The 267359-nt window shown below is 42.1% G+C and overlaps 2 protein-coding genes across 2 annotated transcripts; one reads left to right on the top strand and one right to left on the bottom strand.

Annotated features, from left to right (window-relative positions):
* Positions 1–39208: 39208 nt before the first annotated feature.
* MUSK (muscle associated receptor tyrosine kinase) lies at positions 39209–91944 on the bottom strand (the record flags this gene model as incomplete). Its single annotated transcript, XM_080638327.1, has 17 exons — positions 39209–39885; positions 41846–41994; positions 47424–47615; positions 47937–48126; positions 49977–50136; positions 50481–50569; positions 52851–52874; positions 53293–53468; positions 58081–58347; positions 61365–61371; positions 62822–62981; positions 66132–66256; positions 82906–83047; positions 83559–83686; positions 85150–85301; positions 87445–87571; positions 91866–91944. The coding sequence occupies 17 exons, from the start codon at positions 91942–91944 to the stop codon at positions 39209–39211; spliced, it is 2844 nt and encodes a 947-aa protein (XP_080494453.1).
* Positions 91945–138284: 46340 nt separating this feature from the next.
* Positions 138285–266119, top strand: SVEP1 (sushi, von Willebrand factor type A, EGF and pentraxin domain containing 1; the record flags this gene model as incomplete). Its single annotated transcript, XM_080637373.1, has 50 exons — positions 138285–138800; positions 157359–157614; positions 158820–158996; positions 187386–187544; positions 187825–188004; positions 193225–193404; positions 198185–198382; positions 200805–200923; positions 202294–202423; positions 202970–203077; positions 203308–203439; positions 204359–204553; positions 205320–205441; positions 207447–207555; positions 210021–210206; positions 210505–210738; positions 211248–211409; positions 212028–212189; positions 212850–213011; positions 213609–213703; positions 214827–214923; positions 215767–215880; positions 216759–216872; positions 217773–217974; positions 219026–219183; positions 220345–220546; positions 221173–221348; positions 222663–222787; positions 227155–227278; positions 227805–227975; positions 229474–229647; positions 232588–232707; positions 233556–233732; positions 234510–234594; positions 234897–235088; positions 236031–236198; positions 238076–238748; positions 240152–242931; positions 244132–244357; positions 245465–245620; positions 246890–246953; positions 247670–247843; positions 249440–249613; positions 251514–251687; positions 253139–253315; positions 254191–254361; positions 261082–261177; positions 261712–261807; positions 264110–264203; positions 266089–266119. 50 exons carry the CDS (start codon positions 138285–138287, stop codon positions 266117–266119), a joined length of 11067 nt encoding a protein of 3688 aa, XP_080493499.1.
* Positions 266120–267359: the final 1240 nt, after the last annotated feature.

The raw sequence follows: 267359 nt of genomic DNA, 5'->3' as shown, positions 1-267359 counted from the left end.
CCTTTCTCTAGGAAACTCTGTGTTCTCCTAACAGTATAAAATATATCAATAGTAAATTCCTGGGGCCATTTTCATCATTGTAATTTGCCTCTATAATAACAAAAAAACAAAAAAAAAAAAAACAAAACAAACAAACAAAAAAAAAAAAAAACCCCAAAAAAAGTCCAAAAAAGAAGAAAAACACACAAAAAACCAGAAAAAATCACAAAAAAGAAAAAAAATGCCAAAGCACAAAAAATACCACAAAAAACACAAGAAAAAAAAAAAAGAAAAACAAACAAAAAAACCCACAACAAAAAATACAGAACCACAAAAAATTATCAGAGGTATATCCGTCTATGTACTGTACTGGAATGTAACACAAGGGACAATATTCTCCCATTTGGGCAGGGAAAGAATGGAGGGGAGAGTATAAGCCCAGGAAAAAGCAGAATTTTTAGCATCTCTTGCTTGGAAGATATGCTCGGATATCATGCTTCCAAGCATAAAATTGCTTGGAAAAGGCATTTCCTTGCTGAGGCGGGGAGGAAAGCAGCAAGTGAGCAAAACCGATCTGCATTGAATAACATGAGAGTTTTGCCACTGTTCTCAGTGAAACTGAAATTCACCTGTACTGTCAAGCCAAATTTGTGTGGACACTGTGGAAAATTGAGTGGACAGAGAGGATAAATGCAACATTATCTGTCAGTTGACCAAGATATTGAATGTTGCACTTGCTTTCTACAAAACAGCTCTTTTTTCTGACTGCATTTTAGAGCAAGTGAATGTAAACGTTGATTTGTTTTTTTATCCACATAACTGTACTGTGAAAGAGAAGAACAGATTGGATGAACTTTTTCATTTAAAAGCATCTCTTTGCTAAGCCACTCATAAATTATTATTAGTGCCTCTGTGATGTTTCATCTAGTGCAGGTAAGCAGAAGAGAGGGTGAGAGTGCCTCCAAAGAGAGAGCACATCCAACTGAAAAACAATTTCCTTTTCTCAAGAACGCTTGGAGTTGCTTTCTTCCCTGGATCCAGGAAGAAAGACTTTTTCTTGTCCCCATCTTCTCCATAAAAGAAGCATATCGTAGACACTTTGTTTTTCGGGATGCCCTTTCCAAGTGTCCATTTTACTGCTGTTTGCATGCTCTTTATTGAATCTTTTCTGGATGGGTGGGAGGATGATGTTGAAAACCAGCAGCAAATCATTCACCCTCGTTCACCGTCTTGCAAATATGGTGGTTTTGGAGAAGTCATGGGGGAAAAATCTTAAAGCAGGTGTGTGACAGGTAACTGGGTCCAGAGGGCAGGCCTTTCTTTTCTGATTGTAACTGTGACAGGAGTCAGTTGCTGCCCAGGTTCATGGATCAGACCTTCTCCAGGGAGGCACTCAACAGTTCAAAAAGCTGGACATTTTGAACTATCTAACAGCAGTTAAATATCAGTCATCGGGTAGATTGATCCAGGAGCACTTCTGGCAGGAGATGGCTTTTTCTTCTAAAAGGTGAAGTGCAATTCCTTAGGTCAAAGGCAACAGGAAGCAAATGTTGCTTATACGATTCCACTAGAGGAACTCACTGAGGATGTGGCTGCTCTTTAGAATAGTGCTGTGTTTTGTTGTTGTGATCTCCCTATATCCTTGAAAAATCTGATCTGTGGATTGTGTTACTTTGCAAGCTAATGAAATTAAAGCTGCTGTGAGCAAAGAGAATAAAAACCAGAGCTTGGAATGGAAGGATTCATTGGCTGTCTTCTTTAGAGTGGTTCCTATGCCACTTGGTTTCATCTCAGATTTTCTCTAACTTTTGCCTCTCTTCATTGTGCAGTTGTAGAACTCACTTTTGCTATGTAAAACATGGTGCAAAGTACTTAGGGGAAAAAAATTGCTCCACTTATTTTTACTTATCTCAAATCCTTCAGAAGGTTTTAGAAGGGTTCTTAAAATACCAGCAATCCTTCCCCAGTCATTAAAATTCTTCCGTTGCTGGCTGCCTCTGGTCCAAGTAAATGCTCTTGAAGTTCAGAAGTGATGGTGTTTGTTTCAGCAATTGTAGTGGTAGGAAGTTGTGTATTAAAAGGAGTATGCTTAATGAAATCATTTGCAGGTCAAAGAAAATGTGGTTTGCCTACTTTGTTTTCCCAGTGGCTGCACAAGTCTGAAAACTAATTGAAAATGTTGCCTTTGAGTGAAGGATTATTAAGTGGAATTTTAACTCCCTGTTGCTGTCACACTTAGAGAGGCTGAGCAACCAATCGGCCCACAGAGCTGTTAATCACAGCATTTACGTGAAAAGTTGTAAACATGTTCTGTGCTTGACACACATTGTATTCTTGTCAACCTCTTTTTTGCTCCATCTCTGAGATCTGTTGGTAGCTCCAGGCTGGCTGGTAACTGGGATGCTCAAAGCTGGGGAGATAGCTGGCAAAGGAGAAAGGACAGACCAATTAAGAGCTTTTTCATTGGTTCCCTGCTGAGGCACGACCTCATCCCATTGTACCTGTAATTCCTTTGGGTCCTTTCTGACTGAAATGGGAGGGAGCTGGCAGAGGTCAGCCTTAGCAGACTGGCTCTTTTCCACCTGCTGCAGAAGTAACATAACCCGAATACAGGCTTTTCCTTTCTGATCCTCTTAAGGGTTTTCCCGTTGAGGAATTTGCAATTGCAAGTCCTTTCTGATCAGTTCCTGCAATAGCTATCAGTCTATGCTGTACACCATGTCTGTATGGAGGGGCTTTGTAACAGGCAATCTCATTTGTCCAACTAAGTTGCCCAGGTTTTACCTTTTGGTTGGAAAGGTCACTTCCGATAGACAGATACCTTAAAGAGTATTAATTCTAGCACCAGTCCAGACATAACTTCTCAAGAAAAAGTGCTCTTTTTTTCTTTCCTCTTGTTTTCTTCTTTTAGAGGATTTTCAACAAATGTATGTACCTAGCTTTGGTTTTCTAAGTCTTACCAAGGAGAAAAGAGGTTGATAAACAACAAAAACAAAAAAGGATATTAAACTATGCTGTTGTCTTCTGTGGTATATGGAAATGCAACCTGCTGATAAGCTGCCAGCGTTTTATTAACAAAAGCCTCCATGAAATGTTCCCATTTGCCTGTGATAAAATTCTGATAACCAGAAGTGTATGTGGGAGACTCGGGAATCTGTTCGTTTGTTTCCCTGTTTAAACAAAACCATGTTTATACATCACAAGTATGGAGAGAACCAGTGAGGTTTGGCAAAAAAATTTGCTATTATGTGCACTTACTGTAAATGTTTAGAGGTTGTTTCTAGTACAATAAAGTATTTAGCATGTGTAATACAGAGTGTGCAAAAATACTCTTCATCCTGAGAGCTGGTATTTTGGATGTGGAGGGGAATTATTCAAAAAGTGTTTCTAGGGAGTGTGGGGGGAGCATGGGCTGATCTGTTCCAGGCGACAGCATGGAGCTGAAACACAGGGGCAATGAAGGGGGATGTTATTTCCAGTAAATCACTTGATCAGTTCTGTTCCCTATTCCTACCTGTCCATCTTCCTTTAAAGTCCACACTTGCACCATTTAACCTCAGACCTCCTTTTGTGTGTAGAAAAGTTTTCTTGCACGCAGAACCTGCTGATTCTTTTCCCTCTCCCTCTTACTTCCTTTCTCTCTCCCCTTCTCTCTTTTTCCTTCTCTTTTCCTCTTTTTGCTGTGCATGGGCATGTTTGTCCTAGATGATGTCCCCAGTTTCAATTTAACCACAGAAGGTCATGCATTTACTAAACCAAAGCTGGTTGGCTTATACACAGAAATGGATGTGTACACACACAGATTTGCAAAACCATAGGAAGGAGGAAGGGCCAAAATGAAAAAAGAAAAATAATATTATTTCAATGCTGTTTGAGCATTGCTAGCGTAAGACTCTACGCTAATTCCTATTTCACATTTTGAAGAAAACAGGTATTAGGTAAAGGGTCAATTAACTACCTGCCTTTCATTAGGGAAGTTAATGACTTATATGCTGAGAGAGACTGGTGTCTGCTTCAGCAAAATAACAGAAAATAAAGTTGGCATTCCTAAGATAAAATTGCACTACTGATCACTCAGCATATTATTAAATGCAAAAATATAAAAAGGGAAGAGTTTGATTTTTAACTCTCCCCAAACTCTGGTGATTCATGATTAATACCCTGGTGCCTTCCGTGACATGGCATGTGTAATGTAAAGCAGCCCCATAGAGATGGATGGCTGGACGTAACAAGCAAAAAGCCAAAATACACAATTGCTAAATAAATCACCCTTCGTGAAAACATGCTGCAATGCCCCTGGGATTTTTTGTTCTAAGCCCTGGATCACCATTTGCTGGCAAAGTCAGACTGTTTATATGGTGATCTGTTAACATTAAATACACAACACATGCACAAGTGCAAGACATAGCCTCAGCAAGCAGTAAGCAGCATTCAGAGCAGGAGCTCTGAGAGCCAGGATGTTTGGGATGATGATGGCCAGAGCCCACAGTGCACTCCCTGGCATCATATAGGCCATCCTCCCCACCCTGCTTTGTCCCTGTTGAGATCTACCCCTTCTGGACAGGTGTGACAGGGGAGAATAAGACTGCTGCAGATGAGCTGGTCCCAGCAGGAGCAGGTGTGAATCAGCCTCTTCCACTTCTGTCTAATGCCTTACTCTTCTTAATTGATTAGCATTCACATGCTTATGGATCTGCTGCTCACTCCACTAGTCATTGCATGCTCAACTTCTTGTTGGATTTTCTTGTCACCCCTCCAAAGACCCCTTTCTGTTCCTCATTTGTATTGCTTTTCTCTGTGCCTCTTCCAGGTAGCCAAAGCTATCTCTGAATCAAGCAGCAAGGTAAACACCAGGTGTTTTCTACCACAGACAACGGTTTATTTGTTATTTCCTGGGGTATAAGGTAGGAATGGGGTTAAATCCAGTTGGTGGCCAATCACGAGTGACGATCCCCAAGGCTCAGTACTGGAGCCAGTTTGGTTTAAGGTCTTTATCAATGAGATAGAGGAGGGGATAAAATGTACCCTCAGTAAGTTTGCAGATGACACCAAGTTGGCTGGGAGTGCTGATCTGCTGAAGGATAGGAAGGCTCTGCAGACGGATCTTGACAGGCCGGATAGATGGGCAGTGGCCGGTTGTATGAGGTTCAATAAGGCAAAGTGACGGGTCTTGCACTTGGCCCACAACAACTCCGTGCAAGGCTCCAGGCTTGGGGAAGAGTGGCTGGAAAGCAGCTCATGGAAAAGCACCTGGAGGTGCTGACTGATGGAACTGAACATGAGCCAGCTTGTGCACAGGCAGCCAAGAAGGCCAGCGGCATCCTGGCCTGTACCAGCAATAGTGTGGCCAGCAAGGCCAGGGCAGTGATCATCCCCCTGTACTGGGCGCTGTTGAGGCTGCACCTCAAATCCTGTGTTCAGCTCTGGGCCCCTCACTACAAGAGAGACACTGAGGTGCTGGAGCGGGTCCAGAGAAGGGCAACAAAGCTGATGAAAAGCCTGGAGCACAAGTCTGATAGGAACAGCTGAGGGAACTGAGGCTGATTGATCTGGAGTAGAGAAGGCTCAGGAGGGACCTTATCATGCTCTGCAACTACCTGAAAGGAGGGTGGAGTGAGGTGGGGCTCGTTCTCCACTTTCACATAACAAGTGATGGGACAAGAAGAAACAGCCTCAAGCTGTGCCAGGGGACATTTAGATTGGATATTAGAGAAGAGGGACATGTTTTAGTGGTGGACTTTGCAGAGCTAGGTTGACAGTTGGATTCTATCGTCTTAAAGGTCTTTTCCAACCTCAGCAATTTTTTTTTTTTAAATTGTCTGATGGAAGACTTTGTTGTTTTAGGTGTATTTCATTTACGAAGAGCTCAAAAGGCCAACTGGAACAAGGAGAAGCCTTTCCTTTTCCCACCCACACTCAACACAAAATTAAATTGGTTTTATATAAATGGTGTTTTACCACTAAAAGATTGAAGGATGCTTCAAGGACTGACATTTTTTCATTTCATTTCTCTGTTTGTCCAAGGCTCATAATATCTGGGTATTTTAATGCTTGTCCTGCCACAGATTTTGAAGTTTGTGCATTCTTCTTGTCCTCAAGTGTCACTTTGCAATCCTGCTTTTTCAAGATATGTAAACACTCCTTAGTTCTAGAGAGTTACTCAAAAATGTGCCTGGTTTGAGCTAGTCCAGCTGCTATTGCCTTCCAAACCCTTCTCCCGTTTGCTCACATTAAGGTCTGATTTTGAGCCACAACTAGATGCTAGCAAGTGACTATTATTTTATTTAGAAATTCTTGTGTCAAGAGAGATGACAATATCGTATATATGTCCTTACAACTAAAGCAATAGCTGTGGGCAAGCTGGCTGCTCTTATGGCGTTTCTTAAAAAGGCACATCAGGAAAACAGACTTTCCTGGGCTGGACTGGGCTAAGGGTTTGAAAAAATGACTGATCTTTCTTCTATTTTTGAAACATCGCTCCTACATCTTTGCGTGAGCATGCTTAGGGATGAGCTGTTGTTTAGTCTTCACATCATCTGTCCTTTCTCCTACTGTTCAGAGACATGTCAACTCCTGTTCATAGCCTTGCTCACCTCCGCAGTGTCAGTGGAAACAGTAGCGGGATGAGTAGTGTTCAACCTGAAATAGGCACAGAGGCAGAAGGAGGGGAGCGGTCTGTCAGAGGGCTCAGGAATGATCCAGCTCTGGCCAGCGGGGGCTTGCACTGATCCACTGGTGTCAGCAATGCCATGTGGGCTCCTGGACCCCAGGCTTAGGCAGTGCCAACTACTTAATTTGAAAGTGGCCAAGGGACAAGGAAGAGGAGGAGGAAAAACAGGAGGAGGAGGAAGGCTCTCAGCCCATGCCTGAGGAAGGGAAGGTGAAATCATACTTCTCTGAATATCTGCTGAAGTCTGGTTCTTGGTATTACGTTTAAGCATGGCTCTTTTCCCCTGCCCATATCACTTATTTTACCTCAGATCTCCAAGTGGAGGCATCCCTCTGGGTTTATCGAGTACTCAGCACGGTGGGGCACAGAAGGAAACTGAGACTTTCCAAATCATTGGCCAAAGGGTTGTGCACTCACAGGCAGGGACAGTGACAGCACCACGCCAGCAAAGAGCGACCTGGCATGCCATGCCCTCCTCCCCCTTTGGCCAGGAAAGAGAGAGATGTCTTCCACATCTTGGGGGGAGGAGAGGTTGTTCTGAGACCCCATGTGCAGGAGCTTGGGGTTGGGCAGATGGGCTCTTGGCTATTTGGCACATGCCTGCAAGGGAGGGTGGCCTTACGCTGGGGAGGGGTCAGCGGGGCTTGGGCATCGGACATCAAGCTCACACAGACCCACAACAAAGGGGAAGCGGCAGGTGCCGGTGCTTCAGAAGCGCCAGCCCTCCTTGTGGGTGATCGTGCTTCAAAAACATAGCTCGGGGGTGAAAAAAAAAAAAGAAGAGAGAAAGAAAAAACCTGCAAATTCTCTATAAAGTGGAAATCCTGCTTTAAGTCTGCATGGTTAAAAGCATGAGATATCCACGCCTGATCTACCAGAGGAAGCATGAAGGAAAGTAAAGCGGGAACTGGGGCCCCTGACTGTCAGAACCTCCTTTCTCATCAGCTGGACACATACTTAGTGTCTGTGCTGTGATGTCTATTTTGGTCCAGGAACACCAGGCATGTTTAATGACTTATTTAAGTGCACAAATAAAACACAATTGCAACACAGGCAATCATTTTGCTAAGACAAACTCCGTGACAACTTGCTGGATTAGAAGAATTTCACTTTAAATGGTGTGGATTTTTATTATTATTTTATATTTCTCTGCAGAAAACTGACAGACACTGGGCAGTGTTACTTTATTTTTTTTCTAAGCAGAACACACCCTGAACCTGAGTGAATGCTCTAAAATCCTAGAAAAGCATAAAGAGCAGCTGTAAAAAGAGAAATGTCAAATTTTCTTATCATCATCCCTAGATGACAGCTTCCCTTTTTAAACAAGCCATGTAAATCTAGCTTCTATGGAAGAATTGCAGTCCTTGAAAACTGCCTTCGCCGGCTTCTGGGTCTGATCTGTACCCAGGGAGCTCAGCAAGCGGATGTGGTCAGAGGGGTTTTGTTCACACTCCCCAGTTCCTGCCCTGCTATGGCTGCATCAGCAGAGGGAGGCAGGGACCAAAGGGGCTGGGGAGAAGGGAAGTCAGCACAGGCAGGCTATGAAATGGAGCTAGGCTGGACTATCCTCTTTCCTGCCCTTAGCATTTTGTGAAGAGGTGAAATCTCTGTTGGGTTACAGCAGAACACCACTAGTTGGGATGGAAGGAGTGATAGGCTTATAATGAGCCCTTAATGTGGATTATCGTGATTGCAGACCTGTCCCAGAAAAGGAGAATATAAATTTTGTCTGGAACGAGACTTTGAGGGTTGCTGTCAGGAGATGTCAGTCACAGTGCTCCACAGTGAACTCAGCACTGGCTTTTACCCATACTGCATGGCTGTAACTCAGCCAAGAAGGACATGTCAAAGAACATATATGGCTTTGTTGATATGAGTGGGTCCTCCCAGGAGTGTGGAAAAAATGACAGCCTAATGGCCACTCTGCCTCTCCAGTGGCTCCCGGCCAGTCTGCGTTTCTGGCTTGCATTGCCTGGCCGAGAGGATGAGCTATGGCAGCAGAATCCATCCCACTGCAGATACTACCAGCAGGATGCATGCATCCCATGTGTTGCAGCAGGATTTGGTATTTTCTTTCTCTCTGGCATTTGACGAGTATTTTGGAAGTTTCCTGCAGCACAGCTGTAGCCAAGCTTGATGTTTCACTAGTGAACAGACACCAGACAGTGATGTAAGAAAAAACATCTAAGTCAACTATGCAAAAATCCAGTTCATGCTTTTTCTACCCATTTTCCAGTGCACAGTGGTATGAAAGAAAGCCTTTGTAGCACGGATTTACTTATTTTTTAATGTTAGTGCTCTGTCCCTTTGCTTGCGAAGGCTAACATTTCCCCAAAGCATTCGCGTGGCTGAAGAAGCATTAAGTTTTGGTAAATATTTTAGCTGAAAGTCAAAAGGACTTTTCTTGCCAAGTGTCCTAAGTCACTCACAAATGTGAGTGCACTCGTTTTGCTGAGTACAATACAAGAGACAACCCCGCTTGCTCCACTACCATCTGACTATCGTCTGTTCTAGTCTAGCATTGCTTGTGCCAGTCCAGGTTGGTCTGGTTCAGGAACTAAATAACCTGCACTAGTAAAAGACGTCTTTTTCCAGTGCCTTATATTACTGTGTGAAGGTGCAACCATTAAAGGGAAAACATCACATCTAGTCAATCATGCACCAATGAATTTTTTCTGGTGTAGGCCAAGGACTCCTAAGTAGCTCAGACACCTTTGAAAATATTACTCTTCATCCAAATAAAGTGAAAGAGCAGCCAACATTCAGAGTAAGTGGCTTTGCTAGCAATGTTGCTTAAAGCAACCTCCCACATGCTTCCACCTTCAGTGAGTAACTCCATAACTGAAAAGTCTGGAGATGGGCCAAACAAAACAGTGTGTTTTTCATTAAGAGTGGAAAAATATTACACAGTGTATAAATTTACTACGAAGCCATGTTGTTTGCTATGAACTAACAGTGACATACGTGTGATTTTATTAAAGAAAACCATGATTTCATTAGTTGACACTGTGTGCAAGTCAAGCATACAATGAAAAACAAAGCAGATCCAGTCATTCATCAAAGAATCGTTCATCAATAAAGCTACATGAGCCTTTACAATTACACCGCCAGGCTGGGTGGGCTTCTGCCTCCTCCTTCTTCCCTAACCATCCCCAGCCCATTTGCTGCAGCTGGTAGCAGAGCACTGTGCTGAGAAGGGCTGTGGCTGTGGTCCCAGTGGGTGCCCTACTCATAGGACTCGGTGCCCACGCACAAGACCACTGCATGATATGATGCAGCGGTCTGCTCCCTGTACCACTCCGTATCTTCCCTTCTGGTCCTGCCTCTAACCCAAAGACCCAGGACACAGACAACAAATGCAAGGAATAATTAAAAAGAAAGAAGAAATACAGCCACCTGGGTACAGCCAAGAGTCCAGAGTTAGAAATGATGCTTGGCTCTGCCACAAGCTGTATATGACTAAATAATTTCCCCTCAGTATCTAAGTTTTTCATTTCAGTAGGGATAATAGGTTTATTCCCTCTGCTTCCTTTCCACTGTGAATTCCACAGTTTGGGGAATACGTCTTTGCAGTGTGTTTCTGCAGAACACAGAGCAATAAATGGGACAGCGTTTCCACCAGGACATTAGGCCATTTCTGGTACAGGACTCAGGAGTCCCCCAGTTGAACCACTCAGTCATCCAGCTGACTCACTGTCAACTCAGGCGTGAGCTGGTTAGTAATGTACTTACCTCATTCTTGGAGAAGAGTTTGGACAGGAAAGCAGAAAGAGAGAATTACATCACAATGCAGTTGGACACCAGAAATTAGTAACGAAGGAAGAAGGCAAAATATATGTTCAGTGATGATAAACCATGAGGAGTAAAGTAGAATAAGGTAAATGTCACCGATTAAATGTAAAGTTGAAAAATTCCTTGCAGCTAAGCTTTGATGGACCACAGCCAGAAAACTAACGGGACTGCTAGGCTTGATTTTCTTCAGGACTGGAGATGAAGAAGCCATCAAACACCCTGCTGAAACATAGGATGCTGAAGTATTGTCCAGCAGGAAATGGCTGTATTTCCTGAAAGCCTGGAAGGCTTGAATTAGTCAGCAGGTTTATCATTTAAGCAAACCCAGACCCTTACAGCTCCTGAGGGGGGGTATAGAAAATCAGTGCGACCATGTGGACCTGTGGAGTGCTGTTAAAGGGGAGCCTGTGATGCTTGAGACGTGGGGGGAATGGACTCTGCCTAAAAAACAAGGAGCAGAGCCATTTAGCTCCAAAATACGACTGCAGTACAGAGCAGCATTTGTTAGAGCAGACTGACTTGACAAGAGATCCATTATGGAGGATCTTGGCTGGAACCTACAGCACCAAACTCACTAGCGGGTGAGATGGCTGTTGGACGGCAGCATGAATCCACAACACCCTACGAAAAAACATGACCCAGCTTTTCCTGGCCATTTTGTCTTGTTTTCTCTCCTGGTTCTATGGTCCCTTCGTGCATGGTAATTCCTCAGGAGTAACTAAGAGATTTCATTCATAAGTACCAAGACAAAATATCCAATCCAGGAGGAGGAGGGCTCCAGTGACTATGTTGAACTGACCCTCTGTGGGCTAGCTGCCAGCTGGCTGGATGGCCCAAATCATCCAGCAGCCAGCCCCTCTGTTTCCTGTTGTGTTGAGTTTAGTTGGGCTTAGTTCTTTCCTCCTTATTGTGATGGCTGGAAATGTGCTCCTGGCTTCCCTCACTAGAGCCAAGGCCATGGCTATAGCCATGTTTTGCTGAAAAAATCAACCTGACACTCTCTTGCTGACTTCTGTTGCAACAACTGAGTTCAGCCAAGCTAAAGGAAGGTACTAGAGAAGCTCAAAATCAGCCTTACAGCAGAGTGCTTATGTATCTGTGGAGAGAGAGAAAGAAAGCATGGGTTTTCACCTGCAAGTGCAAGAATAACTGAATGGAAATAAGCATTCCAAAAGTGACAAAATTGGTGCCATTGGAGGGACTTCTAACACAACTGAAGTTACAGAGTGTTGATATTCTCAGAGCACGTGCAAGCCTTCTCATTTGTAGTTGTTTTGAAAAATCATGGAGTTCAGGGGTCTGCTGCCTTCTCCCACCCCACTAAAGGTGATGGAAATGAAGTCCTAATGACTTCAGAGAGGTTTGACTGGGAACATTCCTGCCACGAAGGGGAGCATCACTCTCAGCAATGGTCCCAGGGACTAAAGCCAGCACAGAGCTTCCTACACTGCCCAGAAGCTTATCTCAGGGTGGGATGTTCAGGATGCTCAGGATGCCTATACCTTTCCTTGGACATCTCCTTGGAGGCAGAAAAGAACGCACCATGCCAGAGGTTTAACTGGAATGCACATTGCCAAACATTTGTGTCCATTTTATGAGAGCATTTGTCCATTAGAGCACACAAGTGCCCTTCAGATAGGCCAGTGACCATTCTTGGGAAGGAAATAGCATTCTTCTTTCAAGAAGCGGCTGTCAGGTTTGCTGCAGTGTTTAATACACTAGTGGGAACTACTTCTGCAATAAGATCATTAACTTGGTTGCACAGATTCGCAAGCGGCATACACTGGAAAAATCCATTGTTGCAGGTTTATAGCTTTAAATTCTTACTGAAATAGATCAATTAAACTCTTTTCAGAACCACACAATTTGAGATACAGAATGTGGTGTTACTTCATCTATACAGTCATGATCTTGTCTTATTTCTCTGTACATGCCAGATGATCCTATTGCAATCAGAAAAGCAACTCCAGATACATGTCTACAAAAACACAATCAAAACCTAGTCATTGCTTCTACACTTTTTCCAGTGGGAGCTGAACTTGCATTGAGAATATGTAATCTCTTAAAATGCCTGTCCCCAGGACATCATCCTCCCTGAAGAAGCAAGCAAGTGTGAATGCTTGGAGCCCCAGCAGCAAGACAGCAATGTTGTCAAGAGACAGAGGGATTGTTCATATAATCGAAGGTAGGTTTCAGAGTAAGCGGAGTAACCTGTTTTCCTGCACCTCCTTTTAAACATTGTGAACATTTAGAAACTCAAGCTCCTGGAAACTAACTGTTGAAATGCATTTACCTTTCAATTCTTTAGAGATGTTTCACTATCCATTGTTCTCAGAATAAAACTCTGTTCTTCTGAGAATAAAACTAATTACCATTTAGTTTGATATTCGCTGGTTTTACCTGCTACTTAGCTGGGTATCCAGCTACAACAAATTTTACACTGGTAGACAAAGTGATTTCTTTAGGATATTTCTCTTTCAGCGAGTAAGTTGACATCCAAAAGAAAAGTGAAAAGGAAGACAATCAGAAATAGGGAAGTAGTGTTTGGCCTGTAATTCCCTCCTTCACCTTCTCAAAAAAAGCCTCCAATTTGGCTCTGTGTTGGATTGCTCTCAGGAGGTGTTTGCGAAGTTCGTACATCTGCTGAGGGATGACTCACTCCCTTGTGCAAAAATCCTCACTGTACTGTGATGTTCATAATAAACAGGTCACGGGGTGGTGTGGAGGGTGGAAAGCTTAGGGAATGTATAGAAGACCAGTTGGAGGATGCTTTTGGCATACGTTCTGTTGGCTGAAAGGAATGTTCTTAAACAGCTGGGAAATGCTCACAGCTCCAGGCATGAAGACAGGGCTGCCTCTAGAAAATACCTAGCATTTTTTACCTCCAAGGATTATTTCTGGGAGTTGCAAGGCAGGGCCCAGTATATCACCAGCCCTTCCAAATCCCAGAAAGTGCCTCTCCCATCTCCAGCTGCAGCAGGAGAGCTGAGGAGCCAGAGCCTCTCTGTGACCGGTCAGCGTTAGCAAACTCTGAAACAGCAAACAAGAAGTCACAACTGTGACACAGTGCACAGAAATAATGTAGTTGAATGAGGGTGGGCTGCTGGAGGTCTTTGCAGAAATGATCCATCATGCACTAGCACAGAATCGTTACAAGCGGTGACTGCATTTCCTATTATTTTGTGAATGAGCGCTAGTAGCTTATGTGGGAAGATTAGAAATGAGCTGAATGATGATTCTAAGAACAGGATGGTGTGACAACAGTCACAGCATGGAGAGGAGTTGACAGCAGGAAGGGAGAAATTGTTGGAAAAAGGAAGAGTAGGATCTGTAAAGAGGAAATGGAATCAGAAAGCAGAGCCCACATGGACAGAGGGTTTTCTGTCTGATTCAGAGAGTGGTGTCACCACAAAGTGGTTTGAGAACTATTGCCTTGGGTATTCCAACCCAGTGCACACACTGTTTGCACCCAAATAAATGTCTTTCTCATACAGTTGTTTAAAACAACTTCCTCATGGTTCAAGAGGAGTATTTTTCCATGACACTTGGCACTTCCCTGTCTCTGAAATTGATGCTGAATGGAGAACTGGAAGGCTCATACACTGGTACGGGTGATCCAGAGGCAGGATTTCTAGGAGCCACTGTTCATAGGACTCCGATGCCCCTGGAGGTGGAAGCACTGGAGATGTGGTACAGCTGGTTGGATGCTGTGTCCCCAGAGGCTGATTCCTCTGCCCAAGGAGGGGGCCCTTGGACCACACCAGCCAGATACACCTTGCTTTGGCTCTGTCATGCCAAGGTCTGTGGAAGGGCTATGCCTGGAGGCTGTGGCCATACCAATCTGTGCCATGCAGGAGGAACTAGAGGGCTTATATTCTTGTATAAGGCCAAAGATCCAACCCTTTCTGCAAGCCATTAACACAAAGACTGCCATGCAAAACACGGAAACAGCATGTCAGTCGTGCTTCCCTAGAAGCAATGCCAATTTCCACTGCAGCAGAGGAAAACAACAAATGCAGCACAAAGACTGGTGTTGTTTTTTTTTTTTTTCCTTCTGTTTTTTTAAGCATCATTCATTGGTTACTATGGGGTGGACATAGCTTTTAACTCCTGTGCTGACACAACCCAAACACCAGTGGCCAGGAAATGCTTGTAACCCCAGCTGAAACCTGACCTAATGGTGGACCGAACAGGGAGAAAGGCTGGCACACACCTGTCCCAAGGCATCTGAGAGGAAAAAAGAAACATTAATGCCATGAATACTGCAAGGAGAAAATGTCACGGTCTTCCGTGGAGCAGTCTTTGCACCCCACAGGGACACAAAGCACTTTCCAGACCTTGTGTCTGGATGCCAGCACCCCAGAATGGTAATGACTGAGGACCTGGGAGGAACAGTCTAAAAAGTGTGTGCTGCTGGAGGAGGATCTCTTCATGCACAGCTGTTGTCTCTCTGTGGTGAAATGGGAATCTGGAAATCCATTAACATTGCTTATCTTAATTCTATGTCCAGAACAGGCAGATTAATCATCTAGTCTATCCTAAATTATCTTAAAGTGAATCAAAACATGTGCTTCTGAAGAAGCTGTGCAAAGCACAATAGGCATGCAGGCTGGACTGTAAAAAGCTATCCCAGGATATGGGGCTGCTTGCCTTAACAAACCTCCTCCCACATCTGGAAAATCCATATTTCAGCAATATGATGGCCAAGGGATTATTGGAAATTCTTGTGGGATGGATTCTTGCAAGAAGGGATGTTATTAAGTGACCTTTTCTCCCATAAAAATCTAGAGGTGATCTGGAAAAATCTAACTGCCTGGAAGAAGGATCAAGGCAGCTAAAAGGTAGTTTGACCATTGCAGAAGCGAAGTGTCCTCTTCAAAAACAGATGAGAATTCCTTTTTCTACCACCTGGAGATGCCGATTGGTTCAGCTGTGTTGCCACATAACAGGGCCCTTCTGTCACCTGCCTCACCTTCTCCTCACCTCTCTTTAACATCCGTGTCTCCCAAGCACTTCCTGGCTCAGTAATGCTCTGCTAGTCAGTTCTGCTCCATGTTAGGCTACCTGCTTTGACCAATGCTCCTTTGGGTTTCTTTCCGTTAGTAAATTTCTTCCATTTCTGGATTGCACTATCTGCAAGAGCAGGACCTGAGAATGAAACAATACCCAATGTTCCTTTCTTTCAGAACTACCATCTAAGATGTACCTCTCTCCATTCTGAGCTCACCTTTTAGGCCTGTGAAAGAAGGTCTAAACTGTAGCTCTGAATGTCCCAAGCGTAATTCCTTGGAAACATGCAGTCTCAGCATCATTTCTTTTTGTCCAAAAAGCTGCACTTCAAAACTTGCTTATATTGCTTTCTTGCTCCCTCCTCTCTCTCTCTGCCCTCTTGTTTCCCCCATCTGTTGTATGTTGTCACAGATGTGGGGCAAAAATACCTTCTTTCCTGCACGCTTCTGCAGCACCCAGCACCACAAAGTCCTAATTTTACAGAAAGGCCCTGGGCACCTCTGGGAATTTTGCCCACCTACAGAAAGAAATATCTGGGAGGCTCTTGTGTGCCTTTTCTTGCATGTTAGAGTGTTAAAGCAAGGGAAGTCTGCTGCCAGAGAAATGGCACACTAAAATCATGACCTGAATACTTAGTGGTGTGGAGTGTCACATACGAAGTTCTGCCTCGCTCCATTGCTAAGCCCTTTAAAATGCTTTTGGACAAATATACAGTTACTCCTCCAAGGATTCTGGTTCAATTATAAAACTGTCTACTGGATCAGTGAAGATATGAATCCAGCAAGATGCTTTCTGATGCTCTCTGGATTCCACAACTTGAAATATCTTCCTGCAATAAAACAAAGCCAGGACTGTGGGGAGCAGTTAACATGAGTTTGAGAGGATCCATGATAGATGTGTATTTCCTGGCCATTTTTCCCCCTTTTTCAGTCAGTTCAGCTTTTTCATGCGCATCAGAATTTCTCTGTATGCCATTAACAAGGAAGCAGCAGCAGCAGAAGAAATATCTGTAAATGGCAATATAAATATATTTATATTGCCATTTATCAGACTTGTTTCACCTGGTCATCTGTGGCAGCTGGTTGTTCTGGGTTTGGTGGGACTGAATGAGCAAGTGTTGTGGTTTAAACCCAGCCACGCAGCTTGTTCACTCACTCCACCCCTTTCTCCCGGAGGGATAGGAAGGAGAATCAAAAGAATGTAACTCCCACGGGTTGAGATAAGAACAGACTAGTAACTAAGGTGTAACACAAACCACTGCTGCTACCACCAATAATAATAATGATAAGGGAAATAACAAGGGAAGAGAACACAATACCACCTGCGGACCGATACCGATACCTAGCCCGACCCAGCAGTGAACCAGCCCTTCCGGGTAACTCTCTGTTACATCCTGGGCATGACGTTCTGTGGTATGGAATACCTCTTTGGCTAGTTTGCATCAGGTGTCCTGTCCCTGCTTCCTTCCGGCTCCCCCTCCTCCCTGGCAGAGCATGAGACTCACAAAGTCCTTGGTCAGACTGAACATTTGAGCAGTAACCAAAAACATCGGTGTTATCAACGCTGTTCCCAGGCTGAAAGTCAAAACCACAGCACTGCACCAGCTACTAAGAAGGAGAAAAAATGACTGCTACTGCTGAACCCAGGACAGCAAGTAAGAGTAACCTGGGTGAGGAGCCCTGGATCAGCGTTGTTGCAGGTGTAGAGTCACCCGTCCAGTCCCAGACAGAAGAAGGTTGGCTGTGTGCACACAAGGACTTTTCAAACAATATGGAAAGTTTGGGGGTTACTTTATACAGTTCATTCAAGCCTATTTCCAACCCACTTCCAATCAGCAGTCAATTTCATGAATCAAAACTCTCTGAGCTGGCAACTGTTTTCCACAAAACTATTCTGGGAGGAATTTTGGCTAGTCACACAGGCCCTTTAGTCAGAAATAAATTTTCAAAGTGAAGGTCTGGTATGGGAATTTTATCACATTTTATCATAGTGGTACAACCATATGCAAAGATGAAAAATTGCTCCTAAAGTTACTCTAAAGAAGGAAAAAACCCTGAATGACACCATACCAAGTCACTTCTTACAGCCATATGAAATCAAAACTTTAAGAAATCATTAGCAGGTTTAGTAATAACCCCCGTTACTTTTAGTGAAAAACTGCTACCGTGCTAGAACCACAATTCCTATCAATCAGCACATTTCCATTAAAGTCACACCTCAGTTCCTAAAACCTGAGGTACTATTCTGGAGATTACCGAAAAGGCAGGTCATCTTATCCTATGTCATCCTAGTGGCATAGGTCCATTCTGCAGGACACTTGAAATATCTATCCAGACAGGAAGGGCACTGTGCATTGCAGGGCTGCTTCCATCATAACTTACATGAACGTTCTGCAGGAAAAGGTTTATTATAGGTTAATGCAAGATTTTAAGTGTTTCATGTGGGTCCTGGTGGATTTCAAGTAACTCTGAAATAATTGATGGCTAGAGGCAACTCACTGCCCTTTGGGCTCCTTAAAAAGTTGATTGCCAGTCACTAAGGCAATCTATTAAGCACTAATTAATAGCCTTTAGTAAATTAACTGTACATAAGCTTCAATGAAAACTACGACCTACATTTAATTCCTAAACCTTCTTCATCTGCAAAACTTCCTGTTTTGCAGCAAGCAGTTGCTGCCTCTACTTACTTGGAGCTCATGGCATGATTCACTGACTTCAAAGGAGCTGTTCTCCAGGGAAAGTACAACTTAATACTGATCAAGGAAGGCAAAATCTATCTCACAACCCCCGTTATTCTAAAAGAGGATTTTCATTCATTCATTTATTTATTTGGTTTTCCATTAAGAAGGAGAAAATTGGCATCATATTTGTAGGGAGATAGCAAGTAGATGTTTTCAGCCAGTTGCAATGCAGAAGACAGAGCCAGGATGGGTGAGGCACCAAGCCTGTCAGGCACAGAGGCGGGAGCAGATACACTCTCCCCGAGATGACAAAACCACCTGCCCTGCCCCTGGAAAAAGCATCTGTACTCTGACTAACTTATTAAACCCTGTCATTACTCTTCTGCACTAAAGTAAAAGCAGCCTGTACATCTTTGCAGAAGGAAAGAGCATAAAAGAAAGTAACAGGGTAGTTTTAACAGCTTGGCTCATGAAGCTAGGAAAAACCCAACACTCAATCAGGAAACCAGATTTTCTGCACATCAGTTCAGATTATTAGAAAACAGTCCATGGAAAGCTCATGAGGAGGTGTTTGGGGGTAAACTGGTTTCCTTTTTTTATACAAATAGCTGGGCACATTGCAATTTTTGAAGGACTAACAATCTTCAGTTAGCACTGCAGAACAGCAAGGATGCAGCTGGCCACAAAGAACCTTCAGAGACTCGCTGTGGCAAGGGAGGAGTTAGTAGCAAAAGCTTGGACTTGGGCTGCAGTGTGGGTGTAGAGGTATTCTAGGGGCTTTTTGTGGCAGATGGAAGGGACTGTTCTTCTCAGGCTCATCTTGTGTTCAATGGTAGGCTGAAGAGAGGAGCTCCTGCATTGCTATGCTCCTTTTGCTCAACTGAAATTCCTCTTGGTTGGGTTTTTTTCCCCTTTTGTTTCGTTTACGGTCCCTTGCGTGAAACTCTTTCATTTGCTTACAGTCCCTTGCATGAAAGCCCAGGAGCACTGGATGGGGGCACCACTGAGGAGTGGTCCTGCAGTTGCACAGTGTGGTTTTACTCGAGTTCGGCATGCGGCATGATACACTTTTTTCCAGCTGTGCTCTGCCTTTCATCCCCTCTCTGCTCACGGACCTCTCCACTGCGTGTCACTCGTGATCCACAGCTGGGCAGTCTGTGCATCCAGACCTTGAAAAGTGAGCCTCTGGCAGGCTGGCTTCACTCTGTCCCTGCCAGTTCTCCCCAGCCCAAAGTGGGAAAGTATCACCCTTCAGTCTTCACAGGCTTCTAATGTACCAGCACTTGGAAACCATGGGGATACATGAGATCATTGTCTTCCATGCTGGGTTTTGATGGCCTTTTTTGTTTCCAGTTGGCTTTTTCTCAGTAAAGCTTTCCAGGGCTTGGAGAGCTTGGAAATTGTAGTGCCTTCTCTCCTCTAGCCTCCTTCCCTATGTATGCCACTCCATCCAAATGCACCCAAATCAGAAGGCAAATGATGTTGTGACTTATGTCTTATGAAAGCTGCGATTTGGCCAGCAAGCTATTTCCTAAATCTTCTGTGTGGAGCTCCAGCGGGCACCATGGTTAAATGCCGTGCACTAGCATGTTTTCTCTTGCTGTCAGAAATTGAACTACACCTGCAAAAGCAACAGGATGAGGACCTGTTGAGTTTTTGCAACCTGATGAGGAGAAGTGCTTTGTACTGACAAGACCAAGGAGTATAAAGCACCTAGCTTCCCAGGACAAATGATCCAACTCTTGCATGGATCTGCCTGTAATAAGACAATAGAGATCTTGAGCCATTTGCCGTATTTCAGAGCCTAGTGGAACAGCACAGCCCTGCCATTCGGCTTTTCAGCATCTTTCTGCTCCATTAATTCTCTGTATCTTGCATCTCCTTTATCTCTGGATTTCACTTTCCCTCTCGTTTCATTTTTTGCATTGTTTATAAGGAAGCACAGTGCAAAATGAAGCGAGCAGAATGATAGTGGTGGCTCATTCCCATGGAGGCTTGGTGCAACGCAGCCAGGCAGGAATAAAGCTGCTGGCTTTTGTAAGGGGAGATATGTGTATTTTGATTGTTTTTTTCTTGGAAAACATGTGGTAAGTTCCTGTGTGGAGTTTGCCAATTGTGAAGTTTCCCAAGCTGCTTAATACATTCATCTTATTATTTTGTAACAGAGTCCTCAAAAACCGTCCCTGCCTGGCTTTGCTGCCTCCACTATCATTTTAAGTCAGACCTTCTGGATAATGGATGTCTGTGTTTTTTTGCCACTGAAAGACAGAGCAGGGATCCATTTGTTACTTGGATCATTGTGTTATTTTAGCCTTAGGCAAAAGACAGAGAAGGGAAAAAGGAAGATATTTGTTTGTATATGTGCACAGACTTTCAACCATTTTCTATTTTCACCAGGAACGTACCCTGCTATTTTTCACCTATCTCAGCTCTCCTGCCATGAATTTGCCTGTTCGCACTTGGCAAAGATTAGACACTTACTTTTTAAGTGGCAGCAGGACTGGGCTCGATGCCCTCAAAGTCAGGTCTGGGCCAGTTCTTTTCGCTGAAATAAGGTTCCTCCTGGCACTGCACCAATATTTTTAGCTTCTCCAGATCTGCACTACATTCAGGATCAAAAATAGTTTCTTCTTTTCTTTTCTCCTTCTTAATTTTCTAGCTTTGTTTATGGCTAAGACTAGAAATTGATGGAATGAAATAATATGAGAGTAGCTTTCTGTGATACTGCTATCTTGCATGAAGACAGAAATCACACGCATCAGGTTATTTAAGCACAGCCATTTATGTACATTTCCGGAAAGAGCAAAGTTTCAACTCCTCAAGATTTTCTGAGGTAGCCCTAACAATTCTTTTGTGCCTTCTGTTTTTCACATTTTGTTTCATTTTAACATAATTGTTCAATATAAAGACAGCAATTTGTTGGGTTTAAGTGTGAGAAGTTATTACATCTTTTAAAATCATATAGCATTTTAAAGTTTGATGTAAATTTAATAGTATTTCTGATTCACTTAATCCTCTGACAAGAAAATATATGTGAGCTCCTGTTCTTTTCCTGTTCCGTCCAAAAGCAATTATGTCAACTTCTGGGGGAGAACTTTGGCAACCTCTTTCTCCAGCTTTTTGTGATTTCATATTGATGGGTGTTCTGACATGACTCTTCATGTGTGATGAATCATTCCATAACAGTATATGTGTACCATGAGATATTCAAGAACCAGGTGAAGGAATACACAGAGACACTAAAAACCTGTGATGTGAAACTTAGAATCAAAACCCTGCAACTGAATCTGTGGTTAAATTTTGGAGGTTTGATGTGGAGCACAGCCTCTAAACAACAAAAGCCATGCTTGCTACACTCCATATTTTTGGAAGACCCAGGATTATATGCACTGCTTTGGTATCAAAACTTAGCAGTAATTCTAGATTCTAACGTTCTACCACTCCTGACATTGCATTTAAAGTCATGAATAGTTAAGAAAAAAAGCTTTAGGGCACTTTTGCCTGCTGGTTGCCCCTCCTCCAGGTATTCTAGCATTTTTCCAGCATTTTGCTATCAGCTAGTGGAAGGTTCACAGCTCATGTCTGGGCTTGGACAAATGCTAGTATCTATCCCAGGAATATTTGGGATGCAGACTTTAAGACTTAAACATTTGAATTAACTAAGAACATTCTGTTTGAAACTAGATGGGGAGCTTACTTTGGGTTACTTTTTCAGCTGCTCTGTGCTCTTCCCAAAGGAATCCCTGGCCACTCAGATACCCTGTAGTCTGCGGAAAGCTGGGTGGTCAGGTTTTGCAAGAGGCCCTGAAAACCCCAATCTGTGCTTTTAAACTGAGTTCATTGCTCTATCCTGCACCAATGGTGTGGTAGTCTGCAGTGTTAGACAGAAGACTCTCCCTCACCCAGCTCATACCGTCACTCATAGACTTGTTTACGGACAGACTACCTTTGCCCTTGCATTGCTGGGGTTTGTTATGGAGCAGTAAAGAGGGATCTCCTAAAGTACTGGCTTCAGGCAATCTCACTCTGCATCGTGCAGATGATAGGGCATTTATTACTGTTTTCTTAAGGTAATTGCAGCAAAGCTTTTAGAACAGCAGTTAGCAGCATCGATGAAGCTTTCCTCTCCTCTCTTTGAAGGCATGCCTGTAGCTTGCAGAAGTGTGTGGTCCTGAGCACCGTGAGAGGTGAAGAGGTGTCCATTACTTTTGAAGAATTTTTTTTGACCTCTGGTCTCTGACAAAATGTTTTCTTCAGGACGTGGACACCAAAGCAGTAACACCACAGAAGTGGGTAAACTGACGGAAACTGTTGTTTATCATGGAGGTTGCTGATTTATTGTTACTCATTGAAATTTACTTTGGCTCAGCCCAGGCTCAATCCTCCAATGTCCTAAACATCTCCTGCCAGGGATCGGGGCTTGTTTTGTTTTCAGCTGACCACAGTGTTTTACAGAACTCCTGGAAAATTTCCCCCAACAATATTGTTTAATTGTTTATTCGCAAACCTCCCCTGCCCCACAGCTGGGGAGCAGGGGAACGGAGGGCGTGCAGGACTGCAAGCACAAGCAGCTCAGCAGTCAAAGCTTTGTAACAGCTTCCATCTTCTGTGGCGGGAAACACAATACATGTTCCCCTCTGGGAGATGCACTTCCTCTGCACAAAAGACATTGTCCCCATTGTTTGAGGCAGGTCATGTCTCAGAGGCTGTGACCCTCCTCTTACATTGTGGCCACCACTTGGGCACATCTGGGACCTGCTGACCAAGTACTGCAAGGCCTTGTGCTTCTCGAAGTGGTGCCCGCAGGAGCTCCAGTGTATTGTGTGTGGGTTGGGCAGAGAGAAGCACTTCTTTTTTGCACTGAATAATGCAGGAAAATGTCTTTGGTTTTAGGTGAGCATTTCTTTCCCACGTGAATCAGGAGCTGAGCTGGATATTTCTATGGCATCTTCAATGAAAAAAAGGAGTTGGGAAGAACTTGACACATGTGAATGAAAGTGTGCGGGGGACATACATCTTCCCGAGTTTTTGCCTGCTGACAAAGCAGGACTCTGTCTAAATTACATACACACAGCTGGTGACCTGCAAATGTAATGTGTTTCAGAAACACAGGACAGACCTTAGGAGATCATATTTCTTAAACAAATCCTACAGTGCTTCTGTATTATGTAGATATGACTTAATTAGGGAAAACACTGGCTGAAGACCAGCTATTTCCTGGTTTTATTCCGTTCTGGGAAATCAGTGCAAGTTACTGATGCAGATAGGAGTAAGGCTTCAGTGACATCAGGCTGTCCTCTAAGGACTCTTACCTCTACCCTGTCTTTCTTAAAGCCCTTTAATAAAACTAGACTGGTATAAATACAATCTTTAATATAATATATGGTAGTTCCTGACAATCGCTCTGTACTGTAAAAGCTGTAAGTTCACTCTGCAGCAGGTATTCCTCCTCTAGAGACCGGGCAGGAAAGCATTTGTAAATAATGCATAATACTGCTATATTATTGGGAAATAATATTGCCGACAGGTTCATGATCCTACTGCTTCGCTGAAGGGAAAGCAGAGGAGATCTGGCCAAAGGCTGCACAAAAGCTTTCTGGGAGTGCTTTGGAACCAAGTGGGCAGAGAGCCACATTTCAGCTCCCATTTTCTACTCAAGAGAAGAACTCGATCCCTCACACACTGAACGATTCCCATGGTTGCTGCAGCGAATTCTTCACTCTGCAAAAGCTGGTGGGGAAAGTCCTGCTGGATTTCCCGGAGCCGGGTGTCACAGCAGTCCGTGAGAAGGTCAGCTTCAGCCACGGAGTTCAGGCTCTGTACTGCTCCAGCAAAGCATCTAAGCACATGGCTGAAATAGAAAATGCGTCTCTGTGCTTTGCTGAGCAGGGAAGGGCAGTAGAATTGAGGCCAGTGATAAAGAAAAGGTGATATTTCAAAGTATAATGTAGTGGTCAGGTTGAATTATACAGCTTTTTCTTCCTTTCAGAAAAGCCTTTTATTTACACGTGACTGAGACAAACACAAAACTGTATTTGGAAAAGCCTCTAGGAGTCGCAGAGCCCTTTAATAAATCCAGCTTTGCCCTGATTATTTTGTTGTAGGTCCTGGCACAGGAGTGAAATTAGGCTGAATTTCTTTAAGAAAGTGAATCTTTTGCTTACAGATATTTCTTATTTCTGCAAAATATCTGTTACGTTCACCACGGTTCTTCAGATCTTTTCCTGTTTAGTTTTATCCTTCATGCATATAGATTTATCTTTCTCTGCCTTTGCAAGAACACTGCAAATGCAGAAGACACTGGAAAGAACCCTGCTGTTCTACACCTGCCTGAGTCCCCGTAAGAAATGGTGGTATTTTTTTCGCTGTCCCTCAGCAAAGAAAGAGTAACACCCTCATGAGTCCTTGCATACTGTGGCATTGAGTCTTGTAAAAGATTTTCAGCTCTTTAATCATAACTTGATTATTTTTTATTATTTTTTCCCACTTTTCAATTTGTCTCCAAAATCAGTTATCAAATTTGTAGCTCATTAGTCCCCCATCGTTCATGTTTTATGGCAAAAGGCAAACCAAGAGCTGTGAGAAGAACGTGCTAGAGTCTGTTTCCTCATCCAGCATCGTCCTTTTCCCACCTGAAGACTCCTGAGCTGCCACTGAACAATCTCTGTCATTTATCACCACATGAGAGGATGCAGAGTGTGCACACAGCTTTTGAAATAGAGATTTCAATGGAGAAACGAGTGGCTGACATGTCGTCAGGACTCACATCCAGGATGGAGAAATTGATGGCATGGCAGATAGGGAACTACATGCCATCACTCCAGCTGTTTGGACTCTGCTTTGCAGATGCTCACCTCTGCAGCATCTGGTAGCACAGCAGCGCTGATGGCTCCAGGCTACTTGTGAGTTGCCTCAGGGCTAGGCAGTATGGGCAGGATCAGGTGCGCTATTGGCATCTTTGGCAAAAATCTCATGCCCTGGCTGACTGTTCTTGCTGCATCGGGCACCCTGGAGACACCAAGCATCCCTCTCATCCCATCTTGCTGGACATCAGAGCGTTTCAGGTGATCACTGATCAACCCAGCATCTGGGTTGCTCTTCATGGGCTGCTTGAGGAAGCACAGTGAAGCTTCACAAATTCCGCAGAGTGGATGTGGCAGTATAAATCAAGCAAGACTCAGGATTTTCAGCCTCTGCTGGCAGGGTCCCTTGTTCCCAGCACACCTGAAAAGGTCTCCCGCACCTTGAGTGTCTGTGCCTTGCAAGAGATACAAAGAAACTCAACAAAGCTGCTTCAATTCTCACTTTTTAATGTAGCTAATTCTGAAAACCCAAACAACCAGCAAAAAGAGTGGGACTAGAGAGTCTTTCTACACAGACCCAAAAATGTGCAGAAGTACGGACCAAAACACTACCTGAACATGAGCCATGGCTTAAGACACGTAGTTATTCAACAGTGAGTGCCTAGTGGATAATAAACACCAAGAGGCTGCTGCATTCATGCCATTGTTGCATGACTTCCATGCCCAGACTTGTCTGGGATCGTAGCTCCATTAAGATGAGTATTGGAAAAACACAGAGTAAGAAGCAGCCTCTCTCCAAGAAATCTTGCCTTCAAGACCTGATCTCACAATTTAATCCATGTGGATAGAGCCTTGTGTGCTCCAGGGTTATACATGGAGCATTGCCTAAGAAAGGTATTCCAAAATAAGCCAGTCAGAACAAGGCCTAAGCCAACATCACGTGCTGGGTAAAAAGGCACAATAAGGAAGAAGAGGAGGAGAGAAACAACTGAAAATGGAGCAATGAACTTTAGCTCCGGGCTTTATCCACAGGCCTCAGGCTTTTCCACATCTAACAAAGCTGTGGACTTCTGACCAAACCAGGAGCTCCAAGTGTCTCTCAATCCCTGCCACTGAGTTTCCTGCAGACCACTCTAGCCCATACTCCCAGACCTTTTCATTCTGTGGGTGTCTCATATGGATTGGATCAGGAAAAGTTAGGTGATCTGTGCCAACTTTCTCATTTCTTCATATGCTGTAGTTTCTCACCTAACCACTGTGGTTCATCTTTTCCTTTCCATCCCTTGGATTATTGAAGTACTATTGTCCAAAACACTGTGCCACGCTTAGAGATATTTTACCACCACATCATTTAAAAAAAAAAAATAACTTCCTAATTTTTAATACTAAACTTACACTAAAAGAAATCCATGATCTTTTGAAACAACAAAAAAAATCCTTTATATTTTGAGACAGGCATTACTTTTTCCAAGGGCATGTCCTTCCAGTGTGCAAGTTGGTTCCTTCAGACAAGCACAACATCAAGCAGTGAATTTCTGGTTTTGCAAAGGTCTCCATAGATTTTAGAGGCTTGATTGAGTGCTTGCAGATGTGACCCAGCCACAGACAGTAGGTCTAAGCAAGATCAGGAGCAAGCCCTTACCCAGAGACAAGAGCATCTTGCTGTTAAGTCCTTGGAGCACCCTATCAAGAGGAGGGCAAGAGAAGACGCCCAGCATGGCCATGTCTCCTTGCTAGGAAGCAGGCAATGAGTCAGGACACCAGGGTGACCTTCGGGTGTCTCCCACGGGCACCGGCCAGAGTGGGGCCAGGGCTGTATGACCTGGGGCTGTGGGTAATGATTAAGCTGATTCATTTCCTACAACACATGAGGGTGTGGGGAGAAGCTATTTGGGCCCTCTAAAAGAGAGGCATGCTTAAGTATGGGTTGAAAAATGCATTCTCAAGGGTCACATTTTGAGCAGTGCTGGATTTTGCAGGCCTCCTTCAATGTATGTTGTTGCTTTATTCATGAAACAAAGGGAGAGAAACTGCTTTCTTTATGCGCTTACATGATTTTGCTGGGCAGTTACCAGACTAGATTATAGTCAGGCATACTGAAGCCCCCTCACTCATGTTCTGATCAGAACTGTCTTGCCAGCAGCCATGCATCCCAGTAACTGACAGTCTTGTAAATATTTATGAGCTAATTCCCTGCCCCAAAAAGCAACGGCTGTTATTTGTACGAGCCCACAGATGCTGCGTGTGGCCCGAGTCTGCTCTAGTTGGCAGACATTGCTTCAAGCTTGCAAGCACACACACAGGCACACAGACTGTGTGGCTGCAAAAGAAAACTGTGGTCCAGAAACAAAGCATGAAATGAAAGCTGCAAACCTTTACGGTTCCCCTCCTGGAAACAGTATCATCTAGCAGAGAGTCAGTTTTGCCTCACTCACAGGGCGTGCAAGGAGAACTGAACTGGAACCGGTAAATGACATTCTGTCAGCTCCTACCCCATGATATTTGCTTTTCTGGCTCTTCTGATTTCATCCTCCTCCCAGAAAAATGCTCTGCACTGTCTTTTCCCTTGCGGCAGGATAGTCTGCAGCTGCAACTTGACTGTGCATCATACTCTGTCAAAGCGGCATCCCTTAAAGAATAGACACACACCTTTGCAAGGCACCTGACTTCCACAAACCTGTTATCACTTTCCCATCCCTTTACTCCTTACACGTGCGTGGTTCTGTCATGTGACACCCTGCTCACTCTCCTGCACAAGCCAGCTGTGTTTGTTTTGTTTGTGTGTGTTCGTTTTGGGTTTTGCTTTTTTCTAGAGAAACTTATTTCTTCCTGGCATTTCTCAATTGCATATGGGGTGCCACAGGTGATTTCCGTTTGAATCATTTTCCCCTCCGTGAGTTTCTAATTTTCTGCATTTCCATCCGATAAACAATGCAACTTGTAGCTTTATACGCAGCCAAGAGTGACTGAGCAAGTTTTAGCCTCCACAAACCTCAATGCTAATGAGTGCAATGCTTAGCCTTATCTTGTCCGTAATTTGCAATAATTGGAGAGAGGAGAGCAAAGCAGCCTGAGGAGGCATTGAGTGAGAAGAGTTATTGCCTTGTTTTCTCAGGATTTTAGGGAGGAGAGGGGACAAGGTCTCCATTAGCCAGGACTGTGAAAATTTTGGGCAGTCAGTGTGAAAGCTGATGAGTTGATCCCCCTGACCCTCTTCTCTTCCCTTCAAAGAAATAACACTGAATTGGAGATCACACAAATGTGCCCCATCAGGGGCTCTCTTAGTGATGTTGCAACCTGTGTGGTCCAAATCGCTTCCAAGTCTGCAGCAGTATTAATTTTGTTCCCTATTCATCCAACAGCTTTGTGACCCAGGGACACCTGCAGAAATTTGTCACTGCTTTGTCAGAGAAAGCCAGGGAACAGCCAGTTCCAACAGGCATTAAAGTGATATACATAGAAATGAAAGAAAGCAACAGGGGTCTTCACCCTCTGCCTCCAAGACAGCTTCCCAAATACTCTTCTAGCACACATTCACTCTAACTGATTTAATATAGTACTTCCGTGGAAGAAGCTGGTTCATTCCTGGAAGAAGGAGCCCATAAAGGGCCTGTTTCTCTGTGAAATACCTTCTCCCAGAAAACTTCAGGCACATTTATTGTCTCACATCCCAAGGGATGCCAACCCCAGGGAAAAACAGCCACTGTGGCACTCCTCATTGCTTTCTGAATGGTTGGTTTTGTGTTTAACTTAACTACAGTTCACTGTGGATTGTAGGCATCTCCAAAGTGAGGTCAGTGGGAATTGTTCAAGTGACTCAAACGAAAGCTGGATCAGACCCCATTATGCTAAGTATAATAGATAGTTTTAATGACATGTACCCTATTTTTGTTTGTATTTTACCCAAGATAGAGGGAATTAAAATAAAAAGCAGGAGCAGGGTGAAGAACATGGCTGAGCACATCTCAGAGAGCTGACCTGTTTGTTTGGTAATGAGGTTTTGGTTCCTAGTCAGATGTTTATGGGCAAGTCTCTGTGTCAAACACTGAACTTCTGTGCTCAGGAAGGGATAAACTGCACACACCCCTATGGCAAGCTCTGTTAAGTGTTTTCACCTATTGGCTCCACAGGAGTAGCTCTCAGCAGCTCACACAAAATACACAAGAGGGATTAATTACTAGCTTGAACCCAACTCATTCACAATAGCAGTAGAGAGTTTCTCTTTGCTCACCAGCGGACAGACTATCCCATTTTGTATGAGCCTCAAATAATGAGTTGGCTGTGGTGGGTCTCAAAAAATTTCCATTGTGCTACTGGGGGCATATGTTTGATGCCTCTGTTTGGAGAGAATTAGGAAAAAGGGTTTTAGACAAATCCATGTTTCAGTAAACGTTGCTGGCCCTAAGGCCACCCAATAGCTTGTTCAGGTTAGACTTGTGCTAGGTGAAACTAAGGGTAAAGTGTCTGAATAGCCTAACACCCTTTCTCTGCTGGGTCTCCCATGGGGCTGGTGCTATACTTCTAGCTGTCCTAGGATCAGCCTTCGATTAAGTCCTGGGGCTGACAGTTTGCTGGATTAGATCCATGGGCTACAGCGTCCCCTTCCCACCACTGTAAGTTTAGGTAATGAGTACCTGACCTAGCAGGGTGGTTTGTGTCTCCTTCTGCTGTGGTGGTGAACACTGTGTCACAAAGCACTAGGGAGGCAGGGGAAATCCAATGCCCTCCTGTCATTTTGTCTCAGGCAAAAGGGAAAGAGGAAGTTTTCCTTGTCCATCTGCCATGAAAAGTGTACATCCCCCAGGAAGATATTTCAAGGGCAACATTGGGCTGTTTGGATTCCCAACTTGCCAGAAATTTCTATAACTGTAATTTGCTAAACTGCTGGGATATGAGCATAAATTTGTCATCAGGATATCTCTACTTACATGCTGGAGGCTGCCAGGGGAGGTCAAGTGCAGGTTATCCATATAACTCTAACATGAACATGCAGCAACTCAAAAGCTGTGTTGCAAGATCGAAACTGTCTGGATTCACATCAGCGTAGATGTTATAAATCTTTGCCTTGCATAATCACCGACATTACAAAAACCTCATTGTCAGCCGTGACAGTGGCATTTTCAAGCATGGTGTGAGCAAGCCAACTTCTCCTGCTGGCACCAAAATCGAGAGAATTTGGACTTCAATGGACAGCTAGCAGCACTGACTATGCAGGGGAAGGGTGAAGGATGAGTCTCACACTGCTGCCCCACTTCCTTCCCCAGGAAATGGAGCAGATCAGGAAATCATCCCTACTGTTTCCCACCATGCCTGTTGCTTGGTAACAGCATCAACACAACTTGCTGCTGCTTGTCCAAGACAAACTGTGCTCTTCAGGAGGACAGAAAAGCCATCCCAAAAGTAGTCACACCCGTGCTGGGGTGCCCTATGGATATCGTCCTGCAGCATCACAGTGTCTGCAAGGTGGATTTGCAGCAGACTGGTTTCACCATGAAAATGGTATGCCCACAAGCCACTCTTCTTCCTACCACTCAGCCAAGCATTGAGTCCAAAGCGAAAGAGAAGAGGCTTCTTGAAATGCAGCAACATCTGTCCTGGTGCTGGGGCTCGTGTCCTTGCCAGGGCAGCAAGCACTGGGATTGCCAGTTTCCTTGGCTGTGGGTGGAGCTGCCTGCTGATCCAGGGAGCCATCTGCAGATGAATCATGGATTTCTTTGGAAAAAGGCCTGCCCAGGGGAGACGAGGCAGCCAACTGCTTAGGTCGATGGTTTCAGGATTTGGAACTGAAAGAATAGGATTTGGCCACAACCATTTGAAGCTGGGGGACTTATAGCTGGTAGTGACTGAATGGAAAGAGCACTTGCTAAGAAATGCTGGTGACGACGATGTGTTGGGGTTTTATAAGTAATGGCATTGCCAAATCTGTAGGAAGAAAACTACTTGACCCTCAGATGCTGGTGTACCAAATCAGTTCAACGAGGGGTTAGCCTTAGGGACACAACTGGGCTCCAGAAACCAGTGGGCTGTGGAATCGGCTTTTCCCTGAGGCTATCTCATAGGTGAGGGATCCAAATGCAAGTTTTCTTGATTTTAATTTGGAAAAAGGCTGTTTGCGACCCCAGCTGGCAGAGTGGGACCACAATGCAGGAGTCTGCCATTGCAGTGCAGGCACTACACTTTAGCCCTGACCCCTAGCAGTTGCCTCTGCAGGATGAGCTTGGCTCCTTGCTCTGTATCCCATAGTCAATATTTCGTTATGCCTCCCTGTTATTTCCCTTCGGTTCCTGCTACTGCTGCATCTTTGTCAGCTGGAAAACACAGCGAAGGCTTCAAAAGTCATTGACACAAGTCAGTGGGTGGCAACACTTCAAGTTACACCAGGAAGAGTGTTTCAGACCTCTTTGGCCCTGCAGAGGTGTTTGCCCGTAGAATGATGCGCAGATGTGGGTTCAGCAGTTGTTATAGCATTATCCAAGAGACACTAAAACACTGCACATGAAAACAGAATGTTAACACTTTTTTGTCCAGTTACATGCCTTATGTCAAGCTTGGACGAACCAAATATCCTTTAGGTAGGAGATGTCTGTGATCTGAGCCCAGATTTTATAACCCAGGCCCTTTTGCAGATGAATCTTACAGCAGAAGCAGTAAATCAGGCATTAGATGGTCAGTCATTTCGTATCCTGACTCCAGCTGTAGCCAGAAGATATTTTAAGAAAAGCAACAGATGAGGTCACACTTATATCCATAAAGTAAGGTTTTGCCCAGTGGTCCTCTAAAAGCTTCTGGAAAACAGCACTGTAAGGGCACTGAAACCATCAAATTTAACGAAAATTGGGGGGCCTCCCTGTCCCTGCGTGAATTTGTGCAATCCCTTTATTTTTCTTTTATTTTTTTATACTTTCGGCATCTGTAGCCTCCTGTGAATATAATTGTGTCCTGTGAAAGATTTTTTTGCTTCCTTGTTGTTAAGTTCACTGGAGGCCCCTTCATTCCTGTGTTGGCAGAAGCAGTGAATAATTGTCAGTCCCGCTAAACTCTGAGTATAGTTAGAACGATTGCCAGAGAAGCCAGAGGATCTGAGTCCCAAAAGGATGAACTGTGCATATTTCTTATTGTAGACAGAGATACTTTTATCTCAGATGTAAGATTTTAATCTAACGTTTTAGCTCAAGTTATTTTTAAAATCTTCTTGCTAACAGATAATCCTTTGTCTGGAGTGGTATAAAAGGGCAAATGTGTAGTAGCAGCTACTTGGCTGTATGGTAGCTGGCCAAGAAAAATATTTGTGCAAGTCTTGCTGAGTCAGGGTATGTTTCCAAATAGGCAGTGTGTCCTTTTCATTGACAGGATTTATCTCATGCAAGCCAAATCCAATACTCTGCTGCCCTGCACACTCGGGGAAATAGTGCTCCTTGTCTGCAAAAGAGACAGCAACCCTGTTCAGCACAGTGTTATCTTAGAGTCGTGTCTGCGCGTGCAGTATTACACAGCAAAACAGATTGGCCAAAACCGTCATTGCTTTGCCTAGGCAGGTGCCACCTGGTGCCCAGAGAGTGTTTCGCAATTTGTCACATCCCAGATTGATGAGAGGACAGATCATTAGCACGCTTTGCTCTTGACTTGAAGATCTCACATACAAGACATACCGATACCAAGTCGTCTTGTCCATTCCCCTGCCAGTTGCCAGCTGTTGGACCACGATGTACTACCAATGCCAAGCTATGAATCTGGCCAGTTTTTCTTGAAATGGAGCCGAGCAGCGGCCCAACAGCTTGCAGATCCCCTTAGCAAACCTCATCAGGGCGGGTAATGACACTCAAACCCAAGCGTCTTCACATTGCTGGAGGTTTTGATCTGAACATTTTGTACAGTCCTCACCCAGAGCTTTTTCTAAGCACGGCGCAGCCTCCTAGCCCCTGGAGTCTTCGGCTGTATCACACTCCCAGGACCTGCCTGGGGCAAGGGTACTGCTGACCTGAGTAGGGGCCACACATCCAACAGCTCCTTGTCACCACAGGAGCCATGAAAACATGCACCTTGTTTGTTGGCATTGCCCTGCTCTGCAGACATGCACCTGCCTAGGGCCTGCTGTCAGATGAAAGGATAGGAGAGGAAGCAGGGCTGTCCCAGTGCTTTCCTTCAGAGGAGCGCAAGGTGTGGGAAGTTCAGGGTCCTGGAGCACCAAGACAGCTCACTATGCTCCAGAACAGGAGGAATGATAGCAAAGGCACTGGGAGTAAATCCCTGTCAAATCCAAGTAAATTCAGCATGGCAGCAAGCAGGCCTGGTGTCTCATCCCTTGGGAAAATGGCATGCTTCTCCAGTGAGGACCACCCCATTCCCTGCTGCCCTTTCCATGCAGAGATCCTGAGTCATCCTGCCTGCTCCCAGCTACCCACAGGAAGTTCCCCATCTTCACCATAACCAAAGCCCTCCTGTTCTCCAGTGTCACTGCTGTGAAGTTAGCACCACTTTAAATAAGAAGTTAAATTTAGCACAGCATGAGCTCAACATCCAGAGAGTGAATAACCCCCATTCATTCATACATCTGACACTCCTCGTTTCTGCACCGATCCCCTCTTCCATTAAGTTGTTTGTTTACATGAAAGTTTGCTAGTCTATATAAACTCCCAAGATATAACATCTTTTTTACATAAGATCCATGGGGGAGGGCAGATAAACATTCAAGTGCCTCAACATGTGAAGTAATGCCTAGCAGAAATGTATAGTGTGGTTATCTCAGAGTCAGAGTAAACACATCAGCCTGTAAATGGCACATGATATAAAGCATCCCGGCAGACAGAAAAAAACATTTCTTTAATAAATGTAATCAATTAATTAATTGATTGTATGATAGTCCAAATCTGTCATAAAACATCCTGTCTATCAGTTGCTGATGAAACTCATATTTACTTACGCCTAAATTTGTGGGACATTAGAAGATGCTGTATTAGCACAGAAATATGCTAGTGGTATAAAGTACGACTTTCACTGCAGGCTACTGCCCCACTGAAGAAAATTGTAGGTACTGGTTTTAAGAGCAGCTTTGATGTCCTCAGATGTTACACTTTATGTAGTTATAGCTGGCCGCTGTACCCTAGCACGGAGAGCTGCCTCTCAGAAATGCTCTTGGCTACATACATCAAGACTATATAAAAAAATGAGTTTCTAGTGATTTTCAGGTGAATGAGTGTGAACTTTCTTTATGGTTAAGAAATTTAAAATCATCCATGACATTATTACAACAGGTTCCATGTCTTCAGTGGAATTGGTAAATTGTCAGGATTTGTCTTTTTTTTTCTCCACTTTTTCCTTTCTTGCTTAAAACAAAAAGATCCTAGTCCTGCACTCGAGTACAACTGGCTGCTTTCAGGGTTTTTACGAAATGTGAAAAAGCAGTTTGACATTCACTTCAGAGCTCCACACCAGCAGCAGAGAGGGGCAGCAGCTCCCATGTCACTGCCACGTCAGAGGCTTTGCAAAGGCATCTTTAAGACCTCAGGTTTTGGCTGAGGAGAACAGATGTGACTACATCCAGCTGAAGATGAGAAGTTTTAAACAGAATGGAAGTGGGTGAAGAGAAGTTTTTGAAAGACACAACAAGAAATTTGAAGAGAGCTGACTGAAACCTCTTTCTCCCCACACCCAAAGTGAGCTTCCTCACCCTTTCCATTTCCATGCACACACAAAAAACCCCACAGGCATTATGCACTCACAAGAACACAAAAGACAAGGAAAATGAAATAACCCATTACATATTCTGCTGTTCCCAGCCACATGTTACTCTCATTGCTTCACTCAGGGTGTCCAGTGTTACTGCTGAGCTACCCAAAGTACTCAGGGTAACTCCCAGTGCTGCAGACATCAGCTTGTGCTGGCCAGTTCAGGTAATCTCAGAACGAGTCTGGAGGTAGGGGACCCTGGTGTTGATCGTGCTGCTGAAAACAGCAGGCTCTGTCCTACAATCAACCTTTCAGGTCAAGCTAAAAACTGTCTTTCTAAAGATTTAAAAACCACTTGGTTTTGCAATGGGAATGAGAGTCCCATGTCCCCTTGCACCTTCAAAAAACTTGTCATGTAACAGCCAACCTTTTTAATATGATTTAAAGGACAAGAAGGAACTCTTTTTCTAGTTCATGATTGACTTTCTCAGTGAGGACAACATCTACAAAACACTTATTCTTTTCTAAGATTCCCAGCAAGACTATTTGCAGAAAGTATTTTACATTGTATTTAGACACAAGGATAAAACAAACAAACAAACAAACAAACAAAGAATGTACTTCATGGTTTGCCTCCCTATTTCAGTCAGGAAGTTTGGTTTTACTCCCCAGTTCAGATTGTCAAATATTTGCAATGAATTTTTAAATAGTTAAAATTCCTGTAGACTTTCTGAATGAGTTCATGCTTAAGAAACACATGCAGAAAGAAGAGTTACGACTTTCTAGATAAACCAATCAGTGGCAAACTTTTCTTGGCTGTTTTCTGCAGACAGCTAACTCAATTCCCTTTTGACTCTATACCACACTTTAATTTCCAGCATATCCAGGTGTGAGATCAGGATCCAGGCACAAATGCCAGCAGAAATCAAGAGGGAGGCAAATGTCGTTCCCATCTATGTGACATATCTTTCACATCCAGTGGGAAAATGGTTAAGGGACTCCTACCCAAGCTGCTGCAAAAACATCCTACCTTCACTGCTCCTTGAATCTTTAGTGTCAGGACAGGTCCCGTGCTGCTGAGAGGACAGTGCTCCCCCACTCTGACCTGGACACCATCCTGCAAAACAGCCTCCTCCGGAGCAATCTGACCAGCTGCTTCTTCTGAAGTGCCTCATTCTGTCTGTAGTCTCTTAATGGGTTCCTATAGCACCCAATTAAAGCCATCAAAACAACATGCCTTTGAGCACACTCAATAGGCTAACTTTAAACAGCAATTGCCTACAGTATAGCCATTCAGATATTAAAACTGTAATAAGGCTGGTTTAATAAAATGAAATGCAGCCATTTTCAGAAACAAATCCAGTGCTAAACAAGGAAGAGAACAGGGAGATCAGAATTAATATTATCATTTTCTGATATCTCTTTATTTATAAAATATTGCACACAAGGGCTTACACAGGTTGGGATAATAGGAAATGTACATCTCTGCTTGGGATGCCTTTCAAAGCCATCATTTGTGAAATGTATAACACATACTCATAGAATAATTATTAGTATATACCCCTGGAGAAATGAGACCAGACAGTTAAGTTTAATCACAATGTGTTTGAGAGGAAATTTCTCTAAACCGAATTTGATCATGGTGGACAGTGTTTGATCAATTATGGGATTTATGCTTTTAACATGCATTTTAAATTAAACTGCTTAAATAGAGTCACAGAAGGAACATGAAGGATTTCTGTGCTGCTTGACTGATCAGATTTCACAATATGTCATACAAGATAAAGCTGTATATGTACTGCAAATGCTCTAGGCAGAGCACCAGAGAGAATGGGTACCTCAAATGTGCTGAATATCCACTTCTTCTCAGGGTTCTCATCCAGTGCCACCGACTGCAAGGCTCCCTCTGCCTTCATCAGTGGAAACCACTACCACCAAAGCACTAGAAATTTCTACATGAATTATAAATTCAAATTAGAGACTAATAAATATTTTGTTTCCAAACAACTTTTTGAGAAATATTTTTTCTTTCTCTTCTACTCTCTCACAATCCCTTCATTTGCTCCCGTTCAAAATAATTTGAGTTACGTGATAGCTACACAGAAAGTCTGAAAGTCTCTGTAGTAGCACACTGTGTAACATACATTAAAGAAAGTAGAAGTCTCAAACAAAAAGAAGAGAAAAGACAGCTGTGAAAGAAGGCAAATCCCAAAAACATTGCAACCTTCAGCTTTTAACAAGCTGAAAATTGTACAACAGGAAGAAACTCTGAGGGTAACATCCAACTACATGCTAAGGCAGCAGAACGGCTATCTACCATTTAATCCTCAAAGGACATGACCATTTAGGTGCTAAGCCCTGCTGCTGGATCACAACGCAGAAGTGATTATCATCCTTGGAGAGCAAGCTGCAGAGAGCTTCTCTGTCAGTCAATCTTGAAATGATCTCTTTCCTCTTACAACTCATATTCCATCCTGGCCTGCAGTCACTCACCACTGCATATTTCAGTACATGCTTATAATGCAAAGGCTGAAATGCTGCACAAGGAAAACTGAATTTTTCACTCTATTATAACTGCAGATCCATGTTGATGTGAATATGGGGTCTCCAAGGGAAAGGCTTGGGCTAGGACAGTGAAATGAAAAGGTCTACCCTTCTGAGTTTGTGGGAGTCCTTCTTTCACAAAGGAAGTGAGAGAAACTTCATTTCATGTGACATTACAGGCATCTAACTTCACCCCACATGAAAACAAGAAGAAAATCATGATCATGGTTTCAAAGTAGTCTAGCTGGGAGAAATGGAGAGTGAGCCACTGAAGCCAGTGCCAAGATCCTAGAAGGCAAACTGCTCTTTGGACTGTAAATGGGTGTGTTTGTTCACATGGTGAGCATTTTACAACTTGTTCTTGAGTCTTTGCTTGGTGTGAGATACTTTCCAGGTTAGGAGGAGATGCTGGGTACCTGGACCCACACCAATACCAACATACAAGGTCTGAATCTGCCCTCTCTAAAGAGAGTTATAAAACCCCTGCTGCTGCGAGCACTGCATGACTTTTGAACAGGCACCCTCTGCTACAGAGATGGAGCCACTGCTAGGCTGTACAGTGGGACTCAGCTCAGCAGAGGCTGCAGGCACCTTTGCTCAGCTGGGAATGCAGCTCACCTCCCATCACTCGAGACCTGCCTTCTTATCCCTGTAGGGCAGGATAAACAGCCAGGTGGCTGACAACACCCAACAGAATTTAATGCTGAGGACTGCGAGGTGGCCAGCAAACTTTGCAGTGGGGCTTACAGGGGTTAGAGGCTGCTGTCAGGAAAGGAAAACCAGAAACCTGAGGGAAAGATTGGAAAGGAAACGGAGAGAAGTAAGTAACATGACCTGCCACATTTCTGCAAGAAAGGCTGCTTTTCTCCCTGCTTTTGGCTCGTTGGGGACCATACTGCAGGCAGAGACAAATATATACACCTCAGAGAACTACTAGGTGCAGGACTAGGCCCTTGGGATGAATTTCTCCCTTGGCACCAAATGGTTTTGTTGCAGAGGAAGGCAGAAAAGATGAGCTGCGATGCTTGAGGCAAGATTTTGTGTGAGATCTTAACATTAAATGAACCTCGCTGTGGATTTCCCACTTTTGAAAATGCAAGGCTCCATGCTTGACAGGATTTTGCCTATTCGTGTAACATGAGATGCAGATGGCTGACAGTGGTCCTGCAGGCTACTGTTTTGACTCTTTCAATGTTATGTTCATGAGTGTCAAAAGGAGGTGGAAGTTAAAAGGAAAAAGAAAGTGGCCTATGGTTTCAGAAACATCCTTTTTCTACAAAAGGAAGTGAATATGGAAAAATAAAAAAGATGTTCCACTTAAACTTGAGAAGAAACTTCTTCTCAGTGAGGGTGACAGAACACTGGAACAGGCTGCCCAGGGAGGTTGTGGAGTCTCCTTCTTTGGAGACATTCAAAACCCGCCTGGACACATTCCTGTGTAACCTTATCTAGGTGTTCCTGCTCTGGCAGGGGGATTGGACTAGATGATCTCTTGAGGTCCCTTCCAATCTCTAACATACTGTGATACTGTGATACTGTGAAAATAGTATCCCCGAAATAAAATAAATTAAACGGTATCCCCAAAAAGATTGCATTCTGCAATCTTTCTTTTTTTTTCTCTTTTTTTTTTTTTTTTTTGCTTAAATAATATGAAAACATATGAGAAAGGAAAAAATCATGTAAAAGCCGAGAGCTTAAACACAGAAGGACTTGAAGGGACCTGTTAGGCAGGGAAGTGCCACCAGCAAAACATTAATTTGCTTTCCCTGAGGAACTCTGCGCTCCTGGGAATGCCTAATATAGGTACTGAGTTAGCATGGCCAGCACCCTCGCCAACTCAAAGAGTCCAAGCTTGATGGCCAGGGGTCAGTCTTATCATTTGGGGGGGACAGTCCGACCCAGGGAAGTATGGCCCAATGCAGGAGAATGCAGTCCACGCTTCCTGCTTGGCAGAGGAATGAGCTGCTTTTCCTCTCCCTGAAGTGCAGTTTTGTGTCGAGCTACCATTCTCAAGCCCATGGGCTGGTCTGAGTCAGTCTGGATGGGTGGACACAGGGCACATCCCTCAGATAGACAGGGTTTCCACAGCCTTCTCGTACATGCGTTCCAAGATGCGGTGGATGCTGGCGAAGCCTGGCCGGTCAGAAGGTAGCTTGCTCCAGCAGAGGCGCATCAGGTTGTAGAGCTCCAGGGGACAATTATCTGGGCAAGACAGGACATTTCCATCCCTCACGTAGTAGATGACCTCCTCGTGAGCCATCCCGTAGTAGGGCTGCATGCCATAGGAGAAGATCTCCCACAGCACCACCCCATAGGCCCACACATCAGACTCTGTGGTGTAACGGTTGTAGAAAATAGACTCCGGGGGCATCCAGCGGATGGGAATGGCGTCATTCTCATTTGCCTTGTAATAGTCGGCTGAATACATGTTCCTTGAGAGACCAAAATCAGCTATTTTTACAACCATGTTTTCCCCTACCAGGCAGTTCCTGGTAGCCAAATCACGGTGGACAAACTTGCGCTCAGAGAGGTATGCCATGCCAGCAGCCACCTGCTTGGCAATGCAGAGCTGGCTGGTGCAGCACAATGCAAGGGGGTTGGGGAGGCAGATCCGCTCATCCAGGCTCCCATGCACCAGGCTGCAGAGGTTGCGGGGTGAGCGGTCACGCAAGTACTCATTTAGATCCCCATAGGCCATGTACTCAAACAGCAGGCACATCGGTTTCCCAACAGCACACACACCTGGAAGAAGAAAGGTGCACCACACAGGTCATTTGGGTTCTGTTGTGCAAAACAAAAAAATACAGGAATACTTACAGAAAGGAGAGACTTTCAAGAGTGCATGAAGGGACAGAGAGAAAGGAGAAGCATGCAAGTATCATCAAGAATGCATGTATCCCTTTGAGTCTCTGAAGCTCCTTCACCAGGTATCTAATGCTGAGCTCCATGGGAGATACTAACAAGACATGCAGTTGCCTGATTTTTCTGGAATCCCAGGAAAGAAATATTCTTTTGGAGCTATGTTCAGTTAAGAGCCCAGTCCTGCTTAACAGAAATATTGCCTCTTCCCAGGTGCAACTGGAAGGACACACTTTCAAGAAATAACCTTTATAGTTCTGATCAAGGTATTTTTTCAATTCTTTTGTTTGTTGTAATTACTGTACTCGTATGCGTCTAGGGGCTACACATATGCAGGAAGACTTCAGGAATAATCAGAAGGGGCATGTTCAAGGGTTCATTGGGACACCTGAAATGCAAAGACACTCTCACTACAACTTCTTCTGATCATAAGCTCATGCAAAAAGTACTTGTTCTAGAAATTCCTTTTCTCATGACAAATACTCAAAAACAAAAGAAAGACATATTAAAAACAGGTATCAGAAAGGGGAGATTTGCCGCATCTGATACACACAGAGTTTAGTTCTCCTGAAGGGCACATGCTTAGACCTACACCAGCTTTACTAGGAGCCAGCATCAATACAGGACCCCACTGACACTGGTTTTATAGAGCATACAATGACATGGCAAAATTTTTTGCATGCCTATTATGAAGTTGCCAACAAGCAATACCCAGCATTTAAAATGTATGTGTTTTGCTTTCTTAGGGCCATCATTTAGCGACTGCTGAATCTGTGAAATCTGAAATTCTCATTGATGACCTAACACTTGAATCTTTAAGGAAACAGATAGCAGTTCCCAGTGTGATAAAATAAGGATCTGACAAGCATGAGTGTATGGGAGAGCTTTACCGTCTAAGCTGTCTTCAACAACATGGCTTTTCTCCACATCCCCATGATCTGAAACTAGTTTGCTCCTGTACTTTCGTCCTTTCCTGACCTAAAGTGTATTGACAATAAATACAATATTTATTTGAGTTTGGGGCATTTCCTGCTTTTCATTTCTGTAGCTAAAGCACATGTATCAACCCAGCTTTCCCAAACCTGGGATTTATCTATTTCCAAATTTTGTGCGACTTCTTATTGAAATAAATTAGGATCTCAGCTTCCTGTTTGAAGCGATCAGGTCTGCATACAATAATTTAGAGCAGGATTGCCAGATGAAGGTGGCTAGCAATATCTACTTCTCTCAAAACCGAAAATTTACTGAAATAAAATTTGGTAAGCAGTTTTCTTCAGAGAACAATGCACTATTAGCGAAGCTGCAGCATTGAGACTTTCTAAAAAACCCAATACACCAAGGTTTCCTTTCAGCTGGAGAGGGGAGGGAAGGAAGAGACCATTTTTGCAGTTGGCTTTTCTTGTTTATTTGTTTCATTTTGGTTTTTTTCAATGCTGGTGACTGTTCAGACATCACAATAGTAAGTGGGACCCATAAAACTAACTAGAGTTGTGCCTGGCTTTTTTTAAGTACCTGTAAAATAAATGACAGCTCCAGGGAGCTTGTGCTTTCCCTGAAGATATGTGCCAGTGTTACAAAACTGGAAGCAGAGCTAGGCAACAACATGATCAACAATATACTCGGTGCAGGACAAGGAGGTTTTATTACAATGCACCATCCTGTTAAGGCAACAGCATCAGGCCTGCATTTTGAGACTTGTTCTGGTGGAAAAGTTAGCAGAGCCTGCAGTGGCACATAGAAAAGCTCACCAGCACTGAATGCGTGTTCACCCCTGCACCCCCAACAACCCCATAGCAGATTTGCAGAAGGTGGCACGCTGTACATGAGTGCCTTATCCAGATACCTAAAAGCTTGACAATATTTGGATTGTCAAACTCTGCCATTAGGGCTGCCTCCCTCTGAAAGTCAGCCTGCATGTCTGCAGATGCTTCCTCCTTCAGCATTTTCACTGCCACCATTGTGAAAGGCTCATATGGCAGCAGCCCTGGTGCCCTGCAAGGAGAAGACAGAAAGGAAAGCATCAGTAATGGATGCATACACATTAAATGTAGGCTCTGCTTCTGGTGGGAAAGGATAGGATGGTAGAAGAAAAGAAGAAAAAAAAAGGTGGAAGGCCCCAGCACTAACTGAAGACAAGTGAAAGACCATCTTCACCTCTGGGGTATGCCTGCATTGCATAGTACAGAGACATTTAGTTTAGTTCAGGGGAGACTAAATCCAGTACAGCTCCTTTTTATCACTGCTGTTTCTGCTTACAGGCTCTTAATCATGTCTAGTAAAGAGTTAAGTAACTAACAGGCTGGTGAGCAATAGCCTCTTCCTGAGTTGGAAACTTCATGAAAGGCAGGATGGACTCATTAGTCCGAATAATTCGCTGATAATAATAATGGTGTAATGACTCACCATACCAGAGTTGAAAATAAACCTGGTTCACATGAAAATGTTGAAAAAGCCTCTTCACTGTGTCTTGTCCCATACCTGGCACCACAATGACATTGGTACATCTGGCTATTATTAGAGTGGAAGTAATAATTACAGTAAGTATGTTTCCCTGGGTTTGTAAGGAAAACAGCCTTTTGCCACTGTTCTGTTTTTGTGTGTGTCTGTAATTAAACATGTTATAAACCATTAGCTAATTTCAGTCGAATTTAATGTGGTAGAGCTGAGGTATAGGAAATAGTTATGTTTCTTGAAGTCTTGTGGGAACAGGTGACAGGCCAGAAGGGACAAAGCATACATGTGCCCTGTCTGAAGAACAAGGTAATGCCTGAATTACACATTTTTGAATATTCAGCTAGAGCTTAGAGAGAGAAATCTGTAGGAAACACAGCTCCCTGACTTAGAGCAATTACAGACTCATTTTGGTTTCTTATCCAAAGGTCAATGCACCCTCAAAAGTTTAATTACATGGGCTTGCCAAAAATTTAGAGGTAGCTGTTGCCAAATAAGAGCAATTTCCCACTCTTCAAACATGCATCAAACTTCAGATGACGTGCATTTTGTTGCCCATGCAAATTCTTCCCAAGATACCTGCAGTTAGAACGCATTCCTTACATGCATCTAACCAGATTCCATGGAGAGTTGTGCCCATTTACATGTTATGTTACTACACCAGCCTGACTGCCTTCCCATTGCTCAAATGCCAGGTTATTTTACTGCTCAGTAGCCCTAAGACGAGGTTCCAATTTCCAAAGCAAACTTCCAGTTTCCTTGTCATCTACTTGAGACATATGGCAGTTGCAACAGTTGCACTTGGATGCTGTAAATGTCAAATGTCAGAAGATGGCGGGGTGCCCATCCAGAAAGGAATTTCACAGGTGGCCAGATCACAGTTGAGACACTAGAGTGCTAAGGTCTGGTGTGCTGGAGCAGAGGAGCAAACTCCACACTTGTCTGCTACTGCCTCCGTTATAGCAAAATGTCTTGGGTTTTTTCCCTAAGTGCTGGCAGCAAGTTTCCAGTCCAGGAGGAGGGAAGAAGTACGAGCACCTACCAGCTGCTGTCTAATATCAGTACTGGAGAAAGTCAGCAGCAACAGTCTAAAGAAACCAGTAGAGTATTTAAAAGTAAAAATAGAAGGGCCTTTATCTCTTCCTAACAGCCTCACTGTAGATTACCACTCATCACTGGCTAGCAGATCTAGTGCAGCGCCAAAGCAAAGGCAGGCACAGCTCCACCTTCCATGCTTTTGAGAGAGAAACTCACTCCAGGCTAAAGGCTGAAGTACACCAATCCATCTACCCATTTATTGAAATCCTGTAATGTAAACTAACTTAAATGTAACTTAAGTGAGACTAAGCTACGCAAAGCCTTTTAACGGGCCTTTAGGCAACAGCAAGTAATTTTACCCTTGGTAATGTGTGCTGATTCAGCCCAGTTCTTAGCAGACCTGGGAAATTCACACTGATCTGGAACAAAGACAAACTCTGCAGTTTTTGCAGAGAGCTGTTGCAGCTGACCTCTTTGGTGCCAAAAATACAGTGTTTGAAAAATGGACAGGGGCACATCTGCAAGGGAACAAGAGGAAGCCACTGCTTCTGAAATTAGCCAGAAGAATTCTGGCAGCAAGGTGGAACACGGAGTCCTTTCTACAAAATAGGTAGATTTCTCACAAAACTGGGCAGCATTAACAGAAATTACCTTGGGTTTCCTCTCTCATAATTATCTAAATGCTTAGAAGAAATATCCACTGTGCACAGGAAAGACAGCAGCTGTCCTCACCTTCTTCGCCATCAGTGATTTGTACAACACTGGCAACATTCGGCTTTTAGGTACCTGCCATTCAAAGAACCAAGCGGAGGTGCACCTAGGGATTTCACTTCGAGCCTACTTTCAGAGAGTGCCTGTCTTTAAGTTTCAATCAGGTTTTCTTTTAAGAGCAGTAAAAAAAATAGGAGCAGCTTGAACCTGTATTTGTGATTGTGTCCTGTCCCCCATCTTCACCAGTATCGCAGCTGGGTAGCTTCTGTTAGATAAGTAAATGATGCAAATAACATTTACTGGGGCTGATGCAGACCTGTCTTTACCCTGTTCTTTGAAGAAATTCATATGTGGTCAGGAGAGTGCCCTTAATTAGCAGGGTCTCCTTTTGTTGACAGTATTTTGGATTAACATCCACACTGGTTGTTAGCTATATTTGAGAAAGCAGGTCAAAGAAACACTGTTTGCACTTGAAAAGAACACAAAGAGACTCCTATCAGGGAACCTCTGACCTTAAGGACAGCCTTGCCTCTTGCAGAGATGATGAGCTGTGCCTTTGCAGTGGAGGTCTACTGGCCTGCTAGCGAAGACCCCATGTCAAGGCTTTTAGGCAATCTTAGCCTGGACCGTGCAACTCCATCTCTGGGAGAAAACTTGCACACTGGTCTGAGTTGAACTGTACAGGGCTGGTGCTCTGGTAGCGTGTGGCGCCAGCATGGTCCTCCCTGGGGCAGATGATCCTGAGTTTGCCGTCATGAGTCAGTCAGAGCAGACCTGAGCTGGATCCTAAATCTTATTTGAAGGATATCTGGTTACTTCCTCATCCTTTCAGTGTGATGCTGCCTTCAGTGAAGACAGCAGCCTTTCAGGAGAAGCTAGTAAACGATAGCCAGACACTTCCTGTCCTAACATGTTGCTTGACCCAGGAGTGAGTAAACACTGAATCAGGACTCACAGCAAGCCAACTGGCAAAGACATCGTTGGCACCATGCAGAGACCTGTATTTACAGGAGAGGGAGAAACATGAGAACAGGAGAAGTAAAAGGGTTGCTAAAATTAGTTCAAGATGTCCATTTAACACATGTAGACAAGTACATTTTATCCATCTGAGATGGGAAGGCAATCAATTTGAGTTGTGATAACTTCACTAACCTGCAGGGACGCACAGCTGGTGCTACTGGACCAGCAGTCTGCACTGATGTGCCAGTGCTGCTCAGAAATGCAAGTGGCCTAACTGTTCTCTGGAAATATAAGGCCTTGGAGGGACTTTTTTTAGAGATATGAATAAGGAAGCCCCTCAGAAGCAATCTTTCTGTGGCTCCTTTCCTGAGCCACAGAGAGCAAGGGTTTCTTAGGGCATGGTAGTATGGTACAATCCACTTTGCAAATGCTGCCTAGAAAGACGTGCTGCTTATTTTTTATTCCCTTCTCTTTTTTCTCCCTGTTCCACTGTCAATAGCAGAAAGTTTTAATTAAGAGATTGCAGCACCGGAGTGGATGAAATCCACATTAAAGGTGCTTACACCCCTTTAGCACTTGCTTAACCCAGCTTTAGTGACATTTGAACAAGTTTTGAGAGGTCCAGCTCAATGTGAGTGAGAATCATTTCCAGCTCAGAAAGGTCTGTGCAACTCTTAAATTATCCTGAAGTTCCCAGCCCAGAGCTGAAGCAGCACTTAGCAGGAAGACCGCTTGTGCACTCACAGTGTGGTGAGGACCCCAGCCATGCCAGTGGAAAAGCGACACTCTACACAGCATCCTGAGTGCTATGCTGAGGCTGGGATGAGGGCTGCCCTGTACCCCTCTGCCAGCTCACAGGCAGTGACCCAAGCTCAGCAGTGAAGTGGTTTCTACAGCTTTGCTCTCTTTTCAAGATGAGATATGTTCACCTTTGCCATCCAGGCTAGCAATCAATTACAGGCTAAGCATTTGTGATTTTCCCGCTGCACGCCCTTCAAACTTTTTCAGTGTGTTATTCTTCAGTGTTACAAAAAAGCATGCCTTCATTTATTCCATTAGAAAAAATGCATCCCTTCATAAGAAAAAAAATCCATCACAGCCATTGAAACTCTTTCCCTGCTCTTTAACCCATTTAACAAGAGCATAGCTCATTTCCTAGCAGATACATCAACAGCATAATCGTAAACATTAAAAGTATCTGTAATTATGACTGCTTTTTTCAAGGACAGTCCTTTGACTTTGAAGTCAATGGGAGCAGTTCCACCAGGCAGGGTCTTGGCCTGTGGTAGGACTCTGACACTCCCCTGTTCTTTTGAGGTCATCATACACAACTTCAGATATGCTACAAAATTAGCCACATCCCAGATTTGTTAACAGTACAGGACAAAGAAAACTGTCCTAAATAAACATAAAACTGGACAGTCTGTCCACTTTCAGGAATTTGGGGATGGAATTTTCCAAGGACCCTAGCACTGACCAAAAACTGTTATGCAGAAATTATGGACACCGCATGGGTTAACAAGATACCCTCCATCTACCTCAGTCCAGGCAGGACTAGGTTCATTGCTGTGTTTTTCAATTAAATATTTTTCACATTTGAAGAAGTGCATCATCTCACCTCCCATGAGATTTAACAGAACTGGGATCTCATCTAATACCTTAAATTTAAAACAGGCAACAATGGCTGCAAATTCCAAGAATAATGAGTAACTAAAAGGAGACACTCACACACACATGAAAAATTGGCCTAAATGGGTTGGGTTTTTAGGAGATATTTGGTTTGGTTTGGTTTTGCCACTAAATCAAATGGAAACTGGGTCAGGACCTAACTGTAGCATGACACATTGCCCTCTGGGGTAATTACTGACCAGTGTTGGCGTTCTAGCAGAGGACACAACACACTGACTGGGAAATGCAAGGATTTCACAATAAATCACATGTCAGAAGCAATACTTTTGGCAAAAAGAGTGATGATAAATTTAGCTAAGTTTTTACACCAGACTTTGGTATGTGAGTAAAGCATTATATCTACTAAAGAGAACAGAAGAGTCATTTGTGACAAAAGTTTAACAAATAATCAACAGAAAACAATGGACAACAGAAACAGTAATTTAAGCCTGAGTATATGATTTGGTACACATGCATTTGATCTTTGTTTGAGACTGGATGAATGAATCATTTCCAGTGCCCAGATAAAGCGGTTGCCCGACTGCAAATTTTTCCCTGGTACCTCCAGATGAAGACTCACACACAAGCCTTACCTTGCTTGGAAGACTCTCCCAAATGCTCCTTCCCCAATATCTCTCACATATTCAATATTATTCCTGGGGTATTCCAGGCTGAGCAATTTTGGATTGAGGAGAAGGGGCATTCTTTGGTACATCGGATTGGGGTGCAGCCGGTCCAGGAGGAGTTCGGAGGGCAGAGTCGTGAGCGTTGGTGTCTCTGACTCTCTGAAATGATGGAGCAGTTTCCAGTCAGTATGCGCATAGCCCTCAACTGGGAGATACCTATTTGTCCTCCAGGCTGGTTTCTTCCAGGATGGAAAAGGGAGGTGCAGCTGGGCTGTTGAAAGTCTTGCAGCAAAATGTCATGCCATGCCCCCAAAATAGCCCCTAGGCCACGGGGACTCACCAAAGCTTGCAATGGGCTGCCGTAGGCAAAGGGAGGACTGCTCCCTACCTAATAGGCATTAATGGGACTATGCTCTCAGAAATAGGCAAGCCCTCTTTCGAAGCAGTATTTGTTGCCTTGAATTAAGTCCTGAAGTTTACCTTTTTTTGTTTTTCCACTGCTTTCGCTGACGGCAGCAAACCAAGGTCACAATGCTGAGGATCACGACCAAGGCAAAGCTGGAGATGATTGAGATGATAACAGTCATGGAGTATGTAGGGGAAAATGGAAGAGGAGGTGGCAGATTTGGAATCTCTCCATTTGGTTTTCTTGTTCCTAGTGCTAATGACGCTGAAATGCAAACAAAACCAAAAGGTTATGCTTATGCTAGTTTATAGGGCTTTTTTTAAGAGGTATTCATGGAGTCAGCCTAATGAGAGAGCTGGGACTGCCGACTGACATCTGGCTGAACATGAGCCAGCTTGTGCCCAGACAGTCAAGAAGGCCAACCGCATCCTGGCCTGTATCAGCAATAGTTTGGCCAGCAGGACCAAAGCAGTCACCATTCCCCTGCCCTCAGCACTGGTGAGGCCGCATCTCATATCCTGTGTTCAGCTCTGGGCCCCAGGACAGACATTGAGTGGCTGAAGCAGGCCCAGACAAGGGTAATGAAGCTGGTGAAGGGCCTGGAGCACAAGTCTGATGAGGAGCAGCTGAAGAAACTGGGTTGTTTAGCCTGGAGAAGGGAAGGCTCAGGTGGGACCTTATCACTCTCTACAGCTACCTGAAGGGAGGATGGAGAGAGGAAATGGTCCATCTCTTCTCCCAAGTAACAAGTGATAGGACAAGAGGAAATAGCCTTGAGCTGTGACAGGAGAGGTTTAAATTGGATATTAGGAAAAATTTCTTCACTGAAAGGTGCTCAGGCATTGGAACAGGCTGCCCAGGGCGGTGGTGGAATCACTGTCCTAGGAAGTATTAAAAAAAAGCACAGATGAGGCCCTCAGTGACATGGTTTAGAGGTGAACTTGGCAGTCCTGGGGTAGTGGTTGGACTTGATGATCTTAGAGGTGTTTTCCAACCTAGTTGATTCCATGATTCTATGATGTCCTGAAAATTACTGACATTACAGATACAACCAGATGATTGTGTGAATGGACCATACTTAGGGAGGCCTGGTTTGCAGGAAGAAAAACCTCGTTTTGTTTACCAAATATGAAAACTCAGGACCTGTTAAAGGCCAAGACACAGCTCCCATTGAGCTGGTAAGGAATGTTTGCAAGATATACAGATAGGAGCTCACATCTGATGGTCTCAACAGTATTCAAATATAGTAATGTCTGAAGTGGGAAAGATCAATGGTCTGCAATGTGGACCACAATGTATCATGTGTCCTGAAAAGAATCTTCAGGGAGGAGTGTAATACCAAGTAAGTACACAGTGATACTCTCCTGAAATATCCCCTTGCCTCCAGCAATTTGTGTCTTGGTGACCTTATGGGGCAAATATGGTAAATGAGTGTAAAATACATTTGGCTGTTCAATTAAAAAAATAATAATATTAATGTAGACACCTGCTGGGTACTTTCTGAAACACTGCAGAAAATCTAATCTGCATATGCAATGACTGAGAACAGAAAGAAATTTAAATCATTGTTTTTAAGGCCAGCTAAACTGATTCTGACTTGTGTTTCCTTAAGTCCACAGCAGCCCTGCTCTCTGCAAGCATTATTGTCTTATTTCCAAACACTGCTGTCCAGAAACTGTGCATCTTGGATGAAATACATTTCAGAAATTCCAACATCACAGAGCACAGATATCTTTTCCAGATTTGTTTTTAGCTAGGTTTGGTTTTTTGTTATTGAAAAAAATTGCCAGAAGGAAAACAACTTTGGAAAATAGCCCCAAACCCTACCTTGTCCTCAAAACACAGTGTGGAAAATCCATTTTTCATAATACCACAGGAAATTTGATTTTATACTTTGGCTTTAACATAGTATGGGGTAAGGAGCTCAATTTGCTAATCTTCATAGTCATTTAAGGTGCATGTTACATCTTCTGGTTAAAGGTACTGAGTGAATCTATGAGAAGAACCAGGACTGACTGAATCCTGAACACGGGACAGACTGGTATGGTCATGATGCAAACGCTTTGCATGGCCCCAGACAACAGTGACAGAAATCATAAATTGTAGTTGCCTACCATCTCCACAGGGAGACACATTGCAGTATTCCCAGGTCACAGATGGGTCTTTCGTGTAGCACCAGGGACGTTCATTCTCACCTCCTGGATTGCGGCAGTAATTCTCGGCATCAGACAGCTCAGGGAAAACCTGAGGAGTCCTTCTGTGCAAATGGGGAGCCTTGAAGGAGGAAACAAATCGGATTATTATTTCAGTATATTTTTTTTTCCTGCTGGTATTAGCAAAACAAAACCAAACAAAACAAAGGAGCGAAGAAAGGCTGAGGTAAAACAGCCTTTCAGTGGCCTGCCAGAATGGCAGAGAACACATTCTGCTACCGAAGGGGGAACTTGCAGACTGAAATATGAAGAGGGTGTGAAACACCAGTGAACTCAAGAATGAAAGCAGCCTGTCCCCTGCTCAGCCCTTCCACTGGGACTAGGCTGCCCAGCTCTGGGAAACTCTTGGGAGAAGCGGACCCCGAGCATGGGGCTCTGTTCGGTAGGTCTCACACTGGTGCTCACCTGGTCACTCCATTTCTGGCAGGGAATGCCAGAGACCGTGATGTTGGCCCAGCCCTGGTAAAACTGTCCATTGCCGGTGTAGCAAGTCCCTGGGGAAAAAAACAAATATGGGGTCAAGCATCTCAGACCATATCGGCAGCAGGGACTCACAGACATAAACTTCATGTCATTACACAAGAGCACGTGGCAATCAGCAACATATCTGAAGTGCATATAAGGACCAGACAACTGCAGGCAGGGAACTGCTTAGCCTCCTGTTGGCACTCAAATGGATTTTGAGATCAATACATAAGATCAAATCTGGTAAAACTCCAAAGAGGGAACTGGAGCTCTTTCAGATTGAGAAACAGGCCATGCAACTGCAATGGTTGTGCTGCATTTACCCAGTTCACAGCCCTTCCACACTGGCAGTGCAGAGCACAGCCACAGTGAAGCCACTCATGCTATGCCAAGACAGAAAGCAAATTGCAGCAATGATTGCATGATTTCCAGCCTGTACTCTTACAGGGTCCCTAGCAGGAAGACATCCGTATTCCTGGGACAATAACGGAGGGCTGAGATTCATAAATTCCCATATTCGTATACCTCCTCCCTGTCTCTTCCTTGTCTTCTTAGATTGAATGTTTGGAAAAAGCCTATGATTTCCAGCATGTGTTCCCATAGCCCAGGGCATCCAAACACCTCAGTAAAGGAGTGACCATTAATTTCATGAGCACACTTAACATATCACAAATGCAAACTAAAATGGTCAAACTTGGACTCCTTTTACTGATATGTAAGTTACCACATTATGCCTCACATCTGCAACAAGCTAACAACCCCCACATGGCCAGCACCTATACCCTCTTCTGGGGGGTAAAATCTTGTTAATTTGCCCTAGTACATGGCTGTTTATCTGAGCCCATAATTTTAAATGCCTCACATTCAAAAGCAAAGAAAGCAGTGCCTGAAACCTGCCTCTTGACTCAACTACTGACCAATATGAGAAAAACTTTTGCACAGATCTGAAATAAACTTCAGTGTAACACCTTCAAGAAGCAATGTGGAGAGGTTTAGGGACAGCAGCAACATTCAAGAAGAACCCCCGAGTCCTCGGAAAATGCAGGTGCTGCTGTACATAGTCTTGCTACAATGAGGACAGAGGGAATAATAAAGGTGGTCCGACTGGGTTTAATGAATAACTTCGATGGACAAGCCCAGAAAATGGTTCCATTTATGCTCCCAAATCTTTGTGCACATAACAGTGGATCCAAAGTAAAAAAAGAGGGGGAAATATCACAAGCATGTTACTGTTACATCTCCTGATTCATGACCCAATAGTGTACAAATGTGCAATGCCACTCTGGGAAAATACTGTGAAAGCTGACAAAAAGGTGATACATTTACAAAGGAGAGAGAGACCATGTCCTGAACTTGCAAACCAATGGGCTGAAACCAGCCCATGACTGCACCACTCATTTGCTGGCATTTGTCCCATGTGCTCCTTTCCCCAGGGAGGGGATGGCTGCAGCTGTGGGCTGTAAGCATTAGGCATGGTGCTTGAATGCCCATTGGGCACTAAAGAACTTGTCTCCAGGTGTACAGCACTTGGTGCCTGGGGGTTGGGTGGTCAGGTAGAGCCAAGGCCTTCCCAGGAAAATAAATTCCATGAAACTCTCAATTTCACTTTTTCACTTTCTCCCTCTCTCTCCATGCAGAAGGTGCCTGCCACTGCCAAACCTGCAGACCTCGCCTGATAAGAAGCATGGCAGGAGAGAAGCTCTTCTTTCTCCAACTGGACAAGTTCAGTGGCTGAGCTTTAAAACTGCAGTTGCATGTCAGTTGGAAAAGCTGGATGCGCATGCTTCAGCCAGGACCAGCAGCAGGGCAGGAGGCTGGCCAAACTCATAGCAGCACTGTGGGGGGTGGCTGGATGTCACCACTGGTCATTGAGGGTAACATGAGAAACAGCCAGAATTCAGAGCTGATTGGAGGAAAGTGCAAGGCCAGCTTGATGTAGGTAACCATGTCAGTATCAGTAACAGCATATAAGGCTGGGATGTATCAAAAATACTGAATATGAGTAAAGCAAACCTAGAATCAATGGGTAGAAAGAAGGGGAAAGAGCTGGAAGGGAGGGTACCACCTAAAATCACCATGCCTCTCTAATAGCCTTCAACAGTTACCATTCTACTTTCTTGCCAGGCTCTGAAGAGCTGGGAATGTGTTTCCCCATACCTTGGATGTAGAAACTCAGGCATTCCCTGATAATAACCTGAATCCATTCAGCTAGGACCAGAACAAAACACAATAATGCCGTGCAAGCTGCATCCTCAACAAAGAACATCATGCCCATCTCTAGAAACATAGAGCCTGGAGCAGTCTACTTACTGGTTATATTCTCCTTCTTAAAATCTGTAAAAAGACAAGGCATGACATAAGGAGGGGTTGTCCAGGATATGACATAAGTGGGTGCTATCTCAAGAGCATGCTATGGGAAAAAGTTCCCTCCCAGCAGTGCATAAGCAGCTTGCTTCTTTGCAGTGGCACCTGAATGGCAATTTTGTCTTCTAAGACTGATTTTGGCAATGAGATCATTATGACCTTCTCAATAAAGAGCTAGGCTTTATTTACCTGAGAGATTTTTCCCTCACACTGGTTGGGTGAGACAGGCAAGCAGCCAATGAAGCTGTCACAAGTCCATCCACAGGCACTGACAGGAGTGTACCCACTACCAGTCTTTCCTTTCGTTGTAAGTTATGGATCAGATCCTTCCCCACTCCCTCACCAAGAACACAGTTCTCCAAACAATGGGCAGTATGTGCCACCTTACCAAAGAAAGGGATGCGGGTGCAGGCGCTGTGGTCCTGGTGCAAGCTGGGCAGCCTGTTGCATTCAGGAAGAGTTAGCAACATCAGCCCTGGCTTGTAAATCCCCTTCTGAGAGTTTTCCTCCATTGAGAGCCATTCCTTAAAGCAGTAGAGATCCTTTACAGCAAGGCAATTCTCTCTACATTATTTTGCAAAAAACAGTGAAATATAGCAGTCAATGGCTTGATAACAATGGCTGCACTTAGCAGTTGTGTGTGCAGGGGTTATGTAGGCTGACAGAAGTCCATTAACAGGGTTATGACTTTAAGCCAGTCTGTCTGGCTCATAAACCATAAAGGAAACTCTGTATAAAATGCAGCAGCTTCCTTTACTAAACCTACAAAACTACATTTTTAATGAAGCAGGGTTATGCTCACAACACATATTGCAGTCTGTGAAGAGGTCATTCCCATCTTTTCCTACAGATACATTGACATCTTTTACTAATAAACATCACGTCCAGAATTTATCTTAGCATTTTATAGTACATTCTGAAATCTCTCCTGTCTTCTGTAAATTGTACACTAAAGTGTCATCTAATAAAGACAAGAGGTAAGATGCAGTTCCTCATCTCCTTAAAATATTTGCCTGTGTTTTTAATCTCACAGAATCACCCATTTAATTTTCTTTTTTTCTCCACAGAAAACTTTTAGTTCCTTTTTTATCTGTCAGCTGTCTGCAGCAAAACCTTTACAGTGCCAGGTAAAAAAAGAGACCTAACTGTATCCTACCTAATGTATTATCTCCATGACAATGTGAAATATTCACTGACAAGAAGTGGGGTTTTTTGATTGTTTAACAGTTCCTTAGATCAGAAACTGCTAGTAAAGAAGGCTAAGTCAGAAAAATGTGCTCTATAAAAAAAAAAAAAAAAAGGGGGAGGGAAACAAAACAAACCGCAACAACTGTATCAAAAACTGATAAGTTTGAGGATTTGTTGCATTACTCAATTTATCGGTGATTTACTTATCTATGTACTTATTCTTGAGAACCTCAGTTGCAAAACCAGCTATGAGATTATGTGCAGAGATTGCTTTCGCTGAGCTCAGCTGCAGGCCTTTGCTGACCCACATCCTTTCCAACCACCACACACCAATGCAGAGAGATATCTCTGGGGTTCATGGTAAAGATTTTAACCAAATCCATCACCTGACGGGCTGATGTAGTCTCTTTACTTTTACAACAGTTTTGGCAAGAATAGATGGCCATGAGTTTTGATGATGACTAACAACACTGCAAACCCCCTAAAGCACCTAAATGATGGAGGGCATTGGGAATTCTACCATGGCAGCAGCTTTTCTGCAACAGTAATGGATGCCCTTCAAGTCTGCAGGCTGAAGCCATCGAACCCCAGCACTGTGCTTTGTTCTAGCCAATGCTGGTTTAATTCTTCCTCATGTCCATGAAAGCCAGAATGCAGACAGATAGTGTAATTCACCTTTTTTATGTTAAACACATAGAAAGGGAATTCATTTCTGAAGTGAATGAATAAATGTTTAGCTAGAGAAATGAGGAAATCTTGCATATGAAACACTGGCCAACATGGGAGATCTGGATTGCAGTAGCTTCCTTCACTCCTGAAGCCTTAGCATCCTTAAACAGGTTGCTCATCTGGTACGTAACTGCAAAACGCAAAAGACCATTACTCTGCAATCCTGTCCCTTCTAGTGCTACAGGCAGGTTACCTTCACCCACAAACCCATCTGAGGAGCATTGTGTGGCAGCTGGAGGGAGGGATGGTCAGTCTCTTTGAGCTGTGTTCATATCATTGTTATAACACTTAATCCTGAGCAGCAAGAGCTTGAGGAGATCATGTGCAAAGATTACTTCAGATTATTATTAGAAATTTTATGTCATGTAAGTGACAGACAAAGAAAGAACAGTGGCAGCAGAAGATGACAAATGGGCCAGTAGCATTTTAGGGCCCATAAAGGACTGTTTATGAAGAGGCGGGGACACACAGACCTGACCAAAGTGAAACATTTCGCAACACGAGACTGTTCTCTGCAGCCTAGTCACTTCATATGAACAAAGATTGAAACAGAAATTGAGAGTTTTTCTCTTACAGCTTCTTTTCACAGAAGCTGCAAATGCTTAAAGCAGATATAAGCAAAAACTATGAGATGAGACATCATTTTCCTTTAAAACTAAGAAAACACTAATTTTAATCAGACTGCATTCTAATTTACATAAAGTGAAAATTTTTCCATGCTTTTTTCTTCTGCTTGACTTCATCTTGTTCGACTCCCTGATTATTTTTGTAAAAGCTTTACTCAGTCTATCAGTTGGTATTCTTGTTAGCAAGCTTCCAAACTAATATAAACATTAAAAATTATATACGGAGATATATGCGGAGATAAAAAATGGTGCAGAAAATAAAAAACAAGACAAAAAAAAAAACCCACACAGAAATATGTTAAGGGGAATATGTACTTCAAAAACTGGGAAAACCTTCCAGCTTCTCAGATAGTTAAATTCTTACTCACGCAGTATTTCAGCTGAAAACTGATGTAGTCTGGCCAGTTTCAGCAGAGAAGTATAAAGTTGTCAGTAAAAAGCAGATAAGACAACTGGAAAGTAACCAGGATCATCTGAAATGTTTTTCAAGAGCCACCAGAGGTCTCAGCTGTTCACAAGAACCTATTAGATATCTGAGTTATAAAAACAGAAGACCTGTTGTCCAGCTGATGTGCTCTGGGAACAGGAAACAGGAAGGATGCTATTCCAGGGCTCTTGTCATGAAGAAAGATGCATTTAATTCTGCATTAAAATCACAGGGGGAAATCATTAAAGTGGAAAACCATAACAATGACTTGTGAATTTGAAGAAAGATGACTCCAGGCAAGTCCATTAAGATTTAGACATTTGCAAATGCTGCGTCTGTTAGCATGAGATTTGAGTGCAGATTTATGCTGATTTATATCACTCTGACTTCAGAAATGCCCCAGAAGTTCAGGCCTTCAGTCAAATCACTATAAGCTCTGGTCCTGCAAGGCCACTTAGGAGCAGAGGTAAATGAAGCCAGACCCAGATCTCTCTGAATTGCCTTTTGGAGAACTGTGCAAAATCTTTAGCTGACAAATGTGCTGTGCATGTGTGGCTCAAACATAAATACTGTCACGCATTTTGAAAAAAGCCAGAGATCACATACTACAAGGCACAATGACAAAGACCAGAACAACAAGGTGGCAGAGAAGAGTCTGCCAGCAAAAAGCAGTACTTGGCCACATGATTATCTTGCACATACTCTTCTTTCGCAAGGTGTTTGCCACTACTGTGCTGGCAGAGGAATACTGAACTGCACAGAAACCAAATAGAGAATACAATGTATTGTCAAGCTTTGCATTGGGATTTTCCTTTGTGCCTTTGCTTTAGAGATGTTAAAACAGGTGCAACCAGAAAGAAAGACAGCATGCTGCTGGTTGTCTTAAAAAGCCCCTGCATAACTGGAAAAGTAATTGCCAGTAGACTACATCTTTCTGAAGTCCAGCTGGTGGCATGCTTGCCATGTCTGCAGAGAAAAATTGTGATTTAGTTGAGACACTGGAGTTGAGGGCCTCCCACTGAACATAGATCTGGATAATCTGTTTTAAGATGCAGTTCAAGGGGGACCAGAGCGAAGTACTGCACTTATGCAGAGGTGTCAGTTGCCCAAATGTGAAATGGGTAATGACCAGGCAACAGTCCTCCAGGGGCTGAAAATGGATCAGTTGTGTTAGGAAACAGAAAGCTTCACCCTGAGACATCTATATGAACTGTCCTCTGCAAGGTACACCAAGCAATCATCATTCTGTTGTAGTTCAAATTAACAGAACCTGGGCTATATATATTTAGTGCTTAAGGAAAGATGAGAAGCAGAAGCTTCAGAGGCCAGAAAAGCAGAAGTTATGAGCAAAGCTTGGAAAAACCTGCTTTATTCTAGCCTGACAAGTTGGAGAAGATTAAAGTTTCACTACAAAGTAGGAGGGAGGAAAGTCATCCCACCATCTGGCCATGGTGGGAGGACAAGGAGCAATAAAGGACGGGTTGCTCAAGAGGCTGTATTGTGAGGGAGTAGTGTCTCAGTGTCTGTCTCACTGGGACCTGTTGCACAGACACCTGTTAGCAGTATATTAGCTATAGTGGGAGATGCTCTGGACTCCTTGTAGTCCCTGACAGCTCTGTTTCAAAGCACATTTTCTGCATATGGGAGGATACAAGAGCCAGATGGGAGGTTTCCTTTAGCAGGTACAATTACACTGGCAGTGTCTCTGGTATCGTCTTTTTATGTTTCATCTTCATTGTTGTGGGAAGTGCTGAATAATTAGTTTATTGCCTTGGACAGACTTGTTGCACACACTGTGACTATATCTAGTCAAAATTCTAAACAAGCAATTACTTTTGATAATAATAATGAGCACATACTAACCTAGTAAGATTTCAATAGCAATGTGTTAATAATTTTAATCAATTATGTCATTCAAATTGATATTTCTTTTCAACACTGTCTCCTAAAAGCCTGATATAACACAGACATCTGGGCCTGAAAGTCAGTCAGTACCCTAGCAATGAGCACAGAGACAGCTGGATCAGGTCATCTCTGTGTGTACAGAGGAGAGAGCAAAGGGAAAACCTATGCAAACCTAGGAGGCCCAATTTCACTCAGTGCTACTCCAAGTCTGGACAGACTCTCACCACTCCCCTGCTGCATACACATCCCCAAGAAATAAAGTGAAAATGAACTTTTTTTTTTTTTTTTTTTTTCCATTTACCTGCACATTGGTTTTGGAGCTGGCCCAGCTCCTGAGGGATCGCACTCCTGGAAGATGTAGTTACACAGCAGAGACTCAGCAGCTGGTTGGCAGAATGAACTCACCATTTTCAGTTCAGTCCAGGCAGTGTGCACAAGCAGCTCTTGAGTCTCCTCTGGGTCAGCATAGGAGGAGTTGAAGAAAACAAGAGCATCCTTTGCCAAGATACCACTACACACCTCACCTCTGTACACGCTGCAGTAGCCTGCATCACCCTTGTATAGCTTGCTGTAAGGGACAAGACCATACACACAAAGTAAGCTCACAGCCTTAAACACCTGCAAAATAGGATGCCTAGGCTCTGTTTCTGAATAAAGTGGCATCCATAAGGCTGGCAGAGGGCAGAGGAGAGGGTAGATATTTATAATCACTAAAACCAGCTAATACCATTGAAAAATGAGACTTCTGCAAGGAACAGGGCCCTATGTGAGTGCAGTGCCTTCCTGGTAAGCTCCAAGGCTGAGGTTCTGGTCAACGGTTACTAACAGTTAAAGTGGGCAAAAAGACTGAGCTCTTACTCACAGCCGTGACTTAGCATGGCTTTTTACCCTGCCCTTGGCCCTAATGGGGAAACGTTTTGTTTTCCTGCTTCACTGCAGTAGAGGTCAGCTGCGCTACTTGCTGTATGCCTCTGATAACTCAGGATTTCCTGCTCTTCTGAGTTGCAACAGTTTAATTTTGGATGGACTCAATGAACAGGAGCCAGGTGAGTCCCACCCGACACATGCCAGGGAATTCTTCTCAAGATGAGACCAGCCAAGCTCCTGCCTGCCTGTTCTCAGCTCCTCCACCCCTCCTGATCCTGCCTCTTTTCCACTCACATTTAGGTGGGAGACACAAGGCACAGGCCTCTGCACTTTTCCTTCTGGCGCTTCCCTGTAAGGTACATCCTCTCCTTTTTTCACATCTCTTGCCACAAAGCATGGGGCCAAAACTATGGCAGAGCAATAGAAAGCACAGCAGGATTGGCTCCTTCATGAGCTATTTATTTATCTTTATCACATTTTTTACATCTAGAAGGAGGCAGCTCTCATCCCTCCTTTCTTCCCCACAGCCATCAGAAGGGTGAAGCAGCATGAGGGCATGCACAGGTCAGCTGTTCTCCTAGCAGCTCCCACAACTGCCCCATGGCAGCAAAGCCTATGGGTGCAGATGTGCTGTCCACTCGGGCAGCCTGTGGGGTGCAATGCCCTTGATATGGAGTGGAACCTGGAAAACAGCCTCCTCTGTGAGTGTGGCAGAAGCCATATCTGGGGGTGGGGGGGGCCGGGGGGGTGGGCTGTGTGCAGCTGTTGCCACTGCTCATTTGGTCAGTGCAACTGGGGTCAGGGAGTTCAATTCACAACATGCCAACCATTTGGAGCAGCCAGCAGAGCCATTTGTATCTGTGCCTTTTATTTCTTTCCCTTGGCCAAATAATTATACATTGTCAGCCCTGGTGGCTCTTGCTGTTTTCCTTGGATGGATACAGGATTACAAAGAATGCCCAGATTTCTGCTTTTTAGATGCTTCTCTCTGCAGATGATGGTCTCTGGCCCTGGTTTAGTTGCTCTACTTTGGGCTTCATGTCATTTATTTTTTTTAACTAAGATTTTTTCCTAAATGTCACATTGGCTAAAAAATACAGGAAGGCACTGATTCCTTGAGCTGACACCAAAACAGCAGTGATGCTGTGTCACCTGCATCACCCTACACTCGATAGACACACCTTCATGTGACATAGGCACCCCCAGCATCCTGCACCACATCTCCCTAGCATTGAGCAGGCTTCCCCACAGTACCGCGCTGCCCTCAGCACCCTGTGTGGTGGCATCACATCATTCACGTTTTCCTGATGATGCTGTTGTGTTTAATCTGACAGGTGAGTCCTTCCTGTGCTCCAAGAAGCAAAAGAGGGCACAGGCATGTCTTGGGCACCTGTGCTGCTGACTTTAGTGAGATGCAGAAGCAGCCTGATAAGAGTGCTAATATTGTTATTTCCTCACTTTTTTAAAACCTGTAGGGAGATACGGACCAGGCTGCAATGGAGAAGCAACAGCAATGTGTTTCTCACAATGCCTTACCACAGAGTGGGAATTTCATGCAGCAAAGTTTGAGAACAACTGCAGCACAGAAGGGCTGAGCATTGATCACTGTTCCCATGTCTGTCACAACTACAAGGGTGCAAGTGTAAGGTATAAGTCTGCCATTATCATCAGGTGGTCACTAAATCATTTACAAACTTCCTGAATCAATCTTGCAAGCCCCTGTGAGGAAAGCAAACATCTTAGCAGGGAGCCTGTGTCAGCAGAGCAGCAAAGCCATTTGCTCAGACTTTCTCAGGCTCTGCTCTTTTCTCTGAGGGCCAGTAGTTTCCAGCCCTCCTTCAGGCTAAACCTCTCATTTTCCCTTGAGACTGACCTGTCAGTGCAGCATGTAGAAATATGCTAGGACTCTAAAAAGAAAAACGCCAGCCAAATTGTTCACTACTCCAAAAAAATACTAAGCAAAAGTACATGTCTGATCACATGCAAGTGGCTTTACTCTTCCGTAACTCTGCTTGAAACAACTATCTAAACTCCTCTTGCCCTAATCTGGTGATCACCAAATCAAAATACATTTTTGTCTGTGTACAGACAGTAGTTTAACGTGCAGTTCGGTTTTTGCTTGTATGTTTATAAGGCCTGTGAAGTTGTGGGTGTGTAACAGTGAAAGGAATTTACTCCAGAATAATCTGCCTACTACTGTACTTTAAACACCTTTACTGATGTGTGAACCACCTCTTGCTTGATACAAAAACATCCCTATCTACCTGGGCCCAGTCCCCAGTTATGCCTCTATGAAGAAGACTGGTCTTCCCTTCAGGTGAACCACAGCTGTAGGCTTGGCATCCAGAAGACCAAATTAATCAAATCCCCTGGGTTATAAAATCATGGAATGGTTTGGGTTGGAAAGGACCCATCCATTAGGATCATCTAGTTCTAATCCCCTTGCCATGGGCTGGGACACCTCACACTAAACCACGTTGCCCAAGGCTCTGTCCAACCTGGCCTTAAACACTGTCAGGGACGGAGCATTTACCACTTCCTTGGGCAGCCTGTTCCAGTGCCTCACCACCCTCCCAGTAAAGGACTTCATTCTTATATCTAACCTGAACTTCCCCTGTTTAAGTTTAAACCCATTACCCCTTGTCCTATCACTGCAGTCATTATTTTCCTCCCTGGCCCAAAGAAAATCCCCAGAAATCCAGAGAAAGTCATTCTTACCTCCACTCTGACAAGATGCACCGGATCCAGGAATTGTGATGAGCCAGGAGAAAAAAGAAATTGAAAAGATACAAGTGTCATTTCATTGTCCCCTCTGGGATGTGAGGATTAAGATTTCCATACAAGATTTTCAGACAGCTAAACTGTCTGAAAAGGATGCAGCTAAAATCTGTCCTTATTTCATACTTTCTTGTGGGGAAGAATACTTGGGCAACACTGGATGCTGTGCGGGAAGAGGCAATGAGGTGAAGGAAAAGGATTGCTAACTACAATTCTTGCCGAGGTGGGCTGTTGCACCTTAAACTCATACTTTAACCCTTATACTTTGGGTCCCACTTAACTAGCAGGTAGCACCCTTCACTTAAGCCTCCCATGCACCCAGTACTGCAGGCAGCAGGTGGATCAGAAGGGCGACACCAGGGCTGCAGGAGATGGGCTACACTGGCATGGAGAGGTGGTGCTAAGCATCTGCCTATGACTGGTACACCTCTGCCCTGGGACCCCCGGGAGCTGAGAAAAGGCTCCTGCTCAGGTCTGGGAGTGCTGCTCCCCGCTTGCCGAGCACACGCAGTCTGAAGGAGATAAGCTCAGCTTCTCCAACCAGCCTAAAACACATCTTCCCGACTGCGTTTGCAGCTCTGCTTCATGGGGAAAAGACTTGGCTTGGCTAGAAGCAGAAGCAGGGATGTGAAATACAGTACCAGGCACTGAGTCTCTTAAGGGGCAGAGCTTGCTGAAAGGTTTCAATGCCCAGTGTAAAAAAAGTCATGGTTATTTTATCAACAGAGCAGGAGATGAGGCATAGGGAGAGGGGCAGGTGCATGCCTGCTTAACAGCAGGACCAGGGCTACCACCCCATGTTTGGAGACCTGGGTGATTCCTCTTTCCTCTAACTAAACACCCACGTCTGTTCCAAGAGAGAAAGCACAAACTGCCACACTTGGTGTGACAAATGCTGTCAGCTAGCACAGACCATTGGTATTCCTCCTCTTTGGATCATCCTGTCCCCAGCTGGGAGTAGAGGTTACCCCGGACACAGCGAGCTACTGCTCTGGCAGCAACCTTCCTGCTTTCTGAATGCAAAGCCCTGGAGAAGTCAAACTTCTCACGAAAACTATTTTCACCTTGCTGTTAGGTGATACCAAGTCTGGGTCGTGGCCATGACTTCCTCAACATGGATGAACTTACCAAGTGTGCTTCTGGGACACAAAGTACAAGATGGCATCAAACATTCAGGAAATGACAGCTGTGCCAGTCTCCAAAGTGTAAGAATGTATGAGGAAATAGCCTGGGTGGGTACTTGTATTAAGTACTTGTACTTAAATTTAGCCCCCTGCACACTATCTACTCTCTGAGGCTGTTCCTCCTCCTCCCTAGTACTTCACACCCCTTGCTCTCCACAGCAGGGAAGCAACTGCAAGGGTAAAACAATAGTGACCCCTTCTTTACCAGCATACCTGAAACACTGATGGTTGCTGCGGCTTTGGCAGCTCCAAAAATTTTGCTGTGTTTGTTCGTGGCGAGGCAAGTGAACAGGCCGGGTCGGGTGACATACACCTGCAATCTGGAGTCAACAACTCTGTCCTTGACATTCTCTGCTATAGAGCCGGCAGAAACCTAGGAGACCAAAAAGCCCAGTGCTGTGATATTTCCAACAAAGGCAAACAAACAAACCAAGGGAAAATCTGAGACCCAGCCCCAGGCATTTAAATTGGTAGAGAAACACGTAGCAAGTGGATAGAAGTGGCAGAGAGCTAAAGCTGCTGGCGTTATTTTGGTGCTTTCATAGCAGCTGACTTCACATACAAAAGCAAATGTTAAGGACCTCTCCTATTTCACACATCAGCAATAATTTTAAATTAATTTTCTGTTCCAGAAGGCTGTAGTCTTAGTTTTGGTCATGTAATTGAGCTGGATAATTACTCCAGGGCCTTTTCAAGAAGACTGTTTGCTTCTTCATGCCTTAGCAAGGAAGGGCACAAGGTAACTTTGTGGACCATGGCTATACAGAGGGAGAAAAGAAAATAGTTTGAAAGTTGTTGATTCTGGATTAACATAGCCACTGCCACACTTCCAAAGAAAGCACTCTCGGTCCGGCACTTTGGCAGGTATGCGATAGATTTTCTTATCTCACACCTGCAAGTACAGAAGGGGATGCAGATGTGGTGATTTTGGCTAGCTCTTTTTCCAGGTCAGAAATTCCTAGGTAAATTATCTTGGAATCTGCTGATTTTGGCCACTTGGTCTTAATTTTATCCTCAAGCCTGTTCTGCTCATACGGTATTCATTAAAGTAGGAGCACATGGTACACTAAGAGTTTACCTTGCAAAAGTAGTAGGAAGGAGCAATATTGCCTGTTCTACCCTTCATCCTGATGGAAGGCATTAAGTGTAATTCCAGCTAGGTGTGGTTACCAGTGAATCCCACCGGTGCAACCTGGCCTTAAGACCAGTGAGAGTTGTCTCCTTGGATCATCCCAACAAAGCATTCTACTTACACAACTATCGGAGAGCTCAGAGAGATAAATTTGACAACTCTGAAGGTTAATAGAAATATTATTTCAATGTGATATGTGTTTGTTTCCAAAGGTATTAACAGTGATAACTGAAAAAGCATGAAGGGTATCATGTCTTTAATAAACAGGTTTCTCTCTGAGAAGAAAATGTTGAAAATAATGTATTTTTTTTGCTTCACTCAAGATCAGCTTGGAGTTATGGTGAGGAAATGTGATTCTGAAGAAAGCACTATATAACCAGGCCAGCACGGTTTGCAAGTATTGCATCAGGGATGGGTGGATCACTGTGCAAATGCAGGGACTAGGGATGTTTTTTGGCCTTACGTCCTTTCCAACCTAACCATTCTATGATTCTATGATTCTGTTTAGGTGGGCAAGGCTCCTGCAAAGGAGCCTCTGCAGGCTCCTGCAGAGGAGTTTGCATCCTTCTCTTCAAAGACAGTTCAATAACTTCAGCAGATTACCTTTCTTTAAACAGATTAAAGGACAATTACAGGTCAGTGTTCAGCAACCATAGTGTTGCAGATACATTGCATCTTCTAATGACTCGCTGCTGCTTGCTTGTGAGCCAGTCCTCAAATACACGTGCTCCAGTCCACCTGCTTTCTGACCTGACCTACCCAGAGACAAGCACCATTAAGATCTCCTTGCCATATTTAAAATGAGGCAGTCTGGAGCACCACCCTCCTTGTGACTGGGCTTTGCTTTGCAGATAGGAATGGAGCAGATCAGATCTGACCAGCCAGACAGTGGCCCTGAGCAGGGACTGAGCATCATCCCACACACCACTCTGTAGGACTAACGCAGTGGTGGGAGATTGGTAAAGCAGGGGTCTGTGCTCCAGAAATACTCTGCCCTTGCCAGTAGCACCAAACTCCCCAAAAGGTTTTTTCTCAATGGGAAAGAAGTCCTGAATGAGCATCTGCAGTTGTCTCAAAATAATTATCACCAGAAAGTACCAAAGACCTATGGGGTTCTGTGGGGGCGGATATGATCTTTTTGCTGTTCTCCCTAGAATCCTTGAAGGAATATAGAAAATCAGGCCTAATCAGACTGGACTACACTGTAAGGCTTACAGGTGATATGAAGGCAAGAAAGCTGGCAGAGTAGCCCAGGCTACTTAATAATGTATTTTAAATATATGGAAAGAGGGGACACAGAGCTCTTTCCTGGGAAGGAATTTGAACAAGAGGATTTATTGGTGCTGCTGGACAAGCAAGTTGACAGGAATGAGCATGGCCAGCTAGTGGCCAAAAGGACTTGGGGCTGATGGAGGGTCAGTGCAAAAGAGCAGAGGCAAATTGCTAGCCCGCATGCAATGCCTGCTCCACCTGCCTCCACAACATTATGTTCTGGGAATTACCCTTAGAAAAACTGTTAAAAGACCACAAAGAGTATATAACATATTGACCATAACCATATGAAGACTAGAGGAAACCTGTGACAGGCTCAGGCTGCAGAGCCGCTGCAACTGTGGTGCATCGCTTACTCCCAGGGAGGCAATATCAGGTGTCAAGTGGCTCTTCAGCTGAAGAGAAGGCATTGCAATAGCCTACTCATGGACATGAAAGCCAGACGAGTTCAAAGCAGGCACCTATTTAGAATGGTCAGGAACATTAGACCACAGAGCAATTTCCTGTAAGAAGCAGTGGATTTGCATCTCTTGGTGCCTGCCACTGAAGAGAGTGTACCTTTCTTGAGGATGGGCTTCTAGCCAGGAATAAATTGTGACATGCTTCAGCGTGTCACCTAGGTCAGTCTAGAAAATTTCAGATCTATTCATCTGCAAATATGCTGTGCATATATGCTGCCCCACAGGCATTTTGCCTCAAGGCAGTTCACACCACCTAACTACCTCAGTTTGTGTATTTTGTCAAATAAACAATTTTGCCATGTTATTGTTACCACATTAGAGAGGAAAGGTAGCTGCAGAAATACTTAAACACACAATGAAGTCCTAGAAACCTTGTCTCAGGGGAAGGCTGTAGGCATCTAAACCATTCTTCATCTCAGGCTTCCCAGACCGTAACACTAACCCGCGCAACACTCTGGAGAAGGGTGAGGCTTTGCAGAGGAGAAAACTGTAGCAGGGAGGCGAGGTGGGCTCAGCTTGATTGCACAGAAAGGCGCTAAGTAAGGCAGGAATAGAAACGATAGACCCTGGCTCCCAGCCTTGCGTTTTAATCCCTGGGCTGTGCTTCCTGCTGCTAGCAGTCCTCCAGGGCAAAAAGCATGAAAAAAAAGGCACTTACAGCTTTCCCATTTTCCAGCCAGGTGACAGTGGGAACTGGAAGGCCGGTTGCTGAACACCGCAACGTCACCACCGACCCAAAGGTGATATTTTGGGATTCAGGAGCCTTCAGGATTCTGGCAAAAACTGCAGGAGAAGACAAATGCGCTAGTTGAACAACGCTGTAGAGCTGAAGCCGTGCTGGCATGGGGATGCTTCCTCCCCAGCAGGCCTTGAAATAAGCCCCATGAATAAAAGCAGAGCATAGCACAGACTTTCCGGTGAGCAACAGGTTTTGGAGACAAATGAGGAGGAGAAAGAAAGTGATTGGCATGGGTTTGTGCTGCACCTTACAGACCAAAATTTTACCTCTGGAGGTTTCTGTATCATCTGAGTCCGATGCCTCAGAGGATGCGATGTGCAAAAAACTCAAGGGAAAAGTTCTTGGCAGTATGCAGATGGGACAGTTTAGAGCAAATACACAGCAAGCTACCATGCTGCCCTGCCGAGGGTCACCTCATGCAAAACTTGTTCAAAGTCATCAAGGGGGGCCATTGGCATGTCACGTACCATGAAGTTTAAGGGTCAGATAAGCTCCGCAGTGTGACCACAGTGATTAGAAGTTACCATGGAGAGCTGCAAACCCCAACATCTTCCATGCCACAACAACCTACCCTAAGTGGAGAGAGTCCAGCACTGGGTTATGGGGGAATGGCTGGCAATGACTTTAGGAAGATGCAATTGCAGGAGGAAAATAGGTTTTTGAAGTGGCTTTCCATTTCTACAGCACTTGCTTCCTTTGTGGGCAGTTTGAAGATAATCACCCCCAGCCCCGATTTTTCCTTTTTTTTTTTTTTTTTTTTGGGGGGGGGGCAGGGGGGAGTGTGGGATGTGTGGGAAGAAGAACTGAAGTATTTTTGCTGAAAACTTATTTCAATCCAGAAACACAGCTCAGATGGCCTTCACAAGCTGTATTTCAGCTGCTGTACTTGGACTACACAGAGGAAAGCAGACAAAGAGAGATATTTTTCAAGAGGAACATTTGAGTTTTGACCCAGACTTTTTAATGGAGATACCTGAATGTCTGTGCAGAAGCAGGCCAAATAGCTCTGTGCAATTTCTTACTCCAATTTCACTTGCTTAGTGAGTTAACACTTGCTCTCTTCTTTCTGGGCTGCACAGCAGTAGCTAGAAATCTCCATCAGAAATGTTAGTATGCAGCGGAGTTTCTCTTGGAGTTCTCAGACAAGCCTGATTATCCTTTTAACCACATTTGCTATCTGTATGGTTCCCCTTACCAACGTGTCTGATCATGTCAAGGTCATCTGTGTCTACTCAGCGCACCTCTTGGCACTGGCCACTGGTTGCTCTCAGGTGGAGATCTCCAATGCAGAGTGATTAGAAGACCAGTAAGTGTCCCTTCAGAAAATGAGCATCTGTCCCCACCATTTGGGATGATGAAAAGGCTTTATCTGCAAAATTTCGGTTGGAATAAAAAAATTATCTGCTTTCCACATAACCACAGTATCACAGTATGCTAGAGATTGGAAGGGACCTCAAAAGATCATCTAGTCCAATCCCTCTGCCAGAGCAGGAACACCTAGATAAGGTTACACAGAAATGTGTCCAGGCGGGTTTTGAATGTGTCCAGAGAAGGAGACTCCACAACCCCCCTGGGCAGCCTGTTCCTGTGTTCCATCCTCCCACCCAGTCCTGGCCTGGGAAGGGGCTGAGATTCATGTTAACAAAGAGCCTAAAACTAGCTTTTGTTCATGGATAGGCAACACTAACAGTACATTTCAGTGTAGAAACTGTTTTGGCTTAGGAGCACAGCCATTCAAGAGGGTCCTGGGAAGGGTTTTTTAGGAAGATTAAAGTCAGTGAAGTGAAAAGTGTGGGAAGATAGGTATTATATTCCACTCCTTAATTGCTCTATGGTCTCCGAGCAGTCCCTCACTGTCAGTGCTTGGTGCCACTTGCTTAAAATCAAAGCATAGCTGCTTTGGGGGCTGCTGAAACCCCTGTCGTTCAGCAAGGCAGCCAGGTACAAAGCTCTACCACTAACAAGTAAAGCTGCAGCTACTGGCCAGGAAGTTTCCTCATGAATAATAGGTAAAATGAAAGCTTTGCCTGAAGTTTCACTTCAGGCCGTTAACACCAGATGGTTATGAATTCAGCCCTGAGTGCTCTGGGCCAAGCTCATAATTACTTTTATATTTCAGTCAGAGAAATACTAAACTTCTGTGCCTGTCTCCTGGCAGCCTTGATGTGCATATGGCTCCCACTGAAGCCAGCATGTTAGCTCCCAGAGGCAGAATATGTCTCTTTGTTTTTTTCTCATGCTGCTGCTGGTTTCTCAGTGTACTGCTGGGACTCTGCCTGCCTGACAACCCTGTTGCTCACATCTTGCCCAACTTCATTAACACTGAGCGAAGTCCTCTAACAGCACCCTGTTAGAAGGTGCCAGACACAGGCACGTATGCCCTCATCTCTACCGACTGCTCTCCCAAAATCTGTAAGGATCTTTCAACCAGGAATAAAAAAGGCACATTTTGAAAATTATGGCAGTTGCACAAGCAGGGACCAAAGCTACAGGGATCATGGCGGTTAATCCAGCTCATGCACGAGAAAGCTGCATCGCAGTTCCCGGAGTCCTCCTGCCAGCACTAATCATGGCACTAGCTTTAGTAGCTCACCACACTGCTGGTAGGAGTGCTTATTTGCCAGCCTAGGGAAAGCAAATGGTCAGGCCATTCACACTTAAAACACCAAATATAGGGACTGTGTGCAGTTCTGGTGTCCTCAACATAATAAGGACATAGAACTGTTGGAGCAAGTCCAGAGGAGGGCCACGAGGATGATCAGGGAACTGAAGCACCTCCTGTATGAAGACAGACTGAGAAAGTTGGGGCTGTTCAGCCTGGAGAAGAGAAGGCTGCGTGGAGACCTCGTGGCAGCCTTCCAGTATCTGAAGGGGCCTACAAGAATGCTGGGGAGGGACTTTTCATCAGGGATTGTAGTGATAGGACAAGGGGTAACAGGTTAAAACTTAAACAGGGGAAGTTCAGATTAGATAAAAGGATATTATTCTCTAAGGATATTATTATAATAGCCTATTTATATTTATTATATTAATGTAATTAATAATAAGTATAATTGATATATTAATAATTAATATTATTATGTTATTTATATTACAATATCCTATTTATTATTCTTGTAAGGATATTATTTTTTACTGTGAGGGTAGTGAGGCACTAGAACAGGCTGTCCAAAGCAGTGGTAAATGTTCCATCCCTGGCAGCATTCAAGACCAGGTTGGACAGAGCCTTGGTCAACATGGTCTGGTGTGAGGTATCCCTGTCCATGGCAGGCGGGTTGGAACTGGATGATCTTAAGGTCCTTTCCAACCCTAACTATTCTGTGATTCTATGATTCTGTAAAAAATTCAACGACAGCTGCTAAGCATTCCCATATTCCTTGTGGAAAGTATTGCAGGTATATTATCCAGCACAGGGAGTGACGGCCAGAAAAAAAAAAAAAAGTGGACCCTTCAAGAAATAAGCCAATTTCCAAAGTGTGGAAGAATGGAAGTTCCTGTTATCTCCAATGCCACTGTGTGTACTTCTAGGACTTTCAAAGTTGAAGTTGCAGATGTAATACTTTAACATTTCAAGTACTTACACTTGCATGTTTTTTTTTAAGTAAATTTAGCTATTTAACTGTAGTACTTAGCTCTAGATACTGTGAATTGTACAACCTGTGGTCTTTTTACTTTATTTTATTTTTAAGTGAGAAATTCCCTCTGACAAAGGCTGGACTCCACAGTTCCAGGCATGCTTTGGACCGCCACTGAGCAGCACACCCAGGGACATATTCTCCAAAAGGGAAATTGCTTGGGAAACATCGTTTAAAAAAAAGTTAAAAAAACCCATCAGATCTTTCTCAGTCCCATCATCTGTGGGTGGATGATAGACACATTGCTGCTGCTGACAGACTCGGCTGCTGTGGGAAAGCCAGGATGAGCTGTATGAGAGCAGCCAGTGTCACCTTGTACCAGTACAAAGCTGGGTAAGACCACCAGGATGAGCTTCAGGTCCATTTTGGTGACTACATCAGCAAGGATATCTGTCCTATGGGTAAATGGAGGAACCCAGCTCCCAAAATGGTGACTTTCTTTTCCCACACTATATTACACAAAGAAAAGAGGCAAAATTAAGGAAGAAAGATCAATCCTGATGTTGCCAACCTAAGCAACTGGCTGGGAGAGTCAGGTGAAAGACAGGAAGAGGAAGAACAGGATATTGCAATAAGTGTTTGCAAAGTTCATGTTATTTGGTGGGCTCAGGACATTGCTTTGTTTTCATTTCTCCTCAGAATGAAAATTCCCCCAAAACAGGTGATTTATAACACCTTTTTCCAGATCCTCATGAAAGCGGATTTTGCCGGGACCTTTGTTTGTTTAGCTACATCACCACAAGGTTAACAACATTCATATCAAGACACCCAGGCTCTCAGCACGGGGTTTATCCAAGGACATGCCAAAAAGCAGTTAGGGAAGACAAGCTAAGGCAGCTTCATTTATTTATTTATTTAAGTGGAAAACAAAACAGAGGAGCTGGAAACGAAACCCACCAGCTAAGAGCCAAGCCAGCACGTTCAGTTTCATTCCTAAGCCCCTTAATAAATCCTTTCTTTTACAGCCCTGCTAAATGATGTGCTGTGCACTGCGGGGCTTGCTAGGAGGTATCTGCACCACAGGCAGCTGCTCACGTTTCTGAGAATTAGGTAACATCATCCGGTCCAAACAGTCCAGCTTTATTTCAGTCACAAAATTTTTATACTATAAAAAGATGAAAGCAAGGCCCCTGACCAGCCCCCAGTTTGAACAGCTAACTTTTTCCAGGTAACTTTGTTTTCCTGTTGCCTTTGACTGAGCTGTGTTTCATTTCCACCTTTTGGGGCCTGATCCTGCAGTCCTGGCATATGCCTGCCCTCTAACTGGGTAAGGCCTGTTTTTCTCCTAAAGCAGGCTGGATTGGGCCAGTCACATCCAGGCAGCAGCCTGGGTGGCATGGGGCCATGCTGCTGCTTCCAGGAAAGGGCAAAGCGATGCCCTTTGGAAGCCCTCATGCACACAGCCCCACTGCAGGAAGATGCCCCATCTAGCCAGGGTTTCATAAACCTTAATGCTGGCTTTGATGTACCAGGCCCAGTCAAGCATTAGGCTGTGGGGTGGGGATGGTTTCCAAAGCCTCTTCTGGCTTCGGTGAACCTTGACTTTCAGAGAATATGTGCAACGCTTTCCAAAGTACATGAATTAACCCAGCCTGTCAATATCCATGTGTAGTCATATTTAAGTTTGTTGCTAGTACTGGCAAACACTAAAGCATACCTAATAGTCTAAACTGATGTAAGGCTAACAAGAACTAAACTTATGTTAGCAACTGTCTGGCAACTGTGGGTGCATGCTCCCTTACCACCACAGTCTGTGCCTGGCCTAAAATGTGAGCCAGACCTCGTACGTCCATACTGCCAGATCTGATATGTCAGCATGCTCCACTTTCCCATACTGTTTTGTTTTATCATGAAAAATGACTTTTTGGGTGAGTATGGCCAGGCCTCATGCCAATTTTTTTTCCAGCTATGCTATAAAACACAGTGAGTAAAGGCAACTGCTATGTGGAAAAAGTGTTTTCCTTTGGTACAACTGGTGTTGTGCTGAGGACCAATGTGTCTACACTACTGGGGAGATTGGTAAGGCACACATTGCCTCGGAAACTTTCGTGGTATAAATACTCCAGCAAAGACTTTGCACTGCGTACTATTCATGGGTAAGCATTTAGTAGCTAAATTGCAAGCATTTTTTTTTTTTTTTGCATTCACCAGTGTTCACATAGCTCTTCTGTAGCTGAAGCATGACAGATTGAAATGACTCCTTCTCTAACAAGGAGCTCTCCGGGCTTGGGCCTTGCTTACTAATCCATAAAAAATCATTTGTGTTTGCCACCTATATGCTCTGAAGAACCATAAGCTTGTGCCAATTGTTCGCAGTCTTTTGCCAGTGAGAAGTCTGGTTGTCTAAATCCCCATTCAGACTCATTCATCCCACATCCATTCACTCTTCCTGACAAGTCTAAACCATGCAGTCAAGGAGAGCTAACAAGCACAGGGGCCACAATTTCATTCCCGCCGGTGAGAGATGAGGGGAGGTCTGACAAATACGTTTTATATACACACAGAAATCCCCAGCATTTGTGTTTTCTGACATTTCAAATTAACCCGTGTAAAATCCCAACAATTCTTGAAATACCAAGGCTGAGAACAGGCAGCACATGGATCAGCAGTTGTGGAGACAGCCACACCGAGCTGTGTGCAGCATGCCAAGAACCAGGGCTGAAGGAGCAAGGCACAGTGTCTGCAGCTGACATGAGAGGACCAAATCCCAGCACAGGAAACAAACAAATCCTTCTGTAAGCATGGTCAGCAACTCCTCTTGCAGTGGCAGTGAGAGGCTCTGCACATGGCTCACCACATGACTCCATATGGGAACAGTTCACATTGTACCTTAGCCACTGCTCAAAGCCTGCTGTCACCCTCCCACTCCCTTCCAAATTTGCTGGGTTAACAATTAAATCCCAAGATAACAGCAAGGTCAGTTTTGCTTTGATCTCTGAATATTTCGTACCAAAACCTCAGCCTTTCTTTTTTTGGAAGCCTACCCAGTAATCTCAAAGAGGAGCAAAATGCCACAGGCAAAGCCGACATGAGACACTTCCACTTATCTCTATCAAATTGCTTACCTCTTTTTTTTTAATCCCTGTCTAAACATGATCATTGCCAGAGAATCATGTGTATGCATACTATCAAAAGAAAAAAATTGTACAAATGAAATAGGAAATGCACACAGCCACTGTACTATTTCTTTGGGAACAGCCCCATTAGGTATGGGCCTCAGAAGAGCAAGCTGCAGAAGCACTGTAAGCAACCAGTACTTACTTGATCATTCTCCAACCACTCACCTGGTTATTGTGGTAAGGTGGGAGGAGAACCCCTCAATGCAATCGAAATATGATTGTTTTGTACAAAATCTCAAGATCTCAAAGCTCGTCTGGCTCCTGATGCGTATTTTGGGAGCTTTTGGTCTTGTAGTAGTTCTAACAGCCTGGCAGTACATGGACACACAGTCTGGAGCCTGAGACTGTGAGACAGACAGCAAGGCCAGTTCAAGTTCTGTGTGGAAAGGAGATGGAGGAAACCGCAACATCTCTACCCTGAAGCATATCCCTTCAGATTCTAAGCTATGTTATCTAATATCAAAGGAAGTTTTTCTTAGCAAGGCAATAGATTTTCAAGGTAACCTTATTTTAGGGTGAGCTCCAAGATTTACAAATGGTAGGACAATTTGCATCAGCAGAAGGACTCATATGATGTTAAGTGCACCAGCCAGCACAGTAAGCTCTTGGCTGTGAAAGACTTTGCAGAGCATGTAGATGTCCCTGGAATCCTAAAATCAGACCCTGCAAATACACAAAACTATACTAACCAGGAGTAAAATGTAAATAGATAGCTTATATCCTGTGTAACTATATAAAACCCATTCCGTACAAGTGTTCATTTCTATAGACTGAGCAAACACCAGATTCAAGGACAAGCGAGGATAATGTGTTCATATTACTTCCCAAGGAAATGAATGAGGAAATACTTCTCGTGTCAGTACTGGTCTTATATATGTGTTCGGTTTCTCTGAAGGAAAGATCCCTCTAAACCTCTCCATGCTCTGGCTTTTCTACAGTACAGAGACACGCTATGTGCATTTAACTCTGCCATTACTCATTACTGCATGTGAAACTGGAAAAGAAATTCCCACTCCCCTGAGTCAAAAAACAACTTTTTTGCTTGTTCCAGTCGTGACAAAACCCACCATGATCACTGCAAGGCTACCACTCTGCCTGCACGTACTGAAATCTCCACAGCTGCACACAAGTCTCCATCTCTTCTACTCTCAGGAATGGAGCAGGCAGTTATGGAAATCACCCGGATACCCAAAACTGAGATAAATCCTGCAGCATCCTGAGGTGGTCTTCACCAATGGGTAACAGCAATGCCATAAATTTAATTACATGCCTTGTGAAAAGTGCTTGTTTTCATCTATTTTAAAGTGCTGTTAGCAGTAGTTGCTAGGATGTTTCTTATTTTGAGGTGATAGCAAGTAGCCTGTTCCCTGCTCACCTTATCCATCATATGTGCTTCGTTTTCAATGCTGGAAATTCTCTTAGTCCCTCCTTACCCAGACATTTTTCTTCATTCCCTGTTCTCAACTCCTATTTCGAGATGCCCATTTTGTGAGACTCTGCCTGGAGCTGCATTCAATTTCAGGGACATGAGGGAACTATTCCTACACAGAGCAGTACTACAGCGGACACTTTCTGCTCCACAGTATAGGCACACATACTAGAAATATTGTGTGACACTAGAACTAACATTACTGCTAGAGGCAAAATCTAGAGTTGTAGAGTTTGGAAGAGTCAAAAGAGGGGCTTTCACCTCCACCAAGGCTACCTGAATGAGAAAGATGTAAAAGACCTTGGAAACAGAAGGCATCAGCCTCAGGAAAAAATTGTATTGGTCCACATTAAAATTACCAAAACTGGACTTTTTAACAGATTCTATAAAATTTCCAGGTTGCCTTCAGAACGCTCCTTTCTGTATCTTCAGCCCCAGCTCTGTCTTGGTTTCTCAGTGTGAAAAGGCAGCCACTTCAAGATAGTTGTCTCAGTTTGCTCTGCCCCCCTTTACCTGATTGCTGTGGGTATTGTCTATCCTCTGCTTTCCTTGTTGTTGTGCAGAAAGCACATCCTTCCTAGCTAACCAAGACAGTTTACAAGCCAGAAGGGTTTCTTCTGCAGTAACTATTTTTTTCTTAAAACCACAATTCATGCAACAATGTGAGAAATTCATGTATTTTTTAAGTGCCCTTCCAAACTTTTTGTTGAGGAAAAGAGGTTTGCACAAAGGGAAATAAAAGGCTCAAATGCCTATTAAAGAGTTGCTCGTATATGCCTTGTCAGAAACCTCATGGTCTCAGGAAACTTGTTTTGCAGCTTCGCAGTGCAGGAGGCCACCCCGCGGCAATTACTCTAAGGCAGCATGCATCTCATGTCTCTGTCATAACAAAGCAGGGCTCTGGAATAAAGTGAATGGCTCACGTTTGTTTGTTGATTTGCTGAAGGTCTGAGGCTAGTTTTTTTTTTCCTGTGTCTTGCCCTGTTACCCTGTAATTAGGGCTATGGTCATATCTGCAGCACCTGAGAACCTTGGGATGACTATGGTGAATGCAGAAAGTAGGAGATTTAATAAGATATTCTGGGCTTTCAGTAATGCCCATGCCACCCTGCTGAGGCAAGTTAATTACTTTGGTGTAATTACAGCCAAGCTCAGTACTATTTACTATCCCTGTAGTGCTCTTTTCCCCAAAACTCTTTGATTTTTTATAGCAAACTGCAGTATTCGCCACTTACTGCCATAGAACATTGCGTGCTTGTGCGTACATCAGCATCAGTGAAGACAGAGAAGGAAATTCTTTCCCAGGGTTTCTGCTTCTCCTTATGGCAGAGCTACTCTTCCTCAGTGTAGGTATCAGAATTCACCTTAGGAATTTTCACCTAGCATTTAAATGCAAAACTGCAAACTTCCTTGTCAGTCTGCTATTTGGCAATCCATCTCACCCAAAACATCCTACCTCAGAAGATGGCACAGATAAAACTCCAGATTTCACATCAATAGCTGAACTATGAGCAACATGGGAAGAGTCAGGGTAACAGTGCTGACTGGCTGCTTTGGTGTTTTCTCAATATCTCCCTTTCTTATTTCATCTATGCCAAGTATAGATGTGTTGACACAAAACTGTAGAAAACTGTCTGGATGGCACATCTGGAGTCAGTTTTCATTTGAAATAGGGCCTATCTCCAGAATGTGGTACATCCAAACGGATAGATTAGTTGGACTAAATACATACTTTCAATATTTTTTCTTCAATTATGGTGTGACATTCATGTCTTTTGATTTATCTGAGAAGCAAATTTGTCCAGAGGTCCACAAAACAGCTGAAGGAAGCTAGCGCTTTACACTCAGTGGGCATAGTCTGTTAACTAAATAGCCAAGGCACTGCTTTCTATCATTATCTGGTTTGCTGTCCCATCACCGCCACCAAGAATTAGACAAAATAAAAAAAGAAAAAAAAAAAATTCTAGACCAAATCTGTCTATGTCCTGGCAGAACCTTCCCTTTGAAGAAATGATTCTCCAAGGAAAACCTTCCTATTTTTAAGGCTAAGGCAGTTCTCACAAGTGGCTTATAGGGGAACATTTTTGTGGCCTGTGGAAGAGTATTATTATAGTAGCTAGTAATAAGCAATAAACTGTGGGGAGGAAAATACTTCTATCTACCAGGGTTGGAATGCAAAACCAAACAACATCTAAGTTAAGGGAGCATGAGGAGTACTGCTTCTACCCTTATTTTGATTTATTTGCTTTGTGTGTTGTCACTTAGTAGTGCAGGAGGAACTAGAGCAACAGCACTAGACAGAGGGATGAATGAAATTGCCTGGGTAAAAAAAGAATCAGTAGCCCTCAACCAATCCCACTCAGACAGCTGAAAACTGCAGAGAAGACGTGACTCAAAAATGTCATTAAATCCATGGAGAATCCAGTTAGTTTCTTGATGAGCACACTGGATCTTCCAGCACTTCACCCAAGTTATTTTTTTTGTTTTTTGCTGACAGATGATTGTTAATTTATAGACATGTTTTTTGTACAGTGATGATTTCAAAGCTAAGCATTATTGCAAGTGTACTCCAAAACTGAATTCCACAACTCTCTGGTGCCACAGGCTGGAGATGGAGTTCAACTTCATGTAAATCACAAGATGGAGGTGCATCTAACTCAGCATGCAACCAACAGGACCATCTGTGTACTCTTCCTTTCACATTACAGTTAATGTATTTATATCCTTTTTCTTTCTTGTTCAACATTAAAAATGCATCACTGGGCAAACTGGGAAGATCAGAGGTTTTACTATCTGAGTGCAACACCTAGAAAGGCACAACAGGAAGCTTGCTTTGCATCCTCAGGTAAAGAAAAGCCATTATTTCAGGATTTCTGTGCATGAAGTCCCAGTATGCAAGGCTAAAAAGCACAGTAGACAATTCAGACTGTCTTCCTGTAGCAAAAGACTTCCATGCACATGCTTTTGTCGTAATGGAAGGACACCTCTCATAAGAAAATTCCACCTTCAGTTGTGTTAGTGCTAATCCACCATAACCCTTTGTACATTTCAATGGTAGTAACTTCATTTGTTTCCGGAAAATGTTTTTTTCCTTGGTTAAAGGTAAAATAAGGCTGATAGAGAAACATGATTTAAACATGATCTATAAACAGCTGTTACTTTTAAGTCATAATCAATTCATGGCCTACTTTTCAATTTCTTTTGTGACTCTTTTGTTTTGAAGATTAAAAACATAAAGCACATGAGCCTATTCTACCAATTCATAAAGTGGCACTTTCCTTTCCCTGAGAGAGAAAGATACCTTTCTTCAAAACACAGCACAAAACTCTGCCAGAACACAGAGCCCTGTGCGGCAATCAAGCCTGGAAATTATTGCAAAATGTTTTGGTTTACTGCCGTTTTGCATTAGATGCTTCTTATTTGATGCAGTAATTGTATCGACTTTGAATATTGGTTATAAGCATCACATCTGAAAAAGACAGGAAGAGATTAAAGCAATGGTGTCCAGCGGAATTTATTTTGCATATTAAATAAAAATCAAAACCTACTAGGCAGCCTCTGTCTGTGTCTGAGTGGTAGGCATACTTATAATAGGAATATTCCCATGCTTCTTACCAGGCAAGAGATCATGGCTTTAAATTTATTCTTTTAATGTCATACAATTTATACATCATGGGTATGGACAATATAATTGTTACACATGTCAAGCCACGGGGACCACAAAGGGAGTACAGCCCTAAGCAGCAGACCCAGAAGCTGAACCTGATGAGCTCTTGCATAGCTTTTGCTGAATTGCTCCTATTAATGGGCTGGATCAATGTTACTTGCAAACAGCAATGAAAACTGAAATTCCTCCTGTTCTGCAGCGTATGTTACATAAACAGCTGTCCAATGTATGAAGGAAAAAACAGTTGAATGTCTCACTAATGCTGCCTTCCATGCAAAACCTACGGATTTAAAATGCTAAGACAAAGGCCAAGAATTGCATTCTTGGCACATGCTAGAAGTCTATACCATGCCTTCAATTTTCACTGACTTCAATGGGAATTTCTGCACTGAGGACAGCACTCAACAACTGAAGGCAATAGCTGCTCTCCTATTTATTTTCCAATGAGTGCTCTCCAGATAAAACTAGATGGAATATCTCAGCCATCTCAGCCAAAAATAAACCTCAGCCTTCAGACATCTGTGTGAACTACAGATCAGGTAAGCAAGCAAATGCTTCCGTTCCACCACAGTTCTGAATCTTGGATTCATTCAGGAACCTTTCAGCCAGATTTACTTTGGGCATCACTCCAGCAATCAACAGGAAATTTGTATGAATCCATTGGCAAGGTACTGCTTTACTGAGTATTTAAATGTTTTTCTATCATTAGCAGAACTGTTCATTATCAAGACTGATAATGTAGCAATTAAACAGCTAATTAGGAAAATGCTTAAGATGATGGAAAATGAATACAAAACTGGAGGTCCGAAATGTTGCTTCCAGGAAATTAAAAAACACAGTTATTGTCAAAACGTCAAGATTATAACATTGTTCCTTTATCTCAATGCACGTATTAACCCCTGTAGCCATCTCTAGACATATATGAGCAACAGGAAGTCATCCTCACACCCTAATTTTAACACGATCAACAAACTGATCAGTGTTCGTTTGCTTTGCTTTGCATGGTGGTGAGGAGAAGGCTTGTTTCCGTGTAATGCACTTCTGCCTCACAGAAGTACTTCTACTAGACCTTTCTTCATAAGTTGTGTGACTGTAAGTAATTAGATAAAGGAGCCAAAACCAAAGAGGTAAAGCTGACCCAATGCATCAATGCAGCTTCCGCACAGTCTCTGCACTGGTGGAGGACCATTTCATAGTGACCCTAGCACATGTCAGAAAGAATCTACCATGCTTCTCCGAGATGTCCCTTCAGAGTTAAACCAGAGTCATGTGTGTGTCATTTAATTGCTACAGAACAAACCAAGATCATAAAAATAGTGTGTACTCTTCCTTTAGTAAGACGGTTGCCTACCTTGCATTCTTGCTCACTTAGGTCTCTTGGCCCAGCACTTGCCTCTTGTATCCCTTCCCCATCCCTCACCTCTTGCACTTGCTTCCTAATGTCAAATCAAGATGATGCCCCATGTTCTGCTTCTTCTCCTCCTAACACCTTCCGGGCACCCCAGGCAGCCTTCTGGTGAGAGCAGTGCTGTCCATGGGCTCAGCACGCTTCCCAGTGAAGACCCCAGATCTTCTCACACATCCAGCAGTCAGATCCATTACAATCATGTTTCCACACCTCATGGATTATACCTTGTAAGGAGAAAATCCTAGCCCAGCTCAATAACTGATTAGAATTTATCACCTGAACTCTGGTGCCTGAAACATATCCCAGGAGAGGAAGCAGTCTGGACTGGCTGGGGACTAGTCTATGCAGGTGGCAGCACCCAGAGGATCCTTATCTCCTTCTCCCCTATTTCACCAGTGAAAATCAGGAATAACTGAAAAACCAGTTCCACTAAGAGATGCCTTTGTTGCCTTCTTTTTCCTGACAAGAACTGTGACTGAATTTTCATCTAAAATCATTCCTCAACTTATTTTAACTTTGCCTTTAAAATAATAAACTTTTTAAAATACTAAAGCTGTGCTTTAAAAGTAATAAACAGAGGCCAGTACTATAAATGTTGAGGAAAGTCAACAAGGAATGGAATAAAAATATTTAGAAAATCAAAATAGCAGGATTTTTCAAACTGTTGCACCCTGGACTGCTGAAACCAGAGAAGAAATAGGACCATAGGCATCTCAGTGGCATAAATGCTTGCGCCAAGATTATCACCAGTTTGAATGAGTGGATCCTGCATAGATAATTTTACATATCTGAGATTTGCTGTAGTTTCTGGGCCCAGCTTCATCAAGTCGTATAAGCCTGTGCCTGACTGTATGTGCATTGAGGAGCCTGACTGCATGCAAGAGGCAGAGAGTCAGTCTTTCAAGAAGTTAGAAACTTCTGCACTTTGAACTATGCTTGAAACTAATTGCAGAACTAGCACTGAACCCGTTAAAATGGCAGCTCACAATAGAAAACTAGAAATGTCTTTCAGAAACCAGGACCTGTGTGATCTAGATTTAGCTAGGCATAAATGTTTGCACTGCTCTTTGAATAGACATTTACTTTGGAACTAAATATTTGTAGTTAACCAGCCATGCTTATTTATTTTATTTTAATATTAAGACCCACAATGCAGAGGAGTAACTCAAGTGAATGGTACCAACAGGACTTAAGGAAAAATATTATACTGTTATTACAGAGAAGCAAAAAGAAGCATATTCTCATAAGTTTTTTTAATATAATGATTGCTCAAAGAAGACTGATTGGACTGTGATTTTCCTGCATCAAGTAATTTTAGATTATTAGTTATTCGGAGTTATTTTGAAGTGCTGATACTAAGGGGGCATGAGAGGTAGGAGGGGAGGGATACTAAAAATAATAACAAAAGAGGTGTGTGAGAGGGATACATACCTGCATGCATGCATACATAGGTATGTAAGCTATATATGCATATGTACGTATACTAAGTATCCATAAGAATTAATCTAAAATACTGGGCAGGGAAGCGATCTGTATACACAACAGGCTGCAGTCAAGATTTTATTACCTTTGGATTTTGGAACCGAAAAAGTAAACCAAGCATGCATTGGTTTAGTTTGGGTGTCAGTCTAAAACAAGCTATATTATATGGGTGCTCCATCAGAGAAGCTAAGGCAAGCCTGGAGAACAGCATTGTTTATTCATCCAACTTATGAATGGAACACGAGGGAATAGGCTGTGTGAGAGCATTGAGATCCTATTGATTAATTAAGAACTAATATTCCTGATTTTAAAATGAACACACAAGCTGTCCTTTGCAAGTAGGATATTTGTGGATTATTTTGCCATTCCTTGAATTAACAGGGAGCTGTGCAATTCTGGAAACAGAGACAAAACAAGGCATCAGCCTTAGCAGCATGGATTTTGGTACAGTTCCAGCTCACTTTTAGGTTCTCTAACTGGCTCTTGTAGATCTGGAGGAATAAAAGCCCAGTTCCTGAGGCCCTTCAGCATGGAAGGGGGACTTGTATGCACAGCACCAAGTATTTGCCATTCACATTTAATTCTTTACAAGCCTTTGGCCATTGTCTCAGTGATGGGTCCAAACCAAAACCCAGGACCCAAGCTGTTCCCAGCCAGATCCAAGTGTCTTCAGTTTGCCCCATTTTAGCCTGGGAGAAGTACAGCTAGATTAGGAATAGCTGCTTTCCTGTTTAAATGCTATTTAAGGAATCTCTAACATACTTGAAGTCTGCAAGAGTAAATATACAAAAAAAAAAAAAAAAAAAAAAAAAAGAAGAAGAAGAAGAAAAAGAAAGAAAAAAGAAAAGGAAAGGAAAAAGGAAAAGAAAAAGAAATTAAAAGAAATGAAAAGGAATGCATTTTTTAGGGAAAAAAACAGACCTATGGTAATTTATAGTTGGATCTAATATCTGGATACTGCTACCAGAAAAAAAAGTCAATGGTCCTCTTAGAAATGGAATTGCATCTGGAGTAACCTGTGATAGTTCTAGGCTAAATGTAATCTACATCCATCTTTTGAAGCTTACTAGGCAAATGGAGACCCTTCTCCACTTTCTACAGTACAGTCATTTTGAATAAGAAATAAGTTCATCCAGTGAGTCAGTCATCCCTTGTCCCACTTCGCAAAACCTTGCATAACCCAACTTCTCTTACAGTATTCAGGAGTATTGAATGCCTCTTTGCCTACATTTGAGTTCCCCTGCGGTCCACTGGTCTCAGCACTGAAACTGATGATCATTTACACCACAAAACAAACACCTTCTGCAAATAAGAGACAGACACCGAGCACATAAAGGCCAGAAACTGAAAAATGAGCCCAGTGTTCAGTTTAGCAGGCGGAAAATGTTCAAGTCTTCAAAGAGAAAAGGTCTATTTACCAGAATAATCAACCAGTTCAGATGGAAAATCAGAGGAAAGGGAGGACATACACATAATACTGCAAAATACTTCACTGTTAGTAGCTGCAGCTTTCTCTGATCAGGCTCTCTCAGCAAGTTTCTGGGGCCATCAGCTTTCTACTTATCCATCTCCACAAACCATAGAGAGTAACCACAAGTCTGGTGGGGCTTTTCACACAAGACACAGGGTGACAACTTAGAAACCACCAGTCAGAAATAAAAACATATTTGAGAGTCCGTCCTTAGACAAATATCCCACCAGAGCCACAGCAGTCATGGACAAGGACCCTCCACAGATAATTTCTTTCACTATCAGACAGCACTGGAATATTTGTGGACAAATTTTCCTTATTTCTCACTATGTTTTCTTTTCTTGTCTTTTCTTCTGCCTTTTGGGCCACCCCTTAGGATATTTTTGTTGACATCAACGTGAAACTTCAGGTTAATTCAAGTTAACAGGATACGCACGAGGAGCTGGCACATGGAGCTGGAGCCCGATGCAAGGGTTACTCACCTTCCACTACCACCGTTGCAGGTTTTGAATAAGCTGTACCAAGGCTGTTCTTGGCTACACATCGATACTGTCCTGCATCTTCTCTTTGAACGTTGTGGATCCTTAAATTCCCCGAATCGAGGACAGCAATGCGAGCATTCTCCTGTTGGAGGAAGGAGCGATCGAGGTAGGGCTCTACGTGCAGACTGCACACAAGCAGCACCAAATATCCACTGACAGACTGGGCTTACACGCATGAAAATCATTTGTGTTGTTCTACACCTGAAGTATCTGGGGCAAGCTCTTCCTGCTCAGCTGTGTAATGACACACCCATCCCTCATTTTGCAGATCAGTGAATTACAGCTTCGAAAGAGCCTGAATCTTAGCCAAGTGGCTCAGTAGCTCTCACTTAAGAGAATACTCACAAACTCAGCAGAATTTGGCCCTGCTTAGTAGTAATAAATACATATCATATAAAATATAGATACACAAAGGATGTTTGGTTTATAGGTAGAATTATTGCAGATGCAGACATTTATGAGATGAACTCTGGATTTCCCAAATGCTTGCTTCTTAGCAACTAGAATTTACAAATGCTGTAATTGATGCTAATATTTTAACACAGCACCATTAGTGAATAGTTAGCATTACTTAAATTTCATTCTCCACTCACCTTTACAGCTGTTTCTCCTTTGATCCATGAAACAGAAGGTTTTGGATTCCCCATTGTAGTACAAGGAAGAACAGCCTTTAATCCTTCTATTATTTCTACATTTACAGGTGGTCGAGTTATTTTGGGTCCTAAAAATTTGAAAGTTAAAAAAAAAAATAAAAACAAATAAATTCGAACTGAAGCTAAGAGATACAAGAATAGGACAAGTTCAGAAATTACAACAAAATATCTGCTGCTTTTCAATTTGCATTGCTAAAACTAGTCTTAGTAGACTAAGATGCAGTCTTAGTAGGTCATGAGCTGCCTGGGAAAGAAAAAACTTCCTTAAGCACAGTGTTCAAGGTTCCAGTTAATGTGCGCAAAAGCAGCTAACTTGCGTGGGTTTTTTGTTTTCACAAATGGAGATTGACAGGCATTTGAATTAGGGCCTGAGCTAAAATCCAAATCCAGATAAAAGTATTTCCAATACTGAAGAGCATTTGCATTCCAGGTTTTGACATTCTTCACTGCATAAACAGTGTCATGTGTGAAAGTTCAGATCTGGAGTGAATCAGTTTTGAAACAGTTTTAAGCGAGGCTTGTCTCTAGCTTCACAAGAAGAGCATGTAAATGCAACTTGTGTCCTTCACTGAAGGGTTTATAAAGAAAAGCTCATCCTTGAAGAAAAAAGCAATCAATCTCCTTTAATCAATCTCCTGTAATTTTTATGGTAAAAAATAAAATCCTTTTTGCCAAAAAAAACCATGGCTTAGCTTCCTTTGAGCTGGGACTAAAGAAAATCTTCATCTTAGTGTTTTGGGAGATGGGAAGTTTTCCCTCCCTTGTACAATACCAAACCAGCAGAAAAATTACCTTCAGAAAGCACCAATGCCTGGCCCCCACCTGCAGGCGACTGGGGTTCTGGACAGCCCCAGAATTACCAGGCCTGAAGGGTCATTCTCATTAGCATAAACAAATCTTTACCTACAAACAGACACTTTAGCCAGTAATATCTCAGCTGCCTTTTTAAGTGTTTGTATAAATAACTGTGGCCATGTGAGTTCAGCTTCACCAAGTTCAGCATGTATATAGTCCTTTGCGAGAACTAGTTCTCTTCCACCCCCATGGGATGATGATGTTTACACCACAGTGCTTCAGACCTGTCAAGACTGCTATTAAGAACATCCAAAAAAAAAAGCACTTACTTGCTTTTGCCATCCTCAGGCATAAATCTGATTAGTGAAATCATATGTTTAAAATTCACAAGGGGTTTATACAGTACTGCCACAGAGGTTTAATCTATCAAATTGTTCTGCTTTTACAAAGTTGTGTGCAAAGGGTGTTCTTCAAAGCACCTTTTTATATCCTGTGCTATGCAAAGAGTTTCTCTGATCCTAGCACAAGTGCATGTTATTCAAACTGAATAAACACAACTGCTTTTAGTTAAGATATGATCAAATGTGCCATGTCTCCACCTCAAAGGACTCTACCAGCCCCAGAGCAACATGGATCTGCCCTAAGCATGGTCCCACAGGAGCCATACCTGGGAGCTTGCTCAGGCTCTCAATTACATACTCACATGATGACAGAAAGAAATTGCATTCCCACTTACGCATTTTCACTTGGAGAGCTCCACAGCTCTGCGCAGCTGCTCCAACCCCATTATCCGCTGTGCAGCAGTACACCCCATCATCACTGTCCTCCACGCTCAAAATGGTCAGAAGCTGCCCGTTCCTCTGTATGCTGTACCGGGTGTCGAACAGCCTGCAGGGCACAGCACAAATTGTCAGGGGTAGGGGGACAGCCAGGGATGGAGAGGGGAAATTGCACTTGTGTCTGCAGACCACTGATGGTACTACAAACGCCAATTTGTTTTACTCTTTAATTTCAACCTGAAAAAAGAAAAGAAAGCATTGAAAATATGAAGCTAGGCCTTAGTATTTGGTTTGGTCCCCACTAGACCATGCAATTCCTGTCTGCCATGAGTATGGTGGCGATTCCTTTTCCAGCCAGGTATTGGTAAAGTTAGTAGTTGGGTTTCTGCCTGATCAAGGACAGTCATGAGTACAAGTAATGTAATCCAGTTTGGTCCTGTTTTAGGTATCATGACTCAGTGAAAGAGAAAGACTGCCTATATAGGAACTGGAACTGACTTTAAAAACCTGAGATTTTTAAAAAAATCTTCTTCAGAATAAAAATAATAATAATAATAATTATAATTTTTTTTTTATTAAACAGATGATGTTATGGAAACATTTCTACTGTTGTGGAAAGGAAAAAAAAGAAAGGCAAAAGAAGAAAATTTTGTGAATAAAATAACTGATATTTATTTCTTGCAAAAACTATGAAGCTTGACACATACACACAGATGAACATAAACACATGGGTTTTTCCAGCGAAAAAAAATAAATTCCACTGATCAAACCCTTTTTCACTGTGCAAGTATTTTCCTACATGTTCTCGGAAAGCAATAGATATTTTCAGCTTATCTGTTTCCCTTTAGTCTGAGCTTTTATATCAACAGAACTTTTAATGCCAACACAGATTTGACAAAGTGAAAGATGCTGCTAATATTCCTCCAGAAGTCCCAGTAAGGGAGCAAAGCACCTGCGTTCTCTGGCCTCACCAGCAGAGCCTTTTTGGTCAGTATTTTCCTTTTTAGTAAATACGTGGAAAAGGCACGGTCCCAGAGAGAGCAGAATGGCTTTTAGGATGATAAGTTGGGCTTCTGGATGTGGGGATGGGTGTTAGAAATTATTTGCTTTTCATATGATCTTAGAATAGAGAGAGTGAAATTTCAAAGACCATGCATGGGGAAAGAAAGGCGTGTAATCTCCATGGTCCTGCATGAATGACTTCTCTCCTAGCTTTGATTTTCAGGCATGGTGTCACTGATTGGGAAGGAATTAGGAGAAAGGTGACCTGTTTGTGAGCAACATCCATGGAAATTCAGACCTCCAACCTGCAACAAGGCCAGGGTCAGAGGGTTTGGGCCAGGTTTTTGTTGAGTTTCTGTTGCAGGCAATGAAAAACAGATTTCTGAAGGCAGAATCCTCCTGCTGATGCTAACTTGCTTGGAGTCTCCTGAGGCAATGGTTCAAGGGCTGTTTGGATGCTTGACTGCAATATCAGGAACCATGCTGCTGGTGACCATCTGCCTTATATAGGCATCTTTTGCGGAGAATGGGCCTTAACTGTGTTACACGAATATTGTTCCGTAATTTTCCCTTACAAATGGAGTCACTGAGAGCAATCTAGAATGAGAAACTGATGTGAAAACATGTAGAAGACATGACGTAATTTCAGAGTTGGAAGATCAAGTACAGTTTACTTTGAAGAGCCTGTATACAGCAATAAGGCTAAGACATTGGTAGCACTTTCATAACACATTTCCAAGGCTTCTCTCTTTGACAGTACCTTGATGACTGGTGGTTAATATCTGACAGTGTCTTGTATCAATAAGAAGCCTTTTACTTATGATCCAGAACTAGAAGCAAACCAGAATGCATACAACCCTCCTTCCAATGCAAACTTTCCAAGCGCATTGCAGACACTCAGGCAACGAGTCTGGCAATGCTCCTTTTAAATACTATACAGCATCCTCCTGCTTCATAAATGCATAAACTGAGGAACAGAGCAGATTTCATAGTCTGAAGCTGGAGAGCAAACTTTCATTTCTTGACACAGAAATCAACTGTCTCCAATCTCAAGTGTGTGAAGCTGCAAGAGCACGCCCTAGGTGCTGCTGTCACTGCCTAAGGAGCACAGATTCCTGTATAATTACAGCTGCTCACCCTTTTCCCCACCACAGACTCATTCTGAAGTTTCTGGATATCTCGTTTATCATGAAGAAAAGCACTGACTGTTTTGGCAGGAGATTCTAGAGGGGTTTAGGACTGTTCCCTACCTGATGGGAATGCCGTTGCGTGTCCACGTAATTTCTGGCTCAGGGTATGACTCCACTACACAGACAAACTTAGCGACATCCTCTACCAGGGCATCCACTGTTTCCAGAGGAGTGCTGATCAATGGAGCTGTGTGAACAAAGAGAAAATGAGAAAACTTCCCAGTGCCTGCCAGAGAGAGGCACGAAGCCTGCCAGACCCCTTTGGTGAAGGCATGCATGTCCTTGCAGGGTCATTCAATGGCTTTTTCCACACCACAGTGGTGCTTCACACGTTCTCTCCACATTTGCTGTAGCACAAGTCCCTCCACATTTGAAGCGGCAACCTTCTGCTGTGTGCTACATGTTTTGCATTTACCCTGTGCTCTCTCTATAGAGTGCAAAACAGAGCATGGGGCATCTCCAACAAGCCCAGTGTGTCCTTGGTTTCTAGCCCTCCTCTCACCTAAGGTGCACAGCACTGGATGGCATACTGCGAGGACAGAAGTGAGGCTGTCCCCCTGCTAGAGGGGTGGCACTGCATGGGCTGAAAGTGCAAAGAACAGCACAGAAATAAAAGCCAAGCTGACCTGCCCCTGCAGTTGGCACACTGCATCATTATTGGCTCGTAATATATGAGATTTGGGTTTTGTCGTTAATACAGTATTTGTTCCAATCAACTCAAATTTCTCTTAAAAAAAAAAAAAACAAAAACAAAACAAGAAACAAACAAATCAAACCTGTTATATAGCACTATATTTTTCAAAGCCAGGCTTGTAAAGGCCCTACACGCCTTCCTGATTTGTGGCACAAGTAGCAAGCATTCTCTTTTTCTCACCTTTTCTAACCAAGTAGCACCAGGTTTAGAAGTCTAGTAGCTGTGTCTGATGCTTATTATCACAGACCTGCTGTCATATATTATTTGAATGCATCTTTAGAAACATTTTCCATTGCCCTAGTAAAAGACTTGAAGCATGGCTGGAAGGGATCAAAGGCTATGCCTAGTGAATCACTCTCCCTGCCTATGGTATGCATTGCAGCCATTGCCTCCAAAGACACTTGAATGACTTTTAATCTGTGGTTGCAAGGGACACGCATCCAGTATTTGCTAGACTGGATTTCACTGACAGCTGTGCTGAGATGAACTAGTTTCATACCATGTTCGTGACACACCACCTTGAGCATGTACAGCGGATGCAAGAATCTTCCTGTTCCTCTCTGACTGTAGCAGTATCTGGCACGCTGTGTGCCTTTTCACAGCAAAATCCTGCCTGAAATGTATCTGCTGGCCCTCCACAGTGCAGTAAGATTTAAAACCAGGCAAAAAATAAACTACATCAATCTTACTCCTCCCTTCAAAAAAAAAAAAAAAAGCAAGATGTTCCGCTTTAAGTGACTGAGAAGAATAGAAAGCCTTTACCTTAATGCTTTTTCAATTTACATGGGAGTAAAAATTAGAATGCCATTGAGGGAATGCAGCTAGAGGAAGAAAGGATCATCTTCCACTTATCAGGTTTATGTAAAAGTCCTAACGTTTTTGAAATTTCACTAGAATGAATACGCTTCAATAATATTTCCAGATGATATGACTTCAGATTGCATAACTAGTAATGACTATACATATATAAAAAGATCCTAAAACTACAGCTAAGGTTGCACTAAATATTATATTAACTTAACATTAGTTAAAATACGTCTGTGTCAGATTCATCATATAAGATCACTGCCTCAGACTGTATCACCCTTCAATTTATTGGGTCATTTTAGGTAACACCAGATAGAAGTCATCATCCATATTCCACCTCAAGTGAAACCCATGCTAATGGAAGCAAGTGGAAGATTTTCATAAAGCCTAAATTTCCATGCTGCTGAAGGTTGTCTTGGGAGAATAACCTCCACCGATGGCTATCTTGTCTGCTTCAAAGAGGACATTGGTGTTTCGTGACAGAGTTTATTGGGTTTTGATGGCGTTCAGCCTGGAGTTTTACAATCTAATTTTATATAGTAATTTTTATTGCAGTGTTCCACATGCCTTGATCTCTGGAAGGATGCTTTTTTAACCCTGAGAAATGCAAATTTTTGCAGTCACCAAAATTCCAAGCAACCAGTTTTATAACTATGTTGTCACGATAAGCATTGCACAAAGAATAAAGTTAGATTTGTACCAACAGCTAGTATGCAGAATGACATTATTTTTTGGGTAGACAAGGGCTGTTAGTTTTATATATAAAATAGATTCTTTAACAACAGTAAAGTACTTTTATGATACCTATCTCTTTAATTCAGCAAATGACAGAATCGTCCTTAGCAATAGTGCCTACACTGTGTCTGACCTGGCATCTCCTTAAAACCAACGCACAGTTCTTACAGCAGAATCAAACCCCATACTAATGGAAAATACTGTCCAAACCAACAGTACTTTACTTACGTAAAAAATAGAGAGAGAACTTTTTTTTAAAGCTGCCTTCCCAAATTCCACATCACAGAATTACGCAGAATGGTGAGGGTTGGAAAGGACCCCTGAAGGTCGCCTAGTCCCACCCCTCTGCCAAGGCAGGGACACCTAGAGCAGATTACACAGGAACATATGCTCTGTTTTACCTTCCTGATATTACACAGGAGTGCTAGGCCAGCAGGGAGGTGAAGGCAGGCTCCCACTGCCAGCGTGAAGGGCAGATAGCATAAGGCCAGAGGACACATGGTGTGTCTGCAGGGCACAGTGAGCAGGGGAGCGCGACGCCATTTTGTCGTGAGGTGATGAGAGAGCCCCAAAATGGCTGTGGTGGCACTTGCTTCTAAGAGCCATAGAAGAAAGCTCAGGTGTTGGTGTCAGTCTGTGTTTACTCGGGAAAGCAGTGAAAACTTATGGTGCCTTCATTGCCAGATTTTAACGTGGGAAAATAAAAGCCAAACAATGCACAGACATAACTATCAGCATACAGAAATGGCACCAGGCTGTTCCACACACATCCACTGGCGGTCTCTGAAATATTTTAGGTAGTCCTGTGGCTTTAAATAACATTAAAAATCAATTAGCTTATGTATCTGTAAAGCCACACAGGTGCCATTTTTCTGGATGTCAGCTGTAGTTTCCCAAGATAGCAAAATGACCCAAGCTGGTCACCAGGCCCATGAGAAATTCCCCTTCTACTCCCAGCCCACCAGAAGCTTCCAAATTGGTTGGCTTTGGGTTTGGATTCGCACTTTTGAAACAAGACAAGCTAAGCAAACAAAGCAAACAGGAAAACAGAGGCAGCCTTCCCTGCAGTGCTGCAGGAGTCAGGAGATGTTGCAGTTCCTCTAGTCGAAAACTGCTAATCGTGTTTTCAGCTAATGCCTCAAAACCTTTACAGAGCACTGCCAGGTTGCAGTCATGTTTCAGCCTCTCTCAGGTAACAAGCCAATTTGGCTACCCGTGATGTTTTAGGAAGGGATGCGTATCTCTTCATTGCACTGCTCCGTCAGAAAAAATCAATCCCCTTCCTCTTTGTTTTTCTTGTCTCCCCCATCCCATTTTACGACTGATTTCAAAAAGACCAAGGTTCACCAACTTACTTTAGTGCTTCAGGGGAAAAAAAAAAAATTATTTCAGAAGTTTTTATAAAGAAGAGACCTTTTTTTTTTTTTTTAACATTTTGAGGCCAGCCTGACTAACCTGACTAGCAATTGCAAGAGCACAGGCCTGCAGGAGCAGCCGTGTTGGCCCAACAGGTCCTTGAAGGTTTTTCTTTCTTTTGCTGAAGCTACAGTTTCCGATATGCTTCAAATGGCTCCTGACAACGGCCATGCAGCAAAGCCATATGTCCACAGGGGTACCAGACAGTATGTCCATAAGAACACTGTTGCGCTTAGTACCTCAACGACTTTTCTAAACAAAATTTTCTCAGTTCTTGAGTTGGCTAAAAGTATGTGTGCATGTGTCTGTGTATGTACACACAAGAGAGGAAGAAGGTATCATAACTTTTATGTTATATGCAATACAAACCTGCATATTTGTATTTATAAATATATACACTCTGTAAAAACATTATAGCTATTTACTTCTCCTTTGAGCTTTATATATTTATAAGCATACACAAGCATTCAGAATGCCACAAGTCTTAGGCTCTGCAGCAATGAGTGCTACCAGCCATTAAAACCTGTAAGCTTCATCTGACATGAGAAATGTCCATCCCACCCAGGCTGAACCCAAAGGCCTTTCCTTCCCATTCTAACAGGACTATGTGCCCTTCCTAGAAAAGAACCTCTGATCCCAGACACAAGATCATTTTCACTGCTATCCTTCTAAAAGCAGTGAAATGACCAGCAAAAGCAGCACATTTTTGTCCTTTTCAGGAGTGCTCCCATGCCACCCACACAACCGTTACCAGAGATGCCTTCCCCTTTTCAAAACCTCCTTCAGCAAGTGGCAGAAGCAGAGCAGGGCAAAACCCCTCCAAGCAAACCTTTCAGGAGTGTTTCAGCCAAGCTGAGGGCTGCCAGCATGAGGACGTGCGCCAGGGGCACCTTCAGCAGGTCATTCATGTTTGATTCAGAAGGCACCTGGCTCCTTCAGGCAAGGCGTTCAGCATTCCCGGATGGCTGCATTTCAGACTGCGGTGCACAAGCAGAGCTTCTCTGCTAATGACAGAGCAGGGTCTGTGGGATCTAAGTATAATCAGGAATTCTCCACCCGGCAGTGGTGATGGACATGGCCAGCTGGTGCGTATCCACTTCGGTCAGTGTGAAAGCGTGGGGCTCGTGAAACAAGAGAAAGCAAATCCCTTCTGAATTCCTTCTAAGCAAACAGAGAGGAGTACAATAGGCAAATGCATTTCCAGGGAAGTACCATACACTAGCGCTGCAAAGTCACCGGGCCTTTATTTCAGCACTGTGTAAGTGCAGTTGTGGAAAAAATGCTTGCCACTGGATTTTTCTTCATCTTAGTCCCCCTCTTTCTCATTTTTTATCTTCTATCTCACACGTACTCCCTCTGTCTTATTATAACCTTTCATGGTTGGCTGTGATATGCCACCTGTTGCCCTGCTGATAGCATTTCTTTTCTTAACAGATGTATTTGCTGAAACACAAGATGTTGGCATTGGGGGCTGAAAATGCCCTTCTTTGCCAAAGAGGTTGGTGGTGTTCGAGGGCCACCGCAGCACACTGAAAAAGCAGAGCCTTGTCCTGGAAAAAGACCCAAAAAAATGAAAATCCACAATGGGACCAACATTTATACCCTGGGAGAAAAGGAGCATTTCATTTCAACATCAGTAGCAGCCTAGGGGATTTGGGCACGGGTAGAGGCATTGCTGTAGGGGGAAATACGACTGTTGGGTACCGGCATTATTAATTCCTCAAAAATAGCTTATTAGCCAGCAGGTCTCTGTCTAAAGTGAAAGACTGAAAATCTGAGCTCATTTTCTAGGAAGCTTTAGAGAGATGTCAGACTTTAGGCAATCTCCTGACTAACTTCATCTTATCCCAGCAGAGCACTGTGGTCTACAAGACATCATCTTTTTCAAAAATGTCAAGTCATTTGTACTCCCTGTTTTTCCAGTGTAAATATTTGTATGAAGAATATTTGTAATCAGTCTTACCACTGTGGAAAGGCTGATGTGGGGGAAATATCTGCATGAGTACAAGAGGAAAAGATGACTGATCAGGCTGGGGAGAATCTAGTTGCTGATGATGTCCTGGGAACATGACTCCAGATACTTTACATCATGTTATCAGTAGAGCAGATGTGAACTTTGTACCAAAAGACATAGTATGAGGAAAGGGAATATGCAGTCATAACATATCACAGTAAAAGATACTTTGAGATCTCCGGAATTTCTTTTATTTGCTGAACCTCCCAGTTTCAACCACTTCACAGTTAGTTCTGCAATGAATATATATAGTTCAGCAATGCTTCCTCTAAGGAGCAAATGGATTAAAGCTGGCCAGAGCTATGCATGTGTGAATCCCAGCGGTTTGGCATGCTATGATAATGCCAATGTTACTTTGAGGACATGCAACAACTGATTAGGAGCAAAGATCCTTAGACAAGTGCTCCTCTGAAGATGAATAAAGGCAGAAGCACTTGCTGAATATGTGTTAAAGATCTTCCAGGAATTCTGGATCTAGCAACAACAACAAAGCAAAAAAGACAACAGTAAAAGAGTAATCCTAGGAGGAAACAGAGAAATCCTGACTTATGGTGGAACTTACAAATAGATCTTTTGGTTTGATCAGACCAATCGCATCCAATTAATCTGCTCCATAGAAATGCAACTTGGTCATTTAGGATAAAGTTGTCTCAATAGAAAGACTTTACCAAAGACTTCTACATCACTGGATTTCTGTCTGGGCTGTGTTAGGAGGACTTTGAAACTGATCCAGACAAGTACAAAAATTAATCTTTCTCTTTTACTTGCCAATTACAGCATTTGGAAATGATACTGACAGTGATGGCTGTTGAATGTTAATAATGCCTTTGCATTTTTAGGGTTACCAAAGTATCCCTAGCCTCTCACTTCTATTTTTTTTAAGGACCACAGTGAGCTCCACTGCTCTAAGCTAAAAGGATGTAAATTTACATTTTAAGTGGAAGTAGACAGCATACACAGGCACAAGGTGGATTTATTTTGTTCTCCAGCTACACATGCCATACAGCTAAAAAACAATATATACAGGAAGCTGGTGATCCTCTGTGTCCATCATGGAGACATGCTTCTGCAGAGAGTGAAATCAGCGAAATGAAATACCGGTGACACCAAATTTTCTTTGATTCCAAGCATTTTTCTGGCTCACATTATGAAAGCAATATTTTCTTTATTTTATTTTATATGCTCCTTTAATTTTCACTCCTGGTATTTATGAGTTTTCTGTTTGTTGATTTATAGCTAATTATTATTTACAGCTTTTGTTATTTGCTGTCATGACCCAAGTATTCTGCTGAGATAAGGTCCCAGCAGCCTACACAACTAGAAGGACAAGAAGGAGTCCACAGCTTTCAGGCACTGCAGGCAGTTCGTGAAGTTCAGCACACAAAGTCAGTTCAGGCAGTTCAGTGCACAAAGTGTGCTGTACCGTTCCTTCATCTGGCTAAAATTTTTCCCTTTGCAAATTGTTTGCAGAGCGACTGTTAATAAATACAGTATTTTTTAATAAAAGCATAACTACAAAGCAAGTCCAAATTTTTAACAGTTTGCTGAATAGTTCAGGTAACTATCTTCCAGTTGATTAATTGCCTGTACGTCTACTCTCTCCCTCCTCCTTCCAACTGCTCCGCTGGAGGCTGACAGTTTTACAGGCTAATGCAACATGATTTGGTCACTGGATACTTCAAAAATTGCCTTTTTCCCCATATCAGCATCTGGGATGTCTTCTCCCTAGATGGTACCAGATGTTCATCCAAGTAGACAGGCTAAAGCAGGTATTTCCAGCAGAAAGTGTCCAGCCACAAAACAAGCTCCTTCTATGGAGGAACTCAATGAAGTTTCTTTGGCAGTGGCCCAGTCACTGCGGTGGCTCACATAGGAATATCCAAGTCAGCACTAACTCAGCCTGACCAGTGTGCATTTTAATACAATGTCATCAGTGTCGGTTCTGGCAACCTACCTGAGTAAATACATCAGCCACTAGTCTTCAGCTCTGGTACTGCCAGTCCTGCAGTCACACTTCTGAATGCAACATAGACATAGTCTTTGAGGCCTAAGATCATATCTGAGGCCTTATACAACAGGCCAGGCTATTTTTACTTGCTTTTCAGCAGCAACAAGACTCTGTAAAAATGAGTAGGTCACTACTATTGAGCTCAATTTGTATATGTAACAACCAAGCCAGAAGAAGAGCAAGCCGTAACCTGCCAAGGTAACAGACCGATACAGACACAAAACACATGTGATCTTCAAACTTCAAGCTCCCATGTCATGCCTTCAAGTCTCTTCCAGTCAGCAAGGAGCACAGAAGGACATATATTGTGTGGTCTTTCCCTGAGATGCACACATACACATCTCTGCATGTACTACCCTGTGCCAGGTGCTTCATTGCTGCTTGCCTCATCAAAGCTTTTGTGCTCTCGGATACAGGCGTCTTCACAAAACATTTGACAGTGAAACCCATCTGATGACCTGGCCCTGCACAGAAGTGAATCAAGGCCACATTGCCACAGGGTTATGGGAGCACCAGTCCTCCCAAGTCCACCCTGCCCACATTGTCAGCTGTATCTAAATGTAGCACACACACAGTTCTGGGTGTACGGCATGGAAAGGGCATCTCTGACAATGCATGTCAGCATTTGGGGAGGAGGTAAATAGTGGTTTAGGTCTGTTGTTTCACATTACAACTTGCTTCTTTACAGTGATCCTGAGTGGAAGCAGCTTCCAGCCACCAGCTCCAACGGATTTAACCTAACCTGCAATGCATGTATGACCAGTAAGTTATTGTTCCTTGCTCCAGTAATAGCAAATGATGTATTCAGTGAACAAGTGAGGGAATAAGCTACGCTGCTGTTGCTATTTACCCTGCACTTGTGGTTTGTTTTTTTGTTGTTGTTGGTTTGTTTTTTTTTTTTCTTTTTTTTGGGGGGATGAGTTTTTTAATTGTCAAAGTTAATTAAGGCTATTCTCTAAACACAGACCCATCCCAAAGACCCACTTACTGTCTTCAAGTTGCAGGGTTTCAGGTGCATTTGGCTTGGCCTCTGCCCTCAGCTGTCTGGACCAAACTCTGATCTCCTACTGATATTTCAACACTGACTGAGCTCTGATGCCTGAATCTAAAATAGTCCCCTTATCTTCATTTGTGGGTATCGGCAAATCTAAGATTTGCATTAATTTATTGATATCTTATTGCTATAAACTTTCCCGAAATTTTTGATCTCGGAGGATCTAACAGTACTGACTAGGGCCAATCTAATCTGTTGTCCTGTGTTTTGTGGTCAAGCAAAATAATGTAGTGTTATGAGATGTAATTACTGCAGTGAAACAATGTAAATACTGTAATGAAAGAGGAAGATCTCTTGTCATGCAGCAAGCTAACTGTGCACTCCTGTATATATATATATATTATACACTGCTGTGTATAGCACAGAGGGTGAGCTGAATGCAAGTTTTTCATAATATCTTGTCCTGGTTTAGCAGTAGCAGGCACTTTTTCTCCTTCTTAGTAGCTGGTGCAGAGCTGTGGTTTTGACTTTCGGCCTGGGAACAGAGCTGATAACACTGATGTTTGGTCTGAACAAGGACTTTGTGAGTCTCATGCTCTGCCGGGGAGGAGGGGAAGCCGGGAGGAGGCAGAGACAGGACACCTGACCCAAACTAGCCAAAGAGGCATTCCATACCACAGCACGTCATGCCCAGGATGTAGAACTGAGAGTTACCCAGAAGGGCTAGTTCGCTGCAGGGTGGAGGCGAGGTATCGGTCGACGGGTCGTGAGGTGTTGTATTCGCTTCCCTTGTTATTTCCTTTGCATTATTGTTATTGGGGGTAGCAGTAGTGGTTTGTGTTATACATTAGTTACTAAACTGTTCTTCTCTCAACCTGTGAGAGTTACATTCTTTTGATTCTCCTTCCTGTCCCTCCGGGAGTAGGGGGAGGGAAAGAAGGGGGGGGACTGAGAGAGAGACTGCGTGGCTAACTTGACGACAGGGTTTAAACCATGACATATCTGAAAATAATTTCTCTGCTGAGAGACCTGGCCCCTGTTTCACCTCACTTCCTACAGCAGCCAGCCCCACAGCATAACACAGGGAAAGCTCCCACCCTCAATAACCTTTTCCTCCCTGTAGATGCATTGCTGTCCCTGAGCTGAGTGGGGGGAGTCAGAGATGCCCATGTTTCACCAAACAGGGATGCCACAGGCAAGCACATCCCTTGTTCCCCCCCCCTTCGTCCTTTGGCTGCCACCAGCAGAGTGCAGTCTGGAGGGCCAGGGTGGCTGTCAATGGACAAAACCTGCTCTCTATTACACGCTACCGTGATCCAGCAAAAAACAAGACCTGCGTTTATAATAAAGTGGTTATAGCTGAGCCCTGAGTCAAACTCCAGGGAAGCAGGAGTAGGAGGGACTCAGCCATGGGGACCACGTGAAAGGGAACGTCTCACTGCAGAATTCCTTCTAGAAGAAATGAGGAGGTGCTTCAGGACAAGAATACATTAGGGATATAACATATCCCATTTACTTCAATCCCAGAATACTGCATCTTATAAAATCTCACTCTCACCAAGAATTACATTCAACCTCAGCTTGATCTGATGGTAATATTAGCAATTACTGCATAAATGCAGACACTATGAAATAGAATCTAGCTACGATGTGTCAGAACTCCTGTAAGAAATGTTTTAATTATCATCAGCAAATCTCTAAAGCAATCAAAACTAAAACCAAGGAAAAGCACTATGAAATAATTCTATGTACTGTCATGCCTTGTGTCATATTGGAAAATGTCTGATTTGTAAGTTTCAGCTGACCCTATTTGTTGTCATTGATTGCCGTTTCAGAGTATGGAAGAGCAAAAATCAAGAAGCAGGAGTTTAGAGGTGTGTTACAAAGCAAACAACCTATTCAGTTTCAAACCTACAGCCTCTAGCAAAACCAGCTTTAATTGAAAAACTGGCCTTTTACAGTGTAGAAATTATCTGTCCTAAGTGATATGTGTTCATAGGCCTGTAAATACCTTTCTCACCCATCACTATGACAGCTCTGAAATGTTGCAGCATCTCTCTGGAGTCAAATGGGATCTGGGAGGTGTTACATATGAGCGTGATATGAGGAAACAGTCAAGTTTCAAAAAGTACCTGCACCCATGCAATAGCATGTTTTCCAATGGAACAAGATACCTGAAATGGAGCTGCTGTGCTCTGCCAGCTGATGGCAGGTTGCCACAGCCAGTTGCAGGAGGTGTGCAACACACAAGTCCCAGGGGCATCCTATACCCTTTAATTTCACTGAATAGTGCACAGCATGCTGCAACATGTGAAACAGCTCCATGAGCTTCTTCTGGATGAGATAGCTTTTTTCCTACTGCTATGATAGCAAGAAGAACTTTGCAGCATGTGTAGCCCAGGAGTAACTAGTGACATTTTTAGACACTGTACCATATGCTGAAAAACATCGGGAGGGGGGGCTTCAGTTATATGCATTAAAAACAAGGAACTAAACTCCACTCTAAGTTAACCCCAGGCAACCCCACTGACGTCAATGGAGTGTAACTGAGAGCAGGAGGTTGCCTGTGATCTTTATTTCTTAGAGTTCACCTGCTGCTCATTTGAAGTCATAATCCTTGGTGACAACCCAGTCATTTCTATGAGAGAGAGGCTTGCACTGCAGAGATCAGGTCCTGGTGTGAACTTCACTCAAAGCAGCATTCTTGGCTATAGTGTTTTGAGTCATCCCAATAGCTACCTACTACAGCAGTCTCATTGGCTTCTACTGCTGCTTATTATTTGGAAGCACCACAATAAGTATGGCAATATGTATGGGTATGTCTCTTCAGTCAAATGGTGGGTCTTCAGCCAAAAAAGGCATCCAAAACATTTGGCATATTTAACTGGAAACACTGGCATGGTGATGTGCACCTGGATGACGGACATAAGGCAGGAAGTGAGAGCAAAACCAAAGACCCAAGCCTCAGGAACATGTCATTAGCAGTGCACAGCTCCCCATGGGTGATGGGCCCCTGTACAGCTGTGTGGGACCGCAACCATGCACTGCTTTCTGCGGGAACAATCTCTGAGGTGTCACCTCCGACTGCCATAGCAAGATGTGCTGCAGGGCTGGTTTTCGCCCTCCCAACACTGCATTTAATGGAGTGCACAGGCACTGGAGCAGGCACGTGCACTGGAACAGGCACGGGCTTTTCTATGGCTCGGTGCAGACTGGGTCTGCTGAACTGCAGTGCTGCCCACATACCTTCAGACAGGCCATACAGCTCCTTGGGGTGCCATCAGCTGTGCTCTGTGGCCCTCCCTGCCCTACACCAAGCAGACAGATCATCACATCCCCAATCCATGACTCTTCCCCAGCCATTTGAAGACACAGAAGATTATCCATGAGGGCTGCACAAAGACTCCCTCCTGTCTCACCAGGGCGTGGAAATCCCACTTTTGCTGACACCCGGTTCCTACTGGTGTTGATAAGACAGCTGAAGACACAGGACAGAAAAGCAGGATGGACCTGAATTTCACAGACTGTCTGCAGACTTCTACCTGATGTAAATAAATTGTTATTGTTCCCTCGGCAATAGTGGAGCTATGCCAGTTTGTCTTGTAGAACTGGGCCTGTACTTCATATTTGATTAGCATCAGTTAAGACTTCAGTCAGTTTTTCGTCTTATATGCACCTCAGAGGTTCCCTGTGCAGCTGCTATGCTCTCTAAACCACTCTGCTCTCCTGTATTTTCTCCAACTGAAGAAGTATTCTGCCCATGGAGACATTTTAAATTAATCCTCTGTGTAGCCCCTAAATTACAACTTCAGTGGAGGTATCTTCCTACTTTAACCAAGTTATACCAGAACCCAGATTCTGCACTTTGAGCATGAAGTTTCTGTTAAAAGTCTGAATTTTTAGGAGAGAATAATCCCATGTGTGAGGCAAAATGCAGTTTCTCTAGAGAGAAAGGCCTGAAAGTGAGAAGGCTCTGTCTATAACAGCAACCACCACCCACCAGCCTGCATCCGTGCTGCTCAATTACCCAAGGTGGACGGCCTTCCGACTGCCTACTGGCAAGAGCCCGACTTAAACCAAAATCACCCCTAAGAGTTGTTTTAACATGGCTGTGCCAAAGAGCTTGCACACTGCAAGAGCAGGGAGCTTGAGCTTCCAGCACTAGAAGTGTTTCCCAGTGCTGTGCCATCTGCAGGTATATACAGGGCTGCAACGCCCAACCAAAGTCAGGCCCCCTCTTTTAGTGAAGCAAGGAGAGCCTAACATTTTAATTCAGGCAAAAAAAATATGCCTTTGGGGTCTCTGGGTGTTTGGATTTTCCCTGGCATAGGTGAACCCCAGAGCTGGTGTCCGCACTCATGCGAGTGTGCTTTTCACACCAGCAGAAGCAGTCTGGACAGCCTTTTGCAAACGACATTCACTTTTCTTTCTACACCCAGCTAAGCTGGGCAGTTATTAGGCAACCGTCTACAGCTCTGTAAAGAGCCTAGCCCTAGCTCTGGGGCTGTTGTCATTGATGCCAGCTGGCAACGCTTGTCCTATGCTATGTGCTTGTCCCAATAAACTCCTCCCAGTCACTGCCACCTATCCCCTTTAGCCGAGAGCTGTAGCACAATAGTTCATAGTGTCCCACTTCGAAGAAAGCATTGTCTTCTTCCCACCCAGTTCTCTTCTTTGCTCCTATAAGCAGGGAAAAGCATCGCACAGTCCATCAGTGATTGCAAGTGGTAATACCACCCACCAGCATTGTCAGGGGTTAGACAACAGTGGATGCTTTTTCTTCCAGTGGCCACCTAAAGGTGAGGAGGATAAGGTTCTGGAGCAATAGACAACTTCATCTTCCCATATATTGGGCCAGCAAAAGGAGGAATCAGTTGAACTGTTGAACTGGGAGCAGCGCTGAAAGTCAAAAACACAGCACTGCACCAGCTACTAAGAAGGAGAAAAATGACTGCTACTGCTGAACCCAGGACAACCTGTAAAGTCACAAGCATGTGAGATAGCTGTATATAAGAGTCAAGGTGCACACATGGGTAGTTCAAAGCAGCCATGTCTGTACTTTCAGGCACTGGAAAAAGAAGATCCTGCTATCCACAACAGAATTTGCATGCTGAAGAAAGTTTCATCATGGAGATGGTGCCAAAAGTGATATATCTAGCAGCTATTTTTTGTGGACAAGCATAATTTTGAAACTGTAAATGTGCAGTAGGACATTTGTTAAGGCACCTCCAACAACAGATGCTGCATGAGAGAGGCTCCTGGGTGCTTGCTTTTGGAATGTCAGAAATGCACTACAGAGCTACAGCATTCAAAACATTCAGAGAAACAAAATCCCTGAATTAGGCAATGCTGCCAGGTTGAGGAAATAAGAAATCAAGCTGAAAAGCTGAATAGTAGTTGTATTTTTGAAAACATGCTAGTATCCCTCAGGCATTCAAAAACCCTGAGTCAGGTCTTAAAAAATCATAGTTCACTTAAACATAACAGTAGGGGGTGAGTAACCTTGCGTTGCCTGCACTATTAAGGGTCACATTTCTAAGTTCTTCTGGAAAAAATAGAAAATGAACTTTATTTCATAAGAAAGGCAGAGATTCTTACATAATCATATAGCCCTAGGGGCTGAGCATTAAGCACAACATCAGATAATGTGATACAATTCCAACAGTTAGAAATGCTGGAGCAAAACTAACTCGTGCAGCCCTGGCAATAGGATTGGGACCTGGTTCAAGAACCCACATACACAGGAGTAGTGTGCTCTGTTGAAATGATTCACAGCCACAGTTTTTCCAGGCTGCAGCTCTTGGATACTGGCTGTTAGAAATGACATGACAGTCCTGTTCCAGTCAGTGGAAAAAATCTTTCTGAATAGGAGAAAAGAAAAGCCCCTGAGACAGACTTCTGCAGTGGCAAATTAACTAGAATAACAAAGTGTAGAGTTTCAAAGGACCTTCTGAGGTTTTAGGGGCTTTACTTGGGAAGAATGAGCCCCACTGTATTTCAACAGATGCATCAGGTTCCTCTAAAATTTGTCCCCAGTGTATCATATTGTGGTGACATTCATGTGTAGCACAAAATTTGTCTAGAATACAATATATTTGTATTATTATGTATATAATAAAGACGTTATTTATTTCCTAACAACTTGTGTTTTAAGAGGACCTAAAGTTTGATTCAAAAGCAGGAAAAAGTCTCATCTTCTGACACTTTCACAAGCCTTTGCAGATGCCTGGCCTCTCCTAGCACAGATCAGAGCTCTTCCCATCAACAAGTCCCTCATGCTAGGAGATGGCCTGGGAGCAGTGAGCACACTGAGGATGGACCTAGGATATGATCCCAGTCTTTAAGGATGTCACCATGCACTTTGCAAGGGGAGAAACAACTCCCATATTTGACTGGGGACAATTCCATGTCTAGAAACCATTCCAGAAGCACAAATTTACCCTGAACATCAAATGCTAAAAGTGTTTGTTTTTTTTCTGGAACACAGGTGACTATAATCCTCTGACAGAGCTTTAACTCACCCCCTCTGATCCACCCACCCTTGGTTTGTTACCATACATCACACAGTGACCAAACATACAGCATGTTTTTCATAAAGTGTGTTTCAACATTTCCAGCAAGCGCACTTCAAGACAATTATTTTGCCAAGTGATTCTGCATCTCACCATGGCTCTGTTACAAGACACAGAACCATATGCATTTGCTAAGAAAAGGGACTTGGATTTTCCTCCTCAGACTTTGCCCTTAAAAGCAAAGGTGCTGCCAGTGTAGTGCTCTGCGCTGAAGCCATCCCCAGCTGCTGCTCCCTGCCTGTCAGAAGCACAGAATTACACAATTCTTTCTGTACAGCTGATACTTGAGCAACTGTGGGAATGTCTAGACTCTCCTCTCTCTTACGTGAGCTCAGAGGCATCACAGACACAGGCTTTGTCCAGTCCAAGCTCCTACAAAGCTTGATAAAAGATCTGTAGCCTTTCCAGTGCACCAGCCAAGAACTTAGATCCACCAATGCTGTCCTCAGACATAGCAGGATTTAGGCTGTCAGGTACAGTACTCCACATTCAGCTGGGTAAGAGAAGTTGGTGCAAGGGCTAATGAAGATCTGCTGTGTTGTGGCAATGACCCTGCTGTTCTCTCTGAGGTTGCAGTACCTGTCTATGACAATACCCAGCCTTCACTGATGCCCAGGTGTGATGGGAAACACACCTTTTCCTCCATCCTGAGCTAATTGACCTCAACATCAGTGCTGGGGGAGAGTAACAGGGACATGTAACCGGAAATGAAGTTGGGTATTACAGTAGCTACTGCTACTATAGGTGGCATTGCACAAGTTACAAGCGGAAAAGTCAGCACAGACAGTCTATAGAAAGCAGGTCAGAAACAGACACAGCCACAGCAGGCAAGAAAGGGGAAGTAATGGATCTTAAAAAATGTGGAGTTGGCCAGTGGTGTGGGAAGGAGCAGAGGCTGGCCTTAAGAGATGAAGGCACTTGGTGGGCTGGAAGCAGGCCTCACAGACCAATGAGGATTGTGCTTGGCAGTGTCTGCCTTACTGAGAATCGACGTAGTTACCGTGACCGCACCAGCACATGGAATCTGCCTGCTCTGTTCGCAAATGGCATCCCCACAATGTAAGCAGGCTAACCTAGACTTTCCCACCAAATGCCTGCACATTTCCAACGCTGCCTACACCAGGAGAGGTCAGAAATCCACACTGAACAATACCACAATAAGAGCAGCTTAATTTCTTTGTAACAGAAGTTCTGAGGGAGGTGGAGAGACTTCCCTTGTTTGCTGCACATGAGCTAAAAAACATAACCTGCGGATCTCAAACTGAGAAACAAAGGACTAGTCAAGAGTGCTTGTAGTCAGTAGAAAGTCTTTTAGAGCGCAAGCTACAATACACCTTGCCCCCTTCTCACCATCCTTGTGCTGGCAATCTGAGTCTGCTGCTAGTCTGCTGGCTTAGTAATGCTTTTTAAACCCTTGCTCCAGTTTGGAGGCAATGGTCTATAAATATCCATATCACCCACTGGGCACCAGCAGCTCTGGGTATGAAGCTGTGAGTGTGAAACCGGTCAAAGAGACAGTGATTAAATCGTACCAGAATAATAGCTTCTCCACTTATTAGCTACTGTACATTGTGAGCAGCCATTTTAGTACTACAGAGAGCATGGAATAAGAAATCTAGCCAGAAAATCACTGACTGTTGTGGCCCAAGGCATGAGAGCATTTCCCTAGCAATATCTAGCACCATGAGAGAGCAGAACCAGGGGGCACAGAGAGTACTCATCACACAAGACTCATGAAATGCTGGGTGGGAGGATAGAGCAGCAGTGAACAGGCCCAGTAGATTTTAACCCTGTTGGAGATAACTGGTGACCTGAGAGCCAGCATAAGTGGCTTGTGACGCTAGTAGGATTTTTCAGGGGGCATGTTTCCTGCCAGCAGTGTGGCCGTAAGGGTAGGAAGCCCTGCAGTGCTACCCAGCATGGGAGATCTACACACATACAAAACAGTCATAGTGAGCACCCTGACATCTGGACAAAGGAATAGTCCTAAAATGGCTGCAAAGCTTCAAAAAACATTTTCTAGTGATGCACCTTAATTTTGACGTCTTTATTCATGGGGCTTTGGGCAACCTGGTCTAGTGGAAGGTGTCCCTGCCTATGGCAGGGGGGTTGGAACTAGAGGAGCTTTAAGGTGCCTCCCTACCTAAACCATTCTATGATTCTAAAAATGCTAAGAAACACCCCTAATAAAAAAGATACGTTTTTGTTCAGAAGTGGATTACAAAGATTTGTTCCACTTCTTTTGCAGAGACATGCATTAATTTCTAAAGCTTTGCATTATAACTGGAAGTCATCTAAAGAAGCTTTTCCTACATAAGTTTTTGTGTGCAGTGAATGTCGGTCCTATATAAAGAATTGGCAATGAATGAAAATGCAAGGAAAGTCTCTGAATTTTTTAGCTGCATTCTTATCCAATCTTCAGACAATCATTTTCTAATACTGTGTGACATGTCTGATTTTATCAAAAAAAGCTATTACTTTATTCAAGTCAGTTAATGGGGATCATTGAACATTGCCAAGTTAAACTCTCCCAAACACTAGGGAAAATAAGTGAGGCTTTAAAAGGAAAAATGCAGTCTGGGACTAATCCCCAGAAGATTTTTGTCATACAAAGCCTCTATTAGATTCAAGATACTGATAATTCAGAGTCATAGGCCTTGGATTATCCTCCTGTGATTTAATTACTGTCTGATTCATGGTAGTTCAAATCTAACTGACTCTGGACTACTAAAACATCTGCAGATGGGTTCAGTTTTGAGGAAAGGCAACTCAAATGGGATTCTGTGATGCAGTGTCCACTTGCTGATAAGAATAATATTCTTACTTTGGTTACAAAATGCAGCATCCCTTGTGGCTTGGTTTGAAAACAGTCCCTGGCAATGGCAAGTGCAAAGACTGAAGTGACTTGCTCTGTGCAGAACAATGAGTCAGCGCTTCAGGCATGTGTCTGAAACTGCTCACCTTACTTACCTCCAGTGAGCTTGCTCTTTCAGCAAGAAACTTCCACTATTCAAAGTATCTGAATTTCCAAGCACAGAGGTTCATAAGAGCAGTATAATGGGGATGTTCAGGTTTTTGAACTAAAGACCATTTAGGAAACATTGAGGATGAGCCTAGTAGGTTACCACCAAGTCAAAAGCAGGTAAGAAGTTCAACTGTGCAATAAGGTCATTTTGGAAGGAAAATTCTCTCTCCTTATCCAAAAAGAGTCATTCCTGTGTGAGTTTCCTCCTGTGCCCTTGTGTTAGCTATAGGCACAGGCACAGAACAATCTGCTTCCTTTGTACACATCCTCCACTAAAAGGACAGGAATAGGCTTTGGATATTATTTGATATTTGTTATTTGGATGTTATTTGATAACTATCAGAAAGCAAGATATCCATTTTCAAAAGAGTCAAGTTTGAGCTGGTTGAAGATGTTTCATAGGAAACACTCAGACTTGGTAGCATTCTTACCCTGTGTTGAGGATCACAGTTCTTAAGACCCTCCCTAGTCCTGGAAACGAGCATCCTGCAACTGGATAATATTGGGAGTCCGCAATACAAGAATTAAATCAAAACTATTAAGATAGTTGGTCTGGAGACCTTTTGCCTCAGAATCGGTCATTATTATGAAATTTCATTAAGAAGGTTATTTTCCTGTGACAATGTCTTCGCTAGGGCACATTCTGTGCAATTTCCTGCTGGATCATCCTGAATAATCTGGTATGAAACCACAAGCAAATCCATCTACAGACTGCAGCAGAGAATGCTGTTTCTTATGGATGAAGACTGTACAGGCACTGACAGCAAACAAAACTGTAAGAAATTGGAGCAACTCAACAAGTCTAACGGGATAAGTAAAATTTTGACTGCTGGGGCACCAGTTCCTCCAAGACTGCCATTGTAACAACACACAGGAAAAACTGTCACGTTGACTTGGACTGGACGGGACTTTGACTGGGTCTACTCCTGCAGTCTCCATCTGCAGCGTGCCTGGCAAAACAAGACCATGGCCTTCCTGACACTGAATATCATGCTGCTGAAACCCTTGCACAAGCCCTTACTGGGATTTTTCATGAGATACTTTCATGTCTCCACCTAGGATTTCCGTCACATGGCATGATTCTGTCGTGGGCACAGATGGGAGAAAAGTCCATTCTTTCAGAAGTGGGTAATCTGGTTTGTTTCTATATTACTGTTTATTTTATGACAGTGTAGCAAAGCCTGTAAATGTTAAGCCAGAGTCAGTATTAGCAATGGAAATAATTACTACCACTGTAACTGACGTTTTGTTAATGTTACTGTAGCGCTGTCTCATGAGTCATGACAGGATGGAAATTAATTTGTCACTGCTGTAGGTCTCTTTCTTTCCTGTAAAGCCAGTTTCTCCTCTTACATTCATCTGCTCGAGTGTCTGTAATAGAACTAATAAACCAAAAACATGCTTGAACATCCTTGTACGTGCTGTCTTCTCTGTGGCCAAGGCATTTTAAATGTCATTTTGCTTAGGTAATGGAACAGTCGTATGAAAACTGAGGCCCTGGAGAAGGCACCTCTGAAACTCATGGAAAGGCTCTGGACTCATTCAGCCTTTGAAAAGGCGGTATTTTTACATTCTTTGCAAAAAAAAAATTTGCTTTTGAGGACTTTGTGGTATATAAGTTGTGCCTCCACAAAATTGGAACTTATTTTCCGTCAATTCACAACAAAGCCAGGTGTCCTCTGCCCAAAACCACCTACCAGCATGGTGGTGGATGGAGCCTGTGTGGTCCCTTTACGGACCAGCAGCAGTTCTTCATTCATTCACATTCTTTCCAGGATGTCACCTTTTTGCAGTTCAAAGGCTTCTGGATAATAAACAAAAGTAGAGTGAGCCTATAAAAAGAATAAGCAGGAAGCAAGAAGATACACATTCTACTTGGTGACCGCAGGATGTCTTTACAATGGTTGAGTCTGGAACATAAGATATATGAGGGAAGGCAGAGGGTCCTGGCATGGTTCAGCCTGGAGAAGAGGAAGGGAAGAGCAGACCTTATGTCCAGCCATTCTGTGGTGCATAAGAGGCAAGAAGACACAGTTTGAAAAAAGGGTCATTCTGGTTTACCTATTTTTGCCATGGGGGTGGTCAGTCACTGAAAGAGGATGCTTGAAGATGTTACAGCATCTCCAGCCTTGGAGCTGAGCTTGCACCCAGCAACCTGCTCTGACAGGGCCTGCTCCATGCAGGCAGTTGCACAGCCAGAGGTTCCTTCCCATCTCAATTCTTCCATGAGTTAATAAAGCCTTTGAAATGTTTGTTTGTTTCATTGTCTGAAGAATGTCTCCTAACCCCTGTTTAGCTTCTCTGCCTTAGATTTAGCAAACATAGTGTTTCAAATGAAGTCCTTGACCAGCTTTCTGTATTAGGGATTTTTTATTTAAAAAAAAAAAAAAAATCCACTAGGAGAAAATAGGTAGCTTCCTAGACAAAAATATTTGAAGAGGAAATTCCTCTTCACTTTTTCTTTGCCTGTTGAAACAAGGATTTGTTGTATTTCTGCATCCACTTTGCCATTATCTGTGGATATGTTTAGCCCTTTCTACAATACACCCAGATTTCTGCAGCCTGTTCAGTCTTTAGCCGGTGTCATAACCCACATTTCCCAGTGTGGATTATTTCTGAGCCAGCTGCAAACTTATCTGACTTCATCTGGAACCCTCCAGATCTGCTTCCAAACTCTCTTTCTGAACAGTGAGTATGTATGAGTGCTAATTCTAAACTAATTCTACTGAGGAGATTTTTCTTATTTTCAGAGCTCAAAGAAACCTTTCTTTGTTGTCAGGTGGTTTTATTTTTCATATAAAATTTAGCCTTTACTGAAACTAAAATTTGTTATAAGTTAGAGGAGAGTATTCGGGGGGGGGGGGGGGTTGTGATGTTTTAAGGTCTGAAAGTGACGCAGACAGAAAAGCTGGAAGAAATTAGACCTACTATGAAAAACAACTCTTTTTGAAAACAGACTCCAGCAGTGAGGTCTGAGGAAGCCTGAGGCTCTATACTCATGTGCAGAAATCCAGCTTTACCCTGGGAATGTACGTCTGCTTTCTGTGACCAGCAATGAATCATAGCCAACACCTTTCCTGCCTTGTACTTCAGGGGTGAGACCTTAGTCCACCACACACCTCCATCTGCTCCCTTCACCCAGGCTGGTGCATTGCTCCACAGCCCGAGAATCTTTGGGAAGACAATAGTTTACTTTCAGCATCACGCTATACTCTCCCAGCAGCTTGTACGTAGGGCATATGCATCCACCCATGAAAGGACCTGTGGACATAGGAAATGTCAAACTTCTTCTCATTGCTTCAGACATTTAGTTTAACACTGAAATGTTTCATTATCCCAGGATGTGCTTTGACAATCCACAGAGGAAATAACAGTGGGCCTTCCATCTGCAAACTCAATTTTTCAGGTGACATTTCAGCTCTTGAAACCAGACCCTACTGTGAAAGTTCTTCCAAAGGGCTTTGTGTGAGCCTGATGCATATTCCATAAGTTCTTAAGCAGCACAATACCCTCTCATGGCAAGGGTAAACTACACGGTTTTCTTCATTTCACCATAGGTGTCTGGTTTTTTTAGCACTGCAGCAATACAGATGCGTATTTTAGACTTAAGCAGAAATAGAACATTGAGGGTCAGTGTAGTATATTGGTCAACAACAAGGTTCTCTCTTGTATCAGGCAGAACAGTGTTATCAGAGAAAGACCTGAGGAGGGGAACACAGAGTAAAACATGCCAAACACTGCTGCTCATCCTGGGGTTTAAGAGAGGTTGGGATGACTTCTTCATATCCCAGTAGCAGGCTCATTTAATTCAGTTCTACCAGAAGATGTTTGGACCTGCGGGTGTGTTCCCAAAACCACACAGATTTTCTCTAACCACTGCCTGAGAAAAGCGTGACCACAATATCAATGCTATCCACAGCTTTCACAGCACTCACAAATTTAAGACCTGAAGGGCATTTTCTCAGATGGACTGAACAAGATGCCAATCAGTAGGTAGCAGACTTGAAACAACATCATAGCCTGGCTGTTTCCTATCTCCTCCTCCATCTCTCAGACCTTCGGTCTCTTGACCTATAATTTTCACAGCATACGCCTGCATATCTTTTCCTAAATGAAAGGATCTCATCATCTGGCAAATCAATACATAGCAGAAGTGGAGGAAAGATACAAGTTTATTTCAGTAGATGTTGCATTTTAGCATCTTGACTCATCACAAATCAAAAGCTATGTAGCAGTGCTGATGGAAGCCAACAATGTGAACATATTAATATTTGCAAACTGAATAAAATGACAAAGCCTGGATTCTTCCTGTAGATCACAGAGTATTCCTGTTGACTTGGCAGGGACTGCAACAAAGAGCTTTAAACCAAATAAGCTTTGGGCTCCTAATAATAATCTATTTCCTAATAGATTATTCAGGAATACATAATCTTTCTTCCTTCAAGTATAAAGAGGTTTAGCCACTCTTGCAGACCTAAGCAGTAAAGCTGAGTGCCTGCAGCCCAACATAGTTCCTAAAGCTCTTTTGGATTGTATATTAGAAAAAAATTCTTCACCAAAAGTGTTCTCAGGATTGGAACAGGCTGCCCAGGGCAGTAGTGGAATCATCGTCCCTGGAAGCATTCAAATCCACGTATATGAAGCCTTCAGCGACATGGTTTAGAGGTAGAATTGGCAGTGCGGGGGTAACGGTTGGACTTGATGATCTTAAAGGTCTTTTCCAGCCTAGCTGATTCTATGGTTCTATGAAAGTTTGACTAGGCAAATAACTAAGTCCTATCTGTCACCTTCAATCTTATCAACTTATAAAAAGAATAACAGGAATGGGAGGACTGCCTAAGACATAAATAAGGTCTGTGACTGTCCCTATTACTTGCTCAAGCTGCCTGTAAGTGAGCAGCTTGTTATTTGTGACGATCACTTCTTGATTTCTTTGACATACTTGCTTTGTGTGTTGTTAGCAGCACTGATTTATGAGATGGAGGATGTCTGTTCATGAGCAATTCCATGGAGATCATTAAATCAAAGGCACAAACCACTTGTGAAATGGGAACATTATCTAACCAATAAAATATTATACAGGTGTGAGCCAACAGCCTAGAGGTCATGAGCATTTTCAGTAAAGACCAGTTCTAATTTCCAGCTCTTCTTCTGGCTTCTCTTTACTTTCAGCCTTTTCATGAAGTATGAACTATGGAGGGGGAGCAAACTGTTATATTTTAGAAATAGGATGGCCACTGCCTCAGCTTGTCCATGAACAAAATACAGGTACAATCGTCCTAAGTAGCTTTCCCATGCAAATATTGAAAGCTTTTAATTTTCCAGGAAGAATCCTTCTCCTAAGACATGTTATACATGAAAGATGCCAACCAAATACTAACTTCTCAAGGGAAACTAAGCCTCTGCTACTCAGCGTCTTCTGCACTGCTCATGACCGCCTCCAGCCGTTTGTTTTTTGGGAGCATACTGACATCTCGTGGTTGCATGTGAAACTGTGACCAGCTCATGTGCAAAAATCACCACCTGCAACGGATGCTGTAAATTTTTTTACAGGAATTGCATTGTTTTGATTGATTTTAGAAAGATCTACGACTGACAGGGAAAGAAGTTAGATGTGGAACTTGAAAAGCAGAAGTTGGGAGATTTTTTAAGCCAGCTGTTTCCAAAGTGTCTGAACAAGTTCTCAAGCTGGAACACTTCAGTCCAGGGGTTCACTGCTCCTGGCAGAGGCACCAATGGCGAGACTCAAATCTGTTTCCACCATCACTGCATTGTCTTCAGATGGAGATGGGTGAAGTGACTTGTCTGGAGGATGCTGACTCAGTGTGACCCGTCTTTTTCCTTCTCCCCAAACCACTGCAGGGACACTTATACATGTAGTGACCCACACCACTGGTGGGATCGTGCTTGACTACAAGATCAGTTCTGTTCACACCAGACAGCATTTCCGAAAAGTTGGCTAAATCAAGAGAAAGGACAGCTGAGAGACATGTGAAGTTCAGGCTACACATTATCTCTTTTCATAGAATCATAGAATGATGAGGGTTGGGAAGGATCTTAAGATCATTCAGTTCCAAGCCCCATGACAAGGGCAGGGATGCCTCACACCAGACCATGTCACCCAAGACTTTGTCCAATGTGGCTTTGAACACTGTCAGGGATGGAACATTTACCACTGCTTTGGGCAACCTTTTCCAGTGTCTCACCACCCTCACAGTAAAGAACTTCTTTCTTATGAAGACCTGAACTTCCCCTGTTTAAGTTTTAACCCATTACGCCTTGTCCTATCACTACAGTCCCTAATGAAGAGTCCCTCCCCACCATCCTTGTAGACCCCCTTCAGATACTGGAAGGCTGCTATGAGGTCTCCACGCAGCCTTCTCTTCTCCAGGCCGAACAGAACCAACTTTCTAAAATAAAAATCTCATATTGTTTTCTCCATAAGAATCTCAACTTCTCCTGACACGGAGCTTTAACAAAGTTTGTGTTTGGTATCTAGATATAATTTTATTGTGGTTTTGGTTCCAGGATGTTCCAAGCAAAAGCAAAACTCCTGAGTGTGAACATCTTAGATATTTTATTCAAGAATGCTGGCAGCAGACAGTTTGACTTTTTGTCCTTCCTTTTCTTTCTGCATATGTCACAGGAGAGCTTTACTGATCTTTAACTGCTTTTCTGATAGGAAAAATGTCCAGACTTTTCAGCTACTTTGTTATGTTGATTTATTTGATTTGTTATTACATTCATCTTCTTAGTAAATCATTGCTTAGGGCTAAACCTCATAACTATGCCTGATTTGGTTGAATATTCTGCTATTCTAGTCAATGAAATTTTGTTATGCAACAATTACACTGGAAGTGAGAAGAAAGTGAGAAATGTCATCAAGGAAAAAAACAAAAATCGCAATAAAACCAAACAGTTCTCTGCATATAAGGGCAAGACACATGCATTATTTCCCACCCATTTTGTATAAGATATAAAAAGCTTCGAGGGGGAACTGAATCTGAGCTCACCAAAGCATATTCACAACCTATTTGGGGAAGGGAACTGTGGAAAATCTTCTTGCTCCTAATTTCAGTTAATTAATCTGTTTCAAGCAAATTTAACCCTTGGAGCTGGTCTCTGATCATCTCCTGTGTGTCTGAGGGGTAAGTGTTGTCCCTCTTAGGGTCTCAGTGGTGCTGGAGGCTTGTGCAGAATGAAGGAAGACCAAGATAGCCATATCTGCTCCTTCCACAAAGGCAGGAATAAAAGATCTGGGGCTCTGCAGATGGCTGGGGAAGGTGGTGAAGTGATTCTGATGCTGTACTGATGCTGAACAGGCAGTTCAGTTCAGGACCCTTCACCAAAACCTGAAACGAAGGCCTGGCTAAAAGGCTCTGTAAGAAGCAAGCCTGAGAGTAGACACACTCTGTGTTAGTGCTTACCCTCCTCTAGACCTAGCGCTGAAAGGCGCATTCCCACCAAGCAGTGACCCTAGGGAGGAGTCCCAGAGGACGCCATGCTTCCCTTTCCTCGCCTCCTGGCAGTAGATGGTCTCCCATGCCAATCAGTAGAGGCAACACAGCACTCAGAGCTCTCGTGAAAGGGAATAGGCATGGATGTGAAAAGGAAGGCCAGCAGATACAGTGCTTGGCTGTGGAGATTGTTCACAGATGCTGTTGATTTCTCATGGAGCTATGCCAGCTCAGCTATGTAAGCTGTCTCTTGCGGGCTTCATGTAAAAGGACTTTTTTCCCATATGTGTGGTACTCACAGAGAGTGGGAGAAACAAGAAACAGGGATTCTCTTAACACAAGTGAAGATTATGTGAGCAATTTCTAGCTCTGTAAAGCAGTGAAAAGTTGATCAGGTGTTCACAGAACAGTCATACAACATCATACAACAGCTGCTGTGTCCATGCATGGACAAGCATGTGGCTGGACAGCAGCACATAAGTGACAAAGGCCAAGCCCAGGGAGCCCACAGCCGCTTCCCCCATGGGCCATGCGCACCAGCAGACTGCTGCACAGGCAGCTGCCTTACACTTTCCCTGGCTGGCCTCCATCACTAGTTCCAGGGAAGCAGAATCCAAAACAAGCAAGGCCAGGAAGTGCCCATCTAGGGATGGGCTGATGTTTCTAATCCCTCCCTCTGCTTGAGACAGAAAGGGAGGTAACCTGGAGGCACCCGGGCCAATCATTATGCTGGGGAGCAGGCCCCGCATTCATTCCTGTTCATCAAAACATGCAGGAATGTCTTGCCTAAAGCCAAGCTAGCCCTTGTAGGTAGCTAGGGGTGAGGATAAGTCTGGGGCTCAAGCTGATGCCTGTTATACTGCAATTTAAATTCTCTCAGGCAGGCCCTTGTTACTGTAGGAGACATGGAGCAGGAGGCAAACTGAAGGAGCAGAGTGGTTGTACAGTGTGGTGCAACAGAGGAAGAACTGTTACCTGCTCACTTCAGTGCCTCCTGGTAAAAGCAAAACAAAACACACACACAAAAGGTGTGAAAGACTACTCCAGTGTTCACATGAGCTCACAGATGATACTGCATTGAACGGTTAGTTACATCTTTCATTGGCTACAGGACTTTGCCTGCCTCCCCAGAAAAGTGTAGTCCAAATGGGCATTGTTAAAATTAAATATTCATGGCTGGGAAGCTCAAAGTATTTATCCCAGAGGGACAGGCTGGAGGTCATTCCTGCAATGCTTAGGGTGTGCTGCTCTCCACTCCAGCCTTTCAGAAGTTGTGAAGGGTGTTTCACTCCAAAGAAGGCCCATTCTGCAGTCCTCAGCAAGGCATGTGCCTGTTATGTAGTGATGGGTTTCCCTAAGAGCATAAGAACTTGCAGGCTTGGAGAGATGTTAGCAGCCTTCAGAGGACAGGGAGACTTCCCTCAAAAACAAGTCAGACTTCACTGTTTACAGTCTGCATTTATAACGTGTCATAAAATCCAATCCAAGCCAGCCCCTCCTCCTGGCTTTCCTTCCCAGCTTGACTGCACCTTAGTGGTGCCTACACAGGAGAGGCCCTGGCAGGAAGCACAGCCACCCACAGCAAAGGTTGCCGTGTGTGGGCTGCTTTGATCTGGATGGCAGCACATAGGCTGTGTCAGAGGGAACAACATGCCCATGTCAAACTGTCAGCTCTGGCCAGAGTTAAGTCTTGTGGGGAGTGGAGTGCGGATCCCGGTAGAAAAGCTGCCCTGGAGGTCTGGCCTCTGCTGGGTCACTGAAGTGTTCTTCCCAGCTCTGTAATGCAGTTTCCCATCCTTTCCTAGGCGATTCCAAAGGCCTGAGGAAGGAAGGGATCCAAGTAAAATTACTATAAAATATCAATTCAACTCATATAGTCAAGGGGAAAACATGAGCAGCAAACAGAACTCAAAATTGGGACTAGGAAAGGAGCTGCTTCAATGGATTTTGGATCAGCCCTTCAAAGCCATTCATAACTCATTGCCTCATTGCTTTCAACATCATTCTTGTTCCTTACCTAAGAGGTTTTAACACCAGATTTTCTGATGGATATCCCTGACTGTGCGTCTACCATGGCCACAACTGTGTCTCTGTTGCAGTGCAAGTCATCACAGATGTTGCGACAAGGCAGACAGAAGAGGGGATGAGAAAACAGGGGCAAAATATTATTTTCCTGTCTTTTTCACTGATAAGACCATTTATTCCTCCATCACCCTGAAATGGAGGGGAAAAGATCCCCAAAACAGCAGTATTGGGATGAAACAGAAAATCTTACTGATATTTAAATGAAATTGAGAATTTATGACAGAGTCAGATTCCCTTTGGATAAATATACTTTTAGAAGTGCTGAAACGGCACAGTTTGACATTGCAAACAACACGCACTTTGGAGGAAGTTGCTTTAAACCATCTATTCTCTTGCAGGCTCAGACTAAACTTTCTGGAAAACACTTTGTTGAGAAAGTGCTACTTATTACTGTCTACTCTGCAATGCAGAGCTTTTTCTGCCTCCCAAAAGATGAAGACATGAGATTATGTCTGCAGCCAGAAGAGACTGGCTACTTCGTTTCTTGACTTCCTTTTCCTCATTTATACTACTTACTTCAAAGCACTATTGGGTGGAATAAAAATGCTTGAAAATGTCAGTAACTGCTGGGTGCTCAGATTCTGCTCGGAGCCCTTTGGCACTAGTGCAGCTTCAAGTGTTATTTGTTCTACAGTTTGTGAGTGTTTGTAGCTTGCATAATTTTCAGCCTTTCTTGTATCCGTCTCCCCACCTTGAGTCCTGGATATGCAAAGCATAACGCAGCGTGCCGCACTACCCTAAAAATGTGGTTTTTTCCCCCCAGGTATATTGCAAAGTCGTGCTCTGACTTATTCCCTAGTTCGCATCAATCTTCACCGCTAACTGCAAGCACTTTTTAAGAGAGCCATTGCGTTTGTGGCTGGCCAAGAAACCGGGGCAGCTTGGGAGCTGCCTGCAGTTCCACCAAAGCACCACCAGAGGGTAGCAGAACGAGCAGCAGAACCCAGCGTTCCTGGGGTTTGATGAAGCTTTTTGCCGTGCCGGGTTTGTACAGATCCCCCATGCCCTGACTTTGTTCTTTTGATTCACACGAGACGTTATTTTCCTGAAACAGTTACGATGTTCCGACCTTCTAGCTTCAAGAGCAAAATCTCTGAAATAGGACCCTCCTTTCTACACATTTCAGAGCCTCCTCCATGGAAAGCAGTTGCCAAAATGCTGGTTTTCAGGATGCAGTTTGTCATAGCTTTGTGCAGTCACTGCTTAGGTGTGAGCAGGGCCCAAGATGCACGCTTCCACACAACAGTGCACCCTTGTTTCTTCTTGGCATTGATGGTCTTTGGATGCTTCCCAGCTAGGACCAAAGTGGCTCTGTACAAGGGGGTATGAAAGTGAGCAAAAGATAAAGTCATGTATGTCCCCCCTTCAGCGCACGTAGAACACTTTTCACTCATTGGCACGGAGATAGAGAGCTGCAGTGTTCATAAGTGCACAGGCATGGTGCACAGGCATGGTTTTCTTCACTGCTGCCTTTGCAGACTTAATTTGGAAACAATGCCGCAGAAGGAGAGGACCAGCCTTGGTGAAGACACTCAGCTCATCTAGCAGCTACCACACCAGGCTGCATCTGGCTTGGCTGGACCAAGTTCTTAGTCCTGCTGCTCTTCCTAGGTAACCTCTCCTCCCTGGAGGAAAGGGGATAATATTTTCTGCTCCGTGCAACAACTGGTGGGGGCATGAATTGATGCTTGTTAGCTGGATTATACAACCACGACAAGAATAGTTTTGGTCAGTTTCCGCTAGATGATGCTGTAGTCTCTCCAAGGAACAGAGCTTGTTGGTGGGGGGGGAGGGGGGCAGGGAGGGGGGGGGGTGTGCGAAAATACATTCTTAACTTTAACTACGACTTGAGCTGAAGCACTGATTCTGCTCATCAGCTCACACCCAACCCCCGCTCTTTGATCTTATCCTCAGGGTACTCTAAGCGAGGTATTTTGCATGTATGACAGGAGAGGTTTCAGCCCAGATAACCACCCAGCTACTTAACGCTGAGGATAATCAAGCTTGGGTGGCAGCAGACTTCCACTGCTAGCCTGCAGTTCCAGCTCTCTTCTATTTTCCTCCTTACTTCTGCTTGGGACATTATCTAGGGTATCCTAACATCAGAGCTTGGTGGTCTATTTCCAGCATATGTCTGCAGCAGCTAAGCAGGGCAGATGGCCCAAATTCCTGCCTCATTTAGCTGGAAGCTGAAATGACTCTTCTGGTAAATCCATGATGTGGTAGCAAGGGGGATCGTAATTTTAGGAACACAAACTCAAACTGTCATCTTCCATGTTGTACTAGAAGAAAAATGAGAAGGAGGGAAGTTGTGCACACGTCCTCTGCAGAGTGACTTTCCTAATGACACTCTCATTAAGAATGACTTCTGCCAAATGCTGTTTACTTTTCTCTGTCAGATCTGTCTGAATTAATCACAAGCAACTCGACTTAAAATTGAGACTTGTTCTCCTCTGCTTGCTAAGTGACACACACACCAACTGTGAGAAACCGTCTGCCAATGCCTCCATCAGGCAGCCTGCTTCACTACAACATCTGAAAAATGAGAGATACCTTGCCAAGTCTCCATCTTAGCCCATGGTCTCTCCTACAGCCCTCACATGGGTGCAGCTATATGGCCATGGCATGGAGAAGACTTTGCTCTACAGAATTCTCATCTGGCGAGCTGGTCTTGCACTGCCAGCAGGTTCAAAAGAGAAATAAGGCAAGAATCTTCCTCCAGCCCAGACTGGTCACACGCAGCTTAGGACTGAGCGAAATCAAACCTGGGTGGCAATGACATGAATTTGGGAGGGTGCATGAAGCCAGACTGGTGGACTAGAAAAGTGTTACAGGGTGGTACACCAGATTAAATTAATTGCATTCTTTTCCAGCATCACAAAAACTGTTACAGGCTTTAATGCAGTGTATTCACAGGGTAAATGGACTCTTGTAAAAGCAGTCCTCAATTTCTAATCCTGTTCTCACTTCCTTTTTGTACAACGATTTGTTCAATACATATTGGTGGTATTTTTTCTGCCTTTACAGATTAGTTAAGGAATTCTTACCACACTTAGATCACAAAATATAACTGCCCTCTGCAACATAGTCTTTGGCATTTGCTTCCTCTTCTTTCCTCAGGACATCTGAGACTAAGGCAAATGAGTTTACACAACAGTTAGGATGTCTGATTTGTCCTTGGCCTTCCAGGTACTTCACAGGGAGTATATTTTGCCAAGTCACACGGCAAGTACTGTAACTTTCGGGGTCTGTTAACAGCTGCGAAAACCTTGGCTGACCATCTTTGATGACATACAAACTCTTTTGACCTGGACTGAAATGACCTGTTGATGCTCCAATTGATGCAGCTGCAAAAAGTGAGGAACTCAAGTGAAAGTGACCCAATTTCTTTGAGCTACCCATTGTTGACAAGTGGGAAGGAGAAATAGCATTTTAAAACCGTGAGCACAACAGGAGGAGATGAGCATGTTCAAGTGATCCCAGATGCTTCCACATGAACAGCCAAAGCAGTGCTCAGGAAGTCCTTGGTCGCGTGGTTTATGTACCCCCTAGTCAACCACCATCACTTTTTTTGGGGCCCCTATGTGCTTTCTACATGACAGAGATCAATGGCTGCATGCATGATGGGAAGACAAGAGCTTTGTGTCAGCCTCTCTCCACTTACCCCCATAGGGGATGGAGGGGATATTACTGCCTCTGTGCTGTTCCTTCCCTACCTGCCTGACTCCTTTCTTGAAGGGAAAGGAACAAGGTAACTTCATAAACCAACATGCTAAGCCAGAAAAGTTGCTTTTCCATCAGGTTTGTCCTTACAGTCACAAAGACCATGCACACCTGCAAAAAGGCTTCAGAGAATTCGGTCAAAAAGGAATTCCTACGAGACACACTGCAGTACAGCAGCCCTTAGCTCTCAACATGGGGATTAACTACATCACAGTCTTAGAAATCTAGAGGATTTTGCACAGCCATCCTCTGCCTTAAGTGCTGCTAATGCATGTCTAAAAAATCCTTCTCAGTTTGACAGAAAGCTAATTCTTTGCAAAGACACTTTCTGATTTAACTGTCACTAGTACGGTGAAAATCTGTTTGTTCTCTGGCGTCTCAAAATCTCTATGCCACGTATCATGGCTTTGATCCAGCGAAGCCTTCAGTATGAATGTGCACCCTAAACATGTGCATTATCTTATCAGATGCATGCACTAGCATAACTAAGAGCCATCATAGCAGAAATGTTCTCTGGATATAAGAATTCGTTTCTTCAAAATGGATGTTGAATATTCTCTTTGCATGTGCTTTTCATTATTCCTCATCTTTAACAGAAAGCTTTCTTAAGGAATTTTTTGCAACCAAGGAAGTGGGAGCAAAGGGAAACGGATTAAGAAATGCCCATTCAAATATGAACAACAGTTTCGAGTCACCATGAACTTGTATGCAGTCTGTACAAACCTTTCATAAGTTCGCATAGTGAGGCTTGTTCTGCATTATTTTTGGAAGCTGGGTGGGGTTCCTCCACTGTCTGATGTTTCCAAATCTCTTCTGGTCTCTGTACAGGGCTCTCAGGCCATCCCATCTCTTGGGTGGTATCTCTAGGTCTGTCTGCTATTCCAAGGCTCTGACCTAACAACTGTTATGTTTAAACAACGCCTCTGGGAGTGAGCTTTCCCTCTCTGCCTGTCTTTAAGATGGGTGGGAAACACTTTCAGCTCTCAGATATGCACTGTGCTCTGTTCTTGCTGACTCTGTCCAGGTTAGCAGGATGCACAAACACACCCAAGAACACAATTCCCACAGTGACAAGCTAGATATGGCTTACAACAGAACATGTCCTATTGCATTATTAAGTGGCTTGTTCTTTGATAAACTTTAAAGCTGCTCTATTACACATTTCTTGTACTTTGAGGTACCTGAAGGAAACAAGATTTTCCACCTCGGCGCTGTTGAGCAGCCATGATAAAAGTATTGGCCTGCTTACAATGGGGAAACATTCCAGTTACGTAAACAGCAGAGAAATATTTTTTTCCCTCTGCATTCCTAGGGTAAGCTGGCTTTAGCTTAGTCCATAACTTAACTTCTGTGTGTGCTGTTCCCTTTGCTGCGTACACACACATAAATTCGTTTCTTTAGAACCACAGGCTGTTGGCCACTGGAACAAGGGGGTTTAATGCAGTCTTGTAAAAGCCAGCAAAAGATTTTGAAAAGACATTGAATCACCACCTCTAAAATGCATTTCCAAAAGATGTAAAAGCTGCCATGCTGGATGAGGCCAAGTGATGCTTTCAGCAGTGCTCCTTCCCAGCAATGGTCACTAATGACAACCCTTCAACAGGACAAGTTAAAATCTCTTGTTTTTCTTCTTCTTCTTGTAAAAAGTCTCAGCTTCCAGTGTCTAACAGTGTAACAACTTTCTGGCATGGCAGCTACTGAGCTTAGATTTGAATTATTGAATTCAATACTTGAGTTTAGATTCAAGTACTGAATTAAAAGCTATACACAATTCTCTTGCTTGAATCTACTGAGTCTGTTTTAATCTGTTCATGTTATTGTCATATCACTAGTATTCCATCCTAGGTGAGTTTCAGAGTCTAATTTGTGTAGTGTGTATAGTGAAGAAGAGGTCAAAAGAAGGGGAAAGAACTTATTTTTGTTGGTTTAAATTGGCCGCTTTACATTTCAAGTCTGTTGCCTTTAGCTATTGAATTATTAACAACAACAGCTTTCAACCCCCTGCACTTTGTATAGTTGTATTCACAATCATCATGTTCCCAGGAGCAAGAGTTATTTCACACATTTGATGATTTTTCTATTCTTTTGTTTAGTTTGACTTTAAGATGAGGCAAGAAAACAGGCATATAATAATACTGATGTGGCTACATGACAGGGTATATAGGGCTGCAATGTTCTTTATTCTGTTCTCTGTATGTATAAGACGAAGCTCAAAGCATTCCTTCCCCCTCCCCCCACCTCACCCCACCCGCCCCAACGTATACAGGGACTCAAAATTAATGAAGTGCAAGAACACCATCACAACATAATGCATACTGGGCTCTGTTTTACTGGTTTTCCTTCATTTGGATTGGACTTCCATCTAGACCACAACCGAAGGCAGGTGGAAATTATCACTGAAGTAGAAGTACAAACCTGGAGGCAGTTCTGGATTTTCTTCTTCTGCAGCTCAGGCTCATTTCTTCACTCTGGAATTCTGTCAGTAATGTACACTGCTGTCACAATTCTACATCCATTCTACTAAACTGACAGCACCCTGTTAATTAAGATGTCATAAACTTGCTGGCTCATTATCTTTGAAAGTCAGCTTTAATGAATGGCTGCTGGGCTTTTAACCTGGCATACAACTGCTTCAGGTTGTCTTGATTCTTCCAGACGTATTCCAGGCAAAAGAGAGAGCAGAACAGACAATTTAATTCACCTATTTGCTAGCTAGCATCAGCACAGGCCTCAAAGTAAGGCTGCTCTGGAATGCCAGAGATAGCAAAAGCCCCACATAACTAAACAAACAGCTCAGAATAATAAACTGATGCATGCAATTTCCTGCATTGTTTCTTTGGAGTCAGTAGGCTCATGGGGCTCCTAAGTGAGAAGGGAAAAGACAACCATCTCAGCCAAAAAAAAAGAGGTACTGCCATAAAACAAACACTCTGCAAGAGCAGTGTCATCTCCAGTGAGTGTTATTTCACCTTTTCAATCTACGATCAAAATTGAGACTACCAGGAAAAAGCAGCAGGCCAGGAAGTCTGATAAACATCGGTTCAGATCATGCTCAGAAGTAGCAGTTCCACTTCAGCCCCAGCATTAGGATTTCTTCTGTGAATAAGTTGTGGACAACACTTTATGAAAACCTACTTTTCAGGTGCACACCAGAGTGTCATTTGGCATAAATATATGAAAGTGGGGGCCATGTTCTCAAGTGTTGACTAATGTCACCTTTCTATTGAAGGCAGGGAGAGTTGCAGCAGTGGGTGCGTTACTTTGAGTGATGAAGCGTATCTGAGCAGCATGTAATATTGCATATGCACCTGTTTGCACTAATTATTGCAAAATTCATGGATTTGCTTCCTCCTTATATCTCTTCTAGTCCTGCTGGATTTTCTTTTCAAAACAGTTACATGACAAAAAACACTGATCCCTTTTCCAATTTGAAGCTACAGTCTGATGCTTTTTTAAAGTAGTGGTAAATGCTTTCTTACAGCATATTTGGTATTTGGGTATAAGACAGTAAACCTGATGTTCAGCTTAAGCTGCCTTTAAAGGACTCTGGACATTTACGTAACGTTGAATCTTCGCTATGAGTAAGTTTACAAACAAAGTCAGAAGAACAACATGAAGCCAATAGACCTGCAAGCCCCTTGATCCTGTTTCTATCAACAGATACATACACTTGTTCAGTGTCTGGCAAGCTACTAAGAATAATTGCTGATCCATTCATCCAGCAATATTTGTATGGTGTAGCCGTTCATATGAGAGTCACAGCCTCCATTCAGACTCATCCAGGTGTGTGCATGTATCGAGAAAGACTACTTATGTCAGCACTCTTTATTCATGTTCCTGCTGCGTTGCACAGTGCAAGCAGTCGTGTCCAAAAGGTCAAAAAGACTTCCTAGCTGTGTTATTCCCCAGCTTCAGAGTAATCACTTTTGCAACCTGAATGCATGTCTCAAACTTCTCAAGTGGTCTTAAATATAGGATTAAGGTAGTAGACAGAGATTGCATGTTTCCCTTGGCTCTTTGGAAAAACTGGTGAGCTAGAAACAATACAAGTTTTAAAATATTTGGAAGGCAAAAGTAGCAGAGCTTGCCAGAGAATGATTGCTTCACAACAGCGCTCAAGGTTTCAAAACTTGTTTTCAATGTGTGCTAGAGGAAAAACAAAGCTCTTCCAATGCTTTCAGGAAGCAGAATTGTGACAAAATGGGTCTCTTGAGATACAGAAGCCCAGGGCACACATTTGCCACCTCTAACAGAGAATCTATCATGTTCAGTTCAAGAATCCTCTCAACTTGCATGTAAGACTTTATTAAAAATTATGTTTTGTTAAATAAGGACAGTATTTTTCTTATTTTGAAAGCCTATGGGTAAACCTACAGGGTCCATCAGCTCTAGACCAAGTGTCACCTTGTGGATCTGACAAAAGCTGAATGCTTCATCACAAAAGCCCTGACCCAAAGGCCAAGCCAACAGTAGAAACACTCTTAATTTTTCCATGCTATGAATTTTATTGTTATGCTACTTTCTTAGTCCTACATTTATTGCCTGAATAAAATTCTTCCTGTATCTCTAGCCAAAAAAAACCAACCAAACAAACAAATCCTGTGGTGAGGAGAGCATGTAGAAAACTCATGTCAGAAGAGAAGAGCCATAAGCTTTCCAGAAAGACACGTGCTCTTCATGCTGCTTTTATTTGTTCTTGAAGTGTAGGAGAGCAGTGAATAACACATGCATTTTGTATGTCATGTATGCTCACCCATGCTATGCTAGAATCTTTACTGGTGAACTAAGCATCCTGCCATTTAACCTTCTGCCGCAACTATGCAGAGTATTTAACAACCCGGGCCAAGGAAGTTAAAGTTTCTAGGCATACTTGGGCAGCGATCTTAGCATTTTAATGTGCAAGTGGTCAAATCCTTCTATATTCAAAGCCCAGAAAAATAAATGAGCTTTCCCATTTTGCTTGATGTGACTGTTCAAGATTGTTTTATGAAACAATAACCAATGTGACTTTCAAGGTCATGTGCACATTAGTGACGGAATTCAGATATAAAATGTCAATGCACTCTTAATTAGGTCAAGATGTCTGAGCAAAATTCCTTCTGCCCAAAGTATACTTTTTTCCAGGCATAGGATAATTAAAATAAATTATGCCCATGAGAAAAGCCATGCTCTATCATCAAAACCCCATTTATCTAGATAAGCTTCAAATCCCTCCCTTGTTCTGTTCAGATAAAGTTCCTCTGTCTTTATTTGCAATTGATCTGGCTTTGCTTAAGCTTAGTGTAACGGGTTGGGGTTTTTTTTGCCTCTGTAACCACCACAATTTAGTTTACATCACGAAAAAAAAAAAAAGGAGTTCTTAGCCCCTTCTGTTTTCCAGCTGCCCTCATGCTCTTTATCTTAACCTTTGTTAGTGACCTTACAGGCCTCTGTATTTGGCCAGCTTTAAGAAGCAACAACCTGAAGAGCCATCAACAGGCTCTTCCCCACTCTTAGGTTATAAGGTGAGGCAATGGTTAGATGGCAGGGAAATGCCACACTTCCCTCACAGATATAGGAATGGACAGTTCACTTCCCTCCAGCTGTACACTGGGGAGATGGCTTGAGACAGGCAGCCACACCATAGCCACAGGAACATGATGAAATGATCCAGTATTTTTTTTTTTTTAATAGATACTTCAGGTCATGTTCTTCCTTTCCAGTATTTACATTAGAAAGTACCTCCAGGCCCACAGCTTTCTATGGGATAGCTCATGAGTAGTAACCATATCCACATATAATGGTATATTCAACACTGAAAAGGATTGGCTCTAGCCTTTAGAATTGGAAAAGCACTCTCCCTTCTTCCCTATCATCTGGAGTAAGAAAGCTAGCCTCTACACCAAGGGCAAGTGCTTTCCTTGCCACTCACAGCTTTACAAGTATTAATCATCCTTCTATTCAGGATCTTTCTGAGCAGTTGCCTGTGGAGTTTTTCCCCCTAAGTTTTAACACTCCAGAAAGATGTTCCCTTAATGCAAACTTTAAAATGTGCTCTCAGGAAAAAGAAGCAGCAGTAAATAATGAAGGTGAAGGGATGAAACAAAGAAGAAAAGATACTTTCTTCTTTCTATTTAGGGGGAAAGGAGAGAGAACCAATGCTCAGCTAGGTCCTAGCTATTTTAAAAGGCTCTTGCTGGTCTGCAATGTATGCAGCTGGTAATAAATTAATAAAATTTAGTTCATTAAGTTAACAAGTTTTAAACCTCACACTACTGTTTTGTGGAAAGGAAAATTTTTGTATTTCTTTTCCCTTTCAATAAGAAAAAATTGCATATTCCATTATTAACGCTCCTTCAGTTCTGAAAACTTTTCTTTGGGAGTTGAAACTTTCTACTCTTTTTCTAAATCCAACTATCTAATGACTTCAGTGAATTTGAGCTATCACTGAACCTGGCTTTGATTTTGAGCTTTTTATCATACATGCCTTTCCTGATCAGGGTTACATACCTGAACTGCAGCATTAAATGCATGTATCCATATCCGTTTCTTCATTAGTTTCTGTAAGCATGCTGGCAACTCTTGCAGCTGCAAACTCAAGATTGTGTAGAACAGAACAAAGGAAAGAAGAGAAATTGATACTTTTTGTGTTCATAAATCTGTTACTCTAAGAATCATGTGCAGTACCATATCTAATTATTCTTTTAAGGACACCAGAGCAGTAAAACTCACTTTCACGTAGCATTAGCCTTCCTCTTCCCTCTTGTCTCTACAGCCTTTTTTTTTTCAGTGTTTGATAAATTCAGGGAACTTTATTAAAAAAAAAATGTGAATGTACTTTATGCTTCATTTTTAACATAAAGATTTTTCCAAGCTGTCATAAGTAATGTAGATCTGCAATATATGGTATTCCTTTTTCTTATATTTATTTAAATACAGTGACGGTACACTGATAATCAGCAAATGGAACACAGAACCTGCAAAAGTTCCAGGTTATGTAAACTGGAAAATTCTTAGAAAGAACAAAATACTTTGACTTTTTATAGTTCTTGAAGGGCTTATCACTTAATGAGAAGAAATCACAGGGAAAGATAGATTATTTTTTCTTTTTAAATGATTGTGGTAAGAGGTCTGGAAATATGTTTGCGACCAACTGCTATTTGTTCCTCTAATTTTAAATAAGTAGGCTTTGTTCTGAATAACCATGAATAACCATGTCTTCTTGGAAGTTAGAATTCTTATCAACAGTGACAAGAAAGGGGAACAGAAAGAAAGTAAACTTCTGCTAGCATGGCTCTAGCATATACAAGCTGAGGAAAAAAGCTATTTTATGGTCAGCTATTAGCACCATTTTATGGTTGGGTCCTAGTGAAGCTAGTGTGCTTTAAGGTGATTAGCTTACAGAAACGGCTAGCTGCTATGGGTACCAACTCTGTCAACTATCTTTAAAGAGTTTACCCATACTGTGTTAATTTGAAAGGGCATGGATGGTCACTACTGTGAGTCTGTCCATTCTTGAAGACAATGACATTGAAGAGTTTGTGTGCCCCCATTACTTTCATTAAATAATAAAATATTTCTAAAAATCTCACTCTTTCCTTTTGAAACGTTGTGATGTGATAGAACCTGTAAATACCTTAACCAGCTGCATCAAACAAGAGTGACCCATGGGCTAACACTTGCACGTGCACAAACAAAACATGGTAGGAAGGAAAAGGGAAGCAATTCTTGTACTTCTGGAGAAAAAAAAATGTGTTCCTTGTGGAATAATTTTGCAAGTACGTGCAATTAAACATAAATAAATAAGCAAACAGGGTTTATAAACAAGAAACTTTGAGCACAAAAGACAGTTTAAGTGGGGGTGAAATAATCCATTGCTTTCATTCACAGAGAGGTTTCAAACTAATTCCCTTCTCTTACGACACTTTTGCTGATGTCAAGGAAGACAATTTAGGGATTGTACCTAACAAGGAATTCTGTCATTTCGTTGGCTACTTCTATGAATAATGGTGTCTTAAAGATAGGAACAGAAATTGTGACTATTTGCCTGGTCTATATACGAGAATAGTCTGGGCCTGCTCTGAGTAGAAGCTTTTAAAGGTGCCATCTGATATTATTTGAAGACCTGAAGTTGCTCTTTGAGAGATCACAATACAATCTAGTTATTGAATACTGATATCAGGATATTGCACTTAAATATTTAAAAGAAGGAGAAAAATCATAAGCATATGTTTAATGTGTACATACAAATGATGAGGAGGAAAAATGCAAACCTTAAGTTTGGAATAAGAACTGAAAACCACCAATGGACAGGAAAGAAAATACAGAAGAGAGCCAAAGTACCTCTTTACACACAGTGCATGATCCTGGACCTTCAATTCCTACCTAACAGCTACTAACAAGCCCTGGTGTGAGGTGTCCCTGCCCATGGCAGGGGGGTTGGAACTAGATGATCTTAAGGTCGTTTCCAACCCTAACTGTTCTATGATTCTAAGGTGTTTCTCTTTCAACATGTGAGTAGGTATTTATAAAAACTATTTATATCCTGTTGGATATAAACAACTTGTCTACATTGTCCAAAGTGATTCCATCCCACATTTCTGGTAAAAGTGTATGATTAAATCCTCACTCCTACGATTTTAACAGGCTTGATCTAAGACAACTTTAAGTTGATTGCTTTCTTAGAAGTCCATGAGCCATAAGACTTTAATCAGGATCCACCAGGCTATTATTAGTCATCTACAAAATGGAGCTGCAACATCTGTGATGATGAAGAAGACAGAAGTGCAAACAGCAGTAGATTCTAGTTAAAGCTGAGCTTGGTTGTGCAATGGCATTTCACGCATGATCCTGATAACAGCTCTGTAACCTGGAATGTCTGAGATACTGCTGAAGCAGAATGAAGGTTTGCTCTGCTGGCTACCCTCAACCAAAGCTCTTCCCTCCCTAAGCATCTCTTTCTTTCCCCACAGCACTTGGTAGAGAGAAGGCCCTTGTCTTCACCAATGACAAAGACTGCATCACAGCAAGAGAATGGAGATCCTTAGACCAAATCTATCCTGGTTAGATAGATCCAAATCTATCCAAATCTATCCAAAGCCTAGTACCTAATGCAAGTCAGTGGTTGAAGTCACATAAGCTTCAGTGAACACAGGACTGAAGGCCAAAATGAAATCATAATTTCTTTGAAACAGACATAGTCTCAATTAATTGTTAAAACAGGAACAAGACAACAAGGCACACATAACTAAAACAGCTTTATAAAATGGAAGAGTACTAGCACTGAGTTGAGTAAACATAACTCTCCAACATGACTTACTTCTTCCACATGGTTATTAATCTCAGTGAGAAAAAAAAAAAAATGTTCCTGTTTATGACAAAAATAGGCTTTGTACAAGATACAGTAAAATATACCCACCAAATTTATTCTATATCTATTCTATTAATCCCTTTTCCAAGATTTGTCTATGAGTAGTGGCAGTGCTGAAGCATACAGCAATTTTTTCAAAGTAGCATGTGAGCTTTTAGTACAAGCTGTCCATTGACAAAAACTGTACAAGTCATCTTCTGCCATACACTCTTTAAAGAGATAGTAATTCACTTCATTGTTTGCTTATTATTATTCTTGCTTCATTCCCTATAACAAGAAAGGATAAAGTCTAGATCTCAAATTAGGAAAAGTTAGAATCATGAAATAAAAAAAGACCTGAATGTCCTTTAATGGAAATTATAAGAAGAGTTAGGCAGGTTTACTTATCATAAAATTCATTAATATACTAATCTGAAAGTTGTGCATACAGGCAACATGCAAGCAAGTCACCTTTAGAAGATGTTTTCCCCTTATCTTTTTATTAAAGTGTAAAAGTAATAAAATCTTAAAAATAAATTTCTGAATTACACAAGAATTCATGAAAAAAGACCTGGAAATAAAATGCAAATGTCCAGGTATTTGTAACAGAATATAAAAACAGGGGAAACAAATTTAAAAGTGGTCGGCTTCTTCTATGTCAGTTAAGGGCCATGCTTCACTTCTTGCAAAAATTCACCTAATAGCAAACATCAAAAGAAATATAAGCAACAGCATATGTTGACTGAACTAGGTTCATTTAATTCCCTCTTCCTTTATGGCATGCAGTACTGATCTGCTGACACATACACAAACAAATCTTTTTGACAAGTAGACAAAACACAAGACCATGGAAAAGGTAAATAGCAAGATATAAGGACAGACATTATTACTGTACAGAGTCCAGAAAGCAGGAGAGGGAAGGACAAAGATCATACAGTTCATCATGGTGCTGATGCATCTCTATGTAGCAGGTGGACAGTCTTAGGGCCATTACTTACATGAGCTTGTGTATGTGAAGCCAGAATAAAAATTCTTTCTTCTGTGCATCAGAATACAGGTATAACTCTTAGATGATTTGCTTCAGACTAAAATCTGGGATTCTGAAATGGTGTCAATTGCTGTGCCTCCATGGGTTTCACTGATTTCTAGAGTTTGTCTAAATTTTGTCATATTTCTTAGCCCTTACTCTGACAAAATTTCCATCAGTAATAAACAGGAATTATGCTTGTATATGCTTGGAAGAATTAAGCCCAGAATATTCAGTCTCAGTTTGAGTTCACTGATGTTTATTTCTGTTTTCTGAAATTTTGGTATTATCTAGCTTTTGTTAACCAGACAGGAAAGGGTACTCTTTGGACTGCTACCAATAAGAGGATATAACCTGAACGCCATTTCAACCAGAAACAGCATCACATGAACCAAACTGGTCAAACCGCTAAAAGAAGTACCAAGTTTTCTCCACTTTTTTGGGTTAACTGCTACAAACACATATACCTTTAGTGTGATTTTAAGTGGGTGAGGGAGCCAAAACAAAACACAGCACATCCTCCCTTCTCTTTCCCTTAACTTCTGATAGGATGACGAAGTGGAGAAGGCAGGGTTGTGTGCATTACTTCAAACAAGTGTTTGTAAGCTCCTGAGGTGTTGAGTGTACCTGGGGTAGAAAAGACACAGCAGATGTCTGGAAAAGATGAGGATGGAGGTTGATGCTCTTCCAGCTGTCCCAGTCTTGTGATGGCTGGGATGTCCCAGTGATGTCCCCATTAATGTGTAAAAGAGGAGGTAGGACCTTCCTACTGCTTCAGCTCTCCTTTCAGTTTTTTCCTGATCCCATTTTAACATACTGAGATCAGTGTAAATTACTCCTGCTGGCCCTGAAGTTACTGAAGAACTCATACTTTTTTCTGTAGGAGAAAAGAGAGCATGTTCTCTCTCCAACCTGGTATATTTTCTTTTTCTTGGCACTGTGGTTTTAAGAGCTCTTTGTCCTAGATGTGTACCATAGTGATTCTGAAAGTATTTCTTTTTCTCATGTCTTCAGTCCTGGTCTGGAATAATTTCAAAATAATATTTTGAGTAACATGCATATTGAACTCTCATACAAAGGAGAGTGAGGTTCTATAAATGTAATGTAAGCCACACCAAATTAGACTAAAGATCTGTCTATGTCTGAATCTTCTTTTAACTCACACGTTTTAGGGAACAGTTTAAAGCTAGGCAAATGTAGTTAATACTGTCATAAAATCTAAGATATGCACCTCCAAGTTTTTAGAGGTGGACGAGATGATACCTTTGCACTGTGTTAAAGCATTGAATGGATTTTTATTCCGCAGTGGTTTTGCACATACACTGCATTATTATGTGAATTGGTGTTCAGTTGCTTAGGTACACACTGTACCTCCTTTCAAAAGAGGTTCCTGGCATTTCCATTTAATGCCATGTAAACTTTACATTGGCAACAATAGTGAAGATGCTCTCTGTTCATTGCCTCCACTTTTCCTCATGACTTACTATCTGTCATATTATTTTGCCTATCAATCACATCTGTTTTCAGTTATCTCTTCTCCAGGCTGAAGATACTGTCTTGTCTGAGAGTGGTATTTTCATCACAGTACCCTAACTATATATCTAAAATATTTTATATTCATAGGCAATACTAAAAGTTGTGTGAATTTAATGAAGAAGCTATATCCCTGGAGCCTGGACTCCTTTCTTATCCACAGAGAGAAGTCATACTTTTCCTGCTTGTGAGTTTCAAATGCAGTCGGGAAGAACTGCTCCACCTGCCCCATAACGTCTCTCCTTGACTCCTTACTCTGTTACCTCTGGAAAAAACACAACTAAAGTCCTCATTCAGAAAAGCACTTAACCAAACATACTTTTCAAGACCATTTTTTAGGTTCTTTGAGGCTTTCTTGATATAGCGAAGAGAGTTTAGAAATGTACTGTCATTCTTCCAGAGCACTGTTGTACTTTGCTGGTTTACTGCACAACACTCTGTATTCACAACTAGCAGTCAAAGACTGCAATTGAAACTAGCAGTCAAAGACTGCTAGTGCTTTTGTGTTTCAGGGCTACAATACACAGCAAGTTTTGAAAAAGCAACCTCTAACAGCCCGTTTACCAAACCTGTTTTTTAATTGTGTCAGCCTATTCATGAGCAAAAAAATGTCATAAACACTGCATCCTACAGATTCCACCTCTGTCTTCTGTCCTGCCACATGAGAGCTTTCAGTCTCCAGTTTACCTACATTTAAATCTGCCTTTTATGATCAAAAAAGCCTACCATGGTTTTCTCATGTTCAGTGTCCACTTAGGTCTTCTCAAAAATCAAACAGGGCATACTTTGGGGTGTAGAATATGGCAAAATATACTTCAATTTAGCATGAATGTACTAGGCCAGTGACAGACGGACTTTCTGCTCATGGACAGTGTAAGTTTCATGAACTCTCATGAGCTTAACTTAAAAGTACAACCAACATCTGCTGTTCAGACGGAGACTAGCAGATGTTTTGATTTTGCCTACCTTTTTTTTTATTAATCTTGGAAGCTAGCCGTATGATATTCTTAGTGTGCACTAGGCTTGTCCACAACTGAAGATGAAATTCCTATGACTACATTGTCTGAATAATGTGGAGCAATACGAATCTTGTTTTTCTTTTTTATAGCTTGAACTAATAACCCATAGCTTGGATCACTCAAATGCTTGTTTGCTCTGCTGAAGACTAAAACACTCAGACCTCTGCCTGAAAGAAGAAACTTTCTGGCAGACTGACTCTTCTCCTCCTACATAATAATTTTTTTCCAAAGTCATGTGGACAGACATTTTGCTCTCATTTAAGAGCTGTGTACTCTCTTCAGTCTGTGTCAGAACTCCCAGAGGTGTCAACAGGATTTGCATATATAAATCAAAACAGGCTGCCCTCAATTTGAGTGTGTTTAAACGATTTATGTAGGAAGTCTGAACTTCATGTTTCTAGCACTGAACAATTTATCTTAAAATAATTGAAGTCAGTCAATTGTTGCTATTTGAAAGGATTGTGAAGTATCTTAGTTTTTAACGATAAAAAGGTGATAATTTAAGAGATTAATATCTTTTTTTTTTTTCCTACAGAAAATTCTTTATTTCCTCCATGCATGTTGCTTCATGTTCTACTTAAGCCAAAGGCTGAGGCCTAAAACGGCAAAAAAACCCCAAAAACAACCAACCACTCAGTTTTTATGACTAAGATGTTGATTGCCTAGCTTTGGTACCTCAGTACTGAATGTAAAATACATCCTGATCTCTCTTTCATGCTTCTTTCACTACTGCCACTAAATAAAAATATTCAGCAGTCAGAAACTGCTGAGACTGTGTTACAGCAACACATCCTACTGTAGAGAGCTCTCAAGGACAGATTCTGCTCTGCAGCAAGTTCTGCCTGGTCTTTGTCATGGTTTAGGGGCAGTGAATGAAAAGCATGGCTAGAGCTGTAGGCATATAAGGCACTGCCAGGACTTGGAGGTGAAGGTTCTCAGGGGTGAGGAGAGAACTCACTTCCTGGACTCAGGAGCTGGACCTTTTCTCTCTGCAGTTTCTCCCAAAAGGTACAGGAGGAAAGAAGAAGAAGTAACTTCCTGAAGCCCCTTTTTTCTCTTCCCCCTCTCTCTCTCCCAGAATAGATCTGCTCCCTCCATTTAAACCATGAAGACTTTGTTATCTACCAGGAACTGGCATTTCCCAGCAGTACCTCATCAGTGGCTCTCTGCTGGCAACTTTCAGAGGTCATTTTCTGAGAGCAGAAATATTTCTCCTCCCACTCTACAAATACTATTCCTGCAAGCTTTGCTCCTCATACAGTCTTAACACCCCTGGTTGAAATACGGCCTGATATCTGCAAAGGGAAGTGGAGAGCAGATAGCAATCCTCTACCATACCAACGGCTGAAATGGAAGAAAGAAGTCTGGGTCTGTTTGCTTTATATTGTGTGAGGTTTCCCCAGATAAAGGCTGTGTGCATGAGCACAAAGATAGCCTTAGAACAAGCTTAAGTAACATCAGGTCCCGATTTCTGTTGTTAAGCTGTCATTTTATCTCTCATTTAGATAAAATGTAGAATGCTGCAAGATTCCTGAAGAAGACTTTAACATTTCAGTTGCAGCTGTATTTCCACTGTGGCATGAAGTTGTTAACAGAACATCTTTACTGCAAAAACAAAAGTGACCTGCATTCCTCCAAAAATTGTAGGGTATGTGATACTGCGGCGTTGTCTCTGCAGGCAGAAATACTGTGTGGGTTGTGTACAAGGATGTATTCTGTCCAGCTGTATTTGGGGGAACATGAAGGGAGGGAATATAACGCTTTTCTTCTCCATATTTGGAAAGATGCTTGGCCATGTTTCATTGACTAATTCAACCAAAAAACTATTTGGCTAAAGGACAGCAATCCTCAGACTGCTTGTTTGCAGAAGGGATTTTAACCAGGGGTAAAAATTTCCCTTTTGTTTAGTAAGCAGGGTAGTGTTAAATGACCATATGATCTTGCGGGGAGACAGTAAAGAATTGCTGGAATTCACAAAGTCTGTGGATTTTAATAAGACAATTAAAGAGATAAAGCAATGTGATTGTAAAAGCAGTTGGGTGCTGCTCTTAAGCTTTCCTTTTCAGGACCAGTCAGCCCTCTTCTGTCACAAGGCAAATGCAGTTTATTCACAAGATCTAGTGCTTTTTGTTACCTGCTGTTTTGTAATGGAATAGAGTCACAGTCCAGCACCACCTTCTTGTGCACATTGTCATCAGAAGCCACATGAAACCTGCATTTTCTGCTCAAGTAGTGAAGCCCAAGGGAGGTATTTTGACCTTCAGGGATGCTTAAAGTGGGAAAAACTCCTTCTGCTCTCCACTTTCCCATCTGCTACAGATCAGTATGAACCAAAGCACAAATAATACGCATGAATACAACAGGGAAAAGACCATGAAAAGCAGAGGGCTTAAGCACATCAACATGGAAAGGATTTGTAAAGAGCTGGCAGGCAGGCTTGTAGAAGGCAATTTCATTACAATGGAGATTTCCCCTGGAAATGGTGCTTTTGGAAAGGCTTAGTGAACATATAGTGAACAGAATGCTTGCTGCTTACACACGCACACACGACCTCCACCACCAGCAACATGACTTTTGCAAGCACAACCCCATGGATAAAATATCTTCCTGAGGACTTCACAGGCTAAATTCACACTTTTTAAGTTTTAGTTTATTCCAGAAATTATTCAATATTTTTCCCAAATCACGTTGAGACATGTTGGAATACTTTGGATGCTCTCACTCTTTCCCTGATACCATTAGATTGTGTTAATTACAGATGCTGATGCTAAGTTTCATAGTTTCTTCTAATGCTTTACTTAGTGTCCCTTCTCTGCACAAGTAGGTTGAATGCCAGCAATTTTGAAGAGAGTAACCTGTGTTATGCACAAGGGAGAATACATGAGGAGAGTTACTCACTACTCATAGGTCACCAATTCTTTTTGAAGGCTTTTGTATGCTAATTATGCATGGATTGAAAGGAAATTTTCCCTTTCCACTTCAATGTTCCCTGATTTTGCTGCCCATCAATACCATGCTTGGATCTCTGTCTTGCACGCAGGGTCACAGCTTAGCTGTTCACCTATGTAGTCCTTTTCTACTGTGAACTCCCTGTATGACAAATATATTTACATCTTGAATTGTTGACTTCACTTTGCTGCCCTTATACAAATACAGTTGAACGCATAAGAGCTTCTGCGCAGCATGACTGCAGGGCCTGTGGGACACAGGAAAACACACATTTTCAAAAATTGCACATGTATCAATGAAAAAATTATAATTGCCCCGTTATTTTTTTACATTCTCAATTCTAAATTGCCAAGACTGAAATTAATTGCTGTGTTCTCACAAACATACCTGATTGTGGTTCCCCACACTGGCCCCTTTTTTTGGAGGTAAGGAATGCCATCCAGAGGGACCTTGACACACTTGTGAGGTGGGCTGATGCCAACCTTATGAAGTTTAACCATGCCAAGTGCAAGGTCCGACACCTGGGTTGGAGCAATCCCAGGCACAGCTACAGGTTGGGCAGAGAAGAGACTCAGAGCAGCCCTGCGGAGAAGGACTTGGGGATGTTGGTTAATGAGAAACTTAACATGAGGCAGCTTCAGTGCGAGCTCACAGCCCAGAAAGCCAACCGTATCCTGGGCTGCATCAAAAGGAGCGTGATCAGCAGGTCGAAGGAGGTGATCCTGCCCCTCTACTCGGCTCTCATAAGACCTCACTTGGAGTATTGTGTGCAGTTCTGGTGTCCTCAACATAAAAAGGACATGGAACTGTTGGAACAAGTCCAGAGGAGAGCCACAAGGATGATCAGGGGGGTGGAGCACCTCCCGTATGGAGACAGGCTGAGAAAGTTGGGGCTGTTCAGTCTGGAGAAGAGAAGGCTGCGCGGAGTCCTCATAGCAGCCTTCCAGTATCTGAAAGATGGCTATACGGATGCTGAGGAGGGACCCTTCATTAGGGACTGTAGTGACAGGACAAGGAGTAACGGGTTAAAACTTAAACAGGGGAAGTTCAGATTGGATATAACGAAGAAGTTCTTTACTGAGAGGGTGGTGAGGCACTGGAATGGGTTGCTCAGGGAGGCTGTGAATGCTCCATCCCTGGAGGTGTTCAAGGCCAGGTTGGATGAGGCCTTGGGTGACATGGTTTAGTGTGGGGTGTCACTGCCCATGGCAGGGGGGTTGGAACTTTATGATCTTAAGGTCCTTTCCAACCCTAACTATTCTATGATTCTAATGCAGGAGGTGCCTATGAAAACTGGCTATTGACATGAATTGTTCTTCCTTTGATAAAAATGCTTTCAGTTCACCCTCCTTTCCTTTGCTTCCGAGTCCTAAAATGTGTGGCATTTATAAATCTAAATCTGGTCTAAGGAAAATATGGGGCAACCAAGGAACTGACAGTAGCTTTCAAATAAAATAAACCAACAGAAAAATACTTTCAATTACCTCAACACTAAGGAGTAACACAGCACAATGTACCTGCAATGATCCACCTCACTTAGGAGTGCCTTGCAGAAACCAGACATTTCTCCCACTTCCACCTCTTCTTCTTGTATATAGTTTGCCACTCTTTCATTCTGGTCTGTGCAAAACCTGACATGATCTCTAGCCTAATAGAAGGCAGTCGAAGAGCACTCTGAGGTATGCTACTGGTGTGACTAAGATCACAGTCAACGCAATTGCAGCATCATTTGTTTAATCCTCCAAAGACCAACAGCACAAATCAACTTGCTGAAGATTTTGGTGGCTGTAGCAACTTTCAGTTACCCTTTTCAAGACAGAAAGTCTGCAGATTAGCCCAGGAGGGATGCTGTAGCCTTATTTCACTGTCGTATGAACATAAAACTGTTTAACTGATTCCCCTCATTAGCTGCACATCCTTCAGTACCAAAACTACTCTTCACATATGCCTCTGTGTCTGATTGCTATCTTCTCTTCAAGCACTAAGTGGCAAATGTATACCTAAGAAACAGACTTTTATGAAGCACTAAAACTACTACATATAAGTAAAAACACATTAGAACCGTATATTAAATGCACCATTTCCCTAATTAAATATCTTCTTTCACTTAGTCTCTTGTCATTTGCACTGGAATTTGCATACTGCTGGAAAGTCAAAGGGGTGGTATTGGATCAATTTTCCATCAGATGACACCACAGTGAACGAAGAGTAAATAATTCAATTAAATATAAATGTGGGGTTTGACTTGCAAATGCACCAATGTACCTGTGTATTCCATGGCACTGTGAAATGTCAACAAAAGTAAACTAAAGCAGAGATGAGAACTAGAAAATGAAGAAAGGAAGTAAAAGTGCCAATGAAAGGCAAAACTTGCAATAAACAGGTTTACATTCCCAAATGAGTTTTTCTGAGTTACTCCTGGAAATGGAGTTGATTAGCTTGAGAACTGTATAACACTAAACCAGTGGTAAAATTAACCCAAGCTATTGCTTCATAACAGTCTGGAGAATAAAATCTTTACAGAGGTTGGTTGAAGAGAGAGTGGGTTCTGAATTTGGACAGGACGTCTCTTCAGGAGTATTTCTCCCAGCGTGATCCACAGACAGCAAGAAACCATGGGAACCCTTCCAAACAATGGCTTGCCATCTCACACTTGGCTATCAGGAATACTTCATAACAAGCACAGAAGATTATTGTCACTGTCGGTACATCCATGCATAGATGATTACATGTACATACCCATATAGATGTACGCATGCAGGTGCTGTCCCTGCCTTTCACACACAGCTCCTTGTGCACACTCACCCCATGCACCCAGAGACCTCGCCATCGCTTAGTGAGACCGCACATCAGTGAGGTACTGCTACATCTTCAAAGCTGATAAACTGAGTCCCCTTGAACAAGAGAGGAAGAGCGTGACAGAGCCAGGCGCGGGACCAGCGCACACCACCCAGCCGAAAGCGCATCCTCCCCGCAAAACAAAGCTCTGAATTCACCACGACTAACGCTGCAGCACGTGTCAGCGCAAGCCCTCGCTCCGTCCATGCGAGCCGCAGCTCCAGCTCCGCGGAGGGGGAGCGGAAAAGGCTCTCCTCGCTTTTGAAGGGGTTTTCCTGCTTTTCCCCCTTATCCGGAGCCCGGCACCGCTCCGGCTCAGAGCGTTTCCAGTGACCGCCACACCACTCCCCCCCTCCGCCCCCGGGGGACGGGCTGTGCCCCGCCAGCCGTGCGGGACCCGCTGGGGCGGGACGGAGAGGCGGGGAAGGAGCGGAGGGGGACTTGTTACCGAAAGGCGAGGGGCCGAGGGGGGGCAGCCGGGAGAGGGGCGTGCGAGGGGCAGCGCCTCAGCCTTGGGGGAGGCCCGCGGGGGGATTAAAGGACGTGGGTACCTGCGGAGGCTGGCGGAAGATAGGCCGCCCCTCCGAGGAGAGCGGAGAGGAGGTGGGGCGTCACAGGGCGACTAGCTGCTCTGCTCCCGCTGCTGCCGGCGTGTCCCCGCGCCCGCCGCCCAGCGATGTGGCCCCTTGTGGCTCTGTGCTGCTTGGGGTGGCTGTCGCTGTCGTTGCCGTCCGCGCCGCAGGGCCGCCCGGGCGGCCCTGCAGGCGCCCTCTCCCGCGCCCCTAGCCTCGCCTCTCCCGCCCTGGCGGCGCCGCAGCTGCCCGACACGACGGAGAGCAAAGTGGAGAAGCTGGGCCGCGCCTTCAAGCGCCAGGTGCGGCGGCTGCGGGCGCGCAGCGGGCGGCTGGAGCTGGTGTTCCTGGTGGACGAGTCGTCGAGCGTGGGGCCGGCCAACTTCCTCAGCGAGCTGCGCTTCGTCAAGAAGCTGCTCTCCGACTTCCCCGTGGTGCCCGCGGCCACGCGCGTCGCCATCGTCACCTTCTCCTCGCGCAGCAATGTGGTGCCCCGCGTGGACTACATCTCGCGGCGGCGGCCGCAGCAGCACAAGTGTGCCCTGCTGGGGCGCGAGATCCCCGCCATCGCCTACCGCGGCGGCGGCACCTACACCAAGGGAGCCTTCCAGCAGGCGGCGGTGAGCCCCGCGCCGCGGGCGGGAGGGCGAGCGAGGGGAAGCGTCAGGCTACGGGTGCTGATGGAGCGGTGAGGTGTGTGCTGGGTGAGGTGAGGTGCTGGTGGAGCAGTGAGGTGTGTGCTGGGTGAGGTGTGAGGTGAGGTGCTGGTGGAGCAGTGAGGTGTGTGCTGGGTGAGGTGTGAGGTGAGGTGCTGGTGGAGCAGTGAGGTGTGTGCTGGGTGAGGTGTGAGGTGAGGTGCTGGTGGAGCAGTGAGGTGTGTGCTGGGTGAGGGGTGAGGTGAGGAGCTGGTGGAGCAGTGAGGTGTGTGCTGGGTGAGGTGTGAGGTGAGGAGCTGGTGGAGCAGTGAGGTGTGTGCTGGGTGAGGTGAGGTGCTGGTGGAGCAGTGAGGTGTGTGCTGGGTGAGGGGTGAGGTGAGGAGCTGGTGGAGCGGTGAGGTGTGAGGCGAGGGGTGAGGTGAGGGGCTGCTGGTGTAGTGCAGTGCAGTGAGGTGCAGGGTGCGCGGTGCCCAGCTCTGAGCGGTGAGGGGAGGCACAGCACGGTATGTGGTGCAGTGGTGCGTGGGGTAGGGAGGCATGGTGGCTTGGTGCGCAGTGTGACGTGCAGGTGTGGGATGAGAGCGTGGCTCTGCATGCCGTGCGAGGGTGGTCAGTGTCAAGGGGTGTATGGTGGGATGTGGTGTGGTGTGGGACGTCGAATAGTCTGGTCAGAGCAGCTAGTCACTGTCTTGCCGTGCCATCTTCGCCTGCGGCTCTCATGTTTTCTGCTGCCCTTGCAAACAAATGTGTGAAATTCGCTTTTGAAAGGAGCATGGAGCCAATGTCCCGATTTCAGAAGTGATATGTATGAGTCAGGTCTGGCATCTGAAATGTCTGCCTTGTTTCTTGGCAGCGGGACTTGGGTGCCTGATAGCTGTCAGCAATCAGACACATCTAAATACTGATGCCAGGTGACTATTTTAATTGCTGATGACTGACAAAGGTGCCCTTAAGCTTTGTGCACTATACCAATTAATAGTAGCATGTCCAGGAATGTTTCCAGAAACTGAAACACAATTATCTGTAGTGTTAAGTTGTTATATCGTCCCATGGCACAAATTTGGTCTCGACAGCTCCTGGGCATGTGTTGGCACTTGAGCATGCTGGGAAGGTTTCGCAATAGATGGCTTGTGAACAGCCAGTCTACTCTGGAAGGTTTTTTATGAGGCTGAACCAGGCTGCCCCTTGCCATTTGGCCTTCAGGAGCATTCCCAAAGCAGATTTCTGTTATGTTTAATTTCTGGTAGTGTCCTGTAGCTGAGCATTGGGTGTACGTCTCTTGAAACATCTTATGTGCTCTCACTTGGAGTTGATGAGTGAGACTGCAAGAGGTGTGTCAGTGCTGGGCATATGAAATTGGCAAAGGTTGTTCGCTTCTTCACATTTGGCAAGGAAAAGCAAGGCCATTGTCTCATGTGCTCAGAGCTACCCATGGAAAACCTGCTTTAGCAAAAGACATCCCTGTATTAGATGTTCCACTGTGAAGTCGGGTTTTAATATCGATCCATCCCAGGGGTGCTGTGTGAAAAAGTTAATGATAGGAGTTAAAAATAACCATTACAGACAAAACACAAGAAATACTGTCTGTTTTCTTGATAAGGAGTCTTGACTAATCATATCTTTGAAATGGAATAAAGAAAAATTCCCTTCAGAAACCTACAATTTAAGTTTTATGAGCCCAGTTAAACCTTATGGCTACAACAGCATCACTGCCATTTTACACTGTGGTCTCTTTAAGAATGTGGGAAGAAGAATATTTGCATGGTGGCGGGGAGAATTGAGATGGAATGACAAAGTTAAATTTCAGGCTGTTTGCTGGTGCTTGGTTAAAGACACTGCACTGTGGCTTTGTTCAGTATATCTTCATGTTAGACAAGTTACAGCTCCAGGGAATACTTTTCTTTCTAGACACTAGAAAATGACTGGTTTAAGTTTAAAATACTACTATTGGAATAACAAAATTGTTGTTGTTCCCTCTGGACTTTTACACTGCCGTTGTTTGTTTTCAGCTGTCTTTTGGTACAACTGTATTTATTTCTTCTTGTACTTTCCTGAAATGTCTCTTTTTTCCTTATTACACTTTAATGTGGGGTTTTTTTTCTGCTTCTTAACCAGGATTCTACTTCTTTTCCAAAACCAAAAGTATCTGCAAAGCGTGACAAACTCTACAAAATAGTATCAGTTATGTGTTGTAGTAACAGAAAATGAAGGAAAGTGCATTGTTAGAATAATCCCAACACTTCAGTTGTCATGCAGCACTCTTCATTGTTAGGTCTCAAAGTGATTAATTCAACTCTGTGACAGTTCTATGGAAATTACAGCAGCAGAGAGATAAGTGAATTCTGCAGGGTCATCAGGCCAGTCAGTGGCTGACCTGGGAACATCAGTGAACAGGAGCAAGATTTACTTAGCAGTTACTGTCTCAGAACCTGTGGCAGCAAAGCCGTTCATTTAGCACCATGCTAGAAGCAGAGCTACTCAATTTGACAAGATGGTGCACATCCATGTAATGGCCATCTTTCAAAAAGCAAGGGAGTTCTCCATGGCACTGCAGTCGTGCATCCTCTCCAGAGGTGCTTCTCAGAGAGGTTTATTGCAGAGTTTCTGTGTTTTGCCACAACGTTCCATGCTTACCTTTGCCCCGTGGCCCACACTGTGGCATTCCTATCCAGCAGGTTAAAGACAAATTCTGTGATGTGCACAGAAATATGAAGGATGTACTACGAGAGACGATGGCAACTCATAACACGTTGATGAAGGCTGAACTGATATCAGTGTTCAGGTTTGTGACCCTGTTTGGGATTTCTTGACACACTTGAGCTAGCAAGAGCTTATGTCTTTCTTTTAAGGCACATGAATGCAGTCTAAGAAAGGGGAAAAGAACTAAGCTCACTCATTCAAAACTCTTTGGCTTCATGTTTTTCTCACATAGTGAGTTGGTGGGACAGCACAGACTACATGCAGTTCACGTTAGGCAGATTGCTTACTGCATTACGGAAAGGTGCAGAGCTGTTGTGACAGTGAGAAAGAACTGAAGCAGAACTGAAGAAAGTACAAACAGGTCTGAGCAAGTGTTTCTGCTCTTGGTTGATTAATGAAAGCATCTAAAGCCCAAACTGCTCAGTAGTGTGAAGTGCTGAATTTCTCTGCTGTAGGCATCTGGATCGGAGCTCTTGATCCTGAGAGATAATCACCACGAACAGCACCAACTGGGCCTCATGGGAGGGATGTGCATTTATTGCCAGATCCATCGTGAAATAGAGAAGAGGGATTGTCATACAGTGGTGGAAGTTTAATGATGTGTTCTTGTCTTAGCACCCAAGAGTCACAGTTACATATGTGCCAGCGTTGATGTGCCATCATTATTGATGGACAGTTTAAGCATCCTATAGCTGCACTAATTGTTGTGGCTAGAAAAGATGAAAACAGAAATTATTTGAACTACTTATTGTGACAGCCTCTTGACAGAATAATCATAGCCTTGCTTCTAAGACAGGCTTATTTCTGTCTTCCATTGGAAGTAAAATGGGAAGTGTTTCTTTTAGGAACTAACTTGGAAGTTGTAGGTGTGCACTGCTGTTGATCTGAAGTCAGAGGTGGTGTACAGCCATCCTTAAAGAGACAAATCCATTGTTCTGAATAGCTTGGCAAAGCAGTAGCTGAGTAGACTTGCTCTGTGTTTTGGTAATTATTGTTGCATTTAAAAGCTGGGCGTTTTGCTTTTGTAATTTATCTTCACTGAAGTCAGTGATGTATGTAAGTGTGAGGTCTGTCACGGCACCTACACAATCAGGTGATGCCTTTCATGAACAATCTGGGTTTTGTATCTAATCTGATCTTTAGGTAGCATGAGGAATGGCCAGTCAGCATGTCAAATTCAGTGTTCTGTTGTCATCCAGTTAACAAACATGAAAAAAAAAAAAAGGCCCTCAAAAGAATGTAAGCACATATCAGTTTAGGATAAACGGTTCTAATGCTTATTTAATGCTTGTTTAAGTAAATAATGGTGGCTATGTTTCTTCCTTATGTAAAAAACCAGAAAGTACAAGATGCAGCATTGTTACTCCTAGGATAATTGGCTTTTGATTTCAATGCATTTTCAGATTCAGAATCTCATTTTGAAATTAAAACAAAAAATAGTTGAAGCAACAGAAATTGAAAATCCTTTTCTTAACATATGAGTTGTTAAAATTCTTTTTTTTGAGGAAAGTACTATCTTGTTATTGACAAGATGAGCATTTAAAGTCATGTATGTTGTCTATTTATCCAGAATGTGTGTATGGATTTTTATTCCTATGACCTCTGCAAAATCAGCAGCTAGTAATGAGAGAGCAGCAGATTCTGGCCTGTCTCTGGCATTGTGCTCTAAATATCTGGTGATGGCTTAGGTCAGTTAGAGTTAACTGACTAGTTGACAGCAGTGGGCCTCTCTAAGTTCTGATATGGCCTTGGAGTTTGTATTAGAGATTACAGTGAAAAAAGCTGAAGTCAACCTGGTTTACCTCTGTGGTCACCTTTGAAATTACAGACCTGGTAGTTGGTGATTACAGAGCAAATTGAGAGTGGAGTTCCTGTCAGCCATCGTTAGTGTCAGCTCTAAATCACCGCTTTCAATCAGTGTAGTGTTTGTGAAAAGTACTTGTCCTGCATATTGCAGTCCTGCATAGGATTTGCTCACAAGACTAATACAGTAGGGTCAGAGGTAAGGTACACATCTGCACATTGTTCATTGTCTTTAGGCCTAGCCTGAAATGGGGCTACTTTAAGAAGTTACTAAGTAGTTCATTTTTTATATGGCTTTTTGGCCAGAACAGGCAGAAAATGTTCTGTGTAGCATCATACTTGGGGTAAGCAGGGATAATGTTTTCTTTGGTTAAAAACTTATTCTTTGGAAATTGATCTGTTTGTGCTCCAAAACTTCTGTCCTGCATTTTGGTCTAAGCAGAAGTGTATGATTTGGAGGTCTGGTATTTAGCAGATTACTCATTTATTATCTTCCGTTTAACTTAAGCATAATTTGGTTTTTAAATGCTAGAATGCATGTCTTGCAAGAAGCACTGAAGGATACTGCTACCTACCCTTCTGCCTTATCAGTTCAATAGGACAAACTGAGTTCATGAGTGTGAGGTACAAAAGAGCAACAGGCTGGCTTCAGGCACAGGCTGAAGAGCTTCATTCTGAAAGCGTGTATCCCAGTAGAGACCACTGGTAGGGTTGTCCCCATGTGCAGTGCCTCTATAAGGCAGTTCTGATTTAGGTGTGCTGAAACCCTTTACTCCAGTGTTTCCCCCTCTGTTGAGTATGTAGGAAGCTGCAGATATATAGATACACTGCCTGACATTGGACCCTGAGTTAAAAACCTGCTTCCTCTCCCTTATTCTCCATGTTCTTCCTTCTCCAGTATCCCTAAAAGCAATGAACATGATAGCTCCAATCAAAGAAAGGCAGAATGTGCTCGTGAGTGTTCTGTTCTTCATTGCTTTTTAAAGAATTGTTTTTCATGGCTTGAAAAAGTCACTTGTCAGTACTCTTTAACACTTTGGACTGTGTGCCCTCCCAAACCACGGTTTTTATACCTTGAATATACTCCAACAATATGTTCATACTAGCAGTAGGGATAAGTAGCAGCAGTGCAAAATGTTGTATAAAAAGAATTGTTATCAGATGGAATGGTGTACAATATTTTAATGCAGAGTTTATGGCTTATTAAAACCTGGCTCAAATGCATTCAACTTACCATACTTACACTATTGCACAACTCCTGGCCAAGGAGTTTGCTCATGCAACTTGGTGGCTCTAAGAATGGCAAATCAGCCCACAAAAGAACTTAAAGTTACAGTTCTCTTTTTTGTTCTTCAATTTTTGAGATGCATATTTATTACTTGTTGCACTACTGTGATTTTGATCAACAGAATTCAAAGATGTATGTGGTTTTAGACAGCAGAAGGAAGAACTTTCCAGCACAACACATCATAGTTAGCAGTATTTCCTGACATGAACTTCAGCATTAATATTCTATATGTGTTATATTTTGCGTGTTCTCTGACACATTTTTATGCTTCGTCATCCAGTTCCACTTTTTTACTGGAATTTGAAAGTTAGATTTTACAGGCAAGACAGAATGTTTGTGATGCTCAGAATTTTCTTACTGTCCTAGGTGCAGAAATTAAAAGTACCATTGTCTTTACCAGCAGTTGGCTCTTCAGGTGACCAGGACCGTGTTCAAGTCTTTGAGCTACTTAATTCTCTATGATGTTACCACAGTCCAAAACAAAAATTCCTGTTATTATTATGATGTTCCCTCTGGTTCAGGGTCTTTCTGGTAACCTCAGGCAGGAAGATGAAGAACTTCCTTGAATCAAAGGTTTAACATTCAGAGCTGTGGAGCTCTGATGAGCCCATGCTCATAGTGAAGAATTGAATTGAATTGAATCATTCAATAGTGAAGCAGTGAGTCCAATTGTCTGTCCTGTTTCTCTCCCAAACGCTCCCCCCCACCCAGCTGGTCCAGAACAGCTCTTATCAGTGATAGCTCTGTGCCCATGTTGCTCAATTCTAGCAGTCCTGGAGCAAAAGAAGATATTCAGAAGACAATTGAGCAGTGAGAGCTGGAAGTAGATGGACCAGGTCATGAATTGTGTTTGTCCTTCTGGAATTAATTACTCTGTTCAGCTTTTTTCCCTGCTTTTTTAAAGTAATGAATGCTTAAAACAAACACAAAAGAAACAAATATTTGGCAGATGCAGTAATAAATAGTGGTGTGAGTGCTCTGTCTGAAAATGCATGAAGATTAATTGCGTATTCAGTAAAATATTTTTGAGTCCTTTTTTTATGATTAGCAGAAGACCAGAGCAGTACTAGAGAACTCAAGTAACATCTTGGTTGTATTAATGGTGGGAATTGATCACACACAAAAAAACCTAGAATTTTTAATTTTTGAAATCAAACTGAGATCTATTAGCAAGAAATATTTTGAACACAACACAGAGCATAGCAGCATATGAGGCTTCCAGCAACTTTTCAAAGTGCTGATAAACTTGTTAAAAGGTTATACAGCACTAAGAACTGAGGAAATGGCTATGCACATAGCACACCTTGTCTTTTAATGTCCTATTTAGAAGACTTCAGAGTAACAGAAGATTATGAATATATGTATAAATATATAAATTGAAAGATATGCATGTTAGGTGTTTCCTGGAAATAAGGTGCATTATGTTTGGTCTAGTTTAGAGCTCAAAGCTTCATGCCACCTAATTTCAAGCCATCAGATCCAACATTCCTGGCACTTGCGTGAAACAAATGTGTAGGTCAAAATTCTGTGTAGTAGCTCCTGTCATTGCAAAGGCAATGGTTTTGGGTTGTGTTAGGTTTTTTTCTTGATGGTGAGGGGAAGAAACAGTCTTTGTGTAATGTGAAGATGATTTTTTTAGACTTGGAGTGCACAGCTTTGCTCTCTGAGGTAAGAATGGTTTACTCATTTTTCAAACATACAAAATGCATGAAATGGCACTTTTCAACTGTGCAACAGTACTTAAAGAATTGGAAATGTAGCACAGGCAGTACAAGCAGTATCTATGGTGATTGATTTGCAGAAAGAGGCAAAAAGTTTAGGTTAATAATAAATACTAAGAAGTGGAAGTCAAATATGTGCCTCCCACATCACAAATATATAGAACCAGTGAAAGGCACCTCTGGAGACCATCTGGTCCAACCGCCTGCTCAAAGTGGACCTGCAAGAGCGGATTGCTGAGGACTGTGTGCAGTTGGGATATGAGTATCTCCAGGTATGGAGGTACCACAGCATCTCCAGGAAACCTAGGTTCAGTGGTTGATACGGAGATAGCACAGCGTCTCCAGGATACCTAGTTTCAGTGGTTGATCACCCTTGTTTCTTCTGTTTAATTGGCATTTACAGTGTTTCAGTTTGTACCTCTTCCCTCATGCTACTAATTAGAAGAATCTGGATCTGTCTTCTTTACTTCCCTCCCCATTAAGTATTTATGTCATGGATAAGAGGACCTCAAGCCTCCTTTTGTCAGGTTGAACAATACAAGATCTGCCAGCCTTTCCTCAGATGAAATGTCCCTATTTTTCCTGGCCATGAGCATGCCTGGCATTTATACTTCTGTGCTTTGATTTGTAGAGTGAGGATGTTTGACTCAGCTGTGAGACTTACTCAGGTCATACCTAGTGAGCATCCTCTCAGATGCTCACAACATCTACTTAGAGATGCTTAGAAGGTAAGTGTTGTGGCTGAGAAAAACCACAAAAACGTACTAGCATTCTTGCACTTTGTTATTGACAAGAGATGGGGAAGTTCATTATCAATTAGGCAAAAAACATACAGAAAATTAGAAAAGGATAAAAGACAAGTGGAAGATAATTACACGCTGAGAGGGTGACACTGTGAAGGAGTAGATGAAGGTTGAAGATAGAGGGGATGAGAATGATAGGAAAGATTAAAAGATACATGCATAGATCAAGGAAATTATTTTGATTACCCACCAATTGTTGAATAAATTAATCATGAGAATGTAATTGGTAGAGCTAGTACATTATTTAACTGAAGTGAAAATCATTGTAATACCAGTCTAACATGAAATAGGTGTATTTTAAATAACTTTTTTTTTTTAACTTCTTGTTGTCTTCCACAGCCTATCACATGTAGTACTATTTAAATATCCAGATTGATTCTATAGATACATGTTTTTCCTGAATTACAAGTGCAGTTCTTGCTAGGGGAGTAGTCAAGGAAAGCTTTTATATTAGTTAATTTCACCTATGTAGGTAACAGCAGATTCTCTAAAGCTGTGTAACAGTGTAGAAGAGAGTGGTGAAAGGTAACAATTGGAAACCAAAACCTCTAACTGTAGAATATTTCTTAGTTGCTCTCCTGAAAGGGGTCACAAAACCTGAAGAGAGGATAAGATTTACTTGAGCAGGGCACTGAAAATAGCAATGTTCAGTGACCAAAAGAAAAGGTTGTGAAATCAGAGCTTTGCTGTTTTAGAGGGAGTGCAAAGGAGGTATAGTCAGGCCTTTTATGTAACAATATTTGTATCATGATTAAGGGGAACAGTATTTGTCATCCCCTAACTTTGTGTTAGTCTTGTGAGATGACCAGCTTCCTTAGGATTGTTCAGGATTCAGTGGTAAGATGCCTCATCTCCACCAAAAACTATGGCTGATCCCAGTACTGATTTATTTTTTCTTTACACAATATTTATTTACACAAGATTTCCTGTCAGATTTGGAATTTTTTACCTGCAGGAAAGAAGAAAGCAAAGGAACTTTGCAAAAGGATTTACATAGTAATTTCTGTTTGTGAGTGACTTGCAGATCCACTTCTGAAGCTGTCCACGAGAAATTAAGACATTAATTTCTCATTAGTTTCTCATTTCTTTTATCCTTTTTTGACTTTCTGTGTGGTTTTTGCATAATTGAGAATGGATTTCAAAATCTCTTGTCAATGATAAATTTCATTAATTTTTCATTAATTTCTCATTTCTCATTAGTTGGTTGGTTTTTTTTTTTTTAGATGTTAGGGCTTTTTAAAAACTGTTCAAAAATCATGTAGATGAGGCCTTTGGTAATATGATTTAGACAATTATGGTCTTGGCAGTCCTGGGTTAATGGTTGGACTTGATCTTAAAGGTCTTTTCCAACCTAGTTGATTCTGTGATTCTAATGAGATATAATTCATTCATTTTAGTATAAGTTTAATAGTAATTACATTATATTATATATAGTTATATTCTGTAATATAACTATATAACCCCCTTTTTCAAGAAGGTGAAAATGGAAGACCCAGGGAACTACAGACCAGTCAGTCTCACTTCTGTGCCTGACAAAATCTTGGAGCACATTCTCCTGAAAGGCATGCTAAGGCATATGAAAACAACAAGGTGGTTGGTGACAGCCAGCATGGCCTCAGTAAGGGGAAATCCTGCCTGACCAATTTGGTGGCCTTCTATGAAGGGGCTACAGAACTCATGGACAAGAGTAGAGCAGTTGACGTCATCTACCTGGACTTGTGCAAAGCATTTGACACTGTCCCGCATGACATCCTTGTCTCTAAATTGGAGAGACATCAATTTGATGGATGGACCTCTCGGTGGATAAAGAACTGGCTGGATGGCCGCACGCAAAGAGTTGTGTTCAATGGCTCGATGTCCGGCTGGAGACCAGTAACAAGTGGTGTCCCTCGGGGATCTGTGTTGGGATCTTGTTCAACATCTTTGTTGGCGACATGGACAGTGGGATTGAGTGCACCCTCAGCAAGTTTGCCAATGACACCAACCTGTGTGATTCGATTGATACTCTGGAGGGAAGGAATGCCATCCAGAGGGACCTTGACATCATGTGAGGTGGGCCAGTGCCAACCTCATGAACTTCAACCAAGCCAAGTGCAAGGTCCTACACCTGGGTCGGAGCAATCCCAGGCACAGGTACCGGTTGGGCAGAGAAGAGATTCAGAGCAGCCCTGCAGAGAAGGACTTTGGGGTGCTGGTTGATGAGAAAGTTAACATGAGCCAGCAGTGTGCACTCGCAGGCCAGAAAGCCAGCTGTATCCTGGGCTGCGTCAAAAGGAGTGTGACCAGCAAGTCAAGGGAGGTGATCCTGACCCTCTACTCATTCTGTGGCATGTAGGTTTTATGTAATTCCTAGGGTGAAAACAAATTTAGTCTTAAGTGGTCTACTATTATAGCAGAGCTGAATGGCTCTTTAATGGAGGGCTTTCTGTTTCACTTTGGAGGTGCAGTGATCTATAACAAATAACATTCCCTTTGTAGCCTTTAGGTAGTGTATTCCCTACAAGGTATACAAGGAGCAGTGTAATTTTTGTGATGAATGCTTGAATAACGTTATTTCGAATGCTAGGTTCCAACTTTAAACTTTCAAGGCAGGTTTCTTCTGGCAAGAATCCTGGCTCTGTCTCATATTATCTAAGGCTTAGTTTGTAAAGTGAGATAGATTAACGCATCACAGTTTATTTCCCTTTAGACAAATGTATTAATTGCCAGTTCCAGATAGCAGAAATCTTCCTTAAAAGCAAAACACTGGGTAAGGACAGAGGTCAGGCGCAAGACCAAATGTTTACAGATTAGATACAGAACATGTAATTGAGGCAGTAACAGAGAACTTTGACGACATCATTGCTATGGTTGTCAAATGGTTGAAGAATTCTTGGGGCTTGGATGGTACTCATCCCCTAATTTTCTATTACAAATGCTGTATTAAAACCACAAGAAGTTAGATGTTTAGCTGGTTTTGTGACTGTACTGATAGGATTTTGTTTTGCCTTACCATAGTGAATTTCTAGAAGAGGATTTTGTAGGACAACTTTTTTGTTGCACAAGACTTCATTTTTTAATTCTAAGGATTGTTATTGGCACAGAGAAAATGGCAAGCCTGCCAGGTATTTGTACACACTAAACAGAGACTGAATACAATACAGATGGCAATAAGGTTTTGCTAATGTGAAAAGAATGTTTTATTTAAGATCTGGAAGGATTACTGAAACTGACCTATCAGTCCTGTGAGAGAAGTGTAGACAAGAAAATGAGTACTAAAACAGTCAAAGACAAGGTGTTTCTAGTGGCCCCATGCATTTCTTTGCAATCATCAATAGCATGAATTTTTTTGTTTTGTTTGTACTTATCGTTTATTATTACTTTACCGTAGGGATCAAATGAGCTGTTTTCTCAATTAAACAAGTCATTTAGCACCTTATTTTGAGTTATGGCTGGTGTTCAGTTTCATTTGGTGGTAAAATTGGAAGCAGATGTGGATATTCATACTGAAGAAACAGATCCTCAGGATCCCTCTAACTTCTGAGTACTGTTGAGTAGGCTTTTAAGCTTTGTTTATTAAAGAACCTGACAATTTATGAAAGGGCTGCAGAACCTTGTCATGAAAAAGCCTCATCTTTATGCAGATGCAGTCCATGAAGTTGATGGGTACTGGTTAAATACATGAAACCATCTCTGTGCTTATAAGCATAGGGGTTAAGTGAAGAGACATTTTAAAATATGTGAAATTTCTGTTGGGAAACCAATGGCATTCAAAACGACTTTCTGGAGAGGAAAGGAGAGTTGTGTCTTGGAATACAGGAATGTGAATTGGGGTTAAAGGAAACAAAAATGATGTGAAAGGCCACACAAATACTGGAGAGAAGAGGCAGAGCAGTGCAGGCTGTTTCTTGGGTTGTTGGCAGCTCTGGATGGTCTCCTGTTCCTTATGTCGCTGTGCTTTCACAGAAGGAAACAAAACACTGAGTGGACCGCCAGGCATATACAGGTGATTTAAAAGTAGACTTGTGTCTTACTTTTTCCCCTCTCAAATATTGAATGAATTCTTTCTTTCCTTATTCTTTTCCTTTGCTGTTATACAGCAGAGATTCTGTGTCTAGAGTTAACAGCTGCAAGATATGAGGGCCAAGCTGTTCAGTGGCTTTGTTTTGATTCCTAGGGGCAATATATAGCAATCCTGTCTGTTCATCTGTCTTTTCTCTACTTGGTCCACTGGTGCTCAAATATTTGAGTCCTCAGGTAGCCTGAGGGCATCTTCATGCACTCTCACCTGTTACTCAGTTTGTGCATGTGTGTGACAGAAGTGCTGCCCCAGAGAGTCTGTCTTTTGAGATGTAGAGGGCAGAAAAGTTGTTGGCTGCTTGCTTTATCTCAAGGTCATGTAGCTAAGGGTATTTGCCACTCAAAAATGGTCTTTTTATGATGCTTCCCACTTATTCTGATGACCTGCATTTTTCAAGAGGGCTTGGTAAGCTACTGTTCCTGAGGGTCTATTTCCAGGGAACCTTTCTCAGTTGCACAGAAAGACATGGAGAGTTTCTGTACTCATACAGCAGTTTCAGAGGGCATTGGTGGCAGTCTAGTTTTGTAAAGCAGAGATCACAGAATCACAGAATCCCAAGGGTTGGAAGGGACCTCAAAAGATCATCTGGTCCAATCCCCCTGCAAGAGCAGGGTAACCTAGAGTACATCACACAGGAACTTGTCCAGCCGGGCCTTGAATATCTCCAACGTAGGAGACTCCACAACCCCCCTGGGCAGCCTGTTCCAGTGCTCTGTCATTCTCACAGTAAAGAAGTTTTTCCTGATGTTCACATGGAACCTCTTATGCTCCAGTTTACACCCATTACCCCTTGTCCTATCACTGGACATCACTGAAAAAACCTAGCTCCATTATCCTGACTCTCACCCTTTACATATTTGTAAACATTGATGAGGTCACCCCTCAGTCTCCTCTTCTCCAAGCTAAAGAGACCCAGCTCTCTCAGCCTCTCCTCATAAGGGAGATGTTCCACTCCCTTAATCATCTTTGTGGCTCTGCGCTGGACTCTTTCAAGCGATTCCCTGTCCTTCTTGAACTGAGGGGCCCAGAACTGGACACAATATTCCAGATGCGGCCTCACCAAGGCAGAGTAGAGGGGGAGGAGAACCTCTCTTGACCTACTAACCACACCATTTGTAATGCACCCTAGGATGCCATTGGCCTTCTCGGCCACAAGGGCACATTGCTGGCTCATGTTCATCCTCCCATCCACCAGGACCCCCAGCTCCCTTTCCCCTTCACTACTTTCCAGCAGGTCAGCCCCCAACCTGTACTGGTACATGGGGTTGTTCTTCCCCAGATGCAAGACTCTACACCTGCCCTTGTTGAATTTCATCAAGTTTCTCCCTGCCCAACTCTCCAGCCTGTCAAGGTCTCACTGAATGGCAACACAGCCTTCTGGTGTGTCAGCCACTCCTCCCAGTTTAGTGTCATCAGCAAACTTGCTGAGGGTACATTCAGTTCCCTCATCCAGGTCATTGATGAAAATATTAAACAGCACTGGTCCCAGCACCAACTGCTGAGGGACTCCACTAGTCACAGACCTCCAGCTAGATTCTGCCCCGTTGACCACAACTCTCTGCTGCCTTCTTTTCAACCAGTTCTTGATCCACCTCACTACCTGATTATCAAGCCCACACTTTCTTAGATCCCTGCTAAATTACTAATTAGAATTAAATAGTCCTTTCTAAGATTGGTGTTGTCATGGCTAGACTACTGGGGCTCAAGTTTGTTCACTGGCCATGCAGACACGTCCCTGAATTTAGGGGGAATATAGAAGTTTGATTGCTGACTAATATGAGTATCACTTGCTGAAAAACCTAGCGAAATGTGTAATGCTGTTGTCCTGGGTTCAACAGTAGCAGTCATTTTTTCTCCTTCTTAGTAGCTGGTGCAGTGCTGTGGTTTTGACTTTCAGCCTGGGAACAGCGCTGATAACACCGATGTTTTTAGTTACTGCTCAAATGTTCAGTCTGACCAAGGACTTTCTGAGTCTCATGCTTTGCCAGGGAGGAGGGGGAGCTGGGAGGAAGCAGAGACAGGACACCTGGCCCAAACTAGCCAAAGAGGTATTCCATACCACAGCACATCACGCCCGGGATGTAACAGGGAGTTACCCAGAAGGGCCGGCTCACTGCTTGGTTGGGCTGGTTTTCGACAGGTGGTATTGTATTCTCTTCCTTTGTTATTTCCCTTATCATTACTATTATTGGTAGTAGTAGTAGTGGTTTGTGTTATACCTTAGTTACTGGCTGTTCTTATCTCAACCCATGGGAGTTACATTCTTTCCATTCTCCTCCCCGTCCCTCTGGGAGCGGGGGGGCAGAGGGAAGAAAGGGTCAGGGGAGAGTGGACTGCGTGGCTAACTTGACAACAGGGTTTAAACCACGATAGCTGTCCACTACCTTCATCAGCAGTTCGTGCAGCTTTGTGCGGTGCACAGAGGGAAAGAGTGCTGAAAGGATATTTCTGAAATTGCAAAGCCACGGCATGCCAAAATTAAGCTTTGTTCTGCCTTCTGTATGTGTTACAACGTCATTATGAGTTGAAGTCATCTTCTGCTAGAGCAAGCTGAACATAGGTGGGATCTTAAGAGAGTTGCACTGGCAATCTCCATTACGTCTCTCAATCCTGTGCAAGTTGTGGTTTCTTCCTCAGTTACACAAGTTCCACAACTTGTGTATATTAGGGGCCTATTTTTCCACCTTTGTTATAAATATGATTTGCAGTTTGAAAGTTCCTTCTGCAAAGCTCAGAGATGCTACAGTTGCCAAAACCAAGTAAGTAGGGATGGAACATATGTTTTTCCTCATCTTGCTTTTTGAAATAAAAGGAATTTTCACTGAAACAGCTTAAGACAAACATCCTGAATGGAGCATTTCAGCCTGAATACTTAAGAAGTTACACAGAAGCATAAGTTGCTTACATTCTGTTTTAAAAGAGCACAGTTAATGCTAAATACATTAGTTATATCTGTTAATTATAAATAGCACTACACTCTCTGCCTGCAATGGTACTTGTCTTAGAGCATCCCTTTCAGGATGCATTTACAACTGAACCATTTGTCTTTTTTTCCTGCTATTTATCTTCATGTTATCTTTTGCCGTGTCTTTATCTTCCTGATTCTTTTCACTTGAGTTTTCCACTCATTGTGGTTTTTCACTTTATTTTGGATTTCCACTTAAGCAACATGAGGAAAAATAGGTTTGCTTTGTAAAGGATATTTGTGTCTGCAAGAGAATTTGGTTTCACTCCCTTTGAGTTTTGCATACAAGTAGTAATAAAATCAAGCCCAACAGCAAAACATTGCTTGGCAGTCTTTCAGACCATGGTGCCAATTGTCTGTTCTTGGATTTATGGTGTGTATGCTTATTTTTGTTTAGTATCTACCTGAAATCAGTGAATTGCCAAATCAAAATCAAATTGTCCTGAAATATGGTCTGGCTCGCAGAGAAAGGCTGTAAAATCTCTGCTGAATCTTTGCGCTCTTGTAAGCTTTTGATTGAGCTGAAGTCAGAACAATCTTACTCAATAAGTCTTACTTTAAGATTTTGTAATAAAACTACTCAACTCAGTTTGTCTCTGTTTTTGAAATTAATGTTTGTAAAGGGTGGCTTAAATACGTTTACTACTCATCAGACAATAGCATGATTTTTGGATTATTGTTTGAACATCTGTCAAATGTGGTCTGTTGTATTGATTTGTAGCATGGTAGAATCTGTTACTGAAATAAACACAGTAGTAATTTTCATGCTACCAAGATGAAAGTCGGCATGCAAATTACTTTTGGGTAAATTCACACAGGAAAGAGAAAGTACCCCTTCACAATTCCCTGCTTTATGGCAAGGACAAGATTGGTAGTGGTCCCGTACTTACTCACGCTCTTACGGACTGTGGCTAATTGTGAGAATGGTCACTCCATAGGGTGGTTTCTCGTTCACAGCATCTTAACAGCACATTTTTGCCAGTGCTTTGCTTGTCGTCCAAAACCAGACATGTTCAGAGAGTAATTAGCACAGGAGCACTGTCAAATTGGAAGGATGAAGTGGATGGGAATCTGTGGGCATGTCCTCACTTGGGCAGTACTGAATCACAGATGTTTTGTGTGAAGTATTGAAACGAATGATCCTTATGAAATCTGTAGATGGCAGCAGGGTGAAGGGAACCACAGGCAGTTTTTTGAGGCCATGACAAGCAAGCTAAAAGGATCTTGGCAAACTGTTGGAAGGGAGAAGAGCACAATTCTGTGGGGATAGATGGAGAATACTATGCTTAGCAATTAATCAGAAGTGGGCTTTATAATTTAGTGGATCAAAATGTAAGATGACATTAAAATATGTTAGATCATATTGTGATATTTGTTATCTCAGACATGAAAGAAAAACAAAGATGTATCACCAACAGAAAAGCAGTTGTCATAGTGGGAGATACAAATAGAAGGATTTTGATCTCTTAGGAGCAAGCAGTTTAATAATACAATAAACACAATAAAGACAACAGAGTGTTCTTTTAGTCACTTCTCCTCTTTCTTCAAGTGATTACCTGGTTAAACTTCATGACTACTGTCTCTGACTTGACATTCAATTCTTGAATGCATGATGCCATAGGAGATGCTAATGATTGTTGTTAAGCTTTGGGGTTTGTTTTCTATGCATAAAATTACCTTTTTGAGGACTGCTTATTTTTCCAGGTTCCAGCTGCAGTTTCCAGTTTCCAGATGCAGTTAGCTATGCTGGTAGTAAAGATTCAGTAGCTGACTGTAGGAGGCAGGCTGAAGGTGCCTTTAGGAAAGCAAGTCATCCTGTGCATGGACACTCTTTTGAAACTTGTTTAATGGGAGATATACCCAAATATTTTTCTTTTTATTTAGAGTTTACTAGCCTGGCAATGAGTAGGAACTTGTTTATAACTAATCGCATAACTAACCATCAGTTTCTAAAGCCTGTTCATAGAGAGAGGCTTAGGAAACCTCATCAGGCATTTTTGCATGGCACCTCAGGTACCTGAGATGCTTTTTCGAGGACTGCTGTTCCTGACAGAATCTCTTCCATGTCAGTACCTTTTCCTTCATATCCATGCACACATATGTACATGTTCGATAGCATGTTCTCTGTCTCTTCATACACTATTAGATTTTTTGTCGGGTTACTGGGTAAATAACTCTTTTCCATCTGCCTTACGTGGGAAGAGAACACAGCCACTGTTCTCTTTTTTGCAGAAAGTCAATAGATTTTAACTTTTAGAAAGGAAATGGTAGAGGGAATATGGGAAGGAACCTGTGGAACTACAAAATTTGCAGGCCTGTGGCCAGACGGTCACAGTGGAAATTTTAACCACTCATAAATTCCTCATGTAAAAAGTTTTTATTGTGTGTGAGAGCTGTTTCCAGCATTTGTATTTATGGTTTTGACTAATTCTTCACCCAGAATTTTCTAATAGATCTGTCAGTCTCTAAAATTTTCCAATACATCTGTAACTTCTTTTTCCTAGCAAAATAATCCCTAATAAAATAATTTTTGTTCTTAGTTACCATGTACAGGCTATAGAAGATTTGTCCATAGATTACACACTGAAAGCCATGATAATGAGAGGGGGTGCGCCACCATTTGCAGCTTATTTTCATGGTGGGATTTCGTGAGATGTTCACCTACCTGAATGGTCAAACAAGTCTGGAACCAAATGGCATACATATGCTTGAATGTAAAAGCAACATGGACCAAACAGGCAGCTGATAAGGATCCACATCACTCCCATGGCATTAAGACAGTTGGCAGCATCTGAACTTTGAGTCTTGCACTAGATTTTCAATGTCTGTATTAGCTATTCAAACTGCAGTCTGAAGGAAGTTGCTAAAGCATTGGTCAGGGTCATTGCTATCTGATGCATGAGTCACTTTATCAGTCAGTGTGAAAAGTGTCTCGTTTCAGATCATGTCATGATTTCTGTGATTGTACAGACTGAGCCACACTTCAGATGGTCACAGTGGCCAGCCATATCTGTTTATAGGCTCTACTTGCAAATGTTGATCTTTGTTATACTAAGTAGTCTTGCAAGGACTGGATGTAGCCATATAATTCAAATAAAAAGAGCCAGTTCATGCAGGAAGTAGTGTGCAGGTCAGCCGGCACTAACCCTTTCTGAGGTGTGCAATTTCATTTTCTGTTCCAGCAAATACTGCGGCATGCCCGTGGAAATGCCACAAAGGTGATATTTCTCATTACTGATGGATATTCCAATGGGGGAGACCCAAGACCAATTGCAGCATCGTTGCGTGAATTTGGGGTGGAGATCTTCACCTTTGGGATATGGCAGGGGAATATCCGAGAGCTGAATGACATGGCATCCCATCCAAAAGAAGATCACTGTTACCTTCTTCACAGTTTTACTGAGTTTGAAGCTCTGGCACGCAGGGCTCTTCATGAAGGTATTAATGTACTAACCTCAGGAGTCTACAAAGAGCAGAGAGGTCTGAATAGAAAGATCTCCAGGGCTGTCTTGTAATTACATTTCATGTAGTGTTGATTTTTTTTTCTTCCCCCTCTTACTTTCTAGCAGAGGTAAAGGTTTATTCCTTAGGTAAAAGGATAAACTGTATGTTTGACTAACTCACGATCAACAAAATGTGAGCCAAATTCTCCTCATTGGTATATACATACTTCCATTCAAATCATTTTGTCCACAAAGAGCAGACTACAATCTTGGCCCAGTGTAACTTTCACTTGAATAGATTAACCTTGTAGTCAGATACATGGTCGTCAAAAAGAGGCACCTAATACGCACGTTAGGAGTAGCCTTACTAGCTCCTGGTGTTTTACAGAGCAACAGAAGCTAGCCTATTCAGAACTAATTTAGATCTCTCTGTATAAGGGTAAGTACAGTTTATGACCTTATACATTCAGTAAAACTGGAAAGAGCGAGGGGTGGAAAAGGAGTTTTGACTATGCTTTTATCCTTTTTTAGACTACTGTATTCTAAAAAAAAAGTTCTTCCTGAAAACTAGAGTAATTTTAAATTAGCAAGTGAAACACATGACTAGACCTTCGTTTGAAAGCCAGTGCTGCTTGATTGAGACTTAGAACATGCATCAGACTAGCCATTAGCATTTATTTGCCACAATAATTTTAAAAGTATGCTACTTTTACATAAGTAGGTTGCTTTACTGCCATTCTGTTTGTTCCAGGTAAAGTTTAATGTGAATGTGCCAAGGAAAAGTGTTTTGGTTTTTAATAACGGCCTACTGGTTATACATGCCATGACCAAATGCTTTTCTGGTACCAAAGGTGGCATTGACTAAAGCTGGGAGAAGCTGTCTCAGCAGCTTCTTTTGGAAGTAAGACTGCATTCTGGCAGTGTTAGACTAAAACGAGGCTGGGTGAGAAAGTTTGAGGATCTTTGCACCATGGCTTTCAGTGAGCATTTTACCAGAATAGAAACACCAATTTTTTTTTCTTTACATTTTGAATATAGTAAGACTCTGCTTCATGTTGCCATTGCTAGTGCTTAGAGGTGGCACCTAAGATGATTAAGAAACGTTTCACTAATGACATAATGTGAGGCTGTGGGAGGACTTTTGATTGGATTCTTTGTTAATAAATTGATTATAAATAATTGATAAATAAATTGTTTCAGACCTGCCTTCTGGCAGCTATATCCAAGAAGATATCTCGCACTGTTCATATCTCTGTGAGGCAAATGAAAACTGCTGCGACATTATGGCAAGCTGTAAATGCGGCACTCACACTGGCCAGTTTGAATGCATCTGTGAAAAAGGATACTATGGGAAAGGACTACAACATGAATGTACAGGTGAGTCTCATGTCTTAGTGCTTGGGTTTCTCTCTGTGACCTGAATTCATGGCTAATCTAGGTGGGAGTGAAAAGCTGTTTTGGATTATGGCTATGAACCTGGATAAGAATACATTTGAGGCTGTTGGAAAACTCTTATCTGACTGAACATATAGGATAGCTCTAGCAGTCAAACTTGTACCTTGTCTCCAGCAGTAGCCAAAAGAGATGCACAGGAAAGAGGCAAATGTTCTGACACAGTAAAACTGTGTGAGCCTAAAACACAGCTCACCAACAGTTTTGTCACTAGAGTTTACTGACTCTGAGGTAACGTGGTTTTGCACTCAAATGCTCTTAGTAAATTTTTCCTTTGTGAATTTTGCTGACCATTTTTTGAACTTTCATAAACTTTTCTGTTTGGACAGGGGCTAAATGTGTGGACCTTTGCAGCATAAATCCTTAGAGAAACTTACAGTAAACTAAATGTTCTTTAATTCTCTCATGTTGACTTTCAGTTACTACAGAGGAAAAAGACTTGTGGGTCACTAAACAGAAACTTGTTATCACATCTTGCTGAGCTTGTTGTTGTTACTGCTTTTTGGATGTGTCCTGTTATGAGCATGCATTCAAAGTCTACAGTTGAAATAGCAACAATATACAACTCTTTATTTTCAGAGAAGGTATGCAGGTTTTATCCAACCCTGTTGATTTCTCTAGGACAGAAGTTTCAAAATTGTTAGAGTGTATCTGAACTCTTAAATTTGTTACGTGAGCTGGACAAAAGGAGTGCTTAAAATCAAGTATTTCTCAATGAGAAAGAAAATACAGTATTTATGTTCATCCTTTTGTATTTGTGCATTTTCACTTATATTCTACAGATAACAGATCTCTTGAGTCTTTTCCTCATGAAACCTGAACTAACTGCAGTGGATATATAGACCATGGTTGTATACTGTTTGTGAGGGCCATACTGCTTTTTTAAATGTCATTTTCATTACATGTAGAGAGTCTCTTGATGTAAATTGTAAGACTTGGTAGTTCTGTTCAGAGAACAGACACGGGCAGGTTTGTGACTAGAAGTTGAAGAACTTCTTCAGGAGAAGGTTTAATGGAGACGGTGATGTCTGTGTGCCTGTACAGGGAGGATTATAAGGATACACTGAGGGATCCAGACATGATAAGCACATGATGAGGTAAAAGTCATGTCTGTCACCACGGCAGGAACAGAGATACCCCAGTGTTTGTGTTGGGAAGTTGACCGGTGGTGTTATACTTCCTAACAATTATCACCTTTAATTCTCCTAGTGTCTCTGGAGCATCTTTTCTTTGTCTTGTATTAAGGTAAGTAGGTAAGCAGGAATTCATTGGGATTTCAGTGCAGCATGAGTAGAGGAATGTAGTTAAAGTCAATGTCAGCACCAGCACACTAGATCAAAATTCTGTTTTATGTAAGTGGGTGCAGCTTCCTTATGTGCTAAATTAACTCTGAATGAAGATCTGCTTCTATTTTGCTTATTTTCAGTTGTAATTCTAATTTGTTTTGGACAAAATAATATTTTCATAGTAATTTTTTCTTTTGTAATTGAAGTAAATTTCCTGCCCTTCAAGTGCCTTAGTAACCTATTCCACCTCCAATGCACTAGTAAGCTATTGAACAAATTAAACACAGCATTTCTGCCTGTATCTGTAGCTTGTATCAATTAATATTGTTTTAAGCTATTCCTAAAGATAGCAATCGTTTCAGAGTTACCGTTTCTACATGAAAGGATCTTCTGATGGGGTGAGCATGGCTTTTGAGTGTCACTAAGAAGGATAAAATACCATTCTTTAAATTGTAAGAAGGATAAAGTACCATTCTTTAAATTGTACTTTGCAAATGCAGAGGAAAGTTTAATTTTGACATCATCAGCAGGTGCTTCTAATAAAAGGGGCTGGTATTAAATACACTGCAAATAAGCTGATGATTGCAGCCATCTGGTGCATATGTGAAGATAACTGAAGATGAATACATATATTTCAGGAAGAAGTTGATGTAAGTAACTCAAGCTTGTTCTTTGAAATATGTCTGCTGCTCATCTATTGTATTCTTCAAGACAGACAGAAACAAAAGGCAACATGTTCTTTAAAGAAAAACCAGCATGTTTTGGAATCTTTTATTCTGAAAAAGATTCCAACCTTTTTTTTAACATTTCCCAGCTGAGCACAGCTGTGGATTTGTAAAGCATAAGGAATCTTAAAAATGCATCTTAACTTTTCTTCAATGTATAATGTGCCGAAGGACTTTTGGCAAGTTTACAGTGACAGGACTTACATTTTAATTGGACTACTTTTAGCTTTTGATTGGTTAAACTCGCAGATATTCTACTAGCCTATGTTTACTTAATACAGTAAGGTTTTTTTAAAGAGTTCTCAATATGATGAGAGACGATTCTTCTGCAGCACATCTGTTCTTTTTACTAGTTTGATTATTTTCTGATGTTATTTTTGGTATGCTCATGTTCCTACACAGTATACCACTTTACTGTTTATGGTTTTAAATGTGAGGTATTAGAATAACTATGTAAAAATTGTAACAGTTCTTTACTTTCATAATTACCTGAAACACCCTAGAAAGCTTCTGTAGAACAAAATAGGAGCCACAAGCTTTGTGCCAAAAAGCAGAAATTGGCTTCAGTGTCCACCTTCTGTTCTTTGTAATGTTGATGATGTGCCACAGAAAGAAGAACAGACTGACTGTTCTTGTACTTTAAAAAGCAAACCAAACAAAAGCTTCTTGGCCCACACTAGGAGCCTCATGCAGCCAGAGACATCTGCGACAATTGTGAGAAAGGAAGGGAGGAAGAGAAAGACAGAGGTAGAACAAGTATTAAGAGTATTAAGACTATATAAACACCTCCTTTTCAATAACACTTCACTTTTTCTTCTCCTTCCTTTCCTTGATTGCAAATGTTGAGTTTCAAACTAGAGACAACCAGACAAAAATACAGAGTTCAGCAAAAATAAACATAGAGTGGTTTGGGTTGGAAGGGACCTTAAGAATCATCCGGTTCCAGCCCCCCTGCCATAGGCTCTTGGATTGGATGACGATTCATGATGATGCAACTGAAGGATGATACCCACCATGTTCATCTCATCAGGTACCTCCTAAGCAGCACCACCATTACTAGGGTCAGGAAACTTGTCTTACAGCCACTAGTTTCTTTTATCTAACATGCGGACCTCATTTTTTGCAGCACAAGGTATCCTTGATGTGCAGCTAGCAGGGCAGAACTAGTAAATGAAATACTTCTAGTATGTGCTAACTCTTTCTTCTTTTGTTTATTTTTGGTCCTCTACTTGGGTATAATTATTGAAGTGTAGAATGTCACCACATGCATGAGTGTTCAATTGGTTACCTATGCTTTGATTTAGGAGTATACAGCATATCAGTTATCATATGCACAGCCACCAGAGCAACAGTTTTGCTTACAGAACAGCACATGGATTAGATCTATAATGAACTTTTAAATGAAAACTGAAATCATGTGACAACTTTTACTTTTTTTACAAATTTTAATTCAGAACATATTTACTGAAAGGTCTGCAAACTTTGAGGAAATGTTGGGTCCAGCAACGCAGGGAAGATTCACATTTTGTGGTTTCTTGCATTTTGGACCCAGTTTTCAGCTGAGCATTTTTTTCCATGAGATTTTCAATATTGTTTGAGATGCAATATGAGAATGCAAAACAAAACCTGATATTCATGAGTTTAATAGCTTTCTAGTTAGACAGGAAGAACCTTAATTCCAGCTGTGATTCCTATGGCCTAGTCTAAGAAAGCTAAACATCTCTTCTGCCATCCTGTGTCTTTCCTTCTTTCCTTTTTATATGAGCTTCTATCATGCTGGAAGCTGAGTCACCCTTTCTTAATATTCCTTTTCGAAGGTATTTCTTTAGCTACCCTTTACGAGTTACTGGCTTAATGAAGCTTCGCCAACCATTCTATACTTGTCATACTGTACGCAGAAATTTTAACTAAGTTCACAAGATCCCTCTAAGCCTCAAGGCATCCAGAGTTTACAACACGTAACATAGGCTGTACTCGTCAGTAGGTGCTTGTAATGGTTCTGGCAGTGCCATTTCATGTTTTCATCTATTAAATCTACCTCTTAAAACTGGTCAGGAGTTTGTTTTGGTTCCACTTCTGTCTTTTGTTTTTAAGTTCTAAATCAGAAAAATACTCTTTAATTCTACCATACCTATCACTGAAAGAAGTCTTCTCCTGAGGCCTACAGAAAACTGGCAATTGAAGAATCTCCTTGACGAAAATGCAAAATGGTTACTAGTGTCTTACCTTGTGCCACATAAACCTGCAGGTCTCGGTTACCAGAAAGAAGCAAGCAAATAGAACTTCTAAATAAGGATGAGTTGGACGAACTTGGATTACAATTGAGCAAGGAAATTAAGGTGTACATGCTTAATTAACGCTTATGAAACCTGAGCAATTTGGAGAGACTTGCAGTTGGACTTAACTATTGTTAAGAGAAAGAGCTTGACTGGAGAGTTCTGTCAGTGATTTTCCCCTTTTGCCTAGCAGCTTTCTAATCATAGGCCCCTTTCTGTAACCCTTTTGGGGGATGAGATTCGTTTGTATATTTTACTTTTTTTATTTGTAATATATTTATTTAAAAAATGCTTCTCCCAAGTGAAGGCTTCTTCTGTTACAGCCTCTCTTTAGTGGCTTTTTGTCTGTGATAATATGCAAAGGTTCTGTTATGAGTATACTGTGTTAAAATGACTCACTGTCACGTAAGGAGAAGAGGAAATAAGAAATCAGGGATGTAAAGCAAGAGGAAGAATGCAAAATACCCATGACTAAGCAACAGTGAATTGCTGCCTAATTAATACTGGCAAAAACATTCCTTGCTGTCATTCTGTGTATTTTTTCTGTTTCTTATAAATCTTATTTGATTCGTTATGGGTGACAATTTGAGCATAACATCATGATGGTTAAGTGCAGAAGAAATGTAAATGAGTGTTTTTCTAGTGAGGATATCATAACATGATGAGTAAGTACAGGAGAAATGTAAATTGATCTGGTTTTCCACTGGGGGTACTGGAAAACAAGTGGATAAGGAAGGTTTGTATGGAAAGCAAGTGCTAGAGACAAGGCTATGGAAGTTTAGTAGGTTAATTATATTTTAAAAAATCTTTTTTTATGACTTAAAAAAATAATGCAAAAGCGTTCATAATTGCTGTTTGCATAAAGAATGAAGAAAAAGGCATTTACAGATATTTTGTGTGGAAAATAAATACATCTGGAAGCATGCAGAGTTTTCTTTACATTGAAATCTGCTATGTCAGAAACTTGTCCCCTGAAGCACAGTATTTCCTGCTTTGCTTTTGGAAATTCAGGTAGGGATTCTCCTGCTTGTTGCTATAGGAAGCAAAGCAAAGGCTGGGTGAATAAAGGATTGGGATGCTGCAGGATTTTTCAAAATGGAACAAACAATAGAGATAAATTTCTTTGGTATGGCAATCTAAAAGCATAAATTTTCAGCATAATTCAATAAAATCTTCGTGTCGGGAGGGTTTCTTTTTTTGTAGGAATGAGTCTGACAGAAGTGAATGTTAGTTTGCATGTTACTACAGTGGTTTTGCTTGCATTTTACATAGCTTCTGACACCAAAGTAGTTTGTTTCCCACCTGTACAACCAGCTTTATGAAGATGGGGCGTTTCTGGCAGTGGAATTTGTTTTGCTGAGTTTACTCCTTGAACCCTTCTGACCTTCTACCCAAAAAGTGATACCGAAAAGGTTCCTAATGCACAGTCCATATGAAGTGATAACAGATTTTGTCAATTACTGAAGTGTTTCATATGGTACTGTAAAACCTCTATGATCTGCTTTCCCCATGTGAAGCCTTTGAAGGGAAACAGTAGCAAAACATTTTTTCTTTTAAGTGTACATTTTATAAATATAAGTAGGAAGAAAGCCCTGTGGAAATTGGGATTTTATTTTCTTTATTTTGGGATCTATGTATTCACAACTCAGACTGGTGCAGATCATGCAGACTTGCTTGGGGGTTTTCCTTTGTTTTGGTAGGGGATTGTTGTTTTGTTTGAGATTATGTAAGCCTCATCATTTCCGAAGTGAAATTTTAAAGATTCAGCCTGTCCAAAAAACTCTTGAAAACCAGTAAAGTCAAGACAGTAACCTTTCCAGGCCACCACAGTAATGTGAAAGTTTTACCATGAACTAGTGTCTTTACTTGTGGAGTTGTAAAGAAGGAGCCTTTTTTGGTTGATTTGGTACAAGTTTTTTCACCTAAAAAAGTGAGGTGTGCAGCTTCTGGTATTTTTTTAGTCATAGCTATAGTTTTTATAAGCACATTGAAGTGAATAAGAGTATTTCCGGTGGTATTAATGAGTTTGGATCAAGTCCTTGGAAGTAAGTGACGGATTTTTCTCTCTTCTCCAGGAGTTATGTGTCAACTTACATGCACCTTCTGTTGAAAAATAAAAAGTTAAGTAACACAATAGCTGATATGGATAATGATGTTTCCTTGGTATAGATTTTTTCTATCTCTGTACCATGTAGCTTGTTTCCTTTGCATTTAAAGCTGAAATGTAGCAGAGGAAGAAAACCCTAAAACTAACCAACAGAAAAGTTTGCTGTGTATACCAGAAACCCTAAAACTAACCAACAGAGAAGTTTGCTGTTTATATCAGCACCATTTCTAGGAAGCTGTTGCAAAATGAAGGTGAAAACCCATATCCAATTTTACATGTGCAGCCCAGGAAAACAGAGGTGTAATTCTGTGTCTACAGGCAGTATTGAAAAACATCTCATCCTTTCCAGCTAGATGTCATCTGAGTCTTTAGAAAAAAGTTTCTATGCCAAAACAGACTCTTTCCTTTCCATTAAGTATAGAGCTATTTCTGAAATAAATACAATGAAAAGTTGGAAAGTGATGCACAAGTTACCCTTTTTTCCTTGTCTTGGAAGTGACTTGTCCTGGTCACCTCAGAATGTCATGAAAAATAAAGCCTCTAGCCAACACTCGTATGTGCAATTCAAGGAGAAAAATCAGCCATCTGGAGGGCTTGAGAGAAGCAGAAACCGTGCTCTGAATAAAAATAAACATGACATAGGAATAGAATCCAGCTCTCCATGCTGGTCAGACTAAGGCTGTCTCTGTAGCACCCAAGCTGCCCTTTAGCCACATTGCATACAGCCACCACAATGAAGAAGGCTCCAAGTGTAAGCACAGCACCAGTTAGGTTTAGTGTTTAGTTAAATGACTGTAAAACCTTTACTGTTAAACCTGAGCTTTGTGTTGAGTCTCTAGACAGCATAAAAAGCAGACTATCTTAAGTTCATTGAGATTTTTATGCTTTGAAAACTTCCTCTTTCAGCTATGCAGTCCCAGGTGAAGTGATAGTTTACAAACTTTGTGCTGAACATGTCTTCCTTAGCTGCCTGAAACACTCATCAGCCAGTTGTCACGGTCTTTTAAACAGTTAAGGCTCATACCATTTTAGCATAGGCTTTTGATAAGCCTTTGTCTGGTCTTGCAGATTTGAGAATAATTTTCAGGATTGGGACTTTCATCATACCAGGCACTTACTGGAATAATTGTCTGTCCATTGAATCCCTTAATGAAACGATTTTTACTCTAACATTCTTTGGTTACCCCTGTGGATTACATGGTGTCATCTTGCCTTTGCTACCTTTTCAGAAACACATGGCCAGGATGTTTTCATGGACACATGTGCACACTTATTATTCCTGAACTTGCGCCAGTTTCACAAATTAAAACCAGACATCTTCCCATTCTGTGAGCCTGTGAGCAGCTTTTGTCTTAGAGAAGTAAAAATTACAATTCTTGAAAGAGTGCATCAGGGATAAAATAAGATGGCAGTATTCAGCAAAGAATTTTAATTACTAAAATTATAAGAGAGGTTAAAAGACTTGGATCTTAATTAACTGTTTTATCTTTAGTGGCTCTTTAAGGCTCCAAAGCATCACTTTGAAGTACAAAAGTAATTTCCAGGATGTAAGTCATGCTACACGTAACTCAGGTTTAGCCTTAGAGCCTGTGCCTATGAGGTTGTGCATAGGTGTCAGGATTCCTAGCATCCTTAAATTGCTCCCACAAATTGTCAAAGTTGATTCATTTAACTAGGCTGGAGCGTAGTGCTCTTAATGTGACAAAATCTGGCAGTCACTGTGACTGCATTTGGATTTTGATGGATTGTAATGGTGTGTTTGTAACTTAGTCAAACAAATTTGACTCTTGGCACTCAGAATCAGTTTCCAGTTGAACAGAGTGTAGGAATATTTTCATTTTATTATTAAAAATCCTTATGCTGTGATATTCACTCTACCCAGGCCAGTGAATTTTGCAGATTGCGTTCTCTGTAAGAATGAGTACTGTTCTTTTTGACATTTTAAACAAATTATCTACTTCTCTTCCAATCTGAAGCAAGTATTTTGTATAAAATGCAGTTTGTATCACTTTGCATGTGTTCAAAGATGTTCATCTCTTTGTTGCCTTGGGTTTACTGAAAGGGAGATACAGAAGCAAAGGTGCACAAAGCTCATCATGTTGTAACTTACGGTTAGGTAAGTCATATGTTGCAGATTTTGACCTGAACAAAGTCTTTCAAGGGATATTTATCTGAGAAGCAATATAGATGTGCCTTCCACTACCTTCTGTCCATTTGGCTACCACCATCATAAAAGAGTAAAGATAGTAGCAAGAAAGGATGAGATGGCTTTTCTGTTGCCTCTCCTTTTCAGTCCTGTGCAGCTGACTTCTCTGTGCATTCTGTGGAAAATCATCTGGCAGGTTCTTGATATCATTTCGCAATCTCTTCCAGGAAAGAAGCCCTTTCCCTCAGTCCTCTGCAGCTATGCTCCTCAATTCCTCCTGTTGTGCACATTCTCTGTTTCTCCAGCCACTGGGGTCCAGAAGTACTTCAGACTTTAGTATCACTCCAGAAAAGGCAGTGAGCAGCAAGAAGAATATACTCGAAAAAACACCATGATGAGAAGGGGGCAAAAGCCCACTCATCTTGGAGCAGAATTAGGGCAAATAGTTTGCAGACATCTTATGATGATCTTAATCTATCTGCCAGATACTCAACAGCCAGAATGGATGGAAGTAGTTTGGTTTGCTGTCTTGTCAGCAGCCTTGTTTTCTTCTGTCACTCTAAAACCTGCTACAGATGGCTCAACCTTCTCACCCAGAAACAGTGCTGACGGCATGGTGGAGTGTGGCTGCGTCCCTTGAGAATGAAAAAGCAGCACCACAGATCAGTTCCATCAAACAGGAAATTGGTTTCTCCTGTTGTTGCTGTTTTGATGAAAACAGAAATCGGGACTCAGCACAGAAATGGGAACTTCTTCAGGCCAAAACCCTAGGGTTTCATTTGTTACCATGCAAAATAAAGCCAGACCAGCAACTCACATTTCCAATGCAGATGTTTTAGTAGGGTTGACATCTGAAGGTAGTTTGAGGAGTTGAATTTTTCTCCTTAGTCTGAAATTTATTAAATATGAAGTGTTTTCCATCACAAGAAAGGGAAGAATCAATGGACCTGGCGTAGCAGGGTGGGGGGGGGGTGTGGAGTTGGGAAAGATTAATTTTATAGAAGAGTGTGTAATGTAGTTAATCAAATAGTCTAATTGTAGTTACGTCATTTAGTTATAGTTTGGACATGACAGGTTTGAAACAAAACCCAATACAATTAAGCACTAAGTGGCAATTTTTCATTAGTGTAAAGCATAGAAGAATGGCAAAATAGCTATCTGTGTAGGTGTGTACAGCTGTACTGATTTTATGCAGAGCTGCACCTTGTTGGAAGAACCCAGTATCTGGCTCCTTCTTTTGACCAGGAGGCAAATCTGCTGGGTGGTTTGGGGGTTTTTTATGTTTTGGGTTTTTTGTGAGAGCAAAACAAACATTCTGGTGACAGCTTAAAAAAAAAAAAAAGTAGATTTTTGGCACAAAAAGTTTAAAAGGTGTACCCTTGTGAATGCAATAGTAAATAGCCATAAAAAGTTTCCATCTCCTTGTAGCATGTAGTTTGTTTCTCAAACAAGGATGTCAGAAGATAAAGTACAAGAGCTTTCCTACATTGTGGCTGCTAATGCTGCTTGGCTTTGATTTCACAGATTATTGCTATTAATTCCAGTGCGTTTGTTGGTTAGGGCTTCACAAAATAGCCCAGAGTGAAACATTTCTATTACTATTGTCAGGCTGCCCTTTAGCTCAGCTTTTATGCTTTTATGACAGAAAAGTGCTTGCTATGTTCCGAGTTCCCGCAGAAAAACTCTTATCTAGAAATATGCATAGGTGGTGTTAAAAACTATATAGACATAGACACAGGAAACATGAGGATTCTTGTGAGACACAGAAACACCTACATCTACACAGGCTGAGAATACTCTAAGTCGCATTAATTTAAAGACATATTTATATTCTGAGTTTAATGTCTGTTCCCTGGAGTTTTGAATGAAAATATTGGGCTGTTACTGTGTTTTCTCTTCCTGTCCCTCATTTCGTGCTTTGCCCATCTGCTGTCCTCAGAGCATCCTGTGAAGCCTCCATAGGCCTGGGAACAGCAGTCTGTTGAATCCTGCTACTTTAACTTTAGCGTCATAGGAGACAAGCCCAATGTGTCTTACAGCAGCAACAGTGTGTGTACTCACTTTAAGGGTGCAGGCCAGTGTTGAAGTACTCAAGCTAACTAGTTTAAATCTTCATCTTTTTTACATCAGTGCCACAGAGGTGCCATAGGTCTCAAGACAGAAGGTGTGGAAGACAAGTTTGCCTGCAAGAATATGAAGTGCTGCAGAAGTGACTGTTTCAAGTAACTTGACAAACCTTGTGGTTATGCACCAGAAGACCTGCTAAGCTGGTGTTTCTTTTGGACTTCCCTTATTAAGTATGTCACAGAGGCATTAGTTTATGCCTCTGAAATATATTAGTTTGTTACCTAAATATGCTCTGATGCTCTAGCCCTATTTCTGTTGTCAACTTGGCAAAGAATATCACCTGAAATGCAAATACTCAATTTTCCGCTTTTCAGAGTCTAAGCCATTGCCCCAACATAGTAAGGATCAAATGTGTAGTCAGTTGGAAATCCCTTCAATTTTTATGTCATTGTGAATTGTAGAGAAATAATACACATATATAAAATTTTCTCTCTTTTATTTCTGAATGGAAATTCAAAACACAATACCTTACAAAACACAACACCATTTTTTAAAACATGGCATTCGGTGAACACTCATATTTTTCCCGGTTAGCCGAAAACACTTCACGGAACTGTCCCAATGACAGTGCAAGAGTGATTGTTAGATTGTGGCACAGGAGTACACAGAGGCAAAGGTGCTTGCTTTTCTCTAGTGACTTGATTTCAGCATGTATGGCTTTATTCATGTATGGCTTTTTTAGACAGACAAGTAGCTCACTTTGTGCCCACAGTCCAAACCCATGAGAACAGAAGTAATGTGATCATAAAAAACAGGACAGGGAAGGACCAGGCTCAGACACACAGGCACTGTCTGCCAGTATCTCTTTAATGTACCAGTAGCTGAGGGTTCATGCCTATGTTTTCCACTACTTAGCAGCAATGCTGCTTGTCAGTACTCATCCATAATAAGAGCTCTCCTAGCCTAGGTGTCAGCAGTTTTTCAGTAGCTGTCTGGGCCCTTTTCACTGTGTCACAGACAGAAAGGCAACTTGCACTTTAAAAACATCTGGGAAGCCCCTTACTGTCTTCTTGTTTCCCCACTTCTTTTTAATTACCTATCCCCCAAGATGCAGGTGATGGATTACAGCTGTTACTTGTCTGGATTCTACCTCAAGGCAAAAGCACAGACAAGTATTAAAGGTAACAAGTACAAGGTCTATGAATGAGATGCTTCACAAAGTTGTCTGTAGTGTCTTAAATTTCACTCACAGTGATGTCAGAGATTGATTGATTCTCACTACTTTTAAGGTCAGTTTTGGTAGGCTTCCTACATTGAAATAGGAAGTGTAGTGCCTCATACATTCTGATGTCAGAGAGGTAGTTTATCATCTGTCACTTGCATCTGTCACTGGTTCACAGTTTGCAAAAGTGGAAGAAATCAGCCAAGAATTTGTCTCCAACTCAGGAAAAACTGGGATATTCTTACACAGCATCAATTATCTTGTGAACATAACCTAATTGTAATCGCTGTTTCAGAATAGATTTTCTAGCTAAATTTCGGTGGTTTAATAAACATAAGTTTTAGGTCCCTTAAGCGGTAATGTCATCATTATTGCTACTTACTTTTTTTAAAAAATATATATTTATTTTGCTTAAGGTTGCAATTAAGAATGTTCCCTCCTTATTCTCCATCTCTATGGGTATAAGTGGCCATGTTTATGGCAGAAGAGATCAGAAAAAGGGCATGCATTTAGACAAGAAGGCAGGACCGGAAATGTGGCAAACTTTTTCCCTCCCAAAATATGCAAAGGATTTTGCTGCCATTTAGGAGAAGAACAAGTGAATCTGTTTCGTCAAGGTCAAAAAAATTCCCTTGAAGCTGAGAAGAGGATAAAAAAGTGGGACACAGAGCACAGTTCGCTTTGATGGGCAGAGAGGCTGAGTATCTGACAGTTAGAGAAAGAATCTTACTCTGGTGTTACCTTGCTTTCTTTCTGGCAGCAGCAGCAGGGGGAAATCCTGCCTGACCAATTTGGTGGCCTTCTATGATGGGGCTATGAAACTGATGGACAGGGGCAGAGCAGTTGATGTCATCTACCTGGACTTGTGCAAAGTGTTCGACACTGTCCCGCATGACATCCTTGTCTCTAAATTGGAGAGACATCAATTTGATGAGTGAACCACTCAGTGGATAAAGAACTGGCTGGATGGCTGCACGCAAAGAGTTGTGATCAATGGCTCGATGTCTGGCTAGAGACCGGTAACGAGTGGTGTCCCTCAGGGATCGGTGTTGGGACCGGTCTTGTTCAACATCTTTGTCGGTGACATGGACAGTGGGATTGAGTGCGCCCTCAGCAAGTTTGCCGATGACACCAAGCTGTGTGGTTCAATTGATACCCTGGAGGGAAGGAATGCCATCCAGAGGGACCTTGACACACTTGTGAGGTGGGCTGATGCCAACCTTACGAAGTTTAACCGTGACAAGTGCAAGGTCCTACACCTGGGTCGGAGCAATCCCAGGCACAGCTACAGGTTGGGCAGAGAAGAGATTCAGAGCAGCCCTGCAGAGAAGGACTTGGGGGTGTTGGTTAATGAGAAACTTAACATGAGGCAGCTTCAGTGCGAGCTCACAGCCCAGAAAGCCAACCGTATCCTGGGCTGCATCAAAAGGAGCGTGACCATCAGGTTCAAGGAGGTGATCCTGCCCCTCTACTCTGCTCTCGTGAGACCTCACTTGGAGTATTGTATGCAGTTCTGGTGTCCTCAACATAAAAAGGACATGGAACTGTTGGAACAAGTCCAAAGGAGGGCCACGAGGATGATCGGGGGGTGGAGCACCTCCCGTATGGAGACAGGCTGAGAAAGTTGGGGCTGTTCAGTCTGGAGAAGAGAAGGCTGCGTGGAGACCTCATAGCAGCCTTCCAGTATCTGAAGGGTGCCTACAAGGATGCTGGGAAGGGACTCTTTATTAGGGGCTGTAGTGATAGGACAAGGGGTAACAGGTTCAGACTTAAACAGAGGAAGTTTAGATTGGATATAACGAAGAAATTCTTTACTGTGAGGGTGGTGAGGCACTGGAATGGGTTGCCCAGGGAGGTTGTGAATGCTCCATCCTTGGCGGTGTTCAAGGCCAGGTTGGATGAGGCCTTGGGTGACATGGTTTAGTGTGAGGTGTCCCTGCCCATAGCAGGGTGGTTGGAACTAAATGATCTTAAGGTCCTTTCCAACCTTAACTATTCTGTGATTCTATGATTCTCTTTTACTATACGTGCCCTTCAGTAAAGCCTTTGGGTGTTACCAGTTGCTACTGTAACATATGTTTGCTCAATATTTAATCAATATATTAAATCAATATCAATTGCTTTATGATAACAAGAAGGGGCCTTTCAAACACGAATCACTAGCAAGTGATTCCCACTTAGTGGGTGAACTGCTGCATTGCTGAAGGTCTGGTCTTCACAGAGTGGCTAAGGGGTGGAGAACACATTAGTGCTGTTGTATGGAGGATGCAAAAGTGTTCTTCAGAAATGTGTCAGTGCAGTTTCCTCACAGAAGAAAGCTTTGCTAGACTGAGGACTATGACTGTATGCTTGGTTGTGGTACTATAACAGATTTGGTTTTTATCTTTAATCTTTTTTACCATCGGTTATGCAGTAGTAAAGCTTACTTTGTTGACAGGCACAGGACTTAGGGCTTAAAACACATTCCTTCAGTTCAAATCTAAGATCACCCTTTTGCTTGCAGCTGACATTGCTTTAGCAACAGTCAGATCTGTCCATAGGACTTCCTTTATATTTTGCAAAGAAATGAGGGGAAAAAGACAAGGGAAAATGGTGGAAATGAAGTGAGAAGCAGTCACTTCTCCAAATGTTTCTTGGGGAAGCAGCAGTTGATAATGAGGAAAGTAATCTAGTTGTCTCAGTGCTCTTGCTTTCCATAACGAGACTCTAGTTTGCTCTACATATTTAGATAATTGTAAAAGAATTCAGGAGATCATGTCAGCTTCCATAAGAGTTTTGCATGAGAGGAATAGAAAATAGGATTTATAGCATTTTTCACAGTATATCATGGGTATCAGTTATGATTCCAAGAATGAAGTAGAAACTGTAACATCTAGATTACAACAGTTTACTGAACTCTACACAGGAATAGCTGGGTTAGTTTCACAATATGTAAAAAAACAATTGGCAAAACCACCACTTTTTATTGCCTGATTACTGGCCTGAGCCACTGCATGTGCTTCAGCTCTCTTAAGTTAACTAAAAACTGTCTGACTCCTACTCTGGGCCGCTAAGTAAATAAACATGGAAATAGTGACATATGTTCTCCATCTGCACAGTCATGTGCTATATCTTCAGTGCTCAGAAATGTTGCTTAATAGGAGTATAATCACTGTTGTTGAAAAGTATATTTAATGATAAAAATAAGGGATGTGGAAAAGAGGCCAAGTTTGGCACCTAATGCGGTAGTGACAGTTTATTGAGGGTCTGGCAGAAATGGCTTCACTTTCCTGTTTATAATAGCTTTGACTTGCTGCATTCCCCATCTGTGATTCAGCAACTGGAACTACTCTGATCTGCGGAAAAAGGAGACTGAAATAGGTATCTTTCTTTTGGGTTTTTTTTTTCTTTCATGATCGTATGCTCCAACAGCTGCTGGGAGTGGGTGTTGGAGGCAACAGCAGAAAGGGAGCATTTCACATTGGAAGAGTTAAATAATTCAGCACCATTTAAGGTTCTGTTAATATTTTGCAAGAGAGCAAATTCACAATTTTTGTCTGAATGAGGAGGAGATCTGAGGATGTGCAGTTTCTGACTCCTCCTGGGTTCCTCATGCAACTTTCTGCTCTTAGGAAAGCCAGTTTGCTAATTCACTTGGAGCAGAGAGTCGTTTTTAGTTATGCTCTTAAGTCCCAAGAATCACTGAACATAAAACTGTGTTCAAGTTGCTGAGTAGGTGAACACAATGTAAATGGATCTTGAACCACCAGACCTGCTTTTCACTGCAGAAACCTATCAGTATTGTGAAGCTTGGGGTACATGCTTTGTTAACTTCCAAACCCCAATCTTTTATTTTACGTTAAAGTGCCTTTGAGGAAGGTGATCTGTTGAGTTTAGATTGTAACATGAGATTCTTGCACTTTGCTTCTGGAAGAAGGTGTAGGCTTTGCTGAGCAAACAGTCTTATTTGTGATGATTTCAGCATATCCCAAGTGTTACAGGCAGTGGAGTAGATTCTTACTTCTGTCCAGCTTCCTCTGGGTGTAGCACATCAGGATTTGTTATGAAAAACATTTTTTTATCTCAGACCCAGCTCAGACTTCGCTCCTTCCAAGTAGTTCCCTTTTCCAGCTGTGGATAAAGGAGGACTGTTTCTTGCTTCCTGGTGTGTGCCTCTAACTCATGAAGAAGCAAATTGAGCAGCTTATTGTGCAGCCCAGATGGAGCTCCTTTACTCTAATGATGTGTCTAACTGCCATGACTTGGGATTTGATCTAGGGATAATTTTGACCCTTTGGGGGTCTAATACCTGCTTGTTAGTCCATCCTGTTAGGGAAATGATGGATTGGTGGATTTGTTGGTACAATGAGGACTAATGAAAATGTAAGAAAAAGTATGGAGTGACTTTGCTCATAACATGTGATCTGAATCCCACACTGTAAATGCGTCCTTTTCTCAGTCCTCCCTTTTCCTTCATGATGCACAACCTTTTCTGTCAGCTGAAAGGAAGAGTAATTTCGTGCATGGTGTGATAATTGTGCCAGGCCTAGAGAAAACTTGGGCTTCCAGTGTCTGCAGATGACACAGGTACTGGATCTCTGAAACAGGTGTTTGCTTATCTGTGCATAGCACAAAAACTACACAAAATGCTGGAGTTCTTTTTAATGGAATTACTTTACATCAGCCTGCCTGTATTTTTTTACTGTTTTGTAGAAGCAAAAATATAACTTCACAGCTAGTATTAAAATGTCAAATAGGGCAGGATGGTGATGCTCCTTTTCAGTGTTTATGTATTAAAATAGCAGGAAGCTATCCGGAAATCCAAGGCACTTTCAACAGTGCTATTTAGAGTAGCATGTGCTGTCACATCAGCAGTGATTAAGGTTTACTGAGGATGTGTGTCTGTGATTGTAGTGAAGACCATGTCCAGAGAAGCCTGCTATATAGTAGTTCTGCTGTGAGCAAAGCATTTTCAGAGTTGATTTTGTTTCCCCTTTTAAGTAAGGGTCTGATTTGCATATGAAGTTTTGGACAGAAAACCTTCACTTGCACATAAAAAGATTAATAAATAATCTCTATTTTCGTTGCAAATTTCACATAACCAGCTAAGTTATTTTTCCAGAAAGACCTTTTCGTAGTTTCAGAATTTGTTGTATACTTCTAGCACTATACATTTCAGAAATATGCAGGAGCATGAGAACATAAGTCAGTATCCAAGCTCAAAAAATCAAAAGTGTTGGCATGAGCTAATACCCATTGCTAATAGGCATGTTTATGTTTGCCTTGGGCATGCCTTCCAAGTGCATTACCAAGAGTAGATGTGATGTCTCTGCAAACAGTAAACCTGTAAACACGATCTAAAATGTTGCTGATACTTAAACCAAAAGAGCTTCATTTCAATGCCATTTCTGTGTATACAAATTGCACAAGTTGTCAGGATACATCTTGTGAACTTTTAACTTGAATAAAACATGGAAAGGCATCCTATTAAGTTATACAGTACATGGAATCAGGATTTCCATTTTTTATTCCTGAGTAAGCCACATGCTTTGAGACAGAGAGAAGTTATCCTCTGTAAAAGTATATATAGTAGTCTTTATTTTTATGATTGTAAAACATTTAAAATACTTTTAAAAGTTCTGTATATGAATCCGTTTAAGGCACTCACCATGTTTTTAATGTATAATAGTTCCTTTTTAAAAAAAGGTTTAAAGCTAGGCATAAATGGATTTTCTTTACATTCTCAGTACTGCTGCTATTACGAAGGAGGATTTTTGCAGTCAGAATTATTGCTTTGCAGTAATAATTTCTAAATATGCTGGCCCCATGCCTACTGAAGGAACTCAGCACAGTTGTGGCTCATGGCCAGACCTCCCTGTGGAAGAAGGTCTTTGTAGGCATCCTAACTTTTACCAGCTGTGATAGCTCTTGGGCTTATATTCTTCAGCAGGCAGATTGTTGCCCACTGTGAATGCTTGAGGTACTGAAATGGACTGCATCTCTTACTAGAAAAATTTCCAGTTCTTCTGCCCCATGGGAGGTGATCTAAAATTCTCATTTTAATTGTGAATAAGTTATTTCTGTTGCAGGTTTGTTATAACTATTTGAAGTGCTCAAAAATCTAGAGCTAGATCACCTAAGAGTGTCATTCCAAATGCTGCAGCCTAATTGGTAGTGGAATGTTGCAGTTTTGATGTCTGTAAACTCAATTAAAGGTTTGAATGAACCCCTCCCTATGTGTCATGTATAGCCATGTATAGAAATAGCTAAAATTCTGACTTGTTTCAACCTGCTTTCCCCAGTAAGAGGAAATTTGTAAATCTAATAAAAAGTTGAAGCAAAAGACATTGAGTAGGAACAGAGAAGACATCTACCTTGTTAAACTGCTAGTCATGTTGCTGTGAGAATGATGTTTAAGGAATACTGACAAAGAGCAGATGGATGAGCAGGTTCAGTGCTGTCTGAAATTAATGCACTGCACATGCTGGGGATAACAGGAGATATTAAAGAGCCGGAGAACATGCTGAGACTTAACAGAAATCCTTCCCTGATCCCTACACTTAAAAGCAAGCTCAGGGTTTTCCTTTGCAGTCTTTGTACGAGTCATACATGTCAGATATTGAAATAAAGCCACTTCCTTGCATATTTTTTGTAATCCTAACATGCTCCTAGCTCATGTTTGTTTTACGGCACCGTACATGTTGCAGACTGCAAAAAGATGGATTACAGTATCTGCCAAAGGTTTAGATATTTTCTTCTTAGCTTTCCAAAGGCACTTCTTGGGCACAAATTGCCTCTTTCAACAAAACTACCATATAGGAGATTAAAAAAAAAAAAGAAAACCCACAGACCACCACCTTCCCAGATAACTTAAATTTGACAACAAAAGCTGTAACTTCTGGAGACAGACTTTATAGTACAGATGCAGGGTGTGGGAAGTCTTTGCAAAGCAGGCTTAAAGATCTTCATGTGCAGGTATAGTGAGGTACAGTTCAGCAGCTGTGGTAATTTTTTTTTTGCTAAGTAGAGCAATTTTTGGCTTGTAAACACAGAACACAAACTCACAACCGTGATTTATTGTTTGGTTTAGTTGAACAGACTTGAAAAATACAGAATCTTGGGGCACATCCTCTGCCAGTGAGAAAGTGCACAAGAAGACAGGAGGAAGCAGAAACAGGACACCTGACACAAACTAGCCAAAGGGGTATTCCGTACCATAGCACGTCATGCCCCATATATAAACTGGGAGGAATAACCCAGAAGGCCAAGATTGCTGCTTAGGTTGAGCTGGGTATGGTTTAGCAGGTAGTGAGCAATTGTATGGTGCATCACTTGTGTTCATTGGGTTTTATTCCTCTCCCTCTTTTTACCTTTTTTTTTTTCGTTTTTTAAAAATCCCACTTTATTTCAATTATTAAGCTGTTTTCAACTCATCCCACAGGTTCTATCTTTTTACAATTCTTCTTTCCATTCCACCAGAGAGCAGGGAGGAGAGTGAGAGCGTGTGTGTACTTTAGTTACTGGTTGGTGTTAAACAACAACAGTGAGAGATGCAGATAGATGCAGGGCAGAAAGATGCAGCACAAGATAATGCACTATAACTTCTTTGTGTGTCCTTTCTCATTAAGTGTTTTGCTTCTATTTAGTAAAACAAATAAGCTTTACGTTCAGGCCCATTCATGGTGGCACATTTAAAACATTACTGGTTGCAAATACAGCTGCCACAGCACTTGATTCACACACACAAAGGTCAGAAATAATACATTTCTAATATTGGAAATATTTTCTAATTGTCATAGGGTTTTTTGCTTTTGCAAAGACACAATAATCTTAGGTGAAGTAAAACAGTGGAAGAGAGACCCCACACCTTCAGGCTGTAGTTTTTTTCCAAGGGCATAATTGTGAGTTGAATTTGAAGTTTTGGTGTGGACTATAATTCAAAGGAATTCTAGGCACACACATTGGATCTTTCACAAAACTTCCAACAGATCAGTAAAAGTACACGACCACACATGCCATGTCAAAGATCCATATAACCCAAAAATCTCCTGTCCATGTATGTTCGGTAACAAAAAAATGAGGAAGTGGGAAAAGAATTGAATACAAACATCCAATGATCATTGTTTAGAGATTCCATCACTTACAGGTTGCACATTTTTAGTAGAAACCAGCAAACCAAAATAAGAACAGGTATTCATGGTATATTCTGATTTTGGGACAGATTCGGCACTGAATGTATTTCCATCTAATTAGTGTTATAAAAAGTAATTACAGTAGCATAGAACCAGTTTGATTAAATGGAAAGCTAGGTATTTCTCATGTAAGAAGTTAGGGGTTGAGTTACAAAGAATATTTATGTATTTGTGATTTGCATCAAGGTATAATTTCATTTAGGCTTTACACATGTGAGGAAAAATGAGAATTAGAGACTACAACCATCACAGTAGTGGTGTATGAATAATGCTCAGGCTGACGCAGGAGGAAGCAGGATATTGCCTAGCTGATTCCTGCCATATCCCACAAAAGATAAACCATTAATCGGATCCTTCATTAATATGAAGTGTGGAAAAAGCAGCTCATGCCATGGATTACTTTGTAAATGTAGTTAGTGGGAGAAATTATGCATTAAAGAAAACACAAAATCCCTCAAATTAATCTTTGAAATACATGGAGTTTGACTCCCATCTCTCTTACACTGGGATAAATGAAGAATAATTACATTTTTGACTAGATACACTAGTGTAGTTGTAGAGGAAATTGAGCTTGCCTGCTCTCCCAGGATTTTAGAAGATTTACATTTTTAAGGCAGAATTGTTTATCCTTAAAGTTTGTATTTGTACAGTCAGAGAAAGATTGGTGATCCTGTGTCACAGTGTAGAATCCTTTGACACATGATCTCTACCTGTTTAAATCCAGACTGGAGTCTTTATGCCATCATGTGCGTGCAATGCCAGTTGGCTTAACTTTGCCACTGGCTTTAGTATTTGTAGTCTTTTAGTTTAAAAAAGTCAAACTGGATAATATGTGCTAAGTGTTTGGTGAATTTCTGACATATAACATGATTTATGTTGTCACTTTTACAATGTTAAATTCTTCTTGCTTGAAAATTAAATAGCAAATTTACCCTTATTGTAAGCACAAGGAGCAGAAGAATTCCTACTGCATTTGAAAGTATGTCCTTTGATTTTTTTTTTTGGTGGACTTTTCCAACTTTCCATGTCCATTGTTCAGCTTCAGGCAATATGTTGACGGTTATGCTATCGATACATATGCACTGACTGAAATGTTTTTATGCCTACCCTGTAGAGCTGTGTTTCTAGCAGGCTTTTCTTATATTTCGTTGTATTTCTTTTCCATGCACAACTATTTTTTTTTTTTTGATAGATGAAAGAGTAAGAAAGTGTGTTGCATTGGTGGCCTAAAAAGTCGTTAAATCCTGTCATGTTCAAACACAGAAGAGACATTCTGAATTTTCTTACATTTTTTCAGTTAGTTGTATACCTTCAGCTAGCATAACCGAGGAGGAAATTGCAGGAAGCATGCTGAAGTAAGCATGTATTATTTCATTCCCATTTCTGATGAGATGGTTATTTTACTGTCATTATCATGGACAATAGAATCTGAATGTGAGCTGTTGGTGCATATCAACCGTTTTGTGAAAGCAAGTTGTTGATGACAGCTTTAATGTGATCCAGCTTTCTGTGCCTGGAGAGTTTGGGGCATGTGCTTGTTTGAATTAGCACACTAATCCCTGCTTCCAGATACCCTTTCATTCTTGTAACAAAGAGGTAATCCTCTGGTGTAACTCAGTATTCCAGGTTCTGGTCTCAACAGAAGAATTACACTATAAAAAAAACCCACATTTGCTTGCTCCTTGCCTCTGGGCAAAGAGCAACACGGTTCATATATAGGCAGTAGTTAAATCTCCTGCTGAGAAAATCCTACATGAATATGTGCACGTAAGTGTCCTCTCTGCTTAAAGGCTGATGCTATTAAAATTGTTCCCCTGTTTTAAAATTCTTACAATTTTTTGCATTCTTGGCAGTGCCAGATTGATGCTTATTTACACTGGAGTTCATTCACACACTGTTTTAAGCCTTTTTCTACCATCACATTCGTGGCAAGAGGAAGCAAGCCTTGCAGGAAAAAAAAAAATTGTTTTTACAGATTAGCGCTGCAGAAGGTTATCTCTGCCTGCAGTCAGTTTCTGTGGGTATAGGGAGCATGTCAGTGAGTGAAGACTGGTGACTAGATTGCAATGAAAATCTGGCACTGCTTGATTCTCAGAAGAGACCCCAGAGAGACACCTGTATAATCAGTCATGGATAAGGCCGTATGTGCTCTTCAGATGTGCTTGCCCTTCAAGTTCTCTCTTCCCTCTGAAATGCAAGTCTGCACTTCTGACTTGGACTGTGCTGTAATGTTGTCTGGAACGGGAGGAGATGGGTCTGCAGCCTAGCTGGGTCAGGTGTGGACAAATCCAGCCTACAACAGATGGGCGAAGCTGTGCTCTTAAAACAGTTGATTTTGAATGGTTGTAACCTAAATTGTGATGAGACTGACGTCTACAGCTCTGATGGAAATAGGCAGGGGTCAGTATGCTTATGCTCCATTCTTAAGCCATCTCTTGGCATCACAGGACAGGCTGTGCGGTCTCACACACTTGAAAATATCTGTTTAATGAAGTGTTACCTTGTGGAATTTTTGAATATAGCTTACATGGAGTTTCGTAGCTGAATACATCTAGGGGAGATGAGAGGTCAATGAGCAGTTCAGGAACTCAAGTTTGGAGAAAATTCTACATAAAAATGCAAGGTAGAATGTAGTTTAACTTTTTAGAAAGGCAGTGGGAAGCGTTTGAAACATACAAAAAGAATCAGGACTCTTGGGGAAGTTGTCTTTCCCAGTAGGAACATTAATAACCATTTTAACAGTGTTATTTACCTCCTGCTGCTTCACTGCAAAGAGTAAATTGTGTCATTTCAGAATGAGCCTTTTTTATCAAAGCCAGGCTGATTAATGCCCTAAGGAAATTACCGGGTTTGTTGTCAAAAATGTCGATGTCACAGAATGGGTGATTATTTTTATCCTACAGTTCTCAAACAAAACAAAAAAAAATCTGCTGCTTGTGAATGTAAGGTGAGGTTGCAAGCGAGAGAGTTGTTTTGCTGGGTTTTCTTAATCAAACACTCCATTTAGATGTCATTTTATAGGCCATACATGGAACAGAAGAGACTGATTTATGTTTGATGTCATGTGGAGGGCAGCTTTGTCATACAGCATGTCCCGTGTGGTGCTTAACTTACTCTCTTTCCTGTATCCTTTTGGATGCACTTCACCACTTTTACCTGAATACTGAATTGGATGCTGATTATTTTTAACAAGGCTTCCCAAAGTACCAAAGGCAAGTGTTTCTGAGATTTCAGAGTAATACCTCTGATATGTAGCTGGTTTGGAGATAATCATCAGAAACATGAGAAAACATTTCAGAGAGATGTAAAAGAGGGATTTTTTTGCACAGAATACAGTAAAGAAGCAGTAACACTCCAAGAGGAATGCCTTGGATGGGAAGAGTGGGTGAACTATAGGAAAGTGACACTTTTTTGCAAATGCTTTTCTGAAAGTGTCGTGGTTTAAGCCCAGCCGGTAATTCAGAAACACGCAGCCGCTCGTTCATGCGCCCCACTTTTTACTCCCTCCGCTCCCGGAGGGATGGGGAGGAGAATTAAAAGAATTTAACTCCCATGGGTTGAGATAAGAGTAACTAAGGTGTAACACAAACCACTGCTGCTACCACCAATAATAATAATGAAAAGGGAAATAACAAGGGAAGAGAATACAACCACTCACCACCTGCTGACCGATACCCAGCCCAACCCAAGTAGTGATCTGGGCCTTCCGGGTAACTGCCCCCAGTTTATATACTGGGCATGACGTGCTGTGGTATGGAATTACCTCTTTGGTTAGTTTGGGTCAAGTGTCCTGTCCCTGCTTCCTCCTGGCTTCCCCTCCTCCCTGGCAGAGCATGAGACTGAGAAAGGCCTTGATCGGAGTAAACACTACTTAGCAGCAACTAAAAACATCAGCGTTATCAGCACTGTTCCCAGGACAAAAGTCAAAACCACAGCACTGCACCAGCTACTAAGAAGGAGAAAAATGACTGCTACTGCTGAACCCAGGACATAAAGTCCTAAAACAAAAATGAAAAATTCCCAGGTGTAATTCTGATTGGATTTTTCTACTGAAATGCTTTGATTTGTACTTACATCCTTCACTGCTTAGGCATTTCCATTTTCTTTTTAAAAGTGTGTTGAAAATACAGATTTGTGAAGCAAAATTACAGCACCCAAATTCACCTCTTAACTGCTAGGCACTTGGCTGCTTTCTTTAAAATCATAGAATCATAGAATGGTTTGGGTTGGAAAGGACTTAAGATCATCTGGTTCCGAGCCCCCTGCCATGGCCAGGGATACCTCACTCTAGACCATGTCGCCCAAGGCTCTGTCCAACCTGGCCTTGAACTCTGCCAGGGATGGAGCACAGACCACCTGATCAAGAGGACTTTGTGGATGAAGCACTCTGTAGACAAATAGGCCTTACGCTTGCAGGCCCTTGTTCTCATGGGGGACTTCAACCAACCTGATATCTGTTGGAGGCACGGTATGGCCCAGCACAAGCAATCCAGGAGGTTCCTCGATTGTGTGGAAGACAACTTCCTTCTGCAAGTAATAGAGGAGCCGACAAGGAGAGGTGCCATGCTTGACCTCGTACTCACCAACAGGGAAGGGCTGGTTGGAAATCTGACACTCCAGGGCAGCCTTGGTTGCAGTGATCATGAGATGGTCGAATTCGAGATCCTCAGGACAGTGAGAAGAGCATGGGGCAAGCTCACTGCCCTGGACTTCAAGAGAGCAGACTTTGGCCTCTTCAGAAACCTGCTTAGTAGGGTTCCATGGGATACAGCCCTAGGGGGCAGGGGGGCCCAAGGCTGTTGGTTGATATTCAAGGATCATCCGCTACAAGCTCAGGAGTGTTGCATCCCAACTAGAAGGAAGTGCAGCAGGAGGGCCAGGAGACCTCCTTGGATGGATAAGGAGCTGCTGAGGAAACTTCAAAGGAAAAAAGAGGCTTATAAAAGGTGGAAGAAAGGACAGGCAACCTGGGAAGAATACAGGGATTGTTGTCTGGGAAGCTAGGGACCAGGTTAGGAAAGCTAAGACCCAGTTAGAATTAAACTTGGCTAGGGATATTAAAGATAACAGCAAGGGATTCTATAGGTACATTGGGAATAAAAGAAAGACTAGGGACAACTTGGGCCCTCTCTGGAAGCCATCAGGAGAACTGGCTGCCCTGGATCTGGAGAAGGCTGAGGTTCTTAATGACTTCTTTGCCTCGGTCTTCACTGGCAAAGGCTCTGACCGCACCACCCAAGTCTTGGAAGGCAGATGCAGGGACTGTGAGAATGAAAACCCTAGGCCAACTGTAGGAGAGGATCTGGTTCAAGACCATCTTAAAAACCTAAACGTACACAAGTCCATGGGACCTGATGAAATCCATCCGCGGGTCCTGAAGGAGCTGGCAAATGAAGTTGCTAAGCCACTGGCCATCATATTTGAAAAATCATGGCAGTCAGGTGAAGTTCCCAATGACTGGGAAAAGGGAAATATAACCCCCATTTTCAAGAAGGGGAAAATAGATGACCTGAGGAATTACAGACCAGTCAGTCTCATCTCTGTGCCTGGCAAACTCTTGAAGCAGATTCTCCTGGAAGGCATGCTAAGGCACATGAAAAACAACAAGGTGCTTGGTGACAGCCAGCATGGCCTCAGTAAGGGGAAATCCTGCCTGACCAATTTGGTGGCCTTCTGTGATGGGGCTATGAAACTGATGGACAGGGGCAGAGCAGTTGGTGTCATCTACCTGGACTTGTGCAAAGTGTTTGACACTGTCCCGCATGACATCCTTGTCTCTAAATTGGAGAGACATCAATTTGATGGATGAACCTCTCAGTAGATAAAGAACAGGCTGGATGGCTGCACGCAAAGAGTTGTGATCAATGGCTCGATGTCTGGCTGGAGACCGGTAATGAGTGGTGTCCCTCAGGGATTGGTGTTGGGACCGATCTTGTTCAGCATCTTTGTCAGTGACATGGACAGTGGGATTGAATGTGCCCTCAGCAAGTTTGCTGATGACACCAAGCTGTGTGGTTCGGTTGATACGCTGGACGGAAGGAATGCCATCCAGAGGGACCTTGACACACTTGTGAGGTGGGCTGATGCCAACCTTACGAAGTTTAACCGTGACAAGTGCAAGGTCCTACACCTGGGTCGGAGCAATCCCAGGCACAGCTACAGGTTGGGCAGAGAAGAGATTCAGAGCAGCCCTGCAGAGAAGGACTTGGGGGTGTTGGTTAATGAGAAACTTAACATGAGGCAGCTTCAGTGTGAGCTCACAGCCCAGAAAGCCAACCGTATCCTGGGCTGCATCAAAAGGAGCGTGACCATCAGGTTCAAGGAGGTGATCCTGCCCCTCTACTCTGCTCTCGTGAGACCTCACTTGGAGTATTGTATGCAGTTCTGGTGTCCTCAACATAAAAAGGACATGGAACTGTTGGAACAAGTCCAGAGGAGGGCCACGAGGATGATCGGGGGGTGGAGCACCTCCCGTATGGAGACAGGCTGAGAAAGTTGGGGCTGTTCAGTCTGGAGAAGAGAAGGCTGCATGGAGACCTCATAGCAGCCTTCCAGTATCTGAAGGGTGCCTACAAGGATGCTGGGAAGGGACTCTTTAATAGGGGCTGTAGTGATAGGACAAGGGGTAACAGGTTCAGACTTAAACAGAGGAAGTTTAGATTGGATTTAAGGAGGAAGTTGTTTACTGTAAGGGTAGTGAGGCACTGGAATGGATTGCCCAGGGAGGTTGTGAATGCTCCATCCTTGGTGGTGTTCAAGGCCAGGTTGGATGAGGCCATGGGTGACATGGTTTAGTGTGAGGTGTCCCTGCCCATGGCAAGGGGGTTGGAACTAAATGATCTTAAGGTCCTTTCCAACCCTAACTATTCTATGATTTTGTGATTCACCACTTATTTGGGCAGCCTGTTTCAGTGCCTCACCACCCTCACAGTAAAGAACTTCTTCCTTCTGTCTAACTTGAGCTTCCCCTGTTTAAGCCCACTGCTCCTCTTAAATAAAAAGGCATTTTTTTCTGAAAAGGAAATGAAAATATGTCTGGAAGCTATCCAAAAGAACATGCTCCTGTTTATATGGGTTGATTTTTTTAAGGTATAAATCCTTAAAATTGTAGCTTATGAAATTCAATTCTCTAATGACAGGTGAGGAAAAAGGAGGCTGGGTTTTCTTCTGATTTTTGTTTGTTTGTTTGTGGGTTTTGGGTCTGGATTTGGTGGGGGTTTTTCAGTTCTTAGAAAGCAGGAAGTTGCTTTCATTAGTAAGACCAGAATCAGAGTATCTTAGCACCTGACTCACAGAACAAAGCTGGTCCACTATCTACCAAAGTGAAGACTGATGCGGCCAGAATCTGTAGACAGATTAATGAAATGATAGTTACTTGGCTGGATTTCAGTGTTAATGTTATGTAACCTTCTCAAAATATTTCCTGGAGTTTACATCAGAAGGTGTGTTTTTCAGAACAAGTGTCCATGAGTTCTGTTTCAAATGGTAATCTGATCAATCAGTACTTGACTTTATCCATAGTCACTGTTGATTAATCACTCCTCCATTTCTCACATCATCCTTGTGAAATAAATAATTTTGGTTTCCTGAAGAAAGGAATTCAAGGCACAGAGAGATAAAACAGACTATCCCGACCAACCTGAAGTTCTCAGGTGACAGGTGCCATTCCCCCATGCATTTTCCCTGCCTCTGAAGATGTCTCCTCAATCTGTTCATGGCTTGCTCATGTAGTGCTAAGTTAAAAATACTAAGTGAGATATAAATGAGTGCAAAAGCTTCAGGGAGCAGTTGCTATGATCAATTGCTTTATTGTTTGTGGTTCATACACTTTAGCAAGTATAGTGTGTAGATCATGTATAATCATGTTGTGTTAAGGGCAGGGTTTTTTGCTAGCTTGTGTTAGCTTGTTGCTAAGAATTTGTATGCATTAAACTTTGGTGTAGTTTTGAATGGCACAGATATGTCTGAACTAATATTTTACCCCTCTAAATCACAAATGTCTTCATGAGGTCAGCACAGGTTTTATTTATGAAAATCTGGTGTGTCTTCTGGGACTGGGCTTCTTCTCAAGATTAATCATGGACTTAATACCAATGCACACGCAGTCACTGGAGAGTGAGTGTGGTGGGCTTTAGTTCACCCCTATAAGACCTCTGTAGCACTTTAAGTGCTGAATACCCCTGTCCTAAGTGACACTGGATGTATGAGGTAGAAAAAAAAAATGTGAAAAAGTAAAGCAACCTGAAAAATTATGCTAGCTGCGAAAGCTGGGTATCCTGAACTCCTTCCTGTCATATTTTCTTTTGCTAAACAGCCTGTCCACCAGGAACATACAAGCCTGAAGGTTCACCAGGTGGAATCAGCACTTGCATTTCATGTCCTGATGACAATCATACTTCTCCACCAGGAAGTACCTCAATTGAGGATTGTACATGCCAGGAGGGATATCAGGCTGTTGGGCAAACCTGTGAAGGTAAGTGATTCCATCCAGGAACAGAATACCCCTGGAACACACAATGCAGTGCTGGGACAATTTTGTTACATGTGTTTGCAGTGTGAAGGAAAGGTCAAATTGCATGGCAGATTTTCTGTGTCATTCCAAAACAAACAAACAAACAAACAAACAAAAAAAAAAAAAAAAAAAGAAAAAGGTGTTCTAAGATGCAAGTCAAGTTGGAAATGAGAAAAACTTTTTGCTTCAGTAGCCTGTTGTACTCCAGCTAGCAGCTTAACTTTGTTGTTTAATTATTTAGTTGTCCACTGCCCTGAACTGAAGCCCCCTGAAAATGGTTACTTTGTCCAAAATGTCTGCAACAATTACTTTAATGCTGCCTGTGGGATCCGATGCAAAGCAGGATTTGACCTTGTGGGAAGCAGCATCCGGCTTTGTCAGCCAAATGGCCAGTGGTCTGGATCAGAGGCTACTTGCAGAGGTATGGATGTCGTGTTTGGAAAGTCTTCTTCTATTGGGTTAGTTTGTTCGTAACAATAGTTTTCTCCACTCACTACATAGTTGAGTGTGCAGATCTGATCCTGTTAACTCTTAGATACAAGAATGTTCTCAAGGTAAACTCCCAGTCCAGTCACTCCATTTTCATCCTTCCCATGCTGGAAGGAGGGCATTTACAACAGAAAATGCAGAGCAGTATTTAGTAGGCAGACAGTCTTTTGTAGGTGAATCTACATTCTCCTTCCTTAAACCTCTCTCTTAACCTAATTTTTGTGAATTCTGTATTTATGTTATGTAAATCCAGGAAGTTTACCAAGCAGTCAAATATATAACAAGACACCACATGAGTGTTTTAAAATACACACCAGGCTCTTGGCATAGACCAACGCATTGGCACTGGGAGGCATTAACTGTGGGAGAATTCCATTTTGCTTTCTTCTCATGAAAAATAGGAAAGCCTGGGTTTTGAGCATAATTGTCAGAAGAATTTTGAGTGGGGTTTCGCTAGGGATCAACTGGCAGTATCCTAGCAGTTCACTGTAGGAGAATGTCAGCTGGAAAAGAAATAAACAGAGGTGTGAAAAGGAGGAGAGATAGGAAAGAGAGCATCCTGGAAAACTGTATTTCTGGAGCTTTTACAAGTACATAAGAAGGCAGTTTTGCTTTGTTACCACGTCTCTGCCTGAGGTTGGGTTCTTGATGATTTAGAAGGGGAGCAGCATCGTCATGTAGTCCTGTGGCATTTCTTCCAAGGAAGGCCTAAAAAAAAAATGGTAGCTGCCTTTATCTCCTCAACAGCCACGTATTTAACTCAAGTTGGGTGCAATTGACATTAACTTGCAGCACTGGAAATTACTAAATAAGAAGTCATCCACTCTGTTGTAAATCTTGCCTTGGCCTTGAGTTCAGGGAAAGAGGCTGGATAGATTCTTGGATAGATACTTAACTCTAATCCTAGACCGTTAGCACTTTATGCCACTACAGCAAATGCTGCAGTCCTTAAAGAAACAGCAAGTAATCGTTCTGAAAGAAGGGATCTGGGCTAGAGGTCGGTTCATCAGGACATTCTTATATAGCAACTCAGTTCTGCTTAGGACTTCTTAGATAATACTGGAAAACTTAGTCTTCCTATATAGCTTCCAGTGACAGAAGGCAGAAGAGAAAAGCTTTCAATAGAAAATAAATTGAGAAGCTAGACTTAGAGCTATTGACTTTCCAGCAGTCAAAACATAGACTGAAGATGCAACCTACTTCAGATAGACTGGGATACTGGGAAAGAGCACCTGCCTGTCAAAACTCTATCACACGGTAGCGTCCAGTGTGAAAAATCTAGGGAAAGCTGCAGTCAGCCACAGAGAAAGGATCTTTCATCTTCACTGTCTGTAGAGAAGTGAAAGAAAATGGAAAACTCTCTGAAGCATTTAAAAATATTCACTTCCTGGGTGTTGATGCATGATTTTGCCTGGAAGGTGAGAGAATAGAAGAGTCTGCCCTGAGACACTATCTTGATGCTGATATCCTTTAAAGCACTGAAATTATATTTTTTATTTTGCTTGTCTTGTGCCATTCTCCATCATACTGAAGACTTCCAATTAAAAAAAAAAAAAAAAATCCCACCTTTACATGTGCTGGATCTGCTAGTTTCAATTTACTTAGACTATGAAAGGGAACAAGATCAATGGCACAGTTTATAGCCATCTTGTTAATCTCAGGAGTGTTTTATCACTTAAATTAGGAAGGAGAGTAAAGGAAAACCCTTTGCACTGCTTAGGATTTTGACATTAAACACTCCTCTGTTGTTCTGCTAGCTAAAATCTTCTGTGCTATTGGAAAGTGATTGATGAAGTCATGTCATGCAATTAACAGTGACTCATGAAATAAACAACCACAGAGCATGTATCTAATCCAGAAAAATGTATTAGGAGAAAACCTAGAGCAAGCAGAATTATACTGTTGTTTTTTTCACTGGCTTTATGGAAATATTTCTTGGTAATGAAAACTGCACAATTGATAAAAGGATGGTTTTTGCATTTAATGCATGGAACCATAACAGGAGGTAACATGCGCTCAGTTACAGGTTTCTGCCAAGGTTATACTGAGACACTAAATGAGCTTGAACATTGAAACACTGTGGAGGCAGGAGCACTACAGGTATGCAGGCCTTCCAGAAGAGGTGGCTAGACTTATCAGGTAGGGGAAGGGAGTGCCTTCTCTGTAGGTACGTGAACATTGATGAGAGCCTCCTTGGTGTTCTTAATTCACACAGAATCACGGAATATTAGGAATTGGAAGGGACCTCAAAAGATCATCTAGCCCAATCCCCCTGCCGGAGCAGGAACACCTAGATGAGGTTACACAGGAAGGCGTCCAGGCGGGTTTTGAATGTCTCCAGAGAAGGAGACTCCACAACCCCCCTGGGCAGCCTGTTCCAGTGTTCCGTCACCCTCAGCATAAAGAAGTTTCTTCTCAAATTTAAGTGGAACCTCTTGTGTTCCAGTTTGAGCCCACTACCCGATGTCTTACCATTGGTTGTCACCGAGAAGAGCCTGGCTCCATCCTCGTGACACTCACCTTTTATATATTTATAAACGTTAATGAGGTCACCCCTCAGTCTCCTCTTTTCCAAACTATAGAGACCCAGCTCCCTCAGCCTTTCCTCATAAGGGAGATGCTCCACTCCCTTAATCATCTTTGTCGCCCTGCGTTGGACTCTCTCCAGCAGGTCCCTGTCCTTCTTGAACTGAGGGGCCCAGAACTGGACACAATATTCCAGATGTGGTCTCACCAGGGCAGAGTAGAGGGGAAGGAGGACCTTCCTCAAAAATGCCACAGTGTTTACCCCAGACTGGGTATTAAAGGCTTCCCTAGAAGTCTTTAAAGAGAAAGCCTATTATCTTCTGTATAAAGCATGTGTGATTTAGCTGGAAAAATGTCTTTCTTACTCACTCTAGTACAGTTGAGATACAGCAGGAAGCTGCTCTGAAGCTCAGAATGCCTCAAGTTTCAAGATCTTTTTTAGACTCTTAAATGCACTTCCAAGGAGATGCCTATGTATGTACAAGCACAAGAGGAACAGTACTTTCAGAGAGTAAACATGAGGCAGTGGTAATGCAAAGATGTATTGGGTGCATCTGAATGGCTTTTTTTCTTTCTTTCTTTCCTATCCAATATAGATAGGTTTTGCTATTGACTGTTTTTTCAATTCAGGTGCCACTATAGCTTTTTTCAAAAGAGACAGCACTTAACGTGTGTTTTTTGTAGCTTTGAGGAGTGCACAGTTACTGGCATTTAAACAGCTGGGTTTTATTTGAAGGAGCACTCAGGGCATCTGTCCATTTGTTAGTTTGAGGACATAGAGTGATCTGTTCAGTCTATGTGTCCACTTGTAGGCATGTCCTGTCTCCAGTGTGCAGGGTAAACAACTACTGGGAAAAGGCAAGTTGCCAAGTTGCCTTACTTTTGAGTGCATCTGGAGAGGAGCTTGAGGATTGCCTCCTACTCAGCAGCTGCCAGGATGGCTTAACTAGTAAAATTGGCATCCCAAAGCACAGTGGAGAAGTCATCCAGATCTCTAAAGTCACCCTCACCAGAGCTTGCTTTCCTGCTAGGAAGGTCAACAGAAGCTGTGGAAAGCAATTCATGGAGAACAGAGTTTAGGAAACTGCAGTCTTCTTGATTATATTTTTGAGCAGTCACACTATTTGCCCATGTGTGTTTTGCTCCCCCTTATGCCTGTTGAACATGTTGAGTGGTATCTGCTAGATTCAGCTAGCAGTGTTTTCAACTATATGAGTTTTCCACTGGTTTTGGAAAATCAGTAGCTGGTTATCAAAGGGAGGCATGAATTATTGAAGGAAAAGTGCAATAGGACTCCAACAGGCATCTACACATTTGGGCTTGCTATCACCAAGTTATCATACATTTATAATCATCACATAGTCATGGCCAGACAGTAGGTGTGTACAGCTTAGATGTCTAGGAAGCCAAGGGCCAGGCAATGTGTATGTGGTTCGAGTCTTGTCTTGAGGGAAGAAAAGGGACAAATGCAAAAGTGTGAGATACTGTCATAAGAGTAGGAGAGCTGGAGACAGTTCAGAGGAAGATCCTAGTAGAAGAGTCTGAAGCTATGACACTGAAACGAAGAATATAAATCCAAGCCATACCAGTGCTACTACTTTTTTCTTCTATCATTCAGCTGTTTTGGGATCAATTTTAATTACAGTGTAGCTTTGTGTTATTTTGCAACGTCAGGGTTCAGTAACAAAATCATAAAATAATCCAAGGATCACCCTCCATTCTCTCCACTTCCCTTTTTATATACACATATATGCACAGGACTGGGTTGTCCTTGGCATCATCACAGTGTTTGCAGTGTTTGTGAAACATGGCAGAAGGGCCTTTGTGCTGAGCAGCAGCCAGGACTCCCTCCATGGGGAGCCAGTCACCTGAAAAGGTCTCTTTTATCTCAGCAACAGCCTAATTTGTTCTTTTTCATCTCTCATGGTCCAATTGTCTATGAATGCCTTGCATTCCTTCCTCTCTCTTTTTCCCCCCACCATGATGAATGTCTGCTGTTCTGATTTGTGGAGACACACATGTCCATATCTACATCAATACACTCCAGAGTGCCTGAAAACTCCTGAGTTCTTGAGCACTGGGACACTATCACCTGCCTTGTTAATAAGCTCTTAGCCTCTTCCCCTCCGTTTGCACTCAGCCAGCAGCAGACTGCCAGTTGGAAATCGCCCAAAGAACTTTGAGGCATGGCTGGGGGATTAGAAACTTCCAAAGACATGCACTTTTCCACGGGATTCCGTTTGCCTGCAGCTGCTCAGTTTTGAAGGCTGATAGACATTACTAGCACAGGCCACACACTGTGTGCCAGATGCCTTCAATGGCTAGGAGCATTTCTGAGCACAGTTAGATTTTTAATCTGGGCTTGCATCAGAATTTAGGTGAGCTTGGAGGTGTGTGCCCAACATCATACATGCTGTGTAAGACTGTTTCAGAAAGAGGAAGGCATCAAGCCACTGAAAAAATCAGCCCTGTTCCAGCCCAGTTCCCTAAATCTGTACAAACTACTGCAGCCAGTGTAGAAGCGATTACCTGTCCCACCCCTGAAAACCCAGGCAAACTAGTGTAACTCTACTGATTCTTGGTGCTCCAGAGTGATCTGGTGTTTGTTTTTTTTTCCCCTTTGCAGTTCGAACATGTCCCAGACTTCGGACTCCTGAAAATGCGCACATTAATTGTTCAACGGCTGATATCTCCTATAAAACAGTGTGTTTTGTGACCTGCAATGAGGGCTATGAAATAGAAGGAAATGCCGAACTCACCTGCCAGGGAACCTCACAGTGGGATTCAAAGGAGCCAAAGTGTGTGGGTACGTATCTGGTCATATTCTGTCTGTTCATACTAGGATGCCACCTTCTCTGACATGCTGTCACAAGTGAGAAACTCCCTATTTTAATATCTGGTGAAGCTAAAATAGGAATGAGAATTTGTCTGTGGATGTTTTATATAGGTTTTAGAAGGTGGGGAGGGGCAAAGGGATTTATTAATGGAGAAAGTGGACAAATTATCATTGAAGTCCATCGTAGAACACTGATAGCTAAAAGGTGCATCTGGTGGGTGTTAAGACACTGTCACACAATGTGTTGTAAGAAACATGCAAGTTGTAAGTCTATACTAATGAGTGAATATGAACAATCAGGGGTTTGAGTTATCATCTTAAAGCTACAGATGACCTCCCGACAAGGTCTAAGGTATGTTAGCCAGGCACTGTGAGTGCTAAGTAGGGATCTGGCAGTTGTCACTTTTGCTGAACTCCCAGTAGGAAATAAAAGGCAAGTTAGGCACCCAGCACGTCTAAGTCAGGATTCAGAGGTCACACCGGCTGTGCAGGGATATGTAAGCATATGTTACTGTTCCAGAAGTAAAGGATTGTAAATTTAACAAGTGCACATTTAAGACTAGTGTCAGGTATTAAATTAACTTAAAACAGTAAGAGGAATGAATCATTGAATCGTTGAATGGTTTGGATTGTAAGGAACCTTAAAGATAATCTAATTCTAACCCCTTGCCATGGACAGGGACACCTTCCACTAGATCTGGTTGCTCAAAGCCCCATTCAACCTGGCCTTGAACACTTCCAGAGACAGCTGAAACACTTCCAAATGTAAAATGCAAAAACAAAGAGCTAGCTTAAAGTCCAGCAATTCAGAAGCTGATCCAGTGTTTACTAAAGTCAGGGTAAAGTGTATGTCACATGAGTCCAGTAAATTTGATGCCACCAGGGTGACGTGGCTTGAACCTTTGGCTATTTTTTACTGTTTTACTGCAGGCTTAAAAATATGGACTTTGTGACATAAGAATAAATTTCTAACTGTAGATATGTTCTCTAAAATTATTGAAATATTCCAAAAGTATTAATTTATCTAGAGAGTTTGTTAAGAGATCCTAATCTTACTTCTGTTGAAGTCAGTGGAAAAACTTCAATTAACTTCAAAAGAAAGGGATCCTGAAATCCTGTTGGAAGATTATAATTGGAAGATTAACTGTATTCATCATTTGAAGTCATCATCCTTCCTAGCTTAGCATTTTGATTAGTAAAATCCAGCTCTAATCTGTATCAGAAGATTTTTTTCACACCATGCAATAATACCTTCATTCCTGGATTACCCATGGCAATAGCTTATTTTTGCTGAGTCTGAAAATCTAGTATAAAAGTTACTGTTCATTGTCACAGAAGGAAGAGCGTTAGCTGGAAAACCTCTCTGCTGCTTCTTGTTGTGACTCAGAACAAGTTTGCTGAGATTCTTGTTCAATATAGATGTGTTTACTTTTGTTTAGGGAAGGATGCAAATCAGAGGACTAACATCATGTCATCTGCAAAAACTGCTCTTTGTTCTAGTTTTCTGAATGTTCATCATTATCATGGAGTATTCTTTCTTTAGTTTTAGTCTGAATAGCGACTAGCTATTATTTATCGTTTGCTACATAAAAGAGAACAGAAATTCTGCTGTATTTAGGCATTCAAAATCGGTAATTTATTCATTTCCTACCCTTCTGTTAGAAAAATCAGGTGGAATTGGGTTCAGTTTCTTACCTTGAAACAGATTTTTTGGACCTTGGGGTACTCTCCTAGCTCTTTTTCTGAATGCTTTTCAGTTCAGCTGCACATCAGTGCCAAGTTTACTGTGTTTGAAAGTTAGCTCAATGAGACTACTACAACCAGCTGTAACTATAACTGACACTGTACATATATAACCTGGATTGTTTACAGTCACTTCTGTGAGGTCTATTGTCATATGCACCTTTTTTTCCAAGGGGTTGGAAGTTAATGTGAGTTTGGCTGTTATAAATTTTTTGAATTTTTATATTTTTCATGCAAGATGCTGTTAGGAACGAGTTACTTTTGAATAGCCTACATATATTATAGGTGGCTTACAAACAAAATACCTGCTAAAAAGGGAAGCTTTGCCATCTATTCAATTTGAAAAAAAAAAAAAAAAATCTGCAGTCATGTTCTTCCCCACTGACGAAATATTAATATCCACCACATTAAAATTAATGAATTTTACAGGATGGTATTCTTCTTGCTTTATTCAATGCTTAGTGAAGAGGGGTGAAAATACAGATGGCATCCAGAGTGTTGATGCCACCTAGTGTTTAAAGAATTACTGCTCCACACTTCTGATTACAGCTGGTCAATTCTTTGTCTGAAACACTGTGTTTGCAAAAGAGTTCTTGAAGGAAAGAGACATATTTCACAGAATCATTAGGGCTGGAAGGGACCTCTGGAGATCATCGAGTCCAACCCAGGCAGGTTTCGAATGTCTTCAGAGAGGGAGAACCTACAGCCCCCCTGGGCAGCCTGTTCCAGAGCTCTGCCACCCTCAGCATAAAGAAGTTCTTCCTCGTGTTGTTGTGAAACTTCTTGTGTTTTAGTTTATGCCCATTGCTCCTTGTCCTGTCACTGGACATCACTGTAAGGAGTCTGGCACCATCTTCTTGGCACTTGCTTTTGAGGTATTTATGTGCATTAATGAGATCCCCCCTCAGTCTTCTCTTCTCTAGACTAAACAGGCCAGCTCCCACAATCTCTTCTCTTAAGAGAGATGTTCCAGACCTCTGATCATCCTTGTGGGCCTCCACTGGACCCTCTGCAGTAGCTTTTTGTCTTGTACTGAGGAGCTCAGAACTGGACACAGCACTCCAGATGAGCACACAGAGTTGAGCTCACTGCACACAGCACTCAACAGCATCAAGCAGAGGGGGAGGATGACCTCCCTCAGCCTGCTGGCCACACTCCTCCCAATGCACTCCAGGATACTATTGGCCTTCTTGGCCGCAAGAGCATACTGCCAGTTCATAGTCAACTTATCATCCACCAATATTGCCAGGTCCTCAGCTGAACTGCTCTGTAGTAAGTCAGCCCCCAGCTTGTACTGGTTCTTGGTAATCTTTTCATTTGTTACAATATTGAAGTTCCTCTTGATGTTAAGAATTATAGTAGTGTTGTGGTTCATCACAAGCAGTTGCAGGTAAAAGCAGATTCTTGTCTCTCCTTAGTACTTATTTCTTCTCTCTTCATTCCCTGTCCATATGACTAATATCATGCACATCACTCTGATACTCATGAAGTCCAGTCTTCCTGGGTCAGTTTAATCAAATTCTGGAATTGAGTGAATATAAAAATGCTGAAAAACACTATTACTTTTTTTTTTTCTGCCAAAAACCTCTCCCACTTAAAAGAGATTCCTTCAGTCTAGCTATAACAAAGATTATCCTGAATGTTCATCACATGTTTCAGGATTATGCTCTACTAGTGTTTTGTTAATGCAGTTGGAAACATCTCACCCAGGAGGGCTGTTACTAATTCCTAAAGAGCTGCAGTTTTCTCTTGTTTTCGTGTTTACACCTTTCACAGCCTTTCTGCTGTGTCTTCCCTGAGTAGTATACACTTTAATGCTTTTAGATTATCTTTTCAAATATTGTTTTCCCAGTTGCTGATTTTTCTGCTATTTGTCAATTCCTTCCTGTGGTGAGCAACCAAAAGCTAGGTTTTGAGGTTTTTTTCTGTTGAAGCTGGGGTTTTTTTCTGTTGGTGCAAACAGTGTACGCCTGAAGTGAACAAATGTGTTAATATTGTGATCTTTGCATCCTGTTGAAATGAAGTGCAGTTATTAACTGCTTGGACTTCATACACAATTCCAGTATTGAGAGTTTAAAGGGCAGGAAATATTTAGAACACTTAAAGTCTTTAAACTTTGTTTGATGCAGAAGAACCAGTTTTCAGTTACTCGCTGCATATCTTGGGAAAGGAGAGGAAAGGGATATGAAGGATTCTGCATGTCAATCACTTCTGTGTCATCAAAGCATTGCTAAGAAATTAACAGAGTTTTCCCTTCTGCAGCTGGGTTGTGTTGGTTTTTGTCTGCCTTTTGTATAAATACACGTATACTTTCTTCACTGACCAACTAAATAGAGTTACAAGTCTTCTCATTAGTTATAAATAATGAAACACTTTTCAGCCACCCTGAGTCTTTGCATCTGGGTTTGAACACAGTCAAGAACAAACCAAATTTCATTCTGTTTGGAATGAAGTAGGCAGAATCACACACTGTGTCCCTAACTTACAGTGAGCTCATAGCAGGGTGTTAAATTTTTTTCTCTCTTCTTCTTGTTTCAAGAGACGGTGTCAAAGCTGTAGAAGGCAACAGATATAAGACTACTACCTCTTTAGTGCTATGGAGGTCTGGTTTCCATAGCATGCAAGGAAATGTAGCTACAAAGCAATCATGAAAGGTGAAGCTGTAAAGAAGAGAGTTAAAAAAAAAAAAAAACCCTAGTAAAAACTAAACAAACTGTAAGATGTAGTAGAGGTCCATGAAAAATACCATGTTTCTGTCCCAGTGAAAAGCATGAGCAAGAAAACAGAAGACCTGATCTCCTGCATGCTGTTTAGTTAAGTCAGTTCTGGTGTAGAAAGCTTTGGAAGTTCTTACTGTTTTGAGACACTCATCGTGCCTGCAAACTCTTAAAAGTCTGTTTATTTTCTGTTCCCTCTGAGTTGCCGTATGACTTTATTTGCAGATTTTTTTTTTACTATATGCTCTGTGTATGTCAGTTAAAACACATGTCCTGTTGGTCTCTTGTAGAAATGCGTTGCCCAATCCTCCAGAAACCAGCAGGTGTAATGGTTTTCCCTCCCAAATGTGGGCTGGAGCCTGCCATTTCTGGGACTGTGTGCCAGCTGAGCTGTCCCCAAGGATTCATCTTATCTGGAGCTAGAAAAGAGCTAAGGTGCATTTCATTTGGGAGATGGAGTGCAAACATCCAGGAGGCTCTGTGCAAAGGTAGAGACCAGCACAAAATCATTTCTGTTTACACATTTGTGCAGGATTGAAGGGAAGCGCACAGCGAGTAACAGTGAGAAAAGTTTTGAACTGTGGAAACCAGGATTTGAACAGGCTGCAAGAAGGGTTGCCTATACTGTTATAGCTTGGCTGTCAGATTTACCTGTAATTTGGAGTAAAAATGTGGAGTTCATAGGTTGCTGAAGTATCATCTTATAGAGCTCATCATTAACTGTCTCTCCTGGGATCAATCTCATAAATCTGTTACTGGGAAACTGCCTGCTAAAAGGCATGATGTGCAGGTAGATTTGAAATTTCAGAGTAGAAGTGAAAGAGCTTATGTCAAGCTAGTCAATGTGGAACCCATACTCCTACTAAAACAGCAATAATAATAATAATACTGTTACTGTTTTAGCACAGGTTTATGTAAGTCCTGTTGTTGGAGCATATTTGTAAATGCTGTGTAAAACCTGGCTGACAGACTATAAAAGGTGGTTTGTTTCAGTTGTCTTTGAACTGACTATGACTGTTGACATGCCCTGAGCAGTAGTACACTAGCGGTTAGGCCAAAACTGGCTAACACAATTGCACAGGATATAAAGATGGGCAGAAGATAGTTACGTGCATTTAAGTGTGGTTCTGCCATGTTTACCCACCTCTTCTAGAAAAGTTATGTATCCCCTTACATACACACTGAGTTGGAAGGAGTTTGGCTTTGGATTATAAGAGGATAGAAGCAAAGGTGTGTTTTGCCTGTGAATACGCCATTCACATCTTCATGAACTATTGTGCTCCTAGAACTAATGCTTCCACCCCAAACTGGGGCCCTCACCAGCCACTGGGTGAAAGAACAGTACAGAAAACAGTTATGGCAGTCATTGTGCGAGGTCACTGCAGAAACTAAGTTGGGAACTTTTTTCTCTGTAATGGCCAGGAAGATTTTATCCCTCTATTTAAACATATTATTTCCTACTCTCTGGTGTGTCACATTATTTTTCTGAATCTTTGTGTAAACCTGTGCCAGACCACAGTGTTTAATATTTGATGGAATCCCAGCACAAGGCTACAAGCTGAAGTGTTTGGACCAAGATAAAGCATCATGGCTTGGGTTCAAGATTTTAGATATTGCCAGTGCATAAAACCCTAAAATAAGAGGCACCAAGAAACAGTGAAGGTTATTCTACTCTATTAAAAATTAATAGTTGCATTTCAGTTACTTTCATTCTTGTTATTGTCTGTCTTTATTTTGCTGCCAACATATTTGGCCAGTTCAAAGTAGCCATTTTCTTTTTGACTTATTTATTAGTCTTTCGACAGAATTTCACTTTTCAATGGAACTTGCCCCAGCCTGAAGACTGTGGTCAGGGGAGTGTGAACCATAACTGGTAGTTATTTAAGAGAGTGCATTTCTAATAAAAATTTCATCAGAATGAGTTCAGAGGAAGGCAAAATCACTTGTATTTATTGCTTTGCACTCTTAATTACAGAGTTTAGTTGTCTGAGTTATGTCTTTACTGGAACTATGTAGTAATAAAAATATAAGCGATACCAGTTCTGAGTAGTTTTAAAGTCTTCTGGGCATAGATGAGTTCAGAGCTGAATGCATCTTTGTCTCCTGAGTCTAGAAACCATTTATCTAACAACACCACAGCAATAAAATAACCTGACCACATGTTTTGGGAGGCCTTGTGCCAGGGAAATTAAGTACTCTAAGTTTGTCTGAGAAACCTGAGGCTTAAATGTTGATGGTGATGTTACCCATATTGTACTGCCAGTCCTTTGAAACCATCGAGCATTGTCATGTATGTCACAAGAAGACTCTGTTTGTCCTGCATAACACCTTGTAGCAGCACTTTATTAAGGAATGTTTCCAGCAGCTGCTGACAGAAATCTTGCCATTGTGTTTGAAGCCGGTTACACACCATGCTCCAGGCAAATTGAGAGTCATTACTGTCCTGTTTGTAGTACATAGATCATGTCACAAATACCTTTTTCTTTTTAATACACGGATTTCCAGAAACATGTGTCAGCTGTGTGGGCAGTGAAAGAATAGAAAAGCCAATCTTTTTAATGAGTGTATATATATGTAATAAAGAGCCGAATAATAAAAGAAGCCAATTATTTCTGTCTTACTTATTCCTTGGTTTATGGTTGCACGTAGAAACGAGAGTTTCATTGTGCTCATTGATGTAGAAAAAATACAGAAAAAAGTTGTCCCTTCCCCAGGAGAAGTTATTGTTTATGTGTGAGCCTGTAGGCAAGAATTAAAAAGGGGCAGAGACAGGAAGTTTGCAAGAATATGTGGGCTTATATTCTAGGCAGCACAAAAAACAGTGCTTATAACAAGTTACAGTCTAGCTATCATAGATGTTTTATTTCTCTAATCCCACATATAAAACTAGTTTTTCTTTTTCTGGATCAGATATTGAAGCTCCTCAGATCCACTGTCCAGAAGATATTGAGACTGAGACTCTTGAACATCATAACTCTGCTAATATCAGCTGGCAGGTTCCTACAGCTGAGGATAACTCTGGAGATGAGGCAAGTTAAAATCTATACATTTGTACTGGAGTTAATCTTTATATAGTTAGCTATTTCAAGCTGATTTTATGTTCCACTAGATTTTCTTTCTTCTGATAAGCAGGAGTGTGTCTTGAGAATTCAGCATTTTCTGTCTTGGATAGGGTTATGCAGTCACAGGACACTCTGCATGGTGTTTAAGTACATAAAATCTCATATGGTTAATTTATGTGGTCAAAAGAAAGAATGTGCCCTTGTTTATAAGATGTAGACAGCTGCTTTAAAAATGAGCTCTTAGAATGTGAAGAAGTTTAATAAACTCTTCTCAGAAGGAAGTAAACCAGTTCATTAATCTAAAAGGCTAACAAGAACATACTGTGATAAGCAAAATTTTGTTTCAGCTTACCGAGTGAGAAAGAAAAATCTTATTTTCCTATCCAATGCAAGGCTCAGACCTTGCCTTTGGCTACTATGGGTATCAGAGTTGCGGAAATGGAGTTACACAAGGAAAACTTGCTCCAGAGCTGTTTCATGGAGAGTAACATTCCCTACAGGCTCAGACATGATCAAATTACAGCTACTGAGTGCTTTATCATGAGTCAGCAGAGGAACAGTGACTCTGTGTGTGCTTTTAATTTGCTGCAAACATAGGAGTTCTTTGCACTTGGAAACTGTGAGCTATCCCAGTAAAAGAGTTTGAAGTTCACACATTCGTTGCTGTAGCATAGCCATAGTCATGTACTGTAGCTCTGCTGGCACAGAGTCATTCACCAGACTAGAAATCAAGTTCCTTAGCTTTTAGTTGTAGCTGGTTTGTCACAGCCAAAGTTGTCAGGTAAACTGCTTTAAGTTTAATGCATATGAAAGAGACATAGAGAGCATGTAAGTGGCATTTACTCCAAATGGAGGGTTCCTTTGCTGTGCCAGAATATTTTGAAGCATCTGTGGGCTATTGATGCACAAGCATATAAAAATTAAAACTGACTATGTAAGTACTTACAGCCCACAACTGTCTGCTCTACTCATCTTCCAGGTCTCCTGCCCTTACAGCTGGAGAGTTGAACTATAGACAAAGCGGGTTCTGATCTGGCATAGTGTGTGTTCAGTGCAATAAGGCAGACGAGTTTTCTCAATGCACAGTGCTGTAAATTGCGGTAGGTCAGGTCCAAATACTTACTGAGTAAATCCCAAACAAATAATGAAGGCAGTCTTGAGAAGGGGAGCAGAGCACTCCGATATGAAGTCCTCCCTCATTACTTGAAGAGACTATTTACATTAAGAATGAGCAAGCGTGATGTTGAAGGATACTATTTTGTGGCCGTTTCTTGAAATATGAGTTCCATGATTACTAACCAGCTTTGTCTTTTTTAAATAACATTTTCCTATAAAAGGTCTCAGTTCATGTTACCCCAGCTTTCATACCACCATTTCTTCTTCCAATTGGTGAAGTTGCCATTACTTACACAGCGACTGATAAGTCGGGCAATGAAGCAAGCTGTACGTTCAGTGTCAAGGTTATTGGTAAGTGCTGGTAAAAATCACTGGAAAAGAATCTGCTGTGGTTGAAGCCTTCTAACTTTGTGCAGAAAGAGGCTGAGTCACTGTGGCACTCATTTGTGCAGGTATAAGCCCAGGAGTAATACCATCTCTATAAATGCTTTGCTGATCTTTACTGTGTTGTCATTTACTGCCTTCTTTTCTTCTTGAAAGACTCCAGCAAAGTTTTCAAGGTTCCTACACATTGCTGATGCAAATCATTGTTCAGGTATTTCTGTCAGACAGTTGTGCTGTTCAGTAGTCCTGTTAAAACAAGGTTTGCTCTGCAGAAAGCAAACAGAATGCAGAAACCGTGAGTTCAGCAGAATTAGTTTTGTCCATTCCCTTACCATCTACCAATAGCAGCAGCTTACGCTTCTAACTGTTATATGTGTATGTGCACCTAACTGTTATATCTTCTATTGTGAACTTGAAACTGCTGTTTACCTGAATTCTTCTGATTGTAGGTTTCATTTGAGTGTGATGACAGTTCAGTAAGCTAATGTCATGCCATCCCTTCAAATTCTGCAGATGCAGAACCACCTGTAATTGACAGATGCAGATCTCCACCACCCATGCAAACAGTAGAGAATGAGTACCCAGCAACATGGGAAGAACCACAATTTTCAGACAATTCAGGTGAGGTGGTACACCCAAAAACATACACACAGCAGTGGAAGGCTAGGGAACTCCAACCTGTTCACCTTGGATCCCATGGGAATTCAGGATTTTTTGAGTTTTTTTTCACTCAGTTTAAGAACACATAATTTGGAAGACAAGCTATCATTTCCTTCTCCAATTGTCAAGGTTGGGTGTCAGCAACCCTCTTTTGCTTACTGATGGTTTAAGTTGTCTTTCAACTCTCATAGGTGCTCCACTGACTGTCACTAGGACTCATGCACCTGGAAATCTCTTTCCCAAAGGAGAAACAACAGTTCAATATACAGCTGTGGATCCCTCTGGTAATAACAGGACATGTGAGATCCACATTGTCATCCAAGGTTTGTTGTCTTAGTCTTCTGATCAAGAACGTATAGCATTGTTTTAACTGAGCATCATAAAGGGTGCAGTGCTGCTTCACTTCTTCATTTAGTCTTCACTTTTTCATTTAGTTATTCCAGTTTTAGTTTGGAGTAACTTGAAGGCAGACAGGATATTTGTTAGTACCCGCAAATAAATTGTCTGAAGACTGAAGCAGCACAGCAGTGAATGTGGTCCTATAAATTCAAATTAGGTATAAAAGTGCTGGAATTATGATTCATTAAGCAGTAAAACTTAGAGTAATGGATCCATTTTTTTCTCAGTGACAGATGTATTAAATGAATTAATAGGTGTTACTGATGTCTTACTTCAAATCTGTAGCTAAAAAGGAAAATTTTATGAAAATACTTCTGTAATTACCCACAAATATTGTAGCAGATACTAGAACACTCTTCAGATTTTAGAAGCTGTCCATACTTATAGATAAGCTGGTGCATTTGTGTTTATTGCATAGACACCTTTTACCAACAATCCACTTTCTTCTTTAAAGGCCAAACAACAATTTGGCAGATAAATGAATAAGGATGAAAATTCTACTTCATCTTTGTCATGTAGTGCCTGTCTCTCAGTTGGACAGCTGTATAAAAAAATTTCTTAGTGAAACAAGATTTTGAAGTCATGCAGACTGGAACTTTGGTAATAGCTTTTAGAAAGGGTAAGTTGCAAATGGATGTGCTAATTCTGATTTGCTGTAAGTTTGAGATTAGTGTAGCAGTAGCCTGATCCTGCCTTAATGGAAATAACGAATAATACTTCCACAAACTCAACAGAGGCAAGATCAGGTTGATACTGGGTACGTCTGGAAATCCTATCAGTGCTGTTTTCCTCTTTGCTTATTTACTTCATTTATCAATATATAAATCTTTGTATTTTTCATAGGTTCTCCCTGTGAAATCTACTTTGAGCCTGCGAATGGTGATTTTATATGCACATCAGATGAAGTGGGAATGAATTGCACATTGCACTGTGCAGAGGGTTATAGCTTGTCAGAAGGATCGAGTGAAAACTACTATTGTGCATATGAGGATGGTGTCTGGAAGCCACCCTATTCTCCAGAATGGCCTGGCTGCTCTTGTAAGTCTTACTGTTGCTAAGTGTGCAACTTATCAAGCACTATGTTTAATGAGGAAGTAAATGAAAATATCTTAGAAATTATGACTTCTATTTAATGATAACAAATCTTTTCTATTCTCCGCCTCCAAATTGTTACAATTATTGTGAAAGAATGCCTGGAAGTCCCTAAATGTATTATTGCAGAAGCTGTTTAAAACACAAAAATAGCAGTGAATTTGAATCCTGGAAATGACAAAATAGCAAAAATGCCACAGTAGGCAAGGTTTGTCATTATTTTGAATTGGTATGTGAAACAGGTTGCTTATAAACACTAACAGTGTCTTTTCAAAGGGAATTTCATCAGTGTTTGCAATTCATTGATCCATATGCACAGTGCATGCTGTACATACATATCTAATTATCACCAAATCAGGAGCATTTTTGTATTTTGTCTGAGGTGGACACATGCAAAACTGTGGAATTATTCCAGCTTTGGTGACATTTTAATAATAAATGTATTAGAGCTACATACGAAGCTAGTCTTGGCACCACTTTGCATCCAGTTCTTTCACAGTGGTGTCTGTCAGCTTTCCTATTAAATTTGATTCCTGCCAAAGGGCCATATTCGGCTGCATTGGCTGAGGTATGAGTGATCCATTTAGGTTGCTAATTTAAAGACAATGCTTCCTAGTTTAATGTATTCCAGTTTTGAGCCTGAATGATCTTGCTTTTAACTCTGGAACTTTTGCACTGACCAGTAAAAATTAATTTTTCCAATATTTTTCAGTAAATCGTTTTGCAAACCATGGATTCAAATCTTTTGAGATGCTCTACAAAGCAACACGATGTGATGACAACAATCTTCTAAATAGATTTACCGATGCATTCCAGAGCGCACTTGGTAAAATGGTAGGTTAGTAAATACTCCTTCCTTTCATGTACCTTTAAATGTACCTTTAAAAACACACCATTTAAAAAATGTGCTTTTCCCAGTTAACTGATTTCATAGAGGGAAAATACAACAGAAACCCATAAACGAAATCTGTGCTTCTTCAGAAGATGACAAGTCTCCTTTAAAAATAAAGATGGTTTGCTGGCATTTTAATGTAATTTAGTTCAGTCTTCAGTGTGGAGTTACATAGAAGAGAATTCATAGAACTGTCCAAGTAGCTTAGGGACCTGGCACTCACAGATTTTTATTAGGCTTCCAAAGAGAACCTTTGCAGTTTTGAAAACCCCGGTCAGTTGTTGCCTAACTCAGTGTTGTTTGGAAGTTGGATGTGATTATAAAATACATGTATTTTATATAGAATATGTATAACATATCCATATAATATAATGAGTATACATCTATACAACTAGATAAATTCCACATTTGATGCCTAAGCCCAGGAACTTAAGTCCAGTAGTAGTGGCTTAAATAATATGCTCAGGTTTCTTGAGTTTCTGAGTGCTCTCTTATCATTAAGAACTGCATATCCCTGAAGTTGAAAATATATCATGTTCCTTCTCTACCATTTTCCTTTCTTTCCACTTCAGTATCACAATCTCCCCTCTTAATCCATGAGTATGTCCTCAGCTGCAGAGTAGAAGCAGCTAGACTTCAAGCTGTGATCTCAGTAGTGGATGTCTAGGCCAAGTGTGATAGCACTGTGCCAGAAGAGAACACTGGGCATTTACAGATTCTTTGAGGAACAAAGCCCATATGCTAAAAGCTTATCTGCTAACTAAAAGGCAGTATTAGCACATACAGTCAATGGACAAACTCCTTCAACTTTGGAATATATGTCAGTAGCCCTTGTCAAATGGCTGAAAACTTACTTCAGGCAATCTCTGACACTGGGACCTAAATATCTGTTACCCTTTTGCCTTGCTTCTTGCCTCCCTTCCAGCAGAGAAATCTTGGCTGGTTTTACTTTTGTTCCTTTCACCTGAGAGCCAGCTACCACCAGGTTCCAGTGCTTGGACTATGACTATTGGCAAGCAAAAGATAGTAAGGGAAAAATGCTTAGTGAGCTGACCAAGCAATTCCATCATAATGCAACAAATCCCTGAGAACAGTCAGAAAGGCTGTGTTGAATATGTCTATGCCTATTCCCAGGAATTTTAAATTCTAATAGAGATCTGAAAAGGGGGATGGAATCAGCAAGAGCCATCTTTCCAATGAAAATTGATATAGAAAAAAACCAGAGCAATTCCAAAACATGACCTAGAGCCCAACTTGCTTGAAACCTGTCTGGAAAAAGCAAGAAATACAGATCTTACCGGAAGTCATGCATTTGCATGTTCTGATTTAATCTCCACTCCTTTTGTGCAGTACGAGAAGAAATCAGCAATTCCAGAAGGGCTCTGTTGAGTTTTCTGTTCCATGGTTTCTGTCCTTCTCAGACAATTTACCCTGTCTCCTGAGGCTTCTTGGTGGAATTCATTAGCCCTTTCTATGGGTAGGGAGAGGTGGAGATGAAGAAATATGGTTTGAAAGCTAAAAAAAAAAGTGACAACATTGCTGTAAACCTGACAGAATTACAAGTTATGTAGCTGGAAAAACCACAGATGTTTTCAAATGTGTGAGCTCACCTGTCACCTTCAACAGCAAGAAACAAGCCTGAACTTAGTTCTGTATTTTGGGATTTCACATGCAAAAGTGGTTAACTGAATGGATGTCTTCTTTTATAAGAAAGATCTTGTATAACAAAGAGCTTATATGCCTACAGGTTGCCCTCTTATTTCTCAGATGTCTCAATAGAACATACTTCTTTCAGCAGACCTTGCCAGGGCTAGAAGAGACATTAAAGGGGAAATCCAGTGTCACTGGCTGAACCAATGCTTTACATTGCAACTAGAAGTTTCTATAAGTCGCAGGAGGAGGATATGTGGGTTTATTTTTTAATATTATTCTTTTTTATGTTGGAAGGTCCCGTCATTCTGCAACGATGTTGATGATATTGACTGCAGATTGGAAGATCAGACACAGAAACATTGCTTGGAATATAATTATGATTACGAAAATGGATTTGCCATTGGTAATTATTGATTGTATAGACTCAGCCATTCAGGTTTAATGCAGCATAGTTCCTTTTGTTGTGGAGTAGGCAACATGTTGTGTGAGATACTTTTTGAAAATAACCATAGGGCTCTTAAGATAGTAAGCATTTACATAATAGGTTTTATAACAATATTATGGAAGTCTTTGCTGTCTAGTTTTGGTACTGCTTCCTATATAGCATAGAAGGAAAATGTACTGAGATGCCTTGTGGTGGAGGGTGGGGGAAAGCATACACACATACTGTCCTACAAACCTGCTTGGTTAGCCTAGAGGAAAGCAACTTCTTAAAAACACACAGTTTCAAAACAAAATACTGAAAAAGTAAAATAGATTGTTCTGGAGATTGTTAAGAAAATGAGGACCATCCTTGATGCTTGGTCCAGAGCGGCAGAGAACCCTTACAGTGTAAATCTATACAAGCTTAAGTTTGCTCATTAGCTGTGAAATTACTTCCTGTATGCAAGGACAAATTTTGCAGGATGACTGTAGCTGTATCAGAGTGAAAGCTTTGACGGTCCTAGTGTTTGTTCCCACTTTGCCTTATGCCAAGTAACTTGTCATTTTCAGTCCATCTTTAACAGGTTAGTGTCCATGTTGTACTGCTGTTGTCCTTGGCATTTCTGAGGTGCTTGGGGGTGCTCAGAGCAGAAAGGCTAAACACAGATAACTTATGTTACCTATCTTGGCGGGAAGCATTTTGGCAGATCAACATCAGAATACATACATAGGACTGTGGCTCTTTCACATGTTTATAGTGGAGGTACTTGTTAAAATCTTCCTGCTTCTTCCTGTCCCCTTCTAGACATGCTTCACTGAGTTTGAGAGCACATTTGTTTGTAATCAGACATGGGGGGCCTGGGTGTCCAGTTTGCAGCTGTCGTCAGACTAGGGGTGAATACTGATGACAGCTGGAACTAACTTGTAAAGGCACTTGGAAGAAATAGTGTTGAGGACATGGGATGTAGGGAGGGTCCTATTCTTTTCTGGTTCCTGTAAACTTCTTACAATAACATTGTTGCGGTTTTTCTGGAGTTTCACATGATTATAGGCTGGGAAGGCAGGAGATGAGAACTCTCCTCGGATCATAAGTAACAGCAGTTTAGAAAGCTAGTTGTGCAATACTTGCGCAGTATTAACCACAAAGCTGTGAGGTTAACTTGTCCCAGTTTCCATGGTAAATTAAGTATAATTTGCTTGCATTTACTATAATTTAGGTGACTGCTAACAGGTAATTGGCAGAACTTTTTTCTATCTTCATGTTTTTAAAAACAAAGCTAGATCAATTAAATAGACCATGCATCTTTATATTTAGCCATTGTGAAAAGGTAGATTATGTACAGAAACAACTGTTTGTTTCTGTTTGAAAGCATGTCATAGATGAGGGATATTATAGAACGAGTGAATTTGACTCACCATGTATAACAGAAATGCCTGTATGCAGAGTATAAATATATAAGTTGATGATGATACCAGCCTTTTCTGAGAGGACACAAAATGGTAGGAGTTGTGAGAAGATGCAGTGGAGACGTGGCATAGGCCATGCTGGCTGTCATTGAGCAGGAAGAGGAAGAGAGAGCAATATGGAAATGTTTAAGAAGATGTTGCTGGCAGGAGAAGGTGTATGAAAGACAAGAAGGGAAAGAATTATAACCTGTAACTTTGATAGCAGTATGTCGTGGTTTAAGCCCCGGCTGTAAATTAGAACCACGCAGTCTACTTCCCCCCCACACTCCCCAGGGATGGGGAGGAGAATCGAAAGAATGTAACTCCCACAGGTTGAGATAAAAACAGTCCAGTAACTAAGGTATAACACAAATCACTACTGCTGCCACCAATAATAATAATGATAAGAGAAATAACAAGGGAAGAGAATATGATACCGCTCGCCGGAAAAGAGAGCCCAACCGAAAAGAGGACGTGCCCTTCCGGGTAGCTCCCAGTTACATCCCCGGGCATGACGTGCTGTGGTATGGAATACCTCTTTGGCTAGTTTGGGTCAGGTGTCCTGTCCCTGCTTCCTCCCGGCCCCTCCTCCTCCCTGGCAGAGCATGAGACTCACAAAGTCCTTGGTCAGTCTAAACATCAGTGTTATCAGCTTTGTTCCCAGGCCAAAAGTCAAAAACACAGTGCTGCAACAGCTACTAAGAAGGAGAAAAACTGACTGCTACTGCTGAACCCAGGACACAGTATCTCTTTAAAGCTTTGTCTAACTGCACAAGATTCAGGATCTGTAGGATATCAGTTAGGAGTGGGACTGTTTTTTCCTATTTTCTTTAGTCAGAACGCAAGTATAATAGGCACTTGTGCAGAGGCAAAGCTAGCACACATTGTCTGAAGCTTCAGATAGACCCTCTTCTGTTGTGATATATTTTAGAAATAAGTATAGGCACTTATTTTCCACATGACGTTGCTTCTTTTCTGTTCTTTCTTAATGTCTCACAGGACCTGCTGGTTGGGGGGCAGCAAACCAGCTGGATTACTCCTATGATGATTTTATTGATGTAGCACAAGAAGACTTCTCCAGGCATCTCTCTGCCTCTGTAAAGGCAGCACCTGCTCGAGTCAAAAGGCATAAGCTGAATGTTCCAATGACCGACCACAAAATCAAGCTAATATTTAACATCACAGGTGAAAGAAGTCAAAATATTGTCCTTCTTATATTCCTTCTCCTTAAAAAACATGTTTTTAATACATTCAGTAAAACAGCCTTCTGTTCAGAAACCCTGCTGGAGATGTCAGGTTTTGGAGACAAAACCTGCTTGGTGGAAAGATTGCAGCCTCATATTCATGGAGAGCATTTGCACATGGTCTGCTTTCCATTTTCTACTGGCAGGCTTGAGTGTTACACTCTTGATATTCGCCAGAGTCCACTGAAAGTGCTGACTGTGGAATCTGTGTGCTTTTTGTGTTTTCTGTTTTATTCCAGCTAGCGTGCCACTGCCTGATGAAAGGAATGATACACTGGAACTGGAAAACCAGCGACGGCTCCTTAAAACTCTGGAGACAATCACAAACAGGCTGAATAGGACTCTCAATAAGGAACCCATGTATTCTTTTCAGTTTGCATCCGAAGTCATTGTAGCTGACAGCAACACTCTGGAGACTGAGAAAGCCTTTCTTTTCTGCCGGCCTGGTTCTGTGCTGAGGGGGAGAATGTGTGGTAAGCCAAATGATTTGTTCCTTGCATGTATTCAGAATCATTTTGAAAAGCTAGGTTTTAGAGGATGTATGCAGAAGGTTGTGGTTTGACACAGTTCAGTGTTTGTGGTGTCTCAGAACAATAAACTGCTAAAATGCTTTGTGCAGTTTGACTTCCAAAGGATGTTTTTGTTCCTAACCAAAGTCTGTGCAAAAAAGACACTTTTGTACCCGTGATTCCAGTCCCATGGGGAAATCAGGCATGTCCACACTTGGTGATACAGAGGAAGATAGTGCTTGGTATGCAGTCTTTTAATGCTATTAGTCTTGTGGGTGATGTGTAGCTAAGATAGGGAATTGGATTCCATTTCCTGTGCATAATGAAATCTTTGCAGTGTTCCAGAGATACCCCATTTGCTGAGGAACGGAGTCACACTTGAGATAAACAGGGTTTGACTAAACAGGAACTTGAGGCAAGACAAGAATATGATTGTGCATTCTGAGGGGAACCTTGTGTTTCCAACATTACAGTCAACTGCCCTTTGGGTACCTATTACTCGTTGGAGCATCACACCTGTGAAAGCTGCTGGACTGGATCCTACCAAGATGAGGAAGGGCAGCTGGAATGCAAAAGTTGTCCCTCTGGTAGCTATACTGAGTATCTACATTCTAGGAGCATCTCTGAATGCAAAGGTGAGAACTTTGTCTTCTTCAGGCAGCTACTTCTGAACGCCTCCCTTGTTGTACAGGTAAATTAAAAAAATCCAGCTTTTCACCACTGCTGTGGCATAGAGGATGCCTGGGCAGATGTTTTAAGAAGAGCTGGCCTTTGAAGCTTCGTTTCATTTCTGTCTTCTTTCTGTGAGATTCTGCAGGGACTAACACACTTAAAATAATGCTGGTTTTGTCCTCACAAGCCCACCCATCCTACCATGATCAAAGATAAAATACTTGCATCCTACACTGCAGTGCTGGGGCACTGAGCACCTCAGCAGCAGTCTCTCTTTGTGACTTGTTCTGAAAAAGAAGTTTCTATTTTTGTTTCCTGCTTATTGTCTTATGATTAATTTTGTTGATTAAAAATGAATAACTGGATTGCAGTAAATCATTTGTAAAGCTGATTGGAAGAGAACTAACTGGTCAATGATTCACAATTAATTTTTTGCTCTTTGTACCGATGAGATGCTTCAGAGTAAAGTCTTGAAATAAAAGCCCCTATGGTGTGTATTGTGATTTTGAATCATTTTCTAGGGATCAAGAGCAATGTTTCCTGTTGGACATTGCTTAATCTTTATCAATTCTGCCTTATAGCTCAGTGCAAGCAGGGAACATATTCATCTAATGGTCTTGAGATCTGTGAAACATGTCCACTTGGCACATACCAGCCAGCATTTGGATCCAGGAATTGTATCTCTTGCCCAGAAAATACATCAACGGTAAAAAGAGGTGCAGTGGATGTCTCAGCTTGTGGAGGTTTGTAACAAAAAGGGCTATGAATTTTTTTTAATTAAATTTTAAAAATTTCTAAATGTTGTTTAAAGATCAGCTAAGGTAATCCAGTTCATCTGCCTGAGATTGAATTCTGCTTTTGGTTAAGTGGGGACCAAACAGCATTTCCCAGCAAAATTTCCTGATACCCTGGTTATTTCAAATGCCCTCCTTTTGATTTCCAAGATGGATTCTTATCTAAAGATTAATAAAATAAGAAACATGATGGGTACCTAGAAGAAAATAGAACCTTCTTCTTTACAGAAGAGAAAGGAAATGATAGGATGTTTGTCACTATTATCTCCAAAGAACTTCCATATCTTCTGTACAAAAATACTGAATTTTAACACAGTGTGTTAAGGAAGGGAAGTTGCATATGAAAGCTTCCCACAGAATAGCAAAAGGAATAGACAGAAATACTTCTGAGGTATTTCTGTAGTCCTTTGGGAACCACATGTCACCTAGCAGCACAATTTAAATAAGCATCTCCTAGAGTCATGAATAATTCTTGGCAGGTTTCATCATACTCCTTTAAGCCTGAGGGGGAACTATGAGGGGAGGAGAGAAAATGGTCAGAAAGAGATGGGGGGAGGTAAGGTGAGGGTGCAAGTAATCACTCAAAAAATTGTCCTTTTTTTCTTGCAGTACCGTGTGTTGCAGGCGAGTTCTCTCGTACAGGTTTGGCACCATGCTACCCTTGTCCCAGAGACTACTATCAACCAGACCCGGGAAAGTCCTACTGCTTGTCTTGTCCCTTTTATGGAACAACAACTGTCATTGGTGCCAGATCCATCACAGATTGTTCAAGTAAGCCAAATTACCTGTGCTGGACAAAATGAATACAGGGCACATCAAAAGGATGGCCAGCAGTAGTCTCAATAGGAAACATCCCACTTACTCTCCTAACAAATGTAGACTTTCAGTTTCAACCAGTGAGTTTCACAGCTGGTTTTGCCTACTGGTGTGGCCTTCGTGTTATGTGGAAGTGACGGTGTGATACACACCAAGGCTCAGTAACAGAAGTATATATATATATATATATAATATATGTATAAAGAGTGTGTGTATACACACACACATATTGTATAGGTGTACTACATATATACAGTCTATATATACACAAATATTAGTATGCATATATGTATATAAGTATGCATAAAATATGTTTTATATGAACACACATATTTGAGTTTTAGAAATATATCTGCTTAAAAATACATACTAGTATAAAATGTATTTAAAATACTTGTGGCTACTGTAAAGTTTGCACATTTTTCCCCAGAAATTCGGGGGTTTTCTGCACATTTTTAGATGCAGTACTAACATGCAATTATTATGCCCTCATGGAACAGGTATCTTGTCATACATTATTATTAACAGTATGTTCATATCTTTCCTCTTTAGGTTTTGGCTCTACTTTTTCAGCAGCTGAGGAAAGTGTAATGATGGTACCAGCCTCTCCAGAAAATATCAGCAAGCAGTACAAAGTCAGCAGTCAGGCAAGGACAAGATAGATTTTCCAATGTTAGCTCAAATGAAAGAAAGAGTGCCTTATGCAGCAGTAAATGACTAAAGCCTTTTTAAATGTAATTGTTATGCTCTCTGTATTTCCTGAAGAGATGACGGTGATGGTCTTGAGGGGAACACTCAAACTCTTTCCGTAATTGTTGAAAAAGAAGCACTTTCACTGAACAAAGGAGGCTGCATTAACTATTGGCAGTCTTCAGTTCTGGACTTGAAACTTCACCTGATGTATGAAATATTTAACACGCTTAGAAAAGAAGTATAAACTCCATGGAGGAGATTCAGCCACTCTGTAAAAAACGTAGATTGACCACACTCAGTCATCTGATGTCTTCATATGCTGAATTTCAGGAAATGCTACCAGACAACAAGTCCCAGTTGTAAAATCTTTGTTTTGCTTAGTGCAACATAGATACACTTCAGAGGAGGCAAGCAGAGCTTCCTTCTGCTGTGAGTACCCCCTTTGAAATACAGGTGGGTCCTCATGTGAAACTACCCAAGTGACAATGTTTGCTAGAGATGCTCCTTTAAACCCACCATCTCCCTCCCAGTGTAACTCTTGCCTACTTTGGTTGAATCTGAAGTTAGGATCTTGTATGAACAGGAGCAAAGTCGGCTGATAATAAATTTGGCTTGATCCATTATATCACATATGGACAGGTACAGGCTGATCTCCTGTGGTTTTAGTAAACCCCATTTACTCAAGGGGTTTGCTGAATTCAGGTTTGCTACATTAGAAAAAATAACGTCACACAGTAAAGTTCCCTACCAGCTCGCCTGATGACCAGTAGGAAGTAAATAGCTGGTGTAAAAGGATGTGGAGAGCTCTCATATAAAATATAGCATAATATGGGAACTGCAATGATCACATTTGACTAAGTAAAAGGTCATTTTAAAATAATAATTCAGATTTCTATTATTTTTCTCTGAAAAAAAAGAAATTGGTTGATGTGAGGAAAGTCTAAGAGGAAGACATAGAAGTTAATGCCAGTGACTTTTTTTCTAGCTTTCCGAAGTGACTGTTAGGGGGTGTCAGGATATTTTTTTCCACCTGTATTTCCACCTTTACTGTAATTATATGATTTTTGCCCTTGACAGGTCTTTCATGAGTGTTTTCTGGAACCCTGCCACAACAATGGGACATGCAAACAATTGGGAAGTGGATATATGTGCATATGCCCACTTGGATATACAGGTAAAAAACTGAGAAGCAGGTGGATGATCTAACATGTCTCTATGCCCTTGACATGGGCAAGCATAAAGGAGCAGAACATCCCAGTACAAGAGTATGTCCTAACTAACTGGAATATCCATCATAGATTTAATATCCATTAGTATTAAGAAAACAAATTGTCCCTCACACTGTCACTGAATTATAGAGCGTTTAGCAGAAAAGGATTTTGAGTGACAGAGCACTGGAACAGGTTGCCCGGGGGGGTTGTGGAGTCTCCTACATTGGAGATATTCAAGGCCCAGCTGGACAAGTTCCTGTGTGATGTACTCTAGGTTACTCTGCTCTTGCAGGGGGGTTGGACTAGATGATATCTTGAGGTCCATTCCAACCCTTGGGATTCTGTGATTCTGTGAATGGTGTTTCTTTTAGTGGAGTTAGTGAATTTGAAAAGCCCATCACTTGGCAATATTGATGATTAGTAAAAGCTGAAAATTTGCACTGTAAATAGCTACCACCAGATCTGCCTGTACTTCTTTTCAGTGTTATTTTCCCAGTTGCCCCAAAGCAAATGACTGATTATTCAACTATTATCAAGAAGTGATCACTGTTACTTGTGGTAGATACTAAGTGCCACTGTCTGGAGCTAGTCAGTCTGTTGCCCAATGTGCGTGATACCTTTCTAATAACATTTTGTCTCAGGTGTGTGTTAAAACACAATCTAAACAGAATCTAAATAAAACTGCATGTCTGGTAAAGCACGCAATTAATCAGTCGTGTTTTTCTACATTAATAGTCATGAATTCCATGTTTCTGAACAATTTCAGGTTTTCTCTGCCTGTTCTCAATCCTTATTTTGCATTCTAGGCTTGAAATGTGAAACAGAAGTTGATGAGTGTAAGTCATCTCCTTGTCACAACAATGGAATGTGTAAAGATGCCATTGGGACCTTTATTTGCCATTGTCAACCAGGCTTTTCAGGTAGCTTTTTTCACTTCATAGCTCTTCTTCAGACTGGCATTGTTTCTGTGCCAAGTAGATAACAGAAAACACAAAGGCTGTATAATTCCACATCCTTGGAATTATAACACAAAAGCAAGCTGATATACGGATTACAGAAATGTTCTGCTGTGGATAGGTTTTGAAACAAAAGGCTGAGCATCCAAGGACAGCCTTTGTGCATGCATATGTGTGCATGTATACTTCTGTTTTGTGACGTTTCTGGTCTGAAGAAAAAAAAAAAGGAATGAAGTTTAAGGAATTAGTAAATACTCTCAGGGAAAATGCTTCTGAGACTGAATATGGCCTGACTAAGCAAAGCATTTATGCAGTTGCTTTACTGCAGCCCTCTGAGTAAGTGAATGGTCTTTTTTCTTAGTGTTTTTTTATTCTCACCTTTACTCACCTTGCGGGTACTGAAATCTATGGGAAACTGACATGCTTGAGTATGTTACCACAACAGCACCTAATCTCTAAATATTGAAATAAACTATTGAGGAGATAATTTTGTGTAGTTAAAATAAAAAAAAAACCTCGTGTTTTCCACCAGAAATTATCTCCCTCATTCTTCATGTTTATGGCTGTACATTGATCAACAGTAGCACTTACTGGATTTTTATTAAGCTTTATGAAGACAAACTGTGGGTTTCTTATCTTTCAGATCACAATATCTAAATAACACAGATGATCTCTGTAGAAGTTCTCAGTAGTGCAGTCAAACATGGAATTTTATCACCTGCTCTCAGTAGCCTTTTGTTATGCAAGCAGTTTGGTGCTGTTCTGTCTTCTGCATTCAGTTATTGCAGCATGCAGACCTTGCATATGTCTTGATCATGACTTATAACCCTTTCTGTTTGAAGGTCTCTTGTGTGAGGAAGACATAAATGAATGTAGCTCCAGTCCGTGTTTGAATGGAGGCCACTGTGTTGATGGTGAGAACGGTTACCTCTGCACTTGTGCAAAAGGGTTCACAGGTACACCTTTTTGTGTTTAATTCAGCCTTCACTCTTTCTGACAAAAAAAGATGTCTTCCTACCCTGTCCAAAGGATTTTCATCTCATTGCTATATATTGCATATGTTATGCATTGACATAGATGGTACTAGATTCTTTAGGTCCATCTAATCAGAGTCTTTTTAGTCTAAGCATGGCTTCAGCAGGATATACTAAGTGGTCAGTCTTCTGTTACTGATTTGGCTAACTTATTGTGTGATGTTGAGGAAATAATAAGGACATTTACATGTGTGCAAATTGTTATTTTTCATTCTATGTTAAAAATAAAAATATTGTTATAATAGAAAAGGTGGTCTATAATAAAACTCCTTCCCATCCCCATACTCAGGTTCCTACTGCTTTCATGATTTCTGTAACAAGTAAGCATATCTGTCAAATACCATGTTGCCAAAGAGCGCCATTGTAAAATCACCTGCAGTTTCTTCATTCTTAAGTGCTTGTAGATTGGAGCGTCTTTCATAATAGAAGTCCCAGAATTACGTATTCCTGGGTTTCATGTTTCTCTGTAGATTAAAAGTTCCAACTAAATTCTTTTGTAGCAGCTTTTCATTAGCTGCTCAGAGTAGTTTCTGCAGTAATTTTCTGATTCAGTCCAAATTACTCACATAATGGGCAGTATCCATATGAATTACCCACAGTGTGCTGAGTTTTAATTTCTACAACTGCAAATATGGTGTCTGTAATTCTTCTATGACCACTTAACTTTAGTTAACAGATAAAAGCTTAAACCTTCATGGCAACCCTAGAGTTTGTTGTTTCCCAGAAGATTGGCAACAGTCCTTGAAAAACAGAGATAGGTTAGTAATTTTTTTTCCTAGGTTAATTCAAAGTAAAGTTGTGATTTTGTTCCTTTCTTCTCAGGTGCTCACTGTGAAATGGAAGTCAATGAATGCCTTTCAAACCCATGTCTTAATAGGGCTATTTGTGAAGATCGAGTTGGCAGTTTCTCCTGCAAATGTGTCCCAGGTTTTGCTGGTGTCTTGTGTGAAAGAAACATTGATGAGTGTCTCAGCAGACCCTGTAGAAATGGAGCCACATGCAAAGATGGTATCAACAGCTTCAGGTGAAAAAATAAGTTATTAAAGTGATACAGTGTGGAAATTCAGATGTGTTGTGGTGCTTTAGCCTTCTAGGATTTCAGCAAGGTGTTTCATAGCCTGATCCAATATAAAAGATATCCACATGGATGCTAAAGGGACGCTTGATTTTAAAAGTCAAGAAAATAAATTCTAGTGTCCTCACATTTAATAAATTCCAAGGTAGACAGCAAAGAAAATATGCATAGTTTAAAGCATAAGCATAGCATGGTTTTAATACTGATTGTTGAAAAAAAAATCCACTTTCTCAAGCTTCAAGGGCTTGTCTTGCTTTCTCTTAGAAGAGTAGGTGATGGCCAATTACATACCTGATAATATTACATTTCTATAACCTGGAAAACATGTTATAGAAAACAGGGAAAAGATGTACATAATGAGAATACAGAGATTAAAACACAAACACCACTGGAATCTTCCAAATATTTTTGTGTGCTTTAGAATATCTAAACTCTGATCAGAAGTTACAAGTACCAATAGGAGTGTCATATCATAGATCACTGCAGAGATAGAGAGATAGACCAGCTGTTACTGTCTGGATTTAATAACCCTTTCCCTTCCTACAGCCCCAGAAGTTTTGCTGCCTTTCAAACACCTTGATTTTCCAAGTGCCAGAGGTTTTGGTGCTTTTCTAAAGCCTTGGTTTTCCCTCTACTTAAGCATATCTGCCTGAAAAGTCAAGTACTTCTGATCTGTAATTCTGTGGACCTAGAAGGCATGCTTCACCCACCAGAATGCAGTGATTGCCTCTCCCAAATTCATATGAAGACACACAGGCACTATGTTTAAATACTGTATTGTCCCTCTTATGAAGAAATATTATGCAGCTAACACAGTACAAGCATACTTAAAGGAACAACCAAAATAGAACTCCATTAATTCTGTAGTGTCTGTTCTGTTGATATTTTGATTTTGCTTTTTTCAGTATACACCATTCACACTGGTGAATATGGCTTCATGGCCAGGAGTCTTTGTCATGACGGAGCCACCTTTGAAGCGTACTTCTCTTTTCCTCCATAGGTGTCTGTGTGTGACTGGGTACACAGGACAAAACTGTGAAGTGAACATCAATGACTGTGACTCCAGTCCGTGCTTAAACCATGCCACCTGTGTGGATGCCTTGAACTCGTACGTTTGTAAATGTCCCCCTGGCTTTACAGGCAGCAGGTGTGAAACAGGTACACAGGACCAAGTGTCAGAAAAAGGTGGCTTGACTCAGCCTCTGGGCGACGTTTGCACTGGCTGGGCTGATTTCATACAGCTTCACAGAAAGCAACTAGGGTCATGGGACTCTGAGAGGCTGTCTGTGACTGAGTGTTAATAAGTGTAATTGCAGACAAGTAACAGAATGTGTGCTTTGCTGTCTTCATTTCTCTTTTTTAAGGTGCAGTTCTATCTTTTTAATACCTAATAGGTCTATTAAGCTTAGTTTGTATTTGTACTGTGTATCTGAGTTAATTAGCTCTTTCTGTTTCTTATATTTCATGTAGGCCTTTGCATCTCAGGGATAGAGATCAGTATTTGGTAGTCCTAGCTTTCTAAGCCCTAAAGGCATAAAGTTTCCTATGGCTGAGCAAAATGGGTCACACTTGCTGAATCTTCCTGAAATATGCTGGAGTTAGACCACACAATCATGAGGCTCAAACCCATTTGTCTTTTAGTCACTCCATGAGAATTATAAAGTGCTATACTAGTAGCTGGTGAATCTTTAAATGGAAGCTGAAGAGACAGTAGAGGGCATACAGATCATTCAGACCTGCCATCGTATGTCAGAGTTTAGTAACACCCAGCTTTCAAGGGAGCTCCACTTGACATATTTAGATGTAGTGTCCTTGTAAAGAATGTCATTCTTCGTTGAAGAGCAGCACAGAAGTGCTGTTCCACACCAGTGCAATGTATTTCAAGAAGTCTAGAACAGAAAAATCTTGTGGGTTTTTTTCTTGGGGGGGGAGTTGGGTTTTGTTTTGTTTTTTAATCTTGACTCTTGTGAATATAACAGAACCAGCTGATCACATGTCCTTGGGTTGTTGGATGGCAGATGGGATATTTCATTTCATTGGTAGAGGTCGGAAAAGGAAGGCTCATGTTCAGCTTTTGGTAGACAATAAGCTTCTTTTCCAGTCATTTGTCTTCAAACATTGTGTGTTTTCTTGCCTTGGAAAGCTCTGTATGCTGGCTGATGTTAGACTGCTATACATTCTTTCTAACTGATCAATGTAAAGTGAGTAATATTTGTAGATGGGTTGCATTCCATTTTATTGTATTTGCTTAGAATCCATTTGATTCTCTTTCTGGGTCTTCAGGAATGTAGCTCTGAAAACTCTTTGTCTTTGTTGCAGAACAGTCCTCTGGTTTCAATCTTGATTTTGAAGTCTCTGGTATCTATGGATACGTCATACTTGATGGTGTTCTCCCATCTCTTGGTGACATCACATGTACATTCTGGATGAAATCCACTGACACCACAAACTATGGGACTCCCATTTCTTATGCAGTGGAGAATGGAAGTGATAATGCATTTCTTCTGACTGATTACAATGGGTAAATTGCAGTTCTGCTTTTCTGTAGTGTACAGATGTCCTGAATTGTTAAAGCATAGACTAGAAGTCTGAATATCAGCTTTGCTTATTTTGGGATAGAAGAATTTGCAAACTCCATAGTTGGAGTTGTCTTTTTGTTTTGTTTTTTCTCCTTGCTTTGTTTCCTTCACTTTTTACCAAATACAAGTGTAATGGCAAGAAAGTAGTCAAGTTTAGAAAGCAGGATATTTTGTGTCTGGACTACATTTACATCATATTTAAATGGCACACTGATATAATGATTGGATGAAATGAAGCACTCGGAGTACCTGTAGTGTGACTCCAAAAGCAGAGATGGTCCCAGAGGGCAAGTTCAAGAATCCACTGTGCAGCCGTGACTTGACTCTTCATGTTTTGGTACAAAAGCTCATTACTTATTTCACCATCCTTTGTATATAATAACTGTAACTTCCAAGTTCTCTAAGAGAGAGCTATCTTGTGTGATGATCTGCCAAGAGAGATCTGTTGTATGATGTAGACACGGTTACATCATTTGACAAATAACATTTATTTGAGTCACGTGGGACAGGCCATCCTTTTAAAGTTGCTGCACACAGCTGAGTATGCCTTCTTCTTCTTTCCATGCAGCTGGGTTCTTTATGTAAATGGGAAAGAGAGGATTACAGACTGTCCTTCAGTGAATGATGGTAACTGGCATCACATTGCAGTCACATGGACATGCACAGATGGGGCCTGGAAAGTGTACATCGATGGAAAACTGTCTGATGGAGGCAGTGGGCTCTCGGTTGGCTCAAAAATCCCTGGTATGCTTTACTTATATTACAGCAGACCTGTTGCCTTCTGTTTTTATTGCAGAATTTGCTATGCCTGCAAGGAAATACTCATTTTGGTGTTTTCACTGTGTTTCCACATTGTCCGCATTTATGCAGGGCTCATATTTGCTCTTCTTATTCATGAGGACAGTTCTCTCTGCCTCACTGAAGACAAAGTGCACATTTCTAGGGTAAACTAGTAGGTAACTTGTTTTGTGGGTGATCATTTAGTCCACAAAGGAGCCTGTGCTGCACTGATTTTGGAATGGCTTTTTGAGAATACGTTTTGTACACTACAAACTAAAGTTTAACTGGCATTTCCCTTACAAACATGTGCTAAGAGTTAATTGACTTAGGCTTCTCCTGTTACTTTTAGACATCTTTTTAAAGTTATGGTTGCATTTTTTTTTTAACAAGTTGGGGTATGCTATTTCATTGTTTCCTGTGACCAGTGGTCTTTCCGGTAAGATCAAAAGACATGAAAACGAATACCTTCAGCATTGAAAAGCTGTGAAAAGCCTGACATTAAATTGCTGCAAAGAGATTTGGGATTTATTTTGTTTTCGTACTACTACCATCAGAATTTACAGAGAGTTTGAAAAACTATCCATATTAAAATAAAAAATATGGATGTGCGAAGCATTTTAGTCTGCATACCTTATGCTTGCCACTGTCTTTCCCAGTTACATTGGAGCTATCTCGAGAGAAAAGACCTGAGGAATTGTGCAGTCTCCATTACTTTTTGCCCTTGTCCTCACAACCTGTGACTTAGAAAATGGATGTCCGTATCACCTATGCTACTGGTTAAGGAGAGGAAATTTAACTTGTATGGCGTGTTAGAACGTTGACTGTCTAATGGCCAATGCGCTTCTGAGGGTTTGGGATCAAATTTGTTCTGACTTTCTGAGCTTTGTTTAAATCGGGAAGTGCAAGCTAGCACTATAAAATATGCACCACCTGCTCATTTCTCTGTACGCTTCAAAAATGGAGCTAAAAATGGTCTTCTAGAGCCAATACCATTCCTGAAGCAGCCATGTAAGGTTTCTGCCTCTCATCAGCATGAGTTTAGTATTAATGTGTACTTCAGAGTTCCTTCCAAATTGTTATGGTGACTACCTCAGCCTACGGTAAGGCTTCCCAGAGGTTTACTGAGAATTTGTTGAAGGTGGCTGATCTCCTGCACTACAAAATCTTAGTAAGATAGGATAGCAAAAGTTCTGTTTTTCTTAGTTTTTAATCTTCCTGTGGGGATCCTTATCATAAGGCTTTGTTTCCTATTCCTGTTCTAATTTTCTGTGAGCTTAGGTGGTGGTGCACTTGTATTGGGTCAAGAGCAAGATCAGAAAGGAGAAGGATTCAACCCAGCTGAATCTTTTGTGGGCTCCATCAGCCAGCTCAACATTTGGGACCATGTCCTGTCTCCACAGCAGGTAAGTCCTTACTGCAGTGTTTGAGCACAGGCCTCTGAGCTTAGGATGAACATTTGAAAAGGCATTCCAAGTTAGCATATTGGATAGACCTGTATTCCCACAGAAGTCAGTGGGGACCAGATGAAGCTCTGGCTTAGGGTAATAATGGTAGCACAGTAAGTAGAGGTGTGATAAACTGAGCCACCTTCTATTTTGGCTGAGCCTTTCTGCGTTGCGTAGCTTTGAAAGAGAAGTGAAGGCATGCACAAAAGGTAGCAATCCTGTTAGAGCAGGGAGAAAACCCAATGAAATGAGCAAAGGACTTGTTTTACAGGTTGTAGTTCCCTCATCTTGCTGTGTGAAGGCACTGGTAAAACTTAAGAGGGGAGGCTTCAGAATCTGTGAATGCATTAGACACTATGAAAACTCTGAGCTGTATAGCCCCAAGAAAAGTCTGAATGGGCAGAGTAACTAAATATTAGGCTGGTTTTATTCAGGTACCAAAAATAAAGGTTTGTCAATAAACTTTCACAGAATTAAGAAATCAGTGTAAATCGAAAGATTCTGCAAGGGCAGTGATTGCTCAGCTTCTCTTGGAGACAAGCTTCAGTTCTCAGTTATCATCAAAGTGATTTTATAATTTTTTAATATATGTTTGGGATCTCGCATTTCAGTTCATGAGCATTGCTTCTGTCTCCCACCATGCACTGTTGTGAAGAGCCCGACTCTGTATGCTTGATTACCTCCCCATAGGTACTGGGGGCTGCTGTTAGATGTCTTCGCTCCAGGCTGAACCAGCCTTGGTCCCACAGCCTTTCCTCAAAGGGCAAATGCTCCATTCCATCTGCTTTCTGATGCCCTCCCCTGAACTTGCTCCAGCCTGTCAGTGTCTTTCTTGTCTGAGGAGTCCAAAATGCAATGCGACACTTCAGACATGGTCTAACAAGCACTGAGAAGAGAACTTCCTGCGTTTTCTGGTTGTGACCCTATTCACACAGCCAAAAGTTATGTTGATCCTCATTATTGCCAGGGTGCACAGCTGACTGATACTCATTCATCTCTGCCTGCCAGAGCGGCTGGGTCCTTTTCCACAGAGCTCCTCTGTCTCCAGGCTTTCCCCAGCCTGTATCAATAAGAGATTTTTCCTCTTGAATTTCATGAGGTCTGTGTTGGCCCATGCCTCTAGCCTGTCAAGGTTCCTGTGGATGCAATTCTGCCTTTGAGCATAGCGATTGGGCCTTCCAGTTTGATATTATCTGAAAACCTGATGACAGTGTATTCCATCACCACTTCCTGGTCACTAGTATTTCAATCCTGAAGTCAGAAATGATGAAATTGTTAGTAACACTAGAATAACAAGGACTAATGTTCAAAGTTAGAGGCATTTCTTGGAGAAAAGATCTTTGTGTTGAAAGGTTTTGCTCTTCTCCTTTTTAAAGTTTTACCATTATTTAGTGGTTTGCTATCCATGATCCAAAAAATAATGAACAGAAAATAGATGCTTCCAGCATCCAAGTGTCTACTCTCCCTCTTTCTCCTTTTCTTTGATACTTCATCTTTCTGCTAGGTTCAGAACTGTCCAGCGACCTGCTACTGTCCCTGGCTTTTGGGGTCACCAATTGTTGCATTGCCAAGTCAAAATCTTAAGGGTTTTGCTCACTAGCAGTTTTGAAGCTCATAAGTATACACGTGATTTTACAGAACACACTGGTGAAGACATGAAGTGCAATTTTCTGTGTCTTTCTCAATAGTCACCTGCCTAATCAAGTGACAGACTTGATTAAATTCCTGTTTGCTTCAAGTGCAGTACAATTAGGACAAGGAAGAAAATCCTGCCCTTCATTTATGGTATCCTTATTACTCATCTGGAAAGACAGATGTGAGACCAGACAGGGAGCTGAGCCAAGTAAGCTTCCTATAAAATTGTTACCTCATTCTTTTCAGAGCTTAGGATAGTAAATCACTATCATTGTCTTTTATTATCAGGATTGCTGTGGCCAGCTGGAACTGTTCAGTAAGTCTTACCTTCCTATTCTCAGCCATAAAGGAAAGGAGGGTGACAGAATATGTGAGAATATCATAAGGGCAAAGTCTACTCTTAAGACTTCTCTTTGTGTTCTTTAGTTGCTCATCCACCTGCACATTAATTTTCTATAGGCAATCCAACAGTCTGGTTGGTTGGTTGCTGAGCACACAACAATAGAAATATGAGTGGTCTGTATGGGACTGTGAGGTCTTTTCTGGCTCTCCCTTCACCACCATATGGCTTGGAAGGGCTAATTCCCAAACCTGCCTTTCCCACACTTTCCCTGCAGATTCCTAGAAGTTTTTTTGGAACCCTTGGCCTAAGCAGTTTCCATCAGCACATACTGTTGAAGTGAAATCTTTGGAACAGACTCAGAATGAACAGAGCAGATTGCTCCCTTCTCCAGCTAAGCTGACCCTAGAACAGTCTGGTCCACCTCACTGGCGTTCAGGGTAGGGGGAATGTGAGAATAATTCAGTCTGAGGGTCATGGTGTACCTTCCTTTCTGACAAAGAACAGTGTAGCACGCCATTCTTGGTAGTCCAGTGGAGAATTGACAGAAGCCAGACACCCTTCTGCAAAGGGCAGTTTTCATACAGTTTGACATGAACTGGGCAGTCTCGTGCTTTCTAACCAGTTAGCTGTGCCCTGAAGCCATGCTGCATCTACTGATGGATAGGCTGGTTGTGTTGAGATGTACACAGCCCACTGGGCTGCTCATCTTTGCTCTTTATTTTTTTCACACTGTTGAAGGTAACATTCCTTTCTCCCCACCAAGGAATTACTGGAATGTCCCTGCAGCATAGAAGAGCCAAAGAGTAGGAAGTAGTCTAAGTAGCCTAATTAATACATGTTTTCTTAATTGAATAACCATCTTTTTTCCATAAACCATTTCCCTCCCTGATATCTTAAAAGAAGAGGAAGTCCTTAATTACTGCTTTACTGCACATTTATCCTCCTCAGGGCACATGTGGTTTTTTCAGCAGTTCCATGGCTGATATAATGGCATCAGTGCTGACAGGGAGAAACGTAATGAGGAGTACTGTTCCAATAATGCACCGTAATCCCAGCCACCTTCTGGGACTATGTTTCCTTTCTGTTCCTGGAATTACAGTGCTCAAAGGCAGTGCTGAGTGAATTCAAAGCTCTGGTCTTTCATTTGCAGTTTTACAGCACTTTTATGTAGCAAAATCTCCCTGAGCAGCCAATAGCACTGGACAGCCTTCCTTTTTACAAACACTGGTGTCAGGACATCTGAGCTCCTTCCAAGGAACTGCTATGGAATATTTATGTGACATCTCATCATTAAGGATCTATCTGCATATTCTTACTATTGCATATAGTTTACACAGGTGTCTGAATACCTTAAAAGTGTTGTTGCATCTGGTGTTGTAGTCCCCAAGTTCCTTCTGTTGGTGGCCAGACAGAAATATGATGACATTACTATGAGTAATGTGACTCAGAGTCACAATGGAGAAGCACAAATATTTTCACTTTATTAACTTTTTTTTTTTTACATTAAAACACCGTACTGAAATAGCTTGATGATTCACATTAGTATATCAGTTTCTTGCAGTAAGAATGCAAAAGAAACCCTTAGTGGTGCCATTAAAGACTCATGTTTTAAATGGAAAACTTTTCCATCAAAGAAATTTGACCAGATCTGCTCTCAAGATAGTAATCTGCTGTTGATCTTACAGTGTGTTCCTTTTTTTCTCATATCTTTATTTTGCCTATATGATTCCTATTTCAGTACATGTTTAGTTGTGGTCTTGTCCTGCAATGCCAGTACCGCTGTAAGTATTGGTGTGGATAGGCCTTGCCTGCAGTGTTTTGAAGAGCCTAGTATATTGAATTCACAGGACTTGTGTCCTGGAAACAGCAGATAAATTAAACTGCTCATTTTTGTGTTTCTGTTCCTTAAATGTAGTACAGTGGTAGCAGAGCTTGCAGAATGGAGATCTTCACTGTCAAATTCCTCTTTGCTCCTATTTGACATTTTTCTGCAAATCAAGTTTTGTCTTCAGGTTGCATTGTCATATCTGCCTTCTGTGTGACATAAATACACACATTTACTTTCACATTAACAAACCCAGTTGTGTTTCAAGAACTGTGTGTTACGCTTTACTTGTATGAAGTATTCCTTCATGTGTTGCCTTGGCACATGCCTGTCCATAGCTAGCTGCTTGTAAGTACAGAACAACAAGCAGCTCAGCCAGAAGCATTTTGTGCTAAGAGAAATGAACATCACTTATTCAGTGATTTGTTTTAGCTTTGCATGTAGATGGGGAAGGAATGTTTTTTACAATTTTTTCCCACATGGTCCTTAAACAGCACCTAATCAACTGTTTTAAATCCATAGGTAAAATCTCTGGCTACATCCTGTCCAGAAGAACTCCAAAAAGGAAATGTACTAGCCTGGCCAGATTTCCTGCCAGGAGTTGTTGGAAGAGTGAAGATAGATTACAAGAGTATATTTTGTGCTGGTTAGAACTTTATTTCCAGAACCCTTTTTTTCTGAACAATATTATAAGACACTTTTATGATGTCAAATATGCTAGCTTGCAGCCTTTGCCCTACTAACCTTAAATAAATTATTTTGGTAATTTGACCGTTAGAACATTCAGTCCTTCATTCCTCAAATTCCAGGCTTTTGTAACAGAAGTTAATCGGAATCTCTGACAGAGATTTATTGCTTCCTGAATTGAGATGGGGAAAGAGTGAAGATGGTGTGGGTTCAGAAAGAAATTTTTCTTGTTTGTTATTTTAAAAATATAGTAGGTATTAAAATACCTACTGCCTCCTTACCTCATTTCCTACAGATTCGTTTTCTGATGTTATATGTTGATGATTCTCAAAACCTTTTGAACCTGAGCAGAATGTAGCATACATTAACACTTCCCAAAGCTTTCTCATGAGTAAACTTACACAGGATCAAAAAATCAGAAAACAAATTTATTCATTTCAGCACATAGATATATCTCTTACTGTATGCATGTCTTTTGTCCACAGACTGTCCCTCTTTGCAAGGATCCATACCACATCTGCGGGCCTCTTCTGCTAATTTAAAGCCAGGGTCAAAAGTGAGCCTTTCATGTGACCCAGGCTTCCAGATAGTGGGAAACTCTGTTCAACACTGCCTTAACCTGGGACAGTGGACACGGCCTTTTCCCCGTTGTGAAAGTGAGTTGTCTTAGTGGTCTGGCAGGATTAGGAAACCCTGGGTTTTATTTGTACCCTATCATTATTCACGGCCTGATAATCCTGCAGCTGTGATGCACTTGGATCCATCCACGTTACAGCATATGCATACATGCTTAAAGCTAAAGTTACTGAGCAGGAGCTACACCATGCTCAAACCATGATCTGATGATGCCACCTTTTTGAGTCAGTTTCTAATGCCCACAGCAGAAATGAGTCTATTTGGATCCACAATCTGATACTCCAGGCATTCCTCTGCAGTGGCACCAGGAGTGTGGAAGATGCACAGGAAATTCTACAATATCTCTGTGATTTTTAAGCATCACTTAGAATGTCTGGTTTTAAGTATGTTACAGAGTAATTTCTTTAAAGGCAGCAGGTATTTCTGTCAGAAATTAGAAGTGCTCAGCCTGTTCCACAAGAATGTGACGAATTAAAGGCAGTTGAAGATAGCTATTTCCTGCATAAAGAACTACAGGGCTTATAGTGGAAGGTGTGGTACAGAAAAGGTTCTTCTAGTGATGAATCAGGCTCACTGTCATCATTGCCTTCACTCACCAGGATCCTTTTACTCTTCCTGTACCGAAGATCCTCAAAACCACAGGTCCCCATCAGCTGACAGCCTGTCTGTTACAGGTTCTTCGGTTCTATCCCTCTGTAGCAAGTACTTGGCTTCAGTTACTATGGGCTCTAAACACTTCACAGTATATTTTTGTGTGATCCTTGCACATGGCTGAGGAGCAAGGACGTGGTACAACCCATGTAGTTAGACAGATGAACTTTATAGCTGTTGGAATAAAGTCATGTCATCTTGATTGAAATGAAGATGCACAGAATCAGCTCTCATAGGATAATTTGCAACTTCCAGCAGGCAGGTATAGTGATGCCTTCTGCTGGCACAGCTGGGATCAGAAGTACTTATTTATTACAGTCAAAGTCAAAGTAATGCCCAAAGTTGTATGTGAGGTCAGTTCCAATTTCTCCATTGTTCATGCACTCCCTGGTCTCAAACCAGTACTGTAACCTCTTAGGAGTAATCTGTTAGCTAGTTTTGCAATGTTCAAACACAGTAACATTGAGCTTGTTTTTCAGTGAATGGAAATAACGGGAACCCCCATGGAGGCAAGCTTACTTTTCCTTTTTCCTTAAACTCACCAAGAATCAGTGATTATCAGGGGGAAGTGTGCTGTGACTGAAGGGCATCTGCTCGGATCTCAAATGATGGATGGCTGTTCCAGAGCTAGGAGAATAGGAGCTGGAGAGTCCTGCTCAGGCTATGATTGATAAGTAACTACAAAATGAGGTCCTCCACCAAATCCAGAATCAATGAGCATGAGGGAAGATCTGGGCCCTCTTGTGGACAGGATTCTACAGTTGTAGAGAAAAGAATCTCCAGTGGTGGCTCTCACGTGGAATTACTCTGAAGTTGATCTGTGCTTGCTCTGCTAATGTCTGTGCTTTCTTTTCACTCATGTCGCAGGAATCAGCTGTGGAGTGCCTCCACCTTTGGAAAACGGATATTATTCAGCTGAGGACTTTTTTGCTGGCAGTACCGTCACCTATCACTGCAACAGTGGCTACTATTTGTTGGGTGACTCCAGGATGCTATGCCTGGACAATGGGAGCTGGAACAGCATTTCACGATCTTGCCTCGGTGAGGTGTACTATACACTTGGGTGCCATGGGCTGTGCACTTCTCCTGTGCCCTTTGATTTGGGTGGAATTTCATTCTGAAATTGTGAAGACTGACCAGAGTCTCAGAAATCACACTCCAAAATATTCACTTTTCTGAAGTACTGTGCTCAGCATTATATTAAATCAAAACGATATTCTGGCATCTTTCTGTGTCAGTCTTCTCATGTGCCCCACATCCTGTACTTAATAAGCCTTCATTGCACTCCCAGCCTCTTTCCTCACAGAAGCTCTAGAGTTCTTGCATTCTAACCTGTACATTTCCCTGTGCTTCAGCACACTGTCAGTGTCCCATACTTCCTGACCAGATACTTTTAGATGTTCCTTGCATGAAGGGTGGAATGTTTAATATCAAGTTGATTTATTTGAAGATAGTTGATGCTACACAGGATTTCTGAGTTAGCAGAGGGATAAAACATGTACTGCTTAATGCAATACAAATAAATGCAAGTTACGTTTAGCACAATATAGCAATTGCAATATACAGTTCAGTCACAATACTAATGTGTTTCCCATTATCAGTCTATAATATGGTCACTGTCATGATGCTAGGTGTCCTCAGTAGCCAGGAATGAATAAATGGGTTAAAGCCAGCACAAGCCCATTCCTAGTTGTCTAGTTTTTATACCCTGTGTTGGCCTGAGCCACGTATTCAATTCCCCCTCACCCCATGCTGGTATGGCTAGCTCAGGGAGATGTTTGCACTCTTTTAATGTACTCAAGGAGAGGCATTTAAACCACCAGTTGATACATTGGTTGATAGCTGTTTACTTAAAACAAAGACCACCTTCCCATCCCCTTGTGTTGAGTCAGCTTCTCTGTAACAGTGGTTGTCTGTCACATCATGCATTATTCCTTGAGCTTCATGGGGCAGATCACCTTTGCCCATCTTCTCTGAGCCCTCTTCCGTTGTGAGAGTTTATTGTTCAGTCATCTGCATCTGTCAGCCAGCAGCACTGGAGGGGAGGGAGTGCACTTGGAAACACAGATGGCATAGTTGCCACACCATAACTTCCTGATCAGATGGGTCTGATGTACCAGATGCAGCTGCAGGATCTGAAAGGTGAGACAGAGCAGCATTGTACTGTGTACAGAGGACTGAGTGTGGCTGTTCTTTTAGGGCCATGTTTTCTGCAGATCTCTGCTGGAACCCACTAGCTAGTTGCACTTGCACTGGTGCTGTCTGAGTCATACCTAACATGGGATTTGTAGGGTAACAACTGCCAAGATTTGTGTTTGATCTGACTCTTAATTTTGAGTAGGAATGGCACATATTTTTTTCAGTCAAGATGAGCAAAAGGAAAGCCAACAGTCTTTTAATTCTGCCAAAATTCACTTTGGCGTAGGATCCACCTGGTTTCATAGCAGTTTCTACCTGGACTCCAGAGCCTCCAAACAGACTCAGTATGTTGTTCCTCTTTTTGCTTTACCCCTTTGCATTTGATACCCAGGCTCAGAGCAGATGCTGCAAGGCTGTCCAAATAGTTTGACACCTGTGCAGTGGGAAGCATGATGTTGAGAAGGAGAAACCCTGTGCCCCACTTTCCAGCTTGCCTTGTCTCTCATGAAGCAGAATAGATTTGGGGAAAAATGAAAACAAGAGTGGCTTTGGCTCCCTGACCCACCCTTTACCTTTCTGATTCATACTCCAGGCAGGTGCTAACAAAGCCTGGTACACCTATGCCCTGGGACATTCCTTTTACTCTCTTACGGATCTGATTCTCTGTGTCGTTCCACTCTTCCGCTGCCTTACAAGACACTATGGGAGGAGCAGTCATTCCAGTTCTGCTCTGGTACCACTTTGCATTCTCCTGATGCTTTTGTAATTGAGAACTGTTTTGATTTTAATGTGCAGTTTTTATCCTGCATGTCAGAAAGTAGCCCTTTTTTTTCAGAACATCATTGGGTTCCCTTCATGCTGGACAGACTCACTCAGCAGTGAAGAATAAACACATTAATTCAGCAAATTTTGTTGCTTTTTTAACCAAATTGCCTTTTGTTTTTCTCCCCGGCAAAGAACTCAACATACACATCTTCATGCTATATCAAGTTCAGCAGCTTTCCTGTAGCAGGGCTTTTAAATGAAGAATTGTTCTATCTCTAACACTCTGATTTATATGAAGAATAATCCCTGATGTCTGCGTTTGTCAATTAGATAACTTGAAATTGACCCTTTGCAATTTATGACTCATTGTTTACATACCAAGGACGCTTCTGTACAGTCAGGATTTGAAAGCTGATAGGAAGTATTCTGTGTGAGGGATATTTTTTCATTTGTTTTTGCTGTACAGTATCAAACTATGTGGATCATAGATCATCAGTCAGCATTTATAGGCACTACTGTGTATAAATAGCTAATGATAATAACTAATGTATTTTGAACTCATTTTAACTTTTCTGGCAACTCTGGTAATTCTCTTCAGCAAAGATGGGGCTGTAATTAGATTTTATGTTCAGAGTGTTTCACCCCTGGGCTAAGTTTTCCTGTTTTACAGGTGGGAAGTTTGCAGTATAGAGGGTTTGCCAAGCATGTGTTTGATGTAGAAGGCCTCCCTCCTAGTGACTGTCCAAACTGGTAGTAGCAGCACATGAGTTACCATGTCTATTCTTTTACTACTTGGAAACTAGATACTTTTTGTGGAAGTGTTGACTGAACGTTGATAGGGTTGGTCTCTGATTTTCTCGTATTTCACAATACTATATAGTAAATTATTTAGAAAGCATAAATATTAATTTAAATATTAAATATTTTTACTAGTGCATCAAAAATGTGATTGATGTAAGATTGAGTTTTAATTATACTAATTAAAGGAATTCCTCTTGACAGTTAGTGAGACAAATTTAAAGCAGATGCTTGTTGTAAATAGCACCCTAAAGACATCTTTGTGTTTCTTTTTGGTAGATGTTGATGAATGTGCTGTTGGATCAGACTGTGATGAGCATGCGTCTTGTCTCAACACAAATGGATCATACGTTTGCACTTGCATCCCTCCTTATACAGGAGATGGTAAAAAATGTGCAGGTATGGGAAAGAAACATGAGGCAGGCCTTTCCAAGGGTCTGTATAGGCCAGTATCATGCCTTCTACTGTAAAAGACAGTTGGCAGTAATTCGCATCTGAGGAGGACAGGACAGGCATGCTCTCATCTGCAAGTCACTTTGACCTGAATGAAGCTGTGATGAAGTGTCTCCTTTTATTTCTTGAGAACTCGCCTCTCCCTGGAAACACAGTCATTTGGGATTCTGCTTTGAGACATACACACGTGCAAAATCCTCTTGCACGTGGAGCACATACACTGAATAGCTGGGAAGGCCACAATGTGTCATTTCTGAGAGTGAGCTGTTCAGTGAAGAAATAATTGAATGCAGTCATCTGACTAGGGCCTGAGCTGCCTGTGAAAACATTAAGCAAGGTAGCTTTCCATGAAGAAGACAAGACAGTGGCATAGGTAAGGGATTTAGAACTAGATGAAGGATAAGGTCCCTTTCAACCCATACCATTCTATGATTCTATGTTAGGTTGGGATAAAGGGCAGCTTAGTTGATTTCCTGTTTGAGGCTGTACATGCTGGAGTGGGCTTTCCCTCACAGAGGGAAAAATAACTGCAAGATGTGTTTGCTTCTGACAGTGAATGCAAACTCATTTGCAGAGGACTCTTCCGTACCAAGATTAGCTTACTTGCACAAGTCTTCAGTGCCTGTCACTTACATACCAGAACAGAAAAAAGTTGGTAAGGCTGTAAACTGCTAATGAGTAGTTTCCATGTGCTCTGCCTTCCTGCTTTCAGAAAATTCCCAAGAATAATCTAATGTAACTTGTTTATAAAATCTGATAGTTACGTTATTAATTATTTCTCTTCTCATCCTCAGAACCAGTGAAGTGCCCTAACCCAGGAAATCCAGAGCATGGCCATTTATATGGGGACACTTACGGTGTTGGCAGTGAAGTAACATTTTCCTGTGAAAAAGGGTTTCAGCTGTCAGGAGTGACTAAACTTACATGCATGGAGTCTGGAGAGTGGAGCCACCCAATACCATATTGTGAAGGTGTGGTTCCTGGGAAGAATGCATATTGTCATGTGTGGTGTTAGATGGAAGGGGAAAGTAGTAGTTTAGAGCCTTTAGAGATCACAGCAGCTAATGAAACCTTGTCTTAGCAGACCTCTGTCTCAGTGTTGAAATCTCTGTTGTCTTCAGAGACGTAAGCACCAGTTGAAGCTTTTCCAACAGGTGTCATATTCATAGTGGCTCTCTCCTACTCAGATTCTCTGAAGTGCCAAATGCGTATTTATATCATTGTAATGCAAACATTGAAAGTGTCTTTCTTCTCCACCCAGCCTCCCATTTTCAAAGAACCTGTGGGAACTTGATGTCTTAAAGATAATTAACTGTGTTTCAGTAGATAAAAAGCAACCGGAGAGGACAGGCTGGTGCATGTACATATACATGGGATAACTGAAGAAATTTCTTCAGAAAACCAGAGCTAACATGTTGAAGCAATAGGGTAAAATGAAGGAGTGACAAAGATAATGTCAAAACCACAATCATTTTGTCCATAGGGAGGGATGAATATGGAGTATTCTTGGCAGTCAAGTGTGTGGTTTGTATAAAAATTCCAAATACCTATTTCCACTTAGTCCAATTTCTCAGTAGTGTGGAGTCAGATAAAGAGCCCTAAATGTCAGTTATAGCTAAGTCAAGAACCCAGTGTTACCTAGGGCTTTAAACCTCTCCAAACCTTTTAAGAGAAAAAGCAAATTCTGATTGTGTGTTCTTTTTTATTTGTGTTGTATCAACCTCTCCTGTGATCCTGTCTTTTTAAAGCTGTATCCTGTGGTGGTCCAGTTATTCCAGAGAATAGTGCCATTTGGGGCTCAAATTATACATACCAGAATAAGGTGGTGTACAGGTAGGAATTCAGTATTTTTGAAGTACTAAATTAACGATTGAGAATCAAAGGAGAGTATGGCTGAATTGAGAGAGTGGTTAAACTGAAGGAGAGAAGCAAGATGGTATTACAGTAATGCAAAGACTTTTGGTTATAGCTGTGGCTATTCACTAACAGAGCTGAATATTTACTCGAGTACTACCTTTCTGTGCCCTGCAGAAAAAGATGGCGTATGTAGGTGTGGATGAAAAAATGATGGCTGTGTATGCACATTGAGTATAAAAGGCTCTGTGTTTGATAGCACTTCTTTTCTTCTAACTCAGATGCAACGATGGATACAACTTAGTGGGTGAAAAGGAAATTCTGTGCCTTGCTAGTGGCATGTGGAATCATCCTCCCCCCTCCTGTGAAATGGTGACTTGTCCTAGCCCACAGGATATCAGCAATGGAAAATACACACTCACTGGAACAACCTACCTTTCCTCTGTATCATATACCTGTGATAATGGATACAGGTAAATGCAGAAGTATTCCTGAGCCAAATGGAGGCAGTATAGTTGCTAAAATGTCTAACTTATGTCTCGAAGAGACAAAGCTGGGATCATTGCTAAGAAAGATAAAATACTAAAATAGAATTTAAAAATACTTTTTCATATCTTGAAGGTACTTTCTGTATTTCATCTTGAATTGGAGCAGTTCATCAAGAAGGTCATTCAAGATTTGATAAATATGTGTATAGTCATTATTTTTGAAAGTTCTCGTTTGTCTTTAAAGATTATCATACCACTACAGCTTAGTGCATACCCAATATTATTTTTGCTATTGTTTTACAATGCCTTTGATGAAAGAACCTTCTGGAAGTGACTAATTTACACTTTGAAATCTTTGTCAAAGTAGTTTATTCTAGACTTTTATTCTGTTCTATGTTTGTACGCGATTACATTGCAAACTCACTTTAACCTGCTGCAATTAAAACTTAACACAGTAATGCTATATGCAAGGATGTGGTTTTAAGTGCAGGTTTCTGCCTGTCCTGATACCTGCTTGTACCTTTAGCAAATTTACCCTGACATAAGCAGTCTCCTATGGAACTGTTTAGGTCTGATTCTTTTTCTCTATTTTCCTGCTGCAAGCATTCCCTTTGTGTAGATGCAGGCACGTGGGTGAGGTGGGCAAAGCTATAGCAGAAGTTAGGTGTGTGTGTCTGAACAGTGCATTGAGGCCCCATATGAATTCCATCTGCTCTCTCTTCAAAATAATCTGAAGACCAGCTTTTTTGACAGCATCAGTAGTCCGTTTTCAAGAATAGGAGTGTGAGATTCTGGCCTCTACTGAAGTCAGGAGAGACTCCCCTTGGTGTCACTGGGGCCAGGAGGTCAGAAGCAAAGCATCTTTTTCCCTCTTCGTTCCTCACCTGGACTGAAATGGCAGCCTTAATAATGATCTTTGTGTCTCAGCCTTCAGGGACCCTCTATACTTGTCTGTGCATCTTCAGGGAACTGGAACAGTACACCTCCAGCTTGCAACATTGTCTCCTGTGGATCACCTCCTGCCATCAAAGATGCGGTCGTCAGTGGAAATAACTATACTTTTGGAAACAGAGTCTCTTACACGTGTAAGGAAGGGTATGTAGATTAGCAGAAGTGGACTAATAGTCAGGATGAATAAAACTTGTGCGCTGCTTCACCAGTCTTTTTTTAACTGCACGCTAATTCATTTTTACTGCTTCTGTCTTAACTCTCTGGAAATTAAATGTGATGGAGATGCTTTTGTGGGCTGCCAAGTTAGTATGGGACACATAGGCATTTCTTAAAGTAGTTTCAGAGCACCTGAATACACTCTGAAAAAGGAGAATTGAGAGGAGTCACAGGGAATGATAAGCCAATTCAATAGGAAGCCCTCTGCCTTGAAGTTACTACAGAACTAGTATTTCCGTGGTAAACTCAAGGCCCTAATCATAAAGAATTCCTCTCATCAGGCTATAGGAAAGCTGTTTGGTGTGTTTTAACAACTCTCTGTTCTGGTGTTCTAAATTCTGCTTCCTTAAAACTATGACTCCTGTTTCATTGAGGTGCATTATTTTTCTTTGATTTCTGTCTACTCATTGTAGTGACCTTATCAAGCCATATTTCATTGAAGATGAGACTCTGTATTTATGATGTCAAGCATGAATGTAATGCTGGACTCTGTGCACAGGCTGTAAAGATAAGCATGGGCAAAAGTGCTCGCAAGATCAGTCTCCTTGAATTTCTTGAAACTGGTCTATCCATAAGGCAGAGCAGGCATCCAGAGCTTTTGCCAGGTCAGGCCCTAAGTGACTGGAGGATTTTCTGCTCGTGATGTAAAAAGGCAGATTGATAAGCTAGGATTTTTCTTATAAACTGGCTTTGAAATATTATTTGAAAATAATTGAAGCAAAGCATCCTTATTCAGTTTCTTTGACTGTATTATGATTTTAAAAGCTGATTCCTCACTGTGCATATGTTGTAAATCAGTTAGGGTAGCAGAATTTAAAAAGTGTCACAGCTGTGTGTGACAGTAAATAGAGTGGGTCATATTAAACGTTAGCACATAATAGGCTCTTTTTCTGGAGTCCAGTCATGAAGCTTTGAAAACAAATCCTGCAAATAAGACAAAGCACTTTCACAGATGTTGCCATCAAAGTCTAAACAACCAGTTTCCAGCCTGCAGCTGTAAAGAGTCACTGGGAACTTTGCAGTAGTTATTGTTTCTTTAGTATCTGTGACAGCACACCACAGAGATTTCAAAACTGAGAAAGAAGATAGACACAGGTACTGTGACTGTACTGTTGCATTTTTAAGCAGCAGAGTTTTGAATGGGATGATGAGCAGGAACGAGTAATGCTTGTCACTGCATCCCAGAGACAAAGGGAAATGCAACTACACTAACAGTAATTATGTGGTAGAATTTCATTATAGCAGATGATTTCTTCAGATGAATACTCAGTGTTAATTATGGTTCTTGGCTTTTGCAAGAATTTTTACTGGGTTTGTTTTTGGTTTTGGGGAGTATTTTGGGTTTTTTTTCAGGAAAAAGTTGTTACAAGATTGCCAGTGCATTACTGCCAAGAGCATCAAAGGCCTTTTTGGCCCTTTCATCTCATTCTTCTCCATTCAGTTCTGCTCAAGGGGAAGAATTTGTCAGTGAGATCATTATTTGAGGACTTATGGACTGTCACAGTACAATACTAGGTTTGTTGTAGTTGTTTCAACCAAAATGGAAGTTGAGGAATGTTAATCAGATTAACAGATAAGAAGCAATATACACAAGGTGTGCTAGGATATCTCTCATTGTGATGCCTCACCCATGGTCAAGTAGGCCTTACGATTTTCCTTTTGAAGTAGATCATAGCTTTTGTAAAGGATCTTACTCTTCTGGGGTACTAGCAAGCAAGCTTGTACTGGAGGGGCTTCAGGAAACTGAAGGTAGCATTTGGCAGTGCTTGTCTTTTTGACTTCCTGTGTGGTTTCCTTATTCACAGTTACACACTAGTTGGCCCAGCAACCATCGAGTGCTTAGCCAGTGGCGTGTGGAGTGTGAGTCACCAGCAGTGCCTGGCAGTATCCTGTGATGAACCACCTCATGTGGAAAATGCATCACCAGAGAGTGGCCACCGCCTCTTTGGAGATATAGCTTACTACTTCTGTTCAGATGGCTACAGCCTGGCTGATAACTCTCAGCTGCTTTGCAATGCAGAAGGGAAGTGGGTGCCTCCAGAGGGCAGGGAGATGCCCCACTGCATAGCTGATTTCTGTGAAAAGCCATCCACCGTCTCATACAGCATCCTGGAGTCCATTAGTAAAGCTAGATTTGCAGCTGGCTCCATTGTGAGCTTCAAGTGCATGGAAGGCTTTGTTCTGAACACTTCGGCCAAGATCGAATGCCTTCGAGGGGGCCAGTGGAATCCTTCTCCTTTGAGCATCCAGTGCATCCCTGTTCGCTGTGGAGAGCCTCCCCACATTAGCAATGGCTATGCCAGTGGGGCCAACTACAGCTTCGGAGCAGTGGTGGCTTACAGCTGCAACAAAGGGTTCTACATCAAGGGAGAAAAGAAGCGGACCTGTGAAGCCACTGGCAACTGGAGTGGCAGTTTGCCCACATGCCACCCGGTGTCATGTGGAGAACCACCACGGCTTGAGAATGGCTTTATTGAGGTATAGAATGAGTTTTCTCATCTGCCTGGTGCTATAGCAAACTGGGTGTGACTTCACAATTTCTTTTGCTGGGGTTTTCTGTTTCGCTCTTCTGTTAAAACTGAAGACATCACTGGATTTAATAAATAAAGGGAGGAACAGGTGGATTTACGCCAGAATCATGTCTGAAAAACATGGACACTTCTGTGGGATTTCCTATCTTAAAGTGCGTTTTCTATTAGGAGACTCAAGATGCTATGTGGCAATTAATTGATTTCCTTAATGTCTTGTTCTTCATTTGTTTGGCCCATGGGTGCCTTTCCAGTGCCATCTGGAGACATTTGAAGTACTGTTGCCAATTCACAAGCCTTACTCTATACTTACTTACTCTTACTCTTACACTTCTATAAAAAGAATCTGATTTGTGGTAGATAAATCACCTTAGGATATTTTCTTTCATTTTGATGCAAGCACACTTCTTTACTGAAGTCAGAACTTTTCTTATGAAATTACATTGCAACAATGCCTAAAGTTAAAAATCTCCTTGTGGCAGTCCAGACCTGTAACAACTACTTAATATGTGCTGTGCTTTGATGCACAAGGGTGATATTGTGATAAGGAAGATCAAAAACAGTGCTGTAAAGATTAAACCTTTGAATTTTTAAAGCACCTTTTTTTTTTTCTGAACGTCCCCCCTCCTTCCTTACATCTAGCTGCCAGGGAATCTGCATTTGCTAAAAATTGGGGGATGTTGCATCCCATTCCCTGCATGGGCTTCCAGCAGCAATAGCAACAATTTCTGTTCAGACTGCCACACAGGTACATCCTCTAATTAACGTGTATAATTCTGTGTGTCTTCCTTAGGTAGGACCACCCCTCCAGATATTCCTTCCAGTCAGAGACATTTTTAATACCACAGTCAGAGCTCAGCCTGCAACTTTGAGAGGCTTCTGAGCTGGCTGCTCAAGACACTGTAGATGCAAATCTAGGCATTTATAAACATCTCCTGGTAGTAGTATATCTGAGGACTCCAGCCTTGAAAACGCCTGTAGGCTGAAGAATCATACCAACAATAGGCCATTTCATGGCAGCTTCTTCTGACCTATTTTTTTCTGTCTTCGTGTCTACACATATTTTGACTTCATGGGCTAAGAAGGGTGAAAGCAGAGGAACTGTTCTGTAGCTTTTAACTTTAAGCCTTGAATTTTCTGTTTGATACTGCTGTCAGATTTCCTGATAGCAGAGTGCATCATTTGAGGCAAGACATTCTGTGTCAGTTATGCATTCATTCCTTTGCAGACAGCCTTTACTGCTGTCTGGGATTCAGCTAGAAGCTAGACCAAGAGAATACAAGAAATTAAATCAGCCTCCTATTGCCCCAGTCACACATCTTCAGACATGTCCCTGTCTTATCTGTTTTGCAGGAAACAACTGGACACTTCTTTGAGAATAAGGCAAATTACCAGTGTGAGTCTGGCTACCAGATGGTTGGGAGCTCAGTGTTTACCTGCCAAGCCAATCGGCAGTGGTACAGTGAATCACCTCCTTACTGTGTTCCTCTCAGCTGTGGTAAACCACCACCCATCCATCATGGCTACTCCAAGGGAGAAACTTTTGATATGGGCTCCAAAGTTGAGTTTTTCTGTGATGAAGGCTATGAACTGATTGGAGATGTTTCTTGGACATGTCAGAAGTCTGGGAAATGGAGCAAAAAGCAAAGCCCAAAGTGTGTGCCAACAAAATGTCCAGAACCACCCTTGGCAGAAAACCAGCTGGTCTTGAGGGAAGTGACTTACCAAGTCGGTGTTGTACAGTTCTCCTGCAAGGAGGGTTATGTTTTGCATGGCCCCTCTGTGCTGAAATGCTTGCCTTCCCAACAATGGAATGATTCTTTTCCCTTTTGCAAGGTAGTACAGTGTTCTGCACCTCCATACATCCCCTTTAGTGATGCCTTGACTTCATCCCTTCATTTCGGTAGCACTGTGAAATACATCTGCGTGGATGGGTTTTTACTGAAAGGAGAGTCTACTGTCAGATGCCAGGCTGATGGCTCATGGAGCTTGCCTTTGCCAGAATGTGTTCCTGTGGAGTGCCCCCAACCAGAAGAAATTCAGAATGGCATTGTTGATGTGCAGGGCCTCACCTTCCTTAGCACAGCCCTCTATACATGTAAACCAGGCTTTGAACTGGTGGGGAACACAACTATCCTCTGTGGAGAAGATGGCCAGTGGCTTGGAGGAAGACCAGCTTGCAAACCTATTCAATGCCCAAGGCCTAAGAAGATCCTCAATGGCAAATACTCATTCACAAACTTTCATTATGGGCAGACTGTAAGGTATTCCTGTGACAGAGGTTTCCAGCTCCAAGGGGAGGAAACACTGAGATGCCTAGAGACAGGGGAGTGGAGCACAGAGGTTCCCTTCTGCAAAGCCATAAATTGCCAGCCCCCTCAGCCCATTGAGAATGGCTTTGTGGAGGGTGCAGATTATAGCTATGGGGCCATGGTCATTTACAGCTGTGTGCCAGGCTTCCAGCTGTCTGGCCTTGCCATGCAGACCTGTGAAGAATCAGGCTGGTCTAGCTCCACACCAGCCTGTCTCCCAACAGATTGTGGCCTGCCTCCCCACATTGACTTTGGTGAGTACGTGCAAGTGAGGCATGGAGAAAGGCGTTCTGACCAGGAGAGCATTACAGAGAGCCCCTCCCTTTCACATACATTAGTGGCTGACAGTTTGAAAGACTTCAAAAGTTCTTTGAAGGTGGGCAGTGCAATGCAGCTGACCACTTTCTTATTTGGAACTATAATTTTATACTCATGTTACTCTGGCTACGAGCTTCTGGGAAACCCTGTTCTATCCTGCCAAGAAGACGGGGCTTGGAATGGCAGTGCCCCGGCTTGTATTTCAATAGAGTGCACCTTGTTATCACCCCCAGAGAATGGTTTTTTACACTTCACTGAGAACACGCTTGGCAGTGCCGTGCAGTACACCTGTAAGCCAGGGTTTACACTTGTTGGCTCCAACACACGACTGTGTTTGCCAAGTCGGCAGTGGAGTGATGCTGCTCCATATTGCAAAGCAATAATGTGCAACTCACCTACCCAGCTTATGAATGGGAACATAACAGGGGAAAACTTCACGTATGGGAGTGTTGTGTACTATGAGTGTGATCCTGGATACCAGTTAAATGGCCCCACAGAGAGAAGATGCCAAGAGAACCAGAAATGGAGTGGCAGTGAACCGATTTGCATTCCTATTTCCTGCAGCCCACCACTGGTTTTGGAGAATGGTCAGGTGACTGGAGAGGAGTACACATTCCAGAGGCATACAGAGTACAGCTGCAATGAAGGTTTCCTGTTAGATGGGGACAGGAGAAGGGTCTGCCTTGCAAATGGAAGTTGGAGTGGAATCGCTCCAGTTTGCAAAGCTGTGACCTGCCCTGTACTGCTGCCTCTCCTCAATGGGGGAATCACTGGCTCAGATTTTGGCTTTAAGAAAGAAGTGCACTATCACTGCAATGAAGGTTATAGCCTGCAAGGAGTGTCTACACTTACCTGTCAGAGGGATGGTACCTGGGACTCAGAAGCTCCACACTGTGAGCCAGTCATTTGTGGACCTCCTGAAGACATCTCCCACGGCTTTCTAAATGGTTCAGGCTTTACCTATGGGGAATTTGCCCAGTATGTATGCTTCGCTGGTTATGAGCTACATGGCAATCCATTACGTCAGTGTTTATCCAATGGCTCCTGGAGTGGAGGGCTTCCATCTTGCCTACCCTGCCTGTGTCCTTCACCACAGATTCAGAATGGGGTCGTTCTTGGTACAGATTTCAGCTGTGGGAGGAGTGCCCAGTTTCAGTGCCTGGAGGGCTTCAAACTGCTAGGACCTTCCGAAATCACCTGCGAGGCAGCTGGCAAGTGGAGTTCTGGGTTTCCTCGCTGTGGACAGATTTCCTGCGGCTCTCCGCCCATCATCCCTAACACATTTATCAACGGAAGCAGCTCTACAGATGAAAACACCATCATCTATACCTGCTTGACAGGTTTTGTCATGCAGGGGAGTCCAGAACTGACTTGTGCGGAGACTGGTGTCTGGAAGAAGCCATACCCAAGCTGTGAGCTGTTAAGCTGTGGCCCACCACCTTCTGTGCCAAATGCAGAGGTTCTTGGGAACACTTACACCTATGGGAGCAAGATCCAATACAGGTAAGAATGCTGCTGCCTGCTGCTATTCTGTTTCCCTAAAATCCCTGAAGGAATGAAAATGGAAGGTTTATGCACTGTCAGTGCAAGTTTTCAAAATAAAAGTTAATCCCTATCACATGCTGAAATAGACAAAGCCCATGTTCCATGCACATATAAAATACTATTTAGACCACTGTCAATATTCAGACAAGGTATTTCAGCCTGTTGGGCTGCATTTCACCACTTCTAATTTCCCATTCCCCTTTTGCATTCTTGTTCTCTTGAACACGGGTCTGCACATTCAGGTTTTATTAGTAGGTAGGCCGCAGCAGAAGTCAGCAAGGTGTGCAATTTTTCTCCCCTTTTGACACCTGTTCTACAACTTCCTCCTGCTTCAGATGTCTGTTGTAATACAGAAGGGCTGATCTCCCTCTTGTCCCAGTTTCTGTACTAGAACACTGCACGGTCAGCAAGTATTGCTGATGCAAAGTTACTCCTTTGTCAGACATGAGAGAAAGCAGTTCTTGTTAATTTACAAAAGTATGCATAGTGCAGATCTCTTTCTCCAAAGTGAGGAATTCTTCAGCAGAAGAGGAGGTACTTGTTTGCAGTGGAAGCAAATTACAGTATGGGACATAACTGGGAGATGGCATTTTGATGAATTTAAAGGTATCAGTCATTTCCATGCGTCTTCAAGAAAGTGAAAGGGGTGCTTGCGTATGCTTTTCTACTAGTGAACCCAGTTGCGCAAGCCATTGAGTTGCTCTTGCTGAAGCACCATGTGAAACAAAACAAATCAGCCTTAAATGTGTAAGAAAATTGCCTGTGGTCAGCCTAAGGCTTGGTTTGTTCTTGGAAGAAAGTGAGATCATTCTTAGAATGATGCTCTGTCAGACTGCTTTCCTAATCAAAAGCCCTCTTTGCAAAACCAAGGTGCAGTGCCGGAACTGCACTAAAGTGTTGAGCACTAGAGCGATGAACTCACTTTCCATTGTGGTGCTGCAGCAGCATGAAGCAGCCAGAGGTGAAGGCTGAAGCTTCCAGCTTTTGCAACAGAATAAAATCAGTCCAGGCATGCTTCTTACAGGGTTACCTGGATATAATAGAGAAATCCCAAGATGTGCTTATGAACAACTAATGCTGAAAAGTCTGACTTTGTAAGTTATGGTTTAGCTCATCCGAGCTGTGTCTCTGTGGTCAGGTCTTCATGCTGTGTTGCAGATGCCTGGAAGGCTACACAATGGTGACAGAGGTGGACGTACGCATTTGCCAGGAAGATGGACAGTGGTCTCCTCAAAGTATTTCCTGTTGCCCCAGAAAGTGTCCCCTCCCAGGAAATATCACCCATGTAATAGTATTTGGGGACAACTTCACTTTGAACGCAAACATCACTTTGTCATGTGTAGAAGGCTATACTTTGGTGGGAGCAAGCACATCTACATGCAAGGTATAGTGTTACTTGCACTGTTTTATTTTGCTGGCTTGGTTGAATTCAAGAATCTTCCTCCTGCCCATGTTACCTTTTGGCCCTTAATTGCATACAAAGTAAAAATTTAGAGCATGTTCTGTGAAACAAATAAAATTCCTTGTTGTGCAGAAGGAGCAATTATTAGTTTTCCATGTGTAGACATATAGAACTATAAATTATTTATTTCTTTTTCCATCAAAAACTAATGCTGTCCTTTAGAAAAGCATTCCTTTTATAATGCCAGGGAAAAAAATCATGTCCAAGGCTGTAAAAAATTAGGTCCAAGATCTCAAATGTATTTCATACGTCTAAGATTTCTAATGTATTTTGAGGATTGCATGCAGAGCTCTTTTTCTCCAGAATAACAGGCAGCATGCATTTTAATCCACTGTGCAGCTATTCTAGTAGAAACTGGAATCATCTGTGTGTTAAAGAGCAAACATCCTCATCAGTTCTGCTTGTAACCTTTTGTCATATAGCTATGGCCAACCTTGACTTGAGCTTGTAAATAGACTCTTCTAAGTCAGTAAGTCTGCTTACAGGCGAAAAACTAAGCATGCACTTTTTCACAGAATCAGCACTTCATAAGAAAAGATTTCCCCCTCATTTTACTGTTTCAAAGATCTGTGGAAGTAAGACTAGGTCCGTTTGATGAGTATCTCTCTTCAGGTATCCAACTTCCCTTAGAGAGCTTGAGAAGGCAGCTGAAGCACTTAGTTATGGAATCAAGCAGCTGTAGTTTTCATTCTTCTCCTGATGTGTTTCCTGAGCTATTCTGTGACCTTGTACAAGTGAACTGGTTTTTCCAAACATGTATTTCTCCATGTACTTTTTGTTCCTTCTGTCTTGTAAGTCCAAGCTGAACATTCCTACCAAAGCTGTGCTCCAGTCTGTGTTGACATCTCTAAAGTGTTACTTAAATTACTGAGTTTTACTAAGGATTGTACAGATAATATTACATCAACCACGTCTGTATACCCACCACCACTGAATGCTTTTACTATGATTTTCCTAACTTTTTCAGTTAGATATGAATTAAGCATGTAAATTGATGCTTTCACACTTCTAATTACATTTATTTTTCAGGAGAGCGGCATTTGGGTGCCACTGTTCTCTGATGATATCTGCATTCCTGTGTCCTGTGGGACCCCAGAGTTTCCAGACCATGGATTTGTGGTTGGCACTAGATACAATTACAAAGATGTGGTTCTTTATAAATGTGATTCTGGCTATGAATTACAAGTAAGCAAGCTCAAATCTCCACCATTCTGAGCCTTTAGTTGTCATTTTCAGTTCTTATGTGATGACTGTGAGAATGTATTGTGTCTGGTACATATTGATATATTCCCTTAACTGCCAAAGAAGTTGGATATCTACTGTTGTGGTTACTTTTGGTAGGAAGGCTCCTGGTATGACTGGGATAGTCCTTGAACCTTTCAGTGCTTTGGTTTGTTTGCTTGTTTGTTTGTTTTAGCTGAAGGTTGTTTCAGCCCTCTACAGATGCAGCATTATATATACTTGCTACCACAAAGAATTGAAAAGTCATTCTGTCATGTATTGCTCTCTTCAATTCACCCAGTCAGAAATGAATTCACTTAGTCTCTCAGTATAAAAGTATGCAGAGTTTAGAGAATGCTTAGATAACAATGAATTTTATTTGTCATGTATGTAATAACACTGGGGATGAAAGGGTGTGTTCATATTTAGTCAGATAGGTAGAATTGCTGTTGCAAGTAATTTTTGGAGGTAATAAGCCAGTACTTTCATACAGTCGAAAGTCCTCCCGAGCATTGTACTCCAGCTTCGCCACCTAGTGTCCGTCTGTCTTCCCGCTGTTGAAGAGAAGTACTGGGTTTTTTCGTTTGGAGAGCAAATTCTATTGTGTGTGATGCCATACACCATGTCAAATAGCTGCCCTTATCAATGGATTTGCTTTGTAATGAAAGCACATTACTTCAAGAGACAAATTTAGATGATGTTCTTCATGTCTTGGAACAAAATAAGAAATCAATCTTTGCCTATTAGATTGGCTGTAAAGCTTATATTTAAGAAAGAAATAACATTATTTATAAGCAATTTAACGAATGAGTTGTTTGGGATATGGTCAAAATTAGTATGGTATATTTATAAAACACAACCTTGTACTGTTGTTGAAAAAAACACTGGTTAGATTTTTCTGTGAGTCAGGGAAGGAGAAAATTTGTCATTGTAACACATTTGTAGGAACAAGCATGGTAAAACTGACAAGAAAATTGATGCTCCAGGAGAAGGAAAAGAGAACTGACTAACAGGTCCCACAAACTTTTGGTTTATAAGCAATACTCATCATTTTGCAGTAAGGAGTTGTACCCTAAACTCTGTTACTAGACATGGGCTGTAGCATTTAACTATCTCTTTACGTGGGTTGCACATGGAAGGAAAATGTCCTGACCTTGCTGGATACTAGAGCTGATGGGAGAAAATAGCTGGCAAAGTAAAGTTGTTCTTTGAGCATTTTCTTTTGTTTCACAGGGTGATACAGAACGGACTTGCCAAGAAGACAAGCTTTGGAGTGGCACAGTGCCAGTGTGCAGAAGTATGTTCCACCTGAGTTTATAAATTACTGTTGGTCAAGTTACACAATTACACAACAGAAAACACTAATGTTCATTTTCCCTTATTACTCATACTGTCTGCATTTGCTTAAAAATTTTGGTAAGTACCATTGATAACATCCTTTAAGAGCTGCAGAATTGCTGGGGTGTGCAGGCAATAATATGAAGGAAATCACTACACCTTTCTGCCTTACTCCTGTATTCGTAAGTAAGCTGTGCAGACAGTTCCCAAATTTAAGTAGTTCTGATGCTTGAGTCATGATTTCTGGGATTACTGAGGACCTCTGAATATGTTATTGCCAGGAGTCACAGGTATTTAGTGTCCTCAAATGTAACTCTGTGGATACTCATTCCCAAAGGTATTTCACTTCTGTGAGATGTCTGATGCCCAGTGACTGCAGCCAAAAGAGGAGATGTTTACATAAATACTTACATGTACATTAGCTATTGATTGTTAAGAGGCTACAGTGGAATTTCATGAGGCTTCCTGCCATCACAGCCACAATGGATTTTGTCTTTTAGCAGGAACTAGAAGCACTAAGCATGATACTGTTCTGCTACACAGGGGCAAATATCTGGGAATGCCCAGATAAACTATCTTCTTTTCCTGTTTCTCAGAGTAAAACCTGTGAAGGAGCTATGAACTGGATACAACATATGCATTATGTCTGATTGAAACATATTCCTCATGTTACAGGGCTTTCATGTGGGCTCCCGGACATGATAGAAAATGGATCTGTTCAAGGAGAGGAGTTCCTGCTTGGCAGCGAGGTATTTTACAGCTGTGACCCTGGCTTTGAGCTACAGGGACCAAGCCGAAGGATTTGCCATGTTGACAAAAAGTGGAGCCCCTCTGCCCCTTCATGCATACGTAAGTAGCAAGCACAGCAACATGGTGGTAGCTTTCAGGAGAGCCGGAGAGCAAAGCGAGAGAGTGCTGGCTTCCTCTCAGTCTTCCCCTCCAGCTGGAGGGCTGTGACAAGAGGAGCCAGGGGAAAAGCTAGCAGAGAAGTTCTCAGTGACAATTCCTCTCTGATCTGAAGGGAGCTCCTTTCGGCCCATTAAAATGGTACAAGAATGGAGTCATGCTCAGGTAGGTAAGGGAGAAGTGTGGTCTGCTGTATTTGTTGTGCTTTCCATTGTGGTGTGCAGGGCCTTCGACACCATGTACTGGGATGGGTTGTCTCTGCTATGCCAAGGCTAATATGTCCTGCCTGCTCTGTATGTCTGGAGATCAGGACTCTGCTCCCTAGGATCAAATCTTGGCTCTCTGTGATGCAGAAGGTGAAAATTGCAGGCTCATGCAAAGAAGGATTTATGACTTATTTCATACAGCTTATAAAGGAAATGCCAAGATTTGAGTCTTTACTGATAAATCATTTTCCACCTTCTCATGGTGATGTTGTAGTCCTACCCCTTGCATTCTTCTCTCTCACCTTTGACAAATTTGCCTGGTCTCCACAGTAATTGTGGGACAGGAGGGCAAGATCTTTCATAACTACTGTCATTTATTCTTGGGCACATCTTGAGATTGCATTCCACTGTACAGAGAGCAAAAGGAGGCTGCAAATGCACCTTCTGGCCTGCTCTGGAGAAATGTTCTGGATCACTCTGAACATGTTGTTACCGTAAAAGTCGGTCAGATAAACTCTCTAAGACTAGATTTGGAGTTTTAGAAAGCAGGCATTCTTTATTGCAGCGCTGGGCACATGTGAATAGTTTCTCAAAGGTGAGCTCACCCGTCACTTGCCAGCTGTATATTTAGCATACTCGTGGATGTTTACAGCTTTTCCAGGAAATTATTTATATATACATGAGATTTTCCGGGAACTAATTATAATGTTTGAATTCTAATTACACATGCACTTTCTTGCTGAGTGGGGGTCTCTGATGGTCACTGGATAGTCTTTCTCACTTTGTTTACTGCATGACCTCAGTGCTAGCACATGCTCGCAAGGTCCTAGTGCTGAATTAGCAGTGATATGTCCTTGCTTCTTTTCCATTCCAGTCTCGCTCCACGCTGGGCACCACTGCTATCTTGAAGGCTGGCATCCTTGGTCATATTTATGGTCTCCTTAGTTGTCATCCCATGATGTTGCATCCCCTGTCATCCAGATATTCCTTACTTCCTACATGTTAGCAAGTTAGAACAGTTTGCTCTACTTTACTATGTTATTTTAAAGCCATACACATTATTGTTAGTTTAAACCTATAATTTAAGCCTACAACACCTCGTAGCTTATAACACCATCAGATACATTTGGGCACATTCTCTCTCAGGTGCCTGCAGCCTGAACCCAAGGAGAGTGGGAAGGCAAGGCATTGTATAACCCTTTTCCATATACTTCACAGCTGCTCTCTTCCTATCTTTCCACTGATTCAGTGTGTGAACAGAACTGTCAGTGTATAACAGATAAGACAGAAAGGCTTTCCTTGCCTATAAAAAGCCAGTTTTCTTCTATCCTAGGAATTACTTGTGGACTGCATCCCTCCATAGAAAAAGCAGAGGCCATTTCTACAGGAAGCACATACAGAAGTAACGTGACCTTTGTGTGCAACTCTGGATACCATCTTGTCGGGCCCCAGAATATCACATGTCTTGCCAATGGGAGCTGGAGTAAGCCGTTGCCGTCATGTGAAGGTAACTGTTCAGTTTCATGGCCTGGTACACACTGATCTGGGATAAGCAATAGCTCCTCTCTTGCACCTGCATATCGTATTATCATAAATCTGGTTTGGGGAAAAAGTTCTGCAATGTGCGTCAAAAAAAGTGCTTGAAAAACAAAATGTGTCACAGGGAACACTGCCTGTTTCCAAGCCAGAAAGAGCTTGGACATTTTTCCTAGGGTTTTCATCTGCAGTTTAAAAAGCTAAATGAGAGATGAGGTTACTTGCCATCTCAGAAAATCAAACCCCTAACGAAAGATGATAGGCTGCAAGGACAAGTAACTTTTCTCCCAGCAACCTTCTGTAGTCCATTATTAAGTTGTTATTCTTTTTCTGGTCTTTGGGCACCAAGGACAGTCTCAATAGTTCAGCCTTTAACCTCCACAGTCCTCACGTGGACAAACACCATGAATGTATGATTTTGCAAATGACTGCTTTGAGGTGCTCGCTCAGCAGAATGAGTGCCAAGCGAGACCTGTCTGTGTCATATGGAGTGGATGGAAACAAGGTTATCAACGCAATCCCAAGTTTGAACAGATAGCCACTATTGTTGCATGACTCTGTTTAAAATGTAAATTATACAGAAGCTTATTAAATTGCAGCATCATTAACTTTTAAATACGAATGTTCTCCATTCCTGGCCTCTTTGCCGTGAAAATACTAAGCCTGGGCTTCACACTTTTCCTTTCCTCACAGAAACATGCTAGTTCAATTCTTGCCTGTCACACTTCCTTTCAGGCTGTTGTCCCTGTTTCTTGTACCTCAGATCACGCAAACTAGATGCTAGACCCAGCATCCTGCTTGCTTTTCTAGCTGCTTCAGGCATTTGTTCATGGAGCTGACATGTTGATGTCTCCACACCCAGCTACACACAAATTCAGAGGGGACTAGCATGCTGTGACAGCTTCACCAAAATAAGACCGAATGGAAGACGCTGATCTTCCATTCAAGGCAGAAGGTTAGGGTCCTGGCACCAGAACCATGAAGACTGCATGAGGGCTAGGGACCATCACATGCAGTGTTGGGAAACCACAAAATGCAGAGGTCATTGTGCCCAGAAGTGCCTAACGCATTGCACATTCCTTATAGTAGCAATATGGAAAGCTGCTAGGGGACCTCCACGCCAGAGGAGGGGTCTCCACTAGAGACCTCCACGCCAGAGGAGGTCTCCTAGTACCTAGTCAGACACCTAAGAAAAGTCACTATCAGTGCTGAACAGATATCAAGAAGACCATCTTGAACAACATTGCGCACAGCCATTTTTCACCAACTCCTCTCTTCCTCTTCCCTGATGGCCGCCTCTCTTTCTGAGAGTTTAATCTTCAGTCATCCCATTACACAGACCACCTAGGAAAATCAAATGGAAAATGGGACACAGAACAGAGTCTCTTGTGCAGCAGTAGTAACTCAGTTTGGACTGTCTGCCAGCTGGCTTGATAAACACAGCTAAGAATCTTGAGGGGAGCAACTAGTAATATCAGTGTCTGCATCTTGCACCACACCTATCCTGCATCTCACTGATACTACTTGTAAGGTGAAAAGGAAGGTGCAAAGGGCTGAAAGTTTCTGGGGTATCTCTGTGTCAAGAAGCATTTCCATGTTCTGATCCAGTATGAACTCAAAAATGTGCCCTCTCCAGCACTGCCACTTTTTGCTGACCTTAGAAATATGTGGCTGTGGCTTTTCTCTATCACTGGGTGGAGCTCCTTCCCTAGGTTGGCTATGTTTCCTTTGCAGGGCTGCTGAACTCTCATCAGTGCTCTCCATGATTTATTAGTCTGTGGCTGCTACTTTTAAACATATTATGTAATTCAGGAATTGTTGAAGCTTAGGTCTGACATCAAGTGGAATTAATAAGAGCTCTTGCTTTGCAGAGACCAGATGCAAAGTTCCAGTTTCCTTGCTGAATGGGAAGGCAATTTATGAAAACAATACATTTGGAAGTACAATAGCATATTTCTGCGAGAGGGGATACAGCTTGGAGGGGGAACCTGCAGCAGAGTGCACAAGAGATGGAAGATGGAGTAATCCCTTACCTCTCTGTAAACGTGTGTGTTTGCTTTATATTGAAAAAGTGGTCTCAGTTTGTAAGCACAAAAGGCTAGGCTGCTCTTCATGGAAACTGACAATAAATGAGAGCAAATTCTGCAAATCTGTGTGGAAATGTACTGTAATTTTCTTCTGTAATTTCTGGAGTGGCCATGCACAGAATTTGTCACTTGTAGTTTAAATAATTGGTTTGGCCTACGTTGGGAGATCTGTTGGTGTGCAACCCATTTTTGCAGAGGAACAAAGGAAGCAGTTACTGAGATGTGTTAATCTTGTCTGAGTGGGGTTTTGTGACAGTAAAAGAACAATCTGTGTTCTGCATAGTTCCCTTTAGTTGGAAAGCTGATATAAAATGGAGTCAGTTGTAGTTGACCATGTAATGTATGAGAAGCAGGTAAAAAAAGTTTGGAGAAGGCAAAAGGGAGACCTTATTGTTGTCTACAATTGACTACTGGGGGAATGTAGAGAAAAAAGAGCCAGACTCTTCTCAGAGGTGCACAGTGACAGGCTGAAAGGCTATGAATGCGAAGTTGCAACAAAAGGAATTCCAATTATGTATTGGAAGAAACTTTTCACCATCACAGCATTCAAACACAGGAGCAGGGACCCAGAGAGGACTTGAAATTTCCATCCTTGGCAATACTCAAACTTCACCTGGTCAAGTCCCAAAGCAACTTCTGGCCTAGTTGGCCCTGCTTTGCATAGGTTGGACTTTATGGCTGTGTAAATTACTCTGTGAAACAGCACCTTATGCACATGTGCATTGTGCACACACACCTTCCCTTGTGGCTGTATGTGTCTGTAACTAATTTTGAGATCCGCTGTAGTCTTAAGGTGGTTAATTGAGACATTTAATTCTTGTATTGCAAAGGACTCATAGGATTTTAGTTTCAGAAAACTGGCATCAGTCTCTGCTGTATAGAGTCCAACCTTTTCCACATTCCTAATGAGATCAATATTCCATGCAAAAGTAGCTCATCAAGCCTATAGCCAGCAATAAATAAGAATATCAAAAATTCTAAACCCTAATGAATGTTGTTGTAAGTCTCACTCAGACACCGATATTTTTGCTGCTCCTGATTGATCCAGCCCCTCAGAACAAGAAGTAGGATAGGTCTAGTTCCTTTTTTTGTAGTAAGGTTATGGTAAACAGGAAGAACAAGAGAAAATGGTTTGATTGTTAACAATTAGGATATTACCCTCTTAAACCCTTAGTATATCTTCTACTGGCATCAGTAGAGTATGGTAGCAAGCCATCTGTCAGCAGAGCATCAAACCTTCTATTTTTATTATTTTATATCCCAAATCTCATAATTTTACAAATTGGACTTATGCCCAGCATCCATTTCTATTGCTTTTCATGTAATTCGGGTTTGAAATTTGCAGAAACTATTCTAAAATATCCTTTTCCTTCCCTTTTCCTTTTCCCTCACACCCTTTCTTTGAACAGCAAACCCTTGTCCTGTTCCTTTCATAATCCCAGAGAATGCCGTTCTGTCCGAAGTGGATTTTTATGTTGGTCAGAACATATCCATCAAGTGCAGAGAAGGCTACCAACTGAAAGGACAGTCTGTGATCACCTGTAATGCTGATGAGACTTGGACTGCAGCCACAGCTAAGTGTGAAAGTAAGTACATGAGGTACAGTTCCACAGGGCTTGGTACTCTCCAGAGGGCTGGTAACCACAGCTGTGTCACACAGGAGAGTAACAGCATGGACCTGTCAGCAGAGCTCTCCACCTAGGTGCGGTTATTCTGGGGAAAGAGAGCTTTTGTCTGCTACTGCCATTTGAAGAGATGGATTGCTTCAGGAGATTCAGGCATATAAAGGTGACCTAAGAAGCTCCCCAGAAGAGCTGTTTCCTCTTTTTTTGTAACAGTACTATTTCTTTGAAAGGATCCAGAATACGTCTATGTGGGTTGATGCCTCATGAACACTAGGCCCTACTGTAATTTTCTTCTCAGTTTACCTTTTGCAAGCACTGGAGCTGGGATTAGGCTGTTGTATACCCTGAATATTCTGAGAATTACTTCTGTGAGTGGAGACAATGGTCGTAGGGAGAAGTGCTGCCCTTTATTGTGTTTATTGACACTGACAGAAGACATAGTGTCCTTTTGCAGGCGTGTCTGAAAGCTTCTTGGCTTCTTGCAGGCAATTTTATTTAGTTCAGACAATGACATCACCTGACTGTACAAACCCAGTCTTATCTATATCCTTGCACCTTCTGAAAGTTTCTGGTCTGTATGGTGGATATAGCCATTGTTGCATTACCTAAAACTGCTATTCCTGGTCATCTGCCTGCTCACTAGGTGTATATATAGATTCTCCCTGAGAATCTGAGGTGAGTGCACCATGAAGAAGTCCTGCTTACTGATTTCTCACCAGAGGTGTCTCTCTGGCACCTCCCAGGTCCTTTGTCCAAAGTAGTGTGTCCAGGGTTAGAAACTATCATATTTCAAACTATTGCAGCTCACCAGGCTCTGGGTGATTTCTTTTGTTTAGAGATATCTTGCGGCCCCCCAGCTCACACAGAGAATGCTCTGATTCGTGGTAGCTTCTATCAGTATGGAGACATGGTCACCTATTCATGCTACAGTGGGTACATGCTGGAGGGGCACCTGCGGAGCGTTTGCTTAGAAAATGGAACATGGACAACACCACCTACCTGCAAAGGTAAGTCTTTTTTATGCACAGCAGCATAGCTTGCCATAAGCACAGAGGTGTCATCCTATCTGCCATAAAGACAAAAGTGAAATGTTTTTGCTAGTTTCAGTACAGTCATAGTTTCACGCAGTGCATTTTAAAGTGCGGGATGTTGCTTTATTTCGAAGTGGAAGACAAGGCTTCCACAATTTTTCTCTTAGTCCTTGCTAATCTTATGGTGCACTTTGATACAATGTTGTGTCCCACACCTAAGATCCTCTCTCCTCACATCTTCTATGAGAAAGTGACAGAACCAGTCATTTTCTGACATGCTGAGCTGTTTCAGATAAGCACTGCCAGTCAGTTTTCACAGTCAAAGATGAAGCACTGCAGAAAAACAAAGAGATCGAGTGGTTGCTTAGCCTGTCACTGTGTTTAGAGCATGACCACTCCTGAAAATTGTTTTGCAATAAAATACTTACAGATAGGTTGATACAGCTCACTAAATAATAGAGACCAAGTACTGCAGAAAATTCATTATTTTAACAAAATAGCAAAGACAAAGTCTAGCCTTTCCACCCTTGACATACCAGCAGGAAAATGTCTTTCTGTTTTGTTTAAATGAAGAATTAATTCTTTCATACAGAAGATTCAGATTAAAAAATTTTTAACAGAAAATGCGGGAGATGAATACAAATCATAGACAACATGATAAACTGAACAGCTAAATATAATCATCTTCAAACACTAACTTAAAACCAAGGATGAAGCTTAGCAAAAAGGTTTCAGGGTCACAGAGCTTTGATGGAAAAGACTTTGCCATCTGCCATTTTCGCATCAGAAGCTTGACTAGCCTGCTGCTGCTGGGTAGCTATAGAGCAATGAGTTAGCTGCACCCTGAATTCTTATCTCAGGTGGTGTAACAGAAACCATACTATGGTTAGGTATTTTGCTTAGAAATGTGAGTATTAAAAGCAAAAAAACCTCAGGGCATACCAGTAGCCAGTCACTAGCAGCCCCATTCCCTCAGCTTGAGAACTCCCACAGAAGAGGAAAGGTGCCAGAATGCTCACCTGGGAACATTAGAGCCCACATCCAAGTTGTCAGGTCTGCCTCTTCTCCTGCAAGTCTCAGCTCCCCATAGAAGTGACAGTACTTCCTCCCTGCTTGGCTATTTGCCTCAATCTTTAATAGTCACACCAGCCATCCTCAGGGTACTCAGTTCTCTGAGTTGGATGGCAGAGATGGGGAGCTGATTGAAGTCCCTTTAATACAGAAAGAAATGGTTAGCGACCTCCTGCTCCACTTAGACATATACAAGTCTATGAGACAGGATAGTTCCACCCAAGAGTGCTGAAAGAGCTGGCAGAGGAGCTTGCTAAGCCACGCTCCATCATTTGTCAGCAGTCCTGGTCTGGTGGGCAAGCCCCAGAGGGTTTGAGGTTAGCCAATTTGACGCCTCTCTGAAAAAAGAGCTGGAAGGAAGACCCCAGAAGACTACAGGCCTGTCAGTTTGATCTCAGTGCCAGGGAAGGTCATGGAGCAGATCATCTTGAGTGTGATCATAAAGCACATATGGGAAAGCAGAGGGATCAGGCTCAGTCACCATGGGTTCATGAAGGGCAGGTCCTGCTTGACCAACCTGATCTCCTTCTATGCTAAGGTGACCTGCCTGGTTGATGAGGGAAAGGCTGTAGACATTGTCTGTTTGGACTTAAATAAAGCATTTGACACTGTCCTGGAGAAATTGGCTGCTCATGGCCTGGATATGTGTATTCTTCACTGGGCTGGAAACTGGCAGGATGTCTGAGTCCAGAAAGTGGTAGTAAATGGTGTTATATTTAGCTGACGATCCATCCCTAATGGTGTCCTTCAGGGCTCAGTGTTAGAGCCAGTGTTGTTTAATATCTTCACTGATGATCTGGATGAGGGGATTGAGTGCATGCTCAGTAAATTTGCAGACAAAACCAAGTTGGCTGGGAGTGCTGATATGCTGGATGATAGGAAGGCTCTGCAGAGGGATCAGGACACTGGATCAATGGGCTGTGGCCAACGGTATGAAGTTCAACAAGGCAAAGTACCAGGTCCTGCACTTGGCCCACAACAACTCCATGCAACACTCCAGGCTTGGGGAAGAGTGTCTGGAAAGCTGCTCACAGAAAAGCACCTGGGGGTGCTAGTTGATGGAACTGAACATGAGCCAGCTTGTGCCCAGGCAGGCAAGAAGGCCAGCGGCATCCTGGCCTGTATCAGAAATAGTGTGGCCAGCAAGGCCAGGGCAGTGATCATCCCCCTGTACGGGGTGCTGGTGAGGCCGCACCTCGAATCCTGTGTTCAGGTCTGGGCCCCTGACTACAAGAGAGACACTGAGGTGCTGGAGTGGGTCCAGAGAAGAGCAATGAAGAAGCTGGTGAAGGGTCTGGAGCACAAGTCTGATGGGAAGCGGCTGAGGGACCTGGGGGTGTTTAGTCTGGAGAGGAGAAGGCTCAGGGGGGACTTTTATCACTCTCTACAGCTACCTGAAAGGAAGTTGTAGGGATGTGGGGGTGTTCCCTTCTCCCAAGTAACAAGTGACAGGACAAGAGGTAATGGCCTCAAGCTGCGCCAGGGGAGATTTAGGTTGGATATTAGGAAAAATTTCTTCACCAAGAGGGTGCTCAGGCATTGGAACAGGCTGCCCAGGGCAGTGGTGGAATCACCGTCCCTGGAAGTGTTCAAAACCTCTGCAGAGGAGGCCCTCATGGTATGGTGATATGGTTTAGTGGTGGTCTTGGCAGTCCTGAGGTAATGGTTGGACTTGATGGTCTTAAAAGGCTTTTCCACGCTAGTTGATTCCATGATTCTGTGATTTTTGTTCAGGTCAGAAACTCTCTGGAGATGGAGAATTCTGCACTGAGCTAAGCCTGACTGATCACAGTCCCCTCACCATGTTTTTTTTATGAGTTCTGGCAGCAACATACTGTGAATGCTAAGACCTAGACAAGCTTAGTTGCCCTACCCTGTGAAAGCAGGCACTCTCTTAGAATTCTGTATAGTTACGATTGTCTTGCCTAAAAATCACATATCAATAGGTGATTTTAAGGAGACCCAGAGCCGAAGAACCAGGCTTGTCACTCCTGAACAGGAGTTTCAGAAAAAGAACATGCTCCTGAAAAACAGGTTTCTCCTGATTATGTGACCATGGTTTGTCACTTCCATGAAGAATCACCCGTCAAGTAGCCAAATAGAGAAGATGCACAGTAAAAGCACCTGAGTTACTTCATGTGTCAAGAGGTATCAAAAGTCCTGAATTTATACTCCCAAAGCACTAAGCCTTTTCTGAAAAGTTTGCCGAGTATTGTGTTATTTCTGTCTAAACTGTGATGGCTACAGAATTATAGGGATCTCTGCATGACAGCTACTCTGCCTAAGCTTGAATTCATTAGAAAAAATTTTTGGGTATTATCTCTTCAGATTGTAATGATTTTGATTCTTCAGCTGCCCCTTTAGTATCACCAGCTTTACTTTTTATGCTTATTTAATATTTGTTAGTTACACAGAACCCTATTTTATGCAAGGGCTGTATTTTTCTGCAAAGAGAGGTTCTTGCCACTGGTTACTTGCAGCCTGGAAGGGCCTATCTGTAAAACACTGTCAAATATGTTTCCTGTTTGCAACACCATTGAGTCTACTGTGACTGTTCAGAGGAATAAGTTTTACAGAAAATTACTTAAAAAACTAAGGGATGAGGTGGACAGATTATCAGGGTGCAGTGCAGGAAAACAAAGCAGAATAACCTGCCCTTTGGTGTACAAAGAGAGAGGAAGAACAATATCCACCCCCTCTTTTCACCTGAAAGGGGAACTGAAAAGGACTAAAAGGGGAACTAAAAAGGACTAACAATGTTTCTGAGAGGAGTGGCCTGTGTTTTCATGACACATGTCAAAGTAATCTTTCAAAACTGCTGCATAATTCATTTGAGGATTTGCCTAACAAAAGGCGTACAGGATCCAAGCCTTTGTGGTCTACATCAGAAGCAGCATGAAAGCACTCAACGTAATGACTCACACTGCATTTCTTGGTTTTAGCTCTGTGAGCTGGTTGCTAATGTGTTCTAAACCTTCTTGAAATGTTCTGGCCCAGTTGAACAGGTTTGTTAATGTAAATATTGTAATTAAAAAGGAGACATCGTTAGCTTCTTTGGGAGAGCTCTCACCACAGCTGCACTTGCCTGAATCACTGCTGGTTAGGGGTTGCAGGCCAGGTTCTGATCTGAGTTTCAGGGTGAGAAGTGTTAGCCTTGGTCCACCAATCACAAACACCTGCAGGACTCAGCAGGCTGTACACATGCACAGTTTGTCTGACTCCAATTTTTTCTCTCTGAAATGATCTAAAATCTGTGTTGCCTGTTTGCCCTCTGCCCACATCTTGCTGTGGTCAGAGAGTGGTGAGAGTGGTCAGCGTGGAACTGCCAACCAAAAAGTTCATACCCTGTCAGCATAGAAGAGCATCGTGAGAGGGCAACAGAGACAGGAGGAAATTTGTTCACTTGCAACCACAGGAAAGCTTTTTGGCAAAGATGAGAACAGATACCAGAAATTATATTTTCCCCTTCTTACCCATGTTTGTCTTGCAGAGGTGTAATGCATTTGTGTCCTGTGGAGATAACTCTCTGGCATGGATCTCAACAAGGGGATCTCAAAGAATAGGATTGATACCATGGATGTGAGATCTACTACCAATAACTGAGGGCATAATTAGTGGTTCCCATTCTCTCCCCAGCACACCAGGACTGCATTTGCCCTGATTGCTTTCACAATAGCAGAAAAAGAGAATGAGATCCCAGCTTAACTTCCTGCCCCAAGCCTTTCTCTAGCCTTGTCTGTCAAGCGAAGAATATTCCCCACAGCTACAGACACAGAGTCTCTGTCTGCCTGAATTGGTGTATAACAAGTGCACACCTAGGGATGATACTGTCTCATTCAGTTTCACAACCAGGGCCTGGGCAGAAATCCAGGAAAAGCCTATCTCTGCCTGAGATCCTGCATTGCTGAACAAGCTGGAGTTCCAAAGTAATTTCTGTAACTCATGAAAAATCCACGTCTTCTCCATCGACAGAGAAAGAGAAAATACATTTCAGAGGCCATTTCTCATGGGCTTTGATTTTAACATGGGATATTACTTATGCACAAACCTTTTACCTCACACCCTATTATACATTCATGGGATATTGTTTAAGTGGTGTGGATCACACAAAGCTTTAAATGGTTTTTGATTCAATTTCGTAAGTTTTCATTGCATAAAAGAATCCTGGTTGGCACACTATTCTGCTTTAGCCAACACCCAGACAAGCTGTCTATGTAGTCATAACCACCATTATAATAAAAATTGTTCAAAATATCTGTTAAAATATTGCAACTTCTGTGAACCTGCCAGGACCTCTGGTCCCTTGCCGTTCTCATTATCAGCTGACATTTGATGGGAAGGCTCTTGAGATGGAAAAACAAAATGGCAAAAGCTTTGGTCCAGGCTATAGCTTGCAGATTCGCATAGCTTACCTGCAGGAATGGCTCAAGTTCAGCTCTGTCAGGGGAAGATTTGCATTCTTTCTTTTGGTATTTAATACTAACATTGAACAAGATCTGAAACACTCAAAGCCTAAATTCATATTTTGCTCACACAGTAACTAATTAAAGATAAAACACAATTAACAGTTCCGACTGAGTTTCCTGAGGTTACTTCTGTGTTCATAACTACCACTAATTAGAAGTTAATCTGATTACTTATTTTTTCTGTAGTATCGTCTCAAAGCCACAATTTTTGATCTTCTGTGTATAGTATGCAACCCAACATAACAAGGATTGTACTTCTTCCAATGATCTTGAAGTCTGACAAGTTTGTATGTAGCTTGCCACCTGATTTTGTAAAGTAGTCTTGGTTTCCCTGTATGTATTAGCCAAGATCCGGCACAGTGTCATAGAAACATGGTGAAGTCCAAAGCCTGTAGAGACAACATACTGGGCTAGCATGATAAAGTACACTTCGAATTCCTCACTTTTATGGTCAGATGCCCATTAACAGGTATGCAAGCCAAGGAGCACCAGTCAGCATGAATGCTAAATATAAGGTTTATAATCACACTTTGGGTTCCACAAGTAAACACTTCACTGTGCCACTGCTGCACCCTTGTGGGTGACTCCTCATTATCTCATTATGATGGATGATAGTACAATAAAAATTGCTTGTTTTACCACAGCATTTAATCTTACTTTCGACAAGCCCTATGTAATGCCAGACAGAACTATGTTGGTGTTTCATAAGAGGGTTAAAAGAAAGCTTGGTTTATTTCAGAGTTAATTTAGAAGAGAAAAGAAAAACAAAAAAGGGGGGAGGGGATGGTGGGATGGTAGTTTTTGTTTGGAATGTGGTTTTTTATTTTGTCTTACAAAAATGAGTGAGGAAAAGCAAATGAAGCATAGTGGCAGCCTTTAAACATTGTCCAAATAATTTACCCAAAATTTACTGACAAAAACTTCAAAGTTTCCATTCATGCCATGGACAATTTTTGATTGTCTTACTGGTTCTAACACTCCTGCTTACACTACCTGGTCCAACACACAAAGCCAAAAATCTATATGGCCTTTGAAACCAAAGTCGTCATGTTTAACTATTTTTGTTTGTTCTACCCTAAACTTTACAACTGTGAAATACAGAATCACTAAGCTTCTAGTTAACCTTTTTGAGTTTGTCATGAAATTGTATTGTTTTCAGCTGTCTGTCGGTTCCCGTGTCAGAATGGTGGCATCTGTGAGCGACCAAATGCCTGCTCATGTCCAGATGGCTGGATGGGTCGTCTCTGTGAAGAGCGTATGTATATCATCCCTGACTGTAATTTTAAGGATGTTGTAGGTAAGACAAGTGAATTTACTGCAGTGAACCAGGTGGGAAAATTAAAGGCAAAAGCCATAAAAAACGTTCGGTTCTTCTGCTTGCCAAATTAGAGAGAACAGAAAGGACCAGCTTTTTTTTTTTTAATGGATGAATGACCATCCCTTGCCATCTCCAAACCAAAATAAGCACTTTTTCAATTGATGTGATTCTGCTTTTGGGTGCTCTTTCACTAGTGTTGAAGAACAGCCTGCTTCAGTTCTTCAAAGTCTGATACTAATAGGAATACTTAATAGTTTTGGGGAAAGAGCAGGCGTTAAAGCAGAAGAAATATGAGTGTTCTGCTGGTTGCTGCATTTGTTTCTTGGCTTCCTTCATTTATCAGTCTGTGATTATGAACCTGATCAATTCATGTTCAAATAATACATAAACAGAAGTTCATTTCGTGATCACTTTATGCTTTGTTTTCATGGGAGATAATTGTTTTCACTGCATCTCTTCTGCTGTCCTTAGCAATATGCATTCTGCCATGTCTCAATGGAGGTCGCTGTGTGGCCCCTTACCAGTGTGACTGCCCCCCGGGATGGACTGGATCACGCTGCCATATGGGTAAAACTCTTTTCATCTTCCTTTTTTTCTCACTTTTTGTGACTACTAGAAATACTTAGCACCGTTCACTAAAGAGTCTCTAGAACTACTAAGCTTCTCACAGGAAAACCCAGGCCTGCAATAACATTCCTGGAGGATTTGCTGTCCCCAGCTGCAAACTGTTTTCACAGTAGTCCCTGATGAGTCTTTAAAATTCTCAGAAAGTTTGCTCCCAGAAAGGACAGACAGTATTCACATGACTGCGCTCTGCAAAAAGCAGTGCAGAGGAGAAAGGATATCCAGAAAGAAAAAAATCATAGAATCGTAGAATGGTTTGGGTTGGAAAGGACCTTCAGATCATCTAGTTCCCACCCCCCCTGCCGTGGGCAGGGGTGCCTCACACTAAACCATGTCACCCAAGACTCCATCCAACCTGGCCTTGAACACTGCCAGGGATGGAGCATTCACAACCTCCCTGGGCAACCCATTCCAGTGCCTCACCACCCTCACAGTAAAGAATTTCTTCCTTATATCTAACCTGAACTTCCCCTATCTAAGTTTGAACCCAAAGTTCAACCTAAGTTACCCCTTGTCCTACCACTACAATCCCTGATGAAGAGTCCCTCTCTGGCCCCCCTGTAGGTCCCCTTCAGATACTGGAAGGCTGCCATGAGGTCTCCACGCAGCCTTCTCTTCTCCAGGCTGAACAGCCCCAACTTTCTCAGCCTGTCTTCATATGTTGCTCCAGCCTCCTCATCATCCTCGTGGCCCTCTTCTGCCATATTACACAAACTTTGCGGCTATAACAACATAGGTGGGAAGGAGGATAGATGGCGTCTTCACTTTTGGAACAGGAATTCAAATCTACTCAGGCTGACTTGTTTTTCAGTAGCTAAATTAAAAATTCTGGTAAGCAGCTGCATCTGTGCCAAAGCCCATTCATAAAAGCTCATAACCACAGCTTATGAAGTTATTAAGCCACTTCTCATTTTACTTACTAGTCTTGACCTTTTGCCATGACAGAGCAAAGTGAAATGAGAAATATTTGAATTAACTGCCAGTCTCACTGGAATAATTATATGCATAAAGTGAGAGCTAAATGTGTTTCATTCATATGCTTCATTCCAGAATCAGAAGTCATTTTTAACATGACAAACTTGGTACACTTAATTGCACAGGGATGGTCCATCTCTATAACCTCCTGCTATTTTCTGTTTGTGTTTGGCCCAGAGGATGTGGAGTAGTATATTTCCATCCCCTTTCACATTCCTGTGATTACTCATTTCCATTTCCTGTAATTCCATTTGAACCAGTGTTTTCTAATTGTATATTCTCTGCAAAAATATTACCCAGCGTTTGTCCTTAATGGTATTTTTAGGTCTGTTCTCTAGATATGGCATCACCTGCTCAGAAAACTCACTATTTCACCTTTCCTGAAATATAAATGTCTGTGTTTGAAGGGCCCCATTGAGCCTCTAAATCTGTTCTGTACGTTGTATGGAGCTTTCCCTTCCAGTCTCAAAATTGATTGGAAGGCTTCAAGGTTTGACTGTTGTTTGGTTACTTGATGTCCTTCAGTTAGGCTGTTGTGTAAAAGCAACCATTTTGCAGCTGGCCCAACAGGATCCTATCAGGCAGCTGGTGTTTCTTATTAAAATGCCCTGTACCTTTTATGTCACACCTCTTATGGCTATCCAGTGTGTTTTTCAGGAACTTACTGTCATTCTCTGCTTCCTTTCCTTGTCTCCATCTTACTCCTTGCCTGCTCTTGATCTGTAAATGGCTTCCTGACCTTTAATGTTCTCTGTTTATGCTGCCTCTTTGCATTCTTTTTTACCACATCTGGTGTCTGCTTGTTCTGGCTGTCATATGCCTTTCAAACAAACACACACAGTTTCTTCCCAGAAATAAGGCCTATTCCCCTGTTGCTCTTCTGACTCTTTTATTCTGGTTCTTCCTGCTGCTTCCACTTGCATTCTTTTTTTTCTTTTTGCCTCAACTTGAAGCAAGAAGAGCAGAATTTTTAAGGCAATGTGAAATGATACATTTGCTATATTGTACAACTTATACACTGCAGCAGATAGCAAAAGCAGTAGAAAAGGTCAAAATAAGTTCAGGAGAGATGTGTTTGTAAGGCTCCCCTTTCACAGCAGACCATGTTTTATAACAGACTCAGAGATGATGTTTAATGTTAACAGTTTTGAGAGTAGTCCATTCTTCACAGAATAATGCAGGTTGATTTTCAATCTTTCAATGTCCTGTTCCTTAATCAGCTTGATGTGGGTGTGCTCATTACTGCAACTCTGTGTTTGTTTGTATGCAGCTGTTTGCCAATTGCCTTGCTTAAATGGTGGGAAGTGTATACGACCGAATCGATGCTATTGTCCCTCATCATGGACTGGACATGACTGCTCTAGGTAAGTGTTGGTAAGCATTGTCCCATAGTCAGGCTGAATCACACCCTACTAAACTCTAAATATGAAGAATATGCAATTAATTTTGCATATCTTGAGCATCTCTAGATTCTGTAAATTAGTAGTCATTGGATCACTCATGAGTTTTGAGCCATCTGGAAAGACCTTAAAGAGCAATCTGAAAAATGATTGCCAAACTTCTAGAAAACTCAGGAAATTACACACTTACACGGAAGCAGACAGGCAAACCTGAAAGTTTTTGGCTTATTTTTAATGGTATAAATTGATACGGCTTTTGTGATGTAATACAAAATGTTCTTCAGGAAATTTGAGTGGCCTACTGTGTGCAAGTGTTCATTTTGAACTCTATGTACCTCATCTGGATCCAGGTTCAAGGTTAGGGCGACACAACAGATGTTATAAATAATAGCGTTTGAGTGCTGTACTCATTTAAAGAGTACAACATAGTGCCTCTGAGTCAAGTCCCAGTTCAAATAACATGGCAGTGCAATTCATGTATCAAAATCCCCAAGGGGCTGGGCTTAGATTTGGTTCGTGTGTACTCTCTTTTAGAGGGTTTTACCAGTGTTTGTCTTTTGGCCTGCTGATTCGTGTCTAATGGGGCAAATAGAAGATGAGGTTTGCAAATCAGTGAGCCCCATCACCATGTGAGGCAGCACTTACAAATCTCAGTTGTGGCTTTGCTTTTTACACTTGTGAAGTTTGAGTGTTTGGCTTTGAAAGCAGTCTGAACAGGACTCAGTTTTTCTTTAGAAAGCAGTTTTACTTCATGCTGCCATTATGAGCCGTTTACAACCCTGAAGAGGGAAGGCAGGTGGAATGGCAATGATGTTATTGTGGTCAGGAATCAGATATGATAACAAAACATGCAGCATGAGTTCTGCTGCCTGTATGGAATATTAATGAGGACCATGAAACATATGCTAGCAAAATATTTATACTTCAGTTCACACAGGCTCCTACTGAACACATTGGTCATTATCCTGGAGAGCTAAATAAATAACAGCCAAATATTAATATTTTTCTATGGGATGCTGATGAAGCCTGTGAGATTGTACATTGGACAGATAGTAACAGACATTCCTCCGTGTCTCTCTGATACACTATTTAATTTAAAGCTGTTTGTACTTAAAAGATGTTTGCTTGTGAAATTACATTGTCCAAAATGAACAGTTTTCATTTTTCAGCAGTGATTAAATATGCCTAAGTAAAACAACTTAAATGTATGGACAGCAAACAGTATCCAGCTTTATATTGAAAGCTACACATCTGGATTCTGATTGTATTTCCATTTAGGACATGAAGCAAAGAAGCCCAGATCCAGTGGATTTAGCAACCAAAAATGAAGTTTATCTCTGAGACAAACCAAAGGTCCCTTCAAGAGCTTTTTGAGAAGAAGTTTCCCACACAAAACAGGGGCTGGGGGTGGGGAGAGGGCAGAAACAAGGATTGAAATCTGTTTTGTATTTTGTTAAGTCTCAGCTGCTGGTGGCTCTTTGTGGGGTACAATACTCTTCTGAGGACTCAAAAACAGTACAGACAGGAGTAAATGCGATGATAGCAAAGATTTGATGTTGCAGGTTAATTAGGTGTGATTTAGAAGGTGAAGCTGAAAGGGACAAAGCTTTTACCAGCATCCAGAACAAGATTAGCTCCAAACCACACTGATGAGTTGTGAGTTACATTAAATGCCAGATACCTCTATTCCCTACACCCACATTCTTCCCCTCTCAGTATGCCGTCTTAAGCTGTGGCCCTCTAATCTCTGGTATACTTTCAGACACCATCCTCTTGTGCCTCACTGTTGATCTTGTTTAATATGTTCAATACAAACACTGATTTTATTTTGCTTGTTTTTCTGATGCAGGAAACGGAAGGCTGGCTTCTATCCCTTTTAACATCAGAGCAACAGTTCTACATTCAGATACCTTTCTTCAGCTTAGGCACCAGGGCTTGGAATCTAATGCATTGTAAATCAAATCCATTGCTTCCCTGCTCCCCAGCTCCCCCGTTTTGTATTTTGTGATACATTTTTACTATACCTTTCCATTTTAAAAGAAATTCCTCTGTATTTTTCATTTACAAAAGTATTATCAAATATATGCTGCTACACACACACCATACATACATACACATAGAAATGTAAAGATTCTTACTGACCACTGAGGAAGTGGGTGTGTAAAGTGAAGTCCCTCCCATTTCTTACATACAGTAAGCTAATTAAACCACGCTATACTGCCAACCCTGATTAAACAGAATGTGGCGATTCTGCTTACCATCTGCCAAAGCATACTGCTGTCCAGCAACTCAACAGTAAAGAATAGTTATGCAAAGCTAATCAAGCCACTAAATTTTGCATTGGGCCTGTTAATGAACTCATGTTGGTGTAAATTAGAAGCACATGTGATAAAGCCCGAGTTGTAACCACATTTTCTAGTGGGCATAAGAAGAAGATTCTGTAATGTGTGTAATGTGATGTTAACATAATTGGAGAGTGACTTAATGGCATCAGCATTAATTTTACCTAAGATTTTATTAGTAAAATGGTCAATAATACAAAAAGACATGAGAGAACACCATGTCATTCAGAGAAAGATGGACCAAGCCTAGCTGAAAGAGCCTTTGAGGCTTTTTAGCTTTCAGGCAGTTCAGGTTAGCTCTGACGCTGGATAATCCAGGATCCAGCAGTGTTCCCACTAGGGTGGACACTGAAACCTGTGCTTCCCACTTGCCATGGGACTTACCACCTCCCTGTAACCACCATTCCTTTCCTGTGTAAATTATGAAATACATGTCTAGCAGTTGTCATCTATGGGAATGCTTTTGATACATGGGGTTTGGGTCCCAAAGTTTAACTGCCCCTAAGATGGACAGAGAAGACAGCAGTTATGTTTACGGGTGAAACTTTGCTATTTGTTTGAAGAAAAGTTTTATTTATGTTATGCAGAATCCTCAGAGCACTGGAGAAGGTCTCTTTTGAGTGCACCACACAGGCAGAAGTGCTTGGCTGAGTGAGAAATACTGAGAGCACACATGCTGTCTGATTTTACTTTCTCACACTGCTGATTGCATTGAAGCTGAGGGTAAAACACACCTGAATGCCATGGTTAAGTCATGCTCTAATGAATTAAGATGCTA

Source organism: Psittacula echo (assembly GCF_963264785.1).
Source record: "Psittacula echo genome assembly, chromosome: Z".
NCBI lineage: Eukaryota > Metazoa > Chordata > Aves > Psittaciformes > Psittacidae > Psittacula > Psittacula echo.
Note: the sequence above shows the minus strand (reverse complement) of the source record. Positions and strands in the feature narration are given on the sequence as shown.